At 42.4% G+C, this 287651-nt stretch overlaps 7 protein-coding genes and 1 pseudogene across 27 annotated transcripts in view; 4 read left to right on the top strand and 4 right to left on the bottom strand.

Annotated features, from left to right (window-relative positions):
- The window catches only part of LOC309849968 (flavin-containing monooxygenase 5-like), a gene marked incomplete at both ends in the record, with an annotated part of 14397 nt that extends 1144 nt beyond the window's left edge, over positions 1–13253 (top strand). The window contains 7 exons of the mRNA XM_082703058.1: positions 2586–2774; positions 3182–3344; positions 6600–6742; positions 7532–7731; positions 9676–10025; positions 11586–11658; positions 12902–13253. Coding sequence (XP_082559184.1) covers positions 2586–2774; positions 3182–3344; positions 6600–6742; positions 7532–7731; positions 9676–10025; positions 11586–11658; positions 12902–13253 — 1470 coding nt within the window. The remainder of the gene's footprint in view (positions 1–2585; positions 2775–3181; positions 3345–6599; positions 6743–7531; positions 7732–9675; positions 10026–11585; positions 11659–12901) is intronic.
- A 37221-nt stretch (positions 13254–50474) lies between these two features.
- FAM177B (family with sequence similarity 177 member B) lies at positions 50475–60757 on the bottom strand. 4 transcript variants are annotated; one of them, XM_082703967.1, is made up of 5 exons: positions 60588–60757; positions 56804–56967; positions 56454–56520; positions 53951–54048; positions 50475–53675 (listed from the first exon to the last, which is right to left on the bottom strand). In XM_082703967.1, the coding sequence occupies exons 2-5, from the start codon at positions 56876–56878 to the stop codon at positions 53493–53495; spliced, it is 423 nt and encodes a 140-aa protein (XP_082560093.1). In that variant the 5' UTR covers positions 56879–56967; positions 60588–60757; the 3' UTR covers positions 50475–53492. The 4 variants fall into 4 exon arrangements, with proteins under 4 accessions (XP_082560093.1, XP_082560090.1, XP_082560092.1 ...); XM_082703964.1 differs by having other exon boundaries at positions 56804–57156; positions 60588–60736; XM_082703966.1 differs by having other exon boundaries at positions 56804–56970; positions 60588–60736.
- Positions 60758–65318: 4561 nt separating this feature from the next.
- BROX (BRO1 domain and CAAX motif containing) lies at positions 65319–85763 on the bottom strand. Of its 2 annotated transcripts, none has more exons than XM_082702281.1 (13): positions 85621–85763; positions 83560–83676; positions 80862–80968; positions 80425–80521; positions 76747–76842; positions 75639–75711; positions 74189–74294; positions 73119–73208; positions 71520–71605; positions 70470–70551; positions 70036–70186; positions 68979–69138; positions 65319–67790 (listed from the first exon to the last, which is right to left on the bottom strand). In XM_082702281.1, the coding sequence occupies exons 2-13, from the start codon at positions 83658–83660 to the stop codon at positions 67704–67706; spliced, it is 1236 nt and encodes a 411-aa protein (XP_082558407.1). In that variant the 5' UTR covers positions 83661–83676; positions 85621–85763; the 3' UTR covers positions 65319–67703. The 2 variants fall into 2 exon arrangements, with proteins under 2 accessions (XP_082558407.1, XP_082558406.1); XM_082702280.1 differs by lacking the exon at positions 85621–85763 and adding an exon at positions 85119–85210.
- Positions 85764–86233: 470 nt separating this feature from the next.
- Positions 86234–123426, top strand: AIDA (axin interactor, dorsalization associated). Its single transcript, XM_082702286.1, has 10 exons — positions 86234–86354; positions 94012–94081; positions 100628–100681; positions 101317–101371; positions 106891–106954; positions 107206–107312; positions 117497–117619; positions 119545–119667; positions 121389–121506; positions 121629–123426. The coding sequence occupies exons 1-10, from the start codon at positions 86245–86247 to the stop codon at positions 121723–121725; spliced, it is 921 nt and encodes a 306-aa protein (XP_082558412.1). The 5' UTR covers positions 86234–86244; the 3' UTR covers positions 121726–123426.
- A 1777-nt stretch (positions 123427–125203) lies between these two features.
- Positions 125204–208434, bottom strand: MIA3 (MIA SH3 domain ER export factor 3). Of its 16 annotated transcripts, none has more exons than XM_082702273.1 (30): positions 208255–208434; positions 198887–198931; positions 180212–180345; positions 175850–175936; positions 170424–173178; positions 168214–168402; positions 165337–165482; positions 147580–147711; positions 144424–144445; positions 143416–143504; positions 143099–143176; positions 142897–143007; positions 141599–141670; positions 141320–141424; positions 140515–140637; positions 140317–140428; positions 138974–139029; positions 138793–138883; positions 138537–138675; positions 132950–133051; positions 132232–132292; positions 132113–132148; positions 131969–132036; positions 131775–131875; positions 131501–131638; positions 130233–130301; positions 130034–130113; positions 127744–127894; positions 126151–126766; positions 125204–125668 (listed from the first exon to the last, which is right to left on the bottom strand). In XM_082702273.1, the coding sequence occupies exons 2-29, from the start codon at positions 198891–198893 to the stop codon at positions 126456–126458; spliced, it is 5565 nt and encodes a 1854-aa protein (XP_082558399.1). In that variant the 5' UTR covers positions 198894–198931; positions 208255–208434; the 3' UTR covers positions 125204–125668; positions 126151–126455. The 16 variants fall into 16 exon arrangements, with proteins under 16 accessions (XP_082558399.1, XP_082558398.1, XP_082558389.1 ...); XM_082702272.1 differs by having other exon boundaries at positions 208215–208336; XM_082702263.1 differs by lacking the exons at positions 198887–198931; positions 208255–208434 and adding exons at positions 129827–129898; positions 183479–183678.
- A 59-nt stretch (positions 208435–208493) lies between these two features.
- Positions 208494–238245, top strand: TAF1A (TATA-box binding protein associated factor, RNA polymerase I subunit A). The gene is made up of 11 exons (XM_082702285.1): positions 208494–208593; positions 210203–210325; positions 214866–215035; positions 219252–219365; positions 224433–224631; positions 229425–229555; positions 230667–230825; positions 232038–232104; positions 232846–232969; positions 235073–235227; positions 237767–238245. The coding sequence occupies exons 2-11, from the start codon at positions 210205–210207 to the stop codon at positions 237877–237879; spliced, it is 1353 nt and encodes a 450-aa protein (XP_082558411.1). The 5' UTR covers positions 208494–208593; positions 210203–210204; the 3' UTR covers positions 237880–238245.
- LOC309849589 (small ribosomal subunit protein uS17 pseudogene) lies at positions 234418–234934 on the bottom strand (annotated as a pseudogene). Its single transcript has one exon. The product of its transcript is annotated as a small ribosomal subunit protein uS17 pseudogene (transcript).
- Positions 238246–247579: 9334 nt separating the features above from the next.
- Positions 247580–272900, top strand: HHIPL2 (HHIP like 2). The gene is made up of 9 exons (XM_082701779.1): positions 247580–247976; positions 251397–252049; positions 252812–252955; positions 255689–256020; positions 257050–257176; positions 262793–262938; positions 267525–267606; positions 271437–271519; positions 272263–272900. The coding sequence occupies exons 1-9, from the start codon at positions 247656–247658 to the stop codon at positions 272643–272645; spliced, it is 2271 nt and encodes a 756-aa protein (XP_082557905.1). The 5' UTR covers positions 247580–247655; the 3' UTR covers positions 272646–272900.
- Positions 272901–287651: the final 14751 nt, after the last annotated feature.

The raw sequence follows: 287651 nt of genomic DNA, 5'->3' as shown, positions 1-287651 counted from the left end.
AATGTTGCCATTAGGGGTGGGGGAGAAAGGTAGCAATATACCAGCTCTCAACTACCTAGATCTCGCCTATAGGTGGTGGGTCCTGCCTGCTTTTGCTAATCTCTGGGTCCCACACCAACACCTGGTCGTCTTTTCAGGTTTGTTTGTTGTTTTTTTCTATGAACAATTCCCTGCATTACATTCCCAGTTTCAACTACTGAGAGTAGTTTCCATGTTTTTGGTTGGACCTTGACCAATGCAGACGTGTCTCTAGGAAAGCCTCGCTAACCCCCGAGCCTGATGTCCCAAGCACCCTGTGCATTTATGTGCATTATTGGGTGTGAGGTAGGATTTTCCAGGTGAAGAAGCAGGTTCAAAGGAGTGACATGATGTCAGGTTCTCTATCCAAGCCAGACAATGAAATATCTCAAGGACCAAATCAGAATGTCACAAAATGCCACATGGCATCGTCTGATTTCACTAGTGATGTTCATTTTTTAAGCTTTCGCTTAGAAAAAATGTTGCACATATTTGCAGAATCTATCCTTATCAGGATGAATGTTTTTACATATGAGTGCTTCAATAAATACAATGACCTTTATTAAACAACACTCTTCATTCTGAAGAAGAAAATACATACTTTGATCTGTTCTTAAACTTGATATACTTTAGGGGCACCTGGGTGGCTCAGTGGGTTAAGGCCTCTGCCTTCTGCTTGGGTCATGATCCCAGAGTCCTGGGATCGAGCCCGGTATCGGGCTCTCTGCTCGGCCAGGAGCCTGCTTCCTCCTCTCTCTCTGCCTGACTCTTTACCTACTTGTGACCTCTCTCTGCCAAATAAATAAATAAAATCTTAAAAAAAAAAAACTTGATATACTTTAGCAGGAATTAGATTCCATATTTCCTGGCTTCAAGTTTAAAATATTCAGAATACCTGCATTACTGATTCTTTATGTCACCAATAATATACAAAAGATACAGAAAAAAATTAATCTCTTCCCCAACTGTGTTTTCTGTGTACATATATTAAGATGATTATATTTTGGATTCTAATAAATTCTTCTAAGAGTAAACAACACATTTTAAGGGATGGTGTATTTTTTTTCTTAGCCTTAAATTACTTAGATATCTAGCCTGGGTTTTTGTTTGGTTGGTTTTTATTTTTATTTTTTAAGATTTTATTTATTTATTTGACAGAGAGAGACAGACAGAGAAGGAACACAGGCGGGGCAGTGGGAGAGGGAGAAGCAGGCCCCCTGCTTGAAAGAACACTCAGGTGCCCCTCTAGCCTGAGTTTTAAGAAAACTCAGAAATTGGGGCACCTGGGTGGCTCAGTGGATTAAGCCTCTGCCTTCTGCTCAGGTCATGATCTCAGGGTCCTGGGATCGAGCCCCACATCGGGCTCTTTGCTCAGCAGGGAGCCTGCCTCCCCCCTCTCTCTGCCTACTTGTGATCTCTCTCTCTGTCAAATAAATAAAAAAATAAATAAAATCTTAAAAAAAAAAAGAAAACTCAGAAATGGCTGCTAACGCACGTAACCAATAGAGTGTGTTGTATGGATTCCTATTATAACCTGCACAATGAGGACAATAAAGTGCTTCACAGGATTCAATTAGGTAATAGATATAATTATATAATTCTATACTATTATATATTATATTTTATATATTATTATATAGTATACCTTTATATACTATCAAATACAGCTATATAATTATAAAATGTAATATTGTTATATTATTTATATAATTATAAACTATGACATTTAAAAGTGCTAAAATACTATCTCCTATATGTATGCATATAGATAAGTAGATAATACAGAGAGATTGAAACCAGACAGAGAGACTGAAACCAGAAGGATATATATCAAAACATCTAAAGTGATCATCAAGGGACACCTGGGGGGCTCAGTCGGTTAAGCATCTGCCTTCAGCTCAGGTCATGATCTCAAGGTCCTGGGATCCAGCCTCATGTCAGGCTCCCTGCTTGGCAGGGAGTCTGCTTCTCCCTCTGCCTCTCTACCCTGCTCATGCTCTCTCTCTCAAAGAAATAAATAAAATCTTTTTAATAAATAAATAAATAAATAAATAATAAAGTGATTAAGAATGAGATTCATCTCTGTGATTTCCTACAAAATTATAATAAACATGTGCTGCTTTTGTAATTAGAAAAAAATCGCCAGTAAAAGCAAGAAATGGAAAAAGAAAGCCTCATGTACTAAGGCTCTCTCCCCATCACTACAAACAAGGAGGACATCTCGGATGCCCTCTGGCCAGGACTCCGATTCCACGGAGCTCTGTCGGCAGAGAGAAAGCCCCATCCTCCTCTGCCTATTTTCACTCTCCGGTATTCTAAAGACGTTTTTCTTCTCATGTCCTTTTTGTGTTCTTTCCATCATTTCCTATTTTTCTTTTTGTTGCCCCACAAAATTCTTTGTTCTTTTAAACCATTTATGACAAAGTATCTTATCTCTTAGCGAAGGTACTGCAAAAGCCACTTTACTTTCTTTGAAGGAATTCGTCATAATTTGACAAAGGAATGAATTTTTTAACTGTTACTCTTGTGTTCTAAAAGACAGGGAACGTCCTTTTTTTTCTCGGTAGGAGAAGGCTGAGAGTGGCAGGCCAAGCATCTACGAATCTGCCACCAGCAACACTTCGAAGGAGATGATGACCTACAGCGATTACCCGTTCCCTGATCACTTCCCCAACTACTTGCACAACTCCAGAATCATGGAGTACCTCAGGATGTACGTGCAACACTTTCACCTACTAAAGTACATCCGGTTTCTGGTAAGTGGGGCAGGGAGTCTCAGGGGAGAGTCAAGAGCCAGACCAGAGTGAGGGGCAGTAAGGCACACCGGATCAGTCTGGGAGCTTAGGTCTACGAGACCAGAGCAGTCAGCAAGAGCTTCCGTCCTCACTTCCTTCAGGAGAAAGTCTGACGGATTGGTTGAAACGTGAGACCACGCACCTGGTGTTGACTCACCACCAACTACATTTAGGGTCACAGCGGGGACACACTGGCCTCCATCTCTACTTAAAAAAGAAAGCCTTGGTAGGGAAGCCAGCTTCAAAGACCTTTCAGGAAACCCCAAAGGAGAGTAGTTATAACCAATGTTACTCAATGAGGCCCAAAGCTCTGGGACAGGAGGCAACCAGGAAGAGAGGTCACAAGTCCAAGTCTGTCTCATCCCCAGTCGAAGGTGCGCAGTGTGAGGAAGCGCTCCGACTTCTCTTGCACGGGCCAGTGGGACGTCATCATCGAGGCCGCAGGGAAGCAGGAATCCTATGTCTTTGATGGGATTATGGTGTGCACTGGCCTTTACACCGACCCCTTCTTGCCACTCCAGAACTTTCCAGGTATGTCATACTGAATGCTCAGGCACTGGTGATGTGGAGTTTTATCATTGCTGCTTACTGTTATTTTTGAAGAAAGTTTATAACTCTGAAAGTCCCCTTATTTTCAAAATCAATATTATTTTTTCTGATTGTAAAGCAAAGCATGCTCTTTCCAGGTCCATTCAAATAATACATAATGTTATAAAATTGAAAATTAAAATTACTGGGTGGCTTAGTGGCTTACTGCCTTTGACTCAGGTTGTGATCCCAGGGTCCTGGGATCGAGCCCCACATCAGGCTCTCTGCTCAGCAGGTAGCCTGCTTCCCCTCTCTCTCTGCCTGTCTCTCTACCTACTAGTGATCTCTGTCTGTCAAACAAATAAATAAAAAATTTTTTAAAAAAAATTAAAATTACTAATACACTATTACCACAAGTCCTGGACTATTTTAAGAGAAAGGTGCTACATCATTCCACATCTGGAAAGCAAAATGTGGGAGTTGCTTTGTGTTGGTAACAGTTTGGAGTAAACACGGAGCACCTGGCTGGCTCAGCTGGAAGAGCATGGGACACTTGATCTTGGGGTCATGAGTTTGAGCCCCACATTGGGTTAGAGGCGACTTAAATAAATAAATGAGAATTTTTTAAAAATAGTTTCAAGTAAATAGTAGGATCAAAGCAACAGAAAATATATTAAGATTTAGCTTTATTTCTGGATGTCTACATATATGCATAACATAATGACTATAAATAGCCACAGAATCATCTTAGAAGCTACTGCCATGTTATTCTTTACTATTTGGAAGCTTAAGCACCTTGCATATAACGAATGGTGTGGGAATGATCCACCTGCCCAGCACCTCCCTGTTCATCTCTAGGTACAGGACATACACTTGGTCTTCTCAGAAAGGACTGAACTTGAGACTCCTTTGGAGCTTTCAGGAAATTCTAGACTCTCCCCACCCTCCGCCCCTTCCATCATCATGAATGTCTGGTTCCCAGTGTTTGAGAAGAGAGAGAGGTTAAAACTGGTGAAGAGAAATCTATTAGTTGGTTAGTTCGTTAGAAATTTAAATATTCCTGTATTCATTCATTCAATCTTCAGTCAAGAAATACCCATCCAACACCAATCGTCCAGAGGCTCCGTAGAGAACAAAACGGGCAAAACCTCTGTGTCTGTGGAGTGTGCATGCAGGAGATGGACACAGACCAAAAAATGGGATAAATGTGTGGCAGACAATGACTGTGGAAAAAGTGGGGGGCTTTTAGGGATGGGGGTCGCAATGCAAGATCGGATAAAGTGGCCAGGGAAGGTTTCCATGAGAAAGGGACATTTGAGCAAATGCCCAAAGGAACTGAGGGAGTTGGGCAGGTAGGGGGAGAAAGCACACCACACAGAAGGAAGAGCAGTAAAAGGGCCTCGATGTGGGAGTGAGTCTCACAGGTCATGTGTCGTGTCGTGGGAGCGGAAGGGGTGGGAAGGCGGTGATGTCAGAGAGTGAACAGTGAGCCATGGTTTTCACTCTGGCTTTGACTCTGAGTGAGGTAAGAGGTGTAGGAGCTTTCACAGAGAGGAGATGCGTGCTCTAGTCTGCTCAACAGCAGTGTCCGGAAGAGCCAGGGAACGAAGTGGTAAAGGCAGAAGTGGGGAAACCAGGGGAAGGCTCTTGCACAAATGCAGATGAGAAAGGATAGTAGGTTGGAACGGGGGTGGTGGTTGCGGTGGGGGGCTGGGCAGTGGAGATATAATGAAGTGCTCATATCCTGAGTAGATGTGAACATAGAGATGATAGAATTTGCAGATGGACCAGATGTGAGATGTAACAGAGAGGCGTCGAGGATAACTCTCAATGTTGTTGGTCAGAGCAACTGAGTTGTGATTTCCAGAGACAGGCAAGTCTCCAGGAAGAGCTGATTCTGCCTGTATGAGGGAGGAAGACTGAGGAGGTAACAAGGTAACAAGATTGAAGAGATGTTCCTTAAAAATGGGAGAGGGTGGGCTGCGATTAAAGATACTGAAAGAAGAGCATTAAACCTATTTCTCAAGTACTATACAGGAACATTTTAAGGGATCCTTATACCATTTCTATGAGCGAAGTGCAACCATTTCCATTTTACGTATTGCAAATGTCACTAGTAGAAAAAAAGCTGACATCTGTGCCTATATTTGTTTGATCTAACCCTCCCGCCCCCGCCCCACATTTTAACCATAGGGCGAAGGGTTCATTTTGGAATAGAAGAGAAATAATTCCTCCTGGGGAAAGGAGACGGAGGAAGGATGGCAGAGGAAGGATGGATGAACACACAGTAACTTGTAGTTGTTGAGATACTCCCTTAAGATCTTCGTTGTTTCATAAAAATGAGAAAAAAAGGGTTGTCTTCAAGAAATGAGAGGAATTGCAGTGGGACCAAGGGGAGGGGAGAATACTGAAATAACCACACTGAGAAATTTGATGGACTATTGAACTTGCAAAGATGGAGTTTGGGAACAATCAGACCCATGCCAGGATCGAAGAACTGCTTCCAAAAGAAACCTGGAGTTTGGGATCAGGTTCTGTAGGGAGAAAGGAACAGGGCAAGGACTGACCCTCAGTCAGGAGGGACTAGAGCTGTTCAGCATCACAAGAGGAACAAATGAAGCCCTTGTGTCCAGACCTCAGTGCTCTTTAATGGATGAAGTGCTGCAAAATCAAGCGGCTTTTATGGCTTTGGCATACAAGCATATTTTTAGGCAAAAATACAAAGTTCCTACATTCTCTTAGTTTCAGATCCTGGTGGGTGATGGTGGAGCATTTGTCCCCCATTGGAGATCAGAGTGAATAGTGCTGGTGGGAAGAGGGTTCTTGGCCCAGGAAGAGATGAAAACATCCAGACAAGGATGATGCTTGAGTTGGGAAAGCAAGACAGGAAAGTAGGTCCAAAGCAGCAGTTGTAAATGACAAGGATGAAGGATGAGGAAGATGTACTACTTAAATGGGAGACAAACTCTTCTTTGAAGGTTTGCCAGGGTTAAGTAGGTAAAAAGGTAAGTAAGTAAAGAACATAAGTAAAGTAAAAAGAAAGCAGGCATTAGACGTCTGAGTGTAAGCACGGAACATGAGGTGTAGAACAAAACTATATGGGGATTTATTCTGTCTGATGATGGGGAGACACAGTCCACAGCCCAGCATTTGCAGAATAGCAAAGGATAAGTAGGATGGACTTTGAGTTCAATAATAATCTTTAAAAAATAATGTGAAATAATGACCAAGGCTTGAGCAATACTTTCTTGCCCACAGGAATCAAGAGGTTCAAAGGTCAATATATCCACAGTTGGGAATACAAGAGTCCAGAGAGATTTCGGGGGAAGAAAATCATTGTGGTCGGCATTGGGAATTCGGGAGCTGATCTGGCTGTTGAGCTCAGTCACGTAGCTTCACAGGTTTGGTTCCTACAGTTTTCTTTCCCGAGATGCACCCTGCCCAGAGCCCTCTGAGTTATTAACATTGCATGAAATATGTCAGGGGTACCCATACACTGCTTCAATCCTGATTGTTAATTACCTCCTCACACTTGTTTTCTCAGTGGACATCTTGGCAATACATTTAAAAAATGAGAATGGAATAAAAATAAAAATTTCAAACTTTAGTGACCATCATATGGTTTATTTTTACCAGAACGTGTAGGCTTCACCACCTCTGCCACTGGTTACAAATGTGAACACTACCAGAAAGCCACTCTAAATCCCTTTTTTACTGACATGACACATGATACATCTCCTTACTGTGATTCCTTCCATACTTAGGTTTCAAGGGATACGTATTAACTAAGTATTCAAAATTCTGTAATATCATAATTAGAAGGTAGACAGTGTGTGGGAATGTGTTGATCGCTAGCCTTCTTGCATCATTGTGTTTGTCCAGAATTTGCAATGTAAGAGATTTCTCCAAAGCAGGCTTTAAACACTGCTTTGAAGAAAGCACAGGAAGCATGGTGAGTGAGGTCCAGAGGATGGCATGGGGAGCTCTCTGGGACTATGGCAATCAAGTCAGATGTGTCCATCTGTATAAGTGTGTTTGCTTGTATCTATTGGTCTATCTGCCTTTGAGAACAAGTCAATATAGTTGTTATCCATTTATCATGAGCCAAATGAGAGACATCAGAAAAACTGGGAAAGGAAAGTCTTACATTGGGAGGCATCGGTTTCTCATTCATTTGCATTCTCTCCTAGGTGTTTCTCAGCACAAGGCGGGGTGCGTGGATTTGGAACCGGGTCTGGGATTATGGAATGCCTGTGGACACTATTCTCTTCACTCGTTTTAAGGCTGTCCTCAACAAATGTTGCCCTACATTCTTAATCAACAGATGGATAGAGAATAAATTAAATGCTCGATTTAACCATGATGTTTATGGTTTGCTCCCTCAACACAGGTATGTCTATGATTTTTTAAAAACTTTTTAAAAATTTATTTGAGAGAGAGAGATAGCAAGCATGTGAAGGGGAGAGCATGAGCAGTGGGGAGGGGGAGGGGGAGAGGAGAAGCAGCCTTCCAGCTGAGAAGGAAGCCCAGTGCAGGGCTCCATCCTAGGACCCTGGTATTGTGACCTGAGCCAAAGGCAGACACCCAACCAAGAGAGCCACCAGGGTGCCCTTGTTCTAGGATTTTAAAAGAAGTAATTTTGCCTCTGCCTTTTAATTCTGGTATAGTTAAATATTTTCTTTTTTTTATGTTGGCAAAATGTAATCCCTATTTATCTATATATCTATCTATCTGTTGCAAGGTATAAATGTGGAAGCACATAAAATTGACTATGCGTACAGCCTACATAAACTTAATAAATATTTCTGAGTTCCTACTATGATCAAGTAGGTATCTGGATACTGAGAGTAGAAGGACAAGGCCAGGCAGTGTCCTAGCTCTTGCTGGGCCACCTTTCTAGTAGGGGAGAAACCAACTGGTCAAAACATAATGCAATTACATGGAGTGATACGTGGTATGAAAAAACAGCAAGCAGAGTTGGGGAGAAGAATCATTTTTTAGATGGGATGTCTCTGGAATGCTTATATGATGAAAGAGCCTTTGAATGGGGACCTAAAGGAAGTGAGGAGGTGAGTCCTGAGAGAACATCTGAGATGAGAATCACACTCTAGGCATAAGAAGCACCAACTTCAAAGGCCAGAATGAACATGATTTATTCAAGGAAGAGCAAGGAACCCAGTGAGACCACTGGGAGAGGGGAAGTGGTAGGAAATAAGTTCAGAGACATAGGTAGGGGCCAGGTCACAGAGGGAATTTTATTTTTTACTTTGTTTAAGGTTTATTTATTTATTTGAGAGGCACAGCACGAGCCAGGTAGGAGCAGAGGGAGAGAGAGAACTCCAAGCGCACTCCCCACCAAGCGCACAGCCCAAGGTGGGGCTGGATCTCATGACCATGACCTGAGACCATGACATTAGCCAAAATCCAGAGTCAGAACTCCATCAACTGACTCCATCAACTCCAGAACTCCATCAACTCCAGAACTCCATCAACTCCAGGTGCCCCCAGAGAGATTTTTAGGGCTACAGCATGGACATAGTTTTGGATTTCATTTTTAGTGACATAGATACTCATCAGGATATAATCAGACATTTTAAAAGGATCACTCCTGCTCCTGAGTGGAGGAGAAATGGTAGGGAGTCAGGGTGGAAGCAGGGAGACTACTAATGGTATTAAATAATGTCATCAAAATTTATAAAAATGCTATGTAGGTTCTCAAAATAAATGGAAATCGGAATATGATCTGATTTTGCTATTCTAATATGAACACTTCCACCAACTGCTTTTAAAAATCTCTCCCCCAGGGACGCCTGGGTGGCTCAGTTGGTTGAGCGGCTGCCTTCGGCTCAGGTCATGATCCCAGCGTCCTGGGATCGAGTCCCGCATCGGGCTCCTTGCTCGGCAGGGAGCCTGCTTCTTCCTCTGCCTCTGCCTGCCTCTCTGTCTGCCTGTGCTCACTCGCTCGCTCTCCCTCTATGCCTGACAAATAAATAAATAAAATCTTTAAAAAAAAAAAATCTCTCCCCCAGAAAATTGTTTAAAGAAGTGAGATATTAATATGATCACTGGTATAAACTTACATACCACATTTCAAAATCTTCTCTTTGCTTATAGTAAGCATTAAATAAATGTTATTGTCATTCTAATAAATACAAAATGTTTATTCAGTAAAAATTCCAAGAAAGTATGGAGTCAAGGAAATATTTTACAAAACAAAAATGTCAGTCTTTTTTTTTCCTTAGTCAACTAAAAAAATGTTTAAAGTATTTTCTGAACTCAATGCCTTTCCAAAAAGACATATTAATTTTCCTGGATTTCAATTTTTATTCTTCAGATTTCTGAGCCATCAAGCTACTTTCAGTGATGATTTACCCAATCACATAATATCTGGAAGAGTTCTGATAAAACCAAATGTTAGGGAGTTCACAGAGACATCCGCCATCTTTGAAGATGGCACAGAAGAGGACCTCGATGTTGTTATTTTTGCCACAGGATATACTTTCTCTTTCCCCTTTTTGGAAAATAATCCAACAGTACTGGACAGCCAGCGCTCCATGTTTAAATTTGTCTTCCCTCCTCAACTGGAGAAACCAACCCTGGCTTTCATTGGCATTCTCCAACCTGTGGGAGCCACCATTCCCACATCAGAGCTCCAGAGCCGATGGGCCGTCCGTGTATTCAAGGGTATGTGCTCACCTTATGCATGTTTAGAAAAGATGACCATCCAGATAGTGTGATTTCAGAGGCATTGCAAATCTCTTCTGCTGCAAAACATAGTTTGAGGTTAACCTGTACAGTATCTGAAATTGTGCCGCTTGAGATTTGTTACTTTGGGATTTGATCGCTATTTAACTTTCAGGATTCCTGTATGGAAATGAAGATTTAGGGCCCCTGGGTGGCTCAGTGGGTTAAGCCTCTGCCTTCGGCTCAGGTCATGGTCTCAGGGTCCTGGAATCGAGTCCCACATTGGGCTCTCTGCTGAGCAGGAAGCCTGCTTCCCTCTCTCTCTGCCTGCCTCTCTGCCTACTTGTGATCTCTCTCTCTGTCAAATAAATAAATAAAATCTTTTTTAAAAAATGAAGATTTAGAAACCACGACTTTACATATCAACCAGTGACCACTTGTTGGCAAAGAATTCTTTAGAGCACTTCAGGACAGTAGATAGTATAGGAAGTGAGGGCAGTAGAAGAAAGATCTCAACCCAGAGTATAGACAGGAAATAAAGACCTTTGATAAACCCAGGCTTAAAACTCAGCCCCTCCATGTACTGGCTGTATGATCTTGTCATGTTCCCTGACCTCCACAGTTTCCTCATTTATAAAAATGGGAATATTTATATATACTTTGCAGGGTGGTAAAAGTGAATAATTAAACACCCTGACTTTTATGGACATTCAATAAATATTGAATGAAAGATTAGCCGCTGCTGTTATAACTACTATTATTATTTATTACATCATTAATTCTAAGGTTGAGAATGAATTGAAGACAGATTCAAACCCTACCTTTATGGTAGGTATGCATATGGTATGCAACTTTTGATCTCAGAGTAGTGAGTTCAAGCCCCATGTTGGGTGTAGAGATTGCTTAAAAATGAAATCTTTAAAAAAAAAAAAAGGAAAACAAGAAACCTAACTTTATGAAATGATGTCAATTACATTGTGATAATTCTGCTTGTTTGTTTCTCATTTAAAAATTCCCCCATATTTTCTGGAACATTCTGTATTTCTCAAAATATAGGATGTCACTCATCAAAAAAATGAAGGAGAATTATAGGAAGGTGACTTCCATGAGTTAAGATGGAATTAAGATGAAATCTCTGTCCAATGACAACAATCGGGAAACAGTGAGTTACTATTAGATACAATAGATACAATATATATTTGTAAAGGAATTCATAACATAAATCAACAAGTGTAACTCACTACTTAAAGGACACCCAGTGTGAATATTCTGGTAAAGGGACTACACACACACATTACTTTGTGTCTTGTCAGTTGGGTGCAGCTCCCTTCAGTCCATCCTCCATTGTGAGCTTTGAGGTCTCCACTAGTCAAGGTGCAAACTCATTAAAGGATATGCCTTTGCATTGAATGCCTGATTAAACAATGAATGGAGGGCATTCCAGAGTAACTCCTGGATCCATCTCCCCTTGTCTTGTACTAACTCATTTGTGATGTTTTCTACCAAACAGATTCTCAGGGTATTCATTTCTTGTGGAACTTCATCTTCTTTCTTTCCTAGGATTGAACAAATTACCTTCGGTGTGGGGCATGATGGATGACATAAGAAAGAAGAGGAAAAAAATTGAAAAAGAGTAAGAAACTTGCTTCTTGGTGAAAGTCAGTTCAAAGCGTTTAAGTGGAATGGTTTGCCTATCAAGTATGCTCTGTATTTTTCTCATCATAGAATCTGAGTGTATTTGCCTAGATGAGATCTCAAGTATCAATTTCATTTCTTCTTAATCGAGCATAACATAAATGTATGGAGTATGTGTGGGAAGAATGGATACAGAATAATCCAGTGTGGAAACTTCAGAATTGTGTTTAAAATTCTTGTAATGCGATATAAGCATACAATTATAAGTTTATGTCATAGCATAGCCTAAGAAGTGCAAAAGTGTATGAAATGCAAACATGAAATGAAGGGTTGTTCACTCTCTTCTAAGGAGTTGGAAAGATAAATCAATGTGAGAAATGAGTTGGCAAATCATTACAGAATCCAATTAAAATTCTGACATGAAATCAGAGGCTTGTAGGTTGTACCAAATCTTCTTAATTAAAAATTACTCTCAACCATTGGGGTTGGAAGTGTATTTCTATGCAACAAATACCTGTTGAGAATCTACCATGTGGATGTCACAGCTTGTTTTCTACGATCAAAGGGTTCATCCTAAGAGTAGTCTGTTATCCAGGAGCTGGTTTAAGAAGGTGGGCCAAGAATTACATTTCACTAATACTGAAAATGAAATTAGTGTCACATCTACCTGAATAACTGGCCTATATAATTCGTATTTCCCACCAGTTTACTAACATGAGACTATATCCTGAATGAGAATCAGATGCGTGACCAAAGTACAGAAGACTTCAGAAAAGAGTATCATTAATATGACAAAAATCTTCTGAACCCCACCTATGACTATCCAAGACCCCAGCAAGGATTTGAGAATGAAAAATACAGTGTATGAATATTGTGTTAAGAACCCCTGAGATGGGGCACCTGGGTGGCTCAGTGGGTTAAAGCCTCTGCCTTCGGCTCAGGTCGTGATCTCAGGGTCCTGGGATCGAGCCCCGCATCGGGGTCTCTGCTCAGAGGGGAGCCTGCTTCCCTTCCTCTCTCTCTGCCTACTTGTAACCTCTGTCTGTCAAATAAATAAATAAAATCTTTAAAAAAAAAAAAAAAAAGAACCCCTGAGAAATTTTCAATAGCTATTCATTCTTTCTCCCGTGGATTATCCCCTCATACAAAGTCCACCGATGTTTAGAAGAAATTGTGCTTGGAGGGATGGGGGGTGTCATCTGACTTGTAGTTATTTATTTTTTTCCCCCTTCTGATTTCAGATTCCTGGCTAACCCTCGTGACACACTCAGAGTGCAGTACATGGATTACATGGATGAGGTGGCCTCGGAGATAGGAGTGAAACCCAACTTGCTCTCACTCTTCCTGGGGGATCCGAAGTTGGCTATGGAAATTTTCTTTGGACCGTGCACGCCTTACCAGTACCGTCTGCGGGGTCCAGGGAAGTGGGCTGGGGCCCGGAGAGCCATCCTGACCCAGAGAGAGCGGATCATCAAGCCCCTGAGGACTTGCACCCTCACCCGTGACCAACCTCCCTTCTCTGTGCCATTTTGGCTTAGAAGTGCCTGTGCTGCTCTTCTCTTTGTTCTCGTTTTAGTCATTATTAAAGGATAATCCTATGATCGTTAGGATGTTAGAGGCTAACAGTAACACACACTAATTAAGAGATGGGCATGTGCCAGTGTTTATTCCTCAGTTCCGACAGGACCAGTACAATAAATGAGCTGATAACTCCACAATTTCTCATGTAGAAGTATTTTGGCCAAATTGGAGATTTCTTCACCAGAGACTTCAAATGAAATGGCTTGTATGAAACTTGCTTTGGAAGTGTATAGTTAATTTCCATAACGTGACAGATGTTCTCCTTTATGCCAAGTTCTCCCAGGCCCGCCCTTTCTAGTAAACACACAGTTTGTCAGCTGTTGGCAATTGGCAAATTCTTGCTTTTGCATGGAAAGCATAGGCTAGGAAAAAATATCTCTTCAAACGATCTTGAATAGCTAACAATGAACAAATGTCTTCAAGAGAAACCTTCTCCACTAGGGTCACATTCTATAGAATTATGGATATTGAGGTAACAGGTTACTTGTACCCAGGTTATGTCAGGTATTACTGAAGGTATTTTAGGGGATGGAGTATGCTATGGAGGAAAAAAGAAGAAATAATAGAAGTCAGGAGATGTTCATAATTTTGTTTTCTATTAAAACAATTGAAACATTGAACAAATTTTACAGTAAACATACAAATTCTATAAAAACATTCAGGAGAATGTGAAGAAGAAACAGAAAGAAAAGGGCGCCTGGGTGGCTCAGTGGGTTAAGCCGCTGCCTTCGGCTCAGGTCATGATTTCAGGGTCCTGGGATCGAGTCCCGCATCGGGCTCTCTGCTCGGCAGGGAGCCTGCTTCGTTCTCTCTCTCTCTCTCTCTCTGCCTGCCTCTCAGAAACAGAAAGAAAAAGTAGCAAATATACATAGATGTGGTGAACTGATTACCATAATCAATGTAATTAACTTACCATCATCTCACATAGGTATGTTTAGTTTTTAGGTGAGAACGCCTAACATCTTACCCTTTTAGCAAATTTTGATAGTATTATATTCAATACAATATTTAATAATTGAGTCATACAGTACTATTAAGTATAGTCCCCATACTGCACATTAGGTCTCCAGAACTTACTCATCTTATAACTGAATGTTTGTTCCTTTGACCAACATTTCCCCATTTCCCCCCAGCCATCGGCCCCTGGTGACTACTCTTCTACTCTCTGTTTCTAAGAGTTCAACTTTTCATAATTCCACATACAAGTGAGATCATGCAGTATTTGTCTTTCTGTGTCTGGTTTATTTCATTGAGCATAACATCCTCCCGTTTCCCCCATTATGACACAAAGGGCAGGATCTCCTTCTTTTATAATGCAAATAATACTCCATTATATATATGCATACACACACACCATATTCTCTTCATTCCTTCATCCATCGATGGGCACTTGGGTTGCTTCCCTATCTTAGCTTTGTGAGTAACACCACAATGAACTTGGGAGTGCAGATATCTCTTCAAGATCCTATTTTCATTTCCTTTGGATATTTAGCTACAAGTGGGATTGCCGGATCATGTATATAGGAGCTCTATTTTTAATCTTTTGAGGAATCTTCATACTGTTTCCCATCGTGGCCATACCCATTTACATTCCCACCAAGAGTGTAAAGGGGCTTCCTTTTTCAGTCTCTTGATTCCTCTCTCCCATATATCCCATATCTAGTCGAACAGCAAAACATAGCACCTCCAAAGTCAGTCCAGAACCTCACCACTTCCCATGCCCTCCACCACTGACACCTTAATCCTTACTGCCATCTTTTCTTTGTATCATTATAGTCTTCCTATCATACTCTTTCTTTTCACCCCTACTCTCTGTGGTTCATTCTCATTAGAGCAGCCAAATGATACTTTTAAAACATAAACCGGGGCACCTGGGTGGCTCAGTGGGTTGAGCCTCTGCCTTCAGCTCGGGTCATGATCTCAGGGTCCTGGGATCAAGCCCTACATCGGGCTCTCTGCTCAGCAGGGAGCCTGTTTCCTCCTCTTTCTGTCTGCCTGCGTCTCTACCTACTTGTGATCTCTGTCGGATAAATAAATAAAATCTTAAAAAAAAACAACTATAAACCAGATTATGACATATTATGTCCAAAATTGCTAGTGGCTTCCCTTTCACTCAGAGTAATGGCTAAATTGGAACAATCCTACCGGTCCTTTCATAACCGACTTCTGCTCTACTTGTCTGACCTCCCCCCGACCCACCCCTGCTCTCTTCTGCGTTCATTCCTTGAACAGGCCAAGCCTACTCTCACTGCAGGATCATTGCATTTGCTGTTCCTTTTCCTGGAACACTCCTCCCCCTGCATACCCACAAAGCTCTCTCTCTTTCACCTCCTTCAGGTCTTGGCTCAAATGTTATCTTTTTAAATGAGATCTTTTTTTTTTTTTTCATGAACATTATGTCCCATTTGGTAAAATTCTGAGCTTTACATTATATTGGTTATCTTTTTGGTTTGCAGGTGTACAAGGTTGTTTTTTTTTTTCTTTCTTTCTTTTTAAGATTCATTTATTTATTTGAGAGGGAGACAGACAGGAAGTGGAGAGAGGGGCAAAGGGAGAGAAAGAATCCCAAGCAAACTCCCCACTAAGGGCAGAGCCCAACATAGGGATCAATTCCCGGGCCCTGAGATCATGACCTGAGCCATACTGAACCGACTGAGTCACTCCGGCCGGCCCCCTGGTTCTTTTTCTTTTCTTTCTTTCTTTTTTTTTTTCCTTCAAGTGAGATCTTTCTTGACTACATGCAATAGCAATTCCCATCTTCCTCATCCTGCTTTATCTATCACTCTATTCTCAAAGAGCTCAAAATCTAATAGGGCAAACTAGCCACCTGAACAGACAAATAACCCCTGACCATGGACACATCTGTCTCTAGCTAATATTGGAACAAGAGCTGTGGGAATACAGAAGACAGAGCAAAGAACTCAGAGAAAGGGAAGCGAGGAAGGAATCGCGGACAAGGAAAATGGACTTGGATCTCTAAAGATGCAAAAGAGTTTATTTCTGGAAAAAAAGAAGGACATCAATTATGCAATGTATGAGTGAGCAGAACAGCCTAGAATGCTAGAATATTCAGGAAATGAACCTAGCGTGGGGTATGTGAGAATGGGTGACAGAAAAGCCTGAAGCGGTGTTTTGGAGATAGAAATGGAAGGACTTCTGCCCTCCACACCTATCCCCACTCCCTTGGCTCATCTGGACCAGAACCAGAATTTTCCATATCCTTACCCTCCACCTCCCTGCATCCAGCTTCTACCCCTCATCATGCAATCTCCTAAAGGGCCACCAGAGTCAAATTTCTAAAAGGCAGATCTAGTCCCATCATTCCCCTGCTTAAAACTGATTTCACTCATTATCGTCTATGGAGCCAAGCTCAACTCCTTAGCTTGCATATAAGGTTTCTTTTTATAGGTTGTACGTCAAGTGAAATTTTTCATTTTTTGTCTGTTTTGTTTCTTTTGTTTTTCTGCCTCACCAAACTTTCCATTTTTATTAAAGTTTTTTTCACTTTATTAATCCAGAAATGTCATGCTGGAATTCAAATTTACGTCTGATAGATATTTCAGTTGTGCCCACATCAGACCCCTGACCATACTTCTGAGATTCATCATACAAACATAAACACATAAGAGTAATTTCAGGGGCGCCTGGGTAGCTCAATTGGTTAGGAGGAGTCCATCTCTTGGTTTTGGCTTGGGTCATGATCTCAGAGTCGTAATCTTAGAGTCCTGAGAGACAGCCCTGTGGCTCACAGTGGAGTCGGCTTGAGATTCTCTGTCTTCCTTCCCCTCCGCCCCTCCCCAACCCTCTGGTGCACATGCACTCGCTCTCTCACTCTCAAATAAATAAATATTTAAAACACATGCGTGCATGTGTGCACACACACACAGCAATTTCAAGCATAGAGAAAGGGTTTTTTTTTCCTTTTATTTGTTTTCATTTTTTGGTAGTTCTGGTCTAGCCTCCTACTGACAAATGATCCCCTTCAACAATGGTCCTCAAAGTTCAGTGTGCATCCGATTCCTCTAGAGAGCTTGTGAAAACACTAATTGCTGCACTCTGTCCCCAGAGATTATAATTTGGTAGGACTAGCATGGAGCCCAAGAACTGGCATTTCTAACAAATCCCAAGGCAATGTGGCTGCTGCTGTCTGGGGGCCACAGTTTGAGAACCACTGCCCTGTAACAGTTATAACCACATGATTACTTCTGAGATCATTCCATATGTTCATGGGGAGTGAATTCTGGCAAGAATGTCGAAGTATGGGTTTTCAGAAAAATGACAGCTTCTGCTCAATCTTCCTGGAGCAGATGCACAGACAGATACAGAATGGGAGATGCCAGACCCCTGGGGACCCTGGGGGGACCAGCTGAGCACCCTCTCCAAGTGAGTCACAGAGGTGTTCTCTAGTGTAACCTTCTTCTGGGAGACCTAGAAAGGGATCCTTCTTGGTAGCCGGAAATCCTGTCTGACGCTGGCCCTGCCTGTGGGCCCATGAGTGGGAACAAAACCCCCTACTCTATTGGCCTCTACACATCTAACACCTACCTCAGAGCTCACATCAGTCAAGGCTCACAGTAAACACTTACACCTGAATGATCAAGTTCCACTGAACCCAAATACCCTGGAAGGGTTCCATGTAAACAGAAATACTTTTGAAATGTGTTTCTTGCTCTATGCTTATGCAGGATCTTTGATGGTGTCTATTTCAAAGAAACAGTAATTGCATGTATATTATAATTTTTGACATCAGGTAATACTTTGTACAAAATCCCTCAGAGGTCAGAAAGTTTTTAATATCCTTTCATCCCCAAGAAATGAAACAGATATGTTCAGCAGTCTGGCCTAAGGCCGTTCACTGAGTCACTGTTGGGTGTGGAGATTAAAGATCCAAGAGCTCTAAGAGTTACATGTTGTCCCTGAAACAACACCGTTGCCCAGTCACTGCTCGCCACAGTTCCCTTGCAGAAGTTACTAAAAGAATTGGAGAAAATTAAGAGTAAAGAAATAGAGAAATCATGATATGAGACTGGAATGATTCTCTGAAGACATCTAAACATAGAAATTTCTCGTAATTATTTCCGTTCCGAGTGCAGTCCCGAGCACAAACGTCAGTGCTGGAAAAATTTTCCAGTTTCTGGAAAAATGCTACATAATGACGTGGTTTTTAAAAATTACAATGTTGGGGTGCCTGGCTGACTCAGGCAGAAGAGCATGCAACTCTTGATCTCAGGGTCCTGAGTTCAAGCCCCATGTGCAGTATCAAAATTACTTAAATAAATAAATAAATTTAAGGGGCATCTGGTTGGCTTAGTAGGTTGAGCATCCAAGTCGGTTTTTGGCTTGGATCATGAGTTCAGGTTTGTGAGACTGAGCCCCGAGCCAGGCTCTGCTCAGCCCCTCCCAGGTCTGCTTGCCCCTCCCTCCCCAACAGCCCCTTCCCTGCACTCTCTTTCTTGCAAACAAATAAATAACATCCACAAATAAATAAACAAACAAAACAAACAAACAAAAACCAGCCACAGAAACTTGGATCTAAAATGTCAAATTTTGCTAAGACATGTTGGGATGGAGATGAAGAGAGACAGAGCTGGTGCTAAGTTCCCAGTCCTACTAAGGAGCGCGCAACCTGCGCGACTGCACCATGGGGATTCTGGGACAGCACTGGGGGTGGAAGGGTGTTCCTGCCTTAGCCCTAATGGCACGTTCTGGAAGTTTGCTGTGCTCTGGGCCCCTGGCTCTGCCCCTTGTCAGTTCTGCTGATTCCTTTCTCCTGGGCCACACCCAAAATGGGCTGTAGGGACTCTGCCTTCCTTCCAGGGGTCATGTTTAGTCTCCAGCTGTCATGGTCAGTTTTCATTCAGGCAGATGGTTCTTTTAACAGCATGACTCTCAAAACCGAGCTTATCTCTTCAGTTCCTGCCAGCTGCAAGCAGCGATAGGAAGCTTGCTCTACTTCTTTGCCGTCCTCACCTACGCCTCTCCCCTCGGACCCCTCACCCATACCCACACTCACCCCTATGTCTTCTGTTTCTCTTTCACGCGCCTCCCCACCCCATCTTGAGTGGATTACAAGTTCTTCTGCTCAGTGGAAAGGCTTTACTGAGCACCAAGGCCGAGGTAGACCTTGACACTTGAATTTACTTAGAGGTTTTAACAATGAGTGGGATGACTGTACCCTTAATTTGACGCCTTCCCAAGACTGGGTTTTAATCAGCCTTTGTCACTCAAAGGCCTTCCCAGTTTTGTAGTTTATTTATTGGATTAAGCTGTAAGCCCCTAATTTTTTTATTCTTTTTATTCCTCTTACTCTTGCTTGCTAACTGGCCAGTTCTTTTCTGTGCTTATTTCTTTCTTACAGTACTGAGCCATGCAGAGCAATCAGCACACACTCCTGTTTCTACACCCTCCCCAATTCCAAAGTGCAGATTCCCCCCAAACACCAAGCAATTTGCTGACACCCGTGGGGTGTCCCACAATTCAACGCCAATTCTGACCCTATCTATTTAGAAACAGCATCAGATTCCCAGGGACTCCATCCTGCAAGACTGCCCCACTTCAGATCCCCATCACAAGCCAGTTGTCTGACTGCCTATAGATCAGAGGTTCGAAGATCCTCTCCTTGGGTTTGATTAATTTGCTAGAGTGGCTCACAGAACTCGCAAAGCAGTTCCCACAGCTGGATGAAGAGATACACAGGGCGAGTTTCTGAACAAAGGAGTGTCTGTCCTTTTGGACAGACACGTGGCAGGCAGGAGGGCACTGGTTCACAACCTGGAAGCTTGGCAAACACCATCCTTTGGATTTTTCTGTAGGCTTTGTTACAGAGGCATGATTGATTAAGTCATTGGCCAATTGGTGGCTGATTCAACCTCCAGACCATCTCTGGAAATCGGGGGATGGAGATGAGAGTTCCAACCTTCCATTCACGTTGGCTCTCCAGGCAAGGAGCCCCACCCTTAAGTGCCAGCTAAGCCGCCTCCTTAACATAACAAAAGACAACGTGATGGCTCTCCTCTCAGAAAATCCCAAGGATTTGAGTTGCTCTGTGCCAGGGAAGAAAACCAAATATATATTTCTACAAATCACAATATCTCAATTCCTAACATTGTTTTCCAGCCTCTTTCTCCAGGGGCTAAAGCAGAAGACAGCAAACTTTCTGCGGAGGTTGAGATAGTCGCTACTTTAAGTGCCGGAGACACTGTCCCGCTGCAGCTGCTCAGCCTGGCGGCTCTGGCAGCCACAGACAGTAATGACACGGATGAGTATGGCTGGGTCCCAGGAAAACTTTATTTATGGGCACTGAAATCTGAACTGCATATAATTTGCACATATTGTGAAATGGTATTTTTCTTTTGACTTTTTTTCCAATCATATGAAAATGTAAAAACCATTCTGGGCTGCGGGCTGTATGAAAACAGAGAGTGGGGCCGGTTTCGGCCTGTGGGCCACAGTTTGCAGACCACAGTTTGCAGACCCTTCTTTAGAATTAGAAGTTACTTGATCATAAGCATTGCAGGTCCTCACAGGTGGTCATTTAACCAAAAGTCTCAGCTCTGAATTGGACCCTTAACACTTTCCTAGATTTTTGGCATGGCAGCATCACATTTCAGGGTATCACTCAGGATGACTGATTTTATTACCATTCAAACAGCCGTCAAGCTTCATTCACTCAGAATCACAAATGTTTATTTCAATGTGTACTGTGGTGAGGTCGGCAGGGGGGGGTCGACACACAGTCAACCAGGGAGAAGAAGTCAACCAGCTGCAGAAGAAGCTCCATCTCTGCTCATCTCTGCTTCCAAAATTGTTGAGACGTGAAAGAGGGACCATGGTGAATTGTGTATTCACTATTCAAACACCACCTAAAAGTGGAATGTGTCCCCACCACTCACATATTACTGGCCAAAGTCAGTCATGTGGCCACACCTGACTTTCAAGATGAAAAGTGAAATCCTATCACCATTAAGATAGAACAGTTTCCCAGGAATTCCGAGAGCTGGAACATGTTTGAACAGCTCAGATGTCCTGGTCACAGGACGAGGTTACAGAATATTCTGAAAACTTTCACCAGTAAAACCGAATACAATGTACACAACTTTCTAGAGACCAGAGAATGGACAAGCAAAGGCACCATTGCCCACGTAGTAAGGAAAAACATGGATCCCTTTAAAAACGGAAACCATTAAACACAAAGATGCAAATAAAGTCCAACTTGTGATTTTTTTAAAATAAATATAAATGGGTTAAATTCTCAAACTGGTTGAATAAGACAAAGTCTAACTACAGAAGATAAAACAAATGACTCAAAAGATTAGACCAAGGGACAGAAAATCATGTTTCACAAGCCAAATCAAGCCCAGTTCAGTGTCTGTTTTTATTAATAAAGTTTTTACTGGAACACAGCCACATGGCTGTTTTCTGTGGAGTAGTTTGCAATAGAAACCATATGGCCCATAAAGCTTAAACTATTTACCTGCCTCTTTACAGAAAAAAAAAAAAAAAGTTTACTGACCTCTACATTAGGCAGTGAAGGATAGACTAAGATACAGAATATAAACAGAAATAAATCAATTATAATATTTTTAACAAATATTATAATTGAGTTATGAAATGTCAGCCTTCACTAAGTGGATAGAAAATCCTCATGTTTTAATGAATGGGAAAATGAGCTCAGAGTAGAACAACTCATATTTTTTCAATTTCTTTTAAAGCTACACAATACTCTCTTTAAGGTAGAGGCTTATTTAATTTCCTAAATCATAATTCTTCCTTTATAATCAACGAGGGTTAAATAGTATTTTTTTCTTTCTATCAAAAGAAAGTATTCAGTATCTAATTTGCTTCCTTTCAAATAATAGTGTTTGACTAAACCACACAACACAAGACTGTGGGCACAGTGTTAGATAATACTGAAATGAATTTGGGTTAAACATAAGAAAAATTTTTGGAAATTCTGTATAGCTTACATTTATAACATACATAAGACCTTAATAATTTCATTAAACCAAAATGTTTTATAAATGTTTCTTAAATTAGGTAAATGCAATTTTTCTCTATCTCTACTATTCTTGTATTGGATTAAACTTTTTAAACTACAAACTGAAAACATCATAGCTCACCTATTCGCAATAAATGCTCCTCTCATTTAATGGCTTGAAGGGCTCTATCCTAGTTTGAAGGGAATTCTCCACTAGAGCTGAAGTAAGCTTACATGCTCTAGAAGAAAGCAGTTCCTTTAAAATTTCTAAGTCACCAAAACAAAGAGCCCACATATCCATTACATATTTTTTTTAAGATTTTATTTATTTATCTGAGAGAGAAGGAGAGAGAAAGAGAAAGAGAGAGAGATTATGAGCAGGGGGTGAGGAGAATGGAAGGTAGAGATAGCAGGGAGCCAGGGTAGAGAGAAAGCAGACTCCCCACTGAGCAGGGAGCCCAACACAAGACTCCATCCCAGGACCCTGGAATCATGACCCAAGCTAAAGGCAGGTGCTTAACTAACTGAGCCACCCAGGTGCCCTCCATTATGTATCTTTTAATCCACTGCTTAGTTTTTGAAGATCTGTGAAAGACATTGTATACATCCATGAGTTCCTCAGGTAATTAATATCATGAAATGGTGTCTTAATGTTGACTCTCCTGTCCCAACACTCCTGAACAATTTTTTTATTTAGAACAAGTAGGACAGTGCTACATCCCCACTCTGCCTCCTATTTATTCCTCTCACAAATACTTATTGAATGTCCACAGTATGTATTAGCCAGCATTCTCAGTTCAGAGAAACAGAGCCAAGAGAACATAAATAGATAGATAAACAGATAAAGGTAGATATCTATCTATATATAAAGAAACACAGAGACAGAGAAATCTGGTGTGGAGAAGTAGCTCACATGATTATGGAGGCTAGCAAGTCTGAAATTTGCAGGCAGAATGGAGACCCAAGAAAGAGAGAATGCTGTAGTCTTGAGGTTAAAGCAGTCTAGAGGCAGAATTCATCATTCTTGGAGGACCTCAGTCTTTCCTCTTAAAGCCTTTAGCTGGTCCCCGGGAGACCCACAGATCTACTGAAGAGCAATCTCCTTACTCAAGGTCTACTGATTTAAATTCTAATCACACCTAAACAAATACCTTCACAGCAACATCCAGACTGGTGCTTGCCCAGGAACACCACAGCCATAAAACTAACCATCCCACCTGCTGTGTGCCAGGCACTGAAGACATAGAAGTGGATAAGGCTGATAGACCCTTGATCTTGAGTAGCACAAAAATACAGATTCACAGAGCAAAGCTGAATTAATATGAAATATATAGAGAGCAAACCTATATGCAGACATGAATGTGGAGAGAGCAGGAGGACTTGGGAGATGCATTCAGGCAAACTTGGCCTCATGGTCATGGATATGGGATGGGTGTGCTGCTGCTCATTTGGGACAGTGAGAGTTTGCTCTTCACACAGTGCCCACACATTTGGGAAAGCACATACAGGGAAAATGCTTATCAGAGCAGCTGTTACATTCTTTCCACCTCTCCTGACTATGTCTCCATTTTCTTCCACTTCCATCTTTTTGTAGGACTCACTGAGAAAATAGACCAAAACGCACACCTTTGTGGAAATGCCATTCGATGTAGCTACCAAGACTTGGCCAGCATTCTTCTGGGGACAGGCCCGGTGAATTCCAACCCTTGCCCTGAGTTGCATGTTGTCTATTTTCCTCATTGGAGTCACACTCGTGACTTTGCATGACCACCGGTCCCCTTTACAGAACATGTTATCCTCATACGACCTCAAAGTGATCTCTGTAATTATATCAGCTCTTCAAGCTTTTCCCAGAAATATCATATAACTTATGATCCAGAAGGAGATACAAGTGCTACCTTAACCAATAATTGAGCAACAGTTAGAGAATTACTCAAGAATCAAGAGTAACTTGGGATGCCTGGGTGGCTCAGTCGGTTAAGCTACTGCCTTTGGCTCAGGTCATGATCCCAGGGTCCTGGGATCAAGTCCCACACTGGGCTCCTTGCTTGGCAGGGAGCCTGATTCTCTCTCCCTCTCTGCCTGCCTCTCTGCTTGCTTGTGCACTCTCTCTCTCTCACTCTCTCTCTTTCTGACAAATAAATTTTTTAAATATTATAGAAAAAGAATCAAGAGTAACTTGCTATTGTGAGTTTTGAGAGAGAAAAAAGTTTGTCTGAATAAGCTGCTCCCGTTAGGACCCTTCAAGTCCCAGAGCCAAGAAGAGGTGATTCCACTGGGTGGGCTCAGCTAGGTCAACTTCTGAGCACTTTGCTCTGTGATTTTCTTTATGTCTTGTGGTGTTCCTCTGTAACACTGTATTTTCCCTTTCCTCCAAGTGTTAAGTTCCTGGGTCCTCAAGTTTAACTCATAATGACTTCATCTACTGTCCCCCCAGTCACTCACTCTGGTCATTTTTCTCTGATTTCCAAATAGCTTCTGTTTCAACTTTTCATACACCGGGGCCTATATACAACTCACTCACACACAGTAATTCAACACAAAGAACCCAAGCTCTTGCTCTTGACAAATATCTCTAAGGGGCAAAACCCTCATCCTTGTAGAAAAGGGGCAGAAATGGATTTGATTTTTTTTAAAGATTTTATTTATTTATCAGAGAGAGAGGGGGAGAGAGCGAGCACAGGCAGACAGAATGGCAGGCAGAGGCAGAGGGCGAAGCAGGCTCCCAGCCGAGCAAGGAGCCTGATGTGGGACTCGATCCCAGGACACTGGGATCATGACCTGAGCCGAAGGCAGCAGCTTAACCCACTGAGCCACCCAGGCGTCCCTGGATTTGATTTTTAAACAGAATATCGATTCTTTTACATAAAATAGGTTTGTAGGCAAACTATATTCAAATCATGGAATTATTGTACTTCCTTAATTCTGAAAACTTTTTTCCTCCTCATATTACCATCATCTTAAAAATATTTAATATGATGCCTTGGCACCTTTGTAAATTTAAACATTGCATATTATCATCCAGGAAATAAAACAGTCAGTGGGAGAATTATCAGGGAGCAAAATTGTTTAGAAGTCCCTGAAGAGACCCCCATCACACTATGGGTGACAATGGTAAAGGCCCTTCAACTACAGAATGCAAAGACAGACATGCTTTCAAATGTTATTAAGACTTACATACAATACTGATTATAAAAATAAAACTTTTCTTTAAAGAAAAAAAGTTAAATACAATAGATCTTGAGGACATTATGTTCAGTGGAATAAGTCAGAGAAAGACAAATACCACACGATCTCACTCATATGTGGTATCTAAAAACAAACGAAAAGGAAAAACAAAAAAGGAGCTCATAGATAAAGAGAGTAGGTTGGTGGTTGTTGGGGGTCGTGGGCAAAATGCGTGAAGGGGGTCAAAAGGTGCAAATATCCGGGAGTAAAATAAGTAAGTCCTAGGGACATAATGTACAGCATGGTGACTGTAGCTAACAATACTGAACTGTATATTTGAAAGTAGCTAAAACAGTAGATCTTAAAAGGTAACGGATTATTGCGGTGGTGATCACTTCACAATATATACAAATGTCAAGTCATTATTTTGTACGCCTGAAACTAATATAATGTTGTATGCCAATTATGCCTCAATTTTTTAAAAAATGTTAAATCTTAAAAAACAAACAAACAAGGGCACCTGGGTGGCTCAGTGGGTTAAAGCCTCTGCCTTTGGCTCAGGTCATGATCCCAGGGTCCTGGAATTGAGTCCCTCATCAGGCTCTCTGCTCAGCAGGGAGCTGGCTTTCCTTTCTCTCTGCCTGCGTCTCTGCCTACTTGTGATCTCTGTCTGTCAATAAATAAATAAAATCTTAAAAAAAAAAACACCTGAAAACTGGTTACAATAGCTAGTTCTATCCTTCTGTCCAAGGACGATTCCACTGGAAGATCTCTTTGGCGGATAGTCCCACTACATTTTTCCTTGGCAAGATAAATAGCATTTATTTGCACTTCTAGATTAAGAAGATAAAAAATGAAGGATGGGGCACCTGGGTGGTTCAATGGGCTAAATGTCTGCATTGTGCTCGGGTCATGATCCCAGGGGCCCTGTGTCCGACTCTCTGCTCAGGAGGGAGTCTGTTTCCTCCTCTCCTCTGCCCCTCCCCCCACTCCTACCCATGCTCTCTCTCTCCCTCCCTCTCTCTCAAATAAATAAAAAAATAAATAAATCTTAAAAAAATTTTTGAAAAATTGCTGGACCAGAAGCACTGGGGGCTTTGGGTTTTATGATTATTTCCCCCATAATGCAATTATTCAGTCACTGGCATTGTAGCTTCTGGAATTTTTTCTTTCTTTCTTACACTTCTATTTTGTTCATTTGTTATTAGCTTAAAATGTATTTGTTGAATTGAAATTTAATACAGACATGGAATTTTCTGACTACTTACTAAAACATAGGCTACTACCTACTGAGAAGTTTCTATGTCCCAGGCACTGGACCAGGGAGATGTCCGTGTACTCAAAAGCATCAATAAGGGGACTAATTGATGAAGATCCAATTGCCAGAAAAGGAAATGGAATAGTACAACTTCTGAGGTGGGAAAATCTTTTGAAAAACTAAGAAGTGTTTCTTTATTTATAATAGTGGAATTATAATAGTGGAACTCTGGAAAAATCTAAAATATGCAATAATAAATTATAGTGGAAATGTCTGCAGCCATTAAAATTCATTAATTCATTTGACAAATATTCTGAGAGCCTCATGTACATGGAAATGTGTTCACAAATTGTTAGGCGATAAAGTTTATATGCTGTAACTGGTATGCATAAATTTAGATACAGATATTCTTATTTTTAGGAGATTTATGCAGGAGTAAGAGTAACGTATCATGATATCTACAACGTTTTTGAAAGAAACAGCCAAAAGAATGTGTGTGCACGTGTAAGAGAGAAAACGAAAGGGACAAAATATTAACAACTAGTGAATCTAGGTGAAAGGTATACATGTGTCCCCTATACTATTCCTTCAGCTCTAAGTTTGAAAATTAAAAAAAAAAAATTTAGGGAAAAGCATATTCTTTATAATGATATATCTATGTGTCACAGTTGGGCCACAAATCTGAGTTTAACTTTTATTAATCAAACCAAAAAGGAGCATGTAGATAGGCAAATCACAGGGCTTACAAAATACAAACAGACCAGCTGGTAAGGAGAACATAACGATACTCAGTATGAAGGTGAGGCAGGAATTTCTATGGGGGTGTCCTGTCAATGAGGCCACCGCGTTGTAATAATGTCCTTGGTGGCCTCCTTAGCTTAACTGTGACAGAATCTCAGTTCTGCCGAAACCCATTCATTGCGATCTGGTTCCTCATCTTTCATTAGTGAAGTTAATTACCCTGATATGTTTTAGAATAAATGGCCCACTGTCTTCTGAGCAACCTTTGCTAAACATTATTTCTCTCAACAGTAATTCTGCTAAATATTGAGAAAGTAGTCTCTGGAAATGTCTGGAGGTAAGCAACTTTTAAGATGGTCATTTCGATCACAGTGAAAGAATGGGACTCACACCTTTTTGCGGACCTGAGGGTCTGAATGGGGCAGCTGTCTCTAAAGTAGGTCATCAGTCTTACCTAAGACACAAGCCCAATGACAGCTTGCTGCGAGGCCAACATTCTTCATTGTTCATGGTTTTGAATCTGCTTCACAGAGGCAAAGGGCTGATTGAAAAAGAGAACTAATTGCTCTACGCCATACAGGGTGGCCAAAAGAGTCATAATTTGAAAAAAAAAATTGTAAAGATTTCTAAGGAACATTCGTCATTTAACTTCCTGTTGAACACTTTCAGGTAAACTGGGAAACATATTTCAACGCAAACGAGCTAATTTACTTTTTTAAAATTTTATTTATTTAAGTGATCTCTGCACCCAGTGTGGGGTTCAAATTCACAACTCCGAGATCAAGAGTCAGATGCCCTACAGACTGAGCTAGCCAGGCACTGCCAAGTGAGTTAATTTATTATAAGGGATTACAATTTATAAGACAATTAAAAGCTGAGAAACGTGTACCCAAAAATGATAGATTTAGATTAGAATAGCTAACTTTAAAAACATTTTATTTGTTTTTTATATATTTATTTATTTATTTGTTTAGAGCCTGCAGAAGTGGAGGAGAGGGGTCGAAGGAGAGGGGAGAAAATTGCAAGAAGACTCTGCCGTAAGCAGAAGATTCCCAACTCCGGGCTCAGTCTCATGACCCTGAGATCATGACCTGAATCGAAATCAAGAGTCGGACGTTTAACCAACCGAGCCACCCAGGTGCCCCTAGAATAGCTAACTTTTACTTTTTTTTTTTTCTAGCAACATCCAGCTATCAGGGTCCTTTATCTATTTAGTCCCCTCAAAGATCAAAATTTTGAAAAACATGTTACCTACTTTTTAAATAAAATACAAGACTAGGGTCAGAGCGGAGATACGGAGAAGCGAGAGGAGGAGAGTGAAGTGTTCAGCGATTTCAGGCTGGAAACCCAATTTTAGGGGTACGTGGGTGGCTGAGTCAATTAAGTGTCTGCCTTCAGCTCAGGCCATGATCTCGGGGTCCCGCTCCCTGCTCAGCGGGGAGCCCGCTTCTCCCTTTGCCTGCCACTCCTTCTGCTTGTGCGCTCTCTCTCTCTCTTTCTCACAAATAAATAAATAACATCTTAAATAAATAAATAAATAAATAAAATCCAATGTTGCATGTTTTAAAAATCTGTGGCTTTACCATGATGCTCTCAGTCTCCTCTTGTACTTAAACATCAAGCGCCGGTTGTTTGGAACTAGACAAAGCTCCTCTTTCTCCTTCTTAGGGAAAATCCCCTGAAAGGCCCAGCCTTTCTTCATCAAGCAGAGTCAAATCTTTTTCTTCTTTCAGTGATTCTGGGGTTCCTGCAAGTGTGAGGCAGCCATCTGGGGTAAATGTGCCCGCTCTGCGGACCCACCATCTCTCCTGGTGGGCCGTCCTGGGACAAAGCCCACGTGCAGCTGCACCTCTGAGCCCCGGCCTCTCATCAACTTTACTGGCGATAAAATTGGTGTTTCCTGGACATACTTCTGACTCCTGCTTCTCTGTCTTAAACTGTTTCTGAATTCAGTAGAGATATAAAGGCTGTGGGCAATAATCTCTCTGAAACATAAGCATGACTGTGAGAAATTTTTTTTTAATATTTTATTTATTTATTTGACAGAGAGAGATCACAAGTAGGCAGAGAGGCAGGCAGAGAGAGAGAGGGAAGCAGGCTCCCCGCCGAGCAGAGAGCCCGATGCGGGGCTCGATCCCAGGTCCCTGAGATCATGACCTGAGCCGAAGGCAGCGGCTCAACCCACTGAGCCACCCAGGCTCCCCCCGTGAGAAATTTTGAGATGGAGGAACAGGGAAGGGATGAGAGGCTGCGAATACACGTGAAACCAGGACAGCTGTTACGATACCAAAGAAGATAGAAGAAATGAGAATCTATTGGTGGGGGAAAAAATCCCAAATGAGAGCGTATAGGAACACTAAGTGAGGTCCTACAACCTCTCCCTGGCTACCACCCCCATCCACAGCATGAACAAAAGACTGTTCCCTATTTAATGAGGATCTAGAGAATCCCCATGTAGAAACGTGAAATCCTAACGTGATCCTAACATGATTTCTCTAGGAATTCTACTAGTATCCTACCCTTAGTCATTGGAGAGGTACAGTTTACCAATTAAATTCCATATACTATCTCAACTGCCCTTAAAGATTCTGAGGTGAGAAAAAAAAGTAAGACTCTTCCTAAACACTCCATTTATTAAGTTTGTGGGTCCATGAAACTATGTTTTTCCTATTTGCCAGAACATTTCCATGAGAAATCTGTGAGTCTAGGACAAGACCATAATCTCAAAATAGCAGCATCCATAATCTCAAAATAATGGCAAGATGTGAAGACGAGACAGAATGCAATCATCAATTCCTTGTGAAGCATGACAAGGCTATTTGCACCAGGCTGGACCGTAGCAGTCAGGACCCTCACCTGCATCCTGGTACCCTAATGAATAGCGGTGACTTAGAGCTGTTGCTTGTCTCCTTCTTCCTCCCAGCTTTATTCTCACGCTGCGATTCCAACAGGGTCCTCTTTTGCTTTTTGTTGAACCTGTCTAGTAAAAGCTCTGCTTTTCCTTTTCACGTCTGTTCATTTTAGCCTAGCCAAAAAATTCCATAGAGTTAGGTCGATTCCTTATCCAACCAACCAGCACATACAATTTGCTAAGTTCTGCCTTAGGAAATAGGTCAGAAATCACTTCAGAATAGCAGGGATGTTTTTTGGGTTTTGGTTTTTTGGAGGTTTTTTTGGTGACTTTGATATGATTAACCGCATACAAGAAAATTCAACAGCAACTTAGCAGCCTAAGCCCTAGTTATTTTCATCTTATGGACATAATAGGATATATTGTACTTATATAAGCTTATGTATTCATTTATTTATATAAGCTTATATATCCATTTTTAATGCGTGTTTTTCAGCAATCACACTTCCACGTATCCATGATTAGGTCATCCTAAACACCCTTTCTGAACTTCTCTGTAGAAAAGATAAATAAAAACTGTCAAATATTCTAAAAACTTGAGATTATAACAGCTGCCCAAGATTTGCTTCTTTCTCTAGTAAATATTAATGATATTCATTTAACTATCAAAATTTGTTTCATAGGCTTGAGATGATTTCCGTCTATAGCAACATTATAACTTTGCTAAAAGGTCAAGAGTCAAAAAGATGTTAGGGTATGACACTGTACGTCTGAGGAAATTTTTTACTGAATTTGTTAATTGTCTCAACATTCTACCAATCACTTGGTAGATTCTCTAGTAAGTCTTTAACTACAACTTCTTAAACAGTAGCAGAATCTAAGTATATCTAAAATGCTTGGTCTATTTAAGAGGTCCTCTTGGAAACTTCTGGCAATTGGGGCATGCCTCTATTTTCACATTTGTGTATTTGTCAATATCATTCCCTGGAGGTTTTGAACAGTTTATTTCTCTAAAAAGCAGTATAGTTTAGTTTCTTTTAAAAATATATTTTATTTATTCATGAGAGACAGAGAGAGAAGAGGGCTGAACAGGGAGCCCTATGTGGGGCGCGATCCCAGGACTCTGGGATCATAACCTGAGCTGAAGGCAGACGCTTAACTGACTGAGCCACCCAGGAACCCAGAATGGCCAGTGGGGAGGAAGGGCTACGTGAGAACCAGCCACATGCCATTATAAAAAAAAAAAAAAAAAATGCCATGGGTGAAGGGGGTCAAAGGTACAACCTTCCAGTCATAAGATATAAATAAGTCTGGGGATATAATGTACAACATGGTGACTACAGTTAATAGTCTTGTTTGTTTGAAATTTGCTGAGAGAAAAACTTTAACATACTCTCCACAAAGGGGAAAAAAAAAAAAACAAACTTTGTAATTACGTGTGTTGATGGATGCTAACAGCTTACTGTGATCATTTCGCAGCACATGCAAAAAACAAATCATTAAGCTGTACCCCTGAATATATTGTTCTATGTCCTTTATACCTCAGTTAAAAAATGGAAAAAAGACATAGGCCACAACAACACTGGTTTGTGCACACAACTTCTCCTGGTTTAGAGACATCGTAAAAAAAAAAAAAAATGGTAATGCTTCTCACTCATAAATAAGTTTTTAAATGTAATTTTGACAAAACAAATTCTATTGTGCCGTGTGATTGGTCACTGATATCCCTTATTTTTTTCATAATTTCTTTCTTTTGTATACTTTTATGATTACTTTATTCATTTAAAAAGTGATTTTTTTAAAGATTTTATTTATTTGACAGACAGAGATCACAAGTAGGAGAGAGGCAAGCAGAGAGAGAGAGGGAGAAGCAGGCTCCCTGCTGAGCAGAGAGCCTGATGCGGGGCTTGATCCCAGGACCCTGGAATCATGACCTGAGCTGAAGGCAGAGGCTTAACCCACTAAGTCACCCAGGCTCCCCTAAAAAAGTGATTTTTAAAAAAGATTTTATTTATTTATTTGACAGAGAGAGAGAGAGATCGCCGAGAGGCGGTGGGGCAGCAGGGAGTCTGATGCAGGGCTCAATCCCAGAACCTTGAGATCATGACCTGAGCTGAAGGAAGAGGCTTAACCCTCTGAGCCACCCAGGCACCCCAGTAATGTTTTTATATTTAAGTAAGTTATAGCAAAACTCCATACAGTATTTGACATATCCTAAATAGCTCTTAGCTGCTCTGGCTCAGACCGCCACTGAATCAAGTTCTCAACTCCTCTTTCCCATTCAATTCCAAGAAAAATGGCGGGAGTGGGAGGCATCTCTGCCCACATTGTGGCCGAATGCCTCACACTCCAATGTCGAACTGACTCAGGTTCAAATCCCAGTCCTTCCTCTTATTACTGTGTGAGGTCACGTGAGTTGCCTCAACCCACCAAGCCTCTGTGTCTTCCTCTATGACACGGGGATGCCAGTCCCTATCCCACAGAGGAGTCGGGACGATGGAATGAATAAAGCGTGTCCACATCTTAGCACCGCGCCTTCTGTTAGATGCTGTTACACTTAATATGCTTTTTCCGCCTCATTCCTACCCAACCCAGGAGGTCAGAAATGGAAGTTAGATCTTGATCTTTGCACAGAGCAGAGACCGCACGGCAACAGAAGCCCCTCGACCCAGGGTAATATGACCTAAAACTTATGCAAGCCAAGCCTGAGAAATCCTCAAAGAAAATTCTTTCAAACTTCTTTCAACTCTCCAAACTTGCGATTATAGGAAGGACCACACAGTTTTCTGAAACCAAGAGCCTCCTCATTACTATGGTTCTCTAGCGCCCTGAAAATGCCTGTTAAAGATGTTAATTTCCCTGATGTTCTATGAAAGTTAAAAAACAAAAATTTGTTGAACTGACAACAAATAGAATTTTTATTATGCAGGAGGATGTGGATCAAAGTCCACAAACATCTTTTCCATTCCAGGGGCATTTGGGCCTGGCAGTAGTAGCATGTGAGTCCTGGGACAGGCTACAGAATATTTTGCTACCCTTGGTTCTCTAGACATTTTAGGTCCTACTAGGGTGAAGAGCTTACCCAAGGCTAGATATGGGCTCTGGGATCTGTCTTTTCAGGATGAATAATTTATCAGACTGTATTCAGAAGCCCTAAACAAGTAAACACAGTCAGAAGTACACATTGCTGAGAAAGACTTGGTCTACTCCAAGGGGACCCCCTCATCATAAGTGGGTTCTTTCACAGGGCATGAAATGGCCTCCACCCTCACTTTCTTCTCAGACACCACCCAACAGGGAACTGTATCCAGCGGAAACTCAACAAACACTTCTGACAAAGTATTTCTCGCCAGGCAGGCCGGTGCCTGAGGAGAGTAAATGAGTAGGGAGACACATTATAAGCTTAGTATTTTTGACATGTCGTTTTCCCAAAATCTTCGAAGGAGTTTATTTCAAAGTAATGATACTAGTACATGTGAAACCATTTGAAACATGAACTAATGACTCTATATAATGTCTTTGAGATGCCAGGAAGCCTTATTATCCCTTCATGTTTGAGGTGATGACACAGATATATGTGGTTGACTGGCCTAAGGCACCACCATGAGGAGGGATTAAGAACCAGGAACACCCCCACGTAGATCCCGTGGTTTGAATCACAGCTGCCTTGTCTCTGTTTCCAAAGACTTGAAGGAAGTCCTTAGAAAATTGGTAACTCTGAGGCACCAGGGGGTGGGGACACCAGGCGCCCTGCCTCGTCTGCCACAAGGCAGCATTCCACTCAAGCAATGGCGCCAGGACATCACAGGCCCCCCTGCTTTCCCAGCTGACTGGCATTTAAGTGGGCGGCTCGGTGCTTAGTACCCCTGCTGGATCTAATCCAAAGCATGAATAGGTTCTTACATTCTCAGAAAATCCTTCTGTCAGTTGGCTTAGGCATTCTGTTTAATTAGCAGACAAAACTAGTTGAAGCATGAAGCTACTCCGAACCCCAAGAAGCACCGTATCCATTTATGCAACTTCATCCCCCCATTTATCCAGGCATAGTCCAAGGCATTAGAGATGGACCAGGAAACAAGAAAACCAAAGCTCCTGCCCTCCGGAGCTACATAGCCTGGGGGTTACAGACACAAACAGATAGACAAACATCATGCCAAGAGGGAGAAGACCAGGAGGAAAATAAAGGAGCGAAGAGAATTGAAAGTGATCTTGAGTGGGGGGTAAGGTGCTGCTTTGATCAAGGAAGGATTCTTGAGGGAGAACCTTTCAGCCAAGACCTGATGGAGAGGAAGGAGACAACTGCTGTGAGCAACTCGGGGTGTAGCCCATTCCTCTCCAAGCACGTAAATACCCAACTTTTCAGCCTAAATTGGAACATACCATACCTAGTTTCTTGTAAATGTCTATGATTTATTCCAACAACCTGACAATTTGGGGAATTCGGTTTGCTTCAACATACGGGAATCTATTTTAAAAATAATTGATCAAAAATAATTATATATGAGACAGTAGATAAGGAATACTTTAGATAACTAGAAAGTCTAAAGGCTGGGAAACATGTTGATGGTACCTCCAGACATCATTGTCATGTGGAACAGTTTGCTCCTAGCCAATTACTGTACTTCATCTAGAACATTCCTTTATAGTAACTGTGGGTTCCCCTAATGTTTCTTCATACCCGTAAACCCTGCCATCACCTTCATAATCATTTATTACCTGCAGACCCTAGGAGCCAGTCCAACACACAAGAAGTGACCCCAGGTCTACTTTCTCAGCCTTGGGAACCAGGAAAGAACATCTGCGCAGGAAACATCACCTGGTCCCCTCCTTCAACAGACAAATCCCTCCCTGAAGACAAACACTCCTGGAACCCTCCTGATCCCATGGCATTCTACCTCTCTACCCTCTGTCTCCATGTGGGTCTATCCAATGTTCCATCCACTCCCTGACTCACTGTTTCCTGCTCCTCTGAATCCAAGCCTTGAAAACTTGAGAAGGTGAACTAGACACATGGCACCAGAAGCACTGAATTCCCACAGGAACCTAATCCACACTATTAGTACCATGGGGAGGGTATGAGGTCAAGAAAGGGTCATGGGAGCTGCATCCTTTCTCAATGAATCATGGCTTTTCAGGAAGCCCGGTCTCTGCTGCACCAGTGATAGAAAGCCTAAAGGAAAAGGGATACTTCCTGCTCATCTGTTTAAATGGGCCAACTCACTGGATGGTCACCCCAAACTCTACACTCCCCAATTACCAGTCCTTACTTCTATACTTATTCCTTGGTCCTTTTTTATAGCCCTGGCCCATCTCTGTGGTTGCCTCATGTGCCCTTTTGCTTGGGTAATCTTCAAAATTCCCTTCCCGTTATTTAAAATCTTACCTTTCTAGCAAAGTTTTATTCTTTGCTGATTCTAAAAACGATTCTAAAAAATCATTTATCTGTTTGTCAGAGAGAGAGAGAGAGAGTGCACACAAGCAGAGGAAGCAGCAGAGGGAGAGGGAGAAGCAGGTTCCCCGCTGAGTCAAGAGTCTGATGGAGGGGGAAGCTAGATTCCAGGACCCTGGGATCATGACTTGAGCCAAAGGCAGACGTTTAGCCAGCTGAGGCCCCCAAGGGTCCCTAGGAAGGTTTTATTTTGCTCACTCTCCACTCCCTGTCATCACCAAAAAACAAACAAAAAAGCAAAGAATCAAACCTCATTAATACAACTATCTGGTATCTTTTCAGGTAAGGACAGCCCAAGTTCAACTAAACATACAAAGCTTTACAAAGTTGAAAACAAATATGTCCATAATACAAACCAGAGTATAAATATTTCTGTAAGTGTGCTGAATATGAATGGTCATGGTCAAGTAATTTGTATAAAAGCTTTCTTCCTTCTTTTCCCAGAGTGGGGATGTCTAGGAAATGTGAAACTGCAGAATTTGTTCCAAATCCGAAAGAGAGTTGGAAAGAGAAAAACAGAGCAGCAGGTGGGTAGAAAAGGCATTGTAGGAATCGTTCTGGAAACTTGCTTTCACTGCTAAAACGGGCACACCACTTCCACCTGGTGGCAGAATTGTGAGTCACAGAAGCAGATTTACAAGGTAACCAAGTCGCTTTTGTAGCTGTATTTGCAAAATTAAGATTATGAATGCGCCTTACTAATGCTGTCGAATGTGAGTCTCTCAAGACAGATCTAGGGCAGACAAGGAACGGCAAAACCTATGGACAAAAACTGGGACAAGACAGAGCCGACCTAGAATTTTCCGAGATGACGGAACATTATAAACCCAATCTCTGAATTATGAACTGCCTTTTCCATCGCATTCAGTTCAACGCAAAGGCGGGTCTCTGGAGAAGCCGCGAGAGCAGGGCTACAGGGATAGGTGGCAAAGCAAATAGCCATGTGGGTACTTCCAGTAAAATCCTTGCTGAAGACAAGATGGTTATATGGACTTTCTATAAACAAATACAGAAGTTACATAATCTCCAAGGAAAGCCAATTATTTTGTATCAGCTCTTGGTCCCACTGCACGAGAGAGAGAGAGAGAGAGTGGGAGAGAGAGAGAGAGACAGAGAATGAGAACAAAGTGAAGTCAAGAGCTAGAGACTGATGAACTGGGACTAGAGACTGGTCTCCCTGCCCAGGACCTGCCGGAGGCCACACCTGGTGATTCTGGAGGCGCTGCCAGCTGGGAAGGGCAGAGCCCTGTCTGATATTGGGCTACCCTCACCCCTGCCTGACCCTGACTCAGGCTGGAAGGTAACGGTGGAGGGGGACTGCAGGGCGCTGCGGCAACAGATGCATATGGGACAGAGCCAGAGGGATGGGAGTCAGCCTGGAGACACACTTGTCTGTGAGTCGCACATCCTCACTCAAGGACCCACACACACTGAAGATGCTGCAAATAAGGGACGTGATAACTTCATCCCCCCCGCACGTGCTCGATCTTGTCCATTTCGGGTTGAGAGCAAGCCCCACGGAGGAAATGACATTGGAAGCATCCTCTTCAAGCCTATGACTACAGGTTAAAGAAATTTAAAAACAAGGAAAGGGGGCTGTATGATGTTTATACAAACAGCAATTTCAGAATATCTTGCTAAGTTTTCCAACTTGAATTGTAATAAGTAATCGGTTCTGTCCAAACAGCGGGGACTAACTCTATATAGTGACTAACTCTATATATAACTCCCTACTGAGAACAGGTGCTCCAGGCTCCACATTACCCTAGTACCATATCTCAGCGCATCTCTTGAGGCTGCTTCCTGCTGTCCGCTAAAGGGCAGAGACACGTCTTGTCCTCTTTTTATTTCCACATCTGGAAAAGTAAGCAGCACATAGCATGCACTCAATTAACATTTACTTGGTGAATGAAAAAAAAAAAAAATTCCAGCCATAAGAGTTTTAGAAGAAGCAGGATGACGATCACTAAAAATAAAAATAGATAAAAATAGGGTGAACCCCACTGAGTGAAGTTAAATTTGGGACACAGCCTTTAAAATGCTCTCTCAGTCATGTAAATTAGCGAATATTGACTCTTCCCTGACAGGTAGGAAGGCTACACAGCTGCTTTGAAATAAGGCCATGATCTAGGTATTTTTATAAAGTGACAAGAATATTTTTTTTCACTGCTGACAACTGTTTATATTTCTCCACTGTGAAGTTAACCTAATCTTGTACCTTGTCATTTTCTTTCTCCTGCAGAGGTAAATCCTCTGTCTATAAATGTATACAATCATAATTCCATGAGTTTCACAAAGAGAGCTTGATAGTTTTGATGGAGAAACATAATATTTAATAGCTCAAGGGGTAGCTGACAAAGAAGCAATTAAGAGACACAGATTTCATGAACTGATAGAATTTCTTTCTGTAGCACAGTTTGCTAACTACAAAGGTAGGACTTAAATCTAGAGATAAATATTAGAGATAATTAGTTCCTGGGCCTTTTCAAAAATAAGCTCAAAATAAATTTGAGCTTACACCCGCTGAATGTAATTAATGTCAGTTAAATCTCAGTGGCCTTATTTCTAGCTTTTTGTAATTTTAGAAAAGCTGGCATTAAAAGGCAATCAGAAAATCCTAGGGTGGGTTCAAATTTTGAGCACAGGATTTTCTCAATATTTGTGACTGTGGGTTTACAATATTCCAGACACTATCCTTGGCCCTGGGGCACAAAAATGAATAAGATAGGGCCTCAGCTCTCATGATGCTTATGATCTAAGGCAAATGAGCTTGTGATTCCATTTTTTTTTGAGGAACCCTGAATTAGCACAGGTGTCTAGAATTTTCTTTCCTAGCACCTAGCGGGTCTCATTAAACTATTCCAGATATCTGTGCATGCTGGTTTCTCTTGGTGAGAACTCTGACATACTAAATGTCTACTTGAACACTATTAATAATATGTACCTTTAATAATTAATAAAAATTATCGAAAAGAAAAACAGCATCTAAGAGATGGTCAGTGCAAATGTGATCAAAATATTCATCAGTCTGGTACCAAATGATTAAAAGTTGATGGATTAGGAGTCAAACTACAAAATTCCCTTAACATTTTCTGAGAGAGCTCACAAAATCTGTGGGATCTTTGAAGTCTAGCCACATTCCATCACAGGAGGATGATTTGAGAAAAAAGATTCATTTTTCTTAGCAGGACTTTTCTATCTGTACCCGTATTTAGGGGTCCACAGCAACATTAAAAATGCCTCATTTGTAGTTTTTTTTTTTTTTTTTTTGCTAACTGTAAGGTCTCTACAGCATCATGCATGTCTCCAGGTCATGTTGGTGGATTAGACTTGATTTTTAGACCTTTGCTGCTTTTCCCCTTCCTCCCAAAGCAAAATACTCCCACAAAAGACAAGATGAACATAGAGTCTATGATAATATAACAGACCCACATCATACTGGTGTTAGGATTTCAATGAAGTAAAGGCTATATATTTCCAGCATTCCTCTCAGAAGGCCAGAAGTTCTGCTACTGTGACAACTACAAGCAAAGCAAAGTGGCTCAAAATGACCAAAATGGCTCAAAATGGCGCTCACTGTCCAAGCAGTGTTTCCACTCTTGCTTTTGGCCTTTCCTTTCTTCCCAAGTCCTGGCTTTCCCTGAGAGAGGTAACTGACAGTGAGGTAAGTGACAGTATAAAGGTTACAAAGTGAAGAATGGACTTCAAAGTCCAATTTCACTCTTAACTCTAGAAAAATGCACCTTAAAAATATTTAAGAAACATTTCAAGTGGCTGCTAATGAAGATCGTCAACTTCTTTTTTTTTTTTTAAGATTTTATTCGACAGACAGAGATCACAAGTAGGCAGAGAGAGAGAGGAGGAAGCAGGCTCCCTGCTGAGCAGAGAGCCCGATGCGGCTTAACCCAATGAGCCAGCCAGGCGCCCGAAGATCGTCAACTTCTTGACCCCCTTCCAAAAACATAGCATATAAAGCAAAATGAGGACAATTTTTAAAACTTTTATAACACAGGAAAAAGGAAACATAACAAGATGACACAAGGAACAGAAATTATGTAAATTAAGGTAAATGAATTAAATCTCCACATTTTTAAAAAACTCTCTTATATTAGGTTAAAATTCAAAATCCAACACCAGGTTGTTTGAAGGGAACTCACTTAAAACAAAGTGGCCCTTGTAACAACTTCTTATTAGACACATTGCCAGAGGCAAGGGAAACAAAAGCAAAAATGGACTATTGGGACTTCATCAAGATAAAAAGCTTCTGCCCAGTGAAGGAAACAATCAACAAAACTAAAAGACAACCATCAGAATGGGAGGAGATATTTGCAAATGACATATCTGATAAAGGGTTAGTATCTGAAATCCATAAAAAACTTAGCAAAGTCAACACCCAAAAAACATGTAATCTAGTTAAGAAATGGGCAGAAGACATGAATAGACATTTTTCCAAAGAAGACATCCAGATGACTAACAGATGCGTGAACAAATGCTCCCCAACAGTCATCATCAGGGAACTACAAATCAAAACCATAATGAGATACCACCTCACACCAGTTAGAATGGCTAAAATTAACATCACAGGAAACAACCAGTGGTTGGAGAGGATACAGAGAAAGGAAAACCCTCTTTCACTGTTGGTGGGAACGCAAACTAGTGCAGCCACTCTGGAAAACAGTATGGAGGTTCCTCAAAAAGTTAAAAATTGAACTACCCTACAACCCAGCAATTGGACACTACTAGGTATTTACACAAAAGACACCAAAATACTGACTTAAAGAGGTGCATGCACCCTGATGTTTATAGCAATAGCCAAACTATGGAAAGAGCCTGAATGTCCATCTACTGTTGAATGGATAAAGACGATGTGGTCATTGTCTACAATGAAATACTACTCAGCCATCAAAAAGAATGAAATCTTGCCATTTGCAATGACATGGATGGAGCCAGAGTGTATTACGTTAAGTGAAATAAGTCAGTCAGAGAATGACAAATACCATATAATTTCACTCCTATGTAGTATTTAAGAAACAAAACAGATGAACAAAGGGGAAGAGAGAAACAAGTGAGAGAGAGGGAAACAAACTGTAAGAGACTCTCAACAACAGAGAACAACTGAGGGTTGATGGAGGGCGGTGGGTAGAGAAGGGGCTAGATGGGTGATGGGTATTAAAGAGGGCACATGTTGTGATGAGCACTGGGTGTTGTATGTAAGTGATGAATCACTGAATTCTACTCCAGAAACCAATATTGCACTGTGTGTTAACTAACAAGAATTAAAATAAAATTTGGGGGAAAAAAAGATAGCCTATTATCATATCACCTAAAAAATAAAATAAAATAAGATAAAATAAAATAAATAAAACAAAGTGGATCAAAATATTAAAATTAAAATAATCATCCACATGAGAGACTATGGACTCTGAAAAACAATCTGAGGGTTTTGAAGGAGCGGGGGGCGGGGTGATGGGGTGGGAGGTTGGGTGAGCCTTGTGGTAGGTATTATGGAGGGCACATATTGCATGGAACACTGGGTGTGGTGCATAAACAATGAATTCTGGTACATTGAAAAGAAATTTTTTTTAAAAAATCGTCCATAATGTATTAAGCAAAAGAAAACAAAAACAAAAATGGAGCAGCTTTTACCATATTGAAGTCATATAAAAATGTGAAGTGGGGCACCTGGGTGGCTCAGTCGGTTAAGCGTCTGCGTTCAGCTCAGGTCATGATCTCGGGGTCCTGGGATCCAGCCCGGCATTGGGCTCCCTGCTCAGCGAGGAAGTCTGCCTCCTTCTCCACCCACTTCTTGCCCCTGCTCATGGTCTCACTCTCTCTCTCTAATAAATAAATAAAATCTTTGTTTTTTAAATCTTTAAAAAATATTTTTTTAAATGTATGGCAAAAATTAAACAGTTCCTACTGATTAAACAGTACAATTCAAATGGATTAATCGTTGTTCACTAGTCATATGTTCAAAAATGTCATCTTAATAAGTTTCTGATATATATAAGGTAAAATAAATTAGAAATCAACCAACTAAACTCATTACTAGTGGTTGCCTTACAGCGCAAGAATGTCCACTAACCCATTTCAATTCAACATTGCCCTTAAGGTTCTAGTGAGTTCAGTAAGGCAATAAAAAGAAATGGAAGACATACATATTTGAAGGGAAGGAGAAAAAATACTCCTATTCTCAGGTAATGTGACTGTATCCGTAGAAAACCCAAGGAAATATTCAAACTATAGAAATAATGTGTGATGTTAGCAAGGTCGCTGAATTTATGGCCAAAAATTTAAGTGACTCAAAAAAATTGTACTATATTTTTATATTGTCACTAGACAATAAAAAATACATATTAAAAATATCATTTAGAGGGCTCCTGAGTGACTCCGTCCCTTAAACGTCCACCTTCAGCTCAGCTTCAGATGCCAGGGTCTGGGATGGAGCCCCATGGAAGGCTCCCTGCTGAGCAGGGAGCCTGTTTCTCCCTCTTCCTCTGCCCCTCTGTCCCACTTGTCCTAGCTCTCTCTCTCTCTCTCTCTCTCAAATAAATAAAAATGTTAAAAAGTTTTAATTAAAAAAATTAAATAAATAAAAATACCATTTTCCCCTTACAACAGAAAGCCTATGTATAAATATAGAAGGAATAATGGTACTAGAAAAAGTCATGAGTTGCCAACCATCAAAGTAATAATTTATTTAGGTAGGTGGTAAGGAAGGACGTGGGGTAATGACAATATTTTTTCTTGATCTGAGTTTTGGTGATATGGGTGTGTTTAGTTATGACTAATTATTGAGCTGACGCAAGTGAACAACAAAGCTTTAGTGAATCACCCACTTTTAATTTAATTTTATTTTATTTATTTATTTGAGAGAGAGACAGTGAGAGAGAGCGCGGGAGAGGAGAGAAGGTCAGAGGGAGCAGACTCCCCATGGAGCAGGGAGCCCGATGCGGGACTCGATCACGGGACTCGATCCCAGCACTCCGAGACCACGACCCGAGCTGAAGGCAGTCCCTTAACCAACTGAGCCACCCAGGCACCCCAATCACTCAGTTTTAAGTCCCAAGTTGAGCTTCTCTGGGAAGCTGGCCACATTAGTCCTAGGGTAGTATAACCCCCTCACCTGGGAACTAGAAGAAAGTAAGGGACAAAGCAAACGAGCAGTGTTTAGAGTATGTTAAAATTCGTGAAAGAACAAAACAAACACATAAAGTTAGTTATGAATTGTCATTATTCAAAAAAATTAGTAACAGTGGTTGTCTTCAGAGAGGAGAAGCAGGTCTCTTCCTTATAACTTTCTATACCTTCTAAATTTTCTACCACGTACATCCATTGCCTAGTCAAAGAATTAATAGAACAAAGAGATTCATAATGTATTGTTAAACAGAAACAATATACCATTACAATCCCATTTTCATAAACCATATACTTATGGATTTTAACCAAGAATTTGATTTTATTCTACACTTTATATAGTTCTGTAACATTTTTTAAAGATTTTATTTATTCATTTGACAGAGAGAGAGAGATCACAAGTAGGCAGAGAGGCAGGCAGAGAGAGAGGGAAGCAGGATCCCTGCTGAGCAGAGAGCCCGATGCGGGGCTTGATCCCAGGACCCTGAGATCATGACCTGAGCCAGAGGCAGAGGTTTTAACCCACTGAGCCACCCAGGCGCCCCAGTTCTGTAACATTTTAATTTTTCAATGAGCTTATGGTTTTTGGCTAGAAAAGATATTCCCATTTATAAAATATGTAAAGAAGCACATTTTGAAGTTGAGGGAAGGTGTTTGGGGTCAGTTTCCTGCTGTGCAGGGTGCATTTCGATTGAGAAAACACCAAGTATGAAAAAGAAGCCAGCCACAATTAAATACGTGCCCTGTTGTTATGCAAGCATCAAACAGCGCCACTTAACATGATTAACCAATACTTGTGTCATGGGACTTCTACCAAAGAGGATTCATAGTGTTTTCAACCACTTTTAAAGTCAGGTATTTCTGTTTCAGGAATACAAGTTTATCAACAATTTAGAAGGTAATTTCCCTACATTTCTCGGCTCTTCAAGTAGGATTGAAACTTCTGGTTGTTTGCCAAACACAGTCTACACCGGTGAAAAGATACCAGCCGTGAGGAAATCACTAATTTCAGAATCAACCGATGATATATTCATTAAATAAATGCTCTTCGTACAGGTAAGTTTACTGCTTTAAAGCTCTTTAAAGATGTTTAAAAATAGAGAACATCCAAATCACAGTCCTTTGAGTCTTCTGATCTAATGAGGTAGATAAAAACATACTCTAAAAAAACCCTTTAATCCATATTTAGGAGTCATATATTTAGGAGAAACTATACAAAATGTGAATATCTATAACTGGGGGAACCTGTTTCTTAAAGAAGAATTTGGTGTAAGAAAATCTACCTTGAGTTTTAGCCAAAGGAATTCAGGTATTGAATGGACAAAAAGACTTGTTCATAAATAAAACCTGTAGTTATTATATTTTAATTTAATGAGCATTTATTATGGTCTCAGTGTGCCCATGGAATGACAGTGTTGTTATATAAAGATGATCCTTTACAAGAGTCGTGACCTTCGGAGTCCTGAATACTCCAAAACTTGAAAGCAATTAAAATGCTCTCAGGAAGTGAATGACAAATATATAATAAATAATGTAGACAATGGAATATTATTCAGCACTAAAACTAAATGATCTATCAAGCCATGACAATGCATGAAGGAAACTTAAGTGCATATTAGTAAATGAAAGAAGTTAATCTGAAAATCTTCTTACTGTATGATTCTAACTACATGACTTTCAAGAAAAGATAAAACTGGAAAGAGTAAAAAGATCAGTGGTCGTTGGGGGTTAATGAGGCAAAAGGCATGAAGAGGAGGAGCACAGAGGATTTCTAGGGCAATAAAATTATTCTGTATGATACTGTAATGGTGGGTACAAGTCCTTATAAATTTATCCCGACCCACAGAAGGTAAAACAAAAGTGAGTCTTAACATAAACTGTGGACTTTGAATAATGATGTGTTGAAGTAGGTACATTAATTGTAACAAAAATTTCATTCTGGTGAGGGTTGTTGATAATGGGGGAGGCTGCCCAGGAGTAGGGGCAGGAGGTGTACAGGAAATCTCTGTACCTTCTCAATTTTTCTGTGAACCTTAAACTCCTAAAAAAAATTTTTTTTCTCATTTAAATAAAATTTAAATGTGTTTAAATATGTGAATATAATATTTGTTGACTAAATGAATGAATGAACCTAGGATAATGCAGCCACCCCAAAAATGATAAAACGAGCATGTTCAGGGTTGGTTTTGTTTTTAAAGATTTATTTTGTTTTTGTTTTGTTTTGTTTTTAAAGATTTTTTTTGTTTTTAACGATTCATTTTTTGTTTTTAAAGATTTGTTTTGTTTTTAAAGATTTTGTTTTGTTTTAGTTTTGTTTTTTGTTTTTCAAGATTTATTATTTGAGAGAGAGCAGGGCCGGGGAGATAATCCCAAGCAGACTCCCCACCGAGCATAGAGCCCAATGCCGGCTTGATCCAGCAACCCTTCCTCACCCCGTCCCCTCCCCCCCAACTCCCAGATCACACCTGGAGTGGAAATGAAGAGTCAGTTGCTGAACCGACTGAGCCACCCAACGGCCCCTACACCCTGTTTTTATTTTTTGCTGTTTCACCACTCTGTTCTCATCAACGAGAGCCAGAATCTTCATAGGGACAGAGTGCCTGGTGACAGGTGCCTTAACTCATGCATGTGGCATGCAGCTCCGGGGACCCAGGGACCTGTTACAGGGCACCACCAGAAGCCTGGTCATGGGAGGTGGGCTGCTGAGGGCCAAGGCTTCTTCCCGATCCAGGCCCCAGATGCCCGTGTTGCCCTGAAGTCAGAGCCGGAGGACACCGCTCTGCCTCGCCAGCACTGGCCTGCGCTACACAAGGAAACCCTCCGCTAAGAGACACCTGGGAGGGGGGTCCTGGGGCTCTCAGTCAGCTCAGGCCCTGAGGATCCTGGAGTCCCCAGATAGAGCCCCATGTGGGGCTACCTGCTCAGTGGAGCATCTGTTCCTCCCTCTCTCTACCCCTTCCTCCGCTCATGTTCTCTCACTCCATTACTCTCTGTCAATTAAATAAAAACCTTTCAGGAAAGAGAGAGAGAGACCCGGGAGCTGTGATTGCTGGAGAAGCCCCGGACCCCATCAGGCAAGCCGTCCAAAAGTGGACTGACTGTTGCGGGTTTTAAGGTGCCCTCTCAGAAAGCTTTTCCACTTGGGAGGAGGCTGTGCAGATGGTCCAGGCCAGGGGCCCTCAGTAGACCCTCGGAGCAGTGATAGCCCTCCTCGCACCTCAGGGCAGCAGGTGACTTGGAAGGAGGCAAGTTCCCAGAGAGGCTAGTCGCAGCAGCCGGCTGTCAGGATGGAAGGCACCTTCCTGATTCCAAGTTGTAAGCTACACAAGTGTGCATATTCCCCCTGGCGGGAAAGCTGGAGGGGTCCCGACTGCCTTCCCAGGTCTGGGCCTGGCGCTGCCTCCCTTCACTAAGAAGCACCTGAGAGCCTGGATTACTGGTAAATCCAGGACCCCGTCAGGCAGCCAGTCCAAACAGGCACTGTCACCAGTTTAAAGGAACCAGTTCAGAAAGATTTTTTATGGGGGTGAGAGGGAGGGTTGCTTCTGCCCTGGAGGCTATGTTGGTTATTTTGGGACCAACAGAAGCTCCACAGGCCTGGATGGCCCTGGTTTCACCGACAGGGGCTGAAGAGGTGCTCGGTGTGCATGCGCCAAGCGAGAAGTCCTGATAGCGGGTGGCCCGGAACAGGGCATATGTCTGGACAAACAGGGTCACCAGACAGAAATGCTGGGGGTGCAAGTCATCAGCCTGATTCCCAGGGCTTCCCCACGCAAGTGTGCATCCTCCCCTTGGAGGGAAGAGCTGGAGGAGTTAGGACTGCCCTGCCAGGTGAGGCAAAAGAGATGGTTGGGACACCCTCCAGTTAGAGGCACCCGGGAGTCCGGATTGCTGGAGAACCCTGGGAACCCCCTGGGCAGCCAATCCAAATGGAGGCTGAGTGTCCCCATAGTAAAGCTGCCACCTCAGAAATAACTTTCCATCAGGGCCCCTGGGGAGTTCCGTTGGTTGAGAGTTGGACTCTCGATTTCAGCTCAGGTGGTGATCTCAGGGTCCTGGGATCGAGCCCTAGCTTGGGTTCCACACTCAGCGTAGATTCTGCTTGAGAATCTCTTTTTCTGTGGGCTCTTGCCCTCCCTAGCAAGGTAAATAAATAAAATCTTAAGGCAGGCAGGCAGGAGGCAGGGAGGGAGGGAACGAGGGTGGGAAGGAGAGAAGATGGCAGGAAAATATTTTCCCATCTTGGGCTCCCTCCACCCTGAAGCCGTTCAGGTGGTCCGGGGGCCTCTCAGAGCTCCTTGGGCTTGGAGATGCCCAATCAGCCCCAGGTCGTCAGATAAAGTGCAGACTGCGGATTGGCAGGTCAGGGTAACCAGGGACCTGGAACAGGGCAGATGTAGGGAGAGGCCAGGCCAAGGAGCAGGCTATTTGGAGTACCTGGCATCTACCTAATTCCAAGCCTTATCTTCCACGAGTGTGCCTATACCCGCTGACAGCAGAGCTGGAGGCCACTGGACTGCCTTGCCAGGGCGGGGCCAAGATGGCTGGTTGAGGTATCCTCAAGACAGCTGGGAGCACTGGTGGCTGGAGGGGCCCCTCCCTGCTCCTTGGGGCCTGGTGCAAGAGAGAGATTTGTGCTTGAAGCTCCTGCACGGCTCGGGAGCAGGGGGTCGTAAGGCCCATCCCATGCCCTGGTACTGGACCGGGACCCAGTTCAGGAGAGCAGAGTCACAGTTGTGAACTCTTGGAGGAAAGTGTGCATCTGCCAGTGTCGAAGCTCGCACTACACACAGGCTCCTGTTCCCTCTGAAGCCAGATGTGGAGAGAATCCCAAAGCCTTATTTGGAGGGACTGCGTTGTCTTTGAACGAGCTACCTGAGAGCCCTTGCTTGGTCCCCATCAGCAGCACTTTTAAAAGGGAATTGACTTTCACACCTTTGTAGCCTCAGGTCTATATCCTGTTGTGGGGGTATCCCAGGACAATATCCAGGTGGTTGGAGCAGCCATGGCCTCAGAGGCTTGGAGGGCCCGGCTGCCCAGGGTCTGCTGAAGGAGTCTGTGCTCTATGTGTGCCTGCTGGGTAGTGGTTGCTGGAGATCTGAATCAGTGTTTGCCTCCTCTAAGCAGGAGAATCAATGGCTCAGGCTTTTGAGGGACCCAAGGCATCTGAATAACTCCAAACCTTAACCTATCCAATGGTGCCTTTTGTTCTTAAAGGCAGATCTGGTTGGGTTGGGGGGAGACTTGAACATCTTTCTAGGGCTGGGCTTAGGGATACCTTCTATCAGAGACACCTGGGAGCCGTGGCTGCCCGAAGGCCGGTGCTGCTGGAGTCCTGGTGCAGGAGGAGGAGCTATGCATGTGGGTCCTGGCAGCTCTCTGAGCAGGAGGATATACCAGCCAGGGTGTGACCTGTAGCCACCAGGACTGAATTTGGAGAAACGGGGAAGCTGTGGTTGGCTCTTGGAAGACACTGGGCCTTCAGAACTCCTCTGTTCCTCGCTGGCTGTTTGCTCGAGACTTCAGTTCTTTATCAGATGGACCTGTCCACAGGCTGCACAGAATTACTCTCAGCGGGCTCTCCCCAGAGTAAATGGTTTAAGAAAGAGACCAAAACAGAAGCCAGTCTCTCTTACAGTTATCTCAGAAGGGTCACACCATTACTTCTGACATATTCTGTTGGTCACATAGATGTCCCTGGCTCAGTGTGGGAAAGGCTACAAGGGATGTGAGTACCAGAAGGTGAAGATTTATTGGGACCCTTTGAGAGGCTGGCCACATAGTCCTGGGAGGCCTGAGAATTCAGCTGTCTGGAGTTTAAGGCCAAGGGGAGTGCAGAGATTTTTGTCTCTTTGATTGATAGCCCTAAAACAGTAACTGGTCCAGGGAAGATGCCCAATTAATATTAAAAGAATGAGTTAATATTAAGGGAAATGTGAACTTATTTTGCAGCCACAGCCTGGTAAGATCTGGGCATTGGTTCCTATTTGCTTTCCTTAGGATTTTTAGTTCAAGATTTGCTTGATTTGACCTGGTCACTGACCCTAAGGGAAGGCGATCTCCATTGTTTCAGAAGAAAAGAAAGATAGATTGAGAGTAGACTATTTGCTAGATAAAATCCCATGCTGCAAATATTACACTTGGGTTTGCCTAGCTCTCTAGAATCAGCACTAAGTTGATATCTTCTAGGGCGCCGTTACTTTTTAGGGAAAGTTGAAGAGTTCAAAAGAGTCCATCATGGGGTCTGTTTTGAGGCAACTTTGCAAATAAAGCAGGGACCGGGTTTTAGTACCCTGACACCTGACGTACAAATAACCAGTGCTTACCTGGTAGGGTTAGCCACTTTTACTGCATATCAGAAGCTCAGGTTTACTTTATCTTGAAATTGGACTAGCAGGGCCTGTCAGATAAAGAGCTAAGACTGACCCCTTAGTGGAGATAAGCCGTTCAGACTCCTTGAACTCACATTTATCAGTAATAATAATTATAATTGATATTATAGTTTAAGTACCTAATGTGTTTTTTCTCAATTTTCACATTTATCCTTAGAATGGTCATGGGGTGTGTCTGCCTCGTTCACTTTAACCCTCTTCTCCTGAGATTCTTGTTCACCTGGAAGTAAGTCCTTTGTTCATGTTGCTGCTACAGGACCCCCCTTCCCTGGTCACAACTGATCGGATGATGGATGGTCACCTGAGCAAAAAGGGCTAATCAGATTCTATGTCCTGTATGTCTGGAATTGGGACTAAGAGGCAGACTTGAACAGGTGAGTTATAAAATGTTATCGATTTGACACCAAAAGCAAAAAGAGCAAAAGCAAAAGTAAAGAAGTGGGACCACATCAAACTAAAAAGCTTCTACATAGCAAAGAAAACTGCCAACAAAATGAAAAGACAAATGGGAGAAAATATTTTCAAATCACCTATCTTATAAGGGTTAATGCCCAAGATATATAAAGAATTCATACAACTCAATAGCAAAAAAAAAAAAAAAAAAAAAGAATCTGATTAATCAAAACATGGGAAGACAATGAATTCTGGAACACTGAAAAGAAATTTAAAAAAATAAAAAACAAAACAAAACAAAACAAACAAACAAAACAAAACAAAAAAAAACATGGGAAGAGCATCTGAATACATATTTTTCCAAAGAAGATATATAAATGGCCAACAGTTATATGAAAAGCTGCTTAACATTCACTAATCATCAGGGAAATGCAAATTAAAACCACAATGAGATATTACCTCATTCCTGTTAGAGTGGCTTATATCAAAAAGACAAGCAAAAGCAAACGTTGGGGCACCTGGGTGGCTCGGGGGTTAAGCCTCTGCCTTCGGCTCAGATCATGATCTCAGGGTCCTGGGATTGAGCCCCACATTGGGCTTTCTACTCAGCAGGGACCGTGCTTCCCCCCCTCTCTCTGGCTGCCTCCCTGCCTACTTGTGATCTCTCTCTCTCTCTGTGTCAAATAAATAAATAAAATCTTAAAAAAAAAAAAAAAGAAGAAGAAGAAAAAGAAAAAGAAAATGTTGGTGCAGATGTGGAGAAAAGGAAACATTGGTGCATTCCTGGTGGCAAAATATATTGGTGCAGCTACTATGGAAAACAGTACAGAGATTTCTTAAGAAATTAAAAGTAGAACCACCACATGGTTCAGCAATTCCATTCATGGGCATTTATCCAAAGAAAAGGAAAACACTAACTCAAAAAGATATATGTACCATGTTTACTGCAGCACTATTTGCAACAGCTAAAACACAGAAGCAGCCTAAGGAACCATCAGTGCATGAAGGGATAAAGAAAATGTGGTACACACACATACACACAAAGTGGAATATTATGTAGCCTTGAAAAAGGAGGAAATCTTGTTATTTGCCACAACATGGATGGACCATGAAGGCATTATTAAGCTAAATGAAATGAGTCAGACGAAGAAAGATAAGTACCACTTAATCATACTTATATGTAAAATCTAAAAACCAACCAACCAACAAAAACAAATAACAAAAATTCAAACTCACAGATACACTGAACAGATTAGTGGTTGCCAGAGATGGGGCATGATGGGTGGGTGAAGGTGGTCAAAATGTACCAACTTAAAGTTATAAAAAATAAGTAAGTCATGATGATGTAATCATACAGCATGATGAATATACTGTATATTTGAAAGTCGCTAAGAGAGTAGATCTTTAAAGCTCTCATCACAAGAAAAAAATGTGTAACTGTGTGGTGGATGTTAACTAGACTAACTGTAGTGATCATTTCATAATAGATACCAATATTAATCATTAGGTTGTATACCTTAAACTAATATAATATTACAGGTCAGTTATATCTCAGTAAAAAATAAAGATTACAAAATAAAAGAGCTATGGAGTGATCTTTCTTCCTCCTGTAAGAAAGATGAGAAATGTTTACTGAATTTGTTCTAGACCTACTGAAGTTTATCTGCTGTTGGGGTCCATGAGATACCTCAATATCCTTCCAAAAAATTCTTTTTTGTTGCATAAACTAGTTCAAATTGAACTTGCTGCCTGTCTCAAATCTGGTTTACACATAGGAACGTTGTGAAGCTGCATCACTTGCACAGGGCCACTGAGGTACAAAGGGGCAGCAGAGCTGAGATTAAATCAATATCATAACTCCTGAGCCCATCAGTTATCCCATACAACCACTAGGAGAAAGTGTTTCCCCTTCTCAGCTGTCCTAGGAGGCTCACATCCCTTAAAGCTGATTGTGGCCATGTGACTTTCTTTGGTAGAGGAAACATAATCAGAGGTGACACAATTCATTCTCAGTGGGGACATTGATTGTCCATTCCGTCTCTGCTTCAGCAGCCCTGAGCACATCACAGTATGGAGGAATCATAAGATCAAAGACACATGTACAGGGGAGCCTGGGTGGCTCAGTGGGTTAAAGCCTCTGCCTTCAGCTCAGGTTATGATCCCAGGGTCCTGGGATCGAGCCCCACGTCGGGCTCTCTGCTCCGCAGGGAGCCTGCTTCCTCCTCTCTCTCTGCCTGCCTCTCTGCCCATTTGTGATTTCTCTCTCTCTGTCAAATAAATAAAATCTTTAAAAAAAAAAAAAGACACATGTACACTGAGCCAACGCTCTGGGAAGCCATCTAAACTGACAGCAGACTTCTCATGAGAAAGAAATAAGCTTTTGTTGTTTCAAGCCACTGAGCTTTACAATTGTTTGATTAGGCAACAAAACCTGTCTTATTCTCATATATCCAAACAACAACACCTTATTCCCAAGGCTGCCTTCTCGATTTCCTATCGAATCGATTCCAATTTCCCGTTCTCCTAGAGCTATTCCTTCAGTTACATATGCTGCATAATAAACCCCTCCAACACTTAAAACAGTAATGATTTATTCTATCTCGTGATTCTGCAGGTTGACTGGACTCAGCCATGGGGTTCATCTACTCCACGAGGGATAACAGAAGGTCATTTTTTGTGGCTCCATTTGGTGAGGAGCTTGGCTGGGACTGGAATGTGCAAGACATTCTTTCATCCTTGGAAATCTATTTCCACGTGGCCTTTCATTAGCGAGAAGTCTAGCCCAAGCTTCTTTACGAAATGGAGTTTCTAAGAGGACAGGCTCCCATTCACAAGTACTCATCAGGCCTCCACTTGCGTCACATTTGCTACTGTCTCATTGGCCAAAACAAGTCACATGGCCAAGCCCAGCATCAAGGTAGCTGGGACAGTATCAGGGCGTGAGCTTGAGAAGCCATGGTTCTTTAGAGACTTTCAAGGTAACATTCTATAACAGCCATTAATTAAGCATTACTGTTGAATATTAACAGTTTTAAAAGTGGTTTTGCTTTTATTATCTCATTTTTGTTTAACAGTAACCCTTGAGGAATAAATATATGCCACCCCTATTTTGCAGAGAAGGTGACAAGTGCTCAGAAATCTGGACTCCTAAAATCACACGACTAGTAAATGGTAGAGTGGAGACGACCTCCCGTCTTCTTACAGCAAGTCCTATGACTTTCTATAATATCGTAGCACAACCTGTGATATCGAGCTACGACTTCCAGGTTTGATCTTTCCAGGTTTTGAAATTTTGCTGACAAATTTTTAAAAAGTATTTTTAAATACTTTTTCTAGAGCTTGGATTATTGTTTTTAATTGTGTGTGTTGGGGGGCGGGAAATGCATCCAGTTCTCAAAGGCTTTGATATATCGTAACAAAGTTACTAACAATGTTAGTTTCTTGTAAAGCAAGTCCCAATGAAGCCAGAGGAGCTTCTGGAAAGCACACACCTTAGATCAAACCCTGAAAGAGGACTTACTTAGACTTCATAATGCCCAAAGTTTCTTCTGAGGAAGAGAGCTCCTTTTCTCCACCCCAGCCCCATGACGAAGAGTTTTAGTCCAGATCCAGGTTCCTTAAAGCATTTGCATTTCTGGGCAAACACCAGTAATAAGAGATGATTAGCAAAATTTCCATTATGACTGGGCAGAGGAAGGGGGTTGACTTGGGAGGCTTATAAAATTGAGAAAGCATCCATAATTCTCATTACTGCTTATAATCACGGATGCTAGAGAATAAATCACAAGATTAAAATCAGACCTGGCTCAGAAGCACAACCTGTGTTGCCATGGTCATCAATGGCAGTGGAACAGACATTCAGAGGAACTACAGCCCCGGGGCGCATTATGGGCTGAAATCTGCAGCCACGCCTTCCCTGGATGAGACACTCCGCTGAGGAACACCCTGGACAATGTCTTGTCGTCTGGTTCCATACTCTTGGCCCCCAGCCTCCAGGTGACACTTTTCATTAGGAACCTTGGCTGGCTGGGTCTTAGATCCATTCCCTTCACTTTCCTTGTCACTTTCCTGGTATGGAGAGAAACATGGAAAATTTAACTGCAAACCAAATACCTCTGAACTGCCCCTCTTGCAGAGACACCCCCATACGAAGCTTGTTTATTTAATGACTCTCAGGCTTCACGTTCAATCAACTTTTACAACCCATCTCGTGACATTGGAGCTTCACACAAGAGAGGCAGCTACAAAGTATCATGGAGGGAAATTGTACATAATTTCCAGGTGGGCGAGTAATTTACATGAAGTGGAAGCAACCAATCTTCCCCCATCAGGAGGTCACATACCTTAATTTGTGTCTTATAGTACTCATTCAACACATACTGATATTTGGGTTGATTAAGACCAAAGAAGGTAGCAAATCTTTCACCAAGGAACTCACATGCTAAAAGAAAGAACAAGCACTTGGGTAAGTTGAATTAATAACTAAAACTTAGAGTCAGCCAAGGGGTGAGAGTTTAAACTTGTCTGGAGGAGACCCATTACTACACTTAACTGGAAGGCTGATGAAAGATTTCAGTTGCTCTGGATTCTCAAGAAGTTCTCGGACTCAGAAGGACTTGTTAAATCGTCTATCTTCCCATGTGATTACATCTAAACTATCCTTTCCAGATGGGTGTGTCGGGAGAGATTTTTCAAAATGCTTACTACCCATGGCCAACGTTGGTGCTAAGCAATCACAGTAGATGCTTTGCTTGTGAAAGGTAGAGATAAAGGTTTAGCATTAATAGTGGTTTCCTGAGGGTGTCTCCTAGAAATGTTTCCCTTTAAAATTGTAGGATTTCTGACACCTCCCCCCGTCCCCAGTGACACAATTTTCTGATCCCCATGACTGATTTCCTCTTTTTGAGATGTTGCTCATAGAACACATTGGAATGGGGCTCTACATTTTTTTTTAATGTGTTTTATCTTTTCAAAAATACTGTAGTTCTTGGCTTCCTGGGTGGCTCAGATGGTTGGGCAACTGCCTTCTGCTCAGATCATGATCCTGGAATCCCAGGATCAGGTCCCGCATCAGGCTCCCAGCTCCACAGGGAGTCTGCTTCTCCCTCTGACCTCCCCTCTCATGCTCTGTCTCTCTTTCAAATAAATAGATAAAGTCTTTTTAAAAATACTGTAGCTCTTTAATCTGTTCGTTTGCCACCATGCATGGTATATGAGTATAGGAGAAGTTTCTAAAATACTAGATTAAATCTTGAGAAGTTTTCCTGTTTATGACCTACTAGAATTTTAGATTGAAAACACTCATTACCGGTCCATCTGGGTGTCAGCTCTATCCAGAGTTTCTGTGTGGAGACCAGGGTGCTAAGTGGTTGCATACTCATGCTTCCACTACCACCTGGAAGCCCCGCACAGATGCCCTTGAACGCTACAGTTCTGCTTGGAACCTGGAAGGCAGCTTGGTTCCCCTTGTGTCCTGTCCTTGCCATCCTAAGTCACAGCCCAGCATGGAAATCACTGCCTTCCCTGTTCGCCTTCACGTTTTCATATCGCTGTACTGGGTTTTTCTTTTTCACCTGATTTTATCTCCTAAGGTTTTCTCCCTCCAAAACATTTCATCTCTTTGTACGGTCTTTCCCCAACTAAAGCACAGAGCTCTCCGGAAGACAGCATATATATTCTGCCAGTATGTTATGCTTGAGGCAAGACTAGTATCTCACCCAGGTTCCCAAAGTAACTTCCAAATCCATAACTGTCTACCCTGGTGTGAAAGCACTTGCTCCTTTAAGGCACATTCCATCTGACTAAATCACCCAATCACTACTTTTTACTGTAATTTAAACACTTCCCTCCCCTCCCCTGCCCCCGGTGACTTTCATGGTCTCCACGCTGACCTTAGCCATACTTTCATAGCACTCTGATGGTACTGCCTCCTTATGTCAGCATTACTGAGTTTCCCCATCGGTGGTCCCGATGCTCCTTCGACCCGGCAATGGTGGCAACAAATTATAATTATAGGCATGTTTACTGGCCTATAATATCCATCGACCATTGAGTCCTTTGAAAGCAAAGACTGTCATTTGTTTTCATGTCCCAGGGACCCACACAGTGCCAAACACATACTGTCACTCAATAAATGTTTGTTTAATGAATGAATGAAGATCAATTCTTCAGAGCTATAGCTATACTTCATATTTTCTCACATTTTTAAAGTTGTTTCCTCCCTGTTGTCCATACAAGCATATGTGAGTTAGGAGGAAATAAGTAATAAGGTATTGTCAATTGGGCTCTAAAGAAAATTGGTGAATATCAAGGAATATAAGATTTAGTATTTCATCTGTTATAAATAGCCACGTAGGGCATTCACTGTGTCCCTGGGAAGGAAGGGTCAATAAAGTTCTTATTCATAACAGAGTGGTTATGATGAGGGACCTTGGAACTGTGCCATATAACAATAATTTTTAAAAAAACTTGGAAGTTTATTCAGAAAAAGAGTCAACTGGGGATGGGAGAGGTTATTGCCTTCAGATATTTGCAACTCCGTCCTGTGAAAGAGGAACCTAGGCTTGTTTTATATGCTCTTAAGAAAGACCCCTAAGATCCATGGGAATAAGTTTAGAAGAAGACAAAAGAGGAGGCAGAATTTAGTAAAAAGAATTGGAAAGAGGTGGGAGGGTCTGCCTAAAGATTCCTTTGGGAATGTTGAAGCATAGATTGAGAACCGATCAAGTCCTTCCTCCGGGATGCCACAGAGCGAAATAAAACTATTGGAAGCCCTAACTCTGAGGGTTTGTCAGTCCATCCTTGAGTATTTAGGACAAACAAATAAAGGGCATTGGCAGTACTTACCAGACAATGAGGTGCTTGCTATTTGGCCTGCCCAAAACCATAGATAGGGACCCCATGAAAGGGTAGACTGAAAAAGAGAGAGAGATCAAGTTAGAGTAATTATTAATAGGAGGGGTGATACAAAGTGTTTCGTGTAGAGGTTTCAAATGCTTTCTAGTATATTCCATTTTCTTTCTCATAAAGGAGAAATCCAAAGTTACCAAAATTATGAGCTAACTATAAATGGATCTAGAAAACAAACTAAGGGGAATAGGAGTTAGCTTAAAACTATATTTTCTACAAACCATTTCTGGCTTAATCTCTCATGCACTCAGTCCACATGTTCCCCAATATTGATACTGTAAGCTTACAGGATCATGTGTTGAATTTGTTTTCTGTCCCTTTTTTTCTTCCTCTTCCTCCTCCTCTGTGCTGTATTCTTCCATGATGTCTCCATCAACGAAATGGATAATTCTTTTGGGAGTAGCTCCTTTGGGAGATCCGCTCTTCTCTAATTCGGACTCCCAGAAATTGCCTTCTTCCATAAGAAAATCAAACAAGTAGTGAATTAAAAACCAGACACCTTAGGGCAGGTCTCCTGGGCAGAGTTTCTATAGCTGATAGGTATTTGGTTGTTCTCAATGGGTAGTAAAGCTAGAGACTTCAGATATAATCACAGCTGTGATCTCATCAATTCTTCAAATCCAACAAGGACTGTCCCGTTCTGTATCAAAATGGGAAAAATTTTATTAGTAGTGAAAATGTGAACTTTGAGTCTCCAAACAAAAATTTCAACAGGGTTTCCTTACCCCTTATTAATTACAAAACCAACAAATACTAGTAGAAAGAGTCCATTAACCTGTGGAAATTTCCTAATTATTTCAATAAATAATGAGAGACAATATATGCAGTGATTAAGAGAGCAGGCTTGGCACAAAGAAGAAAAAAACTATCAAGTATACCTGGTAAAGGACTTCTTTCCAGAATATGTAAAGAACTATTACAATTCAATAAGTAAGAGACAAACAACTCAATTGAAATATGAGCAGAGAGGGGCTCCTGGGTGGCTCAGTTGGTTAAGCATCTGTCTTCGTCTTGGGTCATGATCCCTGGGTCCTAAGATTGAGCCTTGCTTCGGGCTCCCTGATCAGCGGGGTATCTGCTTCTCCCTCTCCCTCTGCCTCTCCTCCCTGGCTTGTGTTTTCTCTCTCTCTCACTCACTCTCTCTCTCAAATAAATAAATAAAATCTTAAAAAAAAAAAAAACCCTATTACTTAGTATCTCTGTGCCTTGGTTTCCTTATCTATAAAATAAGAATAGTACAGTTTGAGTGTATGTTTGAATATACCACCAACCTTATAAAATGAGAATTCAATGAATAAAGATACACCATGGAATTAGAAAAATTTTTAGCAAACAGCAAGTGTCTCAAAAAAGCTAGCTTTTAAGTACCTATCACGTAATAGTGTATATATTAGACACTATTCTAATGTAGTAACCACACTATTGTCTTAATTGGTACTTAATATATTTTAAGATTTTATCAGCAAATATGGCAGACTGAGCTGACGTGAGTGACTCCTTTCTGGTTCCAAATACACAAGATTAAACAAATAAAAATATTAAATCAAGCTATACTAAGGCAAGAAGAGAGAAGAGACAGTCACTGGAAAGAAGGAAGCCTAGGTATCTGCATAAGAAGGAACTCAAAATCCTAAGGGTAAGCGAAAGCTGATATAATTCCTGAGGGTCTCAGAAATAGATAAAGGCACTGGGGCTAAAGTTTTTTTTTTTAATAGATTTTTTATTTATTTATTTGACAGAGAGAGATCACAGTAGGAGAGAGGAAGGGAAGAGATCACAGAGAGAGGAAGGGAAGCAGGTTCCCTGCTGAGCAGAGAGCCCGATGTGGGACTCGATCCCAGGACCCTGAGATCATGACCTGAGCCAAAGGCAGCGGCTTAACCACCTGAGCCACCCAGGCGCCCCTAAAGTTTTAACACGGGTGCAGAGAGGAGAGCCCAAATCACAGATCCTGTGAGAGTGAGGAGCCAAAGTGAAACCCCTGCACGAAGCCAAGATAATAGTGTACAATGTTACCTATCAAATATGGACTAGAATAACTGCCTACTGCTTTAGGAAAGTGGCAAAGTAATTTGTCATCTCCTGGCAATGTGGGTAGAAATAGTCACCTGAAAAATACTGGAACCCCAGGCCAGTACCAAACACTGGGTGTGGCCAAGTTCATAGTCCTCCTGTGGTATCAGGACCCAAAGTGAAGCTGCAGGGCACCTGGGTGGCTCCGTGGGTTAAAGCTTCTGCCTTCAGCTCAGGTCAGGATCATAGGGTCCTGGGATCAAGCCCCGCATCGGGCTCTCTGCTCAGTAGGGAGCCTGCTTCCCGCCCCACCCTGCCTGCCTTTCTGCCTATTTGTGATTTCTGTCAAATAAATAAATTAAATCTTTGAAAAAAAAAAAAAAAGTGAAGCTGCAGGGACCAAAGGCGGGGGAAACCCATAGAACTCTGTTGGAAGCAAGCACAAAGGAAGGGAATGGTCAGCAAGACAGGGTACGCTGCCTCTCCGCCAAAAACAACTCTTGCTGAGGAGACACTTGCAAAAACTTACAAATCATGGGAAGAAACCAATCCCAAAATGGGCAGAGTCTTCACCCAAGAGTTAGAAATACTAGAACAACACAAAACTTGAAAATGAACGTTTCATATAGCCACAGGGATAAAGGAAACAAAACATAATATCCCAGAGGAACAGGTGATTTGAAGAAGATCGGAACAGAAATTCTAGAAATGAAATATATAGTCAATATAGGATAGGTTGGATGTAGATTGAACAATGAAGAAATCTCGCGTAGCACAGCATCAAGCGGTATATATTCCACCAGCATGAAAGGAAAGCTTTGAGATGAAGGATAGTTGAGAAAGTCCAATACCTAGTGATTGGGAGTCCAGAGAAGTGAACAGAAAAAACGGAGAACACAATATGGGAAGAGGTAATGGCTATGAATTTTCAAAATTTGAAGAGCAACATAAATCCTCAAATACAGGAAACCTAAAGAATCCTAAGAAGGGCAAATAATAATGAAATCAAACCTAGATCATGGAAATTACTGAAAATCTTAAAGGTTACAATACATAAGGCAGATTATTCACAACGGTGTAACAGACCAGTTAGACTAGTGGCTGACATTATCAGCAACAATGGAGACCAGAAATATGTATGTTTATGTATATATGAATATTCATATATTTATGTGTTGAAAGGGCCAGGGGCAGGCTGCCCCAAATAGGTCACTTTGGCATACTGATTGTTTTAAATAAAGGTTACTCAAGAGCCAAACTGTGCGAGAAGGACACTCAGACCCTCGTCTGAAAACAGGAAACCTATGTGAAAGGGACCCTCCCTGGGTACCAGAGGTAGGAAATTTAGACCCAAGAAGACTGTAGAAACAACCCTCATTGCTTTTTACTGATTCACTATCCCAGCCCAAAGTCTGTTCAGAAGCCCATACTAATTGAAGCCCCGAAAGTTTTGTTTGTTCTGTGAAATCTTCACAGATCTATCATCTATCGTCTCTCTGTCTAAAAAGTACAAAATCAGCCTGCCTTGGGCATTTCTTTGGGTCTCAATTTCATTATCGGGTCTCTCTGTGCATGTAATAAAACTTTGCTTTTTGTTTTTCTTTTCTCCTGTTCATCTGTCGTTTGTAAATTTAATTCTTTGTCCAACTGGAAGACCTTGAGCATAGAAAAAATTGTTCACGCCCTTCAGTATAGGCGAAAAGATCACCAGATCTTAGTGGTACAGTGCTGAGTTTATGTCCTTGGCAAAGGTGCGTGTCGCCCAAGGCCCGTCGAGGGTGAAATCTGTCATCCGCAGCTCGGTGATGGGAGGTGACGGGATGCCCGCCCAGCACAGGGGCTTCTAAGGAGACTTGAACGATGAGCAGGGTTTTCCTGCCTGACTTAGTGACTGCGTCACAACAGAACCTTAGCAAGAAATAGGAAAAGTTGTTACTGTTTCGTCTCTGATGCCAAAGAGCAGCAGAAAGTAAGCATTTTGATTTGGTGTTTAAGACCCAACTGTCAGTGCCATGAGAAATAAAACACATCCTACAACAATAGTCAAAAGCAACTCACCTGCCTTTATCCCTCTCCGTTTCCTTTCATTGCTTTTCCTCAGTTATGTTTGGCTTGCAAAGTAGTACAGAATTCGGTGCTGGAAATTGTTCAGGAGCTTGTGAGTCAGTGAAACTCGGCGGAAGCCATGCCGAGCCCTCGACTCTTCTGACGTGGACTTGCTCTAGTGTGTGTCTTCCAGGGTGCAGCGTGTTTGATTTGTGGGAAGGTCAGTCCCGTGACACACACTGTGTTACAGAAACCCAGTGGCGGTTATCTTGCCCAGATTAGAAGCATCTAAGGAGCTTTTAAGAAATTCTAAGGGCAGAACACACCCTAGACCACTTTAACCACAATCTCGGTGGGTGCGACGTGGATACTGGTTATGTTTGAAGCTGCTCAGGTGATCCCACTTTGCAGATAAGCTTGAGGACCTGTGCCCAAGGAAGCAGGAAGAGATTCAGCAATCTGGTGTACACTGAGCTCGAGCCAAGACGTCTTGTGTATTTTTTTTCAAGAGGGCTTTTTGTTTTTTTTGTTTTCGGAGCAGTCCCCCCAACCTTGCTCTAACTAAAAAGCTTAAGTATAAAAAGTTTAAGAATAGCGCCTAGCAGTCCCACTATCATTTACTGTACTTCACTCCTCTGAAGACCATCTCCCAGTACACACATTTCCAAACCAAGTGAAGTAGCCCATCACCCATATTCCTGGCTTAGTGTTACCTATTTTACAGATTCATGATAACTGTTGGCTCTCTGATGAAAATACTGGCTTGGGCTCTACCTGATAATAGTGTTGAGAGTTAAATAGGCATTTATATCTTTCAGTTGAGGGAGGCTCAAAAGGAGGGTAGAGAGAGAGAAGGAGAGAGAAAAAAAGAGAGAGACTTAGCTTACAGTTGATTTAGTGAATATTTTTCTGCCACCTAATGGACTTTTTAGGATGTGCTATTCAAAATTACCCAAGAATGTGGAATCTAGGGGTGCCTGAGTGGCTCAGTGGGTTAAAGCCTCTGCTTTCAGTTCAGGTCATGATCTCAGGGTCCTGGGATCGAGCCCCACATCAGGCTCTTTGCTCAGCAGGGAGCCTGCTTCCTCCTCTCTCTCTGCCTGTCTCTCTGCCTACTTGTAATCTCTGTCAAATAAATAAATAAAATCTTAAAAAAAAAAAGAATGTGGAATCTATTTATTTTTTTAAGATTGTATTTATTTATTTGAGAGAGAGAGAGAGCACATGCCAGGCGAGGGGCAGAGGGCGAGGGACAGGTGGACTTCGAGCAGGAAGAGGAGCAGGGAGACCAATGCGGGGCTCGATCCCAGGACCCTGAGATCATGACCTGAGCTGAAGGCAGAAGCTTAACCCACTGAGCCCCAAGGCGCCCCCGGAATCTACTTATTTTTATTTACAAAACTCTTGGGAGCACCACCAACTTCACACCATGTACGCAGACATGGGTGTTTTGCAAGTGACCTTTCAGAAGGCCAAATACTCCCTGCAGCATGCTTTTTCCTCCATTTCATTCTTATGAGAACCTCTACCTCTTTCTTAAAAACCCCAAATCCAGTTTATCAAGAATTGTGCCTCAGGATATAATTAACAGACCATACAATCTCCCTAATCTTTCAGTATTGGAGTACCTCTAGGCTCAGTGATTTCATTTGTTTTTATCTATTCGTGGATGATCTTACCTGGTCCTATGCTTGTAAGAATGATCTACACACAGATTTATAACCAGCAGTGCTATTTCCAGGTCAGATTTTCCTTGGATCTCAGGTTCATAGACCCTTCTGTCCACGCCACACGGCTTCTTGGACACCTGATAGACTGCTCAGCCCCGACAAAACTGAATCTTTGCTCACACTCCAGGGCACTCTCCTTCCTGCACACCCCCCCCCCCCCGACACACACTCCTCTCTCTTCTAGGAGTCTTTCCATTTCAGAAATTCTATTCTTCCAGTTGTACAGACCGGGAACTTTGGAGCCGTTCTTGATCCTTCTCGTTTAATCACACTTCCCATTAAGTCCGTCAAGAAATCCTCTTGGATACTTCTGGAATCCTCATACCACCCCTCCAGGCTGGTCTTGGCCATCACTCCTCAGCTTAAAACCCTCCAGGGGGTTCCCCCCCCCCCCCCCCCCCCCCCCCCCCCCCCCGGCACCTAGGGGGAAAAGCCCAAGTCCTTATAACAGCCTGCAGGGCTGTAGCTCTGGTCTGATCATACTTGTCTGCTCTCATCGTGTGCTGCGCTCCCCTTCATCATCCCACTCCCACACGCTGGACACGGACTCCGGGCTGGCACCTTGTGCCCGCGGTTCCCAGGACCAGTCGTCCCCCCCTTGGACTTTGCTCCCTCACTGCCTTCCCGGTTTTAGTGCGAATGGTCTGCTCTGAGCTCCTCGGTCTCTGGAGGCCCCTTCCCGTCCCCTCCCGCTGCCACCACCACTCAACAGTCTACCTCCCTGTTGGGTCTCCTTAGCCCTCACCCTCACGGAACATTCCCCGTGTTCCCCGGGTCTCCCTCTGCCCTTCCTCCCCGGGGTCCCCCGGCCGGAGCGGGAGAGGCTCTGCCTGCGAGCTTCCGGCTCTGCCTCCCGCCCCCGCAGAGACGGGGCTGGAACCCAGTATTTATTTAATAAATGAACCGTATGTTCAGATCATTTGAACAGGTGGGGAGAGGGATTAGGTAAGAGGCTGAAAAAAAAGGGAACAGACTTGTAATTGGCTTTATTTCTGAAGCTAAAATGGCTGCCTTTTGTTTAATATTTTTCTCATTACATTTACGCATGAATCATTTCATTAAGTCCTTCACTGAAATGCGGCCCTGTAATCTGTCCCTACAAAATAGCAAATACAGACTCGGCATTTAACTTCAGGAAGACATCGAGCCTAAGACTACCCGGGGCTCTTCCATTTTGCTCTCACCAAGACCTGTTTTCGTGAACCAGGTTCAAGTGCACGGGACGGTTAGTTCCACAGGAGCTACCGGGCCCAGGGCAGGGACTCCCAGCTTCCACCTTCCCCTCTTCCCCGGGCTGGGGGGTCTAAAGGTCAAGCCTCCTGGGACGGCCAAAGCCCCACTTGGCAGAGTGGAATTGGCTACCAGTGTCTCACCACCATTTCATGGGAGAAGGGCCCACTCCGTTGTGTGTGACTCACCCTAGAGCGGGGAGCGGGCAGGGCTGAGGGAGGAATTCTGTGGACTGAGCAAAGATGAACACATGGATCAGTCAACCACTGCTCCCCTGAGAACTGCTGACAGAACATTCCCTGACAGGATTTTTCTATCTTTATTTTCAGTACGGAGCCGTGGATCAAGTGACATGACTGACGGGCCCGTGCTGTTAGGGTCTTTCTCAACCTTTTCTATGTCAGGGCAGAAGATGTAGGGAATTCTCTGAAATTCTGGAGGTGACCAGCCAGGGACCCGCTCCAGCCGCCTTATGCTCTGCCCGGCTGAGAGGCTGAGGTGGCTGAGATTAAGTAGCTCGAGGCAAACTACTTGGGAAGCTCAAGAGAACAAAACTCAAGGGGCACCTGGCCGGGTGAGTTCAAGCCCCATGTTGAGCGGGTGTAGCGATTACATAAATAAGCAAAGCTATAAAAAATTTTTCTTTAGAGAATAAAACTCAAGCTACCAGTGAACAAACATTCTTTCTAGGGAGCACTCTGAATGACAATATGAACTCACACCTACCTCGAGCGTATCAAAGGTTTTAGATATATTGAATTGCATTTCAGTGATAGCTCTGGCCTTCTGGGTAAGTCGTTTTTATTCTATAATTCACAGTAGGCTCCCCTTAATTTAGTCCCTTCAGTTTACTAAAACATTTTAAAGATAAAGATGTAGGCGGCACCTGGTGGGTCAGTCGGTTAAGCACCTGCCTTCGCCGGGGTCATGATCTCAAGGTCCTGGGATCCAAGCTCTGAGCTCCCCGTGGGGCTGTGCTCAATGGAGAGTCTGCTTCTCCTCCCTCTGCTCCTCTCCCCGACTTGTGCTCAAATAAATAAAATCTTTAAAAATAAAATTAAAATGTAAATTCTAAGCAAATTACTCAAATATCAAGCCTTTAGACACAAAATTATGCTAAGCCAGATGACATTCCAAGTTTTCTTTTTAAGATTTTGAGAGCACACAAGGCAGGGGTGGGGAGAGGGGGCCTGGCAGAGGGAGAGGGAAAAATAAGACTCCTCACTGAGCAGGATCCCAGGACCCTGGGATCATGACCTGAGCGGATGGCAGATGCTTAACTGAGCAACCCAGGCATCCCCAAAATTTATTTTTATACACATATTAAGAGATTTTTAAAATGTGGTATTTTCTAAAGCACACTCTGGAAAATAAAGATTTCTGAATGGGGTTTTATGTCTCCATACATTTATAGCTCAAGTTTCCAAAGCACGGAGTTTAGTGCAGAGCACTGCTTGGCCACAAGGACTGGATCTCTAGACCAGGTTCCCATAGGACACACCACCGTGTTGCACTGGGTAATGCAACAAGGAAAGTAGATACAGGCCAAAGGAATTTCTACGTTGAGATTCAGAGGTGATATGTACCAATAAACATAAATAGAAACCAGATAGGTCGAGGAATGTTGGGATAGTTAATGAACTCACGTGGCGTAAAGCACCTGAGGTATGTGGGTCTGTCATCGGAAAACGTTACTGTGAAGAATTAGGGGTTTTGTGTCCTATTAATGGTTACTGGTTTAATAAATGTAAAAATACTTGTCAAAAAACAAAATCCCAATGAGTTTGTAAGTAAAATTACTTTTATTTTCATAAATAAAGAGATAATTCATTATATAAACCAACACTTTTAGTGGAGTATGTTAACTGTCATTATCCAGTTTAACTAAGAATGAAATGTATGCATAGCTGACACAAAGTTACATCCCTCTACAGCTTTCATGCAACTGCTTTACATCTGTTACAACTTCCAAAAATCTCCAACACCATTTTAAAGACTATGATAAAAATGGGGAATTCTAGTCACAGAGCGTCACTTATGCTGAAGTCAACACGATATTACTTGCTCAGGTCGAAGCTACCAATTCCTGATTTAAAGTAACACCAGTATTTTCTGCATTTTACAGAAGCACTGACCATATGATGCGTTTTCATGCCACATATGGTGGTATGATGCACAAAAATGTCGATGCGGAAATTCGGTTAACTAGGTTAGTATCCCCTAGTACCCAAGATAAATAGTTCCTACAGGCCAAGAGCAACAAGCGGGCATCAAGTACTATTTAAAGTTCCATCAGTAAATGGCATATCGCAAACCAGTGATTTTGTAGTAGCACACAAGATATAGTGAAACTTAATTAAAATATTTTTTCTATACACAGAGAAATAAAATTAAATGTCTGGTTATTATTTCACTTATTGGACTCTGCAGTTTCTGTTATACAGCAAGGGGTAATTAGCATCTCTGCTTATTAAAAATAAAGAATCCTCACTGATACTAAGTATCTTCAAGAGTGAAAACTGTGATTTAAAGTAATCATTTATTTGAACACAATACTGATTCAGACAGGCATAATCTATTTCTGCTTTTTAAGTTTTTTTTTTTTTTTCAGTAATCTCTACATCCAACGTGGGATGTGAACTCACAACCCTGAGATCAAGTCGTATGTTCCACTGACTAAGCCAGCCAGGAGCCCCTATTTATTCTTCATAATGAAATGTTTATTACTATTTAAACACTTCACGCAGATTCTACTTATTTGTCACAGGACTGCGGTGTGGATTCAATGGTTCATCTATGATCAGTGTTTAGCAGAGGGCCTGGCAAACAGTAAGCTCCTGGTGTCCACTACTATGATTTCTATTAAGTGAACCAATCAGTCATTTATGATAAGGAAAATCAGCTAACACCCCAGAAGAATATTCAAAAGATAAACCTACAGATGTGTGACTTTTGTTAAAAGTATTATGCATCCACTATTTCCCAGGTTTGTGTATATGCTAAACTAATGACCTCAATCTTACGAGCTATTTTTAAGAACATACTGTATGTTTGCTCTTTAAGTTTTTGTTATGGCCTCTGGCCTAAAGCAATACAACTTGGATAGGACACGTGTATTAGAACACCATATAGAAACAATGCACACTGAAGTCAGGTAACAAAGGCATTTCACCATAACTTCTGTTGCCAAAATGTAGTTACCAGTGTAATTCAGGACAACCTACCTCCATTTAGGTTTCAAATTTCTTCTTTACATCATGCATTATCTTACTTCTGCAAAAACATTTTCATTCTTTGTTCATTAAGAGCTGTCACAAAGCTCTGTCCTCTAAGTAAAAAAACCCACTAGGAAAGGTACTTGTAAGAATCATTGTAGGTTCATTGAGATTGAAATAAAGTGCAAGACTACGAGAATAGGAGTATGTACTTTTTTTTTTTTTTTTTGCTAAGATTTATTTATTTACTGGAGTTATTTGTATGTCCAACATGGGGCCTGAATTCAGAACCCTGAGATCAAGACTCATATGCTCCCCCAACTGAGCCAGACAGACACCCCTGGGGTAAGTTCTTAAATGGTCTCAAAATACTTATGAACACTGATTTTTGAACAAATTATCACTTCTTATATATGTGAGAGATTTGGTAGAAGATTTTCTGATCTTCAACTCTAAATAACTTTTCTACCAGAAAAGAGAACAGACTCAGAACACAAGTCTGTGTGACAACATAACGGTGAAGGGGGAAAACCTCTCCATTAAAAACCAACTCCTCTCCTTCTTCTGGCATCAAATAAGAGAAAGGAAAATAAACTTTTTGTGTGTGTGAGGACAGAAAAACATACCTGAAACCACATGATTCTGGCCTATATTAACCAGAAACTTATTACTACCCAGAGTTCGGAGACAAAAACCAACAACAAAATAGGCCCTTCAGGGGCATGATAAAATCTTTTACATGTTGTCCTGATTAAAAAGGCATCTGGAAACAAAGCATGAAACAACTCTACTACATTAAAAATTAAAAACAAATAAACTGAAGGCAGATTTCCCTCTGAATGTACTAAATCATTCTACAGGCTTCAGAGGAAACATTTCAAGAAATATGAAGTTCCATGGTTTCTCTTAGCTACTAGTAAAGAAATTCAAAGTGCCCATTTTCTCAATGTACTTTAGGAGATAGAGCATCCCGTGTCCTTCTGAGGTTTGATATCTGGTTCTTTCACAGGCTTCACCACTTCTTCTGGTTTGGGTTTGGTCTAGGGAGAAAGAGAAACACAGCGCTAAGTACATAAACTAAGACTTGAAAAACAAACACTAGATCTTTTCCACCTTAGACTTCTAAGAGATGCTGTATTAAATTATACAATACGGAGATTAACAATGCTGCTCCAGAAGCTACGTGTATCAATTCAAGATGTAATCAGGAAGCAACATTTCAGTGAAGATGACACCCTAGATGGGTAGGCAAACATCAAGCTAATGGTGCTCTTCCTCTTTCTGATGAGGGAGAAACTGAGCGATGAATCCGTGCACATGGAACTCTTCTAAGTTTGAAAATACCTCATGACAGTAACAGGCTACCTCGTGCAGCATTACTTTACAGGCTGAGCAGGATAAAAAGTCGTTTTATTCTATCTTTAAAAAAGATTTTATTTATTTATTCATTTGATAGAGATCACAAGTAGGCAGAGAGGAAGGGGGGAGCAGGCTCCCCGCTGAGCAGAGAGCCCAATGCAGGGCTCGATCCCAGGACCCTGGGATCATGACCTGAGCAGAAGGCAGAGGCTTTAACCCACTGAGCCACCCAGGTACCCCAAGATAGTCATTTTAATAACAGTTTCAGAATTGGGAGGAAATTATATTTTTAAAAATTACATTATAAAATTACCTAAAAACATTTCAGGAAGGAGCTATGGCTGCAAATTAATTCCCCTCCCTTTTTTTCAGACGCCTCCTCTTCTGGCAGTCAAACCTCGAATGTTCCACTTAATCTACTATCTGACTTAGCACACCTAGATGTACTTAGATATAAATGAATAAAAGCAGTCTTATTTTACCGCTGGATGATTTCATGGAATGTTGAAATTAGATCAAATCTTCAAATACCCTGAGGCATGCTAAATCCAAAATACAGTATTGCTATAGCAATACACACATGGACAAGCCATCTGTTTCAGACCTTTTCTCCCACACTCTTCTAAAAGGAGGCTCTTAGAAACTACAGAGAGGCAAGAGAAGGTGTTTGAAAACAACTTCAATTATGCAGAGAATCAGAAGATAATTAAGGCCTAGAGATCTTATTATCTCCGAGAGAGTTCAACAACACATTACCCAGCACTGCAGGTAGCTCATTTAACGTTCAGACAAACTATATATCTAAAATGCTAATTCTGAACTCTCTTCTCGAACTTCTATGAACAAGTGGAAGAAAGCCAATCTCATACACTGTCATCCTTGGGTCTTTTGGTGAGATCAAATGCGGCCAGCGTGTCTGGTGTCCAGTGTGCACTTGTAGGAGGAAATTCGAAAGGTACAGGCTCTACGAGACCATAATTTGCTTTGAGTTCCAGCTGTGGAGCTTCGGTTGGAATTTTTTGAAAGTAACTGCAAAAAGCAATTTAAAAAGCAATTCATTCATTCAACTACTTGAGCGTCTGCTATGTTCAAGGCCCTGTGCGAGAGAAAGACAGTAATGATGGGCAAGACAGACAAGATTTTCCTGCTTCATGCAGCTTGCATGAGCAGACGAAACAGGAAAACTTGTCAACAACAATGCACCGTAACTGAAGCTGCGACAGATATTGTACACCGTGAGAACACAAAAGAGGGGCAACTAACCCCCATGTTAGGGGGCAGAGGTGGTTCAGGAATGCTTTCCAAAAGAAGGGACAGAAGTTATACTAGGTATGTTTAAGCAAGTAAAAGAGCTCAGTGTGACCAAATGCAGGACGTGAGCAGAGGAGCGTAAAGAGATCCAAGCGGGGACAAAACTACTGCTTCTCCCAGTCTACACAGGTGGTTGTCTACAGTTTGAACAATGCGGACTTAACAATGGAAAACTGTTTGATAGGACTAGGCAGGACTGACAGAAAACCCATTTCCCTGCTTTACAGAGAGCTGCAGCCAGAGTGAGATGGGCGCGCGCAGGGAGCGGAGAAGCCGTCTGTAACACGTGCGGAAGGAACAGCAGGGAGGCAACACGAAGAGAAAATTCAGACACTGTAAGTGAGCTACATGTTAATAACTGATGTTTAATTTTTAGAATCTGCTTTTATATATCATCGTCAGAAGTAGAATAAAGTCAGGTCCAACACCAGGGAACTTTACTACCAATTTAAAGAGAATATCAGAGTTAAAGTTAAATTCAATCCGACATAAAATCTTTGGGGGCAGAGACTAACAGAAACTGTGTGATTACTAACACAATATAAATACCTAAACATTATAAATACAAGTATATACTGTACTAATATTACAAAAATCATACTGAGCTGTACCCACATGAATCCATTTTCTCTCTGACATTTCTCTAGGGTGTTCTTCACAAGATTTCCAAGTTTCCTGAAGAATAAGTGTCCTGAAGGTTTGACCGTTGGGCCGGGTCCTTTGGTTTCTCCATATTCTTTGCACAATGCTTCTGCCTTGGCATAAACTGCATGTGAAAGGGAAAATCATTTGATTATAATTAGTTATTGACCATACTAAAGAGGCTCTGACTTAATCTGACAGCAATACCAGTACAAGTGTAAGGGGAAGTGAGTGTGTTCTACAGATTTTTTGGCTTTTGAAACTTTGTTTCTCTCTCTCTCCAGTTCCTTCACTTGGTCCATTCTCTTTCATGAAATCAGCCTAACTCTCTTCTAACTGGTTATTTCCTTTTAGGATAAAACATTTGTTTTTAAAAAGGGAGTTAATATTCTGGCAGGAATACTTACATTTTTCTGCTTCTTGGAGGGACCTGATTGCTTCACCACATTTATCGCTAGCCAACAAAGTCTGACCATGATAACAGTAAGCCTGATAGAGAAACAAATTTTTATTCATTCTCACCACAAATGATGCCTTCTGCTATCATTGTTCTACATACGCATCAGATAAAGGAGCGCCTTTGTTCACTGTTGGAAGTATCAATGCAACCCCTTATACTTCTTTACTTGAATAAGCCTCCCCCAATCACTGTTAGTATAAAAAGTGGGATTAAGTCAAGCTTTGAGCCAAAGAACTTTCTAACTACAGGCTGAGAGCAAAAAGTATTTCTGAATAATGAAATCTGTTTTTACAATCCAGGCACAGCAGATAAAGGAGCAAAACTGCAGTGCTAATGCAGAAGGGGAGGAAGGGAGGATTCTAAGGTTAATGACTCAACAGTTTTCAGGAGAAATGTTATCAGCCTGTAGTACGCCTCGCTCTCCCTTTAAATGTCCGTAATCAAAGGCAAGGACTGCAAATGGTCCAACGCTGTATGCTTGAAGACAGATTTTTAAGGTATAAAAAACAAAATATCAACCTGGATCCAAAAAAGGTGTTTGATTATCTCTCACAGGATATTCTAACCAACAAAAAGTAAGTTTGTTTAATGGGTGTAAGAGACTGATAAGTAACTCCTCAAAGAGGGCTTATTAATGGTTCTGCACAGATCCAGGGGACATACTGGATGGTATATGCCTTGTGATTAGAATCAGTAAATACCTTCCTCAATGTCCAAGATGAAAGGAGAGAATTCTCATTAAGTAGGCGGAAGGTTCCGGCTTAAAAGTGAGTTTCGCTCAGAGAGCAATTCCACTGCTATGATACAGTTCTACAATTCTACATCATCTATTTCCACCCACTTCAGCTCACAATGGCTGCACTGTCTGTCACCATTTACTGAGAACTGGCTGTTATTTGTAAAATGCTGATTGAGAGTCTGACAAGATGACAGACCTAGCACTCAACAGGCTGGAAAGAGAGTAATTTATGTTGTTTTTCAGGTTACAAATACTTACATAAGCTGTGTAGAAACACATTTTCAAGTGAAGATACTTCCTCCATTTAGCAGAATACGCAGGCTCCAAACTGGATAAAGTATGATCTAAAGTTACATTTTAAAAAGCAAAATATAATTTCACCCTGATTCACTAGAAGACTTTTAGATCATGTGTTCAGATGCCAACAGCAGAATGCCATTCAAATCTAAAACTCAAGCATTTACACATTTCCCCAAAAAACTTTAATTTTCCCATAACTGTATTTTAACTACATAATAAGGTTGTTTAAATACTACGGCACATCTTTTGATGGTAATATAACAAGTTTAAGATAATGGTAACAACAGAACTTCAAGATAAATACAAAATTATATACTGTTTTACTGTCTTCTTAAAATTATATAACATAGCAATGTGTAGTGTGGTCACCCAAGTCAGAGACACGGACACTCGCCCTACTGGTCCATCCCGCAGCACTGAATCTTGCCTAACACACACACTCACACACACACGCACATCCTGCCAACTTCTCTCTCACCCATTTCTCTTCCACTCCCCACTTCCCTGTCTTTGTCGATGCTTCCATCACTTCCTCCACACACTATAATCGCTTCTCAACGTAAGTGGAGTCAGCCAAGTAGTCCTTCACCAGGCAAGCCCATTTCTCATCTTACAATTAGAGGGACCTTTCTTAAATTCAAATCCAATCAGATTTGCTTCCTATCTATTAATGGGTCCCAATTATCTACTGAATAAAAACCAAATTTCTTAGATAGGCTTACACACCAATTCAGGATCTCACACATGCATACTTTCTTAACCTTTTCTCCTATCACCCTGTTTCAGCTAAGACAGCTGTTTAAAGGTCCCAGAAGGTGCTGAATTCTTTCTTATCTCTGACGTACTACAGAATGCTCTACTCTTCCATATGGCAAAGCTTCCTAGCAAACTTAGAACTTCTATTTATGTTTCCAAGTCAGGCTCAAACGCCACCTTCCCCTAGACAATCTCCTCCAGCATGCCTAGATCCTTTTGGTTTTCATTACACTGCTGTAATAACATCTTATCTTATGCTGTGATAATGCGGCTATGTGTTTGCTTCCTTCCCCAGACTGTGAATCTCTTCTACTGATCTTTGTATAGCTAGCAACTAAAATAGTAATCATCCCATACATAGAAACAAATGCTTGTTTCCTAAATAAGTGAATGAAAAGAATAATGGGCTAATGAGAAGACCAGAGTTCTAGTCCCAACTTCATGCCTAGTAACTGTTAAATTACAGGTTAGTTAATTCTCTGGAGTTCAGTTTCTTTAATGACAGCAAATGTAAGGTTATTATTAAGGTAAAAGAAAAAACTTCAAAATTAAAACACCTGTATAATTATTACATATAACTTGTTAAAAAGGACTGCACTGTCCTTTCCGTTAAAAGTTAGGTAGCATATTAACTGAACAGTCCTCAGTCTTTGAAACAACGTAATAAAATAATGTGGTATTATTCCAGTTTTGCAAATGGACAGTCTGAGAATCTTGTAGTTTTGCTTGTTCCCTATTAAGCCAAGAGTTTAGTCCGAAAATCTGAACACTAAAAATAAAACAAAAGAATTATAAACTTACCAGCTTTTTGATAGAAGTTGGCAGTTTCATATGCCAGTGCAGCAATCAGTCCAGGAGCATGCTTCAGTTCAATTGCTCGAGCGATGGTTACTATAACCAAAGCACAATAAAGTGAGTTGTAATTAAGTCTACTTGCATTAAATTCATTATAATAGCAAAAGAAAGCCCAACGATCTATTTGGAATTTTAACAGTTTCTTAAGAATTTTAACATGAAAAGTTTAAGTGACAGAAAATGCAAACATAAACCAAAAATACTGAGCCTGCTGACTGATACTGTTTCTTTAAATCACTAACCAATTATTAGGTAATCACAAAAAATTACTACTATGAAAACAAACACTTCCAGGACACTCGAATTTAAAACAGAGAAAAACAAAAAGCCTACAAAGTTTCGTTACTGGTTTTACTGGAGTCTTCATTTATTTCCTGCCACTGAAAGATGAGGATTTAAAGGAAAGCCACGCAGTGCAAGAGGAAAAAGAGCAAGCAAGGTAGAGAGGGGAAAAGGAGTTACAGAATTAATCGGATGTTGTCAGAAATGGCATGACATCAAAATCCTTTTTAAAAGAGCTAACAGGGTGGCTAGGGCGCCCAGTCTCAGCCTGGGTGGCTCAGTCATTAAGCATCTGCCTTCGGCTAAGGTCATGATCCTGGGGTCCTGGGTTCAAGCCCCATACTGGGCTCCTTGCCTGGCAGGAAGCCTGCTTCTCTTTCCCATTCCCCCTGCTTGTGTTCCCTCTCTCACTGTCTCTCTGTTAAAGGAAGAAAAAAAAAAAAACAACAACAACAACTCCCCAACTTTAAAATAAATAAATGAAAATAAAAGAGCCATTAAACTGCAAGGCCTTTTCCTGCTAACTATCCATGAAGGCAAATGCTGAAGGTGAAGTTGTTCCTCACAATAAATTTCTCAAATGTGAGACTCAAATCCAGCTAATTCTGATTGAAGAAAAAAAAGAAAGAAAGAAAGAAAGAAAGAAAGAAAGAAAGAAAGAAAGAAAGAAAGAATCAGATGCCAATAGAAATTTCTTAAAAAAAAAAAAAAAAATCTTACAATATATAGGATACCTTCTTGAGCTTCAGCCTGACACTGGACAACATAAGCTTCTAGTAGTCGTGCCTCTAAATCCCTCCCCTTTTCTGCAGGTGTAATAAGCTTTGGGATATGACTTTCCTGAGAGAGAAAGAAAAACAACAAAGAAGCCACATTTTATTTTAACCCAGCTGTTAGAGATGAACAAAAATGGAAGACATTCAATTTGGAGATTGATCAGAAATTCAGGGGGTGCCTAGGAGGCTTGGCCAGTAGAGCATGTGCCTCTTGATCTCACGGCTTTGAGTTCAAGCCCCACCTTGAGTGTAGAGATGATTTAAAAATAAGATCCTCGGGTGCCTGGGTGGTGCAGTCAGTTAAGTGTATGCCCCTTGGTTTCAGCTCTGGTTGTGATCTCAGAATCCTGAGATCGAGCCCTCTGTCAAGCTCCGTGGCTCAGCACGGAGTCTGCTTGGGTTTCTCTCTCCCTCTACCCCTCCTTTCCCCTCCTCTTCCCACCCGCCTAAAATAAATAAATCTTAAAAATAAGTAAATAAAATTAAAATTAATAAAATATTTTTTAAAAGGTCTTTAAGAAAAAAAATCCTAAACAGAATAAATTCAGGGCACCAAAACTGTGTAAAAAAGGAATAGTATTTAGCTTCTAGAGAACAAAAGATCCTGTATACTAAAATTTTTAAAGCTTCTCATACCCCTCTGCAAAACTTGGGTCAAAATAGATAGTACAGATATGCAAGCTACATTTTCATCTTTGGAAATGTTTAACTGCAACAGTAACCAAAGCTCTCTTTTGCATGACTGCTGGAATTACTCATTCATATTAACAACTGTAGAGTAGAGAGGTCTACAATTCTGTTAACTCAGAATCACAGGTTTTTAATCACTAAAAGCATCTTACTTTATCATGAGAAAACCCATCATTGGCCTCTGGAAGGTGTCTAGTAATTAGCAGTTTAACTAGGATAAGGTGTGCGTAATCCTCACTGCGAAATCCATCAGTCTTTCTCCTAATTTCTTTTGCTGGACATTTCATATAATTAGTGCAAACTGATTGCCCTCCTCGGCTTTTCATGGAGATAGAGAGAATACACTCAAGTTCAGCTTTGCAGAATCATGATTTATCCTGGCAACTGCCAAAGACCCCAATGGGAAATGGTAAGAACCGTCAGATTTTCATGTTTTTTTTTTTTTTTTTTAATTTTTACCAAAGGGATACAAAAATAACCATTGAATTACAACTTGAATTTTGTAATTATAAAATTCACTGATGGCTTTCTAAAATGAAGACATCTGATATTCTGTAATTGGCTGCAATCATCAATAAAGTATTCAACCTAAGAAAAACAACCTATACGAGGTTCTTTTTACAACGTGAAATAATTCCTAATCCCCCATCCCAAGAGAGAAAAAGTATTCAAGAAGTAAAGTATTAGTCTTTATATTTTATTGTTATCATTATTTTACCTTTAAATGTTTAAAAATCCCTGCAGCAATTTTTAGGCTTCGATGGACTTCTTTCGCTTCATCTTCTGTTATGCTTAAAGATAGTGGTTACATTAGTTAGAGGATGAATCTTGTTTCTTGTACTAAAATCAACAACTAATGCATTATGATAAAACCAAATTAGTCGTTTGTATTTCTTACCACTTTTCTTCCTTTTAAAAAAATTTAATTTGGCACTTAAAAAGAAAAATATCAACAGAAGATACTACAAATTATAAAAAGGGAGACCCTGTCTATACGTTGTGACAAAGCCTTCTTGTTCCTTCCAGGTAATCTTCTGTGCATTAAGCAAATGCAAAATATTCTACACCTAATACATGCACACATGTAAAAACACACACAATATTCACTATCCCATTTGTGCTTAATCACCTAATTACTTTACAGGTGATTTTACATCAGGACATATAATTCAACTTTATTTTTTGTTGTTAAGATTTTATTTGTGAGTAATCTCTATGCCCAATGTGGGGCTCAAAACTCACAACCCCAAGATCAAGAGTCGCATGCCCCCCCTTATGTTGAAATGGCTGCGTATCAGATGCACCACAGTTGGTAGTTGCCAGTTTTGTGCCACTAATGCCCATTTTCACAATTATAAAAATTGCATCTTATTTCATTTCACAATTCTTGAATCCATCAATACAGCTTTCCCATCTATCTCTTTTTCTGTGAGTTGCCTGTTTAAGTCGCTTGCTTATTTTCAAATGATTTGTTGGTCTTTTCCTTTCTTCTTCCACTATAAAAACAATTTGTCATGTGCATTGCGATTTTTCTGACCATCTGTCATTTGTTTTGTAATCTTGCTTACAGTACTTTTATGCAGTCAAATACTCTATTTTTTTCCTTTTCTTGGGTTTGGGTTTTATTTAGAAAGACCTTCCTCATGACAAGATTTTTTTTTTTCCCTTTTAAAACTGGGCTCCATAATTGAGACTTAAAACGCTATGAGGCAACCTTTCATTTTACAGAAGGGGCATTATAATCAATAGCCCAGACTTTTTAATAATGAATCTCCATTTATTTGAAAAATAACACATACATATACAACCCTCCCCTTTTGACTTACTTTTCTTTTCCAGCCAGTCTAGAAGCATATTTGGTATACCACAAAGCTACATTAAATCCCATGGAAATTAATTCAAAAACAGCATCCTGCTGGGCACTAGAATTAAAAACATGGATGTCATTAAGTTCTGTCAATTACTGAGACTTTGCTATATGAAGCCCCCATACATCCAACTCAAAATCATTTAAGAACTATATGCTAACTGGAAAATGAAGAAACCAGTCCTGTGTTTAATGACTAAAACTAATGGCCCGTAATAGTAAACATGAGAATAGCAGGTTCTCAAAGGTTACTGTGCACAGACTAGCTTTAAAAATTTAAAAATTACAGGGCACCTGGGTGGCTCAGTGGGTTAAGCCTCTGCCTTCGGCTCAGGTCATGATCCCAGAGTCCTGGGATCGAGCCCCGCATTGGGCTCTCTGCTCAGCCCGGAGCCTGCTTTCCTCTCTCTCTCTCTCTGCCTGCCTCTCTGTCTACTTGTGATCTCTCTCTGTCAAATAAATAAATAAAATCTTTTAAAAAAATAAAAATAAAAAATACAAATTACAGAGACTCAACTCCAAAGAATCAAAAGTCTGGGAGGGACCTGGAATCTACATGTTTAGTAAGTACCCAGTAGAGTCTCGAGTGGGAGGTTCTTACACCAATTTAAAAGCAATGGGATTCAGAAGAGAGACTGTTTCCGGCCAGAATGATTAGAGAACTTTAATGGTAGAGACAGTCTCTGAATTGTGCCTTGAAAGATGGCCAGAAGGGAGGCAGAAGGGTACTCCAGATAAAGGAATGATGCTATTAAAGCCCAAGAAAAGCATAAACATTTTTTCTGAGAGGAGTGATCCAACTAGTGTGATGGAGCACATGGTCTGTAGAAAGAAATCAAGGTCAAAAAGCCAAGCTGAAGTGAAACTGGTAGACTTTGAATGCCAAGCCAATCAGTATGGGTACCAAAAGGAAAAGGTCTTACAAACATCTTATTTATTTCCTTCAGATTCTATTAGTAGATACGACACCAAGAGAATGGCAAGAACTTATTTAGCAAATAAGGTAATACTAATTTTTAATCATTCCTGTTTTGAAAAGAACATGAGAATTTTTTATATATTACCTCATTTATCTCAAATGAAGAAGACAGATTACCCAAAGGAAAGCCACTAGAATCATGGTCCCACTTTTTATTTTTTAAAGGCTTAGGGGCGCCTGGGTGGCTCAGTGGGTTAAGCCGCTGCCTTCGGCTCAGGTCATGATCTCAGGGTCCTGGGATCGAGTCCCACGTCAGGCTCTCTGCTCAGCAGGGAGCCTGCTTCCCTCTATCTCCCTCTCTCTGCCTGCCTCTCTGTCTACTTGTGATCTCTCTGTCAAATAAATAAATAAAATCTTAAAAAATAAATTAAAAAAAAAAAGGCTTATTTATTTATTTGAGAGGGTACATGCATGCACACGCATTTGCGGGGGGCAGGGGCAGGGGAGACAGAGAGAATCTCAAGCAGACTCCCTGATAAGCACGGAGCCTAGCGCAGGGCTGGATCTCATGAGCCTGAGACCGCAACCTGAGCCAAAATCAAGAGCTGGATGCCTGTCAGAGCCACGCAGGCGCCCCTCCACTCTGTATTTTTTATTTAACTGCTGCCTCATAAAAGGAATGGAGACAGGGAAACTTTTTAGGTTAAAAAAAAATTAAAACATTCACAGTTCAAAACCAACTTATGTACTATCTGGTTTAATATGTTACAATACACAAAAACACAAGTTATGTATTTTTTAACGGAATACTTCACAAATTTGTGTGTCATCCTACCAAAGGGGCCATGCTAGTCTCTACGCTGTTCCAGTTTTAGTGATGTGCTGCCAAAGCGAACACTAAACACACTTCTTAAAACAGTGTTACCCACGGAAGAAAACTGGAAGCACAGCTTCATAGTTTATTCTTGGGATGCCTGGTGGCTCAGTAAGTTAAGTGTCTGCCTTTAGTTCAGGTCATGATCCCAGGGTCCTGGGACTGAGACCCACATCGGGCTCCTTGCTCAGCAGGGAGCCTGCTTCTCCCCTTGCTTTTGCATCCTCTCTCTGACACATAAATAAATACTTTAAAAAAATGTTCATTCTTTTCAGCACTGAGAACTTTCAAATGAATTACATCTGGTAATTTGGTAGGCATATCTAATTTATAATTTTACCTTTAAATAAGACAGTTTTGCTCATTTATATAAAGTCTCGTGAATAACTGTCTCTCTTTTTATCCTTCATTTATTTCAGTCTCACTTGCTCCCAAACACTCCATTTCTATTGTAACCCGTCTTGGTAGTCAGAATACACATTGTTGAAAAAACATTTTCAGAACAGATACATTCATAGCACACTTTTTACTGAATAAACAACAATCAAAGATAAAGCAACTTAAAAATCTTAGCTGTAGAGAATATTGGATATCATTCCTTAAGGACTTCATTACCTAATTTTTCATTGCCTCATACAACTCACTAAAATAAAGCTGTCACGAGGAATCAAGATTTGGCATGGGGGGAAAGTGTCAAATGTAGGTACTGCAAAACACTTTACAATCTGCCAAAGTTTTGCGATGTGATAACGATAGAGGTCTCTCAAAAACGTCTTTTTGAAGAAAAACATCCCTTAATTTTAGATAAAATACAAAGGGATCACATAAAGAAACACATAATACGAGGACTTGGAAAACCTTAATATCCCAGAATATTAAAATCTGGGAAGAACCACCAGTCCCCACCTTCCTATCAAATTTATGAACTCTACATACAATATTGCCAAGGAAGGAAGGAAACTATCTTTCATATACCTGGCATTATTTGAGTCACTTACCATAAATCTGCCTACTTCGTTCCTCATGAAAGCCCTGTATCTGTAACCCCAATCCAGAGCTGAAGCAGGTGTTCACACAGAGACCTGAGACGGAGTATGGAGCAATCCAAAGTCCACACTCCTTCCACTACAATGCCTGTCCTGGGTCTCTCAGCAAGCTCCACTTCCTTCCCTTCTGACTTTACACAACTTTCTACAGCAAACTGACATCAGGATACATGGCCATTTAAATAATACAATGGTGTTTTTAAAAAAAAAAAGTCCAAAAAAAATTTAGCACTGTTATGACGTTTCCTGTTATAACCAGATCTCTTCTGTTTAGTTTCAAGTGAGTGATAAGAAAGTTCTGAGGCAAAATTTTTTAAAAGAGCAGAAACAGTGAAGACAAATTAGGAAGAAAATCAGACTAGGACTCAAAAGAGTATCGAGCTGGGATGGAACCAGGGACAAAGAGACTGACCAAAGACATCTGAACTATCCATCAGAAAAAACACTAGGTGAAAAGCAAAATTTTGATCTCCTTGAAGGAAGGCAAAGACTAAAAGACAGAGTAGGATTCCAAATTCCCAAACTGTTCTTTGTGAGTTATTAATAAAGCCACGAGTGTTTAAGTCTAGTTAATATTTGTATTGATTACCTCAAAAACAGATTTGGCCTAGGAGAAATAAATTATATTTTTACTTAACAGAATGTATTAGTTTAGGTCAAATGTTTTTAACTAATTACCTGATAAGAGAAGATGCTGATCAGATCTAGGTCTATTTCTTCAAATACAGAGGGTATGGGTTAAACACTGGCTAAATAGTTACAAAAATGGCTTTTGCTTTGTACTGCTGGCTTGCCTACCTTGGAACCTGCCCCTGTAATGTATCAGTCCACTTGAAATTTTGAATATATCGTAACTTGCTTTCTTGGGTAGATTCATCCAATGAATTTATGAAACCTGTAAAAAGGTACAGCATTTCAGTTTTAGAAGAAATATCAAGTAGTCTGTTTAGCAATTTTTTCAGATAATGACTTCTCCAGATTCCTGAAGAAAACGCTTACCCTCTGTCCCCTTCCTTACCCCCTCTTCTTCTAAGGTAACATAACATGAAGTATGTACACATTTAATTTTCAAAATGTTAGAAAGACCAAAATCACCCTAACATTTCTCTTGTTTCTGAAACTCAAGTACTGAGATCAAAGAATACAGACCAGAAGACTAAACTATTCAAATTTGAAAAGCCTAAGAATTAAAGGTGAATTTCTGCAAAGCTGTTAAGTTCTCATAAATAACTAACCTTGTAAAAGTGAAAAATAGGAATCTGATGCATTCTTCATCATTTCTGGATTACAGCTCAGATCAGTGAAGAGTTCAAGCAGGCGTGCTCTGGATGATCTCAAGTCACTTACAGGAGACAGAAATAGTCAAGAAATTTAAGTAAGCTGCATTGTGATGAATCTATGTAAAAGTGACTTCAAAGTGTCCATTGTAAAAAGCTTTCAGATAACACACACACACACCTCCTTGAAGGTTTTACTAAGGCGTACACAGGATAAACTTAGTTAAGACTAACACTGGGGTAAGTGAAATTCTAGTAACAACTGTTTTACAAGTGGTACTAAAATAAAAGTCTCATCTAAGGGGCAAATCATGAATATAATTATGTAATAACAATATACAGCAAGCTTTAATTAAAAAAACCAACAAATAAACACAAGCATGTAAGATGGGAGAAAGGAATTAAGAATGAGTCAATTGAACAGAGCAGTTCACAATAAAAGATATTAGAAAAATAGTAATTTAACATGCTTATGCAGTTTTAGCATCTCCTTAAAATTTCATAACTTGACAATACACTTTATTAAGTAGGGAGCCCTATTTTTAAATTGCATCCTATAATTCAACATACCCATCAAGAGTGTGTGAGAACACGTGGTTACTACTCATTTTAAAAAGGCTCCCGGTCTCCATTCTCCTTTGCTTCTTCACAGCAATAAATGTTGCAGATCCACCATTTCCTTCTTGAAATTCTCTTCTCCCTTTTTTCTACTAACATTAAATTTCCCAGGATCTCCTCTTATCTCTAAAAGTTCCTTAAAATGTTTAGTCTTTGGCTTTCTGCCAAAGACTGTATTTCTTCCTTTTGAGGTCTTAACATCTTTACACCCAGTCTGAGAGCTACATCATCAGCTCCAACTTGGTCGGGTTCCAGTTGCACATCTAATTTCAGAAGGCAACTTGCTTAATGAGGGCTCAGAAATTATTCTGCAGGACAATGATTGAAGACACTTGCATGTAAATGATTAATGAAAGACTACACTTCGATTGTTAGCACCAAGAGACTTGGGACTGTACATCCAGAACTTAGTAGGTCCTGAGGATAAAGGACACACTCAAAGTTCTCTGTTGAATGAAAGAATACTAACATTTCAAATATTTTAAGACTTACAAGGCCTATAACATCTTACAAGTGATGTTTAGAACAAAGTGCAGACTTCATTTTAAATGGTCTGGGTGGAATGTTTACTCACTGGTACAAGTTGAACAAAGGCTTACTACAAGAAAGGACATACCACCACTTACATACAGATTACCAGAAATGGGATGGGCTACCTTATGAATTTGTCATTGTTGAGTTTTTTAACTAGAAGCTAGGCAAGAGTAATTCCTGGACCAGAAAAAAAGCTGAATTCTTAAGGCCCATTCTAGGCTCAAATAGTTTGCTGGCTATTTCCGGGGAGGCACTCAATCATCTGCAACCCAACTGTATAAAGTCATACTCACCTTAAAATTAAAGAATTTCAGAAAAATAAGTACCTCAGAAATGTCTGTTTTAGGCTGTTCATTTTATAGATGAATCATGAGATCCAGAGAAGTTAAGTGACTTGCCCAGTGTTAGAGATAAAACAATTAAGATGGGACCAACCTCTGTGAGTTTAAGATTAAGGGTTAGCAAATGACAACCTATAGCTTGTTTTGAACGGCTCTCAGCTTGTTTTTATAAAAATGAAAAATAAGAATATGCCAACGGCAGCTGTATATAGCCCCACAAAGCCTAAAATGTTTACTACTCAGCTCTGACCTCTGATCTAGATAAATACGCCATTTTTCCTATCTTTTGCTCCACTCCCTCTTTCCATAGAAAGTAGCAACACTCTCAATTTTCCATTACTGGTGCCATCAGGTCTTGATCATCTAGGTTCTGTGTTTCATACAGACTGAATCCTTTTCAACTTCCCAAGCAAATCAGACACTCTGAACAGTTGACTCCTCCTTTGAAATACCTCTTTTGTTCTGATCTACTCACTACCCCAGAATAACATTTTTCTGTAAGAAATTATCTTCTTCTATCACTTCTTACAATCTAAATCAAGTATTAGCAAACCTTTTCCATAAAGAGGCTAAAAGTAAATATATGAGGCGCTGTGGTTCATCAAGACCCTGCTGATACTACTCCGCTCTGCTCTTGTAGAGGAAAGCAGCCAAAGGCAGCCAGACACAATATATAAATGGTGTGAGATGACATGGCTGTGTTCTAATAAAACTTTATTTATAAAAATGGGCAGTGGGAAAAATCTGCAGGACAGTTTGCCAACTCCCAAACTGAGTCATAAACTCCAACTCAAGTCCTTTCTCCTATATGAACACTGCAAAGCCTATTCCAGCTTACCGGACTCTCTCCCTGCTCAGAACTCCATGAATTTACGATCCGGTTAATTAGCAATATCCATATACAGCTTTGTGAAGTCTCTTGTACTGTTTTAATATATAGCTTAACTCTTTTGTTTTCATCTCTCTGGGACTCACTAATCTAGATGGCTGCCAAACTTTAAATAATCTATTATTTCACTCTTCACAAGTCATTTGTAAGTTTATAAGGAGTCTAAGGGTAGGGCAATGTGCTACATACTTCTGTACTGCCCATGAATCCTAAATAAGTACCTTGTATCCAAAAGTGGCTCAAACAGTACTTGCTGAGATTGACTAAAACTAACCTGCAAATTTTTGAAGCAGCAGGGCCAGCGGCTACACCATAATAGTTAAAAGTAACAGGAGCTGTGGCTTTTAATGGGTTCCTATGAAACCAATGTGTCATCTTCTCCAGCTGTTTCCTATAAATATAAAAGCAGATGTTCAAAAAATAAAAATAAAACATTTACTAACATAAACAGTATAAAAACGATTAAAAATTTACTAAGAATATATGTATGCATTTTAAAGTGTGTGTATATATATATATATGTATAAGACATACACAGGTACAAATGACTCTTACTTAGACTGCTAAAGCTACTTTAAATAAATGGGTTTTAAATTAACTATATTTCCAACACGGTGTTGCTGATGCCGATTTATTGGTTACAGCATGTGTTTCTATAATAAATACACTTTCCACAAAACAGGAATAAGAAGCAGAATTTTCATGAATTAAAAAAATCACAGTACTTGACCAATAATTTCTATTCTATATACCCAAAATATTTGAAACACTACCTAAATGAAATGCCAACTTAAAAAACAGTCCCAAGGGCTTCTGGGTGGCTCAGCTGGTTAAGTGTACAGCTCTTGTTTTCCACTCAGGTCATGATCTCAGGATCCTGAGATCCAGCCCTGAGTTGGACTCTGCACTGAACGTGGAGCCTGCATAGGATACTATCTCCCCTGCACGTAGTCTCTCTCAAATAAGTAAATCAACCATTAAAAAAAAAAAAAAAAAAAAAGTTAAATCCTACCCCTTTTTGGTTTAAAAGAAAAAAAAGCATGTCACTTGCCTAATAGTCCTCAGGAGATAATGCAAATACAGAAAGGCCCAGTGGAACACTTAAGTGTGGCAACTAGATTCTGGGAAATCATTTTCAAGAAAACCTGATAAGGTTTAATTAACTTAAAGGCATTATGCAAAAACCGTGGGCGTCACCGTGAAATACCTCCTGGAGCACCTCCTTAAAAATATCCACGTAATCCTGACAAAACCGATTTGGGGGAGCACCAGACACTCCACGCGTTGTCTATGTGCTGCGGAAGCGAGCACTACTCAGTGCACTGTACACTCAATGAAAAACGGGAGTTCACTTATGGCTCAAAACACTTCCGTTCTTTTAAGAACATACATAACCTTCTAAACGTCCGCGTAAACCAACTTTATAACACAAGTAAATTAATAGTGCTTGCACGTGCAGGTACGTCAAGCCTTCTCGAGATCATGGCACACCGTACACTTGACTTTGGGGCGGCAAATTTTCTACTAATAACACCCTTTTCAGGTGGATTTCCACTTCCCGGATGAACACGTCCGCAGATCCGTATATCCTGACTTCGGGAACGCGGAGGGTAAGTACTGCACCGTCCGCCCCGGCCCCACCTTGCCCCTTCCCGAGACCTGCCATTCCTGCTTTCAGGAATTCGGAGAGAGAAGAGCGACACACCCAGCCGCAGGTGCAAGGTGCCCTGAGAGCCACGGGCACCGCGGTGGGATCCAAGCGGCCGCCTCCCCTGCCCCCGATTACTGAAAGGGGCCCCCCACTCGCGAGGCCCGGGCCCCCCGGACACCTACCTGCGAGCCTCCCCCCAGCTCGGAGCGCCCGCTTCCTGTTTACCGCCCAGCCTCTTCCTCCCCAGCCCCAAAGCCGGAGGCGGCGTGCGGAGACCCTGCGCAGGCGCCGACGCCGGCCGCCCCCACGGCCGAACAGGCATTTTCTTGGAAAGCCGATGCTTTCCGCCCGGGGGAGGCGGCCACACAGCGGCCGCACAAACCCCGGTTTAGCTTGTAAGATCCCGGCTGCCGGTGGAGACGCCGGCCAGGGTATTCGGTCGAGTCCAGCTGTTAATACGCCCGACTCGCGGGGCCAAACGTGCATTTTCTTTCTTTCGTTTCTTTCAAGGCCTTAGAAGGAGACTCTTTGGGATCAGTATCCGGGAGTCTGTGGAGACTGAAAAACGCGTGTGAAAGCCGGGCGGGTGGGCGGGCGCGGGGGGGACCCTATCGCTTGGGATTCCAGGATAACGCCAGGGGTAGGGGTGTTCCTGGGAAACGCCCATTCTCATGGCAAACTTACCGGATTTGTCGGAAATCTGTGTAGCAGTTCTCCTCGGGGAAGAAAGGGAATGTCCCAAGTCCGCAAACGAGAAAGGGAGGGAGGCGGAGAGCCAGGAGAACCAGAGCGACGGGCAACCAGGCCTGCGCCGAGGCGGGGTCACGTGGCCCGGGCCGCCATGACAGCTACCGAGGCGGCAGTGCGCGCCGCTTTGGGGCGGAGGCTCCGCGTGTTGCGGCCCCGTCGGAACGCTCCGTTCCTCAGCCCTGTCCTAGCTACTTTTCCCCAGTCTTTGATCGTGAGCTGCCCTCTCTTTTCCTGAGAGGAAGAGAGAACGCGGCGGGGACTCCCAAGCCGAGGAAGAAGGCCGCAATAGCAATGGCGGCCCTCGCCGGCAGCGGGGCGGCCTCAACCTAACGCGGGGCGGGGCCTCAGGGGCGGAGCCTCGGCAGGGCGGCCGCTTCAGAGCCGCAAAGTTTGGCTGTGGCGGCAAATGGGCTTGGGCGGCTCCTCGGCGGGTGGCGGTGGTGGCCGTAGCGGTTCCTCCTGGCCCTGTTAATGTCGGGGCCAGGCCCGGGGAGGATGGCGCGCTAGAGCCCGGCCTCGCTGGGGTAGGGGCGGGAGGGGACGGGGTGGGCCCCGGCCATGTCGGAGGTGACCCGGAGTCTGCTGCAGCGCTGGGGCGCCAGTTTTCGGAGAGGCGCCGACTTCGACTCTTGGGGCCAGCTGGTGGAGGCGATAGACGAGTATCAGATGTGAGTGACTAACCGCGGGAGCGGGCCAGCCGGGCTCCGGTCGGCCGCCTCCCCCTTTCTTCTGTCCGTGTCTCTTATCGTGTCCCAGGGTGGGGCCCCCGAAGGCACGGGGGCTGGGATCGCGCCGGCCCCGGACGGGCTGCCCAGGACACTGCCGCCCGCTCGCTGGGCTTTCGCGCCCCTCTCCCCGTCCGCCGCCCCGGGGTCCGTTCCATTCAACAGGTAGCCCCCCTCTCCGGGGGCGCCCGCGCTGCCCCTGTCGTTCCCGTCCCCCGCTCTGCGGTCGGAGCCCTTCCCTCCTCTCCCTCGCCTCTCTCAGGTCGCGGCCGCTCAGCTTCTCTTCTAGAATCTCCGAGGGATACTCGTGTGTTCCCCGCCCACGTTCCAGGGATGAGTGGCCTTGCTCGCGGCGGTGCCTTCCTCCTCCCCCGTGTAGGACAGGAGGGAACTGGTGGCGCTCGAGGGGAGGGGGCGCCCCCAGGAAGCAGCGGGGACCGGGGCGCCTCACCCGCCCAGGAGAGGGTCCCCTCTGGCGCCCCTTCTCCACCCCTCTTTCGGAGGAGCCGTGTTTTCACAATGCACCTCGATTCCGTTTCGGTTTCTGGGACTGTTATTTGCTTGGCTGTGGGAGTCCCACCCACCCCCTCGCTCGCTTGCTTTGGGTGGAGTCCGCGCAGGATGTGAACCGAAGAGAGCGAACTGAATTAATGGACCGCGCACGGGAGCCACCACTCCCTCTCTGGGTCCCTCCTCCTTGTCCTGTGTCGAATGTATAGCCGCTGGGTACTTTGTGAGGACCCGTTTCTTTGATCTTTGACCCGAAGTCCAATCTCTTATAACCTTTCTGGCAACCCCCCCCCCAAAAAAAAACTTAAGGGGGGCTTTTTAAGTTAAAAGACAAGATTTACGCCTATATAAAACCTTGCTGGGGCAGCGGGGTGGCTCAGTGGATTAAGCCTCTGCCTTCGGCTCAGGTCATGATCTCGGGGTCCTGGGATCGAGCCCCACATCAGGCTCTCTGCTCAACAGGGGGCCTGCTTCCCCCTTCCCCCTCTGCCTGCCTTTCTGCCTACTTGTGATCTGTCAAATAAAGAAATAAAATCTTTAAAAAAAATAAATAAAACCTTGCTTAATTTCTTGCACCTTTTACTGAAAAATTAGAACTGTCTGCTAAAATGCTATTGTTTGCAAACGGTTGGCATGAATTACTTCTTGGTTAAAAGCTAGTTATTGTTTGAGGTGTTAACGGAGTATGAGAAAAATCACCCCCCCCCCCCCCCCCCCCGTCATTGAGTGTTGGGAACTTTAAATTCTATTTCCTTTCCGTACAATAGTCTCTTGTTTTTATCTGACCATTAAGATAATTCAAATGTGCAGATGTTTTAGACCCCCAAGGTACTGACTTGTAGTTTCAAAGAGCCCTGAAAACAACCGTGCTCTGGGCCCTGTTGCCAAGTATAACAAGTACTAGCTCTGTCTTGTATCTTCGCTTGATTTCACCCACTCCTGCAACTACTTAGTTGAGAACATTACTCTCATTTTACAAAATGAGGAAGCTGAAGCTCAGGTTAAACAAATTAACAGGGGGGTCATAAAGCTACTGCTGAAATCTGATTTTTTTTTTTTTTTCTAACTCCCAAATCCTGACTGCTGTACTACATAGTGCTTAGCACGCTTTATTTAACATGCCTGGTGTATGTGAGTTGGACAAATGAGGTTTCCCTCGTTACCAGGGAACATGTATTATCCTTACCGTAGCTAGTGAGCACCTGTGTATACTCATTCTGCGGCTTCACTAGAATCACTTCCCCTGAAATGTAAAGCTACCTTCACTTGTCATACGGCGGGACTTAGCAGCTGTTGGCACTCAGCAGCGGACTTCACAATGGAAAGTGAAGAATACCGTGTCCAATTGAAATTACAAAGGAAAATTGAGTATGCAAGCTGTTGAGCTGGAATTTCTAGAAACATCTCAATGAGAGTAATAGCCACATACAAATCCATTGTTGGGCCACGGTACTAACCTTTGAACTTCATGATTCAGAGAAGTTCTCAAAAGAACTGCCAGTGTAGGAGGAGTAACGATTGGCTAAGATTTTGTAAATACATAGGCTACATATCAAATGAGGTTGAATTTAAAATTAATATGTTAAAAAAATGAAGACAAATTGTCCTTTTTATTTCAGTTATCTGGGAGGAAATGTTGCAGAAAAGAAGACCATTTGGGGGCCGCTAAATACTAGAAAAAAGAATGGACAGCATTTAGTGATTGGATGTTGAGAATGAATGAGGAAGAGTCTAGGATAATTGGCATTTCTGGTTGGGCAGCAGGGACTTTATGGTCTTGCAACACAGAGGGAATTTATGGGAGTGGAGATGTTGGGGAGGAAAGAAACATGTTTGTACCATCATGATGTAAGAATACTATTGCTTAAACAATGTTTTCTTTCAGTGACAAGAGCAGGAGATGTAAAGATGTATAAGATTTGATTCCTACCTTCAAAACCCTGAGAGACTAATGGAGGATTTTAAAGTAAATGGGTTTTGTTATTACGGAAGTAGAAAAAGAGTATGTGCTACCACACTGCTTGCTGTTTCCAGGAGCATGCTTCTGCCTTAGGGCTTTTGTACTTTTTCTGGAACATTCTCTCATTATCTGCTTAGGTCCTTGGTCACCTCCTTCAGGTCTTTGTTCAGATATTATCTTAGTAAGTTCCTCTCTGGCCACCTTATTTAAAATAGTGAAACCTGTTATCCACCCCAACCCCCTCTACCTCGTCTTCCACATCCTAACCATCCCCCCGCCAATCCTTAATTTTTTTCATAGAATTTATCACAATCTAAAATACAATATATTTTACTTATTCATTTGGTCTATTGTCTCTCTTCCCACTTGAATGTAAACTCTAAGAGGGTAGAGTCGGAGGTGTTTTCTTATTCTGACTATATACATCTTGTCCTAGGGAAGCTAGGCTGTTATTAAATAATTGTTTACTTAGAAACTATATGTTGTATTCTTTTGAATGAATATGGATTCAGAAGTATGCCGTGGGAGCATTGAGTTGATATTAAAGTGCTGTTGGAAGATTTAAACAAATATGTGAGAATTAGAATCGCTAGCCAAGATATACCTGGTCACTTAAAAATAATTCCATGAAGCAGGCCAGCTCTTTCAGCAGCCTGGGGATACATGACCCCAGACTTCCATTAGAAGGGCATGGACTGTGTTGCTCAGAATCAGGTGTTTTGCAGGATCAGTGCTGAGGTATTAATCTGGCACACGGATGTTTAGTCAATATTTGTTTGAAGACTGAATAATCCTTGCTTTAATCACCTTTATTAATGCCTTCAACAGTGCTACTCAGAGTGGGTCTACAGAGGGGTGCTGGTCTGCAGTGAGGTAAAGGAATTGAGATTGAAGATTTAGAAACTTAATAGCAATTGGACATCTTAAGAGTTTTTATATTTTAGAGAAGTATTAGCTGGGAACAGATTGGGGAAAGAAACTAGTCCTTCACTACAGGTAGTTTGAGAAGCACTAATTTTTGTTGTGGATTGTTATGGGGTTTCCTTCAGTCACTTGTTTATGTGTTCCAAGTATGTTTTCAGCTCCCTCTTGAGAGTAGTGCTGTTTGACCTGGAGGCATCCCTGTGAGAAGAGACTCTTCTCTAGAGAATATTTGAGAGGCTTCTCGCCTTTCCCAGTAGAATGTGAACTCTTTGAGCTGCTCATCTAATGTCCAGATCATGTGCATTTTCCCTCAGTGGCCAAAATCATGTCTCACTTTGTCTTAAAATGGTGCAGTCATTTATGGATTTAGAAAATTTTTTTACACAGGCCTTTAAAAAAGTTTTTAAAAATAGTATAACTTATATACCATGGAATTCACCCATTTTTATGTACAGTCCAGTTAATTTTTAGTAGCTTTACCAAGTTGTACAACCATCACTATAATCAAATTTTATGACATTTCCATCACCCCACAAAAGCTCCTTTGAGCCCATTTGCAATCACTCCATATTCCTGCTCCAGCACTAGGCAACCACTAATCTATATTCTGTCTCTTAAGATCTTGTCTCTTCTGGATATTTCATGTAAATTGAGTTGTATAAATTGTGGTCTTTGGTACGTGGCTTCTTTGATTTAGCCTAATGTGTTTGAGGTTCATCCATGTTGAACGTATATCAGTACGTTGGTTCTCCTTTTTTACTATTATCAGTAATGTTGTTGTGAACATTCACATGTCTTTGTGAGCACATATATTTTCATTCTTTTTGGGTAGATACCAAAGAGTGGGATTTCTGGTTAACGTAAATTTATGTGTACTTTTTGAAGGAAACTGCCATATTGTCCAGACTGACTATACAGTTTTACATTTCTCCCAGCAGCGTATCAGAGTTACTGTTCTCCAAATTGCTGGCGTTTGTCACTGGCTATCTAGCCATTCTAGTAGGTGTATAAGGTACTTCACTGTAGTTTTAATTTGCCTTTCTCTTATGACTGATGATGCCCAGCATCCTTTCTTAGGCTTATCTTCCCTCTGTAAATCTAGTTCGGGAAATGTCTATTCAAATTTTTGCCTATTTTTTAATTGAGTTGTTTCTCTTTTATCTCTTGAGTTTATAAGGGTTCCTTATGTATTCTGGGTATAGGTTCTTTATCAGTTACATGATTTGCAAATATTTCCTCCCAGTCTGTTGCCTAATTTTTAAAAGCAAGATTCTGTTTGAATTTAACATCCTTGCCTGCTGACTATTATTAGCATTTGAGCAGTTAAGAGCTACCCTCTTTCTTCCAAGAGTGACCCTGCTTAAGTTAACAGTCACTATTAGCATACGGTATGTAGAACTATTCCAATAAAGAAACTGTGCCACATTATAACTTCCCTGATATTGGAGATATATAGTTGACATCATTAAATAGAGACTATAATTCCTAAAAGAGAACTTCATATAAGTGGTAGGCCAGCAAGAATTAGAAATCAAGTGCAGAGCAAGGACAAGGATAATGGCTGTTTCTGTTTTTGTGTTTTCTTCTGTGTAGAATCCACGAAGAGAGGGTCTCTACATGACATCACAGGATAATATTACGGGGGTTCTACCTTTGAGGTACAATAAATAAATGGATAGAAGCAGTTTAAGTAACATAATGGAGTGATTCTTGGCAAATGTCAATAATTTTTGGTAGGAGTTAGATCGGATGGATGCCATCAAATATAATGAACTTTACACCTGAACTCTGAAGACATGATTGCATAGAATAGAACTCTCATCTAAGAAATTTTTTTGGAAACTCAGTGAACTGTTTTGCAGTGGGCTTGGTAGGAAATCTAATGCTTGCTACTCTTTGCACTCTTGGTTTTATTCCCCACCCAGAATGGTATAGTATGCTTGAGAATTACGATTTTTAACTTTTTTGCCAGTTACAAAGTGTTTCACCAAAGAATCTCTCGATTTCTAAAATTTCTAAAAATTGAGATAAATATCACATAAGATCTCTCATTGTAAAGTTGTACCATTTGGTGACTCTAGTATATTCCCAGAGCCTTCAGTGGCTCTGCATGGTTATGAAGCCGTCACCACCCTCTCATCTCAGAACATTTCCATCACCCTCAAACCCCATACCTGCTATCAGTCGCTCTCAATTCCTTCCTTACCCCAGCCCCTGGCAACCGCAAATCTGCTGTCTCTGGGGACTTACCCATTCTGGACATTTTGTGTAAATGGAATCATATGTGATTTTCTTTTTTTTTTTTTTTTTGCATCTGGCTTCTTTCATTTAGCATAATGTTTTTGTGGTTCATCTGTGTTGTAGCATGTTTCAATCTTCATTCCTCTTGCCACCAAATCGTATTTCGTTGAGTGGATACACTACATTTTGTTGATTCATTCTGCGGGTTGATAGACATTATGGGTGTTTCCAGTTTGAGAGTCCGTGTGTAGGTTTTTTTGTGTGAGCATGTTTTCAATTCTTGGACTATACCTAGAATTTTGAAATTGCTGGGTTTTATGTATGGTAACTCTATGTTTAACTTTTGAGGAACTGCCAAACTGTTTTCCACAGCGACTGCATCATTTTACATTCCTACCAGCACTGTATGAAGGTTCCAGATTTTCCATATCTTTGCCAACACCATTGTTTTTTTTTTCTCTCTTTTTAGAAATTGTACCCATCCTAGTGGATATGAGGTGGTATCTCATTGCGGTTTTGATTTGTATTTTGTATTTCGTTGTATTTTGTATTTGTATTTGATTTGTATTTCCCTAATGACTAATGATATGATATTCATGTGCGTATTGACCATTTTTGTATCTTCTTTGGAAAAATGTTCAGGGGGCACCTGTGTAGTTTAGTCGGTTAAGTGTCTGACTCTTGGTTTGGCTCAGGGCATGATCTCAGGGTCATGAGATCGAGCACGGAGTCAGGCTGTACGCTCAGAGGGGAGTCCGCTTCTCCCTGTGCCTCTCCCTAGCTCGCGCTTTCTCAGTCTCTCTCATTCTCTCTAAAATAAATAAATAAATCTTTTTTTTTTTTTAAAGTTCAAATTCTTTTTCCATTTTTAAATTAAATTACTTGTCCTTTTATTGTTTCATTGTAAGAGTCAGTCTTTTAGTTTTTATTGTCTCAGAAAGAGCTTTGGGGGTGCCTGAGTGGGTCAGTCAGTTAAGTGTCTGCCTTCAGCTCAGGTCAGGATACCAGGGTCCTGGGATAGAGTCCCGGCATTGGACTCCTTGCCTGCTGGGGAACCTGCTTCTCCCTCTGCCCCTCCCCTTGCTTGTACATGCATGCTCTCGCTTTCTCTCTCTCTGTCAAAACAAATAAATAAAATCTTTTTTTAAAAGAGAGAGAGGGAGAGAGAGCAAGCTTTGGATCCTTACTGTTGAGTTTGGACTAGTAACACAGATCCATCCTTGAAAACTTATCCAAGGCCTAGCTGCTATTTTTAAGAATGATAATTGGACAAACAATGATTTTCATGTCTGATTGGTGGAAGATTTTCTTTATTTTTCATGAAAAATATTTTGAAAAGCATAATTTAATAGACTTATCATTTTGTCATGGCTGTTATTTGGACTAATCTTATCAGCAAATTAATGATAGACTGATAAAGTGTCTCTGGCTGGTACTATGACTGGTGCTCACTGGAAGTGTCTAAGCAAAATCTGGACAACTGCTTATTGGCTTGTTAAAGAAGAAATTCATGCATACTGAAGAAAGTTGGATTAGTTGCCACTTGAGATTCTTTCCAGCTCTAAGATTCTGTTTTTACTGCCTAGAGCTGAAATTTGTCCCAGTGCAATGGTATAAAAAGTATTATATCTTTTTTTTTTAGATCTTATTTATTTATTTGACAAAGAGAAAGAGGCAGGGAGAGAGGGAACACAAGCGGGGGAGTGTGAGACGGAGAAACAGGCTTCCCACCAAGCAGGGAGCTTGATGCGGGGCTGAACCACCCAGGCGCCCCAAAAGTACTATATCTTATTTTCATTTTTGTTGTATAGAGTTTGATTCTAAAGATAATGTAGATTTAGACTTTGAAAGCACAGCAACATATTATTGTACTTCATTGTCTCTTTTAAAAGATTTAAATTATTTCATTATTGAGATAGTTTGCTTTCCTTCAATTCTGAAGAATGTATTGTTTTCTTCTTACAGATTAGCAAGACATCTACAAAAAGAGGCCCAAGCTCAACACAATAATTCGGAATTCACAGAAGAACAGAAGGTACTATAAAATAATCTCTACATATTATCAGATTCCAAATGAAAAAGATTCTGTCTTTCAAGCCATTAAGCAAAACCAACAGAAACTTATACTTAAGTACAAAAAATGGCATTATTATGCTTTGGGGAACATAGAGTGATCGCTGAGGTAACACATGATTTACCAGTTAGTGACTTTCTCACTTGATGAATTTCTCGATTCAGCCATTCAGACTTAAACTTCAGTGGAGGCTATCTACACTCTTTGGGAGAGGGGTAGATTCCAGAGGCTCAAGTTTGACTGTGAGTAATTCTGTCCAACTTCAATACTTTTTTAACTCTGAATTTTCTTAACACCTCTTCTTCCTCTCAAAACAAACACAAAGCTAAGGGAAAAAAAAAAAAATCCCCCCAAATCCATCACTGAAAAAAAATTGATAATAAAATAATAATTTTTAAAAAATAGTTCAAGTCAGGAATTTGGCATAAGAATCCATCAGCAAAATAAATGCATAAAGTTGCAAGATGTCTCAGTGGTTCCTTTGAATTAAGATTTTAACATGTTGGAGTCGGTGCCCTGGACTTTTAGAGATTATAAAAAGTGGGATACTTTAAGAAGCTTTGCTTTCAGAGAGTGAGAAGAAACAGGAAGAAGCAAGTCCCATTTTTTCCTGGCTCAGAGTATCTAGTGTTAAGTCAAATTTTAATCTTGTAGATAATGAAAAAAATTACTGTTGTCAGTTTTTCCATCTCTTAAGAAAAGACACTGAAAACTGTAGTGACTTAATTTGTTTTTATTAATCCTTTTTCTGTACAAGGAGTGGGAGTGGTTTTCTGTGTGCGTTTTAAGAAAGTCTAAAATTTATTTCAGTCCTTTTCCTATATTCATTTGACTCTTACGTATAGGCGTTTGAACAGATAAAAACACCAAAGATTAGGGTTAGGGTATTTCTTACATAAGTCAGTATATTTGCATCTTAAAACTACTTAGTATCTACATCACCTATACTTTTCTTTTGTATTTAGAAAACACGTTATTCCAATTTACTGGTGCATTTTTCTTTTTTCCTTTACAGTTGTTAATGTATGCAGTAGATTTAGGAAACTTAGGTTTAATTGTTACAGAGGAAATGATTTGTTTGCTTAAGGAAAGGAACAAAGACTATATGCTTTATCTCCTCTATAAAATATGTAAACTCTAGAAATTGATTAGAAAGTGATCTGCTGGGACGCCTGGGTGGCTCAGTTGGTTAAGCGGCTGCCTTTGGCTCAGGTCATGATCCCAGCCTCCTGGGATCGAGTCCCACATCTGGGCTCCTTGCTCAGCAGGGAGCGTGCTTCTCCCTCTGCCTCTGCCTGCCACTCTCTCTGCCTGTGCTCACTCTCTCTGTCAAATAAATAAATAAAATCTTTAAAAAACAAAAAGTGATCAGCTGACATCACAAAATTAATTTCAAACAATCTCAAATATTTGAGTATGCAAATTAATAACTGACAAACTTATGAATATGGGAACAGATGAAAGCCTAGGGGATTTTTTTAAAGTTTCATGATCCCACCTCCCCCAATACTTGAATCACCTGTTTGCCTGGTGTTACTTCCATGCTTTGTCATCAGTACCTTAAGACCTCTGAGCCACGTGACCTCAAATAGTAGGTGAGTTCACTTGAAACAAAGCAAAATTTTTTAAATGCTGTCAAGAAATGAGCTTTGTCGTACAATGATTAAACTAACAAGAAAAAATAAACTTTTTCTTAGTTTTCTTTAACTTTCTAAGTCTGAAGCAACCTGATGTTTGATAATGTTCTTTATTCTTTAATTTATAACTTCCTCAGCAGCCACTGATGCTGCCTTGTTTTTAGTTTATACAGACCCACGGATCTTATACCCCATAAGGCCTGGGGAGCATGACCTAGGGGAAAAGCCTGAGATCTGGAGTCAGACGACTTGGTCTTGAATCGGGGCTCTGTCCCCCGGCCCTAATTTCCTTACATATGAAATGAGGGATTAGATAACCCTACATGATCTTCACTCTATCTTCTAATGACTTATACCTTTGAAGTTTTCTGTACCTCTTCCTTTCCTGGAGGCCTGATTTTGGAGGTATTTCTTATTTATAATACCTGCGTAGGGGGCATTTGTGGCTCCTGCTTGTGACTAGAGAGAGAGCTTGTGCCTGCCTATTCCTTGAGCTTGGAGAAGGACCCCCAAATCATTCCGTACTACATTAGGAACATAAGGCAAGTTAAATGCATTTACAAATTTAATTTTCTTTAAAAATGCAGGTGAAACATTCACAATGGGCCAAAAAACTCATACTGACCTATAGACCTTATTTTTGAATATCACACAAGGAAAAAGTTAGAGGCTCCAAGTTAATGATTAGGAAACAAAGATTTCCCAGATGATTTGGGGGAAAACTGCCTCTGAAAAATGAATAGATGTTATTTGAACAGAGAGTCTGTGATTTGTCAGGGCTTTTAATATGCTAATGTATATGTTGAATTTTTTTTAAAAGACTTTGGTAATGGAGTGTTTCTTAGATTTGTTTGCTTTTGGAGGCTCCCCCCTCCCCTTATAGAACACTTCATTGGGTCTAATGTTCTGAAGAACATGTTATAGGAGATTTCGAAACCAACTGTTAGGTCTGCAAAATTAATCGAATGCCAGACCTGGCACATTAGCCAAAGGCCAAAGAAGAAGAAACCCAATTGCGTTTTCCTCAAAAACGGGGAAGATGCAGAATATACGTTATATTATTCTCAGCAAAATTGTTCTTTATGTTTTCTATTTTGAATTATATTTTTTATGCTTTTTGCTATTCTCACTGTTTTTACAGCAGTGACAAATCTTAGAATTATGCTAACCATTCATAGTTTCTGGGACTACAAAAAATTTTTCTAAAAAACAACCAATATTTCTTTATGAGACTTTTTACTGTCTGGCTCACAATAAGCTTTTTAAAAAATAGTTGATGAATAAATGCTTTGTTGGCGCTTAGGTTATTGATATGTATCCATATAAATTATTTAAGATCAAAGAAATATTAATTTTTGAGAAAATAGTATATGTATCTTGGTATTTATTTTAAATCTAAACTCTAGAGCAGAACTACTGATCTCTTTAAACTTTATTAATTAGTGATTTTAATCTTCATGTGGATTTGCTATTCATAATATTCTCAAAGATTTCTGGTGGAAAGTGAGAAAGTTTAGGATTCCTGTTTGATCCTCCCTCACAATTCGTTGACTTAGCTTCCATTTCAACCCTCAATAGTTTTGTCATTATAACAACTGAGTTTAGTGGCCAAAGAATAGCTGCCAAAAGCTTTCATTCCATTAAATTCCCTACTTCGGTGTCGTAGATTTTCTCATGTAAGTTTCTGGGCAGAATAGAACATCCTGTCTCATGATGCTTAGAAAGTTTTTCCCTGTTTTGAATCGAATTTGTAGTAATGAGAGTTCCAGCACTAAGGGCTTGTTTCCTATTTCATAGGGTCCCCCTTCCCCCTTCCCACCGATCCCCCGCCTGCCCCTTTTCCTCCCACCCAGCCTCCCTCTGGCTGGAGGGTAGACGACTGGCTGTTTAAATAAAAAAATCAGGTCTGGACGGAGACTGCTCTACTTCATGTGTATTTTTTAGACTTCTTTTTCCATATGTAAATTGAATAAGTTTAAGCAAAATTAACTCGGCTCTTTGTCTGTTTTTATGCCATCTTCTCCTTACCTGCTCTTCTTACTAATTTCCCTACCATTGACAAAATAGCCAATATCCTGAAAACGAGGACATTTTCCATTTCTGTACCATATTAAGCATGAGCAGTTAATTTGAATGAGGCGCTAATAATTTAAATCTTTTAAAACTAAGCTTCATTTACCTTCAGTGCTTAGTCTTAATGTACATTAGTTAATAGTACTTATATGGGGACATAAGTGACCTTGTGCTGCTTCATCGTTTTTCCTGACCATTTGTTTCTAAGAAAGGTGACACGGTTACAGTAGCAAGCACTTGATTTTGACATCAATAAATGCTACATGTTTTAAAAGTCATTGCTGCAGCTGAAAATGATAGTGCTTTGCTCCGTTTTTAATACTGATGTTGGGTGTGGTCCCTTAAAGTAGTTATGAATAAGGCCTGTTGGTATTTTGCCACGGTTCAGTAGATTCTGTGTAAAGAGCTGTTGGTTTTGCTAAACTTGCAGAAACGTTTAAATTTAAAATAGGTTATTAGCGGAATTGTAATTGTTCAACTGCATTTTACCTTAAATGTTAACAGCCTCAAATCAAATGGATTTTAAACCAAATGGAAGAAAGGGAGTTAACTAATATTTCTAAAGACCCATTCATTGATACATCTCACTTAATACAGAATCTTTCCTCAAAAGCATTTTTAAAAAAACCTAAAAAGTATGGCCAAATGATATTAACACAAATATATCGCTTTATTGTACATACGACTATTATGTGTCTAGAAGACATGGATGTCTAGTGCAAGTTGCTTAGCCTCTCTTCAGTTTTCACACCAATAAAATGATAGTCTCTAACTCAGGGTTATAATGAGGATTACATGAATTAATGCTTATAAATCCCTTAGGAGAACTTGAGTACTCAATAGCTGTTAGCCACTACTCTATTATTATATGTATTTTTATGTTTTTATACATATATACAAATAAAACATTAATTTTATTTATACATACTTAAATCACCTAGTTTTGTCAGAGTTGAGTGGTATGTTTAAACAACAGTGAGATATTAGATTTGATGTAGAAAAGACTATTGCTGGTTCCTGTGCATTAGCTGTTTGAGAGAGAAAATAAATATGAGATATCTTGAGTCCTTTTGAAGTTATGAAATTTAAATGTAATCTTTAAATGTAAGATTTCATAATAAAGTTGGGTATTTTCTAAATAGTGATATTGGGCTTAAAAGAAAATTTTTAAAGGTTGTGGAGATAGTTGGAGTGTTACTTGTTCCTTGGTCAAGGGTCCTGGGTTGCTCAGGAAAGGTGGGAGTCGGCTATACCAGCTGTTGGTTGTCGATAAGGTGATTGCGTAGGGCCCACTCGCCTGAGTACCAGGGGCCAGGACAGTACCTGCTGCACCTCTGTGCTCCTCATTTATCTGATAAAGCAAGTGGAAATCCAATTTAATAATAATAATAAACTTTAGCAAGTGATCAGTACATGTAGAAAAAAGATTTCATTTTTTTCCCAAGAGTGTTTCTGTGGTGAAGGCATCACAAATATTGTACATAAATACTTCACTTTTATGGTCTGGATATATTCTTAAAAAAAGCATAAGAAATACCCTTTTCTGGAAGGACTTAAAAATGTCATTGGGCCTAATTCAGCTGCCTGCTCTTGTCGAAGTTTCTTCTGTGGGGCCTCCTCTTTACTTCCGCTCCAGTCAGTCATGTTCTTGTTCTGATTCATGGGTACCTGGACAGCCGGAGTAGCCTGACCGCTCTTGCCTGTGGTCTCTTCCCATTTCTCCCCCAGCCTATGGGGGTCGTTGCCCTAATCGTCTTCCTAAAGGTCAAATCTGATCGTCATTCTTTTTCTATTCAAAAACTTCTGTGCGATTTATTGCTGAAGTTATAACCGATTCCTCAGCTAGTCATGGAAGGTTCCCTTCAGAAAGACCCCTGCTGTCCCCGGCGCGCGCATGCACGCCTTCTCTCTCTCTCTCTCTCTCTCTCTCTCTCTCTCTCTCTCGCGCGCGCACACACACACACACACACACACACACACACAATCACTCCCTCAGTCACTCTTCACTTTCAAACCTATATCCCTCTACTTTCAGGATAACTGCACCGTGACAGTTTTCCAAACTCTTCCATTTTATCAATCCTCCCCGGCACCGGGGCTCGAGTTCTAACGCAGAATCTTGCACTCTTTCTTCAGAACGTATGTAGTGCTTCACTTCGCTAAAGCTTATAAGAATCAAGTATCTCTTCTTTATATAACAGTGATTTTGTAGAGTCTCATGTCACATAATAGAACTTGAGCTTGTTAAAAGCAAGGACTATACCCTATCATTTATACTCCTCTTATAGCTCATCTAAGGCAGGAAAGCTATAAAGCTCGCCACCATTCATCACAAGTATTGATTTTGCTGCATATTACCTACATAATCAAGTCAAGATTGGACTTATATCAAAATTAAATGATACCATTTCGCTAGCTTTCAGATATTTTAAATTTTAAATCTTTTAATGAATTTCAGACCTAATGGAGATAAAGAGAAGACAAAACTTGGGGTGGGGGGAGATGTTGAAAGTCCTTTTCATTGCCCTTTAAATAAATCTAAAGCTGTCATCAAAGCAAACTTGATTTAAAATTGGTCACGGTACCTTTAGGTCAGGAGAGAAGATAGACTCACATTCTCTCCTTTATCCTAGCCCTTTTCCCGTTTCTCTTCTCTAAAATCTGCAAGATGCTACACAGAAGTAAAATTTAACTTGAAAAAAAGTATAGCTCCCTAACTAATAAAAACTAACACCGTGGTTTTAACAATTACCAATTACAGTATATTCAGTATTTATGCTTTTTCTTTTTCCTACAGAAAACCATAGGCAAAATTGCAACATGCCTGGAATTACGAAGTGCAGCTTTACAGGTAAACACCGTTTTTTTCCTGCTTTCTAATGTGAGAAAAATACATTATGAACTTTTCTAATAAACCTTAAGCATTAATGTTAAAATGTCTCAATACTTTGACACAAAGTATTGTCTCAGAAGCTATATCTAGCAATAGGAATTCATGGGTTAAACTCCTATTAAAAGATTTAGTTCATATTTAATAAACTGTAGACAGAAAAGATATAACTTCAGTTTTTTGTTATTTTTAGCTCAAATGTGCTAAAATATAAAAACAAAAACCAGTTTGGGACTTTTCATTTTCTTTTCCTTTTTTTTTTTTTTTTTTTTTTTAAAGAAGATTTTATTTATTTGTCAGAGAGAGAGATCACAAGAAGGGGAACAGCAGGCAGAGGGAGAAGCAGGCCCCCTGCTGAGCAGGTAGCCCGATGTGGGGCTCCAGGTCCCTGGGATCACGACCTGTGCCGAAGGCAAATGCTTACCCAGCTGAGCCACCCAGGCGTCCCGGGACTTTCCCTTTTCTACTTTGAGAGCATGAAATGGATTCCTTCATTTTGTGCACTTTTTGAATATTTAGTTCTTGCCACTTAAAAGACATAGGGTATCATGAAATCTTTGTAATAAAAAGATGTAATATGCATATTTCAAATTCAGTCCACACAGTCTCAAGAAGAATTTAAACTGGAGGACCTGAAGAAGCTAGAACCAAGTAAGTTTTATGGTTTTGTGGGACTCCTTTAGAAAACTACTTCTCCGTTGTAGATATTACGATTATTTAGCATAGATGTTTATTCATTTCTGTTCCTACCTAGTCCTCTGTGATATTTTGTGCTTTTATAATTCCTGTAATATTTATAGTAATTATTATTCTGTTTACCATTATAGAATATGAAAAATTGATTCCAGGTTCTACCTCATTCCTATATTTTAGCCTTTGTTTTAATCACTTTATTAAAGACTGTAATGACTTTGGTAAACAGTTGCAGTAGCGTTCACTGGAGAGTATAGTTATAGGTAACTGAGGCCCATTTATACTCTGTGTCCTGGAACACGACCGTCCAGCTATTCGTGGTGCTCTGCAAAAGATTTCCTTGTTGTCCCCATTTTCCTGTCCCGTCTTGAGAGCTTTTCTGAAGTAAACAGTTGCTTCAAATGTTCTGGTGGTTAGGATGTGCCAAATAAGATTTTCTTGTTGGTTCGCATGAATGTTCTGTCAGAGGAATGTTTTCTTATCGATCTTATGAATGTTCTCTTTGCAAAGTGGGCAGAGGCACAAGTACTGAATACCACCGTGTTCCCCCGCCGTGTTCCACCACATTTCCATCACCCCAGAAGAAACCCTGGCCCTATTTTTAGCACACACCTGCTTCCCCCTCCTCAATTCCCAGCCCTAGGAAACCATGAATCCACTTTCTGTCTTGTGATTTTGCCTGTTCTGGACATTTTGTATAAATGGAATCCTATCACATATGGTCTTTTGTGACTCATTATATATGATTATTTTAAGAAAAGCACATTGATGGCTTTTTAAAAAGATCAGCTGCAGCGAGGATATCTGTTGTGTAATGGTTTTAAAGATTATAATGTTCAATTTTTTTTTTTAATGATAAGAATAACTAAAATTTTGGCTATTTAGTCATTGTTTTCTATTTTGTTGTTGTTGTTGTTTGGTGTTTCCAAATAAAACTTCAGAGTGTTACAGATTTCTCCTATTGCCTTATAGGATCTTTCATGGTATTACTGGTTTCCATTCCCATTAATGGAACCAAACACTCAAATAAGTCCACCAGCTGCTGTTTGCTAACTTCATGGTCTTACTGCTTGTAAATGCAAGAACTGGGTTTTAACCAGGGTTCTAAGCCACACCAAGCCCATGTTCCTGCCACTGTCCTCTGTTGTACTACCTGTAAGTGCAATATTGGCATCAATCCTAAATACCGGGGATTTCCAGCTCAGGCTCTTGGGAGATTACTGACGCACATATGAGTGGCATTTTGGACTAAAATCTGCATTCATCTTCTATTTCTTGCTTTTTTGTTTGTTTGCTTGTTTTTGATTTTTTAAGATTTGGGACGGGAATGGAAAGGAAAGATAATATTGGGATTTATTTTGTCATATTTTGAATTTAAATACTGCCTTTCATTTGGACCTGTCCCTTCTTCATACTTAGTTATCTTTTCAGGTGATTTTAATTTGCTCTTGCCTTTTAAAGGAATGTAAATGTGTATCTTATATCTCAGGATATGCTCTGTAATTTTGCATTTATCAAAGCTTAGGCACTTCTTATGAGTTATATCAGAATTGAACATTTTCTACAGATCAGTATTTGAGTATATTTCAGGTTAAGTCAAGCTATTTTCTGCCTCTTTTAAGACTATAAGGAAAGGAAAATTAATATGTGGGATTTGGCTTATTCTGTTAATGTACTTTTCCTTTAAGGTTAAAAAACAAAGTCTTTTGATAATCCTTTCTGAAACTAGTACTACCTCTAAGAATTTGAAAGTACTATTTATTTCATTTTCTGATGTTGATCCTTGGTAATATACTACTTCTTACTGAAACATACCTCCCCCACCACCACTCTGTGAAGTTCCTTCCATTGACTGATCCTTAAAGGCCCCAGAGAAATCCCACCTTTCTCTGAACGCTTTCTCTGCTCTCCCAGCCCTAATTAAATTCTGCGTCCTGGCCTTTTTGGGAGCACTTTTTATGTCCATCATCATAGTGCGCCCTGTGTGATGTTCACTTAAATTCATTTTGCTCCTAAATGAGATTGTCAGTAACCTTTGTATTTTCCCCACAGAGCCCAGGCTGCATATCGTATGATCTTGGCGAATTTTTAAGTTGAACAGTGTTGAATGTCTTCAGGGAATCTTCTCCCATGATTAAAAAAGTAACCTTTCAGCTAGGAAGCCCTTACTCATTTTGTCCACCAGAAAAATGAAACAAATCAGCCACAAAAGCAGAACACACGTTGTTGACTGTGTTATTTTTAGAGTATGGCCTTCAGGAGGGTGGGAGGCCATGCTCCTTGAGAGTGGGCAGGGAGTACTGGGTTTTTCCTCGCAGGGGTGCACCATCAGATGTCAGCCACGGGGTGAGCCCCTTGGTCCCCAAACCGTGATGGACTCCATGCTCATGATAATACCTTCCGGGAAATTATAAACTGCTTCTCTTCTCCAAATCTTCCTAAAATATCAGCACTAGCATCGGTGGAAGAAAAATCCTATATATAAGTTTTAAGTAGAACCCTATTGTAAAAGCACATTAGAATCTCTGTTATTCCATAGTTGGTGAGAATAGAAACCTATAATTAAAGAAAATGAGAAAGGACCTGTTATTTTCTTTTAAAAGGATATGAATTAAATACCTGATATGCTCTATTATTGTAAATAGTAACTAATGAGAGGCTGTTGTTCCAGGTCAAGCCTTTCCTATCATAGCATTGGTACCTACGAAAAGAAATACTGTCCTATTCTCGTATTACAGTAGAAACAAAAGGTATTCTTAATAACTGATAGAGTGTTTGACTTTTTTAATTGATATTTTTATACTTGTTGTAAAGTTTGATTTTTCCCCCCTTTTATTACTAAAATAGCATTGCAGTGCTTTCGTTTCTGATGTGAATGCTACAGGCCTTCTTTGTCACCACTCCCCTACTCTTAGGATCTAGCACGATACTGTGTAAGCGATTAATTGATATTTGAGTTGAATTAATAGTTTATTTACACTGAGCAGTCATGCACAGGTTTAAAAAAGGATGTTTTTATAATTTTAAAAATAATACTTCTTAGACCTGAAATAGTAGGATTCTAGTTAGCTGAATAGGGAAAACTATGGAGAGAATAAATTACCATATAATAATGTGAGCTTATACTTATATGGGACTTTAAATTTCCCATGCAATTTCATATCTATTAATTTACTTCTTTGCACAGTGGGGAAGTGGTGTTCCCGTTTTAGAATTGGGGAAACAGATTCAGAGTAGTTATATAAATGACATAATAACAACTGACATGATTATGGGACTTCTCTTGCTTATCAAACTTGAGTTATATAGTCTGTTTTATTCGTTGAACAAGCCAAACTAGTACCTGCCTCAGTCTTTGTTGTTGTTAAAAGATTTTTTTTTTTAAGATTTTATTTATTTATTTGACAGAGATCACAAGTAGGCAGAAAGGCTGGCAGAGAGAGCAAGGGAAGCAGGCTCCCTGCTGAGCAGAGAACCCGATGCAGGACTCGATCCCAGGACCCTGGGATCATGACCTGGGCTGAAGGCAGAGGCTTAACCCACTGAGCCACCCAGGTGCTCCCAAAGATGTTATTTTTAAGTAATCCCTCCACTTAACCTGGGACTCAGACTCACAGCCCTGAGATCAAGAGTCACATGCTCCACAGACTGAGCCAGCTAGGGCCTGCCCCTCTAGCCGGTTTTTTTTTTTTTTTTTTTTTAATTTTATTTATTTGAGAAAGAGCACAAGTAGGCAAAGCAGCAGATGGAGAGGCTCAACCCCAGGACCCTGGAGTCGTGAACTGAGCTGAAGGCAGACACTAGACCCACTAAGCCACTCGGGCGCACTCCCTCTAGCCTGTTTTTTAATACTTGGAAAGCCCTGCCCAGTGCTACTTAGGGACAGTTCCTCTCATTCCAGATTATGTTGGAACACACTAGTGTTCCAGCAGTTATTATTTTGAAAGGCCTGCCCTGTCCACCTTAGCCGAAGTCCCTCTGCTCTGCTTACGCACTCACCGATCCTGTCCTTCATGATGCCGGCCACAGTCTAACAGTACCTTGTTGATCTGTTGCTTTGTTTACTGTCTGCTTTTCCTCACTGGGGGCTTAAGATCCATAGATGAGAGCAAGAACCTTCTGTCTCGATCGCTGCCATATCTTTAGCACCTAAAACAGTGAGTGGAACCATGTGGGCACTCGGTGCACATCTGGTGGGCGGAAGAACGAGAAAGGAAAGAGGAGGATGAGAGCTGGAGGGAGAGAAGGAGCAAGAATGGAAGCTAGACCCAAGTCCCAGACCTCTCTCACGAAGGACTCAGTAAGAGTGCCCCTCGGACTCCTGTTGGGATAAACCACGAAATTGCACGTGCTCTGGCATTTCCTACTTTGGGGTAGTAACATATATGCCACAGCTACTTTATCTCTAAACTACAGTGCTCCAAAATGAGGCTAAGTAAGTCGAATACAAAATCATAGGAACTTTCCGGATTGCTCAGTTAATGCCATTACTCCACCTTCATGTAACTGCAGGGAGTTGCTGAAGACCCGTAACCCCACATATGAAGCTCTAAATTACATGCTTTTAGGGGCACCTGGGTGGCTCAGTCGTTAAGCGTCTCCCTTCGGCTCAGGTCATGATCCCAGGGTCCTGGGGTCGAGCCCTGTGTCAGGCTCGCTGCCAGCCGGAAGCTGCTTCTCCCTCCCCCTCCTTCCTCCCCTCTCCACCTGCTTGTGTCCGCCTCTCACTGTCTCTTTGTCAAATAAATAATTTTTAAAAATAAATCAATACTTTTAGTAACTCTGTAAGGTATCCATATTCATAGCAGCTCTCTAAGCACAGGCAGAGTTATAGAACATCTCTCTTTAAGTTTACAAACCAGCATGTAATCACGGACCCTACCATGATGCAGAAGGTGATGGGTTCCATGTTATCTGAAGACTTCTCCTGAGGGTAAATCCCTCTTTGTGTATTTGTCTACGTATGTGTGTAGATACATGTATGTCTGTAATAAACTGTCGTAAATGGTATATTGAAATTGTAACCAGTTTTGTTCAGTTTTGCCAGTTTAATGGAGTTGAGGGGAAATCAGGACATAGACCAAAATGTTCTGACCACAACTGGTTATCTGTGAACCAGTCTTGTAATTGAGGTACTCCAGGAAGGAGAGCTTCTCTTTTTCTGCTGCCCTGTGTCTCACCTAGGACCTTGTACATACAACTTAGTTTGTTCCCTGTGAAGGCTCTGAGACTCTGGAACTTACTTTTCTTGGAAATCTGACAAAGTACTGGTGCCTGGAATATACTATGGATATTTTCATTTTGCTAAGACCTTCCGTGGACAAATGCATCATGGTTCTGAATGATGATGAGAGTGGGAATTTTTTAAAGTATTAATATGCATAGTAAAATTGACTAAAAATCAGTCATTTCTAATAAAATTTTTTATTTTGATTCACGGAAGAGTTTATGTGTCTGTCTTTCTGTTTTTATTCTAGTCCTAAAGAATATTCTTACGTATAATAAGGAATTCCCATTTGACGTTCAGCCTGTCCCCTTAAGGTAAAATAAAGAAGCACCAATATTTGTCTTATTTTTTTTGTCTTATTTTATAACTATTTTTCAGATATTTCTGCATTTTTTAAATCAGTATTGGTATCTTTAGTATCAGTAGGTCAACGTTTTTGTGTCAACATTTTTTGTGTCTGCATCGTATTACCTGGGATGTAATCTTTATCTATAATAGAGTTATGATGCCTCTCTAGGGTAGTTAGTTTTGTAGCTCACTCTTCTGTCTGCTGTTTTGCGTGCAGAAGAATTTTAGCACCTGGTGAAGAGGAGAATTTGGAATTCGAAGAAGATGAAGAAGAAGGTGGTGCCGGAGCAGGGTCTCCTGATTCCTTTCCTGCTAGAGTTCCCGGTGAGTATCACTGATTGCAAAACAGGCATAACTTAATCCAAGCTTAGGGGGTTTAGAACTTATTTTGGTACTTGCCAATCTTCAGCAAATTTTCATTGCCATGTTATTGGCTGGAGCTATTTTATATGTATAGTCTGAAGGCATCTTACTGTCTGTGTTGGGTGCACAAGGCCACCCGCATTCAGTGATCTGCTAGGAGGACTCATGGACTCCGCGTGTAGTTGTATTCACAGCGATGATTGCACAGCTGTGATTTATTGCACTGGGCAAGGACAAGAACAAAGTCAACAAAGGGAAAAGGTGCGCAAGTGAACGGAGTCTGGAGGAAACCAACCAGGTGCGGGCTTCTTTTTTTTTTTTTTTTCTCTTTTTTTAGATTTTATTTATATTCGAGTTTGTTAACAAAGAGTGTATTGTTAGTTTCAGGGGTCCGATTTAGTGGTTCATCATTTGCATACAACACTCAGCGCTCACTACAGGTGTCCTCCTTAATGCCCATCCCCCATTGCCCCGCCAGGTGCAGGCTTCTCAGTCTCTCCCAATGGAGTCACGCAGGTTGTACTACGTGTAAAATGGCTCTGAGGGAAGCTATCAGAGACTCCATGCCCACAGCCATGATCACACCGAACTGGAGGTTCAAATGGCCACTTTGGACTCCTCCTGCCTCTGAATGGACAGGCGAAGAAGGGAGTTACCATGCTGGCCACGCTGGCTGATTCCGAGTGCACCCGGGGAAGGCACAGCTGCTCCACAGTGACCAGAGGGGACCCGTTTGGATGTCCGTTATATCACAACTCCTGTGATTAGGGTTGATGGCAGAGTGCACCCATCCAGTCCCTGCATGACCAGTGATGGTTTCTAGTACTTGGGTTACAGGATGTCAAGGAGAAGCACAAACATCGCTCACAAAACATCACCTCTTCTCTGGGGAAGGGGCTAGTGAGGTTTGGGCTGTGTACAGGACGGTAGTATCACGTTAAGTATGGCCTTCTTATTGCCTTTATAGAGAGCTTAAGTGTGGCTCAAGGAGATGTGTATGCATGCTGAGTAGACAAGGGGTGACATGGTGATGTTTAATTGTGTATGTCAGCCTGACAAGGGCCCAGGGTGCCCAGACATCTGGCCAGATGTCACTCTGGATGTGTCTGTGAAAGTGTCTCCAGAGGCTCACATTTGAATTGAAGACTGAATGAAGCAGATTGCTGTCCCTAACGTGAGGGCTTCGTCCAGGTGTCCTCCCTCTTTGAGCTGGGATACTGGTCGTCGTCTGCTATGGGACTCGAAACTGAAACATCAGCTCTTTCTGGGTCTTAGGCCTCCTGGTCTTCTGTCTGGAACATGCGCCAATGGGCTCTCCTGGTTCTGAGGTCTCAGACTGAAACTATGTATCTGTCTGTCTGTCTGCCTTCTGTTTCTCTGGAGGACACTGAATACAGTAGTTAATCATATCTGCAAAAAGAAAAAAAAAGAACGAAACTCCATCCCAGCACCATTCCTAGGGGCTGATCACATAGGCACCCTCTGCTTAGCACTGGCCAGAGTTCCAGACTCCCGGAAGGAAAGCGCATACTCAGCATAAACCATATTGTTTGCACAGTTTACCGAGAGTGACCGTCCCTACTGGGGGATGGTGGGGACATGCCAGAAATCTAAGTTCCCAGACTCTAGCCCAGGGGTGGCCTTGCCACCTGAGAATAACAGTCTCAGGCCTGCTGTAGTAACTCTTTACTGTAGACTCTTCTGAGCACTTCTTGAATTAATCAATTGTAGTCATTAAGACTGGATCCAAAGGGAGTGGGTACTGAGCAAAGGCTCTTTTTTCCCATCTTGTTTTAGGAAAAGAAATAACGTATGGCACGTCATTTTTATTTGCAGAAGATCTCAATGAGGATCTTCCCTTTCTGCAGATGACCTAGGCAGGCACCCAGGATAAGTCGCTTGCCTCTCCCAGTCCCTGGATCACTCTTACACGTGCATCGTGTTCATTTCTGGCAGACTTACTCACTTTAGGTGTGAGAGCAATCTGCTACGAGATTATTACGCATTTTGAAATAGAACCTAGAAGCTTTATAGTAGAGCTAAGCACAATTTGTGTGTCATCCAGATAACTTTCTTTGTAATAAAAGTATAGTCATATTCCGATATTTTTAATCCTCCCCAGGGAGGAGGCATTATGGAGCAGGAACAGCATAGACTTGAACCAACAGGTGCTTGGGCTGGAGTCTAGGCTCTGACAGTGAATCGTAGAAGGGCTTTGTTCTGATTTCCTAAACCAGTCTGAAGCTCAGTTTCTTTTATAACATGGGATAATAGCAGTGCCTAACTTGTCAGGTTCCTGTGAAGATAAAACACAGTTCTGTGCCTAAAGCTGCGAGCGCCGTCGGGGTCACATGCTGAACATTCCGTGACACCTGTTGTTCTAACCATCCCTTCCCTTCAGTGGGGGTAGCAGGACCTGCGCTCTGGGGTTCCTAGGGAAATTACAGGCTGTGTTTCTTTGGGGCAAGGGCATTATTTCCAATCTGCTTTGCTTTATGAAGAGCGATGTATTTTTCTTACTTTTGTCATATAGGTAGGAAATTTCAAGTTGGTTGTGCTGGTGAGAGAAATTACTTTGCTGTTTTACTGACTGAATAATTGTCATTCCCTTTCCAAACCACATATTGTAATTGACGTAGTTTCCAGTGCTATAAATTTCAGCCTAACTTGGTGGTTTGCTCACTGCTGTACTTTAGTAGCAGATAAGATCCTTAAAGTAGTTGATATAAACTGTGATACAGATTAAGATCTTTGTGGGGTTCGGGTTGATGAGTTGAAGGGAAACTTATACCATAAACTAAATCTATTTGCTATATAGGATTAAGCCCAAATGAAATAGATTTTTGTATTCTGATTCAGCATTGTGATATCTCATTTCAGAGATACAGAAAAGTTACTGAACCCTTGTTTTCGCTGAATTTCTTTTTTCCAAAATTAAGAAAGAGCACATATAGTTTAAGTAACTGTATTTAGTTTGTGATATGAGTGTTATTAAGTAATTTGTAGAGCGCCTGGGTGGCCCAGTCGGTTAAGTGTCTGTCTTCAGCTCAGGTCATGATTCCAGGGGCCTGGGGTCCAGCTTCTCCTCTGGCTCCCTGCTCAGCGGGGAGTCTGCCTCTCCCTCCCTCTCTCCCCATCCCCCCAGCTCATGCTCTCTCACTCTTTCTCGCTGTCTCTCAAATAAATAAAATCTTTTTTTATGTGAAATTATATTTACTGAAATCATCATCAAAATAGGAAGGTGACATTTGACATTTAATTGTAAAGCAGGAAAACATTTCTTTTCCTTCCAACCCTGAGGGAATCAGTGATGCCTAGGCAGTGTCTGCATTTTGGTGGCAAAAAGATTCTAAGAATTGTGACTTTTGTCAACTTTGTTCTTTTTTTTTTTTTTTTTTAAGGTTTTAATTATTTGAGAGCGAGAGAGAGAGATAGCGAGAGATAGAGCACAAGCAGAGTAGAGGGAGAAGCAGGTTTCCCTGCTGAGCAGGGAGCCCAACCCTGGGCTTGATCCCAGGACCTTGGGATCATGGTCAGAGCCGAAGGCAGATACTTAAGCAACTGAGCCCTCCAGACAGGGTCCACTTTTGTTCTTATATAATTTATTGAGTTGTAAGTTTGTTGTGACTTTTTTAAAGTCAGATTTACTGAAATATCGTTTACATGTATATTTATGTATAAATGAGTGATTTTTAGTGTGTAGTTTATACGTTTTGACAAATGCCTACAGTTATATAAACACTACCACTAATGAAGAATGCGGTATTGTATATGGTATGTATGACTCAGTCGTTTTTTGCCCATTTAAAATTAAAAATGACTTTTGTCCAACCTTTCTTGAAGAAAAAAGATGAAAAAAATCTTAGCTTTCTTGATAAGTACTTTCTTCTTTTCAAAAATTTAAAAACTCATAAGGCAAACAAACTTGTTAAATAATTGGCTTAAGTCAAAATGACATTTAATTTGTCTAGAGGTAGGCTTGGCAGGGATGCCTGGGTGACTCAGTCAGTGAAATGTCTGCCTTCAGCTCAGGTCTTGGTCTCAGGGTCCCACGATGGAGCCCCCTCCCTAGGGAGTCTTCTTCCCATCTCCTGTCTTCCCACTCATCCTCTCTGGCTCTCTCTCAAATAAGTAAAATCTTGAAAAATAAAAAATAAAGGTAGGCTTGTTAGATTTCATTTAAATAAAGGATATAAATTTCCAACCTGTTATTTATGTCCAAAAAATTGACTGACAGCATTGAATAGTAAAGCTAATAAAATCGTAAGCAGAGGAGCCTGAATTTAAAAATAGCCCAAGACACAATTTTCCAAGATTTTAAAACAAAGTTCGTATTGAATGACATGATCAATCTCAAATATAGGTTTAGCCATTTCAAAATTATTATATGAGTGTGTTGATTTATCTCTATAGAGACTTAACTATATGTACACATTTATTTTTGAAACTAGAAATGAAGAATGTGATTTATCTCTTTAATGTGGAAACAGTTTTCATATTCACTTGGGAAAGACATCGTTCATAAAAGGAGAATTACCCTTGGCTTTGAAAATTAGATATGCAGTGCCCCCCGCCTTTTTTTTTTTTTTTTTTTTTGAGAGAACGTGCTTGCATGGTGGGGTTGCCGGGTTAGGGGAGGCTCTTAAGCAGGCTCCTTGCTCAGTGCAGAGTCCAACAAGGGGCTTAATCTCACAATGCTGAGATAGTCACCTGAGCCAAAATCAAGTCAGATGTTTAAGCAACTGAGCCACCCAGATGCCCCAGCAGTCCCCTTTTGACTTTCAAAAAAAAGCCATAATCAGAGTGAAAAAGACAAATAAGGAGCTAACATCCTTAATACGTAAGAGATCTTTAAGCTCTGACAACCAAGGCCACAGGCACATTAGAAAATTGGGCAAAGGACATGGACAGTTAACTCACACAGGCAAATACATACACATAGCCCTTGAACATATGAAAAGATGTGTGTAATGAGAGACATACACACTGAAACTACTGTTGCTGAGGCGGCGGGGGACATGCTCGTTCAGTGCTGGCGGGAATACAAACAGGTGCATTTCCTTTCGAAGGGAATTCAATATCTAACAACGAAATTAGGCATTTTATTCTTAGGCCCAGCAATCCATCCCACTTCTAGGAATTTATTCTAAGGATACACCTCCAATAAAATGGGGGAAAAAAAAAAGACTGGTGTATATCAGGTTATTTATTGTGGTATTATTTGTAATAGTAAAATATTAGAAACAGCCTAAAAGCTATGTTACATAAAAAACTACAGATCACAATTAGGAAAATCTTCATGAGCTAATGAGTGATTTTTAGAATATAAATAAAATAAATAAACAAAGTACATCGAGGTGATCCACCTTAAGAGATTGAGAAAAATCTCAGTCCTCTCAATAGATGCAGAAAATGTTTTAAATTAACTCTAGGGGCACCTGGGTGGCTCAGTGGGTTAAGCCTCTGCCTTTGGCTCAGGGTATGATCTCAGGGTCTTGGGATCGAGCCCCACATGGGGTTCCCTGTTTCCCTATCCTTCTGTCCCTCCCCATGGCTTATGCTTGCTCGCTCTCATATAAATTTAAAAAAAATTAAATTCTAAATCTACTCTTGAATTTTAAAAAAAATTCTAGCAGACTAGGGCATCTGGGTGGCTCAGTCAGGTAAGCATCTGACTCTTGACTTCAGCTCAAGTCCTGATCTCTGGGTTGTGAGATGGAGCCCCCATCAAGCTCCATGCTCAGTGGGGAGTTTGCTGGAGATCCTCTCTCCCTCTGCCCCTCCCCTACTCCTAAAGTAATAAATAATCTTTTATTTTTTTTTTTTAAGATTTTATTTATTTGACAGAGAGAGAGAGATCACAAGTAGGCAGAGAGGCAGGCAGAGAAAGAGGGGAGGAAGCAGGCTCCCTGCAGAGCAGAGAGCCCAATGCAGGGCTCGATCCCAGGACCCTGAGACCATGACCTGAGCCGAAGGCAGAGGCTTTAACCCACTGAGCCACCCAGGTGCCCCAATAAATAAATAATCTTTTTAAAAAAGTCTAGCAGACTGAGAACAGAACCCATCTCAGGTGTTCTCTAGGGACACTTAGAGCCAAAATCATACTTACTGGTAAAAATTGAAGCTTGCCTTTTCAGATCAAGAGCAAGGCAAGAATGAGAGTGCCAGTATTACCTCTTTTTATTAACATTGTCTGGAAGTGCTAGCCAGTCCACTAGGACAAGAAAAACGAAAGATAAACATTAGGAGAAGAAAATCCCCGCTCTTTATCTGTAGGTGTTATGAATATATATGTAGTCCATATAAAAGAATCAACAGGTGAGTAATTAGGATTAATAAGAGAGTTTAGCATACATGGTTCCTTGAAAGAATCAATTCTTAAGTACAGAATTTTTTAAATCTATAAACAAGCAACAGTTGCTTAGAAGATAAATATAACATTTATTATGGTATCATAGAATATCAAATACCTAGTAATAAGTCCCAACAAAAGAAGTATTAAGACCTTTGTGAAGAAAATAATAAAACTATCAAGAGAAATTAAGAAGTCTTTAATAAATGGAAAGCAATATTTCAGTTCATGGATTGGAAGAAGCAATTTGTACAGATGTGACTATTTATAAAGTTGATCTTGAACTTCACTGCAATGCCAATAGATTTTTTTTTTCTTAAGAACTTGACAGCTGTTTTTATAATTTACATGGAAAAGCAAACGGCCAAAACTAGTTGACTCTTGGAAAATAATGTTAAGAGGGGAGAATTTGTTTTACCGAATATCAAGACTTTTTAGAAAACTGTAGTGATGAAGATACTGTGGTAGTGGTGCGAGGGTAGGAAATGGTCCTGTGAGGCAGAGTGGGAAGCCCAGAACAGCCCGTGCTTGATTTGTGATCAGGGTGCACCCAGGTCAATGGGAGAAATGATGGCCTTTTATATACATGGTGCGGGGGCACCTGGCTGGCACAGTCCATTAAGCATCTGAATCTTGGTTTTGGCTCAGGCCCCTGTCTCAGGGCCGCGAGATTGAGCCCTGTGTCGTGCTCCCTGCCCAAAGTTGGTTCTCTCTCCTCTCCCTCTGCCCCTTCCACTTGTGCTCTCTTTCTCTCTCAAATAAATAAAAAGATCTTTTTAAAATAAATAAATAAATAGTGCTGGGACAGTTGGGTTTCCATGTTGGATAGAATGAGATTGGGCTCTTACTACACACCAAAGACAAAAATTAATTGTAGAATGGAAAAATGGTACGTCTACAAGATAAGAAAACACCTTTGTGATCTTGGAGTAGGGAAAGATACTTGAATGGTACACAGAAAGTGGTGACTGTAAAGGAATTTAGAGATTAAGAAATATGCAATGTTAACATTGAGAATTTATCATAATCAGAAGACACCATTAACAGAGATGGGCTTAACACGTAAAACTAATCTGGGGTGGTAGAAATCCTGAAAGGTTATCTCTTTGGGGTCTGCTGGAGACAGGAGGGCTCCCAGGACGCTGGCAGTGTCTTGCCTGGATCCACTGGTGGTTACACAGACGTGTTCACTTTGAGAAAATTCATTAGGCTGTACTTAAAATTTGAACATAATTTATATGCTTTTTAATATGTTGCCCTTCAATATAAAGTTTCTTTTTAAAGATAAGCCACCTGAGAATCTAATTGCAAACACATATCCAATGAAAGCTCGTATCAAAATATTAGAGAATTTCTACAAATAAGAAAAAGATGAACATTCCTAGAAAAGATGTGCAAAATAATTGAACAGATACTTCAGAAAAGAGGAAATCCAAATGCTCATTCTAAAATGAAAAGAAGCTCACCCTCAGTCAGTCATTGGAGAAACACACATGAAAACCGGACCGACGTTTCTCCGCACCTAAACTGGCTAAAAAGCGTCTGACCCTCCAATCATCGCGGGGGGCCGGGGGGCGGGGCACAGGGGGAGCAGTGCTGGAGGGGGGTATCCGCATGGACACTTGGGACACAGATTGTCTTCACGTGGTAAGCAGAAGGGCGGCGCCCCATGGGAGTGGTGACCCCTCTCTTTTGCAAATGTGTGCACACATGCACGAGAACCTGTGTGCGAGAATGTTACAGCAGCACGGTTCACGCAACTCCCAGTGCCTGTCCGCGGAAGAACGGACGCATCACCTGTGCGGTGTTGAGAACCCGGTGTGCTGTGCACCGGTACCACAGTCCTGCGGATGGACAAGCTACAGCTACTGGCAACAAGTCAGATCAATCTCGAGTTCAAAAGGAGCAAAACATGATTAATACAGTGCCTTCGAGCAATCACTTTGGAAGCCAGGGTAGTGGAGCGGGATTAGAAAGAACTGTGCACGGTGATACAGGGGGGCTCCTGGGGTAATGCTTATCTTTTGACCTAAGTGATGGCTGCATGGATGCTGGTTTTCCAGTTTTCATTAGGCCATTCGCTTGTTTTATTTGCCTTTCTAAATATTTGTTAGATTTCACAATTAAAATCCTTTAAAAGACAGTGGATGCAGTAAGAGACCTTTTATTTTTAAGAAAACCATTGAATATTGAAAATGTGTTGAAATATGGCAAAATGTCAAAGACTAATTTCCTGTGAAAAAGTAATGTTATAATTGTCCTTTCGAAATGGTATTTAATATGCTTTGAGTGTCCTGTTTTGATTTTCTAATTTCTAACTTTTCATAAGCCAAAGGTTTTAACAAATATCACCAGTTAAGACTCTTGAATTTTTTTTCTTTAAAGACTTTATTTATTTATTTGAGAGAGAGCGAGCAACAGAGATAATGAAAGAGACCACAAATGGGGAGGAAAGGGAGAAGCAGGCTCCCCACTGAGCAGGGAGCCCCGATGCCATGCGGGGCTGGATCTCAGGACCCTGAGATCATGACCTGAGCCAGAAGCGGATGCTTAACCAACTGAGCCACCCAAGTGCCCCAAGACTCTTGAATTTCTATAATAATTTTCCCATCATAAAATTCACTCATTGTAAGTGTATACAGTTCAGTGACTTTTGTAGTGTTTGTTGTACATCTCACCAGTTTGATAGCTCCAATCTGAGGACATGTCCATTACCCCCTAAAATCCCCTCAAACCTGTTTGTAGTTAAGATGTTCTATTTTGAAGGTAGTAAGTTGATTCACGTATTTCAAATAATTCATCATTAAAAGTAGAGTCACACATTGTTGGACAGAAACATGAAAAATGTCAAAATCCCTTAAAAATGTTAGATACTTTAGTTTGAGATACAGTGTGCATATTAGATTAAAGTCAGCTTTGGTTCACATCTGTTCTCAGTAGATAATATCATTTCTTGAGGTCTGTTTTTTGGTAGGGAATGCTCTTCTGGGTGATCTTTTAGTTTTAAAAAATTTGGCTGATATGAGAGGGGTTTCAAATACAAATGTGTATGCCGTTCTCAGTAGGATTAATTTCCGAGAGAAAAGATCAGACAGAATAGGATGCAGAAAGGGATAGGAAATTAGATTATAAAATTATTTAATTAAGTACATATATTAAATTGTAGTTATTTCTTCCATTAATAATTAAAAGATTGGGGCACCTGGGTGGCTCAGTTGGTTAAGCATCTGCCTTCAGCTCAGGTCATGATCCCAGGGTCCTGTGATCGAGCCCCACGTTAGGCTCCCTGCCCTCTGCCTGCTGCTCCCCCTGCTTGTGCGCTTGCGTACTCTCTCTCTCTCAAATAAAATCTTAAAAAGAAAAAGGATTTGTTGATTGATTCTGTTATTAAGCTTCTCAAACTTTGGGAAAATATAAGAAAAGTTTAAAAAGCTCTTTGTCTTTTTCTGCCACTTCATATAGAGTAGGAAATATATCTTATGTAGTGCGAGTAAGTGTGAAATGTGTGTATGACGTGAGTATAATTAAGTATGTGGTAATTTGTAATTGGGCTTCCCAGAGTGAGTTGAATCTTCAACAGATTTGACCATCTTACGCTTTAGTGTTGAATATGAATTGGGAAGTACAGATGTATTTTGTATCTCATTAAATATTTGTCCAAAAGGATCACATTGAATGGGAGTTTTGGAAACCACAACAATGTCTGGCGACTTCCTCAGTCAGTTAAGGGCAAGGCTGTATCTTCTCTGTGTTGCTCCAGGATTTGCTCACTTTTTTGCTCTTCTCTTGTCAGGCACTTTACTACCCAGGCTGCCGTCAGAGCCAGGACTGACCTCACTCACCATCCGAATTGAGAAAATCGGTCTGAAGGATGCAGGACAGTGCATAGATCCCTACATCACAGTTAGCGTAAAGGGTAAATAACTCTGTCTGCCTTTTCCCTTCCGGCAAACCGTGTAATGTTGATTCGCACTTGGGGCCAGGGGCAGGAGTGGGGCTGGGTCCTGGCACCTGTGACCGTTCATTTGCCTTCGCCCTACAGTGAGGGAAAATCCCTGGGCAGCCATCCTTGTTCCTTCACTGAGTAGTTCTGAGAGTGTTTCTAAAAATACTTCATTATTTATAACTGACATGCGCATTTGCTTTTGAGAGTTTTTTGGTAAATTTCCGTATCCTTAAAATCCGATCCAGGGTGTGGACTAAACATACCCACTGTCTTCAACAGCAGATGCCTCCTTCCACCTTCTCAGGGTGTGTGGTTTTCTTGGCCAAGCCCCACGCTCACCTGTTCCCCCACAGCTCCCCTTTGGGCCCCTCCTTCCTGCCATGGTGTCTTTGGCCCAGGGGAGCCGTGCAGGGGTGCGTGCGCATGCATCGGGCCTCCAGTGAACCATCCGTGGAGACGGGGAGGTAGGACACGTCCATGAATAGCCGCACCCTGAGCCTAATGCTGGGGACGTGAGAGAAACGTTGTATTTCTTACTAAGCACGGTTGTCTTCAGCATTTGTTTGTTTTTTCCTGTCCGCCGTGGCATACCATTTATTCCTTGAAAATAACTTTCTGAGTCTTTGGTTTAGGACGAAATCTGCACTGATGGATCCTTTTGTTGGCGTCAAGCCTTCATAGGGCACTTTATTTGTAAAGCACTCAGTGGTCTTTTAAAAATAAATACTGGGCAACTGAGGATAAGGTTACCATACTATTTCTCAGAAATCCTGCACCATCAATTTTCATCTACAGCTAATCTGCACCTTAAGGCAAACCAAAGAAACAGGCTGAAACTAAACTTACCAATCACAGAAGTAAATTCAGACTTCAGGGTTCATTAGTACCAAATAACAGAAAAATGAATTCAGACACAGAGAAGAATTTTAACATGGAGACCACATGACCCACATCACTGATGCTGAAGTACTTGAACCTCTGATGTTATCATTTCCCAAGTCCATGGTCTCCTGGAAAGTCTTGCTACCCTACACTATGTGATAGACCATTTGTAAAACTACGTATCTCACGTGGTAAAATACACTGTAGAAATGTACTGCAGGGTAATGTTCTAGGTGCTCTGTTACCGTTGCAAACACTAAACTAAAATAATCAAACGTATTAAATTGTTGTAAGTTCTCCCAGGTTGGAGTCTATTGAGTCATTCATAAACGCTAGTCATTAACTGAGTCCATGTTGAATTTGATTAAACTGCAAGATTCCTGGCTCCAGGAAATTAAAACCGTGCACCATACCTAGTATACCCTGTGGTTGTTGTAAATCAGGTTACTTTATAGCAGGGACAGTCAGAATTTAGGGAACATGTCTAAAGAATGACTCACTTAGAGAAAAGTTTCATTGGCAGCTTTCATGGCCACTGTTCTGACTCTCCCTGAAATACAGCAGGAGAATTCTGTCATGTTTGATGAAAGGCCTTTCCACGCCGTGCGCTTGATCAGAGTTGGAAAATAGGGGTAGGGGCCCCACTGTGGATATCATTCGTGTTCCAGATTTTTGTTGCATACAGCAGTACAGCGGTGTAAGGAAGACAAAAGCTCTTTTCCCTTCTTAAAAATAGGGATCAAACTTTGTTGTCCTCAAGCTTTCTTTAGCACCTGTACCTGGCAAGGCTTCCTCCCCTGGCCCTGAGGCCTCTCCCAGACTCGGCCCTCCGCTCCCTCCGAACACCTCCAGAAACCAGCAGCTCTCTACGTCCCGACTCACACCAGAGGGGGTGTCCGTATCTGAGACTCTCCTCGCAGCTTTTGCCAGGCCGCTTTAGGAGACATAACCCTCTGTGGTTTGTTGGCAGTTTCCAAGTCTGTATGTTTGAAACTCTTTTTTTCCCTCTCCAGATCTGAATGGCATAGATTTAACTCCTGTGCAAGATACTCCTGTGGCTTCAAGAAAAGAAGATACATATGTTCATTTTAATGTGGACATTGAGCTCCAGAAGCATGTTGAAAAATTAACCAAAGGTTGGTTTGTGGTGGTAAACATTGGCTTCTGATGGCCAGAGTTCTCAACTCTGGTTTGTGTGCCCTCGAGCTAGCTAGCGTGTGGGCAGAAGTATGTGTCACATAGTGTTTAGTGTCTGAAGTATCGGTTTTTTAAAACATGGGAATTAGGAATAGTATGATCTAGTTGTATAATAAATAGCAGTTGTATAATAAAGTGTTCTTTAATTATTAAATTTCATCATCTTGGACAACAAAACAAAATGTCTAAGTTTTCCTCTTACCGAAGAGTGGAGGGAGACAGAGGCTCTGACGGTTTACTCTCCGATGGGTGAAAGAATAAGCTGTTTTTCCAGCTGATTTTATTGGGCAGAAAGATACCATAAGTTGTGCGTAGTTGGCAGGAGGTTGGGAAAGGACAAAACACATTTTTAAAAAGGTGAAGTTACATTTCCAAGTGAGCAGGTTCCTGAGACTAAACGCTTTTCGGTGTTGTGTGCGCTGCAGGAGTGTCTGTGTTCTAGGACAAGACTTCAGGATCCCTCCGTCACCTGAGATTGTCTTGCAGTTTTTGACATTTTCACACTTTGCAGGAAGCTTGTATGAGATCTAGAAGTGCTTTTGGAGCCATTGCCACATTCTATAAAATATGTGACATTTTACTTCTCCAATCTGGTGCTGCTGCCGCCTCGGCTCCGCCCCTGGAAGACTTGTGTCGTGGGGCTGCCATGGGTGTGGGGGCCGTGAGTCTGAGCAGCAGCGGCGCCTGGAACCACGTTAGATGCCAGTGCTCAGGGCCCCCACCTCCCGGCAGACCTCCTGACTCAGAAGCCCACTGGCTCGGCTCAGCAGTCTCTGGGGGGGCTTGCACCTGGTTTTCATACACACCAAAGCTGGAGAGTCGCTATAAGAATACGGAGAGGATAGGCTTAAGAAATAATGTTGAAGATATTTCAGTATGAAGTATTAGGCTGTCTTCAGTATGAAGATTAGGCCCCGCATGGCCCCGTGCTCAGCGTGTAATCTACTTGAGATTCTCTCCCTTGGCCTTTCCCCCTGCTCACACGCACATGTGAGCTCCTTCTCTCAAATAACATCTTTTAAAAAAGAAATTGCTCTTGGCTACGTTGATGAGGCAACTTGTTCTGTTCTAAGCTTCTTTCTGTGGGGAGAGCATCTCTGTTGGGCTTTGGGGTGATGAGAACCTCTAAATTCCCCATTGCCACTTGCTCACTGGGGGAGGGGTGGAGTAGGACCCGGCCGGCTCCTCCTTAGCCTTTTGTCTCCCAGAACATTTAGAATTCTGGGAAAAACAAAACTGTGCTTTGAATACTATAAAAGGTCTTAGGAAACCGGTACTAATTAAAAAGTGAACCAGCACATGATTTATGTTTGAACTCCAAAACCCCCCAAAAAGTTGACTTTTTGAGTTTTTGTTTCAGGGAGGAGCCGTGCTTTAAGCTTGGATGTTCTGACGAGCCCTTACTGGGCTCCGCTGCTTGCCAAGCGTCTGTGGGGAACGTTCGTGCTTCGCACGCATCCTCTGTGTTTGTTGTGTCACTTCGTTCGGGTGAAGGAGTTTTAGGTGACAGCTACCGTGGTCTCATCAGAGAGACTGACAAGAGGTTACCGTGTAAAACTGCTGACCGCTGCTTGCTCGGATGCTTCCCCCGACGGGAGAAACTGAGGGGCCCAGGGAGGACGCGCCGTCCGGGCTGATGCGGTTTGTGTTCTTTCCGCAGGTGCAGCTATCTTCTTTGAATTCAAACACTACAAGCCGAAAAAAAGGTTCACCAGCACCAAGTGCTTTGCTTTCATGGAGATGGATGAAATTAAAGCCGGGCCGATTGTAATAGAACTGTAAGTGACGCGCACGCCGGCCTCGGACCGGTCTGATGCGGACTCCTTCTCTTAGTGTGGGGCTGTAGAGCAGGCCAGTTATCCCCGTATGTTAAACCGTGACTTTTCTACTGTGGTTGCAGATACAAGAAACCCACTGACTTTAAAAGAAAGAAATTGCAGTTACTGACCAAGAAACCACTTTATCTTCATCTACATCAGACTTTGCACAAGGAATGATCCTGACATGAGTCACCGGGAACGTCTGTGAATTCTCCCACACAGTAGCAACCAGCCCAGCTCTGCGCAGCGTATCCCCCTCCACCGGGCAGGAGGCGGGCCACACGGGCGCCGGCAGGCCAGAGCGAGCCCGTGGGATTCACAGCCCAGCACTCCACTGACCTAGACAACTCCTTTGGATACGGGCTTATTGTAGTTTTGAAACATGTTTTTACCTTTATAGTATTTGTGCAATTCATAGTCTCTTTTCTAACTCACCACTGTTCCTACCCTGCTTCCTGGAACAACACTGCTGTGGGTAGGATCTGCTCATCTTCAAAAATTAATACAGCAATAAGAATGTGCTAGAGTTTACACATCCGTTCACTTTTGCTCCAGTATGCTTTTTCGGTTTTTTGAGTTAATGCCAAACTTTGGGCTGATGGGAGTAGGAGAGTATGAAACTGTTCCGAGAGGAGGAATTGGACCGCCTGTTCGGCCCAGGGAGATCAGTCTGGAAAAGGATAGGCTGCTCCTCCGAGGTGGCCTAAACTCACCCTGATCTCATAGTTTTCCTGGTTAGAAATCGTGTGCCTTGGCCAGATCAGTATCCAGACGGGAGGGTTCCCAGGCTGTAGCTGTGATTTTTCCAGATGACCAGATTGTTTTTCTGAAAGAGTACATTTGTAGTCCGTTGATTAGCTTTTCTTCTACGTCACATTATTCTTCTTTCTGATAGTGGTTCTAGGGTTAATGATGGAACCATGTCGGAATAATTAGACTTCTAGATGGCTTTGTAACATCTTCTAAATCATGTAAGCTACACTGAGTCAGATGCTAGTGAGATGCCGCAGGCTAACTGCTGTTTTTCTGACAACTGATCGTGAACCCTTACAGTCTGCATACCTCTTCTTGGAGTGGTGAGTATGCAAAATCTGGAGCTATCCGGAGCTACTCTAGTTGTTTTCATATAGGTAGACAGGATTGCCGTTTATTTTCTATGTAGATATATTGACTTTCATCCATATGGAAATATGCAGGTCATTAGCTTATTATAATTTGACTATTTACAGTACTTTTGACTTAATGGGCCATAAATAAAACTTTCAGAGGACACTCTAGGCGGCTATGTGACACACAGGACATTAACATTGGGGGCGGGCTCTCTGTGGGTTAGATACAGACCCACACGTTTTAACATTCACTATGTTGAATGACCGATGCTAGCACGAGGGGAACGCACCAGTACTTGGCCTGTTTTTAAACTAGTGTAATAACTAGTCCTACAGTTCATTGTGTGCTTTTTGAAACAGCCGCAGTGAAGTGTTCTAGCCCTTGCACTTCAAGAAAGCTGGTCTTTACTTCCGGTTGTCTGTCAGTTCTGTTTAAGATGTTAAAAACTTAGAGCCTGAAAGAATTCTCAACCAAATTTAAGTCTTGTCTCTTGTATTAATTAGATTAATTCCAAAAATGATTCAGTCCACAATAGCTCAAGGGGATGAAGAATTTGCCTTAATTACCTTGTTCACTCAACCCTTAGACTTAGTTGTCAGCTCCTCAAGGGGGCAAGAACCACATTTTTTCCAAGTCCTGTATATGTTCTAAGGTGCTTGGCAGCGCTCTGTACCCTGTGGAGTACTCAGTACCTTCTGTTTGATGTTGCTGACGAGACCTAAAAAATAATCCCTTAAAGTACCTACTATTAAAATGTAGCAAAATTGATCTGTTGGTCTTTCTCTTTTCTCATAGAGCGTAAGACATGTATGTCAGTGATAATTTATATGAAGAAGCACCAGCTGTCGTTCACATAAGTATGGTTTGTATGAACTGCAATGCCTTTCCACAGTATTAAAGAAGCTTGAATGGAATGCTGTGTCATTAGTGTAGCTTTAATTCAGACCTGAATGGGGTGACAAGCGATCATCTGGAAGCAGTAGACACAGAATACTGTACTTCCCACAAATTATTTTTTACTGTCTAATGAAAAAAAGGCAGCTACTGGATAAGAACTGTAGTAGAAATGCTCTCAGGCCAAAACGCTGCCACTTCATCAATGAGATGATTTTAGCAACTAAGCCCAGACACACGAGGAGCTGCAGAAGCCCCGTGAAGCAGCTGGGACAGGGAGGCCGCCCGGGCTCTGCTGTGGCCACAGGGCCCTGGGAGGCGTGGAGGCGCGGTGTCCACAGCTCAAGGGAGCAGCACCAGACCTGCTCTGCACCTTACGGACTCCTGGGAACAGGCGATACAGGACAAACACTGAAAATATGTAGAGGTAAAAAAGGACTGGCTTTGGCATTAAAATAGGTCTGATTTATCTTTGCAACCTGATTATCTTTGCTAGCAGGTGTCGCCTATTTCATTACTATCTAACATTAGCAATTATATTAACCTCATCATTTTGTGTCTTGAAGAGACTGACCTTACTCAGGAATTGGATTTGTGGTTTTAGTCTTATTGACATGGTAAAAATAACCTCTGCTATTACCTGTGGAGGTATTCCTCTCTCATCTCCTGTTCTTGAAATTAAATGGGAAGACACCTGTGATTTATCTTCCTGAAGAACTACTCATGAATTTTAAAGAGTTGTCTTCTTTCAGTGGTCCCTATCTTTTCAAAGTGTTGTTGTCTGGTAGTTTAGTGTTAAAAAAAAAAAAAAGTTTCACAGTGAAGCTTTTGCTTTTTATTTTATAGGGCATTCATTAGTACTTTAAGTAGTAGAATGCTGATGGGTCATGGTCTGGGTTTCAATAGTATCATGACAGAGAACTTCAGAGAAGGGGAAAGTGTACTCTAAGTAGTGAATACTACCAGCCTTTCATAACTTAATCTAAATCCTAAAGATTATTTAAAAAGCAAGAAGTAGTAATAGGTATAGTAATACTTTAAATAGGATTTAATCCCAGATTCCCATATTTACTGGTTTTTAAATCTAAGTGCCAATATTCAAATACTAATTTTGGAGTAGCAGTAATCAACAAAAAGAACCATGGGCAACCTACAAACCTTAGTCCTAAATCATTCTTTCTCATAGTATTGCACTCTTCTGAATTTTTTGCCGTTTTCCTTGAAAACCAGAGGCAAGGTATGGGAGAAATAGGCTGTACTTTTTGAAAAGGAAATTTCCTTACTTTTTATGGTCACAACATATTTTCTAGTTATCGGTAATGTACCCTTAATGCGAATATGGTTGCAACAGAACCTTGGGGCAAACAGCTCTTGCTACGACGGCGAGCTCATGCTCAGAGACCATCGTCACGTTGGCAGTGAGTCACCCGAAAGCAGGTGAATGCTGCACCGAGGGGCCCGCTGACTTCTCTAAAGGACAAGGAAGACATCTGGTTGTTGTGGTGTTTCCAGGGGACTTCAGATTGCATCTCCCGAGCACTGAGCAACAGGGAGCGTGCTGCCGGTCACTGTGGGCAGCTCTGCAAGCCCCAGTTTACGCGGTTCCGAACGGTACGCAGTTTAGTGAGAGAACAATTCAATGAGACAACACTTGTAATAACCAAATTTTTATGAACTATTACTACAAAGAACTTCGGCAAGAAGGGAGACAAAGTGATCTTTTAGTAAACATTTTTAGCGTAACAGTCTTTGCGACCAGTATTTTAAAAAACCAAGCTAATAAACACCATTGCTCTGTGTTCAACTGGTGTACACTAAAAATAGGGTAATAAATGGAAATACATGTTCTTCTAGCATTTCCACAGGAAATGTTCATATTTCTATGACATTCTAAATCATTTAGCAGTTACATACGCTACATTAACTAAAACACAGGTATTCCTTATTGCACATTTCAAAGTTGTAAGGAGATTCTAGCTTATGAGGTGGTTTTTATTTAGGGGGGAAATTATATTTTTCAATTGTTTGGCTCAAAAATGCATACTGCCAGGGCAGCTTAATTCTAAAAACAAACCTTTTAAACTTTTGGATTTTGAAGCCAATGAAATCCTTTACTCTAACAAATGGTGCACAGTTCACTTCCTCAGACTATCAAAAATGCATACTGCCAGGGCAGCTTAATTCTAAAAACAAACCTTTTAAACTTTTGGATTCTGAAGCCAATGAAATCCTTTACTCTAACAAATGGTGCACAGTTCACTTCCTCAGACTATCAAAAATGCATATTGCCAGGGCAGCTTAATTCTAAAAACAAACCTTTTAAACTTTGGATTCTGAAGCCAATGAAATCCTTTACTCTAACAAATGGTGCACAGTTCACTTCCTCAGACTATCAAAAATGCATACTGCCAGGGCAGCTTAATTCTAAAAACAAACCTTTTAAACTTTTGGATTCTGAAACCAATGAAATCCTTTACTCTAACAAATGGTGCACAGTTCACTTCCTCAGACTATCAAAAATGCATATTGCCAGGGCAGCTTAATTCTAAAAACAAACCTTTTAAACTTTTGGATTCTGAAACCAATGAAATCCTTTACTCTAACAAATGGTGCACAGTTCACTTCCTCAGACTATCAAAAATGCATACTGCCAGGGCAGCTTAATTCTAAAAACAAACCTTTTAAAATAAACTTTTGGATTCTGAAGCCAATGAAATCCTTTACTCTAACAAATGGTGCACAGTTCACTTTCTCAGACTATCAAAAATGCATACTGCCAGGGCAGCTTAATTCTAAAAACAAACCTTTTAAAATAAACTTTTGGATTCTGAAGCCAATGAAATCCTTTACTCTAACAAATGGTGCACAGTTCACTTTCTCAGACTAAATGTCAGAGGTCAGAGTTATGGGCTCTGTTTTAAAGCCTGTGAACAGTCCTGGCTACTGCTCTGAGAGGCAGGTGGGGGCTCGTCTCTAGAGCCAGAAGGTGCTAAGTCTCTTGCAGCAGGTGGAGGTGGATATTCCTGGGGCCCATGAGTAGGGGGCGGTAGTCGAGGACCAGGAATAAAGTACTCTCTTGGACCAAGAGAGCCTAAAGGTCTAAAAGGTGGGTGTCCCGGTAAAAATTGTCGAGGATCAAGAGGCATGTCCCGTCTTCCAGGTGGAATGCCTGGTGCAAATTCTCTTAAGCCTAGTGGTGGACGTAAAGCAGGACCTGGAAAAATAAAAAGTCCTGTAAATACATATGAACACACGTAAACACAGAAGACTCTGGATATGACAGTCTATAATTTCTCACAGCTTCAGAAGTCAGGTGGTGGCATCCCTGACTTCGGAGATGAGGCAAACAGGTAAGTTGTATGCCCGTGGCTGGCAGGCCAGGAAACCACACAGGCAGCATTTAAACATGGCTCTAGCTGGCTTGTGTTTTCTCTATTACAGAGTTCTGCCATCTTTCTCTCACAAGGGCTTGGTTTAACACTTCAAAGCACCCTAGAGCTTGTCGTAGCAAGACGACAGATTACAAAACAAGGGCTTCACTATAACAAAGGTATTTGATAAAGGGAAACTCCAGTGTCTGCCGCTGTGTCAATTCAATATGCAGTAGCTCCCCATGGACTTAAATGTGCCGTCCAAATCCAAGTGGTCGCCTACTGGGGAAAGGCCTTCTAGCTCCCCCTAATCAAATTCAGCAACATTTATTAGGCATTAAACTTGACCTTCTCTAGAGCTAACACTTCCTCTCATTTACTGCCAAGGCAGGAAGTTTAAGTTGAACTGTCCCTCTTCTATACTCGATGATCCATTGTTTATGCTTTTGTCACAATGATTACAAGCTTTACGTTTCATAATCTATCTATCTACGTTCTAAAGGACTTTGTAAGCTCTTGAGTTGGGAGAATTAGACACTAACAGAGGTGACTCCCACTAATTAGCCATCAGCAGACATAATATTTCCAGCTCTCTATTACTATCTCTGGTCTACATGAGATCTTCTGCCCATCTCTGTAGAGGGGGATTATGCAGCACCCTGTGTGTCCTAAAAATTGGAGGGGAAGTTAAGATGCACTGGCTTGTCTTACACTTTCATTACCTAGGCCTGAAAAAGCCACTAATAAAATTTCAGCAAGGAACAGAGAGAAAAGATGAATTATACTCTATAAGTCAATTACAACTATTTAATCATCATACCGAATGGTGGAGGAAATGGCCGAGGCCCAAAAGGCCCGCAGATTTGAGGAGGTGGTCCATATCGAATAGGTGGTGGCACAGGGCCTCCCATGGGGGAGCTCATGAGGGGCACCCCTGGGAAAGGAGGGGGCCCTCTTGCAGCCACAGTCACCTGCAGAGCAGAAGCAATTACAGTTGTAAAAGACTCTGGTATGACACACACAAGCACCAACACCAATAAAAGCTGAAACCCCAGGGTGCCCGGGTGGCTCAGTGGGTTAAGACCTCTTAGCCGAAGACCTCTGCCTTTCAGCTCAGATCATGATCTCAAGGGTCCTGGGATCGAGCCCCACATCAGGCTCTCTGCTCAGCAGGGGGCCTGCTTCCTCCTCCCCCTCTGCCTGTCTCTCTGCCTACTTGTGATCTGTCAAATAAATAAATAAAATCTTAAAAAAAAAAAAGCTGAAACCCAATGAAGCAGATGTCCAGCATCTATTCAAAGAACAGAACCAGTGCAACAAAACTTGATCCCCCCACCCAGAGACGCCTGAGTGGCTCAATTGGTTGAGCAACTGCCTTCGGCTCACGTCATGGTCCCAGAGTCCTGGGATCAAGTCCCGCATCGGGCTCCCAGCTCAAAGGGGAGTCTGCTTCTCCCTCTGACCTTCTCACCTCTCGTGCTCTCTCTCACTGTCTCTCTCTCTCAAATAAATAAATAAAAATCTAAAACAAAAACAAAAAAAAACTTGACCCCTCCTGTCTGTTCTTGCCAGCAGCTTAGGCCAGGTTCACGGGACGGCACCAAAGCCAAGATGTTCGCTGGAGTTGCACTACTGCTCGAATATGCAGGGGGAAGAGAAAGCAAGAGGATGGCTGAAGGACACTAACAGAGGTGGCTCCCACGAACACCATGATCGACTCCTAGGGCGACCCCTTCACCCCCACATCCTTCCCATTGCCACAGCAGCGCATCATTTCCATGCTGAACATGGACAGAACAAGGGGGCAAAGAAAGATCCACTGTCTGCACATGTCACAAGAGCCACCATTCAGAGTGCCTTCAATCTCCTTCCACATCTCTCTCCCCCTCAGTCTCTCAGCCTCTGAGCAGGAAGATTTCCTGTTTTAAACGAGGGCACAGAGTATCAGATCATTTGCTGACGGTCACACGGCATGTAAGAAGATGTTGCAATTCAGGATCAGGTCTGCCTCCAAGCCTGTCCTCCTTGTGCCTGCGCTTCCCGCACTAACAAAAGGAGCTCTGCTCTCAAGTCCACTCCCAAAGGGTCTCAGTTGCAAGCTGCCCTGGGATAAAACGACCTCAAGAGATCCGTGTCCCTGGAGTCCTGCACTGAAACGTGGAAGCATTTTCCAACAGAAACGATGTTTTCTTCACAAGGAGGCAAACACAGCACCAATATTTACCTTTGTGCACCAGTAACGCTGTGCTTTATAGTAAGAGACACTGACCTTTCCCATGGGAAACTGGGTTGGAAATTCTAAATCGTCAGATCACACACACTCTGACTTCAGCACACGGAAGCACTGTGAGCCAGGCTCAGAGCACCAGCGCAGCTCTCACAGAGAATACACTTCTGTGCGTGGTCCTGAAGGCTGCTGCTGACAACGGACACAACAGCAATGACAGGTTTTCACGGGTCAGCGTTTCACTTCTGGCAAGCATTCTTCCTTTACCAGTCTGTAAGTTCAGGTCATTCAAAGCAGGGTCTGCCTAGTATACAGCTGGAGATATTCAGCACACTTGCAAATGCATAAACGGGGAATTAGGCTATATATAATTTACTCTGCCTCAGAACACTGGACGCCAAAGCACACACAGCACACAGTTGCAGTGATGACTTTCTGCTGCCTTTAGTTACAACAGATGTTCCCTACTGGTTAACAGCCTGACCCAAACAGGGGGGAAAATACCCCAACCAGTCAGATTTCAGCAATCCAGCAACACTTCCAAGACAAGAACAACGGTAGGATCAATACTGCCGTGCAACTCAAAGCAAAGCAGATTCCTGTCATGCTCCTCGTATCCTTTCCAGAAATATACCAAGTAACAGCTCAGCTCAGTCCTCAACCTCCAAGTACTTACTACTACTGACTGCTCAGCCACAGATGTACTGCTGGGAACTGAAGGGCCTTCAGGGTCTTGGGGAACAGTTTGCTTTTTAAAAAAATGAGATAGGATAGCTATAACACACACACAAACGAGATGGATGACGCAAAGAGAGGGTGTTGTAACGAAGTTTAAGGCATCCTGAAATACCTAATTACAATTCAGAGCAACTGTGGAACTTACCTTGCCTTCATCCATCATCTTAGTAGGGGAAGAGCCTCTTGAGCTGCTGTTCATCATGGGAGCTGCACCAGATCCCGGATCTGCCGAAGGCCAGAGAACGGATTTAGACTTATCCTGACGTATATACTCTTTGAGGAAGAACTAAGAAAGCCTCTGCCCACTTCATGGTTTTAGACCCAAACACACTCAGGTCCCTTACCAGAGGCAGACGGCTTCCCAGATGCCTCAGATGACCATCGAGGACGAGGTAGAGGTCCATCTGCTGACCCTTAAGATAGAAAGAACAGAACCCTTGCATGGATTTTTCAGAAGAAACAAACCAATTGTGGACAGGTCAGGGTTCAACTCTACCTAGAAAGCAACATTAAAAATGGCTCTCCTAATACATAAGGGGAAATCCCAACTTAGGCACAAAGCTTAAGAATTAAGCCTGGGTGACTCCGTTGGTTAAGCGTCTGTCTTCAGTGCAGGTCATGATCCTAGAATCGAGTCCCACATCAAGTTCCCTGGCTCAGCTTCTCCCTCTCCCTCTGCTGCTCCCCCTGCTTGTGCTCTCTCTCTAAATGTCAAATAAATAAATAAAATCTTAAAAAAAAAAAATTAAAATAAGAACTGTTGGATTCAAAGATCAGCAATAAAACCTGCATGTTAATGGCAGCAGCTGGTGTTTGAGTGACAGGCCTGATACAGTGGTACAGGCTGATGGTTTCAGTCTCTATGATCTGGTTTCCATACCTCAACAAGTATTACAGACATGTCTTTGATTAGAAACAGACTCCGAGCACTGTGTATTAATGAGAAATGAGTGTATGCTCCAGTAATTATATAGTCTTGAAGCTACTTTAATATCCGAGAGGAATGCCATAGTTTTTACTTCACAGTAAAAAAGTAAAAAGCAAACAGTTGCAATTATATATTCTTACTTACAAATGCATTTTATGTATTTATAATACTTAATATATGTTACAGTAATATTAGTAACAATGCTTTCTGTTCTAAAGCAGATCTTGCAGCAGACTACACACCAAAACAAACTAAGACATTTTCTTCCCTATACTGGACAGACCCAAATTCTAAAAACATTGTTTGCATTAGAATTCTCAAGACAAACCAAAAGAGACTCTTGACAGGAAACAAACTGAGGGTTGCTGGGGGGAAGTGGGGTTGGGGAATGGGGAAGTGGGTGCCGGGCATTAAGGCGGAAGCAGGACGGAACGAGCACTGGGTATTATGTATGTAAGACTGATGACCCACTGAACCCTACCTCTGAAACCAATAACATATTAATATATGTAAGACTGATGACCCACTGAGCTCTACCTCTGAAACCAATAACATATTATATGTTTATTAACATATGTTAATATATGTTAATTAACCAAGTTTAAATTTTTTAAAAAATCTTAACTAATAGGGGCGGTCATCCTCTAGAAACAGTTTACTACAAGGTAAAATGTGAATGCTCACCAAATTCACCTCTTGGCATCTCTCTTCGGTTAAGTGTAGCGGACAGAGGCCTCGCTGGCGGCTCAGCCATCAGTGGAGGGGAGCACTCCCCCCCGCTCACAGGAGATGGACCGAAAGAGCCATTCTGGCTTAGAGGACCTGAGGACGATGTGAACTGTTAGCCCCTGAGGCAACCTTTCTTCCCTTTATCAGAATGAAGATACACAGAACCAGAACGTAATGCACACACACTCCGCACACAGCCTCAGGCGCTGCCCCCGAAAGTGCGGCCCACCTCTCCATGGAGGGTTCTGGGTGTTGGGCCTGCCCGGCCTCGGCTTCACAATCACAGGCTCTTCTTGCAGCGCTGCCATCTTCTGGGATAATTCCAGTAACCTTGAATACAGAGAAAAGACAACCTCCATTCCTTACGCTGTGCCTCTGGAAACCCAAGAGCACGCCGAGGAACCGGAATGCCACATCACGTACTTGTGTCTCAGGTTGGCGGCTTCCCTCTTCTCCTCAGTGATCGCTCTCTCTGCAGCACGAGCTTTGAGCTACGGGAGACAAACAGATCCTAATCAGTGCTGGCACGCTACACACGAAATAAAGGAAAGGAAAAAAAAATCTTACCCAGTTATCATGAGCTTTCTTCTCATGGGTGGCAATCTGAAAGACAACACGTGGACAACGGCATGTGGGGACTCGTCGCAGACACCGAAGAACCCACAGCCGCAGGGGAGGAGAATTACCTGGGTTTTGAACGAGCGCTCTGTCTTCAGCAGTTCCTCCTCCATCTCTGCAATTCTGCGCCTAAGAATCACACTTGCTTTTATCAATTAATGTCCAACTAAAGAAAACTTGAAACCGTCTCACCACGTGCCCTTTACTGCGACACCCGCGCTCTCTCGCAGAAATACTCACATGGTCACAATCAGAGAGTAACACGATCAAAACTAAGACGACCTAATTTCCTTATTATTTAATGTAATAAAAACTGTAATTTTCTGGACTGTTCCTCAACACTCTCGAGCAATCCTGCTAGGACACTCTTCCTCCACAAAGCTTTTTTCTTCCTTTACTGACAGCCACAGAAACTTGCCCAGAGCTGTGACTATAGCTCTGCGGTCCAACAGCTGTAATGGTTTCGGATACGACACTACAGCAAGCAGGCTTCCTGACAGAATTCCTCCAACACCCAGAACCGCCCAGCACCAACCAAGTTCCCAGACGGTCTTGCCAGCACTGGGTAGGTACACGGCAATGGCTGTTAACATGACACTGTTCCCTTCGTTAGCTTAAAATGCATTTTTTCTCATGGGAATTAACTATTCATTTTCATAACTATTCAACATCCTGTGACCATTTATTTATGTTCTCTGCTGTTCTGTTCTACACAATGTAACACGGTTTTTAAAGACGTCAGCAGCCGTCCCCCGGCACGGACCCCACTCTCGAAGCTGAACTCACTTGTACATTTTCACTTCTTCCACAGCCAGAAGCGCCTTCTCGTCAGCAGCTGACAGCCGCTGCTCTCTCTCCTGCCGCTCGTACTCTTCCTGACTCAGTTTCCTAAGACAAAATTGGCTGTCAGTCAGACAGGTTTCTGTCTTCCCAGCAGTCTGCCCAAATGCCCCTACTCAAACATCACCTCCCCTCCCCTCTAACACGCACAGACATACAGAGTCACGGAAGAATTCAAACTTGCCACTCCAGGATAAAAATCAATCTCTGGCCTATCAGCAAACCACCTGCATTTTTTAACTTCTTGTAATTCTTGACACACTAGAAACTAGTTTAGCAAATGTCACTCCATGCCCACCGACTAGTTTCTTGTGCTTAACACAGTGAAAGGACATTTTACTTGACAGTGTAAGGCCATGGCTGATCGACTTCCACCATTAAGTTTCTCAGGCCAAAGCAAGGGGTAGTTACTTCTCCTGTTTCCACCCGAGGAAAACCTGTAATTACTTCCCTTGTTCTACCGTGGAAGGACTGCCTCTTAACCCAAGATGGGTACTGCAATAAAACAGCCAGAGAAAGAAAGAGCCTTCTAAAAAAGAGTCTTCTAGCTTCTAAACCATGTAGTTAACCAACCACAGAACATTCCTGTACTTCAGATATGGGACTCCTACTACCTATTTCAGTGGCATGATGACTCAAGAAAGAAAAATCTCAGAATTAGCAATGTCTAGTGAATAAAACAGAAAAAGGGGCACCTGGGTGGCTCAGTGGGTTGAGCCTCTGGTCTTGGGCTCAGGTCATGATCTCAGGGTCCTGGGATCGAGCCCCATGTTGGGCTCTTTGCTCAGCAGGGAGCCTGCTTCCCCCCGCCCCCGTCTGACTCTCTGCCTACTTGTGATCTCTGTCAAATAAATAAAATCTTCAAAATAAAACAGAAAAAGAATCGCAGCTGTTCCATAATCAGGGTCTTATCTACCGGAAACTGGTTTTGACCCAATTAAACTTCAACCTCCAGATGCCCGTCTACAATAAATCAATTGCAATGGGAACGTTTATGGGTCGAAAAAATGCTATTTTGTTACCCTTGTACATGTTTGGCTACAAGTCTAATTCAGAAGACCCTTAACTTGAAATTTAAATTTCTATGAATCAGAAGCAAAATGAGAAGAGCTACATGGTTACAAGGTTTAACAAGGAAAAAAAGGTTTATGTATTCTTTTATAACTGCCCATTCAATACTCAGCAAAGTATTTTACAAATGGCTACACTATATTGGCTACCTCCTGAGATGCTAAGATAAAAGTACTGGCAAAGTACTATTCCCTGCACTAACAGAGCTCATAGCTGAATATGTGAAAGATACACATAAGAACAGAAAAATCCCTGACTCTGGCTTAGGAAGAAAGGTGAGAAACGGGAGGTCTTGAAGAAAAGCTCAATCAAAATTTTTTTCCCGGTAATGAATAAGCTGGTCTGAAAATACTGAGAACAATTAGAACATCGGCTAAAAATAAAAAGACCCTGCCTGAAGACATCAGAGACTTAATCTATTAGTTGACAAGTTAATATATGAGGCCAAGCTCCAGGAGAAAAAGAAATCTCAGAATTACAAGAAAGTCTGGCATCTGAAGCCACCTTTCTCCCAGGTTCATTCCATGCACTGAAGACCATGGAGACTTAAGAAGACTGAGAAGAACTTTCACCAGAAACGGGTTCAAAGAAAAATGGAGTTCAAGGTCACCAATGAAGGGGACCGCCAATCAAAATCCGAGGCTTTGGGTTTAGACTAGAAAGAGCTGTGCAAACAGGCAACACAGTGTCCTTTGAAGGGACAAGGCCAATTTTAAATGACATAAATTGCCGACTGGATTAAAGTAACAACCTCATGTACAAATAAACTCAAATCTTTTCCATAGGAAAATAACATCATCCTAGACCTCTAGCTTTCTCTACGGTTATTATAGACAATTTTTGCCACTCAGTCAAAACTGACCAGGGACTCCACAAAACACCAAGATCAAATCTAAAAACCAAGAGGGATGGACCCATAGCTGAATCTTTACAGACTTTAAAATAATTATGCTTATAGGGGCACCTGGGTGGCTCAGTGGGTTAAAGCCTCTGCCTTCTGCTCAGGTCATGATCCCAGGGTCCTGGGATCGAGCCCCGCATGGGGCTCTCTGCTCTGTGGGGAGCCTGCTAACTCCTCTCTCTCTCTCTCTGCCTCTCTGCCTACTTGTGATCTCTATCTGTCAAATAAATAAATAAAATCTTAAAAAATAATAATTATGCTTATATAATCAAAGTAAAAGTCAAAATTATAAATTTTAGCAGAATCTGTAAAATTGAAACATAGTAACTGAAATTAAGAATTATTAATAGGGGGCGCCTGGGTGGCTTGGTGGGTTAAAGCCTCTGCCTTTGGCTCCTGTAGTGATCCCAGGGTTCTGGGATCGAGCCCCATGTCAGGCTCTCTGCTCCACGGGGAGCCTACTTTCTCCTCTCTCTCTGCCTGCTTGTGATCTCTGTCTGTCAAATAAATAAATAAAATCTTTAAAAAAAGAAAAAAAGAATTATTAATAGGGGCTCCTGGGTGACTCAGTTGGTTAAGTGCCTGACTCTTGATTTCAGGCACTTAAGGTCATGATCTCAGCTCATAGTGTTGAGTCCCACATCAGGTGCCTCACACAGAGAGGACTCTGCTGTAGATTTTTCTACCGTCCCTCGCCCCCTCTGCCCCTGTGCATGAGTACATGTGCATGCACGCTCTCAAACAAATCGATTTTTATTAAAAAGCCCTCAATGAATGATTTTAGCAGCTGACTTGACAAAGTGAAGTGAGACCTTAGCATATGAGACAGGTCAGAAAAAACGCCATTCAGAATGCAGCAAATCAGGTAAGAATGTAGGAGACACAGGGGAAATAGTAAAAAAATTTAAATAGAATCTTACAAAAGAGAGATTAAAGCAGAATCAATATACAAAGCAAGGTCCCCAAAACCAAGAGGTGCTAATGACCCCAAGCACCATAAATACGAACAAGATGGGAAGAGGGCAGAGAAACAAAAAATGCACACACACGCCCTCACACCTGAACACCTCCCACTAACACTGCTGAAGAACCAGAAAGGATGACTGAAGGCTCCAAGGGCAGCAGTGAGACACTGGGGAGGGAAAAAACAATGGATACTGGAATCCTCAAAGGAACTACAAAACCAGAAAGTAATTGGTTACTTTCAAAGTAATGAAATTAAATAACTGCGAGCATCTCACAGCCAGCAGAACAATCCTTAGAAAGATGTTATCATACAAGAGATAAACTGATCATATCTTTCACTCAAGGATGGCCTTCGAGGAGAGTGAAAGAGACCCGCAGTGAAAAACTACAGACGTGGGCGAGGCGGAAGAGCTATAGGAACTATGCAAGTGTGTGTCAGCAGAATGAACGCCAGCCAGACCGCGATGCAGTACGACACTGAAACGTCTCTGGAGTTTAGGTGTAGAGGGAATGACGATGTCATTCGAATAGCATCTATGTCAGATGGGAGCTAAAGCCCAGAAAGAGGCACACTTATTCATGTATATCACACTGTAACAAGTTCAGGACCCATGTTATGGTCTTTAGGGTAAGTATAGGAGGAGAGAAAGAGCAACCTCTAACTACCAAGCCTTAAAGAGCACAAAAGCAGAATTATGAAAAATACTCCAATAATCCAAAAGACAGAAAGAAGGAAGAAACACAGAAACACAGAACAGACCATCAAACAGAAAGCAAACAATAACAGGTAGATTTAATTTTTTTTTTTTTAATTTTTAAATAATCTGTACACCCAACATGTGGCCTGAACTCACAACCCTAAGATCAAGAGTCACATGCTCTACCAAGTGAGCCAATTTGGCGTCCCAGTCACACATAGATTTAAACCTGTGTGTGTATGTGTGTGTGTGTGTGTGTGTGTGTTGAGGAGTTACAGAGAAAAAATGTGCACTCACCCAGTCTCTACAGCTACATACCTATTTATGTCACAAAAGACTCCAGAAAAGATTTTAAGAAACATAAACGTTTCAATGGGCAGAGACTGCCAGGTGGAGAAACTGTAAAAGGGTATTTTTCTGCAGAGAAAGCAGCATATGTAGTGACAATGAGGCTCAGAGTGGCATGAGGAACTGTGTTCAGTGTGGCTGCAGGTCGGAAAGCATCAGAAGTTGCTGCAGGAAATGCACCTGAAGCAGCTCCAGACAACTGAGGAAGTGTCCTGTGTGCCTGCGCGAGAGTCTAGAACTGATCCAGAAGAGAATGGAGCCCTCCTGACAGATTTTAAGCCCTCGAGGCCATGCAGGGACCTGCACTTTAAGTGAGTTCACGGAGACTGAGAATGAGTAAGAGCCTGGAAGGGGGGTCTGAGAAAGGGCAGGTGATGAGAGGTCCCATCAGGGACTGTCAGGAAAGAGGATGTGGACCTGAACTAACCCAGGCTCTGGAGATGGGAGAGCACGGTACAAACCAGATATGCTGGACGGACCAAATAAATCAGTGCCACAATGACTATCATGAAGAAAAACAACCGACATTTAGGAAGTTATTATTAATTTATTAATTATGTTTTATTAATTATTTATTATTATTTCTGGTGGCAAAGAAATACTCTCAAAAAAAAAAAAAGGTAATGAAATTAGGAATATTTCTCTGAAAACAGCCAGGTATTTAAAGCTGGCCTAAACAAAATCTAGAAAATCTAAACTGACTGCACAGTGAGCAAAGAATCCGAGAAAACATTAGTGGTCTGCTTTCGATGTTTCATGGCACCAGGCAATAGCAGCCTGAGCATTTAGAAAAGATAAGCTTTGCTCAGCAGAATAAGCCTTCTCAGAGGCCGCCATAGATCTATTTTTGGAGAATTCTGGTAATTTTGTGGAGGAAAAAAACTTAAAATGAACTACAAAAGTCTATTTTTCAAGAAACACACGTAACTCCAGATTTGAGATGGAGATTTCAAGATATTAATACCTAAATATACACACAGAACAGGTACGTCTACATTTAAAACTCCAAACACCCTCACCATACTTACAGTATGTAACGTTTAACCTGAGCATTTGACTAAACTCCAAAACTTAGGATACCTTCAAATAACTAAATTTTTGGAGTGTTTATTCCACTAAACATCGTGTCCTACAAATCCCTCAGGATTCTCAAAGGCTGTATTAAGAAGCAGTTGAACAGGGGCACCTGGGCAGCTCAGCTGGTTAAGCAACTGCCTTCAGCTCAGGTCACAATCCTGGAGCCCCGGGATGGAGTCCCGCACATCAGGCTCCCTGTTTGGTGGGGAGCTTACCCTACACCCCCATGCTTGCTCTCTCTCCCTCAAATAGAGCAATAGAACAGACACAGGACAAATCACACTTACTTAAAATGCCACAAAGAAAGTAAAGTACATGGCAGAGCACGAGAGGGACCGGTTCTTCACAGCGCACATGCGATAGCAGGACCGCTGCTCTAGTAAACCACTCCCTGTCAAACAACCTGCAGTCCAGTAGTGCACACATTCACTTACATGGCGAGACCGCTAACGACTGGGCACAATTATCTTACTTTTGCAGCGCCATCTCCTTCTCCTGGTACAGCTCATTCAGAATCTCTACTTTCTGCCTCAGGGTTTGGCATTCATCCTCCAGGATGGCTTTGGTTGACTGCAGTGAATTGCGGTCATCTTCCAACTTCTTTATTTGGTCTGGAGAGGATAAAATGGTTGAGCTGGGCGTGTGCACAGGGCTCACAAACTGGAGGGGTAGGGGGGCGGATGGAAGGAGTTAGAAACTCAGCACTTTCTTCTCAGGAAGCAGCCTACCTTCCAAGTTACATTTAGTAGACATCGAGGCTCTAAGCTTAATTTGTAGAAGTTTTAGATCCTCTTCAACTACTGAAACTGCAGTTTGTGTCTAAAAATTCCAACAGAGAGAACTATTCTTACAAGGGAGGCACAATGAGAATTCAAAGGTACTTACAGTACTCCAGAGAAAAGCTCATACCCGAGAAATGTCCATCATCTGCTTAATTTGATTTTTCACTTTCTCACTCTGGTCACCTAAAATACAAAAAGCTTTAATTGCCTTTTCCTCCTTTGTTTTTTAAATGTATTTTCTTGATTTCTCCAAAAATAAACAATTATAATTATGTTCAAACATTCAAAGGAAAAACAAATCAACCAAGGGAACTAATTAGGCTCCATGACTTTTAAGAGAATTGCAAATTCAAAAAGCGAATTCCCAGTTTGTACAGCAAGTGTTATCTGTGCCATTCTCAAACAAGAAGGGATGTGTGAACTAAAGCTCTTTCTTCTCGTTCAGATCTGTGTCCACCTGGTCAGGTGTCTTATTTAGACAGACTTCCTCTTCCATTCTCCCCTTGAATCTGCTACCAGGCATGGTTGAAAATGCCCACTGTGAAAGCAATATCTGATTTGAAAAACATGTCCAGAAACACATCCTTCATCAGTCAACACTACTACCTTCAGCTCTACACTCAAGGCCTTCGTTAGTTTACGGCTCTCCCGACTTCAGTACTCTTGAAATCGGTTAGAGGCCTTAAAACTGCAGAGCTACAGAGATGATGAGCACTAAATTCAAAGGTCATCTCCATGGCAATGAGACATAGATTTCTCCTACTGAACAGTGTTCATACTTACAGGTCTAAGTCACAGCTCTGCTGCTCTCGCCCTAATGCAAACAGTCCTCAGTGGTATGGAAAAGCAGTCTATGTTCATTGCACACCCACTGCTATACCACAGCTCTGCAACCCACCTCTGCCCCGTGCACAAGAGGTGTTTCTAAGTCCAGTGATAGGCATCTACAGCTCTTAACGCTTAAGTTAATCAGTGGACGGCTGGGTGGCTCAGTCAGTTAAGTGGCTGCCTTCGGCTCAGGTCATGATCCCAGTGACCTGGGATGGAGTCCCAAATCGGGCTCCTTGCTTAGCAGGGAGCCTGCTTCTCCCTCTGCCTGACAATCTGGCTGCCTGTGCTCCCTCTCTCTCTGAGATAGATAAATAAATAAATATATAAATAATCAATCTTAAAAAAAAAAAAAAAGAAGTCAGGGGCGCCTGGGTAGCTCTGTCAGTTAAGTCTCTGACTCTTGATTTCGGTTCACATCATGATCTTGAGGTTCTGAGATCAAGCTCTGCATTGGACTCCTTGCTCAGTGGGGAGCCTGCCTGAGATTCTCTCCCTCTCCCCTGACCCTGCTCATTCTAAAATAAATAAATCATTAAAAAAAAAAAAAAAAAAGAGGAAGTTAGTCAGCCAAAAGGAGCATCAGTGTACTTAAAGACAGGAACACAAAAAGAGGTCCAACCTCCCTGAAACCAAACTTACCTCCCACTTCTCCATTTGCTAATTCATCTAACTCACTTCCTCCTTTATTCTGACCCTCAGATTCAGATTCACAATCTAACTGATTCAACTGGGTAATGCAGTTAGTCAAAGCCTAGAAAAGAAGCAAAGGGACATTAGAAAGAGCTTCTCAAATAGATTTCATGAGGATTAAGCATGTAGTCAAGAGAATAAACTTACATTAATATTATCATCTTTGTGAGAAAGAGCTACTTCCAAATTTTTCTGAGATTTCTCAAATGCTTTGATTTGGTCACTGAGCTCAGCATGTGATTTGCTCCAGTCTTTGATTTCTTGCTGCAACTGAAAAGTTAAAACACATGAATTTCCAAAGGCTAGGGCTCTTGCACTGGACACATCAGGAATATGTGAATGAGACAGGGAAGCAGGGAGCCATTCTCTTCTTTGGCCTGTTTCTATGGACTGAGGCCTTCGTGACGGGAGAGGGGAGAGTGGCTCCTACCCTCAGAGCTGCAGTAAGCACATGAGATGAGAGCGGTCGAGGAAGTCAACCCAGTTACTACAACCTTCAGAAAACTGCAGCCCATTCAAATAATTCACTTTCACAGGAACAGAAGAACACATTTCACTGTCTCCCATGTCCACACTCCAGATCATATAACCTTCCTTTTGTCAATAAAGCAGTAATTGCTCAAAGCAGGGTTAAAATTCATAATTCTTTGGTCAAGAAGCAAATCCATCATCCCACTGAGGCTATTCAAGTTAATAATTGGTTGGTATTTGACAAGACAAAGACTAAAAACACTGACAGCAATAAGAAATTATAGATAAGAACAGAAAATCTAGAACAGATGGAGAATATATACATGCACTCAATTTTGGAAGCTTAAACTTTGCATATCTAAGAATAAAATTCTGCATACATATTTCATTTCCTTAAAAACAGATCTGAGAAAAGATACTCAAGGGGTAATGATACTCAGTCCCTTCCTCCACATAATCTAGAACATTAACTTTTCTTTACCTGTTCTTTCTTCTTCTTCAGCTTAGCATTTTCCTCTTTAATCCGATGGCATTCAGACTTCACCTTCTCTTCACTAAGTTTGGCTTCATTAAGCGCAATCTGAACCTAATACAAAACACTCCTATTAGTGAGTTCATTCCAAAGGAGGGGTATTACACTTTCCCAATTTGACATCATGTAGTTTTCATTTATTGCAAATTCTAGCACATATCAAATATTTGCTCCTCAACAAAACTAAGACACCCTATTAACATTTTGCAGAATTAAAGGCAGCTTTACCTCTGAAAATTCTGAGGCATTCACTGAAATGACATCCTTTAGCCTCTCTATAGATTTCTTGTTTTCCGATATCTGCCATGTGGAAGAAAAACACAAAAAAGGTATTATGATTTTAGTATAAATGGTAGGATATGTGCTAAAAAGATGAAATGCTGTCCCAGAGCCGTCGCCTACATATTAGGTAAAAGCAGGTGATTCAGTGTTAGCTGGGGAGAAAAGTCAAGACTGTAAAGAGGTAAGAAAAAAATAACTGGAGCTCTAACTGCGTGCATCTACGACCTTCCTTGCTATGAGCTAATGTGATAGGTAGATGACCAGACAAAAAGGTGAAAAAAAGCAGGGAGAAAAAAAGGGGGGGGGTGGGGGATAAATGTTCAAGTAGTCTAGTTGAAATCAACTGGCAGAGAAAAAAAAAATCCTCCCGGTCACCTTAAAAATTCTCTTGCCCGGGGACTCCTGGGTGGCTCAGTGGGTTAAAGCCTCTGCCTTTGGCTCAGGTCATGATCCCAGGGTCCTGGGATCGAGCCCCGCATTGGGCTCTCTGCTCAGCAGGGAGCCTGCTTCCCCTCTCTGTCTCAGCCTGCCTCTCTGCCTACTTGTGACCTCTGTCTGTCAAATAAGTAAATAAAATCTTTAAAAAAAAAAAAAAAATTATCTTGCCCAAACTAAAAATGGTTGGACTTGAGGACAGACAGACAAATCTCATTTATGGAAGAATTCCAAATAATCTGTCAAGGTACTGCCTCCTCAAGGAGGTATAACATACTCTTCACTCTTTTCACCCCAGGCTGGGCATAGGTACTTCCTTCAGAAGTGAACAGTACACCAAGAGTGGGAATGGTTCTACTGAGAGTAGAGAAACCTGGCAAATACCTGGCCAGGTAGGTCACAAGCTCAACTGGGTGTGCAACATATGGGAACTCTCTGAAACTTCCCTGTAGTTCTTAAACGGTTCTAAAAGGCTTGTTTTTAAAAGGAATCATGCAAAACAAAACAAAGTACTAGAACTGTTCAACAGGGCTACGGTTTCTTAGTTGCTCTACATGTTTCAGATGGCAGAGCCAAGCAATACAGAAATTATCCAGGGCTGAGGACAAAAATATTTCCTAGGACCATGAAAATAACAGCTTGTGGTATTAGCATTTAAGATTCCATGAAGACAGATGAATACAGGTTCAACTTCCCTGTCTCCCAATCCTCCTCTGGTTACACCCTGAGAAAATGCAGAGTTCATTCCACCCCATCTAGAAAACAGTTTGAAAGCTAAATTACAGTTAACGATTTGTAATAAAACTTACCAAGTCCTGATTCTTCACATTCTGTTCCCTCTCAGATTCTAACATAACACGCAGATTTTTAGCTGTATTATCCAGAATTCCATTAGTTTCCTCAAGTTTCTTGATTGTATCCTATTAAAAGAAACATTAAAATTAATAGTAACTACTCACTATTTTTCTTTTGTTTTTAGAATGTAATCTCAAAAAGAGAAAGGATTTTTACCTTATATTTAATTGCTTCATCAGAGAGAATCATATTTTGTTTCTTAGTCTCTTGAACATGTTTCTTTGACTCCTTAATCTATTTAAAATAAAGCACACAGAATTCAGAACTATAAATCACAGGTGTATCAAAACTTATCTGAGAGGTAACCCCTTAGAGAAGAAAGATGTACTTTACACATACGATGATTACTTCAGATCTGGATGGCTCATAAGAAATAATGAAATTTTAAAATACCATAATAACTGCACCATAACAGAGGAGGAAATAATTCAAGCTGGAATCCTGAGGGGAAAATATTGAAAGAATAATTATACCTTCTGTTCGTAATTTGACAACTTTTGTACAAGTTCTGCGTTTTCTTTCATGATATTCTTCACCTTTGCAGCAATCTGCTGCTCAGTAACTAAAGGGGAGAGGAAATCCATAAGATTATTATGAGAACTAAGTAAAACTAAATAACCCAAGGTATTAGCAGCACATTACCTAGCACTATGAGGAAAAGAACTTCTTAACATAACTATTACGCTTTTGAGAAAGCAACCTGCAGGTCATGGCAAGTAAGGGTGTAAAAATACTACTAGATAAGGAAAATCGGGGCGCCTGGGTAGCTCAGTCAGTTGAGTGTCTGCCTTCTGCTTGGGTCGTGATCCCAGAACCCCCATCAGGTTTCCTGCTCAGAGAGAGAGCCTGCTTTTTCCTCTGTCCTTCCCCCAGCTCATTCTCTCAATCTCTCTCTCAAATAAAATCTAAAAATAAATAAATACATAAAATAAGAAAAATATAATAAGGACCCTTCCTTCAGTGAGATTCCAATTTAGTTCAAAAATAAGAAATATAATAAAATATTTTGGCTTGATAGCCTTCCCTTCATGGTGTACCTTTCTTCTCAGAAACTGTGATCATTCAAATATATGTCATTTGCAAAAAGAAAAAGACAAAAAAATACAAGCACACTGATTTACATCTCTATTCCTCAAATCATATACTTAAATATTTACTGTATTGATCAAACCATTAGCTCAGGAACACTGTTCATATGCAATAAATCTGAAAAAAAAAAGTCAACAAAGCCAATCTGCCCCAAATCAAACTAATCATCTTCCTCCTCCCACAATTTGTTCCACTTCACCTCCTATCTCAGTTGGTAGCATCACTATCTACACTCTGTCATCCAAGCTAGCAACTAGGATTAGTAAAATGTTCAGGAGTAAGTCAATCAGACATCAGAAGTCACTGTATCTACTTCTATCTTACATAAAACTCATATCTAACACTAATACTGAAGGAAGAGTACAAACAACAGAATAAACCTAAGTATTTACCTTGATATACTCTACTCTTTACCTAGAAGAAAAATAAAATTAGATGTCAAAACATTTTAATAACAGAAATATGATAGTATTTCAATATTACAAAAATATTATATACAATAGTCAAATCATAACAAAATGAAAATTTAGTAAAAGTTTGGTTCACTATAATCCATAGAATTAAAAAATAAAAAGATTAAAAAGCATTTCAAATGTGGGGCGCCTCAGTGCCTCAGTCAGTTAAGCATCTGCCTTCAGCTCAGGTCATGATCCCAGGGTTCTGGGATCAAGTACTACACTGGGCTCCTTGCTCAGCAGGGAGTCTGCTTCTTTCATTACCCCATCCCCCGCTCATGACCTCTCATGCTATCTCTAACAAATAAATAAAATCTTAAAAAACAATAAAAAAATATTTTTTAAAAAAGCATTTCAAATGTAATTGGTAGGGATGCCTCACAATTTCTGGTAGAAGCACTAAAGTGAATACATCATTTTGCAAATAAAGATATGTTTATGTATTAAATGGGCACCAATCTTATTAAGCACTTAATTTTAATAATGGAAATGGATATTTTCATATTACATATATCAATGCTTCTTTTACCCCAAATCATTTATTTGACAACCCCAAATAGTGAGAATGAAGTCCAGAAACATTGATCATTCAAAGACACTTTCAGGAAACAAAATTAAAGGCATAATCTTTGTACTAAGATATGTCTCTCTCCCTCTCCAGAAAACATCTATGAAGTCCTATTACAAGTTAGCAACTGGCTGCATTTAGAGACCTAAAAATTATGCTAGGTCATCTGATTTTCTCAAAACCCCTAAACATAGTGGTCATCCACCTGAAAGGGAAAGAAGGCTGCTAGAGGAAAAGGCACAAGCAACCAGAGCAAGGACACCTCACTAACCTCTAAATCCTCTCTAAAGACGGCACTGAATTATAGGGTTGCAAAACCTAAGCAGGGGGCACATGGGGGGCTCAGTCAGTTGTGTCTGCTTCAGCTCAAATCATGATCTCAGGGTCCTGGGATCAAGCCCCCAAGTCAGGCTCCCTGCTCAGTAGGGAGTCTGCTGCTCCCTCTGCCCCTCTTCCCTAGTTTGCACTCTCTCTCTCTCACAAATAAAATCTTATTTAAAAAAAAAAAAATCTAAGCAGTACACAATTTTTTAAAAATTGCATCACTGAAAGTCTTTGTAACCCAGAAGTTATTTCCACTTTCAAAAGTTATAAATAGTAATGAAATACTCAGATCAGTCCATAAATCATCCATGGTATCTCATTATTATTACAGTATCTAACAGCATGTATAATAATGTTGTTATTGGAAAATGCATTCAGAGTTCCAACATGGAAAGAAATGACTGCTTTTCTAATGTCACAGGCTTGTTAATGAGACAGTAAGTCCTCCTTTCACCCACAACAGTAGGCGGGAGGAGGTAGGAAGAAACAAGAAGCAGGCAAATGAGAGCAGGGACCAAGGTTCCAAAGTCAACTGCTGAGGTTGAGAAACAGCAGTTAGGACATAAAGCCTGCATCATCCTGTGAAAATGTAAACAGGTGTTAGGATTTTTAAGATGGGAGAAACAAGAGTGGGAAATAAAAAAACGTTTTCCCCTTTCCCCTTCCACTCATCCTTTCTATGTTCCCTTTCCCCTTCCATCTGAGGAAAAGTCCCATGAGATCAGAGGACTCTTCCCAGGAATCCAGGCAAATGACCCTTCTTTTTAAGTGATTTTATCATCACTTGTACAAGGAGAGAAAGCTTATGAACAATGGTATGCCTGATAAAACTAAGAAATCAAAAAAAAAAAATCTTAGAAAGACATGCATCCAATGCTTTGGCTACTTTAACTGTTAAGCTTCAACTGAAACTGAAAGCTTTTCATCTGCAAAGCTCATTCACCCAGGGCGCCTGGGTGGCTCAGTGGGTAAACCTCTGCCTTTGTCTCAGGTCATGATCTCAGGGTCCTGGGATCGAGCCCCATGTCAGGTTATCTGCTCAGTAGGGAGCCTGCTTCTCCTCTCTCTCTCTCTCTCTGCCTGCCTCTCTGCCTACTTGTGATTTCTGTCTGTCAAAAAGAAATAAACTCTTAAAAAAAAAAAAAGCTCATTCACCCAAGATTTCTTCTCCAGTTATGTTAGATAACTATGAAACAAAAAAGACATAATACAGTCACAAGACTGAATACATATGAGCATACATATATAGATAAGCAAAAAAGACAAATTCTGCACGGGAAGAGACTCTGAAGAAATAAAAATTTTAGTAGTGTGTCTTTGGATACTACATAATCTGTTTTTCCAAATAAGAAGTTATTTTATGAGTCTAATAGCAAATGATCAAGTTAGAAAATATGTGAAACAAAACAAATCAAAAAACCTAACACATTTTGCAGATGTGTTATCACATCTGCAAAAATACTGCAAAATTACCTAGGGTCTTAGATATATTTTTTACTATTTTGTTCTCTTGTAGCATTTATTTCTGTGTAAACATCTATTTTTATATAATTATATATACAACATACAGTTTGTATTTTACAGTCCTGATTTCTGCTATTTCCACTTAATATTAAATTGTGAACATTTTCTGGGCTCCTGTATCTTCAAAATAACATAAATTTCAAGAGTTACCTAGTATCCTATTATATGGATATACAATAATTTAACAATTCCCCTACTGCAGATCATTTAGTTTGCACCAAGTTTTCACTCAAAAATAGTGTTTCACTGATCACTCTTATATAAAACTTTTAATGCATGACTGGTTATTTCTCTAGGACAGATTAATTACATATGGCTTTATAATAAAAGGATATGAAAACTTTAAGGCTTCTGATACATACTACTTAACTGCTTTTCAAGATGGCTCTAAGACTTGCCAGTTCTACTAGGAACTTATACATGTGCCCAAGTAGGTACATATACATTTAATCTGTAGATTTTAAGATTTATAAATTGAAGTTTTCAGATTAAAATTATACATATTGTCTTGTTCACCTAAATCTTTACCAACAAAGATTACACTGAACTACTTCACAAGATTAGCTGAGATCAGAAGCATTTGTGTTCGTGTTCATAAATGAAAAGAAACAAGAGGGCTAGCGATTATAAAATATCTGGTGTCTTGATGAGTCAAAGTGTAAGTTTAATTTACTCACAGCAAGGACAGTTCTCCAGAAGAAGACGGCAAATGAACCAATTCCCAAGAAGGCGGTGATAAGTACAGGTTTCCATGGCAACCCGTAAAAATCAGGCCCAGGCTGAACATCATCAGGCAACGTAGCAACTAACTGAAACAGAAATATTGGAAATACAAGAATCCATGAAACAGTCACAAAGAACCATCCACAGAAATTCTAAACCGACCTCCACCAGGTAACCACCCCCTCAAAATTCTTTAGTAGCTTCCACTGCTTCCATAGAGATGGGATACTGGCAGCCTCTTATTTCTTGTCTGGCTTCAAGTATTTCTGAATATTATGAATCTAAATGTATTTAAGCTGAACACATACTTCCAGTTTGCAACAGGACCTACCACATCGTGTCGTCCAGGACACGTCTAATGTCTCTGGATCAGACTTTCCTCTTAACTCCTAATAAAAAGCCACATAAAACACAAAATTGAACACCCTAGAGAGAAAATCAATTTGTACGGCGGCAAATAAAAGCAAAATGATAGCGAATAACCCAAATAATGTGCTTCTCCTCCAAGATTTTCAATCTTTATTCTACTGTTACATAAAAACAAAAGCTGAGTAAGCTCGGACGGCTCCTCGCAACCGGTCCAGACCGCGGCTCTGAAGCGAACCGTCTTCTCCATAACGCCGCGCCTGCATTTTAGACCCTTCCTGGCATACAGTTGTATGAACACTGTCCCACCTTCTACAAGCACACAGCTACCCTGCTGGCCCCAACCCACCACAGTGCCAGGGGCCCCTAGAAAAGGACCCCAAGAGTTCATGACTTTCTACCGGAAAATAACACAGCGCCTGCTACAGTCTAAGAAATCAGTAGCAAATTAACAAGGGACGAAACCTTAAAATCACTCCCCCCGGGCTCCCTAAACAGCACTGCGACGTCCTGCCCGCCTCGGCCCTGACCCTCTCCAGCTCTCCCTCCACCCGTCAGCGCGCCAACTCCGCTCACGACTCGTCTACCCGCCTGCCGGAGCCGGGGTCCCTCCCTGGGCAGGCGGACCCTCACCTCCAGTAGCTTGGCTATGAAGGCTGCGTAAAGGACCGACAGGGGTCCCAGAAGTTCCGAGTCCCCGGGGGAAACGGTGACAGAAGGCACAGTGGCAGGAACAGAGTCCATCGTGAGGGGGAAGCTCAGAGGACGCCACGCTCCCCCCTCGCAACAGCACCGAAGCCCACTTTCCCACCGCTTCCTCCTCCGGAAAGGGTCCGGCTGAGGAGGCGGCACCGGGAGTGAACTTCGCCTTCCCGAGGCGAAGGCACTCTGCGCCTCTCTGCCGAACGCCTCCAAGGAAATACGTCATCAGACAATGCCCCTTTTATGACGTAAAGGCGCCTACGGAGGCCCGGCCCGCGGTGGGCGGGGCCACGCGGACGGAACCAACGGCCGGCGGAGCGACCCGCGCGGAGCCAACGGAGGCCGCGCGCTGACAGAAGCCTCACCTGCCGCAGGCGCTGGGGCCGCGGTGGCAGAGGAGCTGGGGCTGGAGAGAAACCTCGCGCTCGCGCCCCTCAGGCCAGCCTTGTGTCACTGCGTGCCGAGACCGCAGGCACCTGTCCCACTGCCCAGGCGGGAGGGCAGCCTCTCCCACGCCCCGAGTAACGACACCCTCCCCGGTCTCCAGAGCGAGGCCTGCCTGCCCCAGGATCTCCAGTTCCCCGAAGCTCCGCTTTCCCCTCCCTAGTCCACAGGCTCCCGCTGTCTCACATTCCTGCAGGTGCTCTGGACAAGGCTGCTTCTAAGGAGCCACGTCATGTCCCGTCTGTTCTAGTTCCGTGACTTTTGGAAAAGGACGGGGAATATGCATAGGCACGTTCTAAAAGTTGAAAAAAACTGGGCGCCTGTGTGGCTCAGTGGGTGAAAGCCTCTGCCTTCGGCTCGGGTCCTGATCCCAGGGTCCTGGAAGGAGCCCCGCGTGGGACGCTGCTCAGCGGGGAGCCTGTTCCGCCCCCCCCATGCCTCTCTACTTGTGATCTCTGTCAAATAAATAAATAAAATCTTAAAGAAAAATAATAAATAAAAATTGAAAAAAACTGAGGACATGTAAAAGGGACAATGATGTTTGTAAATCTTTAAAGGTATGTCTTCCAGTTTAATATAAAAATGCAGAACAATCAGGAAAATCCCCAAAAGAGCAATGGAGGCAGGGAGGGAGGTGAAAAAAGGCCACGCAAAACAGTAGGGAACTGACCCAAGAATACAGATGGATTATGAACAGAACAGAAAATCCAAAAATACGCCCAACTGCTTTGAAAATTTAGAATATAATAGAAGTCAGCTGGGGAAGAAGACTTTAATAAGTGACGTTAGTATAGCTAAGCCATATGGAAAATGTTAAAATTTATTTTTTTCATAAGGATAAATTCCAAATGATCAGAAACCTGAACGTAAAAAATGAAAACAAGTACCAGAAGAGACATGAGTGAGTTTCTCTATGTATTATGAGTGATCAAAATTCCTAATTATGCCTCAAAATCCAAGAGAAAAGAATTGCCAACAACTACTTGAAAATAAAAAACGTGCCTAGCCCCTGCAATGCAAAAAAATACGAAGTGTCAAAAAAGTTTGACAATATTTATGAGAATATTTGTAACATTAGAGACAAAGGGTTAATATTCCTAAAGTATGAAGAACTGTACAAGTAAGCAGAGAAGAAAACGGCCCCAAACCTATAGAAAAATGAGCTGAAATAAAAGAATCAGCAATTCTCAGGAAAAGAAATGGGAAAAGCTCACAAACATACGGAAACATGCTCTGCCCCACTCATAATAAAAGAAATACAAATTAAACCTACACTGAGATACCACTTCTCACTTGTACTGGCAAGATCTAAACATCTGACAACATATTCTATTGGTGAGAGAATGTAGGGGAAACAAGTACTCTCACATGTTGCTCATCATTCCACAAAATGACACAACCTCTATGAGTGGGGATTTAGCATCATCTCTCCAAGTTGTGTATTTACCTTTTGATGCAACAATCCCACTTCTAAAGATCTCAAAGATACTGTGGACACAACAAATGTTAAAAAAATATATAAACAAAACTATGCTATTCCAGCATTATTTATAAGTACAAAAGACTATAAACAACCAAAATGTTCATCAGTAGAAGAGTTGCTGAATACACTGAAGTTTACTGTGAAACTGGAAAAAAAATAAATTTTATATACTGCTAGGGTATGGTTTCCAGAATGTTTTGTTTATTTTTTTAAGGAGGGATGGAAAAAATGTAGAATACTACTTTTATGTGAGAAAGTAATGAGACAAATTAGTATTTTTTATGGCTCTGAGATAAAATTCATATACAGGGGCGCCTGGGTGGCTCAGTGGGTTAAAGTCTCCGCCTTCGGCTCAGGTCATGATCCCAGAGTCCTGGGATCAAGCCCCACATCTGGCTCTTTGCTCGGCGAGGAGCCTGCTTCCCTTCCATTCTCTCTGCCAGCCTCTCTGCCTACTTGTGATCTGGGTCTGTCAAATAAATAAAATCTTAAAAAAAAAAATTCACATATAATAAATGGCATATATTCAAAGTGCACAATCTGATAAGTTTCGACACACGAATACACCTGTGAGAACCTCATCACAGTCCAACTGAACATGTCCTTCACATGTCTCCTCATCACACCTCCTGCCACTTGCGGACTGGGCCTGCCCAAACAGAAGTCCTCTATCATAATAGTTTGCATTTCCTACAGTTTTATAAATGAAATTTATAATCACCATGTATCCTACTTCTCTGGCTTATCTCACCAGCACAGAGATCCCCCCACGTTGCTGCATATATCAATAGGTAACTATTCCTTTTCATTGCTGAATGGCATTTCACTGGATGGACCTAGCACAATTTGTTTATTTATTCAGCTGTTGACGGGCATTTGAGTTTTTCCCAGTTTTTAGCTTTTATGGGTAGAGAGGCTGTGAATATTGATGGACAAGTACATGGATGTAGATGCAGAATTTATTTTTTCAAAGGTACATGCTTAGGAAAGGGATGGTTGGAGCATCTGACACACACCTTTCTAAGAAACTAACAACCAGTTTTCCAAGGTGATGAACCACTGTACATCCCCCACCAGGAGTGTGTATTTCCAGCTCCTCCACATCTTCTCCAACACTTGGTATTTTAATTTAAATCATTCTTTTTAATTTTAGTCATTCTAATAAGTATGTATGATATTTCATGGTGATTTTAATTTGCATTTCACTGAGAAGTAATGATGTTGAGCATTTTCTCATGTTCTTATTTCCTATGCACACATCTTATTTGGTGAAGTGTTAACTTTACTGGTTTATTTCTTATGAATGAGCTTTAAGAGTTCTTTATATATTCTGCATATAAGTCTTTGTTCATATATACACTTTCCAACGATTTTCTAATCTGTGCCTTGTCTTTTCATTCACTTAACGGTGTATTATGAACAGCAGGAATTTTTATTTTGATGAAATCCAAATTATCAAATTTTTCTTTTATGAATGAATCCTTTTTTTCGGTGTTAAATCTAAGAAATCTTTGTTTAACTTTTTTCTGTAAGTTTTATGGTTTTAGGTTTTACATCCAGTTCAATGAAGCATTTTGAGCTCATTTATGTTTATGACTGAGCTATGAATCCATTTTTTTTGCACAGGGATATATCCAATAGTTCCAGTCCTGTTTGTTGAACAGATGTCTCTTTCTCCACTTTGTTTCTACCTTTGTCAGAAGTCCATTGCCAGGTGTGTATGGATCTACTTCTGAACTGTCTATTCTACTCCAGTGATCTTTTTGTCTATCTTAAATTGATACCATGCTCTCCTAATTACCATAACTTTACTGTAAGTCTTGAAATCAGGTCATGTTTGTGTTGTTCAAGGTCCTTGGAATTTTCTATATCAATTGTATAATCAGCTTGTTGTTTTCTACCAAAAAATCCTCTTGAGATTTTGATCAGGATTATGTGGACTCTGGGGATCAAAATGGGGAACTTAATATTTAACATATTGTTTGTCATAGTGACAATATGATAGCTTAACAATATTTAGTCTTCTGACTCTCAAACAACCGATATCTCTCCATATTTAGGTCTTCAATTTCTATCAGCAATATTTTATAGTTTTCAATTATAAGTCTCACAGTATTGCCAGGTATATCCTTAAGTATTTCATATATTTTGATGCTATTGTACACAGAAGACTTTAGTTTTAATTTCCAACTGTTCATTGCTAGTACAGAGAAATACAGATGCTTTTAAATGTTAATCTTTATCTGGCAATCTTACTAAACTGTAACTTTTTTGTAGATTCCACCAGATTTTTTTCATAGATTTCATAGATTTTTTCATAGTCTGCAGATAAAGACATTTTTACTCCTTCCTTCCCAATCTGTATGCTTTTTCTTTCTTTTTCTTGCCTTAGTACACTAGCCATTGTCTCACTGTGCCCCACTTCAGTGCTGAGTAGATGTGGTGAGAGTGGACATCGTTGTTTTATTTCTGATCTTGTGGGGAAACAATTATCCACCACTAAGTACGATGTTAGTTTAAGTTTTTCATAGAGGCTATTTTAAGCCCCCTTCTATTCCTGGTTTGCTACTAATGTTTTTAGCATCAGCAATAAACATTTGATTTTTTTTTCAAATGCTTTATCTATCGAGCTGAATATTTGGATTTTATTTTTTAAATTTGTTAATATGCTACTTATACTGACTAATTATCTAATGCTAAATGAATCTTGCATTCTTAGGATAAACCATGCTAGGTCATTATGTATTATACTTTTTATATGTTGTTGGGTTTGATTTGCTAAAATTTTAGAGTTTTTGTGCCTACATTCATGGCGGATACTGGTCTGGGGTTTTCTTTTCTCATTATATCTCTGTGTGGTTTGAATTCCCATCTTCAATTCTCTAAGAGTGAGTTTATATAGATTTTTTTTCTTCCTAACAAGTTTCATTGAATTCACCAGTGAAGCCATCTGGGCCTGGAGTTCTCTTTGTAGAAAGATTTTTAATAAACTCAATTTCTTTAATAGTCATAGGCTATTTTAGGTCATTTGTCTGTTAAGGAGGCTTTTCCAATTTGTGTCTTAGATGCTATTTCTTCATTTCAGCCACACTGTCAAATTAAGTGACATAAATTTTCATAATATTCCCTTTTAATTGTCTTAATTTCTGTAGAACCTATAGTGATGTCCCCATGTGATCGCAGACATTGGTAATGTGTCTCCTCGTTTATTTCCCTGATCACTCTGGCTAGAGGTTAATCAATTTTATTAATCTCAAAGAACCAGCTTTTATTTCCATTGGTTTTCCTTTTGTTTTCTATTTTATTAATTTATGCTCTTTATTTCTTTTCTTCTGCTTCAAGGGGATCAATCTGCTCTTTATCCTAGTCTCTAATAGTAGAAACGGAGGTCACTAGTCTGTTATAATATACATAGTGCTAAAAATTTCCAAGTAGTGCTTTACTGTTACTACACAAACTTGATATGCTGTTTTCTATTTTCATTCAGCTCAAAATATTGATTTCCCTTTTGATATCTTTGACCCATAAGTTATTCAGAAGTATGTCAGTTGGTTTCCAAATAATTGGGGACTTTCAAGAGATCTTTCTATTACTGATTTCTAATTTAGTTTTACTATGGCCAGAGAATATACTTTGTCTGACTTGAATCTCTCTGTATTTTGAACACTTGCTTTATGGTCCAGAATATGACTTGTCTTGGTAGATGCTCCACATGCACTCAAAAAGCATATATATTCTATAAATGTCAGGTCAAGTTGGTTGACAGTGTTGTTCATATCTTCTAGAACCTTATTCATATTCGTATCTTCTAGAACCTTATTCTATCAGTTATTGAGAGGATATTGAAATCTCCAATCATAATTATATACTTATGTCTTTTTCTTTTTCATTTAGTTTTATCAATTTTTGTTTCGTGTACTTTGAAGGTCTATTATTTGAAGCACAAACATTAAGAATTATGTTTGCTTAAAAAAAAAAAAAAAAAAAGAATTATGTTTGCTTGGGGCGCCTGGGTGGCTCAGTGGGTTAAGCCGCTGCCTTCGGCTCAGGTCATGATCTCAGGGTCCTGGGATCGAGTCCCGCATCGGGCTCTCTGCTGAGTGGAGAGCCTTCTTTCCTCTCTCTCTCTGCCTGTCTCTCTGTCTACTTGTGCTCTCTCTCTGTCAAATAAATAAATAAAATCTTAAAAAAAAAAAAAAGAATTATGTTTGCTTGACTACTTTATCCTAGAAAATAACTTCTTTATCCCTGGTAATATACTTTCCTCTGGAATCTACTTTATCTGGTATTAATATAGCCACTTCAGCTCTTTTTAAATGTGGGATATCTTTTTCAATCTTTTTAGTTTTAACCTTCCTATGTGTTTTTATTTAAAGTGTGATTCTTAAAGGCATCTATTTGGGTATTGCTTCTTTACCCAATCCAACAATCTCTGCCTTTTAATTGGGGTATTTAAACAAGTTCTATTTAATGTAATTACTGATACGGTTAAGTTTAAAGGCATCATCTTTTGTTCTATTTATCTCATCTGTTCTCTGTTCCCTTGTTACCTTCATTCTGCCTTCGTTTGGATCAACCGTGTCCTCTTAATGATTCGAATTCGTCTCCTCTGTTGGCTTATTAGCATTATTTTGTTATTTTACTGTTTAGTTTAGTGATTATACCATACATCTTTAACTTACCACAGTCTACCTTCCTGTGATCTTGTACTACTTCATGTGCCATAAGAACTTTATAAGAGTTATTACCATTTCTTCCTCTCCTCACCTTCGTATTATTGTTGTCATATTTTTACTTTTACATATTTTTTAAACCCATGCTACAAAAAGTTAAATTTTGAAGACATTTAAATAGTAAGATAATGGTTTTATATAACTACTTACACAGTTACCATTCCTGGCATTCTTCACCCCCTTTCTATGGCTTGACTATTTTCATCTGTCATTTTCTTTATGCCTAAAGGTCTTCCTTTAACATCTCTTATGGCACAGATGTGCTGGTGAATTCATTCAGCTCTTGTACATTGGGAAAAAAAAATCTTCATTCAATATTTGTTTTACAAAATTATTTTGCTATGATATTATAAGTCAACAATATTGTTCAAGTATGTTACAAGATATTATTCTACTGTATTCTCCTTTGCCTTCTGACAAGAAATCTTGATGTTAACCTTATCTTAATCCCTCTCTATGTAAAATGCCTTTTTCCCCCCTCTGCTTTTAAGATTACTCTTTATCACATATTATGGGCAATTCGATTATGATTACCTCAATGTAGTTTTCTTCATGCTTTGTATGTTTGGGTTTCATTGAACTTCCTGAATATGTGATCTACAGTTTTCATAAATTTTAGATATTTTTAGTCATTATGTCTTTAAATATTTTTCTGAACACCTCTTCTATCCTGTCCTCCAGTGATTCCAGTTACATTTATTAGGCTGCTTGAAAGTGTCTCACAGTTCACAGATGACCTCACCATTTTTCTTGAGTCATTTTTCCCTATGTAATTCATTTTGGATAGCTTCTATAGTTATGCCTTCAAGTTCACTAACCTTTTCATCTACAATGTCTAGTCTAGCATTCATCCCAACCAGGGTGGCACTGCAGTTTTCAACCTGTAAGACTGATTTGGGTCCTTTTTTTTTTTTTTTAATCTTTCATGTCTCCACTTAACTCCTAACATCCAAAATACAGTAATAATAACTATTTTAATACCCTTGCCTAATTCTAACATCTCTGATAGTTCTTGGTTGGTTTTGATGGGTTGATTTTTCTCCTCTTCATGTTTCTATTTTTTTGCCTCTTTGCATGCCTGAAAACCTCTGATTAGATGTCATGTATTATGAACAAATGTGATGGTTAATTTTGTGTCAACTCTTCTAGTTATGGAGTAACCAAATTAAACCTTATTTTTGAGTGTGTCTGTGAAAGTGTTTCCATGTGAGATTAGCACTTGAATTGATGTCCTCTGTAAAGGAGGTTGCCCTTCCTGCTATGGGTAGGCAACATCCAATCTACTGAACAAACTGCGAAAGGAATTCACCCCTTCCTGCCTGATTCCTTGAGCTGGGACATCATTTTTCTTCCACCCTTGGTACTTCTGGTTCTCAGGCCTTCAGACCATCAGCTCCCCTTTGGACTCAGCCTGAGTTACGCCAATGCCTTCCTGGGTGTCCAGCTTACAGAAAGCAGACTGCGGAATTTCTCAGCCTCCAATTGTGTGTATGTCAATTCCTTATAATAAACCTCTTCTACTTATCCATCTGTGTATGGGGGTCCCATATTTGTTTTGTTTCTCTAGAGAACCTTGACTAGTATAACAAACATTCTCGAACATTGTTCTGTTTGCTCAGATACTTTGATTCTTTTGCATCTTGCTTTTAAGGCTTCCTAGGCAAGACGAGCAGATTTAGTCTGAGGTGACACCCTTCTGAGTACTTTATCCAATTTTCCTCGAATTATAAGGTATATTCTTGGCCTTGTGTCAGGAACTACTCCCTCTAATCACTTGGGCGGTTTCTCTGACATTGAATAATGTTGTCAAACTCCTGCTGATGAATACTCAAAGGGGACCTTTCACAGATCCCACAGCTTGCTCTCCCTGCTGTGTTCTCCCCTTGGTACTCAGCCCTATGAACTCTAGCTGCCTCGCTTTCCCTGGACTCTCAGCTCCATCTCAATTCAGGGTTCTTCACGTCTATGCTACAAGCAGGGAACTCCTTCAGTGCCATATGCAGCCATAACTGCAGGGCTCATAGCACTGGTTCACTCTTTCAGAAATTACTCTCCTTTGTTACCTGATGTCCGGGGTCTTGAAAGCAGTTTCATTTATTTTGCCTCAGTTTTTTTTTTTTTTTTCTTTTCAGTTGTTTCAGTAAGGAAGGTAGATAAAGCCAGAATCTTGGCTAAATGCAAAAATTATTTGCTTATTTTTAAATAAGATAATGAAATTAATTTTTAAAATTACTCACAGAGGAGGTAACAACAGGTTCAATGGAACTGAGACAAAGCCCAGACTTCTCTGAAATTTTACAAATTGTTTTATAAATTGGCATTGGAGCTTGTAAATATGTTAGATACTTATCAAACAAGACAAAGCAAAACAAAAAAATATTTTAAAGTAACCCTTAAAAAGAGCAAGCAAAAATGAAACAGTTGACCTAACTGTGAATCAAACTGATGGCAGGAGAACAGAAAGGAATTCTTTTTAAGCATTACTCTTTATCACATATTATGGGCAATTCGATTATGATTACCTCAATGTAGTTTTCTTCATGCTTTGTATGTTTGGGTTTCATTGAACTTCCTGAATATGTGATCTACAGTTTTCATAAATTTTATGAAAAATTTATGAGGGATATACCTTAAAAACAAAAATAACTGCAAAACATCCTGAAAACATTTTCAGTAACAAATATGTTACTGAACATAAGGTGTTGATATAGGTATTTTTAAAACTGTTTGAATATTGTACAATAAAAAATAAATGTGCTGACATCATGGAAACCTGAGATTTCCAACACTGGAGAAAGAAAGTACATGTGTAAGATAGATGAGGTTAAGTAAAGTCCCTCGAGCATCCTGAATTTCTTTTAGGAGTATCCATATGGCACCAAGATGACTGTTCACACACACAAAAACTATGTCTGTCCTAGCTTTGTCTGCTGAAAAGGTCTAGAAATGTTGGCCGACTCAAAAGCAATAAACAACCTAAGTACCGAGACTGTGGTCTTTAAATACCATTTCCCATCAAAAGGAATCAGGACCTCCCTGGAGAAAGGACTTTTTCACGACCTGGGCAAGAAATGTAGATGAGCGTAGACTATCTTACCACACTAGAAAGCAAGGAAGCGGTCAGTGAGCACTGGGTGGTGTCAGAAAGGCCCAGAAGCAAGGTGAAAAGGTTCCAAATTCAAAGAAATTGAACACTGAGAAGAATAAGAATTACAGCTAATTAAAACACTCCAAATATTTTTAAATTCATGACATCATAATGATCAGAAAGAGTTAGAAGAAACACACCAAAAAAATCATTTTGGCATCTTTTTATAAAGCCACGAAGACAACTCATTATTCTGGGAAGCATTTAAATAGAACCAAATATTTATACTGCCTGAACTATACAAACCAAATCTCAGTGTAAAGAATACTTGATTATAAACTTCTTTTTGGAGAAATATCCCACCTTTTAAATGAAGCAGGAACAACATGATCAGCATATCAGCATTTTGCCACCTATAATATATTGACAGATTTAGTCAATGTCACCAATGACTAGTGACATCAAAAATGGAAGGAGAGGGCTGCCTGGGGTGGCTCAGTCGTGATCTGACTCTTGATTTCAGCTCAGGTCGTGATCTAAAGGTCATGAGATGGAGCTCTGCGTTGTCTCTGCGTTGTTTTCTGTCCTCAGTGCAGAATCTGCCCAAGATTCTCTCTCTCCTTCTCCCTCTGCCCTTCCCCCTGCTTCTGTGCACGCTCTTTCTCTTTTTCTCTTTCTAAATATATAAAATCTTAAAAAAAAAAAAAATTGAGGAGCATCTAGTCATTAGACGGCTCCTGCTGAAAGTATACATCTCCTACTAAGTATCTTTGCCAATCATACCGAGCCTGAATCTGACTACTGATTCCCAGTAAATATAAAGAACCAGGGAAACATGTTCAGTCATATTGGAGGCTGCGGTTAGCAAGATACAGACCATGATAACCCCTAGAAGGTAAACGAGCCTATTTCCGCAGTAAATATATTCCAACAGCACTAAACAAACAAAAGAAGAAATCTACAGAGGAAATGATATTCGTGCCCTCCCCCGAAATAACCAGAAAATCAGGTAGAGAACAACAGGCAGCAAGCAGCTGTGACCCCCGAGGGAAGAGAAACAAACGAGGTGAGCCTGGAGATCCCCCAGCTTTCTACGAGGAGGTACTTTCTAGGCCCCAGTACCGGGAGGGAGAAACCCTGTGAGTCCCCCAGTCTCGCCAAGGAGGCGGAGAACAGAGTTCAGGGAGACTGAGGTATGGGAACCGGGCCAGGAAAAGCACCGGAAAGAGGAGAACTACAGAAAAAGGCTTCTAGAAATCTGCAAGGGGGTTTCCTTTGATCTTCGCTGAAATCTGAGGCAGCACCTGTATAAAGTAAGATGTTTAACGGAAGATCTGAGGCTGGACAAAAAGCACGGCTGCCAGGACGCTGGAAGCTGAAGAGTTCCCAGAGAGAACACGGGCCTGGGAGGCGAATCGTGTTCCAGCCAGTTAGAGCAACCTGACCCTGTTCAAGGCATTCAGCAGACTCCAGAAGAATCACGCCTCACGAGCAGGGCTATTCTAACTCTCGAATAAAGACTACTGCGTACACATCCCTAACAAATCTTAAAAACAAGACTAGAAAGGATCAAGCTGGTCCCCAAGTAACAACAGTCCAGGCAAAGCAAACTCTGATACTTTTAGAGGAAGCCACTAAAAAGCAGTTACTCAACAATGTAACATTCACCGGGCCTAGCATCCAGCAACAACAAATCACCAGACGTGTAAAAAAACAGGAAAATATGTCCCATGAGGAGGAGATAAATCAATCTCTAAAAACAGACCAAGAAGTTGCAACAGAGATGACAGAACTAATTTGCTAAAAAGAACTTTAAAGAATTATTTAGAAGTATATTAAGAATTAAAAGAAAGCCATGACCATATTGACAAAAGGTAGAAGATACAAAATAGAATTAAGTGCACCTTTAAGAGCTGAAAAATAAAATATCAGAAATGAAAATTTCAAAAAAAAAAAAAAAAGAAATGAAAATTTCACAAAAGGTCAATGAATGTGAAGACAGTAATGGGAATATATCTACACAGAAGCAAAGACGTAAGAGACCGAAAATCAACAAGAGAACAAGGCCTCAGTGACCTATGGAACACTACAGTGGTCTTACCATACATGTAATTAGAGTCCAAGAAGGAAAGGCAAGAGAAGAGGGATACAAAAAAATCTAAAGAAATAATGTGAAAACTCATCAAACCGGATATAGTAAGAGTGACTTTTACTAAAAGTAATCATGGTTCAATTAACCTGACTTTTTTAAAAGGTGTGTTTATTCACAGATGACATGACCACCTATCTGCCCAGAGAAGCCTATGAAATGTGCAAAAAAAATCCTACAACTAATAAATTTAATAAGGTATTAAGATACAAGGTCAATATACAAACACCAACTGTATTTCTATAAACACAAAACAACTATAAATGAGATGTAAGACCGACACCATTTACAACATGAAAAGTCACAAAAAACACAAGCATATGTTAACAATATGCATGAAATCAGTACACAGAGACTAAGGAAGTTTCTTAGCAGTGTCCTGGAGGTCTCTTACAGACCTTCTTTAGATCTGTGTAGATGAACTTAGTTCTTAGATTAGAAAGCCTTAATATTTGTTGACACCAATTCTCCTTAAACTCATCTATAGATTCAACACAGTAACAAAATCTCACCAAGTTTTTTTTATAAAAGTTGCTGTTGGTTCCAAAATTTCTACGGAAATGCAAAGAAACCAAGATAGCCAAAACAATTTTGCCAAAGGACTACCCGATTCTAAGACCCACTATAAAGCTATACTAACCAGAAAAGTGTGTTGTTATCTTAGAATAAAAACATAAATCAATGAAACAGATTTGAGTCCAGAGGGATTCACAAATATGGTCAGCTGATTTCAACTCAATGTGCCAAGGTAATCTCAAGGGAAAAGAAATGCTACAGGAGCAACTGGATATCCATAGGAGGGAAAAAAAAATGAAATGTGACACCATTCACAAAAATCAACTCAACATGGAGCGGAGACCTAAGCATGAAAAGTATTAACTATAAAACTTCTGGAAGAAAATATGAGAAAATATTTGCATCTTTGGAATGACCTATGATTCCTTGGGCAGGAAACAAAATGCACTAACCATAAAAGTAAAAATTAACAAAATGGTATTCTATCAAAATTACAAATTTGCGGGTCGCCTGGTGACTCAGTGGGTTAAAGCCTCTGCCTTCGGCTCAGGTCATGATCTCAGGGTCCTGGGATTGAGCCCCGCATCGGGCTCTCTGCTCAGCATGGAGCCTGCTTCCCCCTCTCTCTCTGCCTGTCTCTCTGCCTACATGTGATCTGTGTCTGTCAAATAAATAAATAAAATCTTAAAAAGGAATTTTTTTTTAAGAATTACAAATTTGCTCTTCAAAAACAGTGTCAAAAAACTGAATAGCCAGGAAATAAACCAGAAGAAATTATTCGTAATATACATCTGACAAAGGAGTTGTATCCAAAATATAAGAAGAACTCTTAGACCTTAGTATTTAGAAGGAAAATAGCCCAGTTTAAGAAAGGGCAAGGGGCGCCTGGTGGCTTAGTTGGTTAAGTGTCTGCTTTTGGCTCAGTTGTGATCTTAAGGTCCCGGGATAAGCCCCAAGTCACGCTGCCTACTCACCAGGGAGTCTGTTTCTCCCTCTCCCTCTGCCTCCCCCATGCTCACTCTCTCTCTCAAATAAATAAAAGCTTAAAAAAAAAAAAAAAAGGCAGAAGAGGGGCACCCGACTGGCTCAGTCAAAAAAGCACACAATTCTTGATCTTGGGGTAATAAGTTCAAGCCCCACACTGGGTATAGAAACTGCTTAAATAAATAAAATAACTTTTTTTTAAAAGGGCAAAAGAAAATAAATACATAAATAAATTTTAAAACGGCAAAAGATTTGAAAAGCTATTTCACGGATGAACACACAAAATATATGGCCACCCAAAAAACTGCTCAGCATCATAAATCATGAAGAAATACAAATAAAACCACAAAGATATGCTGCCTACTGGAATGGCTACAATTTAGGACTGATAATACCAAGTGTTAGCAAATATGGGACGAACTGAAGGGTCATAAATTGCCAGTGGAAGAAGAAATTGGGATACTTCTGAGACCTGTCTGGCAGCTTCTTTTAAGATAAAGCAAACTGACCATTTGGCTGGGCAGTTTTACTCCTCGGTATCACTCCCATTTTATAATTAAAATTGTACAACAGGAAAACCTAATCTGTAGTGAAAAAAAGGGTTGCCAGGAGCAGGCGGTAAGGGAGATAAACTGGGGAGGTACATGAGAAACTCGTGTGAATGAAGGAATGTTCCATGTCTTGGTTATGACTGTTTTTACATGAGTGAATACCTTTGTTAAAACTCACTGAGCTGTATTCTTAAAATGGGTACTCTTTGCTGTATATGATTTATATCTGATTTTAAGTTGATTTTAAGATATATAGCAGCCTACTACAACATCCGGACCTCAAGAGGATCCTGATTTGAATAAGAGCAATTTTTAAAAAGCAGGGGAGGGGATTTCGAATGTGTCCAACCTTGGGTGATACTAAGGAATTACTGCTAAGCCGGGTAATGGGCTCATGGGCTCATTTTACAATTGTCTCTACTTTTGTATGTTTGAAATTTTCCACAACAAAACACTTTTAAAAAGTAAAGAATAACTTCAAATGTTTAAAGGGTTATTATGTAGAAAAAGAATTCAATTCTAGGAAGAGTCACGTGGAAGAAAATCGGGAGTCAATAAGAGAATGTACACGCCAAGAGAGCATCAGTGAGTGGCCTTGTAAGGTTAGGACACTCTTGCTAGGAACTGCTGACGTCCAGATCCCGTAACTACCTGCCAGGGTGCAGGAGAGGAAATGACTACAATTTGTGAAGCTAACCAAGCTGTCCTCAAGGGTCCCTTCCTGATCTAAGACTCCATTACCTGGGGATCCCTGAATCTGCCTCCTGGTTCAGTTTCCAGAACAAGCCAGCACCCCATTCCTCCCCAGCCCTACCAAATAATTATCTATACTGTTTGATACTTCACGGAAACGATTTCAAATATTTTCCATTTTCCCCCATGTTCATATATATCTGAAATGCCATTTTCTTAAACCTTTTCAAAATCAGAATCATGCCTTGTACCTCTTGGAATCTTGTACTCCTCACACAATACTGGGCCATCAAAATGCCTTCTTGACAACACCTTTCAGGTCAATGTTGCTTTGTAACAATTTGCCCTTTCCCCTCACCGTTCCTGTGTCTTCTTCCACCATCCCACAAGTGGAGACCCTGTCCTATATAACCTCTGTGTCCCCCAGTCCTATATAAACTCTGTGTCCCCCAACCCAGACCTAGAACAGGGCTCTGGGCATAGCCACCAAGAAAGTAAAGAATTTCTCCCACATCTGGAGCCTGTTAAAGTTCTGAAGTGACAAGGATTCATCCTGATGATTAAATCTGAATTTGGAGATTGCCTTAATCACTGAAAATTTCATTATTCTAACTGCACAAACCACCACAGCCATAGAGAAAACTGGAAAATCTTTCCCACCCTGGGAAAGACATTGAATACCTGAATTCCCCAGGTATTCAATGTCTTGACACTGCCCTCTGACCACCCAAATGAGAAGTGCACAGCGGGTGAGATCCTACAAAATGCCAGGCATGGCACTAGACACTTTATCATCGAGTCATTTAGTTCTTCCAACACCTGGAGTAGGCATCATCTGCATTTGGAAGATGTATGACAGCTACACACAGTTTAGTAATTTGCCCAAGCTTCTAGAGGATGCATCGGGGATTTGAAACAAGATCATCCTGCCTCAAAACTCGTGCATTTTTATGGAACAGAAAAGAAAAAAGGGAAAACAAAACAAAACAAAACAAAAAAACACAACTCTTTCCTACGCAAGTCTTGAAATAACAGAACCTAATGGAAAAATATTTTTGTGGGAGGATACTTTCTCTACAGGTCCAAAGACAACCTGGCCTCCAACTTCTGAAAGCTTGCTCATTCCCACAATTTACCAAGAAAAATGTCCAATTTCAACAAATACCACAAGAGGGAGCTAAGTCCTAAAAAGCTCAGATCTACTTCCAGCTAGATTAAATGTCTCGTCTGGATCATGACTCCTTTAAGAAAGATAAATCTGAAGAGATACTGTGTCATAAGTGGCTCTTTCTAAGAAACAAATCTAATCACATCAATTTCCTGCTTAAAACCTTCCAAGGATCCCCATCCCAAACAATGTAACACCACCTGTCATGATCCACAACTTCCCTTTCGGTTGGCCGGCTTTCCTCCAAAGACTACCCCCCCTTGACTGCTCTAGCTGCACCAGCAAGGCTTCCGCTGCTTCCTCAAAAGGCCTTTTCTTTGTAATAGCTTCCATGCTATTTCTTCGTCCTGACTGCATGCCACCCCCATCTCCCTCTTCCCACCCCTTCCATTTAGCAACAGCCTACATCAAACTCCCATTCATCCTTCAACTCCCGCTGAAACACGTCTCAGCTAACTTCAGACCTTCTCCGCCCAGCCTCCCACCACGATGAACCAACTTATCCAACACCTCACTCTACCACCAGGTAAATACTTTCTGCCCACACTATGCCTCCCGTGGAAGTCCTCATCTCCCTGGAAGACTAAGAGGTCCTGGAGGGGAAGAGCCATGTTTTACAGCCAGCACGGACACAGCGCAGATCCTCTCCAAGGGTGGAACTGCACTAAGAACCCAGCAAATTATACACTTGTGGTTTGCTTCAGAGGCTAACATAAAGGATCGGCACAAATTTTCATAAAGACATTTTAAGCTCTTTACCTCATGCTCAAGATCAACTCAAAAACTGTAATCAATCAACATTCTATCTGAAGAAACTATATATGTCGGACTTACCGTCTTAGTTAAATAAAATATGAATGAATATATTAAAAGAATTGCATTTTCCAAAGGTGTGACACTTGCTGGCTCTTCAGCATTTGTTTCTAGTTGCTTTTTTGCATCAACAGCATCAACAGGACTGCTTTCTGTTGTAATTATCCCTAAAATTGAGGGTGAAAATTAATATTTTATTTAAGGCTTTAGAGTAAGACTTGTTTCTCTCCATTTAAAATATCTATTGAGGGGCGCCTGGGTGGCTCAGTGGGTTAAGCCGCTGCCTTCGGCTCAGGTCATGATCTCAGGGTCCTGGGATCGAGCCCCGCATTGGGCTCTCTGCTCCACAGGGAGCCTGCCTCCCTTTCTCTCTCTCTCTGCCTGCCTCTCTGCCTACTTGTGATCTCTGTCTGTCAAATAAATAAATAAAACCTTTAAAATAAATAAATAAATAAATAAATAAATAAATAAAATATCTATTGAGTGCCCACTGAATATTAGTCAGTGGCTTCTCTTAAAGACTTACATGGTTTAATGGCACCTCGCTGGCTCAGTAGGTAGAGCATGTGACTCTTGATCTCAGAGTCATGAGTTCGAAGCCCATGCTGGGGATAGAGATTACTTAAAATAATAAAATATTTACTTAAAAAAAATATATATAGCTTTTATATGTCTTATAGAAAGACTTATATAACTTATATAATTTTTTCCTTAAAGAATTATAAAAAGAAGGGGCGCCTGGGTGGCTCAGTTGATTAAAGAGTCTGCCTTCAGCTCAGGTTATGATCCCAGGGTCCTGAGACTGAGCCCCGCATCCAGTTCCCTGCTCAGCGAGGAGTCTGCTTCTCCCTCTCCCTCTGCTCCTCCCCCCTGCTCGTACTCTCTCGCTCTCAAATAAAATAAAAATTATAAAGAGAACAAAATTCAGAATGCCCATTAGAGCCATCATACCCTTCCGCTATGAAATGAGCTCACCTCCAACAAAATCTACACACTGAGAAAGGCGGAATATTATATTTTTCCCACACAGACACAGTTGCCTTTAACAAACATTCAGTGCTGGTGAAGCACTGTGTCAGAGACGTCAGGCAAACCAGGAGTGAGCGCCAGCGTGCAGACCTGCAGCTCGGAGAGTCCGATGCTCAGCCCGGCGTCTGGCACCTGGCAGGCACTCGGTGGCCGCTGACCGAACGGACGAATGACAGTTCCACAAAAGAGAATATGGCAAATGCCCAGAGACCCTAACGGGAACTGCTGACAGCATCGGGGGGATCCGCCTAAGAGGTAGGATTCCAGCATTGCGTGAAAGGGTTTCACCCGCAGAGGTGATGGGGAGGGATTTCAGTTTGAATTACTTGAGTCTGGGACACATCTTAGGAAACCACTAGAAGTTCAAGCAGCAATTAGTGATGGGTGGGGCAGGGGCCTCCTGCGTCTCCTCCAACCAGGAGATTCCACTCACTACTGATCTGGGAACCTGACCTCTGAAATGTTCTGTGTCAGGCGAGCATCTCCACGTCAGAGACGCAAGAAGGGATATTTGCGAAGATGAGCCTATAAAGGCAGTCGATGTTATTTTGTGACAGACCTTAAAGGACAAGGCAAAAAATCTGTTTTTAATTCTGCAAGCAGAACTTTTCCTAGCCCTCACAGTTTTTGAGCAAGAGAATAACAAGACTTGATGGTATATGACTCATTTTCAGTAAGGAGAACGCTTCTGACTGAAAGTTTAGAACCAGAGAGAATGACGCATGAATGTTCCCCTGGAACACGGGAGACGTCTGATACGTCATTTCTTCTCGAATTTGCAGAATTCCTCCCCACGCTGGCTTCTCTGGTACTCTGAAGAGAGGGGGAGGGTCCAGCCAGGGCTACCAGGTCTCACGGTATCACAGGGAAATGCTACAGCCACAGTTAGAGACCACAACCTCTAAGAACACAAACACGGTAATGAAATCACGCCACAACAGCGGACACGCAAAACAGCACGACCAGCTCTTCTTCATTGGAACCTAGTGATACCATTACTGGGGCTGGATTATTGTTTTAAACATTTTCCTCAATTCAAGGGAAATGAGCTGCTCTCAACTGACTGCTGTGCTCTGTGATGCGGCCGTATGGACCGGCCACTCGGGACCACCACACACTGCCAAGTCCTGCACTGTTCCCTATGGAGAGCTACCAGGCGTAAATGTCCCCTCCGCGGTTTTTAAAAAGGTTTTTGCCCAGTCTAGGCAGCAAATGAACAAAAGAGCTAAGCCACAGCGTAGTCTACCGGGGGCAGGGCGGGGTGCAGGGGACTAAGGAGTGGGGAGAAAACACGGAATTTGTGAGTTTCAGCATAGCGGTTCTCAAACTTTCAAGGGATCAGAATTTCCTGGAGGGCCTGTGAAACACAGCTTGCTGGTCTCCTCCCCCAGAGTTTCTGATGCCTCTGGTCTGGCTGAAAACTGTTTATATTCTACTGTGTTAGAACATAAGGCTTCTTAGAATAATATTTTAGATTAAAATTATTCACATAAGTAATGACAGCCAAACACTGGTTTTTGGTTACAGTTTCTGGTCTTTTTCGTACTGCTGATCTCCACTCGCCTTGACTCCTGCTTTTCTTTCCCTTCTGGGGTTTCTTATTTCTTAAACTCACTCATTGAGCCTCTTTTATTCTCCCTTCTGATTTCCTACCTTTAAGAACAAATGTCCACGGGTGCCTGGCGGGCTCAGTTGGTAGAACATTTGACTCCTGATCTTGGGGTCATGAGTTTGAGCCACACACTGGGTGCAGAGATTACTTAAATAAATAAATATAAAAGGGGGGGAGAAAGAACAAATAAAAAAGAGCATAGAAGCTCTCCTTTATGACATACCTCTACTTCATAGAGAAAAATCTGCAAAGTTTACCTGGGTCTATGTCTTTCTCAGTATTTGGCTCCTGTGACACGTCTGGGCCACCCTTGTCACCAGTCACAGGTTGATCCAACTGGCTGGGCTCTTTGAGAATCTGTACTTTAAGGTCCTCTGCATTATCTTGCGGGAAATTGTCTTCTGGGTTATCTTGTGGGAAATTATCTTCGAGGTGTGGCTGCCTCCCTACAGGGAAGAAGAATGCATTGGGCTGGCAAAGCCTGCTCACACTCCCCACTCTGCCTTTCCCACTGGGCAGCTCCGCCTCACCATCCACCCCCCAGCGCTCCTCGACTGCCCTCCACATCCTGGTACCCCAGGGAGCACACATAACAAGGAAGTAAGAGTTTCTGCTGCTTTTGTCTCACTTCACAGACGGCTAAAATTTATAAGGCAAATCTTCTTCCAAGTATTTTATAAACAAACACATTTATGGTAGGGCCTTCAATAACCTAACTTTCCTTGGCAAATCAACACATCGTCACACAGATAAAGGTACAGAAGAGAATCCAGTCAAGCGCAGAAACATGAAACATCTACTCCGCGCAGGAAGACCACAAACTCCTTCATGACAAGCATGCTTATTTCCAGAGCTAGCACAGAGAAGCCCATTACGTACAAAGACAGTCTGAAGTACCTCTCAAATATTTCCAGAGCATGTCTAATCGTCAAAGAGAGGGAACCCACTTCTTTCCCCAAGAGGCTCAGGCCATGGCCCAATGCAACCCAGAGCAAAGATGAATTACTTTAAAGCCTCATAGTTTACCTGAAAATTCATAAGAGTGCTTGCACTCTAATGCAAAACAGATCTGCTTTGATTATACACAAAAATGTTCCCCTCCCCCAAATTCTCCGGAAAAATTGGTCCTCTGGGAAGACACATTTATTCTTGTGACTTTATGTCTCCCTGGTATTCTATCATAAGTCTCAGTTAAAATACCTCAGTCTTAAAAGCACAGGGACACAGAACAGGGCACGGAATGAGGAATCAAGTTATATCAGGATACTGGCTCAGGGTCTATTCAATTGCTATTTACAAAAAGGCTTCTATGTGTCAAGTGCTGCATCAGAGAGCTCCGTGTCCCCAGTTCCATCACTGATTAATCTAAATGCAAGAATCCTAGTGCCCAGCAGAATTTAACCTAAGTGACGGCTCCAAAGAGGCAAGAAAGAACATGAAACCCACGAAAGATGAAAACGGGGTGGGGGGGGCGGGGTAGGGACTAGATGAAGAAACTCAGGCAAGGCATCAGTTTAAACGTTATTCCTGGGGCGCCTGGGTGGCTCAGTCAGTGAAGCATCTGACTCTTGGGTTCAGCTCAGGTCATGACGCCAGGGTTAAGAAATCAACCCCACATGGGGCTCTGAGCTCAGCGTGGAGTCCGCTTGAGATTCTCTACCTCTATCCCCCCCCCCCCCCCGCTCTCTCTCTCTCTCTAAAACAAAACCTGTTTAAAAATAAATAAAAAGTAAACATTATGCCAACTAATCCTTGGTTGGAGAGCAGTTAGTTTGCGCTTAAGAAAATGTGTTCCATAGAGCCCTTTCAGAGGCATAGGGATAAAAGGCACAGCACAGGGAATCCGGTCAGTTGCTCCAATAGTGCTGGAGGAAACAGACGGGAGCTAGCTTGCAGTGAGCACAGCATAGACGTGCAGAGTCATTATGTTGCACACCTTGATACTAATGTAACACTGTGTGTCAACCAGACTTCAATTAAAAAAAGAATTTACTTGGGGTGCCTGGCTGGCTCAAACAACAGAACATGCAACACCTAACCTTAGCGTCATGAGTTCAAGCCTCATGTTGAATATAGAGCTTACTTTAAAAAAAAAAAAGTTTTGTTTTTTTTTTTTTACTAAGTTAAAATCAAGTTCCCTTTCATAATTCTATAGGATGTATTCTGTTAACAGGTTTACTTGGTGTATCATTTTCTTGTCTATAGCTTTCTCGTTCTCTGCTTGTCAAGTCTCCTTTCGAGAATGCTACCAGTCCCAACGGTCCGAAGGGGAAAACAGTAAGAAATCCTTACCCACGCTCTGGCCTGGAAGAAGGCAGGGACATGCGGGCTGTTGTGCCTTACCTTCAGGCACTCTGTAAACTGGTCAGAGCTTCAGAAATAAGGCAGCAAGCCCCCAGCAGCCACGCACCCCCCCCCCCCCCGCTTCTCAAGCGCACCCCCACGGGGCCACAGGCGGGCACTTTACCTTCCATGGAGCCGCCCCAGCCTTCGGGCGGGAGCTGGGCCGTGGTCGGCGGTTCCTTCTCCTCCACCGCCGAGTGTTTGTACCTGACGAAATAGATCAGGTCTTGAACATCGTCGAGCACCGCCGCCTCCTCAAATACGTCACTGTCCTTCATTCCCAGATCTCTGCTCTCAGTCACACGGGCGTCCAGCATTTTCTCCGCTGTGCTCAGAATGTGGGACTCGGAGGCTCGGAAGACCTTATCCAGGACTTTTTCCACGTTATAGGGCAGACTCTCCTGCTGCGCGGACTTCAGCCTTGACGCCATTTCGTGGAACATGGCTTCTAGCTCATGGACATCAAAGTATTTCCGGAGCCTCTGTAGAGACTGCTGGTCTTTAAAGAAGCTGCCGATTACAGGCAGGTCCTCCACGTCGTCGCTGCGAGCAGGGGTGTGGGTACCCGGCGCCCGGGGTGGCCAGTCACCTTCGTGCTCCTCGGCACTGGTCCCCTGGCTCTCTGTGTCCACGAACCCCTCCAAGTCCTCCTGGTCCTCCTCCGAGAGCTCTCCTACCCCCGGCTTCCGCGTGGATTCATCAGCGCGGTCTTCCTTAAAATCATCAGTACCTCGATTCTGAAACATTTCACCCAACTCTAGAGTCTGATTTTGCTTGTCCGAAGAGTCCCTGCCTTCAGAGGCCCGCTGTGCTTTCGGAGCTCCAGGAGGGCTCTCTGTTTCCGCCGCCCTGCCCCCTGGGTCTGCCCTACTGCCCAGAGTTTCACTTTGTCTTTCAATTTCCAAAGTATGACCAGTTTCTTCTTTGCTTCCTTCCGTTTCTGCGTCAGGATTAATGGCGCCGACTACAGCCCCTGGGGGGGCCCACGGATCAACGTCTAACCGCCCGCCCTGGATCTCAGGGCTTTTTTCTTTAGACTGTTTTGCACTTAAAGCATTTTCATCCTCCAGGAGCTCTTCGGGGCTGTCATCATCCTCTGCCTCTGGTCTCTCAGTATGGACACCAGGTCCCTGCGGGCTCTCTGTCTGGCCTGTTGCCTCCACTTCCCGAGAGCCCGCCTCAGGCTTGGAAGGAGCAACGTCTTCACCAGAGGAGCCCTCCTGGGCCTTGTCCCCCGAGAGCCTCCTCTCCTCACCCGTCTGCTTGTGTGCGGCCGCCTCTTTTCCTTGTGGCCGGGAATGATTTCTTTGCCCAAGGGGACCCTCTTCTTCCCGTTCTCTCGGCAACCCCATTTCATCCAGAGGGGAGGGTCTAGGCTGATCCTGAGTCTGAGGAAGCCGTTTCTCTTTGAATTCCTCACTTGGACGGTCCACTGACAGCGTGTGCGGCTGTGGTCCCCCTGCTAGAACAGGCACTTCCTCCACCTTGTCTCTGGACGCGTTACGCTGGTGACCTCCCAACAGTGCTGCAACACCCAGAGCCTCCTGTCCAGGCTTCTCCTCGTTCACTTGACTCTCTGAAGCTTCGGGTTTTGGCTCACGTTCTGAGCCCCCTCCCAAAATCTGCTCTCCAGGCTTTTCTTCACGGAGCATTCCTTTTGAAATGTGAACAGCTGCTCCTTTTAGGTCATTTTCTTTGTTGTCAAAGGCTGATGCCAACACTTCTCTACCCCCTCCAGCAGCTGGCAAAGAGCCAGGGTGGCTGCTCTGAGGAGAACTGTGAGAAGTCATGCCTTCCTGCTTTTGCTCCTCCAGCCCCTCCTCAGCCTGTGCCAGGCCCCTCTTGGATTCCTCAATGTTCCTCCCTTTTTCTGTAATGTGAATTTCCGGGTCTTTGTCATTATTTGTTTTAGGGACATCCACGGTCAAAAGACTATCTTCTGCTTTTTTAGGGTCGATAGACTCCGTGGCTGATCGTGATTTCCCCGATTCGCTACCTGGGACGGACCCATCATCACCCTCCTCTGAATCAGAGCTCCCTGAATCCACACCTGTTTGTCTGTCACCTTCCGTGAAGGGGAGGATAATATCCTCCCAGTCTGTTGCGACATTTTCCTCGTAGTTTTTGATGCCGGGGGGCTGAGCGGCCTCCACCTTGTCCTCTTCATCTGGCCTCTGCTCTCTCTCTGCTGAATAGTTCTCAACCCCAGACGTCGCTGGAGGTTTCACGTCCTCTTCGCCATGTGTGAAGGTCAGTAACAGCAGCTCATCAAAGTTCTCCTCTTCCTCCTTGGCCACTGTGTAATACTCAGTGTCCAATTCCTCATCAAAATCATCTTCTAAGGAAGTAACGAGTCTGGTTGTCTCATCATCAGATACAAGTGCATCGGCCGTGGAGCCAAATTTGGTTTTTAAGTCCAGAGTCATTTCTTTTTTCAAAAGTTTATAAGCATCAATCTTTTCCTGTTCACTCAAGACCTGAGAACCATTGCTGGTCTTGTTGTTTTCACTTTCTGGCACTTTTAGTTTATCCTGTAGCATTTCCTCAAAAGGTTCAAATGAAGTTGGGTCTCCCTGAATGTGACCTGCTTGACTGTTTACATGGGGGTGGTTCTTCTGAGACCCAGATCTTTCCTTGAGTTCCTTAGTGTTTTCTGAGAAGACGTTTTCACTCTCTTCTGAGTTAACTTCTTCTGGTTCCGGTTCAATGTCCCTTTCCTCAAATGCTTCAGGAGGTGTGTCCCCATGCTGAGGTTTTTCTATACCTTTCTCAGAATCTCCAGTTGCAGAATTGGACAATTCCAAAAATCCTAAGAGTTCTTCTGTGTTATAATTATCAAAATCATCTCTTCCCCCATCAAAACAAACAAAATCTGTCTCCTACAAGAGGAAAAAAAAAAAAGTTAGCATGTTACTAAGTATCATAAGAGCAAACTCTTACCCATGCTAACAGAGGGAATCTCATATTGGCTCTAGAGGGGCTTCTGTGCCCACCTTGGGCAACAACTCTTCTTGGGTAGTGAAGGGATACAGTAGTTAAATCCACTTTCCCCTGGTTCCCTGCTTCCAAGCAGAAGGACTCCTTCCTAAGTACTCCTCCTGACCGCCCGTCCCTGTCTCTTCCCCCAGAGGAACATGATTCATGTGGCTGGGGTGTTTGCTCTGCACCATCCCTATTTTCTGTTTGGGATCCACTGGAGGGAACACATATCCTCATCCCCCCGGCCCCCGACAACACCCCACTCACTGTCAGTTTTACAGGGCAGTCAGTCCCCTGGGGGTGACCCCCTGTTAGGCAGCTCTGTCTGTGGCCCAGCAGTCTGTCTTATTCTTGACTACAAAGTTAGAAAGCCCACTATTTCTGCAACCTGAGCCATGTTCACTGAAAGGCATTATCAATAAATAATAGTGACAGTTTGGTCTCCATGTGCCTGATTCCTGGGTCTCTCAATTTGAGCACAAGTGGAAAAAAACCAGGGTGTCATTTGTTGGGTTTCCCCCAACCCCCAATATCTATGCCTGATGTTCTGGAAATTCATCTCATAACAGTTTGTGCAGAAGAAGCTGGAAGACCACCCAGCTTCCCTATCACTGTGCCCTCTGGGCTATACTTCTATTTACCCCGCTAGAGACAGGCAGAATCTCCTTGCTGTCAGGATCTAAGTCTACACAGATTTTTTTTGGCTCATATTTTCTTTATATGGAAAAGACTGACCAGCTTAGGAAGTATCTTATTAAAACACAGAGGCATGGGAACTAAACATATAAAGGCACAAAGAAGGGTGTCCAGGGGGCTCCCCACTTAATTCTTATCTCAAATATACCATGAAAACAAGATTCAGGAAGGAGTATACTCTAACTCTAAATCAGGGTTCTAGGTGTCATTAAGATCTGCTCTCAGAACTATCCATAAATCTATATTCTTCCTTTCTTCCAATAATAAGCAAATTGACATAATATGGGCCATATACAGAGGGAAAGTTAGAAAGCCAACAAAGATAACTCTCTTCTCCTAACTAAACTTTCACAAAAGTCTGAGGAGCCCCTGACCAGTGCAGTAGGGATGGATGATTTCTTCTTTTCATCACTTGTGTTTCCAAGCTATTTTCTTTTTTTTAAGATTTTATTTATTTATTTGACAGACAGAGATCCCAAGTAAGCAGAGAAGCAGGCAGAGAGAGAGGAAGGGAAGCAGGCTCCCCGCTGAGCATAGGGCCCAATGCGGGGCTCCATCCCAGGACCCTGGGATCATGACCTGAGCCGAAGGCAGAGGCTCAACCCACTGAGCCACCCAGGCGCCCCCCCCAAGCTATTTTCTTAATAGTGAGTGAAGCGTGCAGTGGGAGGTACAGTAAGAAGGCAGGCTCCCAAACTAGCAAGGTCACGGGGGCCGATGCACTGCTGTCTCACACCTCAATCCTGGGGCGGGATGTCTTTATTAGGAATGAGGCCAGAGAGGTAATGGGCTGATTTTATGACCCTTGAGATTATCGAGAAACGTGAAGGACAGCACCGGCTCTAGCACAGCACGTATTCTGTCCATCTCATCTAAGAATGGCTTGAGGCCAGGAGCACGCATGTTCTGCAGCCCTGCAAAGAACTGCTAAAGGATTCTTGAATGAAAGTGAGTGTCAATTACTATAAATTTTAAAACTCCAGAAAATAGTTAGCAGGACTGAGGATCCTCACCAGCACAGAGCCACGGGTCAGTGCACTCAGTGAATTCCGTGCAGGGTATGCAGTCAGTACTGTGCAGATCTGAGACCAGACCTCCTCCGAGTCTCTCAAATTCCCTGTTCCAAACCTATACTATAACTACACCCCCGAAATCACTAAAGACTCAGTAATAAGAAAACCAACGTAAATTGGCATTTGTGGCCTAGTACATAATGTAGGGTTCAATTTTCCCTGATCTCTTTATACTTAAAATGTCTAAGAGCTATTCAGTGAGGGGCTTCCTAATTGAGATACCTTCTCCTTTTGCTTCTAAAAAGATTTACCTCTTGGGGTTTCTGGGTGGCTCAGTCGGTTAAGCCTCCGACTCTTGATTTTGGCTCAGGTCATGATCTGAGGGTCATGAAATCGAGCCCTGTGTTAGGCTCGGCGTTCAGCGTGAAGTCTGCTTCAGTTTCTCTCCTTCTCCCTCTGCCCCTCCCCCTGCTCACGCTTGCTTGCTCTCTAAAATAAATAAATACATTTTTTTAAATGAAAGTAACTAAATAAGAAGATACTGAATTCTTAATTTTTTTCTCATATAAAGCAGTAAAGAAAAACCCTATCTATAGGAGTACACATATGAGATAACTACCAAATAATGAGAGTCTCCTATAAATTCTTTTCAGACTCTTCTTTCTTCTTTTTTCTATTTTTAAAGGTAATCTGATTCTAAATTAAAACTTGATACATACATGTGAACTTGGTTTTTTTCCTGGCCAAAACACAAAGACTTTCAAAAATCATTAACTGACTGTCACTGATGAATTTCAAATTGAGAAATTTGAATAATTTCAAATTTCAATAATTGAGAACTAAAAAAAAGTCCATAACTTACATCTGCTGGAACCTGTAGCTCCTCCTTAGTATATTCATAGACTACTTGGATTAAATCCCTTGGAAAATATCCAAAAATGCGCCCCACCTATATGAAAGAAAGGGCAAAAGAAAAACACCAATCAAAATTCTGTGTGAGAAATATAAGGGGCAGACTTCTTAGCAGTGAGAGGAAATACACAGATAGGTAGGGAGGCATAACCACAAGAGACAGATAGTTGCCCTTAAGATTACACAAATTATTATTCCAATGAAAATTAAGTACGGACTATCTTAAAACCAACTTTTCTAAAACCACTCAAGTTTCCCTTCAACATGCAACTTAATTCTATTTTTTTAAAGATTTTATTTATTTATTAGATAGAGAAAGAGAGACAGCAAGAGAGGAACACAAGCAGGAGGGGTGGGAGAGGGAGAAGCAGGCTCCCCACCAAGCAGGGAGCCAGATGCAGGACTCGATCCCAGAACCCTGGGATCATGACCTGGGCCAAAGGCAGACGCTTAACAACTGAGCTACCCAGGCACTCCCAACATGCCTCTTAATTCTAACCATAGAGCACATAAAGTTAGATTTCTCAAGTAGATAAAAGGCCTACATAAAAGAAAGTTATTGTGTATTTTGCTACTATGCAAATCAGGGGTACCTGGCTGGCTCAGGCAGAAGAGCGAGTGACTCTTGATCTCGGGGTTGTGAGTTTGAGCCCCATGTTGGGTACAGAGATCACTTAAAAATAAAGTCTTTAAAAAAAAAAACCCAAATGAAAGCTGGTTAGAAACACAATTGCAAATAACCTCTAGCAATAATTTACCAGCACATGTCACAGCTTTGGCTCATCAACTGGCACTCAGAAGTCTTTTTTAAACCAGTAAACAGCCATGAAAATTAAGTAAAAAGAATATAAAATTCCTAAAATATGTGATCAATATAATAAAAAGCAAATATTTATTGATAGAATGGGCTATAGTAGCTTTTTCAAAAACTAGATTTTCCAGTATTGGGGGAGAAAATAAAATTCATACTAATGTATATATCAAGCTGTAGTTTCATGCAAAATAAACCTCTAGAGAAAATAACACCATTTACCTACAGCACTAATGGCTAAAATACATAAAGTGTGTCTTCTTGAGACGCATACACTGTCTTCTACTGGTTGCATCTGAAATTGAAAGCAGATCTCTTCCAAGGAGGCTGACCCAACGCACCAAAGAAGAAAAAGGCTATCTTATCACCAACCCCTAAAATATCCTCATTAGGAGTGCTGCTGTTATACCTGGCAAATACGTGAAAGCCTGTCTCTGTACTAGAATACGGTCCTGAAGATTAGATAAGACGGGGCAATTAAAAACTACTACACTGGCAGCTAAAATCTAAAACTCTACAAAACCAAAAAGGACTCCAACACAAAACTAAAAAACAGAAACAAGAATGATTTTGAAAGCTAAGGGAAGAGAATTTTTAATTTCTTAAAGCGTAAGTTTCATGAAATAAGAGGAGAGACTGAGGGAAAATATACTTTTTTTCCTTTTCAGGAAAATTTTATTAGGAGACAATGGGGGGGGACACCTGGGTGGCTCAGTCAGTTAAGCGGCTGCCTTCAGTTCAGGTCATGATCCCAGAGTCCTGGGATGGAGTCCCCAAATCAGGCTTCCAGCTCATTGGGGAGTCTCCTTCTCCCTCTGCCAGCTGCTCCCTCTACTTGTACTCTGTCTCTTTCTCTCTGTGTCAAACAAATAAATAAAATCTAAAAAAAAAAGAAAAGAAAGAAAAAGAAAAAGAAAAAAAGGAAAGGAAATCTGGAAAAGGGAGAGAAGTCAGAAATACATGGATAAAGGAAATACATTTGTCCTTGTGTAGTCTCTGTCCATTGACACCACAGGTCAGATAAAACTCCGTATTTTGGTGGTGTCTGGCTGGCTCAGTCGGTAGAGCGTGTAACTCTTGATCTGAGGGTTGTGGGTTCAAGTCACATGTTGGGTATAGAGAGTCTTAAAAATAATAAAATCTTAAGGAAAAAAAATCCATAAATTTACACTGGGGGGGGTGGGTATTGTGGCTTAGGATCTGAAAAAAGAGGTTCAGAATCATGAACCCTCAGGACTGGAAGTCAGCTTTATTTATAATTTTGTTTCCATATATCATCCCTGCCAAGGAACTGCTGATTTGACTGGGGAGAATTAGAACATTTGTTCAAGAGAATAAATTCTGCATAAGCTACTATCAGGACAAATATAAATTAAGTGCCTCTGCCCAGAAAGGGAATATTCAAAAGGAAGGTGGGTAAGACACGGGCCCTTCCCTTATGGGGTTTATGACTTTATAGGAGCTAAGACATACACAAACCAACTGCAATACAAAGCACTAAAAGGGATGCCACGTGAGCAGTGCAAACAAGGTGCCACCAGAGTGATCATCAAACAGCACAGAGGAGGCAGCAGGAGCAGTGACCTCGACCACAGGAAAATGCAAGTCAAGCTCAAATACCAAATGCTCCAACTTAACCACCTCACTGTACAAAAAACATGCAGCCTAGGTACACGAAAAAAACGTTCCAAGAGTAAAGACTATCAAGAAATCTCATGTGGTTGACTTGAAGGACACAGAACATATCTTTCTTTGTATCTAGGGATCCGATCAGGATTCTGCCCAAATGACAAGGGCTGAACCTGACCCGTTAGTTGGTCTTTCAAGAGTCCCCCCTAGGAACCTGGAACACCAACAAAATTAAACTATTTTTCCTTGTGTAGGTTGCTCAAGCCTTGTTTTCTGTGGTGTGGTATTTTATTGAGAGAAAAACTTTTGACAGTGGGGACTGGGTATTCCTAAAAGTTTGAACAATCCTAAGGATATCAACAACTCTTACAACTTTCAGTAAATAAACAGTCCACACATCATACTTTTTAGAGAGAAAAGGAAAAGAACATCAGCCTCTCAGTTAGGTCCCTCCTAGGCAATCTCCTCTTTAAAAACATCAAAAGCATGAGCATTATTTACAACAGCCAATGGCGCGCCTGGGTGGCTCAGTCGGTTGAGCATCCGATCTTGATTTTGGCTGAGGTTATAATCTCTGGGTTGTGGGATTGTGCCCCGGGTCATGGGATCAAGCGCCCCGTAAGGCTCCATGCTCAGCAGCGTCTACTTGTCCCTTTCCCTCCGCCATGCCCCTACAATGCACTCTCTCGTTATCTAAATAAGTAAATAAAATCTTACAATAGCCAAAAGGTGGAAGCAACCCAAGTGTCCACCAACTGATGAGTGGATAAAGAGGTGATACACACACACACACAGTGGACTATTACTCAGCCATAAAAAAGAACAAAATCTTGCCATTTGCACCCACGTGGATGGACCCAGAGGGTATAATGCTAAGAAAAGTCGGTCAGAGAAAGATAAATGCCATATGATCTCACTCGTATGTGAAATTTAAGAAACAAAACAAAGGAAAAAGGAGACAAAACCAGACACTTGAATACAGAGAACAAACTGGTGGGTGCCACAGGAGAGGTGGGTGGAGAAGGGAGTGAAGCAGGCAAAAGGGATTAAGAGTCCAGTTATGGTGATGAGCACCAAGGAACACACAGGATTGTGGAGTTCCTCTACTGCACACCTGAAACTAACAGAACACTCTAAGTTAATTATACCTCATCAAAAAAAATTTTTTTTTACAAAAATCAGAGCGCGATGGAGACATCGGTTTCCATATCTGCCCTCAGGGCCTCCTAAAACCCACTGGGAAGACAGCAGGTGGGGGAACAGGTGTCCAGGAACAGGTGTCTGAAGAGCAGGAAAAGGACGACCCAGAAGTTGCGAACAAAACAAGGCAACAAAACACACACAAGGAAAAGGACATCTTGATTTTTTAACAGACTCATAACAGTACGTATGGTTAGGTAACCCGTCCACGAGCTGCCAATCTTTCACAAATATTAATAACTTAGAAAAAAATACACATACAGTGAACTTCAAATGTGAACACGTGAAACACTGTTCTGCACAAGGTTTGCAGGATTAAGTCTAATGCTTCCTGTACCCTTCTGTCGTGAAGCGCGAAGTTCAGAATTTTCAGGTTTCACCACTACACCCTTTCCTATGGACGCAGCATTCACAGTCAGTAAGGCCTGGGACGTACTGCTGAGCAGCAGCAGCCACGAGCAGTTTGGTTCTGTTAAAGGATAAGAGCAGAGCCCCTTCCCGGGGCCAGGCCTGATGCCTGCCGGGGACACACAGCCACCTTCTGCTTTCCCAGTCTAGCAGAGAGGATCAGTGAACTCCATCAAAGACCCCAGGAAAAGAGTTATTTCTTTCTACAGTGCTAAACAAGCCAATAAAAAGGAAGAAGATAAAGTGTGGCAAATTTGTACTTACACTTCCGGCCCAAACTTCAGGTGGTCTCCCTGCCAGTTTATAGTACACATACACTGGGTCCCCTTTTTTAAAACTCACGAAACGACAATCCGGACCTGTAAAATCTTCTAGAGCCTCCCCCCGGTACATTAACACTGTAGGCACAGACAGGGGGGAGAAAAAAGAGAGAACAGGTATCAGGATTCAACTTTTACAGTCTGTTCTGATTGATCAGGCAATAGGAGAGTGTCCTCTATTCTGTAAATGACAGCCAAGTTTCTCCAGCGCTCTCTGGAATCAATCGCTCTTAAGCCATAGGCTCTGAGTATCTAAAATCTTGAGAGCTTTATCGTTATTTATCATCCCCCTATGAGCAGAGAGACGGCCACTTTCCCTGTTTTTCCCTACGGATAAACAAAAAGCAATGAGTCCACCGCCACACAGAGCTGGTGTCAAAAGAAACTCTTGGTCCCTCTCTAACCTTATTGTCCTCAATCTCTGCTCTTCCGCCATAAAAAGATTCACGACACAATTGGATGAATTCAAGGGCAGATGCTGGCTGGCTTAAGCAAGGCTCCACGAAGAGGTAATAGGGGGTGGGGGAGAGCACCTAGGAGCCCCCAAGGGGTCAATTAACTTGAACTAACACTAAAAGGCACTGTCGTTAAGGGACTGTAAGTACTCCCATGCAGCAGTAAACACTGTTGACTTCATCATGCTGTTCTCCCCTTACAGTATCTGCCTAAGTAAACGGGAAAGGACATCACATCCTATTACCGGTCCAATCACATGAAGGGGTAACGTCAAATTATTATGAAAGTAATGTTCACTGTACCCAACATTACAAAGGTTTCATCACGAGAGGAAGATAACCTTCTATATTTATGGCTATAGACAAAATCACAAGTGGGCATCACATGTTGCTGGGACAAGCAAAACTCTGAGAACTGTGCAGTAGTTACCTTCAGTCTTAAAATGCAGGACTTAAATCACACTTCGTCTAGAAAAAAGTAGAAGCAGCATTTTTTTTTTGTTGGCCGAATCTGATACAAGATGAAATGGATACTAGATACAACTAAATAGCAAAAACAAAACAAAACAAAAAAATGGTGACATGGAAAGAACACCCTTTCTTAAAGCCAGTGAGCCCCAAATACATTAAAATCTATCTTTAGGGGCGCCTGGGTGGCTCAGTGGGTTAAAACCTCTGCTTTCGGCTCAGGTATGATCCCAGGGTTCTGGGATCGAGCTCCGCATCAGGCTCTCTGCTCGGCGGGGAGCCTGCTTCCCTCTCTCTTTGCCTGCCTCTCTGTGCCTACTTGTGATCTCTGAATGTCAAATAAATAAATAAAATCTTTTAAAAAATAAATAAATAAAAATAAAATGTATCTTTAAATACATATCTGAGGGACGAACAAATAGATATGAGGGCAGTGATGCGGATTTTGAAGCTGAAATCCACACTTGTCAGCAACCTAATTCAGATATAACTGGGGGAAAGACCAGACTGAAGGTGATGGACAATTTAAAGATCGGGGATTCTATTGCAACTGGAAATGGCAATGTTTGTTTCCCACTTAGAAGAGATCACTAAAAAGTTGTAACAAATTAGATGACAACATTACCAAACAGACAACTTTCTGAAAAACACAGGAGAACAGCTCTCTCTCTCTCTCTCTCTCTCTCACACACACACACACACACACACACACACACCTACCTTACTAGATACTTTATGCAACACGCAGGGCTGCTGCCCCTTGTGTTTTGGTTCTGTCTGTCTGGACACATGCCATTTCTCAACTTCTGCGACAAGTAAGGGCACTTCCAACCCCAGTCTCTGTGCTGGGGAAGCATCAGCGAGGTGACTCTCCAGGTAACCGGTTCTGAGGAATCCAAGTAGGGGGGTGCTTGGAAGCGAAGAGGGGCAAACGTTTGGTCTTAGCCAACCCTGCCTGCTGCTAATCATCTGGGTTTGCTCGGAGAAAACTGAAGGGGAGAAATGTGGAAGTGGCCCCGCTTTTGTGGTGTTGGTTGACGTGTTTCAGCCCCGGGTTACCTCTAGGAATGGCTTAACACAACGATGCCTCCTGGCTTCCTGTTCACAGCGTTGTGGAGATTCAAACTCTCCCAACTATGAAATCTGATTTTGAATAGCACCGATTTGAATATATATAGCTAAACTGCAGGCATAGGGCCTTTCCAGCATGAACATTTTTCTATACGTGTTGTCTACAATTTTTGAACAACCGTTTCCGAACGCAGTGATCACTAAGTTACAAGGTTATTCAAGACCCTCCGGGAGGCCCAAGAATGATCCCGGTCCCACAAACACTTGGGAAGAGACTCCAACAACACAAGTGACTCAGGCTAAGGCTGGTCGTTGTTTATGAAAATAAATAAATATTTATTACGATTTCTTTAAGAATCGTCTCCATCTGACTCCGGAGATCTCTGTCCTCCTCACCGCCCAGAGTCCATCCCCCGCCCCCAGTCCAGGACTGGGGCACAATTCCGCTTCCTGCGCAAAGAGGAGGCTGCCGGTCCCAGGTGGCCGATGCAGATTCTTGGCCTCTTTCGACAGCGAAAGATGCTGGCCTTCCTGAGGTGCCCTCCCCGCCTGGCTGTTTGCAAGGAGCCTTCCAAGCACAGAAATGACAGGACTGAGGCAGAGCCGAGGCGGAGACCTTGGAATACCCTGCACGCCTGGGCTCCGGGCTCGTCCCAAACCCGAACTCCAATCCCTGTCAAAGGCGGCACGAGCCCCCAATCCGAGAGACGGAGCAGGGCGAAGGGGCAGCGCCAGCGCCCTCCCGGTCCCCAGCATCAGCCCGCGGCCGGGAACGCACCCGCCGAGCCCTCCGCGAGTCTGCGCCCCGACTGCACCCACCCAGGTCCCCGCGGCGGGGGCAGGAGAGCGCTCGCTGCAGCGCGGAGAGCCCAGGGCGCGCGGCGCGCACCCCAACTGCTCCGTCTCCCCTCGGGGCCGGGCTGGGAGCGGACGCTGCGAGCCGTCCCTGGGGGAACCGGGGGCCACCGCCACCCCCAAACCCCGCCAGATCAGCGGAGGAAAAGAAACGCCGGCAACAAGTGGGAGGCGCAGCCCCCCGGCCAGGGCCCGCGGGAGCCGAGAGCCGAGGGGACCGCGCGAGGCACCGGCACTCGCCCACCCCCGGCGCCGCGCCCCCCCCCCCGCCCGCCCGGCCTGCGCCCCCAGCCGGCTCGCGGGGCTGCCCAGCTCCCGCCCCCGCGCGGCCCCGCCGCCGCCGCCGCCCTCCGGCCACTCACTGCTGCACTCCTCGTCCGCGCACAGTTTGTGCTCCGCGAAGCGCCGGCTCGTGTCCGCGTGCGGCTGGCCCGGCACCCGCCAGGGCGGCCCGAGCAGGAGCAGCCAGAAGAGCAGCCCCGGCGCCGCAGCCATGTTGTGGTCACCGCGGGGGAGCCGGCGGCGCGGAGGCGGCGGCGAGGCCGGGCGGGCGCCGGCGGGCGGGGCCGAGGGCGGAGCGCGGCGGGCGGGGCGCGCGGCCGGGCGGGGCGGGGCGGCGCCCGGGGCCGCGGCGTTCCCGGCGACACGTCAGCACGGCCTCGGCCGGGAGCCGCGGGCGCCGGAGGGTCGTGCGCTCCGACCTCTCTCCCTCGCGCAGTTCGGCGCTCGCGGCCCCCGCGGCCGGCGGCCCCGTGTCCCCTCGCTCGCCCGCTCCCTTCGCGCTCGCTTCCGCGCCGCGGCGTTCGTCGCTCACCCCTCTCTGCGACCTTTGAGCCCCCATCCCGCCAGCCCACTACGGGGTCCTTTTCTGGCTCCTTCTCGCAGCTTCTCCTTTCTGGTCCATCCCGAAGCAGCCACCGCCCCCCCACCCCCGCCACGTTCACCCCCTTCTTGGTGTGGTGCCCCCTTTTCCGAACTACCAGATCCCGCCCACGAGCTGCCACTGTTAGTCTCTGGCTTCAGGTTCCATCTTCGGGCTCCCAGGGGTTCTTTGGGGGCCCCCGCTAGGATCCCCTTCGACCGGAAGGGGCATGAGTGGAATGGTGGGTTGGCGACGGAAAATGAGCCGGTGGCCGGCTTGGTCTCTTTTTGAGCCTTGGGGGCTAGGGGCTGGCAATGTGTACCAGAGCTGAGATCTTAAGATTCTTGGGCCTTTTATCCCTAAGGGAAGAAGTAATTTAATTCAAATGTGTTGAGCTTCCACTTGATGCTATTATTTATGCCAGACAGTAGGGTGGTGTGGGAAAGACGTGGGTCAAAAAACAAGATACCACGTGCATATTTGGCATCTGCCTTCAACGCAGGTCATGATCCCAGGGTCCTGGGATCCAGTCCCCCATCAGGCGCCCTGCTCAGCAGAAAGCCTGCTTCTCCCTTTCCCTCTACTGCTCTGCCTACTTGTGCTCTCTCTGTCAAATAAATAAATAAATAAAATCTTAGAAAAAAAAAAAAAAGACAGGGTACCTGGCCCTTGACTAAAGAAATCCACAAATTAGTGGAAGCCAACTGACACAAAAACTGCTAAAGAATAAATAGCAAGTAGGGAAAAGCTAATAAATTTAAAGTTGCTTTTACTGAGCTCTTTCTTCATGGAATCTTCACAACAGTAGAGGATGCTATTACTATCTTCCATATCTGAGATGAGTAAATTGGGGCATTCACACATCTAGTGAGAGATGGAAAGAGAGATTCAAACCCGGGGAATGTCCTCCCTTTTATTTTTTCACTTATTTGACAGAGAGAGAGAGATCACAAGTAGGCAGAGAGAGGGGAAGCAGGCTCCCTGCTGAGCAGAGACCCCCCCATGTGGGGCTCAATCCCAGGACCCTGGGATTATGACCTGAGCCGAAGGCAGAGGCCTAACCCACTGAGCCACCCAGGTGCTCCCTCATCCTCCCTTTTAATCACAACTCTATAAAGCCTCCATCAAGCAACATGAAACTTTTGTACTTTCTTTCTGACTAGGGGAAGCAAAATCCTGTTTAAATCCCAGTGTAACCAAATTATCTGTATGTGCAAAGAAGGAAGGAAAGCTCACAAGCCCACACATCAGCCCAGAGAAGAGCACCTGCGATGTGCTGCCGGTGGTTGGAGCACTTCGCATTGGTCAGTCTTTACATATCTCAACAAATGCCATTTTAATACCCATCTTCCAGGTGTTCAAGTTAAAAACTTACTTCCTGGCACCCTTTTTCTCACACCCAAATCCAATCCATCAGACAATCCTGTGCTCTCTTTATTTTAATGACTTTATTGGAAGGTAATTGGCATATTACATATAATAAGATGCATATAATAACTTGCATGTAACAAACTGCACACACTTAAAGTGTACAGTTTGGGGGCGTCTTGGTAACTCAGTCAGTTACAAGTCTGCCTTCAGCTCAGGTCATGATGTTCCGGTCCTGGGATCAAGCCCCACCCCACACTGGGCTCCCTGCTCAGCAAGGAGGCTGCTTCTCCCTCCTCCTCTGCCATTCCCCCTGTTTGTGCTCTCTCTCTCTCTCTCTCTCTCTGCTAATAATTAAATAAAATCCTTAACAAAAATTAAAAAACAATAAAGTGTACAGTTTGATACTGTAGACCTGAGTCTGCAGATACTGATACCTGAGACCATCACTATGATTAAGATAATTAACTGTATCCATCACTAATAAAAGAGTCCTCATGCTCCTTTGTAATCGTTCCCTCCCCTTTCCTGACTGTCTCCAAACAATCTTCTGTTGCTATAGACTGATTTATAATTTCTGGTATTTGTTATAAGTGGAGTCATACAGTATGTCTTCTTTTTTTGTCTGTTTTCACTCAGCATAAGCATCGGAACTACATCCAGAATCTGACCACTCTCACCACCTCCTATGTGAACACTGTATGGCCAGGCCACCATCATCTCTCACCTAGATTACATTAGCTTCTGACTATTCTGCCTTTGCCTCCCAAGGTCTACTGTGTCAACAGCGATCAGAGTGATCATTTCATGACATAAATTTGGTCATCTCTCTCCTCTGCTCAAAAGCTTCCTGCAGCTTTCTACTTCCAAGTAAAATGTGTGGACAACACTATCTTTATGAAGGACTACATTGTCTTATTTGATCTGACCTCGCTAACCCCTTTTACCCCCTCTTCCTAACACTCTCGTCTTGCTCAGTCGGTTCTACTCAAACTCACTAAGCCCCACTCTTGCATCAGAGCATTTGTACTTGCAATCCATCAACCTGGAACGGTTCCCCCAAACAGTCCACCGGACTAGTTCCCTCACTTTATCAAGTTGTCTGTAGCAAGACCATTTCTTGTTAGAGAGGCCTTTTTTTTATCACTCTCCATAAAATAGAGCTCCTTCCATGAATATTGAGTTCACCATCCAGCTTTGTTTTTCTTTAGAGTACTTCCACCAGTCTTACATTTATCTATCTGACTGCCTTCCCCCACCCCAAATATAAGTTTGAGGGAAGCAAGGAATTTACTTTGTTCATTCCTATAATATAAATGCCTAGAAAAGTGTCTGGAATGTATGAGGTACTCAACAAAAGATTTGTGGGATCAACTCATGATAACTCACATAGTATAAATATTTTATATCATTAACCTACAGGGAGCCTCCATATGTAAATAGCACCAAGAGGAAACATGCTATAAGAACAAGGCATTTTGTGTCTTCCCCTCAGCAGCATCCTCAACACCTCGAACAGAATCTGGAATACACTTATTGTTGATTGAGGGCATATTTATTATACAGGGAGTGAATTAAATTGCAGTGTATTTTTTTCTTATGTATTACTGGAATAGATAAAGCAGATAAAGGTAATTCTGATTTTTCTTATTTCTATCTGGGGTAGAATTAATGACAATTCATTGGTGGAAAAGCCAAAATTACAAAATGATCTAATTCAATATTATTTCACTAATATATACTTTAATATTCAGATATGCATTTGTATGAAGGGTGAGAGCTCTCAGTTGTTGAAGAACTGCCTACTTAGCTTGTTGATTTTCTGGGATTTTCATTTATCTGCATTCATTATCGTTATTGTTGTTATTATTATTATTGCCTTTAAGAAATATTAACAAGTTCAGTGGACAGAAAAAAATTCTCAGCTGACCACAATGAGGGTGGTTCTTTCTGCCAGTATATATGTATATGTGTGTGTGTGTATAAATGTATACAATGTATGTATGTATATGTATATATATAATATATATATAAAATTATAGTGGATGAGTCAGCATTCATCATTAATAGCATTTGAGTATGTGGCCCTGATGCTTAACATAAATTCGAATCCCAGGTATATTATTTGTTAACATCTCAAATGGAATCTTCACTGGGTAAGGTTGAGTAAGACATAAAAATAAATGTGTCTAGTTTGGGGGGGTGTAAAAAATAAGACTTGGAGGGTTTTTGCCCTTAAAGAATTGTCAGTCTGCCCAAGACAAATGCATTTGAAACAAAGAGGAAACAAAATAATAACATATATAATTATAAACTCCATGGTGCCTGCCCAGAAGCTTCTAGAAGGTGTAATACTGAGGTTACCAGAAAGAACACAGTCTATTGCCAACAACGAGGCCACTCAAGAGGCCAGAAAATGGTGTAAAATATTTATTGAGGACAATGGCTTCCAGGCGAGATGGAGTAACGGGCAAGACTTACCCTCCCATGTTAAACATATGAAAAAATTGGGCAAAATATATGAAACAAGAATTTTTAGATGTTGGACAACAAACAGTGGTCTCTACGAAAAGTGGAACAAATGAGGGAAGTGCTATGATTGCCTCAGCTTACTCTCTGGATGAATTTTCCAGGCTACAGCCAGAGAAAGGACATGCAAACAGGTGATCTCCTTGAGTTGAGGAGAAAGATTTGAAAGTTTGGGGAGGTCAAGGCAGCTAGGAAAGAGAACAGGTGAAAAGAGAGGTACATGGGAAAGACAACTGCACAGAGCTCCCGAGAACAGCGCAGGGTTCTGCCAAGTCTTCAACTGAACAATGATAAGCACCTGTGTGCAAAGAACTACCTGAGGCCAGTGAAAGAAACACCAGAGAGGGTAGAAATAAAACTGTTGGGAGGAAAGAACAGTTTGTGCTCCACCCGCCAGAGAGGAAAATCTATAATAAACAGGGCATCTCATAGATTGTTCAGCAAAGGGGAAATTGTCAGCTTACAATGAAAAGACACCCTAACAAAGCTTTAAAACAAGCTTTGAAAATATCAATATATTTGGGGCACCTGGGTGGCTCAGTTAAGCATGTGAATCTTGGCTTTGGCTAGGGTCATTATCTCAGGGTTGTGAAATCCAGCCCCACATCAGGCTCCACACTCAGCAGGGAGTCTGCTTCTCTCCCTTTCCCTCTCCCACTGCCCTGCTTGTTTGCACTCTCTCTCATTCTCAAACAAAGAAAGCTTTAAAAAGAAAATATAGAAATACTTCCAAGTAAATTAACTGCATTCAAGAACAAACTTGAAGAACATTTAAGTGCAGAACTGAAAAGGTAAATTCACAATGTCTGGAATTCAATAAAAAATTATAAGGCATTCAAAGAAGCAAGAAAATACAACCTATAATGAAAAGAAAAATCGGTCAACAGAAACTTTACAAATGACACAGATGAAAGAATTATTACACAAGGATATTAACACAGTTCTATTCTGTATATTAGAGATGCTATAGAAAAGCATGAGCATGCAAAGTAGAGTATATAAACATGACCCAAATTAAACTTGGTGAACAAAAAAATGGCTGAAATGAAAAATACAATGGATGGAATTAATAACAGATTAGACACTGCATAAGAAAACACAACTGAGCCTGAAGACATGGTAATATAAACTCTCCAAAAAGAAATGGAGAGAAAAGAGACTGAAAGAAATGAATTGGGCACCAATGTGCACACTTCAGTCCAAAAGATGTGTAAATGAGGTCCCAGAAGGAGGTGGGAGACAGAAATATGTTTGAAAAAATAACAAAAGCATTCCAAATTTGCTGAAAACTCACAGATCAAGAAGCTCCACAAACCTCAAGCACAAGAAGCGTGAAGAAAACAACACTAAGACATGTTAAATTGCTTGAAACCAGTGACGATGGAAAAAAAAAATGAAATTCATTTAGAGAAAACATACTACGTACAGATGAGCAAGGATAAAGTGACAAAAGACTTCTCATTGGAAAATGGAAGCAAAAAACCCCAGCTGTTTGACATATTTAATGTGCTGGTGGAAAAACGACACTCTGGAGTTGTATACCAAGTGAAAATATTTTTCAAAGATGAGGTGAAGTCTTTCAACACATGATGCTGGGACACCTGGATATCTTTATGCAAAAGAATGAAATTGAACCACACCTTACACTACAAACAGAAATTAACTCAAAATGGATCATAGGCCTGAATGTAAGAGGTAAAACTGTAAAAATCTCAGAGGAAAACATAGGGAGAAATCTTGGGAGTAGGCAATGATTTCTTAGATATGACATCAGAAGCACAGCAACCAAAGAAAAAATAGATAAATTGGACTTTACCAAACTCAAAACTTCTGTTCTTCAAAGAATATGAGGAGGGAGAAGATTGGGGCACCTGGGTGGCTCAGTCACTTAAGTGTCTGCCTTCGGTCAGGTTATAATCTCAGGATCCTGGGATCAAGCGCTACACCGGGTTCCTTTTGCTCAGTGGGGAGCCTGCTTCTCCCAACTCCCTCTCCCTCTCTGCTCCCTCTGCTCTCTCACTCTCCCTGTCAAATAAATAAATAAAATATTTTTTTAAAAAGAGAGAGAGTGAAAAGATAACCACACAGAAGGGAGGAAAATACTTGCCATTCCTATGTCTGACAAGGGATTTGCACCTAGAAAATATAAAAAACTCTTAAAATTCAATAATAAAAAGACAACCTAATTTTTTAAAACTCCAAGGCAAACTATTTGAGAGAACTATTTCCAGAGAAAATATACAATGGCCAGGAGGGTAAAAATGTAAGCCACCTTGGAAAACAACCTGGCAATTCCTCAAGAGGTTAAACATAGAGATAACATACAACCAATTAATTCCACTCCTAGAAAAATAACCTTAGAAATAAAAACATATATCCAGGAGCCTGGGTGGCTCAGTCAGTTAAGCATCTCCCTTCGGCTCAGGTCATGATCCCAGAGTCCTGGGATTGAGTACCACACTGGGCTCCCTGCTAAGCAGAGAGTGTGTATATATATATATATACACAAAACTTTATATACAAATATTCACAGCATCATTATTCGTAATAGTCTAAGCTATAAACAATACAAATGTCATCAAGTTAATAAATGAATAAAATATGATATATCAATACAACAGCAATAAAAAAGGAATGAAATATTGATATATGCTAAAACAGAAATGTCCCTTGAAAACATTGTGCTGAATGAAAAAGCCAGCTACAAAAGACCATATGTTACATGGCTCCATTTATATGAAATGACCAGAATATTTAAATCTATAGAGACAGAAAGTAGATTATTGGTTGTCTAGGGCTTAAGGAGATAAGCATATTAGAAAAAGACAGATAAAGAGTACAGGATTTCTCTCTGGGGGTGATAAAAATTGTTCTAAAATTGATTGTGGTAATGCAGAATTCTGTGAACATATGAAAAACCACTGAATTATACACTTGAGATGGATGGATTGTTTAGTTATGTGAATTATATGTAACACTATTACAAAAAATTAGATTCCCATCACAAAAAGCAAATTTCTAAATATGCAAAACAAAGCAAAAAGATGTTGAAATACATTTTCAGACACACAAAAGCTAAAAAAATTCATTACTACCATATCTATACTGCAAGAAATGTTGAAACTCTTTAGGCAGAGAGATATTACTGGATGGAAATCTTTTTTTTTTTTTTAAAGATTTTATTTATTTATTTGACAGAGAGAGAGCACAAGTAGACAGAGAGACAGGCAGAGAGAGAGAGGAAAGCAGGCTCTCCACTCAGCAGAGAGCCCAATGCAGGACTCGATCCCAGGACCCTGAGATCATGACCTGAGCCGAAGGCAGCAGCCCAACCCACTGAGCCACCCAGGTGCCCCTGGATGGAAATCTTAATCTAACAAAGGAAGAATATAAAAAGTATATATATGTGGGCAAATATGAAATATATATCTAAAGTACACACAATAAAATAATGTAAAATACCTTTTTCTTATTTAAACAATCTCTTTAAAAGATAATTAACAATGTAAAGCAAAATTAATAACATGTTGGGAGGTTCATAACATATATACAAGTAAAATGTATGACCACAATTGCATGAAAGCAAAAGAGGAGAAATGGAAGCTATGACAGAAGTGATAAAATATCACATGAAGGTATACTGTAATAAGCTAAAGGTGTGTATAAGCTAAAAGTACTATGGAATACAAACAACAACAAAATCACAGAGTTAGAGCTAGTAACTCAACAGAGGAGATGACACATGCTTAATTAATCCAAAGGGAGACAGAAAAAGAGGAAAGGGGGAACATAGAACAGAAGATAAAAACAGGAAGAAAAATGGTAGGACAACAAAGTTAAATCTAATCATATCATTAATTACATTAAATGTAAATGGTCTAAAAATTCCTTTAAAAGGCATAGATTTTCAGATTCAATTTTAAAAAGGCAAAACTGGTAAGCCTGGGTGGCTCAGCTGGTTAAGTGTCTGCCTTCAGCTCAGGTTATGATCCCACGGTCCTGGGATCTAGCTCAATGTCAGGGTCCTTGCTCAGTGGGAAGCCTGCTTCCCCCTCTACCTGTTGTTTCTCCTGCTTGCTCTCTCTCTCTCTGACAAACAAATAAGATATTTTAAAAATAAAAATAAAAAGGAAAAACACAGGGTGTCCAGGTGGCTCAGTTAAGCACCTGACTCTTGATTTTGATTCAGGTCATGATCTCAGGGTTGTGAGATCGAGCCCCCCCACTGGGCTTCATGTTCAGAGGGGAGTCTGCTTGAAATTCTCTCTCTCTCCCTTGCCTTTTGCCCCTCCCATTCTCGCTAAAAAATAAATAAATCTTCAAAAAAAAAACTAAAAAGCACAACTTAACTATATGCTTCCTACAAGAAAACACACTTAAAATAAAAAAGATAAACCAAACTAACACTAATAATAAGGAAGCTGGAATAGCCATATTAATATCAGACCACGTAGATTTTTCTTTTTAAACTTTTATTTTAATCCCAGTTGGTTAACATACATTGTTATATTGATTTTAGGTGTACAATATAGTAATTAAATAATTCTATACATCACCTGGTGTTTATCACACATCCACTCCTTAATCCCCATCGCCTTTTAACCCATCCCCCCCAAAACCACCAGTTTGTTCTCTCTAATTAAGACTCAGTTTCTTGGGTGCCTGGGTGGCTTAGTGGGTTAAGCCGCTGCCTTCGGCTCAGGTCATGATCTCAGGGTCCTGAGATCGAGTCCCGCATCGGGCTCTCTGCTCAGCGGGGAGCCTGCTTCCCTCTCTCTCTCTCTGCCTGCCTCTCAGTGTACTTGTGATTTCTCTCTGTCAAATAAATAAATAAAAATCTTAAAAAAAAAAAAGACTCAGTTTCTTGATTTCTCTATCTCTTCCTCCCCACTCCTTTAAATAGTCACTTCTCTTCTTCGCCTTTGTTCATTTGTTTTGTTTCCAGAGAAAGTATATTTCACACCCAAAAATGTTTACCAAGGAGAAAAGAAAACATTTCATAATTTTAAGGAAATCAATTCATCAAGAGAATATATCAATTTTACATGTTTATATACCTAATAAGAAAGCTTCAAAATACAGAAAGCAAAAACAGATGGGAGTACTCCACAAATTCATAATTATAGTTGGAGACTTCAATATCCCTTTCTCAATGATTAATAGAACAAGTAGTTACAAAGTCAATAAGGTTGTAAAAGACTTAAACACTATCAGTTGACTTTATTGATGTCTATAGAACACTCCACCCAAAAACAGCAGAGTATACATTCTTTTTGACTATGGAACATTTATCATGATGATGGACCATAAAGCAATACATTTTAAAAATTTCAAAACAGGTGAAGTATATTTTCTTACCACATGGAATTAATTTAGAAATCAGTAACCAAAAAAAAAAAAAAAAAAAAAAAAAAATCTAGAACGTCTCCAGATTCTGGAAATTAAGTAACAAACTTTTATTTTTTTAAGACCTTATTTATTTATTTGAGAAAGAGTACAAGTTGGGGGAGGGAGAGGGACAGGCAGACTCTGCACTGAGTGCAAAACCTGACTTGAGGCTTGATCCCATGATCCTGAGACTATGACATGGGTGCAAATCAAGAGTCAAATATCTAACTAACTGAGCCACCCAGGCACCCCTAAGTAACAAATTTTTAAATAACTCAGGAGTCAAAGAAGAAATCAAATTGGAAATTAAGAAGTATTTCATAGCAAATAAAAGTGAAAACACAACATGTCAAAATTTGTGGGATATCATAAAAGACTTTTAGAGGGTTAGGAAACCAGAAAAGTTTCTAATCAACAACCTCAGCTTCTACCCTAAGAAACTAGAAAAAGAAGAGCAAATTAAAACCCAAGCAGAAGAAAGGAAATAATAAAGATAAGCTCAGGGGTTAAAAAAAAGAAAAAAAAGAAAAGAAAAGAAAATAGAGAAAATCAAGCAGACTCAGTAGGAAGAAAAAAGAAAGAGATGTAACACTAATTATCAATACCAGAAATGAGAGAGAAGACATCACTACAGATAGTACAGACATTAAAAGAATATGGAGAGAGGGGCACCTTGGTTAAGTGTCTGCCTTCAGCTCAGAACATGATCCCAGCTCCTGGGATGGAGCTCTACATTAGTATCCCTGCTCTGTGGGGATCTGATGTGCTCTGCTTCTCCCTCTGCCTCTGCCTCTTTCCTTCTGTCTCTCTTTATAATGAATAAATAAATAAATATCAAGGGAGTATTACAAACAACTTTATGACAGTGAATTATTCAACTAGGATGAAACAGACAAAACCCATTAACCTCAACCCTTACCACATAACATACAAAAATTGGTAATACATCGTAGACCTAAATGTAAAATCTAAAGCTATAAAACTAGATGAAAACATAGTTCTTCTATGTTTCCACACTTCCTATGTTCTTGACCTTGGGTTTGGCAAATTTCTTTTTTTTTTTCCTTTTAAAGATTTTATTTATTTATTTGAGAGAGAGAGAGAATGAGAAGGGGGAGGATCAAGGGGAGAAGCAGACTCCCCCTGAGCAGAGAGCCCAAGGCAGGACTTGATCCTGGGACTCCAGGATCATGATCTGAGCCAAAGGCAGTCACTTAACTAACTGAACCACCCAGGTGCCTCTGGGTTGGCAAATTTCTAAATACACAAAAAAAACATGAACTCTAAAAGAAAAGAAATCAATGCACTGGACTTCATCAAAACAAAAACTTTTGCTCTCACTTCTATATTCACTATTAATGAAAATGGAAAGGTAAACTGCAGACTAGGAGAAAATTTTGCAAAACACATATCCAAAAGAATTAAGCCTAGAATATATAAATAACTCTTATAACTTACAAATAAGAAGACAAACCAATTTCCAAAAAGGGGGCACAATGTTTAAATACACACTTCACCTTAGAAGATATACACATGGAAAACACGTATATGACAAGATATCCACTATCATTAATCATTGGGAAAATACAAATCAAAACCACAATGAGTACCATTGAATATCCACTAGAATTACTAAAATAAAGACTAATCATACAAGTGTTGACAAAGATGAGGAAAATTGGATTTCTCCTGACACTGCTGGTAATAATTGGCAGTTGGGGGCAATTTCTTTATAAATTAAACCACATCTACCATATGAACCCAGTTTTTCCACTCCTGGGTATTTAATCAAGAGAATAAAAGTTATTTCCTCACTAAGACTTGTTCACAAATGTTCATATTAGCTTCATTTGTAATAGTAAAATCAAACAAACCAACCAAAAAGTCAGCTGTCCATTGGCGGGTACACAGGTATTGAATTTTGGAATACTGTTCATCAATAAGGGGCTATTAGGGTGCCTGGGTGGCTCAGTTGGTTAAGCAGCTCACTCCTGATTTTGGCTCAGGTCAGGGTCTCAAGGTTCCAGAATCCAGCCTGGTGTGGGGCTCCATGCTCAGTGAGGAGTCTGCCTGGGATTCTCCCTCTGCTTTGCCCCTCCCCCCCCACTGGCACACATGCTCTCTAAATAAATAAAATCTTTAAAAAAAATAATAAGGAGCTATTGATACTCGCAATGGCAAGGAGATTCTGAGTGAAATAAACCACACCAAAAAAACACATACTTAAATAGGACAGGGAGACAAGGAACACAAACTTGAAGATGCTGGCTATGTTCCTTCCCTTGTGGTGATGGTCTCAGGTCTATATGCATATGTCAGAACTCAGAAAGTGAGAAAATTTAAATACTTAAATAGAATTTATTTATTTTGAAATAGCATTTATATCTCAATAAAGTAAAAAAATTATATGGGGAAAAGTAACTGACAGAAAGTAAAGTGTAATTGATAGAAAGAGATGAAATATGTTTATCTTTTTTTTTTTGGATTTAGTGTGTTGCTTTTATTCAGTGGTCACACCAGTAGGTGTGATGATAGATACAGGTGTGGGGAAGTAAAGCTGCCTGAACCTGTCAACCCCCTGACCCCAACTCCCCCCAACCCCCCTCCACCCCCCAGCTCGATGGGGCAAGGTAGTTACAGAGAGACATTCCATCAGATAACTTTTCTCTGGGGTGTTAACTTTTTGGTCCACAAACTGGAAAGGCAGGCTCAGACTGAAATAAATACATTTATTTTGAGTTATGGCCTTTATTGAGCACTATATGGTTATCCTGAAAGGTAACTGGAGAGTCATAAACCAGGTAAATGCTAGTAAAGGTCTTAAACATGAAAACACTGTGATTGGTTACAATATAGTGAGCCAGAAGAGCAACAAACACATTTTTGTTTTATTCTGTCAGGTTAGCTTTTGCACAGTATCATTTCCTGCTGGACACCCTGAGTTCTCTCTTCCCAGATTTCTGACTTTTTGTGTCCAGTGTCATGCATTGTGGACAGCGTCCAGGAGATAGGTCTACTTGTTATACCTGTGCCCAAGGAGGCCCAGTCTCAGCACCTACCCTCAAGGTGCAGGAGGACTCTGGATCCTATTATATTCTTCAGAGTGGAAACTCCTAAAAGATAAACAAATCCCTCTTGTTAACGCCAGTCACTTTTCTTTTAAGTATGGGGTGGGGGATGGGAGGCAGAGGGCGAATCCAGCCCCATAATTATTGCTAAAATGAAGATGCATTTTCACATTCAGAACAGGTACAAATACCAAGCACCAAAGAATTAAAAGAAGGAGGATAGCAAATGATAGTGGAATGTGAGTTAGGTCTTGGTGAGTAGGTAGGATTTAGATTCTAAAAAGAAAGGAATGATAGGCGAAGAAAGTGACATAGAGAAAAGACAGCAGAACATGTAAAGGACAGTAAGGGGATCTAACCTTACCAGAGTGAAATGATCCTACTAAAGAGTAGTGGGAGATAAATTTGGGCAGTTGGAGGGGGTCAGATTATATAAGCCCTTGAAAATCAAGCACAAGAATTTAGACTTAATAGAGTTAAGAAACAGAAAGCTACCAGACTTTAAGGAAAGTGATCATAACTGAAGGGGAATGTAAGCAAATATCCTGTTCTGAAAGCCAAGGAGGATGGAGTTCTGTGTTGGGCACGGCCAGTAGGGTTTGATTCTCCCCCACAATCAAAAAGCCAAGTCCAAGTCATGTCAAAGGGTTTTTTGTACTGGGAGTGAGTCATATACAAGGCAACTATACCTACCAGCATGTACTATTTGTCTAGTCCTGACAAATATTATCCTAATTTCTATTGTACGGAGAGAGAAACTCAAACATCTGAAATGGCCACTAAAATACAGTCTTCTATGTAAGTTCCTGTTTCCGGTTCTGCCTGATTTACCCTGGCACCATTTTCACAGAAGTCAAATATTTGATGTTTTGAAACAAATGCAGAACACATTCCAGGGTGGGACCTGTTCAACCCAAGATCCATCATGTAGACTCTCTGGCTTCATCCATTTATAGTTGTTTTTTTTTTATTTTTTTTAGGATTTTATTTATTTATTTGACAGACAGAGATCCCAGGTAGGCAGAGAGACAGGCGGACAGGAGGGAAGGGAAGCAGGCTCCCTGCTGAGAAGAGAGCCCCATGCGGGGCTTGCTCCCACGATCTGGGATCACGACCTGAGCGGAAGGCAGAGGCTTTAACCCACTGAGCCACCCAGGTGCCCCATTTATAGTTTTCAATACAAATTACTTCCTTGCTAAGGCAACAGCAGATGCGAGAGAAGTAATCAGAAGCGCTAACCTAGGTAAGAGAAGTCTAATTGTGTGGCTCTAGGCAAGTCATCAATTTTTGAGTCTAAGATTCTTCACCAGTAAAATTGGGGCTGATATCAAAACCATAGTGTTTCTTTAAGAATCAAATCAGATAATATATTAAAAGGCTGCCCCTTCCTGTTGTTTAAATAATTAAACAGCAACGTATCTGGTTCTCAGCCAACAGAGCCGATTATTGGCACCACAAGAGTCTCCACTTCTTTGTGACCGCCACAAAGGAGCCCTTTTTTGATACTAACTTCCCTAGAAACTTCCCGGTAAAAATCCACAGGGCAGGTTAGCAGCCTCCTGGAGTTGTGCTTGGCAGATCAAAAGCGCCTCCTGGAGGAGACCTTAAGTACTGAGAGGGAGAAAATCTATTCTTCAGGATAACATACAATCACAGCAGTCCTGTTACATACAGATCACTTAACAAGACAAAGCAAATCTCCTGAATAATCAGCATCTTAAATAATGCAGGCAGAAAATAAAACTAGGAATGGGATCATAAATACCATTATGAAGACTAATCAAGTGTGAATACCGAGCAGTTGGATATAGAAGGGGTATGAGTTCTCCACAACTATGAAAGCTCATTCTATTTAAATCTATACGGGATATGAAATGGTATGGAATACACAAGAGGATGAGTGAATGACATTAAACCAGAGTGATTAAACAGAGAATCTAAACATAATCTGATATTGCCCTTATGTCTCACAAATTCTCTAGATATGTTGTCCAGTAGCAGTATGATGCCAGCTACAAGTAAAATTTAAAATTTCTCAAGTCAGGGCGCCTGGGTGGCTCAGTGGGTTAAGTGACAGCCTTCGGCTCTCCAGCTCATCAGGGGTCCGCTTCTCCCTCTGACCCTCCCCCTTCTCATACTCTCTCTCTTTCTCTCTCTCTCTCAAATAAATAAATTAAATCTTTAAAAAAAAAAAAAGGTAAAGCAAAACAAATGAAATCAAATTTTTTAAAAGATTTTTTAAAATTTTATTATTTTATTTGACAGACAGAGATTACATGTAGGCAGAGAGGCAGGCAGAAAGAGAGAGAGGAGGAAGCAGGCTCCCTACTGAGCAGAGAGCCCGATTCGGGGCTCGATCCCAGGAGCCTGGATCATGACCTGAGCCGAAGGCAGTGGCTTAACCCATTGAGCCACCCAGGCGCCCCAATAATACATTTTATTTAAAACAGTAGAACTAAATTATTATCATTTAACTTGTAATAAGTATAAAAATGAGACATTTTACATTTATTTCAGGTGACATCTTTGAATTCTGGTGTGTATTTTATACTTACAGCACATTGCAATTCAGACTAGGTACCTTTAAAGACAGCAACGATCTAGAAAGCAGAGATTAAAAATTAGCATTAGATCCACACCATATAATTATACATTTTTGCCATACACTTAAAGAAAAGCAAAACTTAAAATTCTGTTACAGGATATAAAAATTTTTGGCCAAGCTCTTTTGGAACTTTTGCAAAAAGAGAAAGAATTATGGTGGTTATCTCAAAACCCCCAATATTTTGTTTGTTTGGAGTCAGAGATTGAGATTTCTGTTGGAATATCTAAGAATTTCATTGCTTCTTCAGATGAATCTGAAATATTTAATGAAAAGCATAAACTATGGTCATCATTAAACTCCTACACTAGTCATGTTTTTATCATTTATTTTTTTTAAACATTTATTTTAGAGAGAGAAAGAGCATGAGTTGGGGGAGAGGAAGAGAAAGAATCTTAAGCAGACTCCCCACTGAGTGCAGAGCCGAATTTCACGACTTATGAGATCATGATTTGAGCCAAAATCACAAGTCCAACTTGAGCCATCCAGGTGCCTCTTTATAATTTATTTCTTATAATTATCTTAAACACGTTCACCGTTCTTGACAAATATAAAGAAACCAAGAATTATGTTTATATGGGTAATACAACAATGAGACTGCACAAGAGCCCTTATTCCTTCATTTAAATTGTAGAAAAACACAATTATGGGGAAGTAAGGGACCAGAGCATGTTACTAGTTTAGGCAATGTTTCTTGCTAGACTCTCTTGGCATTTTGGGTGGGACAGTCCAACCAGCTGCAGGATATACAACCTTGAGCCTAGCCATGAAATTTCAGTAGCATTTTTAGTCATGGCAACAGAATAAAAAATTGCCCCCATGCATTCCCAAACTCCCCTTGGTAAGGACGGTACCACCCTCTTAGTTGAGATGCACTTCTTAAGAATTTTGTTAAAATCTGATCAGTTAGGGGTGCCTGGGTGGCTCAGTGGGTTAAGCCTCTGCCTTCACCTCAGGTCATGATCTCAGGGTCTTGTGATGGAACACTTCATTGGGCTTTCTGCTCAGCAGGAAGCCTGCTTCCCCCTCCCCCTCTTCCTGCCTCTCTGCCTACTTGTGATCTCTCTCTCTCTCTCTGTGTCAAATAAATAAAATTTAAAAACTTTAAAAAAACATTAAAAAAAAATCTGATCAGTTAAAAAGCACCCATGTTTGGGCACCTGGCTGGCTCAGTCGGTGGAGCATGTGACTCTTGATCTTGAGGATGTGAATTTGAGCTCTACCTTGGGTGCAGAGGTGCCTTAAAAATATAATCTTTAAAAAAATGCACCCATGTTTACAAAAATTCTATATTTTGTGTTTTGTAGTTTTATCTGCTAAAAGAAAGATGATAACCTCAACCTAAAAAAAAGAGTCCCTACAGATCTAAGTGATTTTGCTCAACAGTTTGTTGTCACTAAAGGTAATGCCACCTTCATAGACATCTCCTATTTCTGAATTGAATTTATATTTTTCTTCTTCCAAGAAGGGTTTTATATTGTTCTATTTCCACCTTCTCACACTTGGTCCCTCTTCTACACTGTCTTATCTTAAATTTAGGTCTGAATAAAAATGTATTGTTTTTCTTTGTGTTAATAGTCAAATCATGGGCACATGTTGAATTATTTGGAATGGATGTAGAAGGTTTGTTCCTTAATGAAAGAACATTTACTTTTAAAGATTTTATTTATTTACTTTGGAGAAAGAGAGAGTGCATGAGCTCGGTGGAGGGGCAGCAGGAGGGGAGGGGAAGTAGACTCCCCAATGAGTGTGAAGCCTGACACAGGGCACAATCCCAGGATGTGAGATCATGACTTGACCCAAAACCAAGAGTTGGAAACTTAACTGAGCCACCCAGGTACCCCAAGAACATGCTTCTTAATTAAAACTTAGGGGGATATAGGTTGAGATGACACATGGACACATGACGATGTATTAGGATAATAATTATAATAAATGTGTATCAACTTCATAATGGCTAATCTCATTTACACAATTATAACAAAGTTTCTCCACAATAGAACAGTACAATTACTTCTCAGCATTAACATCTACTGACTGTCTTTAAAGTACTCAGAAGAAGTACTAACTATCTAGTCCATGACAGTCATAAGGACTGCGGTGCATGATAGTATCAGTAATTGTTTTTTAGTAGGTCTCTTTTTGGAGGCAAAAATTAACACTAGTATGAGTATGTATTCGTAAAAAGTATATACATATATATATATATATATATATATATACACACATACAATGTACTTTAAAATATAAATATATTTAATATATATACACTTTATATATATTAATGATATATATTATATATAATAATTTAATAGATATTTGATACTTAATATAAATATAAAATATATACTTTAAAAAGTATATATACACATATATAATGTGTGTGTGTGCGTGTGTGTGCATGTGTATCACAGCCAAATCTCTGTTGTGAGACTAGACTTCAATTAGTACTCTAAAGCAACAGTTGGCAAACTGTGGCCCACAGGCCAAATTCAGTTTGCCACCTGTTTTTGTGAATAAGGTTTTACTAGAACTCAGATAAGCTCGTTTGTTTATATTTATCTATGGCTGCTTTTGTCCTGTAACAGCACAGTTGAAGAGCGGTGATAGAAACGTATCACCCGAAAAGTCATAAAATATGTATTAACTCTTTACAGAAAAAGCTGCTGACCCCCACCATAGATGAAAAGTTTTTAAAAAATCAGCAGAAAATATGCACAAATAATTTTTTAAAGATTTTATCTATTTACTTGCCAAAGCAAGACAGAGTACAAGCAGGGGAGTGGCAGGCAGAGGGAGAAGCAGGCTCCCCTGCTGAGCAGGAAACCTGATGCTGGACTCGATCCCAGGACCCTGAGATATGACCTGAGCCAAAGGCAGAGGCTTAACCCACTGAGACACCAGGTGTCCCAATTTTTCTTCTTTATGGCTAGAATGGGTTTCTGAAATGAGATGAAGGAGCTGGTATATTCTGAGACCAATGTCTCCTCCTCGTAAAAGGTGTATGTTTAGGACTAGAAAGCTTGACACTGTGTTATGTCAGAGGTGAAAAAAAACCTAGTGAAGTTATTTTGATAAGATTTAAGAATTGTCTTTTCTAGAGAATTTTGAGGTGCATCTAATTTTTGGCATACAGATAATGATAGTTTTCAACATAGATGGGAATAATGTCTTACTCCATGAGTCTAATGTGCTCATTATTATGTGTAATAATTTTTTAAAGATTTTATTTATTTATTTGAAAGGGGGAGAGAGAGAGAATGTGCACACACACACATGCACATGGGGAAGGAGCAGAGGAAGAGGGAGAAGCAGGCTCCCTGCTAAGCAGGGAGCCTAACATGGGGCTCCATCCTAGGACCCTGGGGTCATGACTTAAGTTGAAGGCAGATGCTTAACAGACTGAACCACCCAGGTGTCCCAATATGTGTAATAATTTCACAACTACCATCTAACATATGAAAGTATCATAAGAGGCTGTCTCCTGGATTGTAAGCACATTTTAAAAACCTAACATTAACTTTTATTTTTTTGCTGATTGTAGATCTCACACTCATAAAGGTAGGGGTAAAATACATGGTCAGTTCAGTCTGATTGCCTTGCAAGTTTTGGCCAGTTTATTATTCAGAGACCTATTTCGAAACGGACTTTTTAAGTTGATTTTGGACTCCATCGACAATGAAATTGTTGTTCAATCTGTGAGACATTACATTACAAGATTTCTATGTTTAATTTGGCCTAAGTGGATATAAGGAATGTAGTATTTTTATTTTGAATCATGATAAAGTAACTGCATTAGACTTACTTTTTGCCACAAAGAGTATAAAACTGGACAAACTACTTAGAGCAAATATTTTGATAAATAAGCAGGCCATGATTGTCATATCTGAGAACAAAACACACAAGGTAAACTCCATAACTAGGGAAGTGAAACTCAAGTAAAGTAGTCACCTGCCTGAGAAGAGGATAAAGTTATCAGAGGTCAAAGTTTCTGAAATGGCTGGAATTTTGTGGGTTAGAATACCTGAGCTGTGGTACGTGTGTGTGTGTGCATGCGCAGGCATGTGCATGTGCACATGCACGTGTTAGGTTGGTGGGACACAAATGTGCCAGGAATTTTGCCTGCTGCAGGAGGAAGCCTGAAGAATGATACTAAAAATCATGCAGTGCTAAGAGACATTGGATTTCCAGCCCGACCCAAGAGCAGCAACCTCACTAATACTTCAGGCACTCAACTGAGAATCCAGAACCAAGCCCTAAGAGAAAGAACTATGCAAGAAGTAAGAGACACATGCTAGGGCCAAGTATAAAACCAAAATGGGGGACGCCTGGGTGGCTCAGTTGGTTAAGCAGCTGCCTTCGGCTCAGGTCATGATCCCAGCGTCCTGGGATCGAGTCCCACATCGGGCTCCTTGCTCCGCAGGGAGCTTGCTTCTCCCTCTGACTCTGCCTTCCACTCTGTCTGCCTATGCTCGCTCTCGCTCGCTCTCTCTCTGACAAATAAATAAATAAAATCTTAAAAAAAAAAAATGGACACATGCTGCTAATAATAGTACCAAGGCTAACAGAACAAAGGACCCGCCAGTAATTAATTTTCATTATGCACAAATATAATACCCTTTAAAGGAAGACAACAAAATCCAGACTCCCTATAATATATTCTCTACAACCATCTAATATATAATTATTTATTATCAAACATACAAAGAAATAGGAAAATGGAAACCATATGAAAGAAGTAGTCTATAAAGAAATTTCTGTGAGATGACCCAGCTGAAATCAAGAGTCAGACCACTAACTGACTGAGCCACCCAGATACCCCTAGACTCTACCTCTCTCTCTCTCTCTCTCTCTCTCTCTTTTTTTAGGTACTTTTTTTTTTTTTTAAGATTTATTTATTTAAGAGAGAGAGAGAGAGCACATGTGGCTGGGAGAGGGAGAGGGAGAGAGTTCCAAGCAGAGTCTGCACTGAATGCGGAGCCCAATGTGAGCCTCAATCTGATGACCCTGAGATCATGACATGAACTGAAACCAAGAGCTGGATGCTTAACCAGCTGTACCACTCAGGCCCTTCTTGACTCTGCCTCTTAATGGGAGAAGCTACATGTATATGCAGGCAGACAGGAATGGGAAGGATTTCTGGCAGCTATTTGAAGATAATCTATTAGAAGGAATGAAAGCACTGAAAATAGTAAACAAATGTAAATATAAAAGGCATATTATATATATATATATATATATATATAAAGAAATGAAGAGATATGTATTGCCATACATATGTGTATATATATGTACACATTTGTATATATATGGCAATACATATCTCTTCATTTCTTTAAAGTACCTGTGACTCTTTAAAGCAAAAATGATAATGAGTATAGATGTAACATATAAGACAATAAGACACAAAGGACTTAAGGGTGGTGGTAAATAGAACTATATAAGGTAAGACTCCTTATTTTATGTGAAGTATCACAATTTTAACTCTAAGTAAATTGATAATTTAAGAATGCTTATCATAATTCCTAAAAATATTTCTAAAACAGTAACACAAAAAGATAGTTAAAAGCTAACAGAGGAATTCTAATGGAATACTAAAACATTTGATTAATCCAAAAAATGGCAATTAAGTGAGAGCAGAGGAACACAAAACTAATGGGACAAATTGGAAACAAATATCAAAATGATAGAATTAAATTCAATAATATAAATGATTACAACTAATATAAGTGGAGAAAACATACCAAATAAAATGTGAAGATTGTCAGACTGGAATAAAAATAGGAAGATCCAACTAATTACTGTCTATAAGGGAATCACATTAAAAAACACACATAAGTTGAAAGAAAGATGGAAAAATATAGAACATACAAACAGCTAAGAAAGCTGCAGTGACTGCATTATTGTAAGAAATTTCATTTAAAGATAAGGGTTTATTGGGGCACCTGGGTGGCTCAGTGGGTTAAAGCTGCTGCCTTTGGCTCAGGTCCTATCTGAGGGTCCTGAGACCGAGCTCCATATCTGGCTCTCTGCTCAGCAAAGAGCCTGCTTCCCCCACCTCTCTGCCTGCCTCTCTGCCTACTTGTGATCTGTCTCTCTGTGTCAAATAAATAAATAAAATCTTAAAAAAAAGATAAGGGTTTATCAGCAACAGACGATTTTTCATAATGATAAAATGGTTACTCTGTCAGGAAGACATAAGAGCCATTGTTGTTAATGTGCTACAGTATCAACACTTTAAAATACATAGGGGAAAAACTGACAAAACTAAAGGAAGAAAGAAACGAATCCACAGTATATGCAATTTTAACTCCCCTATTACAGTAATTAAGAGTACCACTGTATAAGAAGTCAGTGATGATACAGAAGATCTGAACCAAACTACCAACTACCTTAACCTCATTGACATTGACCAAATACAATGTGCAACAATGGCAGAACACATGCTTTTTCACTGCCCATGGAACATTTATCAATATAGATCATATCAGGGGATAAAATAAGCCTCAACAATTTTCAATTTGTCCAATGTCAACAATATGGACATCTGACAAAGTCTTTTTTCTGATCATAGCATAAATAAATTGGTACTAACTAGACTGATGAAGAAATACGGAAGATGCAAATGAACGGTATCAGTGTTTTAGTTATCTATTGCTACATAACATTCTACTCCAGAATTTAGTGGATTAAAACCACCACCATTTCATTGCCCACATTGTGAGTCAGGAATTTGCACAGAGTTTCGTGAGAATAGTTCACTCCTCCTTCACATGGTTGCAACTAGACTCACTCCTGCAGTTGCATTCAGCAGTTGACTGATCTGGGTCTCAAGGTCTGGGAAAGCCTGTCTCATATGTATGGAATTAAGAGGCAGACTGTTGGCTTCATGTGGCTTCTCTCCATGTGCTGTTTGATCTGTCGGGAACCCTTTCTTCACGTGGCTTTTCTCACCAGTAAGACTGCTTGAACTGGGCAAGAAAATGAAGGCATGCGTTTGAGGATATAGCTTTTTTCTCTTCTCAATTCTAAGTCTGGGGTGGGATCCTAGCCTATGTATTTTGGGGAGTTTGTAGTTAGATAATATTTTTCTCTATGTTATTATGTAAGCTGTCTTTATGTTTTCATTTTTGCTACACTCCTTTTTTTTTATCTTGTTCGTATCATGAGCTGTGATATAGTATAGACTATATATGATGATGTCTTTTTTTCCAACTGTTTGGTTGTCTAAACAACCTCCCCACTCTGCCCTCTGCCTCTCCCCCATCTCATATGCATACTCGCTCTCATGCATACTCGCTCTCTCGAAAATAAATGTATCTTTTTTTATTTTTTTGTATCTTTTTTTAAAAAAAGATTCATTCTTAACCTTATCTACAGTTACCTCAAGTTATCTGAGGATGTTAAATAAAATTTTTTTTCCACTTTTGTGAGAGCATAGATTTGTAGCTTTACAAAATCAGTTCTGGGTTGGTTTGAGTGAAATTATACCTTGTGAAATTCAAGAAAGGAAACTTTTTCAGGCGGAGCTAGGAGGCCAGAAAGGAGAACTCTCAGGCCCTACCTCTCATTGCAGCCCTTTGCAGACCCAACAGGAAGAGATGACCTTGCCTTCCCAAAAGGAAGAAACCCACTTCACTATCCCAGTAGGAAAAAGATTTTCTCCTTGCCCAGTAAAGGCCCAGGAAATGAAAAACTGTCACAACTCAGCCAATGAAAAGCCAGCACACTTTGAAGTCTCAGTTTACTCCAATGGACTTCTTGTTTATAAGGGCTCCTCCCAACTCTCCCTTCTCCTATATATCAGAGTGGTCCTCTCCTTTGTTTTCTGGACTTGGCTATGGCTTTTGCTATAACTCTCTTGTCCCAAATTGCAATTCCTCCGTTATTCCTACGCTTGATCTTAGCCCAAAGGCCGAGAAGTGATCCTCTGCTATTCCTGAATAAACACATTTTGCTGGTAAAATAATAAGCTCATTTACTTTCAAGGGCAACAACCTCATGGCAAAGGAAGAAATGTAGCCAGATCAAGCCTCTAGACTAGAAGATGATGGCCATGTTATTTCATTTGTGTGCCTTGCTGGACCACATCACCTCCATCAGCCTTGCTGTAGAGCACAGGGTTGAGTGAGGCAAATGGGTTTCAACACAAGGAACAGCCGTAGGAACTTTTCTTTCTTTTTTTTTTTTTAAAGTAATCTGTATGCCAATATAGGGCTCAAACTCACCACACTAAGATCAAGAGTCGAATGTTCTACCAGCTGAGCCAGCCAGGCATCCCTGGAGCCTTCTTGCAAACTCAAACCTAACTGCATGGTGTTGGCGAGGAAAACGCAGAATCACCTATTTCTGGCATTTTAAGGAATTCCTGTAGAAATTCTTACATCCTTTAATCAGTTCTACAATACTCTGATTCTGTCCAAGTGGTTCACTTTCATGAGGAGGGAAAACCCAGAGATTCCTGTGGGAGCCTATACCATTATTTGCGCAGCCTTAGGTATGAACAAAATCTTTGCGATGACTTTAAAGCTACCTCCTTTTAACTTTTACTCCTCGGTCCCAGTTCTGCTCTCTGACGCAATGCAAAAACGGTCTGACCCTTCAACAGACCGAATCTCCAAAACACGGAGATACATATTGTGTTCCCATGAGTCTCTGCTTCTTCAGGGTCATCTTCCCCAGAACTCCTCAATTTCCCCTATTTCACATTTAACCGTCTTACTTTTGACCTCTCTTTCATGTGAGTTCATCAATGTTCCTCATGCAACGTGACCCCAGTGTGTCCTAGAGCCACAGAAGAGGTGGCTCTAGGACACACTGGGGTCACGTTGCATGAGGAACAGTGGCTCTAGGACACACTGGGGTCACATTGCATGAGGAACAGTGGCTCTAGGACACACTGGGGTCACGTTGCATGAGGAACAGTGGCTCTAGGACACACTGGGGTCACATTGCATGAGGAACAGTGGCTCTAGGACACACTGGGGTCACGTTGCACGAGGAACATTGATGAACTCACATGAAAGGACACTGTTGCCCAAATTTGGGGGTGGTGTCAAATCCCTTAAACTCAAAGCTAAAACTTTAATCAAAGAGAAAAAAAGATTTCGAGGAAGCAGTTAAGAGGTTAAGCTGATTTTGGTCAGGACCACCAGCCACGCCCCGGAGGCTTGCGCAGTGCGCCCTTGAGCCAAGCAAAAATTTGAAGGTTTTGTACCGTGAATTACCAAAGTGACATTGTTTCACATTCTCCAAAGTGACATGTTTTTTCGACTGCTCACCTCATCCAGCCACCACCCCGTCGTCCCGGTCTCCACTTGCCTTTAAAGCCTCGCATCTTCCCACCCGGGCACACTAACGCGTAAAACCACGACCAACCCAAAGACAGGGCGGCACACCGCCGTCACTTCCGGGGGCCGCCGCGCACCGCGTCGCCTCCGCCGCGGAAGGAGGGCTTAGGGGCGGAGCCGCGTCTGCGCGCAGCCAGAAAGCGCCGGCGGACTTGGCGCATGCTCGCACGAAGGCGTCTCTAACTTCGCTTCCGGTGGCGGGTGGCTCGCGAGGTGCTTGAGTTACGAAATTGCGTTCAGAGCGGCGGGAAGGATTGGGCCGCGTCTTCCGTCCGTCGGTCATCGCCAGCATCCGAAGTAGAACCTGAAGGTCTGTGGTAGGATTCTCCCATGTTCTGCTGATACTTTCTCCTGGTGTCCTGAAACCTTTATTTCTGAGAACGAGGCGGAAGGGGCGAAGCAGCCCTGATGGTCGCCGCGGCAGGGACGCGGCACCGGCTCCGTTTTTGAGAATTTGGGACGCGAGAGCTTCTGGAAGGGCTCGTGAAAACACGTGGGCGTCGCATGCAGATTTCACTTCACGCCCGTGCTCCTCCACCACAGAATCTGCCTTTAAAAGGTGTTCACAGACCTGTACCCCTGGGGATAAAAATATATGTTTATGAAAAATAAAAAATTTTAAAAAAGTAATTTAAAAAAAAAAAAAGTGTGCTCTGCCTGTGATGTGAAGTAGCACAATTGGAGGCGGGATAACTCGTTGGAAAGCTAATTAAGGGATGGGGACACAGTTTGAAGATGTCCTGAACGAGGGTAGTGGTTAGGACTGCGGAGAAGAGGGGAAGCTGGAGTCACTCCAACAAGTAGTATCAGCAGGACCTAATAATCGGCTGGACGTGGGGACAGAGGGACGAGGACCCTGAGCATCTTGAGGATGAAGTCCACACTCCGCTGGGGGTGCGGCTGTCTCTCTGGGTTCGTCGCCCATCCTCCGTTCTGTCTTCTGACCCCCTCCTCTCCGCAGACCCGAGACTCTATTCATGCCAAGTAGTCTGACGATCTCGTTCCTACAATATTGTCCTCACCTTTCTTAGGACGTTGGGTCAGGTCACGTAATTTAATTAAGCCCCTCGGTTTGTTCAACATGAAAATGGAAGAAAATAATAGTACTTTTTTTTAGGGTACTTATAAGGATTAAAAGAGAATTTAGGGGCGCCTGGTGGCTCAGTGGGTTGAGCCTCTGCCTTCCGCTCAGGTCATTCATGACCCCGGCTCTGGTCATGGTCCCAGGGTCCTGGGATGGAGCCCCACTTCTGGCTCTCTGCTCAGCAGGGAGCCTGCTCCCCCCACCCTCGCCTGCCTCTGCCTACTTGTGATCTCTGTCTGTCAAATAAAATCTTAAAAAAAATAATTTATATCCTTGGTGTGTAGAGAGGGATTGATATATTAACTACTATTCCTATTAGTATGCTTGTATTGTTTTATTATGTGTCATTTGTTACTTCCTCTAGACTTATGTGTTTTTTTGTTTTTTTTTTTTTTAATTAAGAAGCAGTATCTTAGTTATCTTTGTATGTTCTTGTAACCGGAGTAAAGATTAAAAATTTTTTTAAAAGATCATTTATTTTGGGGCGCATGGTTGGCCCAGAGGGTTAAGCCTCTGCCTTCAGCTCAGGTCATGATCTCAGGGTCCTGTGATGAGCCCCGCATCATCGCATCGGGCTCTCTGCTCAGCAGGGAGCCTGCTTCTCCCTCTTTCTGCCTACTTGTGATTTCTGTCAAATAAATAAAATCTTTTAAAAAATCATTTATTTTGGCTGTTGCTGACATAATTTTATTACTTACTTTAAAGAAGCTGCCTGGTAGAATTAATTTCACTGAACAAATGTTATTTATTAGGTAAAAAGGTGGCAGTATTTATAACTAAGAAGGCTGTGGAATAAGATGTACAGAAAGTAACTGATATTCTCAATTTGAAACAGGTATGAGTGATTTCAGTGAAGAATTGATAGGGTCCAAGACAGAGGATGAGCAGGAGGAATCATATGTATTCTCTGGTACAGGAATGTCTTTTCCTTGGCTGCAAAATCATATAGGGACTATTGGTAAGTAAAATAATGTACAGCCATCTTAACTTTAATGTAAGGAGATGATAAGATTCAATATGGACACAAAGTGAATAATCAAGTTGAATAAACAAGTTGCTTTATTCAGTTTTCAAGATGGGACTCTATGAGGGTTTTTGAGGCTGTAAGCAAAAAAATCATAAGAATATATTTTTTTTTGCTACTTTTCCTTTGATGTAATAACAGTCTGTATTATGGTAGATACACTTTTTTTTTTTTTCCTCTAACAATACTTACTAGGCACTGATATGCCTAGCATTGGCCTAATACTGGAGATACATAGATGAAGAAGATAGGGCCATTGAGGAGCACATACGTAGGAAGTGCTTTTAAGAAGTTTTGGTGGAATTGCACTGAAATTATGGGGCGCCTGGGTGACTCAGTTGTAGCCTCTTCTACCTTGATGCTTTTAAAATATAAACTGGGCCAAGAAAATACTCTTTAAAAAGGCACTATTTGGGGCGCCTGGGTGGCTCAGTTATTGTCTACCTTTGCCTCAGGTCGTGATTCCAGGGTCCTGGGACTGAGCCCTGCATCGGGCTCCCTGCCCAGTGGGAGGCCTGCTTTCCCCTCCGACTCCCCCTGCTTGTATTCTCTCTCTCCATCAAATAAATAAAATCTTCAAAAAAAAAAAAAAAGAATTGGATTGAAATTATTCCTAATAGAATTAATCTATAATAGGTTTCCAAAAAAGAATATTTCCCCATATAAATATAAGTATAAACAAGTAAATATAAATAAGAGTTTTGTGGGCTATCTTTTCTGTAAGGATATATAAAAGAAGTGTTTATCTGTATATGGGCATGTTGGATGGTGTAGTTGTGGGAATATATTAGAATTTACACTTATTGCCTTCAAATACATCTCTCCTAGCCTAGCCCTCTTTCCCCTTGACTGAGATTCTTTAGCTCCTAGAACTTGCTCCAATTTCTTTATCTTTTAGTGTAAATATTATCTCATTTAATTATCTCTGGAAATTCATCCTCAGATCCACGTGCTGGGTATTTTAGAGATGAGAGAAATGAATTTCAAAGAAGTTAAACTCTATTATGTTGGTCTCAGGAATTCAACCCAGGTCTCTTGAATCTCAGAGCTTATACTTCCAATAACAAATATATTTTTTAAATGAGATAATATATGTAAAGTGCCTAGCACAGAGTCTCAAGCTTAGTGAGTGTTGGAAAAAATAACTTCTTTCCTCTCATTTTATTTTTGCTAATGAATGCACGTGGTTCAAACAAGGTGTGAATGGATGGCCCTCAGAGGGAGTGCTGTTTTCTCCCATAGTAGGGATAGTCCCATAGTCACTGAAGTTCCTGCTAGTTAAGACATAGTTGGGCATGTGTCTGTCATCAGTGTTCTATAGAGAGCTTGTGTCAGTCTAAATCAGATAGGTTTCAGACCAGAATTTATGTGCTTAGAAGTGTTTCATAAGTTATGGATAGCCTGTTAAACCCAAAATACTTAATGTCTGCAATGAGAAAATAATTTCAGGTAATACTGACATTGTAGTAATCAATAACCATAATAGGAAAACAAAATTGCCTAGCAATTTTTTTTCTTCCTAGTAGATAATCTTTCAGGGTTCTGAAGAGTATGCCCCCTACACTAAAAACTTTGAAAGCAGGGGCCAATCTGGATTAAAACTATATGTTGAGTACCTAGAAGAATTGAGTACCTGAAATAGTACCTGATTCAAAATAGTGCTCAAAAAGTACTTGTTGAGGGCACCCGTGTGGCTCAGTTAAATGTCTGCCTTTGGCTCAGGTCTTGATTCCAGGGTCCTAGAATTGAGTTCCACATTGGGCTTCCCGCTCAGGGGAGAGCCTGTTTTTCCCTCCTCTGCCCCCCGCCCCCACCGCTTGTGCTGTCTCTCTCTCTGTCAAATAAGTCCTTAAATGTATTTGTTGACTGACAAGTTTCCACGTTCTTTCAAGGGTATTAGAGATGGGTTGATGGCACTGGCTCTTTATTGTACCTCATTCCATGTCAAAATTTCTTCTCCTAGGCAGTTATTTTTGAAAGTGTATCAGCAGCAAATAGGATGATCTTTTGCTCATAAAAGAATGAAGTGCGAGATATTCCTGAGGTAACTAGGCTAAGTTGGAAGGCAGAAGGGGAAGTCCACTTTCCAGTCTGAGTGGTGAAAACTTGAGGGGGTAGGTGGGAGCGTGGCCTGAGGTCAGTTCTCCTTCATGTGAATAAATGAGGTTTTAGAGAAGAAGTGCTCTCTCAGTTTTCCAGACTACCTCCCTGGTGTTGCTGCTGGTCCTGGGCAGCTTATTTGTAGATCTTGCTAAATGTAGCTTCTTACTCAAGAGATGTAGGGCGGCATAGTATTCTGCATTCCCGATAAGATTCCTCAGTGATCCTAAAGGCTCTTCTTTCCAGGACCACACCAAAGAGCAAGCATCAGGATCCCCAGGTGATGTGTTTCTATTTTGAGTTTGAGTTTGAGAAGCACTAGTGTAGAGCAGTAGTCTTCAAACTTCTTTGCTCGCTTTTCCTTTTTTTTTTTTAATTATGTATTGCCTTGCATGGTTTTAAGATGCTATCAAAAAATCATATTGGAAGTTTAATAGTTGCAAAAGATATAATTTCCAAATTAGATTGGCATTTTTAAAGGAAATTAGTTTACTGCTTTTACTGATATATCCAATGGAATCTAAACAGCATAGGAATGTGATATGCCTTTCATCATCCACTTAAAAATATTTATGAAAAAGATTTTAATTGATGGAGATTTTATACTGTTTATTTTCCTTTCATACTTTCATCTTTGTGATAAAACTGTATATCTACATTTAATTATTTTTTTGTTAATATTCTGTAAGGCTTTAAGTATTAAAATTCATTTTAATGAATTTTAAGGCTTTAAGATTAAATTCATCTGGAGTGGCACATCATAATTAGTAATTATACACAGCTGATGAAAAACATAAGTATTAAAGGTTGTATTAAAATACTCTCTCTCAGGAGCGCCTGGGTGATTCAGTCTGTCCATCCGACTTTGGCTCGACTTTGGCTTGACTTTGGCTCAGGTCGTGATCTTGGCATTCGTGGGATTGAGCCCCAAGTCTGGCTCCCTGCTCAGTGGGGAGTCGGGTTTCCCCTCTGCCAACTAACCCCCGATCTTTCTTGCTCTGTCTTGAAAATGTAAATAAAATCTTTAAAAACATTATCTCTCAAATAAGTAAATAAAATCTAAAGAAAGTTGTTGGGGGGTTGGTGGTGCCTGGGTTGCTTACTCGTTGGGGGGTTGGTGGTGCCTGGGTTGCTTACTCGGTTAGGCGTCTGCTTTGGCTTGGGTCGTGATCCCAGGCTCTGGGATCAGCCCTGCATTGGGCTTCTGCTCAAGTGAGGAGCCTGCTTCTCCCATCTTCCTCTGCTGCTCCCCCTACTTATGGGCACATTGTCTCTCTCTCTCCCTCTTAAATAAATTCTAAAAATAAATAAAAGTTGTGTTAAAATTTGAAAGTAAATTTTAATTTCTTTTTCAGTTTGATAAATATGGTGGTCCCTTTTTTCCAATTATTTCATAAATCTATGAAAGAATATTATGTACTTCCAGAATGAGAAAAGATTTTAGGGATGCCAGGATGGCTTAGTGGGTTGAGCCTCTGCCTTCCGCTCAGGTCATGATCCTAGAGTCCTGGGATGGAGCCCCACATCTGGCTCTCTGCTTAGCAGGGAGCCTGCTTCCCCTTCTCTCTCTGCCTGCCTCTCTGCCTACTTGTGATCTGTCAAATAAATAAATAAAAATCTTAAAAAAAAAAAGAGGAAACAATTTGGCTTAAATTCTCCTTTCTTTTCATTGATATAATTCTGAGAAGTCTTAGTTACATAAGTAAGTAGATGGCACTAGATAGAGTGTAATTATAGCAATGTATCAGGTTTTGGAATTCTTGAAACACTGATGAAGAAATTGCATAGTGCTCTATTAAAAAGAATTATTAGATCCTTTCACTTTTTTTTTTATAAAAAGATTTATTTATTTACTTGAGTGTGAGAGAGAGAGCGCCAACTGGGGCAAGGGGAGGTAGGAGAGAGAGAATCCCAAGCCCACTCCCTGCGGAGCTCAGAGCTGGATGTGGGAGTTTTGTTTCAAGTGAAGCTAGCTTTGATATGAGGGATGGGCTGGGTTCAGTAAAAACTACTGTTCCACTTGTTAAAACTTCTGCTTATCAGGGTGCCTGGGTGGTTTAGTGGGTTAAGCAAATGCCTTCAGCTCAGGTCATGATTTTGGGGTCCAGGGATCGAGCCCCACATCAGGTTCTCCACTCAGCGGGGAGTCTGCTTCTCCTTCTCCCTCTGCCCTTTGCCCTTGCTTGTGTGCGTGTGCTCTCACTCTTTGCCAAATAACTAAATAAATTTTGGGGGGGAAGAAAAGACTACTAGAAATAACAAAGGAAAGAACTCTGTTAAAAAAAAAAAAAATGAAACCTGCTTATCCAAAATCAGTTTTTTAAACTTGAATTGGGATCACTGTGGGTAAAGACTCTTCTCTTTTTAATCATAGCAACCGGAGGAAAAAAGGAGAAGGATTTTGCCCAGACAACAAGTGCTTGTTTGAGTTTTATCCAGGAAGCGCTGCTGAAGCACCAGTGGCAGCAAGCTGCCGAGTACATGCACAGTTACCTCCAGATCCTGGAGGACTCGGACAGCCACAAGAGGCAGGCCGCTCCCGAGGTAAGTGACTAAGGGGCGCGCGAGTCTGCCAGAGGCCATCACAGACCCGGGGCCTTTCTGCCTGCACAGCTCCATCCTGAAGAGCCTTTGCAGGATCTCAAATTGATTTTTCTTAAAAGTTACTTAAAGTAGTTTTGGGTGGAGAGTATGTATTGGGACGTTGTTTCTCGCACTTCTTTTTACTTACTAGGCTTTTAAAGGCTACTCAGAATAGTTCGAACTCTCGGATTCCCCACCCTTCCTTCTTCCTTCCTTCCAGTATTCTTCCTTCTTTCCCTGTGTCATTATTTTCCCTCTCTGTGGGGTGATGGTCCCTATCCTACAGACGTGGTATTTCTGCCATCTTAAAGTTGTCTCTTGACGCCCCACTTCCTTCACAGGTGTGCCCCGGTTTTCCACTTCAGCTTTCAACAAAACTCCTTGAAAGAATGTGTGTACTGGTTCTCTCTAAACCCTCTCCAGTTAGGCTCCCCCAGCAGCCAGCATCATCATTTCTTCCACATTATCTTGTCAAGGTCAACAGTGCCCAGTTCTCATTGCTCGTATAACCTGCTCTGTCAGCAGGATTTGAGACAGTAGGTTGCTCCCTCCTGTGTGATAAACTGTCTTCATCCGGCTACCAGGACTCTGCAGTCTCTCTCTGTTTTTTCTCGCCTCACTGGCCTTCTCGGCCTCCTGTGAAGTCTCCTCTTCTCCCTGGCCTTTGGACTTGTGAGTTCCCCAGAACTCAGTCCTTTGTCCTCTTCTTTATCTGAACTCACTCCTGATGAGCTCATTCAGTTTCATGGCCTTAAATTTAGTCTCTATGATAGATGAGTCCCATTTGTGTATCTGTGGCCCGGACATCTTTTCGTGTCTGCCTTCCTGTTTCCAGCTGTCTATTCCCCATCACCGCTCGGATCTCTAACAGCCCTATCACACTAACATCTCTAAAATGATCTGTTCTTCACCATCAAACCTAATTTTCCTCATCGGAGGTGATGGTTATTTTATGTATCTAATCACTGAGGCCAGACTCTGAAGTTCTCTTTCTTTCATACCCCATATCCAAACTGTGAAAAAATCCTGTTGGCTCTACATTCAGAATTCAGTCTGAGGGGCACCTAAGTGGCTCAGTTGGTTAAGTGTCTGACTTCGGTCCGAGTCATGATTCCGGGGACCTGGGATTCAGCCCCCTGTCAGGCTCCCTGGCTCTGCTTGTCCCTTTCCCTCTGCCCCTCCCCGACTCATGGGCTTTCGTGCATGCTCTCTCTCTCAAATAAATAAAATCTTAAAAAAAAAATTCAGTCTGAATACTACCCAACACCTACATTGCCGCACATTGATCCAAGCCACTGTCCGTCCCCTCACTTAGATGACTGCTTGCCCTCCTGCAACCCCGAGTCTCTTTTCAACATGGTGACCAGGGTGATCCTGTACCAAAAAAATTTAAAATTAACACACCATGCAGTTCACATATTTAAATTGTACAATTCAGTATTTTTTCACGTATCCATGGAGATGTGCAGCCTTTACCGCCGTCTAAATTTCAGACATTTTTGCTCTCCCACCCCCAGAACAGCCCTGTGCCTACTTGCAGTCACTTGCTGTTCTACGCCTCCTTACCCCACTCCCCAGCCCTTGGCAAGCACTAATCTACTTGATGCTCTGGATATTCCACGTAAGTGGAATGTTTTCAATTTTAGCCTTAATTGCAGTATGTATTAGTACTTCATTCCTTTTTTTTTTTTTTTTTTAGTTTAATTCTGAGAGCGCAAGAGAGTGTGCACGTTCAAGGGGAAATGGCAGAGGGGGGAAGAAGAGGGACATGCAGACTCAGGGCTCAGCACAGAGCCCAGTGCACGGCTCGATCTCATGACCCTGAGATCATAACCTGAGTGGAAATTGGGTTGGACGCTCCACTGACTGAGCCACCCAGGCACCCTGTACTTCATTCCTTTTTTATTGCAAAGTAATATTCCATCACGCTTTATGTATTGCTTTATCAGTTGTTAGGCACTTGGGTTGTTTGCACTTTGGGTTATTATGAATAATGCTGCTATGAACAATTTGTGCACGTGTTTTTGTTAGGAATATTTGTTGAAATTTCTCTTGGGTATGTTCCTAGGAGTGGAGGGCTGGTCATATGGTGACTTTGTTTAATCTCTTAAGGAACTACCAGACTGTTTTCCAAAGTAGCTGCACCATTTTACATTCCCCCCAGCAGTCTGTGAGGGTCCCTATTTCTGCACATCCTTGCCAACTTTTGTTGTTGTTTGTCTTTTGATGATAGGTGTCCTAGTGATTGTGGAGTGGTATCTCATTGTGGTTTTGATCTGTATTTCCGCAGTGACTCAGGATGCAGCATGATCCTTTTAAAACATAGGTCAGGTCAGGTCACTTTTGTGCTGAAAACTATAGTGACTTCCCATTTCACTCAGAGTAACAGCCGACATCCTCACAACTGCCTGCAAGTTCCATATGGTCTGTATGGTCTTTCCCCCTTTGACCTCTCTAACCTCTCTAACCTCTCTAACCTCATTTCCTATTACTCAGAGACTTGTTTGGTTTTTTCCTCCAGCCTCAGTAGCTCCTGGTTCTTGCTTGAACGGGGCTGTATGTACCTTTGCTGGATTGCCTTTGCCTTACTTGGAAAGGTCTTTCTTCAGATGTCACTTTGATATCCATCAAGTCTCATTTTCACTGAGGCCTGCCGTGACTGTTTAAAATGGCAACTCCATGCCACGCCCCTCCACTTGCCAGCTGTCTCTCCTGATCCCCTTTGCCTGCTCCGTTCTTTTCCTGCAGTACTTGCAATTTAATTATTCTGTTTCTCGGTTATGGCCTGTCTCTCTACAGTAGAATGTAAATGTCATGAGGGGAGGGGTCTAGAACAGGGCTTGGCGTATACACTTTTAAATTTGTTCAGTAAAATACAGTTTATCCATAAATAACTTCACATGAATATCTCAAGTAGCTTTTACTAACATAGTAAACATTACACCACTTAGATATTTAGTAGAGCCAAAAAAAAATCTGATCAAAGAAAATTTAACTATTGGTTGAAAATTTAGTTTATGGACAAAGCTATGTGCATCCATAAAACACTGGACAAGTTATGTTCTTTCTGTTGAAAATTTGTGTTATAAAATGAAGGATTTTAATCATTGGTTTTCAGACACTTGTCTGCTTCTTTTATTAAACACTTTATTTATTTATTTGAGAGAGAGAAAAAGGGATAGAGATGAATGGGGGGTGGGCCAGAGGGAGAAGTAGACTCAGCTGCGTGCTGGGCGCCACAGGGGGCTCCATCCCATGGCTCCGAGATCACAGCCTGAGCCAAAGTCAGCCACTTACCCAGCTGAGCCACGTAGGTGGCCCTGTCTGCCTTTTCCTGACTTAGCTGGGGCTTTTGTTGAAAATACAGATTCTTGGGGCACCTGGGTGGCTCAGTTGGTTGAGTACCTGCCTTTGGCTCAGATCATGATCCCAAAGTCCTGGGATGGAGCCCCGCATCCGGCTCCCTGCTGAGCAGGGAGTCTGCTTCTTCTGCTTCCTCTTCCCCGCCTCCCTGCCTTGCATGCATGCTCCCCTTAATAAATAAATAAAATCTTTTTTTAAAAAATGAAATACTTTATATTGGGGTAAGAGAAACAGAGTCTCAGTTCCATGAAAAAGAAAGGCTCCAAGTTCTGTCACTGCCATTTTGGTGCTTTGGGGAGAAAATATATTTTATTAAAATTTGACTGTAGCTGATAACAAATTTTAAGTTGGAGTTCTAAATATAGATTAAATATCGTCAAGAGTTAACGAGCTTGATGGATCTCAGGAAACATCTAGTCCGTTGCTCTCATTTTGTGGATAATAAAGATGAGACCAAGAGCAGTGGAGAAGCCAGTGTTAATAGAAACCACGTTTTCTGCCTTAAATATTCTTGCCCTCATACTAAAGATTCTATCTTCTGTATGGGTCTTAACTTCTTACCTTCTCTAGACTACAAACTTTAAAATTGCACTAGTATAGCCTTCTGCTATTTTAATTTAATGGATGGGAGAAGCTTTACCACATAAGATAAAATAGTTTTACTGGGTGAAATGAGAAACAGCAAAATGTCGACAGTAGTGGTATCCAGGGAAATGAATTACTGGTTGTAAGCAGAGAAAAATACAGCATTCTTAGACAGAAATTTTTTAAGGCAAGGATTTTACAATTTCATTCGTAATTTCTGTTTTGACAGATTATTTGGAAGCTTGGAAGTGAAATTCTATTTTATCATCCCAAAAGCAACATGGAGACTTTCAATACCTTTGCTGACAGGATGAAAAACATTGGGGTCATGAATTACTTAAAGGTGAGGTTGGGGGAACCAGGTGGTGGCTTTAGAGAGGGCACGGGTTGCATGGAGCACTGGGTGTGGTGCAAAAACAATGAATACTGTTATGCTGAAAATAAATTTAAAAAAAAAGTAAAAAAATTTTAAAAATAGTTAAAAAAAAAAGTGAGAATGCAGGTTTTGTGAATTCACATTTGCAGTGTTCATTTTTTAAAGAAATTGTTTGTCTCAGTAATAAGGTAGGGGATAATGTCAAAGGTATGGAGAAGGGTAGGACACCTGGAAAGATAAAAGTGGATGAAAGGAAGCGCTGGGAAAACCATCGCTTCTCTGTTTCCTGCTACGCACCTTGTTCTCTGAGAGAAAATACCTTCTCTTTGTATATCTGTGGGGGCCAAAACCAGTCCTTGAACAATGGCGTTCATGCTTTATTATGGTGATGGGCCAAATCCTAACCTTTCAGCTTTAGTCATTTCGTCATTTGCTTATTAAGTCATTCTCTAGGAATTGGTGCTTTTGGAAAAAGGAAAGAGCGAAAACAAATTGGGAATTTGAATGTGTGGGAAAGGGTTTTTCCCCAGCCTCATGAAGATAATAATCTACATATAACATTGTGTGAGTTTAAGACTTACAGTGTGATGATTTGACCCATGGTTTTTTGTTCTTGTTTTTTAGATTTATTTTTATTTATTTGACAGAGAGATCACAAGTAGGCAGAGAGACAGGCAGAGAGAGGGGGAAGCGGGCTCTCTGCTGGGCAGAGAGCCTGATGCGGGGCTCGATCCCAGGACCCAGAGATCATAACCCGAGCCAAAGGCAGAGGCCTAACCCACTGAGCCACCCAGGTGCCCCAACCCATGTTTTTATCGTTAAACGTTTACTGCATAAGGTTAGTTAACACATCCTTCACCTCACATAGTACCATTTTTTGTCGTTGCTATGGTGAGAACATTAAAGCTCTACTCTCATAGCAACTTTAAAGTATTCGATCCAGTGTTACGATGGTGGTTACCATCCCATTCATTAGATCCCTGGAATGTATTCATCTTCTCGCTGAAAGTTTGTACCCATTGACTTACATCTCCCCGTGTCCTCCACCCCCCCAGCCACCATTCTACTCTCTTTGAGTTTGATGGTTTTAGATTCCACATGTAAGTGGTGAAACCACAGAGTATTTGTGTTTTCTCTGACTTATTTCACTTGACATACTGCCCTCAGAGTCCATCCACCACATGTTAACCAAAAATGGCAGGATTTTCTTCCTTTTTTTTTTTTAACTGAATAATAATCCATTGTGCATGTGTATTTATGTAGACATATATGTTATTTTATGTATTCATCTGTGAGATGGACACGTAGCTGTTTCCATGTCTTGGCTATTGTGAATAACACTACAGTGAGCGTGGGAGTACGGAAATCTCTAAGATAGTGATTTCATTCCTTTTGGATATAGACCCAGAAGTGGAATTGCTGGATCATATGCAGTTCTACTTTTAGTTTTTTTGAGAAACCTCTATCCTGTTTTCCATAGTGGCTATATTTATATTCTTATCAGTAGGGTACATGGGTTCCATTATCTCCACATTTTAGGCAGCATTTGTTATCTCTCGTTTTGGTAATAGCCATTCTGATAAATGTAAGATGATAGTTCCTTCTGTTTTTGATTTGCATTTCCCTAATGACTGGTGATGTTGAACACCTTTTTGGGTACTTGTTGACCAGTTGTGTGTCTTTGGAGAAATGTCTATTCAAGTCCTCTGCCCATTTTTGTAATTGGATGTTTAAAATAAATGTGTATGTGTGTGTGTGTATATATACATTTATTTATATTTATAGATATATTTAGGTTTTATTTATTTATCTCTACACTCATCATAGAGCTCTAACTCACAACCCTGAGATCAAGAGTCATATACCCCACTGACTGAGCCAGCCAGGCACTCCTGGGTTTTTTTTGCTATGGAATTGTATGAGTTCTTATTTATTTTGGATACTAACCCCATGTCAGTTATGTGACTTGCAGGTATTTTCTCCCAGTCCATAAACCACCTTTTTATTTTGTTGATTGAGTCTCTTGCCGTACAGAAACCTTTTAGGTTAATACAGTCCCATATGTTAATTTTTGCTTTTGTTGCTTGTGGTTTTGGTGTCATATCCAAAAAAAAAATAATTGCTCGGACTGATGTCAGGGAACTTTTTTCCTCTGTTTTCTTCGTGGAGTTTTATGGTTTCATGTCTTAACATTTAAGTCTTTAATTGATTTTGAGTTAGTTTTTGTGAGTAGTATAAGGGAGAGGACCAATTTCATTATTCTGAGAGTGTCCCGTTTTCCCATCACCTTTTATTGAAGAGACCATCTTTGCTCTCAAGTATCCTTGGCTTCCTTGTCAAATATTAGTTGACCATAAATATATGGTTTTATTTCTGAGTTTTTTATTCTGATCAGTTAGTCCATATGTTTGTTTTTATGCAAGCACCATACCACTTTAATTACTGTAGCTTTATAATATAGTTTGAACTAGGAAGTGTGATGCCTCCAGCTTTGTTCTTTCTCAGGATTGCTTTGGCTATTTGGGGTCTTTGTGGTTCCATACAAATTTTAGGATTTTTTTTCCCCCTGTTTTTGTGAAAATGCCACTGGAATGTTGACAGGATTACATTGGCTTCATAGATGGCTTTGGGTAGTATGAACATTTTAGCAAAATTAACTCTCATTCCATTCATAAAAATGTGTTAATATTCCTAATGTGTAGGTGGAACTTCCTCTCCAGATTTTTTTTTTAATTAAAATCTCATCCAGGGACGCCTGGGTGGCTCAGTTGGTTAAGCAGCTGCCTTTGGCTCAGGTCATGATCCCAGCATCCTGGGATCGAGTCCCACATCGGGCTCCTTGCTCCGCAGGGAGCCTGCTTCTCCCTCTGACTCTGCCTTCCACTCTGTCTGCCTATGCTCGCTCTCGCTTGCTCTCTCTCTGAAAAATAAATAAATAAAATCTTTAAAAAAAAAAAAAAAATCTCATCCAAAAACATTGAGGTGTTTCCAGACTGTTAGATACCTCCCTCTTTGTAGTATATATTTGACTGAAAGAGTACTTTTTCAATAAAGCTTTAAAATGCTTTTTTATTTTTTTTCAATATCTCTAAATAAAGTTATTGAAACACAGCCATACCCATTCACTTTGTTGTCACAGCTGCTTTTAGCATGACAGATGACAGAGTGGAGTAATTGTGACCGAGACCATATGGCCTACAAAACCTAAAATATTTACTCTGTGGTTCTTTATTTTGTTTTGATTTTTCCTTCTTTCTAATTTTTTTATTGCAGTAAAATATGTAAACACATATTTTATACATACCATGCACAAATAACATAATAACATATTTTATAACATTTTAACCAGTGTAAGTATACAGGTCAGTGGCATTAATGACATTCAGTGTTGTACAACCATTACCAGCATTTCCAAAACTTTTTGTCATCGTCCCAAATGTAAACCCTGTACCCATTAAGCAATTACTCCCCATTCCATCTTACATAATAGGAGGGTCAAATTTTTTTTTTAAATATTTTATTTATTTATTTATTTGACAGAGAGAGAGATCACAAGTAGGCAGAGAGAGAGAGAGGAGGAAGCAGGCTCCCTGCTGAGCAGAGAGCCCGATGTGGGACTCGATCCCAGGACCCTGAGATCATGACCTGAGCCGAAGGCAGCGGCCCAACCCACTGAGCCACCCAGGTGCCCCTAGGAGGGTCAAATTTTAACTAAATTATTGGTTGGGTTCTTTTAAACCCATAGAATCTATTCAGCTGAAGTGAAGAAACCTGAAAGAAACCTATTTCACACTCCAGAGTTTGAGGGTGATAATTAGGATAGGCAGTAAAACATTTCTTGTTAATAATTTAAGAAAACCACTTACTGCTATCTTCCAGATAATGTGCTAGACGTAGACCTTGCCGCAGAGGGAGAGAGGGAGACAGCCGTGTACATGGAATAAATTACTCGTATCAGAGTAGAAACGCCAGTGAGAAGGCAAAGGAGGGGAATGGTCAGCTCTCTGGAATTGGAGAGTGCTGGGAGTAAATGAGTAGGGGAGTCCGGGAAGGAAGTGATGCTTCAGAAGAGGCTGAAAAAGTGAGTGGGTGTTCCCTGGGAGTATTAGGGGAGAGGATGGGCGGGAATGACACGGTTGACGAGAATGGCAAGGTTTGCTAGCCCTGCGTCCACCAGTGCTTTGGTTACTCTAAAAGTCACTGGGTAGAAGCCACGGGAAGTCAGCTGGGCCCTCTGTGTCATTCCCAAGGAGCTTAGATTTTATTCTGTAGGCAGTGGGAGACTTGAGGGGTTTTACGTAAATGAGATTTCTTTGGCAGCCACATGGAAGTGGATTGTAGTGGGGGCAGGAGTGGAGAGACCAGCTGAGAAATCATTGTGATAGTTTGTGATGAAGGCCTTGAACTCTGACACTTCTCACGTGATTAACTGCACTTCCCATTATTCCCCTCTTTAGTGTCCTCCCTACCTGGGATGCTCATCCTTGGTGTCTTTATTCTTATGGTTTCTGGATCAGGCACTGACTTTTCCATCTGAACCAATGCCATTCTTTAATGCTCCTTCTTAAGATGTTTTCTCTAAGCTTGTATGACATGTATAGAATAATCCTGCAATGGACCAAAGTAGGTACTAGGTGATATGCAAATATCTTATTTAATTCTCATAACAGCCCTCTGAAGGGTTAATAATTGTTCCATGTAACCCATCAGACAGACTCACAAAGGGCAAATAACATACTCAGCTTTATGTAGCTTTAGGTAGCAGCTGAACCAGGAGCATCTGTCTTGAAAGCCCCTGTTTGTTTTACTAGATCACATTGTCTTCTGTGAGTGTATATAATTTAGCTCATTTCCATAGTGTTAATTATTTCACGTATCTTTTCTCTTTGCTGAATTGACATTTTATGACAGAGACAATGTCGTTACATCATCTGTGTGCTACCAGGGTCTTAGCCTAGCGTCTGTATTCACTGAGTTTTTGGATTAATGGCTATCTAATGACTTGTTTGTCTGGGCTTTTTCTTACAAATGCAGATCTCCTTACAACATGCTTTATACCTTGTGCATCATGGAATGCTTGAAGATGCAAACAGAAATCTCAGTCATGCAGAGACATGGAGATACGGTGAAAAGTCGTCTTCCCAGGAAGTGTTAATCAACCTTATTCAGGCATATAAAGGGCTTTTGCAGTATTATACTTGGTCTAAAAAGAAGTTGGAATTGTCTACACTTGGTAAGTGAAGAGGAATGTACTTTTGTCGATGACACTGAATCACAGGGACAGTCCAGATATTTTTTTTTTAACTTAAATTCAATTAATTAACATATAGTGTATCACCCAGTTATCCTCTTCCCTCACCCGCCTCCCCTCCAGCAACCCTCTTTGAACAAACTGAAACCAGTTTGTTTCCTATGATTAAAAGTCTCTTACAGTTTGTCTCCCTCTATGATTTCATCTTGTTTTGTTTTTCCTTTCCTTCCCCTATTATCTTCTGTTTTGTTTCTTAGATTCCATACATATGATAATTGTGTTTCAATGATTGACTTATTTCTCTTAGCATAGTTCATCCACGTCATTGCGATGGCAAGATAATAATTTTTGATGGCTGCATAGTATTCCATTGTGTATATATATCTTCTTTATCCATTCATCTGTTGATGGACATCTGGGCTCTTTCCATAGTTTGGCTATAGTGGACATTGCTGCTGTAAACACTGAGGTGCAGGTGCCCCTGCAGATCACTACATCTGTATCTTGGGATAGATACTTAGTAGTGTGATTGCTGGGTCATAAGGAAGCTCTATTTTCAACTTCTTGAGGAACCTCCATGCTGTTTTCCAGAATGGCTGCGTCAGCTTACATTCCCACCAACAGGGTAGTAGGGTTCCCCTTTCTCCATATCCTCACCAACATCTTTTGTTCCCTGACTTGTTAATTTGAGCCATTCTGACTGGTGTGAGGTGGTATGTGTTGTGGTTTTGATTTGTATTTCCTTGATTCCAAGTGACGTGGAGCACTTTTTCATGTGTCTGTTGGCCATCTGGATGTCTTCTTTGCAGAAATGTCTGTTCATGTCCTCTGCCCATTTCTTGATTGGATTATTTGTTCTTTGGGTATTGAGTTTGATAAGTTCTTTATAGATTTTGGATTTTATCCCTTTATCTGATAAGTCATTTACAAATATCTTCTCCCATTTTGTTGGTTGTCTTTTGGTTTTGTCAACTGTCGGCTGCACAAAAGCTTTTTATCTTGATGAAGTCCCAGGGGTTATTTTTGCCTGTTTCCTTGCTTTGACGATGTTTCTAGGAAGAAGTTGCTGCAGCTGAGGTCACAGAGGTTACTGCTTGTGTTTTCCTCTATGATTTTTTCTTTTTTTTTAAGATTTTATTTATTTATTTGACAGACAGAGATCACATGTAGGCAGAGAGGCAGGCAGAGGGGTGGGGGAAGCAAGCTCTTTGCCAAGCAGAGAGGCGGATGCAGGGCCCGATCCCAGGACCCTGAGACCATGACCTGAGCTGAAGGCGGAGGCTTAACGTACTGAGCCACCCAGGTGCCTATCCTCTACGATTTTGATGGATTCCTTTCTCATATTTTTGTCTTTCATCCATTTCGAGTCTATTTTTGTGTATGGTGTAAGGAAGTGGTCTAGTTTTATTCTTATGCATGTTTAAATATAAACACCATCTGTTGAACAGACTGTCTTTTTTCCATTGGATGCTCTTTCCTGCTTTGTTGAAGATTAGTTGACCATAGAGTTGAGGGTCCATTTCTGGGTTCTCCATTCTGTTCTATTGATCTCTGTGTCTGTTTTTGTGACAGTAACATACTGTCTTGATGATTACAGCTTTGTAATAGAGCCTTAAGTCCAGAATTGTGATGCCACCAGCTTTGGTTTTTGTTTTTGTTTTTGTTTTTCAACATTCCTCTGGCTATTTGGGGTCCTTTCTAGTTCCATACAAATTTTAGGATTATTTGTTCCAGCTCTGTGAAAAAAGTCGATGATATTTTGATAGGGATTGAAGGATTTGCATTGAATGTATAGATTGCTATAGTTAGCATAGACATTTTAATAATATTTGTTCTTCCAGTCCATGAACATGGAATGTTTTTCCATATCTTTGTGTCTTCCTCAATTTCTTTCATGAATGGTCTATAGTTTCTGAGCACAGATCCTTTGCCTCTTTGGTTAGGTTTGTTCCTAGGTATCTTACAGTTTTTGGTGCAGTTGTAAATGGGATCAACTCCTTAATTACACTTTCTTCTCTCCTGTTGTTAGTGTATAGAAATGCAACTGACTTCTGTGCATTGAATTTATATCCTGCCACTTTGCTGAATTCCTGTACAAGTTCTAGCAATTTTGGGGTGGAGTCTTTTGGGTTTTCCACATAGAGTATCACGTCATCTGCCAAGAGTGACAGTTTGACTACTTTGCTGATTCAGATGCCTTTTATTTCCTTTTGTTGTCTGATTGCTGAGGCTAGGACCTCTAGTACTATGTTGAATAGCAGTGGTGGTAGTGGACAAGGGAGTAACCTCATGCCCCCACTGTGAGGCCTGGTTCTTCCCAGATACCGCAGAGAGCACACATTTCTATTGATGTAAACTTCCTTGATCATCCTTTATAATATTTCTGTTTTTATCAAACTTTTCAGACAAAAATTAGATGTTTCATAAATTAAGTCCATGACCATCTTAGATTTATTGCTTTTTAAAATATTTAAGATTACTAATTTTTCCAGTAGACATTATTGCTTATAATAACTATTTCTTCCTGTGTGTTTAGAATGGAGTTTAGTTTATTTTAAAGATGTTTGTTTATTTATTTATTTTTAAGTAATCTCTACACTCAGTGTGGGACTTGGACCCACGACCCTGAGGTCAAGAGTTGCAGGCTTTTCTAACTGAGCCAGCCAGGCGCCCTGGTTGTATAATATTATTCATCAGAATAATATGTTTAGAGAATAGGGCAAGGTAAAGTTGTTTTAGTTCTGTACAAAGGTCATAACAGATAGTTTTCTTGATTGACCACACCAAGAACTGGCTGTGTGTCCTTTCTTCTCCAATGGAGTTCCCTTTCTCTTACTTCCGGTGGCAGTGGTGTCCTTTCCTCTCCACAGATTCATGTTCGGTTCTCTGCATCTTCCTTCCCTTGTATAGTTTTTCTCCAAAGCTTCTCTAGAATTAACCCTTTTAATTTTCTCGTCCTCCATCCCAATCTCACTTCCCGCCTACATTGGCTCATGTGGTTCCTTACTGTTCTTCTGTGATAAGCAGTATTTCCTTTGTGTCATGGATGTGTAGGTTCCCGAATCTTAAAAATTCCGTCCCCTCTTTCTGAGTAGGATCTCTTCCGGGACAATTCTGAAATACTGTCTTCATCATGATAAGCTTGCCTCCCCATCTGGAATGCCATCTGCCCTGCAGGGCTCATTAGACCTGTCATTCCAGTGCCACACCCTCATGTGTTAGCTGCACGTTTAATGTATATTGATCAGATCTTTACCACTTGCTCTTTAATTAATTGTCCTAAGTTTTTTCATACCTGTTTTATGCTGTCTCTCTTCTTCTAGACTAATCAGTCTTCTGAGGTCACGTACCTATCTTCTGTCTTTTGTTAACCTTGCCATAACTCCTGGTATACTATTTCTTTTAAAAAAGGCTTGTTGAGGGGCGCCTGGGTGGCTCGGTGGGGTAAGCCTCTACCTTCGGCTCAGGTCATGATTTCAGGGATCATGGAATCAAGCCCCACATCGGGCTCTGCTCAGCGGGGAGCCTGCTTCCCCCTCTCTCTCTGCCTGCCTCTCTGCCTACTTGTGATCTCTCTCTCTCTCTCTCTCTCTGTCAAATAAATAAAATCTTCAACAAAAATAAAAATAAATTAAAAAGGCTTGTTGATATTAATTGATGAGATGAATTTTAAAGTCAATATTTACCTTTTTCTCATACCCAATTGGGTAGAACTCAAGTAAACATAGATTAAAGCAATTGGAACACGGCATTTACACTGGTGGGTGATTCAGTACCTTTCAGCAGCTGACACTTTGTTCTGTAGCAAGAAGAGATACAGATAGGGTAATGTCTGGAGCTCTTAACATGATCTTTAACCCTGAATATCTGTTTAATTAAAATAAAAAAAAAAGGCTAGGACTAGTTGTTTCTATAACTGTTTCATTTGAAGGACTAACTTTCCTTAATTTAAACCTTTAAGATTGAAATAAAACATGCAGAAAAAGTGTTTAAAACAAATGAGTGTTTGGGTGCCTGAGTGTCTCGGTTGGGCATCTGCCTTCGGCTCAGGTCATGATCCCAGAGTCTTGGGACCAAGACCCGTGTTGGACTCCTTGTTCAGTGGGGAGTCTGCTTCTCCAGCTCCCTCTGCCTGCCACTTCCCCTGCTTTTGCTCTCTCTCTCTTTCTCTGTCAAATAAATAAATAAAATCTTTAAAAAAAAAAAAAAACCCAAACCAAATGCATGATAAAATGAATAATTTAAAACAAGTATCTGGGGGTGCCTGGGTGGCTTAGTGGGTTAAGCCTCTGCCTTCGGCTCGGGTCATGACCTTAGGATCCTGGGATCGAGCCCCGCATCGGGATTTCTGCTCAGCAGGAAGCCTGCTTTCCCCTCTCTCTCTGCCTGCCTCTCTGCTTACTTGTGATCTCTCTCCGTCAAATAAATAAATAAAATCTTTAAAAAAATAATAATAAAATAAAACAAGTATCTGCGTAGCTATCACCTAGATTCATTCTTAAAGTTCCCCATGTGTGCACTTCCTCCCATTCTGTCTTTTGGGGGGGTAGGGGGCAGGGAGAGTTTGTGAAGAATTAGTATTATTCTTTAAATGTTTAATATTTAATAATAATAAATAATTTAAATATAAATTATTCTTTAAAATTCTTTCTTAGAATCTACTAGCAAAGCCATCAGGGCCTGAACTTTTCTTGTGGATAGTTTATTCATTGCTGTTACTATGAACAAAGCCCTCAGTACTGAATGACTTTTAAGAATCTGTTGTCTCTGGACAGATGAAGATGATTACGCTTACAACGCAGCGTCCCAGAGCATGCTCAACCACAGCTGCAAGACATCTGTAAACCTTGGTGCATTGATTCAAACTCCTGGAGTTTGGGACCCTTTTGTGAAGAGTTATGTAGAGGCCAGTAGCCGTCTCATAAACTTCTATTAGTGTCATTGTGTCATGAGCCTTATTGTTATTGATCGGACGGTGACTAAGTGGAGGAAATTGTTTTAAAAAAAAGAGGGGTGCCTGGCTGGCTCAGCCAGTGGACACGCAACTCTTGATCTCCAGGTTGTGAATTTGAGCCCTGCGTTGGGTATAGAGAGTCCTTAAAACAAAATCTTAAAATAGATAAAGAAAAATTTGTAAAAATTAAAAAGAGAGAATATGTCTCTTTTTGGGCTGAAGAATTTTTATTTTACTAATATACTGTAAATGTTACTTTTTTCCCCCCCTTCATCACTGGATAATGTGTCATGGTCAAATATTTATAAAATAAATAGCAATATAGTTTGTAAATGTTAAATTTGTATTACTCTTAACTGAAATTAGAAGAAAAGCAGAGAGATCCTTTACGATTTGGTGGGGTAGAGAAGACCAGGGGACAGAAATCTGAATGTGAGTCACAATATGTGGGGTGGATGAAGACTAATGGCTTTTAGGAAGTTTATTAGGGCACCACGCCATGTCCTCTCAAAGTCAGTGTGAAAAGACAGGGAGCCTTGGCATGGGCACTAGGAATAAATCTTCAAAGTAACTGGCTTTTTGAGAGTTTCCTGGATGCTAACATGATAATTATTTTGTCAAAAGATGATCTCTGAAACCACATGCCGCATATGGGTGGGAACGAAAGGAAAGGAATTGTAGTTCTCCCGTGTTCCCTTTGTGGCTGAAGTTATGTCGGGCACTGAGGTTAGTTGCATCATATGGTCTTTCTCAGTTGGTCATATGCCCTCCTTGGAAGACTTTTTTCTGATAGGAATAGTTCCTAGCTTGAACTTGCTGCATTTTTCAGTAACAAAAATGTGATAAGGAGGATGTGGGAACCCACATAAACCTTTGGTGTAAGTGATCTGTATTCCATAGAGATCATGACGTACGGTGGTGAGAGTAACCAGTGACATTACTATTTTTCCTGTTCATCATTTTGATTAATTTTTGTTCCCATCAATAGAGTTAAGTTATGCATTATCTTTCATACAGCTGTCTTACAGGATTTAGCTAAGACATTTTAACTTATTTTATATAGATGCTGGAATTCTATGGGGATCGAGATGGAGCCCGAGAGGTGCTCACCAATTATGCCTATGATGAAAAGTTCCCATCAAATCCAAATGCTCATGTCTACTTATATAACTTTCTGAAGAGAGAAAAGGCACCAAGAGAGAAACTGATAAGTGTGCTTAAGGTATAAAATGTTTATTTCAATGTTCGAACATGATTGGGGATCTACTTTATAACATCCTGGGGTGCCCGGCTCACTCAGTCAGTGGAGCATGCAACTCTTGATCTCAGGGTCATGAATTTAAGCCCCATGTTGGGTGTAGAGATTGAGAAGAAAAAAAAAAAAAGTAAATTTTGAAACATCGTTAGGTCATGCTTTCCAGCTCTGAAATTCTAGCACTCCTAGCAAATGATTGTGTGTGCCCTGAGGTGGACATGTGAGGCTTGGGTGACCCTCCACTGCCATTCCCCCACTACTCTCTCCAAGTTAGGCTGAGGGCAAAGGATCAGTATTTTGGAAACCCTTTGTCAACCTTTCGGGAAAATTCTGCTTTGATACTTTTTGAAAATAAGCTTTATTGAAATTTAATTTACATACAGTAAAACACTTATTTTAAGTATACACTTGAATATATTAAAAACAGTTTATTGGGGCACCTGGGTGACTCAGTGGGTTAAAGCCTCTGCCTTCGGCTCATGTCATGATCCCAGGGTCCTGGGATCGAGCCCCTCATCGGGCTCTCCGCTCAGTGGGGAGCCTGCTTCTCCCTCTCTCTCTGCCTGCCTCTCTGCCTACTTGTCATCTCTCTCTCTCTGTCAAATAAATAAAATCTTAAAACAAAACAATACTATTTATTTATTTATGTATAGAAAGAGAGAGGGGGTGGGGGAGAGAGACTCTTTCATTGTGTGGCGTGTAATGTGGGTTCAATCTCATAACCCTGAAATCATGACTTGAGCTGAAATCAGTAGTCAGACACTTAGCCAATGGGGCCCCAAGAATAATTCTTACCTTTCAGTCTTTTATTTATTTATTTGTTTTTTTCTTTTTTTAAAGATTTTCTTTATTTGACAGAGTACAAGCCTGGGGAGTGGCAGGGAGAGGAAGAAGCAGGCTCCTGCTGAGCGGAGAGCCCAATGTGGGGTTCAGTCCCAGGACCCTGGGATCATGACCTGAGCTGAAGGCAGACGCTTAACCAACTGAGCCACCCAGGCGCTGCCAGTCTTCTTTTAAAAAATACATTAGCTGGGACACCTGGCTGGTTCAGTCAGTAGAATGTGCGACTCTTGATCTTGGGGTTGTGAGTGGGAGCCCACATTGAGTGTAGAGGTTGCTTAAAAGTAAAGAAATGCCTTTGTAATATATACAAATTACAAGATTATTTTTTTCTTCCAGGTTTTGTATCAGATTGTACCATCTCATAAATTGATGTTAGAATTCCATAGATTACTGGGAAAGTCAGGTAAATAGTTTTTGTTTTGTATCTCTTTGTGCAGACAAGCTATAGACTAGCAAACTAGGGTCGGTGGGCCAAATCCACCCCCACCTATTTTTGTAAATCAAGTTCTCTTGGAGCACTTTTGTGTTGTCTGTGACTTTTGTACTACAACAGCAGAATTGTGTAGTTGTGTAGTTGTGACAAAGACCATACAGCTCACAAAGCTTAAATATTTACTGTTTGTCCCTTTATAAGAAAAGTATGCTGACTTCTGCTGTAGAATATTAGGTAACAGCACAAGATAAATGGCTTTAATTTGTATAATTCACCTCGTTTTAATCTTTACTGCATTTCAGCTCGGTATAGAAAAGCACATACTTCTTCATAGAAGGAAATCAGCTTAAGTCCAGTAGGTACTGGGGCTATGTCAGTCCCTCATCTGTTAGAAGAGAGGGCAGGTTCTGTAAATAGTGTCCTCCCTCAGTCGAATGTAGCCCATTTAGAAATCAGATCCACCACTCTGACTTCATTAGCTGGAACTAAATTACTGAATTTTTCAGTAATCTACTGAAGAGTATGAATTTTAAAATACTGAAAGAGGTAAGAATTCAGTAATTTACTGGAGAGTATGAGCATAACGAATTATTTTAAACTGCTAACCAAACTAGAAGGCTTACAACTTAGTAGTATTTTATCACCCAAATATATATTTTTAGCCTTGTGCACCTCAATACCTTGTGTAAATTGTAATTGTGCCCATTACAGAAAAAGAAGACCACCGTAAACTGGGATTAGAGGTCTTATTTGGAGTCTTAGATTTTGCTGGATGCACTAAAAATATAACTGCTTGGAAATACTTGGCAAAATATCTGAGACAGATTTTAATGGGGTAAGTAAAAGACACAGTGTTTATTATTGGATCAGATCAGTAGAATTTTCCAGTATTTTAGCTGATACCTTTTACTGTTTAAAGTTCTTTGCTTATGTTTTTTGATTTCTTAAACCATGTCTTCAGCTGTTCTGAGTACATCAGAAGCAAGAAAATACATTCCCAAGTGAAACATACAAAAATACTGCCAAGATATTTTATGCTGTCAAAAAAAGTACCATACCTTACCACTGCGGTATTGGGGAAGATGTACGTTTCCAAGTTGGAAATGTTGGCAAACAGTGGTCACCCCCACTCTTCACCGGACTGTTCGTGAAGCTCTTGGTGATCTGTGTCATCATCTTGTAAAATCTTAAAGGAAGCAGCTTTTCTCCCAGCTGTTTTTCAGTAATTTTCAGTGGGGCTTTGCAGGCCTCATAAGATCATCATAGGTTATGTTCATTCAGCATATATTTGTTAAGTCCACTGTGAGCTGGATATCTGAAACTACACCTGTGATCATGAGGTCATTAGTGCCACATTTCAAGTGAAAACAGGAGTGGTCCTAGTCATTTTTACTTCGTGAGAGGAAGGGGTTAACTTTGTGATAACGTTAAGGTTTATTTGTTTATCGTATCCATTTCAGTTGGTTAGAATCTTTAGCATCGATGGGAACTTGTGTCAGGCTGCAGATATGACTTGACCTTGGAGACAGAAGAGGGCTGATTATAAAGTGTTTTTGGTGTGATAACTGTAAACCACTTTTCACATCTACAGCAGCATAAAACCCCCCAACTAACCACAAGATTTGTGAAGGCAAAGAAGTGTACTATTCATTTTTTTAAACCTCTAGAAGTTCTGCCACAGGGCACACATGGGTGCTAATAAATATTTGCTCAATTAAGTTATTGACAAACACTTAGCATTGTCTGGGTTCAACTGTCAAACCTGTGTGTTCACATATTTGTATAATAATGGCATCTTAATTTGAGTAGTAATTTGTAACATACAAAGTAAGGTTTTATAGTTATTTTTAAGTAATAATCATCATAGCTAACATTCATTGAACATTTAGGAAGTACCAGACAATATGCAAAGGTCTTTATATGAGACCACTATACTCCTGGGCCAGTTTAATGACAGTGCTTTGAGATGGGGACCATTAATAGCTTCGTGGAAATTGAGGCTCAGAGAGATTAAGCAACTTGCCCAGGATCACATAGTAAATGGGAGATTGGAGATTCAGATCCAGGATTTTGAGTTCAGGGTGTGTGCTGTTAACCGTTGCGTATACCAAACTGGCTATTTAATTAAATGGAAAGCAGAAATCAAAGAGAACTAAAAAGGATTTGCTTTCATGCATGTGCTATATACCATGGATGGCCACACTAGAACGTACTTTGAGAACATCTTTCTTGTCATCTTTCCACAGACTTTTGTGTGTGTGTGTGTGTGTGTGTGTGTGTGTGTGTGTGTGTGTGAGACTGGGAAAATAACTATTTTCTTTGAGGGTGTGGACAGATTCCAATCTCAGAATTTCTGGAATTGCTTCTTGGTGCCAGGGGCCTTTATGACTTGGCGCACGTTGAACCACACAGTCTTTCCCAAGGGCTGGCACTTGCCCACTGTGACCATGTCACCAATCTGGACATCCCTGAAGTGGGGGGACAGGTACATGAACATGTTCTTGTGGTGTTTCTTGAAGAAGTACTTTTGGATGTAGTGGAGGTAGTCTTAGCAGATGACAGTGGTCTTCTCAGCTTTATCTTGGTCAGTCACCACACCAGCCAGGATCTGCCCGTGGATAGGGACATTTGTCAGTGTAGGTGCCCTCAGTGGCCTCCTCGGGCGTCTTGAAGCCCAGACTGATGTTTTTGTAGTATCACAGGCGCTTCTCCTTGCCTGCTGCTCCAAGCAGGACCCCCTTCTCATTTTGAGAGATGGTTGGCTGCTTTGGTAGGCAGCCTCAGTCTGAATGTCCACCATCTTCCCAGCTGCTTGACAAAGTCTGAATGTCCACCATCTTCCCAGCTGCTTGACAAAAGGGCTTTCTTATGTTCAAATTCCGGCAATATGGTCCACCTCCCATCACTGACCTTCCCGTTTGACATTTTTCTTTTCTAGGAATCACCTTGCCTGGGTTCAAGAAGAGTGGAACTCCAGGAAAAACTGGTGGCCAGACTTTCACTTCAGCTCCTTTTGGGCAAAAAGCGACTGGAAAGAGGATAAAGCATTGGCTTGTGAGAAAGCTTTGGTAGCTGGAATATTGTTAGGAAAAGGTACGAAGGTTTGTTTTCTTCTTATCTAGGCATAGCTTTTGGATGATTTTGAAATTACAAAGTGTGACCATTCATTCGTGCCACAGGTTACTGGCTATAGTGGACATTAGAGGCTGGAGAAATAACTGGGGAATGGGAAAGTGGATGTTGAGTTGGAGCCAGCTGATGTGCTAATCGCGACTGTCTGTGAACTAGAAGCAGCGATTTCATCTTGTTAATTGTGGTGGTTGGTTTTTATGCTGTAACTTGAGTATCTTTAGGGGCCAATTAAGATAGAGGATGCGGGGGCACCTGGGTGGCTCAGTGGGTTAAAGCCTCTGCCTTCAGCTCGGGTCATGATCCCAGGGTCCTGGGATTGAGCCCCGCGTCGGGCTTTCTGCTCGGCGGGGAGCCTGCTTCCTCCTCTCTCTCTCTCTCTCTCTCTGCCTACCGTGATCTCTGTCAAATAAATTAATTAATTAAAAAAAAAAGATAGAGGATGAGGACTGTTTTCACAGCAACTGACATTGTCTACCTTACAGTATTAGAAAGAGAAGAATATTCTCTGGAGATTTTATTGTTGTATAATTGCTGTTGTATTTAGTTGTCTGTTCCTACAAGGATGAAACATTTTTCCCTATAAAAAATTATACCTCCTGTAACTTATTTTAAAATCCTCTTAAAAGAAAGGGAAATTGATCTTATCTCTGTGGTCTGTATTGACTGTGAAAACTCTCACTGCTTTTTGCCACTGCCCGGTGAGGACAGAGATGGGGCCGCGGCTGGGTCTGTCCGGAGATGAGGCAAATGTCTCCGTGTTCCTGAGTAAGCAGGCTGGTGCTGGAGAATTCGGAGTGTCCTAAAGAGCATCTTCGGCTTGGCTTTAGATATGGTGGATACTGTTTTAGAGTTAGTATTCTCAGTGAGTGTTTCAGATGGTTACTAAGGTTAATAAAGTGCCAGTTTCTCAGAGGAAAGGGACAAATAAAAGTGAAAGCAATCCTAAGATTTCTGAACACACACCACGGAACAGAAATGTGATTCAGACTGTGATTTCCTACTTCCTTATGAGCATAGAGGCATCTAGTACAGATACCTAAAGGCGTCTGTGTTTGAGCAGAGTCTGAAAACATGGGCTGGTTTTCCAGTTCTGTCATCTTGCCCTGTCACTTAGGTCAGTGAACCTTTGGGAGCCTTCTCTGAGGGGGCTTTGTTAACACCTGTCCTTGATGCTTCCAGGATGGTTGCGAGCATCAGGTGAGCATCACATCGAAGTGCTTGAGAAATTCAGAAGTACTGTCTGAATATTAGGCATAACCATGCCTGAAAAGGGGTCCATCTCTTGTCTCGGGCCTTAGTGTCGGGCTTCAGTTAGTCTGGTCAGGAGTTGAGCTGGTTCTGCTCATTATATCACAGGATTCAAAATCTGGTCATGGTCTGCCTTTGTTCCATGCTTAAGAGTCGGGTGTGGGAGCTGCCTGTCTTCCCGTCTCTGCTAAGGCGAGCCAGGCCGTGTCCCCTCGACTCCATGTCTGCTGGCTCGTGAGGAGATAGGAGTTTACTGTAGTTGATTTGGCTTTTTCTCTGTGTTAGGGTGGGAGCAAAATTCTTTTCATCTTTCAGTATTCTAGATAGAAGCAGAGGTCTGTGTCCAAAGTATTTTGTTTTTGCTGAAGTGGTAGGTGTGTTCAGAAATACAGGTTATTAACACCACCCACGCCGCTGCTTCCCAGCTAACAAAATAGTCATTCTGGCACACTGTTTTCAGGGACGATAAAATGGTTACTGGAGGTGCAGTATGTTTCCTAGCAACTTCCCAGAGATGATGGTTGGATTAGATACGTGCTGAGACTATGATGAAAATTAGTTTTTCTTAGGTGATTTATGGTCTCACTCATTTATCAAATTTAAAAAAAAAAAAAAAACCTGTAATATCTAGTTTACAGTTTTTTAACAGAGATTTGATTCATGTCTGAAATATTTAACCAGTGATCTGCTTAGCACTGTAAGACTGTGACAAGCATGTAGAAGAACTTGTCATAAGCACAAGGGCCCTTTCTCAGAGTTGCACGGTCACCACCCCACTGCCCACTGGGCGCTGGACTAGCCCAGTTCTGATCTTTTCTAACCCGTGAGTTCATCCTAATCCTTCACCTCAGGGTTTGCTTACAGAGAACTTTCTTACTGTTACAGATGCCTCTTGGGCTGTTGTTCAAGCTAACCTTAAAAGGGAAGTGATTGTAATTTGCTTCTGGAGGAGGCATATTCAATACATGAGTATGTGATAATACACATATCACCTTAACTAGGGTTTGGGAGGCAGGGTGGAAAGCCAGATGAAGTGTGCGCTCGAATTATGACGGGTCGGAAACATTTCCGTATGTAGGAAGCATACATTTCCCCGGCGGCGGCTCTCAGGATGTGCTCATACTGGTAAACCTCATACAGATCCCCCCATTTTCATAATCATTACTGTGTCAGAGCTGAAGCAACATTTTTTAAAATGTAGAAATATATTTGAAGCATTGGTAAGTATTAAAACTCTTTGTTTGTTTTTTAGGTTGCAGATATTTTCGGTTTATTTCCAAACAAGATGATGAAGTCTTAAGGAAAAAAATTAAGCGGATAAAGAAGTCAGTGGAAAATCACAGTATTGTAAATCCAGGACTCTGATGTTGAATACTAGTTATTTCAGATAAGGAGCTACAGAATAGTAGCTCAGTGGGTAATTGCTGAATGTATTATTTATCTGGTGTTTCTAGGAGGAGAGTTTATATGGCTGCCAAAAGTTATTTTTATATTTTTCTGTATTTTTTTATTATAATTATATGTAAAGAAACAGTCTCAGTGCCTTTGTTCTTTGTAAGTACATATTTTTCCTTGTTTGTACTGTGAAATACAATATTTATAGTGGAATAACCTCCACATAAGAAATATATTTGTTTAATGTATAGAGAGTACAGCTGTAGAGCAGTGACCGCCATTTGCGAATAATGTGCTTCTATTGTGCAATAAACACAGCTTGTATTGTTAAGTGAATTTATATTCTTCTTTAATTTTTTTTTTAAGATTTTTTTTAATTGATTTATTTGACAGAGATCACAAGTAGGCAGAGAGGAGGAAGCAGGCTCCCCGCTGAGCAGAGAGCCTGATGTGGGGCTTGATCCCAGGACCCTGAGATTATGACCTGGGTTGAAGGCAGCGGCGTAACCCACTGAGCCACCCAGGCGCCTGCCCCTCTTCTTTAAGATTCTGAATGATCCATGTTAGGTTTGCCACCATAAAGAATATAGTAGAGGACGCCTGGGTGACTGTAGGTTGAGTGTTTAGCTCTTGATTTTGGCCTGAGTCATGATCTCAGGGTTGTGAGATCGAGCCCCTCATGACGCTCTGCACTTAGTTGGGCGGGGGGGGGTCTGCTTCTGTCCCTCTACCCCTTCCCCTGCTCCCAGGTGCTTGGAAGCTCATGCGTGTGCATGCTCGCTCGCTCTTTCTCTCTCTCTCTCTCAAATAAATAAATTTTTAAAAAATTATATATATGTCATGAGTTCTGTTGAGGATTTTGGAAACAGAAGGATTTAGGAAAGGAAACCACTTCTTTTTTTGGTATTAGGACAAGGGGCAAAGGGTACCTTTGTCAAGTGTGAGGTCTCAAGAGACTGGTCGGCTTGAATTCTGGGTTTATGACTAGGTAATTCTGTGACTTCCTGGGCAGGTTACTGAGCTTTCATAGTTCCTTTACCCATGGATGAGAGACAGTAGAATTTATCTTATCAGATTGCTCTGAATAATGAAACATATAGTGAACGCCTAGGGTAATAATTAATACTTAACAAATCTTAAGTAAGTGACCATCCTTCATTCTGGTTTTAGACACTAAGTAACAGGAACTAAATAAAGATAATTTAAAGTCTTGTTTTCTCCTAGAAACCTCTGAAATACAGATATTGTATGATAGTTGGGTTAATGCTTCCTACTAAAACACCCCTGTCTTTCAAGCTGCATACCCTGCAGCCATCAACCGTGGACTTGAGGGCTTCACACACATTTGCGACCACTCAGTCCACACGGTTCCTCCTTGCTCACCTGCCCCAAACTCTGATCTCTGGCTCACCAGCTTAGTGGGACTGTCATGCTTTGCTTGGACTCTGACGCAATGCACTGCGCAGAAGTCCCAAGACAGGGGCGCCTGGGTGGCTCAGTGGGTTGGGCTGCTGCCTTCGGCTCGGGTCATGATCTCGGGGTCCTGGGATCGAGCCCCGCATCGGGCTCTCCGCTCAGTGGGGAGCCTGCTTCCTCCTCTCTCTCTCTGCCTGCCTCTCTGCCTACTTGTGATTTCTCTGTCAAATAAATAAATAAAATCTTTAAAAAAAAAAAAAGAAGAAGTCCCAAGACAGAGAGGTTAGACTATTATTGTAGAACTTATTTTATGAGTTTCAGTTTAGTATAATGCCAGTCTTGTGTTGTCTGTTGCCCACTACTTTGAAAACAGTTGTCTCATGTATTTTATCTAGATTAAATGATATGTAAACTAACTAAATTAAAATTAGGACCTCTTTCCTATCAAAGAACCCTTTAAGAAAATTAAGTACAGGGCCGCCTGGGTGGCTCAGTGGGTTAAAGCCTCTGCCTTCGGCTCAGGTCATGATCCCAGGGTCCTGGGATCGAAGCCCACATCGGGCTTTCTGCTCTGTGTGGATCCTGCTTCCTCCTCTCTCTCTCTCTCGCCTGCCTCTCTGCCTACTTGTGATCTGTCTGTCAAATAAATAAATAAAATCTTTAAAAAAAAAAGAAAAGAAAAGAAAATTAAGTACAGCCTATTAAAAGAAAGAAATATTTGTGGGGCACCTGGCTGGCTCAGGCAGTAGAGCATGTGACTCTTGACCTCTGGGTTGTAAGTTTGAGCTCCATGTTGGGTATAGAGATTACTTAAATTTTTTTTAAAAAAGGAAAAAAAGGTCTTGTTGAGAAAAAGATTTCAACATATACTTTAGTCATGACTAAGATGTTTATATGTGTAAGTATTTGCAATGCATGAACTGACAAAAAGATTCAAATAAATTCAAATCAGTAAGCAGGACAAAGAACCCAAGAGAAACAGTGGGCCAAGCTCATGAACAAGTATTTCACAGCAAAGGGTAAACATGGACCATAAACACATAAGCCAAGGAGATGCAAATCCAGAGTGGAGTGCGATACCAATTCAGACCCATTCAGTGAGCAAAAATGGAGATACTGAGGTTGAAGAGATGTGGATCCACAGGGTCTCTCATAGAAGCTGATGGGATGTAAAATACTGTAGTCATTTTGCTTTACCATTTACTAAGACTGTCCTTGAGTGTTTACTTGGGAAATGCTTGTACCTGTAAGCCAAGAGACAACAGCACTGTTCATCATAGTGGAAAAACTAGGAAAAAAAAACCCCACAAATGCCCATTGGCATGAGATTGGACAAACTGTGGTAGAGTCATGTAAAGAAAAATGAATAAACCATAGCTTTATCCATCAGCGTAGGCGGATCTCACTTGACATACCGGGTGGGAGAAATGAGTCCCAACTTACTACTTCCTGCCTCCCTAGAGTTCAAACTATAAAGTTACAACGAATGACTAAAATGTTTATAAATGCGTACAGATTGTGATGAAACCCCATATAAATAAAACAGGTGGTAAACAGGTGGTAACCTCTGGATGGGAGAGGCAGAGCAATAGGGTGGAGGAAAAGCAGGGTAAGGGAGGTGAATTACTGCTAATAGTCTGTGTTTTAATGAGGCGGCAGGCTTTTCCTGGACTAATGTTGACGGTGTATCGTGGGCCAAGGATTGTGATTTACTGCATTTGGTGCACTTCAGGCTACTTTGAACAATGAAAAGGACAATACAATATAGAATCCATTTATATGAAATGTCCAGAGTAGGCAAGTCTACAGAAATGGAAGAAAGTACATTAGAGATTGCCTAGGGCAGGAGAAGGGAGGTGGATGGGAAGATGAGGCGGGAGTGATAACCAAAGGGTACAGGGTTTCTTTTGGGGGTGATGAAAAATATCCCCAATTTGGGGTGATGGTTTCACAATTCCCTCTGTTGAATATATTAAAAAGCATTTAACTGTACACTTGAAATGAGTTTACTCTATGGTGTGCGAATTTTATCAATGACACTTAACAAAAAGAAATAAAACCAAAAAATCAATAAGCTTTGTGGAGTCAGAAAGGTCTGGATTCAACAAAGCACCTCACCTAACTGAGCCTCAGGTTTATTCTATAAAATGGGGTGATCTGAAAAATGTTTAGCATGAGTCTTGATGTGTTTTTCTCAATAAATGGTAACATTTGTTATTATGAACAAAAAAAAAAAAAAAAAAAGGAAAAGAAACTGAACAACAAACACAAGACCAAACTATTCTTTAATGAAGGAGTAAATGTGGCCTTTTTGGATCTAGCTATTTATCCATATTTATAGCACAAGGGGTTTTTTTGGCTGGATTGGATTAGAATGTATTTTAAATATTTCAAAAGGAAATAAGCAGACCCTTGATGGGTGTGGTCTACAAATCCCAAGACTAACATCTGAATAAGTTAATTTTAAAAATTAACCTATTTGAGGGGTGCCTGGCTCAGTGGGTTAAAGCCTCTGCCTTCGGCTCAGGTCATGATCCTGGGTCCTGGAATCGAGCCCCACATCGGGCTCTGTGCTCAGCGGGGAGCCTGCTTCCCACTCCCCCCACCCCCGCCACCTGCCTCTCTGCCTACCTGTGATCTCTGTCAGTCAAGTGAATAAATAAAATCTTTTAAAAAATTTAATGTATTTGGGGTGCCTGGCTGGCTCGGTGCTTGGAGCACGTGACTCCCTATCTAGGAGTTGTGAGTTTGAGCCCCATGGTGGGTGTGGAGTCAAGTTAAAAAGGAAAAAGAAAGTTTAAAAACTTGTTTGAAACTCTTCCTCCATCCAAGATTCATGCTCCCCAAAGAAATAATCACACACCAAATAAAAGTCCTCTTCAGACTTCCAAAGAACCTTCTCTGTGGGTCCAGACAGATGCAGATGTCTGTTTTAACTCAGCAAGTAGAGGCAGATCCTGAGTTTCTGTCCCGTCAGCCCCATGATGACAGTTGCCCGCTGTCTGCTTAAAGCTCCCCTTATGCCTCTACCAAGAATTCACATAATCTTACCAACATACTCTTCAGTTGGCTGGCTGCATCTGGTGCACATGTTTTCCAAATGAAGATAAACAAGTAGAAGTGATTGCTGTGCTCTCGTGTTTTGATACATCGTGATGGAATGCACAAGATCTGGGCTATATTCCAGAACACCTAAATTTAATTTTTTGATTTGTATTTTTTTAAAGATTTTTATTTATTTTAGAGAGAGAGTGAGAGAGCATGCAAGCAGGGGGAGGAGCAGAGGGAGAGCCGACTCCGTGCTCAGTGTGGAGCCCAATGGAGGGCTCGATCCCACGACATGAGCCGAAATCAGGAGTCAGACGCTTAACCACTTGGACGACTAAGCCACCCAGTTGTTCCAGAATACCTAAATTTTATTGCCGTTTTTCCCATTCACCCAAAGCAGGACCCTAAACATTTCATGGAGCATCTCTGAGATAATTCAATTGTCTGTATGTTGGGAATACAGCATTTCCTCTTTACCTCAGAGAATTTTTGTGAAGTTCAAAGGAGATTAGGAAATACTTCATAAACTATAATACAAATGAAGAGAGTTATTAATACATTCCCTAACCTCAAACACATCTGTTCATTTCCATACAGTGAGAAGGCAGATAAACCAAGAGAGAAAACTGAACTAACTATATGGAAGGGGGTGAGCTAGAACACTTCTTTTTCTACTTTTTTCTGTCTTATTCCATGACATGATGCTAGAATAAACACCAAACCCGAACCTTCCAACAATATTTTTGAAAGGCATTTGCCAGTGGTGCCTGGTGGGCTCAGCTGGAAGAGAATAGGCAACTTTGATCTCAGGGTCATGACTTTGAGCCTGAAGTTGGGCGTAAAGGTTACTAAAAAAATAAAAAAAAAAAAAAGTGCCCTTGCTATATGAAATAGTGTGTTGGGTTGAAATGGGTTGAACTGTGTATTCCCAAAAAGATATGGTGAAGACCTAAGCTCCAGTCCTTCACAGCAGTGACCTTGTTTGGAGGGAGGGTCTTTATGGAGATGAGCTAAAGTAAGGTCATGAAGGTGGGCCTAATCCGAAATGACTGTGTGGGCACAGACACACACAAACAGAATTCCATGCGAACACAAAGACAGAAAATGGGGTATCGTATCCTCAGGCTGAGGAACGTTCTAGATTACCGGTAAACAGATTCTTCATGGCCCTGAGAGGAACCAACCCTGCTGTCACCTTGACCTCTGTCTTCTAGGCTTCAGAAACGTGAGGCACCTGCTGTTTCAGCCCCAGTTTGTGATACTTTGTTACAACAGCCCCAGCAAATGAATACAGTATTTTTTTTTTTTTTTTTTTTTTTTAAGTTCTGTTTGCTTCCAAGACTGGAGAACAGGTGATTTCAGATACTCAGTCTGGTCCCAACTTGTAGTTCAGACTTAGCTCCAAAGCTCACGTAACAGTCAAAACTTGTTTCCTGGTCTTCTCCGTCTGTACCTCGTCTGAGCACCCTGCTTAACCCTCCTGAGGATTTTCTTAGCCACTCCAGCCTGATGCCCTCTCTTCCTCCTGGGGGTTCCTAGTGACAAGTTTGTTTCTCATTATTACCTTCATATCATCTGCCTAGTGTTTCTTGGTTCTTTCTTCTCAGAGCATAAACTCCTTGAAAAAGTGTGTTTTGTGCATCCGTTTTCTGTCAAACATTCCTCCTTCAGCATAATGCTTTGTGCATGATAATAGCATATTGATGGTAAATTAATAACTGCATAATGATTATATAATCACATATGTAATTATATTGAAAATATTATGTTGTCCCATCTGAAATATTGCATCTTTTAATAATCAGAAATGTATGTGTCATTATGTCTGGTGGAACCTAATAGCTGATCTTTTCTTGGTAATTTTAAAATCCCTCTTTGCCTAAAATATTGAAGATCTGATTTAAATTTATATGTCCTGGGTGGATAGGAATTATTATGTCCAAGGTTTTTTGTTTTGTTTTTTAAATTTTACTTATTTATTGAGAGAGAGTGTGTGTGTGTGTGTGTGTGCACGAGTAGAGGGAGAAGCAGAGGGAGAAAGACAAGCAAAGTCCCCTTCTGAGCATGGACCAGGTCTCAGGGCTTGATCCCATGACCCATGAGATCATGACCTGAGCTGAAGCCAAGAGTTGGGCACTCAACAAACTGAGCTAAACTTCTTTATTTTTCTTATTATTTTTAAAAGATTTTTACTGCCCTCCCGGGGATTACGACCTGAGCCGAAGGCAGACACTGAACCCCCTAGGTCACCCAGGTGTCCCTGCTATAATTCTTTAAACACAGTCATTAAGAATTATTTTCCGAGAAGCAGGCATTCCTTTTGAACTCAGTATATTTTGTGGCAAAGGCAAAACTGAGACATAAATGTCAATAAAAGACCTAAAAGTACTTTCAGGTCCCACATGGAATGAGAGAATGCACTGATTCTTACACCTCATGGGGTCAGGCTGTTACCTCCCATTTCCGAGAAGGTCATGGTGCATGAGTCCACTGGCTGCAGTTGGCCAAGTTGGCCATCGTGTTTGTCACTCCTCCTGCCCAAGGCTTCCAGAGCGATGACGTTATCTAACCTTCCAGAAAACAGTCCCGTGGAAACAGCACAGTCACCAGTGACTCATGGGTGCAGTATTATGTTTTAAAAACCAGTATTCAACCTGGGATGTTACTGAACAGTACAAATAGGAAAGCAGAGATGTGTTGTCGAATATTCTTAACGACTCCCTCCTCCTGACTTTTCCCTTAGTTATAAGAATGATGTTTGTTTGTATTTTAGGTGCCACCGGGGCCTTCGTAAGCCACAGCACACACTTGACTAGACTGGGGCTCCTTGTGCCCTCTTGAGGACACCCTGGAAAGGCTCTTCTGGGTGGTGAGCAGGAACCCTCCATAGAAGCCCATCTAGGCTGAGAAGAATCTTGATTTCATCTGCATTTCAGAGGGCAATTTTTGCCCATAAGGAAATTTGAGGGTGGAGTAGAGCCATGGAAGGTACCAGAAGGAAAGTGAACTCTGGTGATGCCTCTGCAGGCTTATGCCCAGGTTCAGGCTCCTGTCTGGGTTTGGGGTTGTTTGAGTTTGGGACTCCATGTCCTTCATCCACTTATTTTATATATATATATATATATATATATATATATATATATATATGCATATATAATCTATATAATATAAATAATATAATGTATAATATAAAATATAATATATATAATACATTTTCTTAGCAAACTCAACACCCAAAGAACAAATAATCCAATCAAGAAATGGGCAGAGGACATGAACAGACATTTCTGCAAAGAAGACATCCAGATGGCCAACAGACACATGAAAAAATGCTCCACATCACTTGGCATCAGGGAAATACAAATCAAAACCACAATGAGATCCCACCTCACACCAGTCAGAATGGCTAAAATTAACAAGTCAAGAAATGACAGATGCTGGTGAGGATGTGGAGAGAGGAGAACCCGCCTACACTGTTGGTGGGAATGCAAGCTGGTGCAACCACTCTGGAAAACCATGTGGAGGTTCCTCAAAAAACTGAAAATAGAGCTACCCTATGACCCAGCAATTGCACTACTAGATATATATCCTAAGACACAAACGTGGTGCTCCAAAGGGGCACGTGCACCCGAATATTTATAGCAGCAATGTCCATAATAGCCAAATTATGGAAAGAACCTAGATGTCCATCAACAGATGAATGGATCAAGAAGATGTGGTATATATATACAATGGATACTATGCAGCCATCAAAAGAAATGAAATCTTGCCATTTGCGATGATGTGGTTGGAACTAGAGGGTATTATACTTAGCGAAATAAGTCAATTGGAGAAAGACAACCATCATATGATCTCCCTGATATGAGGAAGTGGAGATGCAACGTGGGGGTGTTGGGGAGTAGGAAAAGAAAAAAAAATGAAAGAAGGTGGGATTGGGAGGGAGACAAACCATAAAAGATTCAATCTCAAAAAACAGACTGAGGGTTGCTGGGGGGAGGGGGTTTGGGAGAGGGGGGGTGGGATTGTGGACATTGGGGAGGGTATGTGCTATGATGAGTGCTGTGAAGTGTGTAAACCTGGCGATTCACAGACCTGTAGCCCGGGGATAAAAATACATTATATGTTTATTAAAAAAAATAAATTTAACAAAAAAAGAAAAAATATATAATACATTATATATATATATATTTTTTAATTTTATTTTTTGAGAGAAGGGTGAGGGGCAGAGGGAGAGAGAGAATCTCACACAGACTCCATGACCAGCGTTAAGCGTGATGTGGGTCTTGATCTCACAACCCTGAGATCATGACCTGGACTGAAATCAGAAGCAGCTGCTTAAGCGACTGAACCACCCAGGTGCCCCTCATTTAAGAAATATTGATCCAAGCCTTGTTATGTGCAAGGTATAAAGTGAAACACATTCTTAAATGCTAATGTTGAAACATATCCTAAGTGCAGAGGTGTGCCCTGAGAGCGAGCATAGAGCATAGCGCTGGCACAAATACAGACCCAGATGTTCTATGATTGCTGGGGACGCTGTCCAGTAGCCCCCATTGCTGACTCCTTGTTTCCCCTGGGCCACGCTCCCTCCTTTCTTCTTGCTCCTGCTGGGGATGTAGGATTTACATGGCATGTCCTCTCTTCCTACCACTGCACGGATGGCCCTCTCCGGATCACAGGGACCGCATGGCTCCCCTGCCTCCCCCTACTGCCCCTCCCTGTTCTCAGATCCCTGTCCGAGTCCCGGTGGTGCCATTCAGCACTAAAGGAAGGTTCGCGTCTTCCCCTGCACACTCCGACCCCTGGGACTACGTAATCCGTAATCCGACGCGTTCTCTCTGGGAGACTCCCAGCAGCTCAGGCTTGTGAAAAAAACTATAAACAAAGTGTGAATTTCCTGCCCCCCCTGCCCCCACCCTGAGGAATTCTTAGCAGTTTTCGTGAATCCCAGCAGACCTGCCATTGATACCACCGAACCTTTTCCTAAGAAGCCATGCACCCCAATGACTCGGCAGTAAGGGTCAGAACTTGGACCAGCTTCATGTTTAGGCGGGATTGGAGGGGACAGGGACACCTCTCACTGTTTTCATAGGAGGCACCTGGCTACCCACACCGCTGAAGGGGCACTGCTCACAAACCACCTCAGGGAACTCCTTGGGGGCGGGGATAGAAGGAAGGAAGAAAACACCCTGGGGGTAGAGAGTGCAGGGTTGGGGAGGGAGGGAACTAGAGCACAGCAGGGGAGCCAACCTGAGCGGGCAGCCAGTCTTCCAGAGCCCAAAATGCTGAGGACATCCACTCCTGGGGGTGCTCTGAGCAGCTGGGCCCTCAGACTCCCTACTTCTTCTGGCATCTTCCACCTCTGCCTCACATTCTGGTTGGGCCAGATGGGCTTGCTGCAGGGACACCCCCAGTGCCTGGATTATGGGCCCCCCTTCCAGCCCCCGGTGCACCTCGAGTTTTGCTCAGACTACGAGTCTTTCGGCTGCTGTGACCAGCACAAAGACCGCCGCCTCGCTGCTCGGTACAGGGACATCATGGATTACTTTGACCTCAGGGGCCATGAGCTGTGTGGGGGCTATATTAAGGACATCCTCTGCCAGGTAGGCCTGAGTGAAACCCTGTTCGGTAGTGAGGGAGCCAGCTTGGCAAAGTGCGGGTGCTGGGCTTGGTGGCGTGGGTCCTGGGGCGAGGGGGGTGGGGGAGCTCCTTGGCCACCGGCCCTTTAGAAAGCTCTCCTGGCAGCTGCCTCACCGTAGAGCTCGGGTCTCTGGATGGGCACACGGAAGCGAGGGGGTGCTGGGTTTGGTTTCCACCTGGAGACCAGAGGTCTCCCCCTGGGGTCCGCTGGTCCTTGGGCTTTCTCACCCCGAAGGCGGAGATGGGTGTCCCCCATGGAGCTCTCCGGGCAGCGTTGCCTTGAGTTCCCCCTGCACTGCCCTGGGAGCGGGGCGCAGTGCCCAGCCGCGGTGGTTACCGAGGCCTTGGAGGGAGTGTGGCACCTGCTGGGACCCATTTGTGCCAGGGGGGTCTCTCTGGTGTGATGATGGTGGTGGCGGAGTCCGGGGGCTCTTCCCGGCATTCTGGAGCTGGGCTGACAGGGCTTCAAGCCGCTGGGAGACAGTGACTCACAAAGGTTCTGCTCCTGCAGGCTCTCCAAGGGCCAAAAGCCACATCCCTGGCAGGCATCCCCCATCACCGAACTCTGGGAAGAGGGGTTCAGGGTGCAGGGGAGAGTCGCCCTAGAGGAGGGCCGCTGAGAAAGGCTGCCATGGGAAGGGGTGCGCTCCCGAGGTGGTGGGGGCGAAGAGGCGGGGAGGCCAGGCAGACCTGTGGTCTGGGACCCGGCTGAGCCCGTCCGCGCATCCGCTGGGCCCTCCCGCCGCCACCGCTCCGAGCGCACTGGCCGCCCCCTCTCCCTATGGGCAGGGCACCCCGCAGATCGCGCCGCAGGAGCCAGCCACCAGGGTGGCATCTGGGGCTGTACCCTCCTACCTCAGGCACCACCCCTCAGCGGGGAAGAGGAGAATTAACTCCGGGATAACCATGGGGGGCCGAAGCTGGGCTCTTCTGAGCTACACCAAGATGGTTCGTTTCCGAGATGCCCCCTAGTGAATGTCTCCACCCTCCCCAGGGCTCCCCTCCCCCCGGCTTTCCCTACTGGGAGAAGTTTCTGAAAGTCAAATTCAGCGACTCTCCTGTTGGAGGGATCTGAGGAATCGGAATAATGTACATGAATCTATTTATTTAAGGTCTCAAACCCCCTGCTCTTTCTTCCCCCGAACACGGAGTGTATTCCCAGCAGTGATTCTGCAGGAAGTTGTTAGGATTCTGATTTTACTGTTAAGGAATCCGGAGTTTGTTTGTTTTTTTAAGGATTTTATTTATTTATTTGACAGAGATCACAAGTAGGCAGGGCGGAGGGGGGTGGGTGAGAAGCAGGCTCCCCGCTGAGCAGGGAGCCAGCCCACTGCAGGGCTTGATCCCAAGACCCTGAGATCATGACCTGCGTCCAAGGCAGGGGCTTAACCCACTGAGCCACCCAGGGGCCCCAAGGAGTCCGGAGTTTTAAAGAACTTGTGGAAGGTCAGACCGTGCTGAGGCACAAATCTAGAGGCTCAGGCTCTGAGTCTTCTGCCCTTTGGATCATATTTCACCAAGACAGAGTCCCAACAGCACCAATACATTCACTTCATGGTTTTCGGACCGGGCCAAGTGTGCATCCCGTTAGAACAGCCTCGGTGCATCTTGCCCCCTTCCCTGTCCTCCCTGCAGAGAACAGAGTCTGACACCACAGGGGAAACTCTTCTGGGCTTTACTTTCCTTAAATAGAGAAATGCTGTCCTAAGATAATTGAGTCGAAGCAATTCTGCGGACTAAATTTCTGCCTAAGCATGTGCCATGCTGGCTATATTTCCACGGCCCCCTCTGTTCCCTGGAGCTCGTCCCAATGTCTGTCCCCCGTCTTCTTTCCACTCCTCCAAAGTGGACAGGCCAGTGGGGTGAGACTCAGACCAGTTTATTTTGCTTCCTGTCAGCCGCTCGGACAGGTTCCCTGAACCGAAACAGGCCATCCAAGGAGAGACACTGAATCTTCTAGAAGGATTCTTTCTTCCCTTTTTTCTAATAGCTAGGAGCTTGCTCTGCAACCTCGCATCAGGACTGAAGAGTGAACAGGGAACTTGGGCACATCTGAGAAATTCAGCTCTTCCCTTGTTAGGTGGCAGGGGACCCAGGTAGGCGGGGATGGTGCCCCTCGTGACTGCTGGGAGAGGGGTCAGTGATCAGAAAGGGGGCTCTTGAGCCAGTGGGCTCTGTCTGAGACCCCAAAATGCACCCTGTAAAAATGGCCTTTATTACTTATACCCAATTGCCTGACTTTCATTACTCTCGGGAGTTGGTTGTCTGCCCACAATAATCTATTTTCCTCCTAAAAGAATGTCGTAGTGTAGGGAGCCCTGAGGAACAGGTACTTGGCACGCGGGTCCTGTGTGTGTCTGTGTAAAGAGCTCTGTGGCCCCATAGCCATGCCTCAAATTTGTGTAACTCCCAGCGTGGCGCTTTGTATACAGGAAGCACTTAAATAGTTTTATAAGTCAGTGAAGAAATGACTAGATGCCTAATCTCTGGGAGTGATACATTACATGTCTAGTTTGGTGATTTTGTTTTGAATCATAAACTATTTCAAACATATAGAAAAGCACAAAAAATTAAATACTTAACACTGTGTATCCAATACCCAGATTTAACAAATGTGAAACTTTTGCCACATTGCTTCAGATTTGGATAAAGAAGTCTTGCGGCACCTGGGCATCTCAGATGGTTGGGCGTCTGCCTTTGGCCTGGGTCATGGATCTCCAGGTCCTGGGGTCAAGCCCTGCATCCGGGTTCCCAGCTCAGCAGGGAGTCTGCTTCTCACTTCCCCCCTGCTTGTGCTATGTCTCTCGCGCGCTCTCTCTCAAATGAATAAATTAAAAAAAAAAAAAAAAAGAAATAAAGTCTTATAGATGCAGCATTTATAATAAAGGGAACGGTAGGGAAATCTCTCTTTTTAAAAGATTTTATTTATTTATATGAGCGTTCCTGAACCTGAGGGGGATGGGTGTGGGGCAGACCCCTTCCCAGCAGGGAGCTGATGTGGGGCTGGATCCCAGGACACTGGGATCCTGACCTGAGCCCAAGGCAGACACTTAACCAGTGCTTCACCCAGGCGGCCCGAAATTAGAACTCTTTAAAAAAAAAAAAAAGTCATCACTTACTAAAACTTTATAGTGTCAAGAACGAAGTTAAAATGCTAAAGAAGGTATGGTGAACATGAGAGATTACTCCCTCTTTTTGCCTTCCAGGAGCACTAATTGGCCAGAAAATTGGGGTCCCCGAAAAGAGCTTTTCCAGTCGTTGCTCATAGAAACTCCAGAATCCTGATTCTTTCCTAGACCGTTTTCCTCCTGTGTGCTCAAACACTGCGACCAGCCCCACCGTGGCCAGTCTGACTACCAGTCTAGCTTCCTTTTTCTTCCTAGGAGTGCTCGCCCTATGCCGCTCATCTCTACGATGCTGAGAACCCTCGGACGCCCCTCCGGAACCTTCCTGGCCTCTGCTCTGACTACTGCTCCGCATTCCATTCCAGCTGTCACTCTGCCATCTCCCTACTGACCAATGACCGTCACCTGCAGGGCTCACATGAAAAGGATGGTGCCCATTTCTGCCACCTCCTCAACCTTCCTGACGAGGACTATTGCTTCCCTAATGTCCTGAGGAATGACCATCTCAACCGCAACCTGGGTGTGGTGGCCGAGGACCAGCAGGGCTGCCTGCAGCTCTGCCTGACCGAGGTGGCCAATGGGCTGAAGAACCCGGTCTCCATGGTCCACGCTGGGGACGGCACCCATCGCTTCTTTGTGGCCGAGCAGGTGGGCGTGGTATGGGTCTACCTGCCTGATGGGAGCCGCCTGGAACAACCCTTCTTGGACCTCAAGAAGATCGTGTTGACTACTCCCTGGATAGGGGATGAGAGAGGCTTCTTGGGGTTGGCTTTTCATCCCAGATTTCGCCGCAACCGCAAGTTCTATATTTATTATTCATGTCTGGGCAAGAAGAAGGTAGAAAAGATCCGAATTAGTGAGATGAAGGTTTCTCGGGCTGATCCCAACAAAGCTGACCCCAGATCAGAAAGGTGAGACATGCCCACGAGAATGGGCAACTCTGTACTGCGCTCCAAAATAATGCCAGTGCGTCCTCTGAGATGATAAAGGGACCCGTTTCCGGTTTTAGAGACACTAGTTTATAACACTAACCAAGGAGTCATCAGTAGGGAGATGGCAGACTTGCAGCCACAAGGGTTTGAGAAATGATTATAGATAATATCAGTGTATTAGATGTAATAGTGGCCTCTGATTATTGTGTGGTCATTGAATTCCAGGCCCTTTGACTTGAACATGGATGTTATCTGTGTCACAAAGCCATAGAGCCCTAGATGCGTGGTTTGATGAAGGACTTAATTCTGTCACTCCAAGCTCGTGGTCTTGCCACCCTACCAGTCTGTCTTTTTTCCTTCTTGTTCTTTCTGCCTTGTGTCTCTTGTCCCAAACAGCGAGGTTGGGGGATTAAAATGGGACACCTAACTGACAGATTAACTCCTGCCGTTTGCCCAAAGGAAGGGATTAAGAGTTCTGGTAAAGCAAGAGGGTAAGGCCCAGAGAAGGGTGATTGTTACCCTGGCTGTGTCTACAGCTCATGAAATCATGACAGGAAAGAAAAACAATCCATGAAGGAGTCATACTGGGGAACAAGGGGAGTCTTAGTGCCCCAAGCTTTGTGATTCTTGGAAACTCTGAAGCAGGTCTTGGCGGACTTGGGCCAGTCATTTCTGGGTGTCTGAAAAGGATGCAGTTTTGACTCATATCAAAACCCAATGCACAGTTTCTTTTCCTTCCAGAGTCATCTTGGAGATAGAAGAACCAGCCTCAAATCATAATGGCGGACAACTTCTTTTTGGCGTGGATGGCTACATGTACATTTTCACTGGGGACGGAGGACAGGCTGGGGATCCCTTTGGCAAGTTTGGAAATGCTCAGAACAAGTAAGATGGGTGGATCTGGGCTCCTGTCCCTTTAGGGTGAGCCCTTGGGATGTTTTTGCTGAGATGGAATCTCCGGAGCGTCAAACCCAAATCATGTAGGGCAAGACGTAGCCCCCTCTGTTGAGGCACGTGGGAGAAACATTTGGTTTCCTGTCCTGTGAATTTCAGGCCCAGTGTATTCTGGAAAGTAATACTGTAGATGCTCAGTGTAACTCTCAGAGTGCTATGGGGACACGAATTCAGAGTGCTCAGTATGTACTCGCGTGACAGTATTTACCTCACCAAGATCTTAACGCATTTCAGTTCAACTCAGGGATGTTATTGCGTGCCACGCTCCGGGCTCTGTGCTAGGCCCTGGGCACATGTGAGAGGATAGTTAATGCGCGATATATGTTGAATGCTTACTGTGTGTCAGGTACTGTTTTGAATACCTTGTGTGTATTGAAGAATGTAATTCTGTTTATTTATTTGAGAGCAAGGGAGACAGAGTGGGAGGGACAGAGGGAGAGAGAAACTCCGGCCGACTCCATGCTGACCATAGCGTCTGGCGTGGAGCTCGATCTCACTCTCTGAGCCAAAACCAAGAGTTGGATGCTTAACTGACTGGGCCCCCAGGTGCCCCAAGAACATAATTCTAACATCCCAAGAGGGCAGGGATTTTTATCCATTTGTTAATTGATGTGTCCCCACCACCTCAAATAGTGCCTAGTATGGGAGTCGCTTCAGAAATACAATGGAAAGGGGGCGCCTGGGTGGCTCAGTGGGTTAAGCCGCTGCCTTCGGCTCAGGTCATGATCTCAGCGTCCTGGGATCGAGTCCCGCATCGGGCTCTCTGCTCAGCAGGAAGCCTGCTTCCTCCTCCTCTCTCTCTCTGCCTACTTGTGATCTCTCTCTGTCAAATAAATAAATAAAATCTTTAAAAAAAAAAAAAAAAAAAGAAATACAATGGAAGGGAGGACTCTTATGAAGTGTAGGTATTATGATAGTCATTTCACTGATGGGAAGATAGAGGCTCAGAGGAGTAAAGTAGCTTGCCTAAGGTCACACAGCAAGTGAGTGACAGAACCAAAATTCAAACTCAGACAAGCTGGTGCGAGAGTCCAGGTGAGTCTGGGCCGACCTAAATAAAAGCCCATGATCCTGATGTCCTTTGTAACAATAAGCACTTGAATGCTGTTATCCCTGATAATAAAATATTGAAGTTAAAGTAGTCAAGAGCTGATGGGGGTGTCCGGGTGGCTCAGTTGGTTAAGTGGCTGACTCTTGATTTCGGCTCAGGTGGGGAGTCTGCTTGTCTCTCTCCCTCCATCCCTGCCCCCCTCAAATAAATGAAGAAATCTTTAAAAAAAAATCATCAAGAGCTAACATTTGTCAGATGCCTACTGTTGGGATTTGAGTCACCTGCTACAGGCAAGGTAACTCATTTAGCCCTTACAACCACAACTGCGAGGTTGTCTTTCTCTAGCCTGTTTTACAAATGAGGAAACTGAGGCCCAGAGGCAGAGCCTCTTGAAAGCGCTGTCCTTTCTGTGACCACAGTGCTCTGTGAGGAAGAATAAACCAACTCCTTTTAAAAATTCATAGTGTTAGTGCCCACTTGGCAGCACATATACCAGAACCAGAACGCTCCAGAAAAGATAAGCATGGCCTCGCTGCAAGGATAATGGGCACACTCATGAGTGTTTCATATGGGGAAAAAAAAAAAAATTCATAGCGTTAAACCCAACCTGAGAGAAACCATCTCATCGAAAACATTTTAAAAATTGGAGCTTGCACTGGGTTGTATGGGCCAGGATCCCATCAGACTTATACCTTCTGGTTCTCCTTGAGCCAAAATGTGGCAAGTCTTAACATTTGTTGTTGTTGTTGTTTTTTAAGATTTTATATGACAGAGAGAGAGGGAGAGACAGTGAGAGAAGGAACACAAGCAGGGGGAGTGAGAAAGGGAGAAGCAGGCCTCCCGCTGAGCAGGGAGCCCTATGTGGGGCTCCATCCCAGGATCCTGGGGTCATGACCTGAGCCCAGGGCAGATGCTTAATGACTGAGCAACCCAAGTCTTAACATTTTGCATAAGTCAATCTATCTATCTGTCTGGTACAGACATGACTTTATGTATAGATCTTGTATACACGTGTGTATATCTTTAAAAAACCCTGTGTTCCCATGTGATTCTTAGTAGTTGTTTGGCGTTGACTATCAGTAGGTCCTCCTGGGCAGTCTCTGGTCTGGTGCTATTTTATTTTATTTTTTATTTTATTATTTTATTTAGTTTTAAATTTTGAACACTTAACATGAATTCTACCCTCTTAAAAAAATTTAAGCATCAACAAAAATTGTAGATGTAAATATAGTATTGTTAATTATAGGGACAGACGTACAGCAGATCTCCAGAACCTACTCATCTGGTTAACTAATGTCCAACAGAGGTATGGAAAGTGTCAGTCCTCATCAGGGAAGTGTACATCAAAACTACAGTGAGATGTCACTCCCATCCATTAGGATGGCTCTTTATCTCCCACCCCCCAAAAAAACCCCAAACACAAAAAGACAGCACATGTTGCTGAAGATGCAGAAAACGTCGTATACTGTTGGTGGAAATGCAAAATAGTGCAGCTGCTCTGGAAAACAGTGAGAGGAGGCTTTGAAAACAGAACAAATAAAACTCGCCAATGATCCGGCCATCCATTTCTGCGTGTTTATCCTGTGCCTGTTCCCCGGCCCTCTTTCTTTCAGAAGCTCCCTGCTGGGGAAGGTGTTACGGATCGACGTGAACAGGGCAGGCTCAGACGGCAGACCTTACCGAGTGCCCCCGGACAATCCTTTTGTGGCCGAGCCAGGGGCCCACCCTGCCGTGTATGCCTACGGGGTCAGAAACATGTGGCGCTGTGCCGTGGACCGAGGGGACCCCGTCACACGCCGGGGCCGAGGCCGGATGTTTTGTGGGGACGTGGGACAAAATAGGTTTGAAGAAGTTGACATCATTGTGAAAGGCGGGAACTACGGCTGGAGGGTCAAGGAAGGGTTTGAGTGTTACGACAGGAAGCTTTGTCACAATGCCTCTTTGGGTAAGTCAGAAGTTCGCTGGGTGATTTCTGGAGTGGACTGAGAGGTTTGGAGGTGGAGGTGGGGAGTATGACCTGGGAGTTCTGCCCTGCAGGTCACTCGGGGGTCTTTGTTTATGGCCTGTGGGGTTGAGCTTCCAGGTTGGCTCTCCGTTCACAGGCACCGGGAGCACGTTGGGTTAGTGCTTGATGACCTGATGCATTCAGGTCTCAGCTGGGTTCGAGGACTGGGATTGACTGAGGAATCTCTGTTTTAGATTAGTTACCCACAGGGTTTTTAGGCTAATTTGAGAAAAAGCAGCAGAGGAAAGTTGGTGGCTCTGTTTTTCACTTATTCCCATTTTGCCCAGCCCACTGAGATGGTCTTCCATATGCAAGCTGGTGGTACAGTCCATCAAGATGTGCTTTTCAGGCGTTTTTTTTTTTAATCAGTGGTGCCAAATCTTTTTTGACCCCGATAAGTTGCAAAGGAGTCTTAGAGACCCTTATAAGGTTTTCAGATCCTTAACCTGAGTATCTGCCATGTCAGCCCAGGGGATACACATAGGTGTGTGGGTTCTCAGGTCACTGCCTCACAGGTGGGGGAGTCTTTGGCTTCCTCTCGGCTTCCAGAGACCAGTCAAAGAGGAAGCTCACAAATATTGTGGTTGGTGTGTTGAGAAAAATAAGCATAATTCTCTTGGCTGCCTGCCCTTCCAAAGACCAAGAGAGAAAGCATTTTCCACTCAATCAGGCAACTGCATTTAAAATCCCCATCTTCCTCACTGAAGCTCTAAATTTTTTTTTTTTTTTTTAAGAGAGAGAGAAAGTGTGTGTGTGTGTGCATGAGCAGGGTTGGGGGGAGAGAGCAGGAGAGGGAGAAGGACTCCCAGATAGGCTCCGTGTTCAGTGGAGTCCGACAGGGGCTTGATCTCAGGACCCCGAGATCATAGCCTGAGCTGAAATCAAGAGTTGGTTGCTTAACCAACTAAGCCACCCAGGCACCTGAAGGTCTCAGCCTTTAGTTGTGACACTCTTTTTGTTCATGGACAGGTGACATTCTGCCAATCTATGCTTATGGTCATGCAGTGGGGAAGTCGGTCACTGGAGGATACGTCTACCGTGGGTGTGAATCCCCAAATCTCAATGGCCTCTACATCTTTGGGGACTTCATGAGTGGGTAAGAAAGGATTGGTATCTTCTTTCATTTCTTTTATTTCAGCATTTTTATTGAGATACAAACTACATGTGGTGAGACATCTCTAAGAGCACAGCTGGATAAAGTTTTAATATATACACTTGTAACTATGTTAAGATGCAGAACATTTCCATCACTCTGGAAGGTTCCTTCTTGCCTGTTGCCTGTCCGTACCACCCCTTTCTCTCTCTCTCTCTCTCTCACACACACACACACACACACACACACGTCGGCCAGAGGTAACCACTCCTATCACGTTAATTTTGCTTCTGGAATTTAATATAAATGAAATCGTGTGTATGCATTCTTTTTTTGTACACGCATGGTTTCTTTCAGTAACATCAGTGAGATTCATCTCTGTTGTCACATGTATCAGCTTCTCTCTTTTATTGCTTTGTAATATTCAAGTGCATGAATATAACACCAATTATTCATGTAGTCTCCTGTTTTGGCTATTTCCAGTTTTTTACTACGCATTTATTATATATTTATTATATATTCATATATATTTAAGTGGTGTGTGTGTGTGTGTGTGTGTGTGTGTATAGCTTGTGTCCAGCAATCTTGTCAAACTTTTTTTTTTAAGATTTTATTTATTTATTTGACAGAGAGAGACAATGAGAGAGGGAACACAAGCAGGGGGAGGGGGAAAGGGAGAAGCAGACTTCCTGCTGAGCAGGGAGCCCAATGTGGGGCTTGATCCCAGGATCCTGGGATCATGAGTTGAGCCGAAGGCAGACACTTAACGACTGAGCCACCTGGGTGCCCCTTGTCAAACTCTTATTAGCTCAATTGGCCTGTGTGTTTGTGTAGATTCTGTTGGATTTTCTATGAAGAAGATAATTTTGTCTATGAATATAGATACTTTTGCTTTTTCTTTTCCTGAATTGCAAGGCTTTTATTATTAGTCTCTTGACTTAATGCTTCTTCTTAAACTTCAGTACAATGTTGGTTAGGTTTCCGTTTTTACCAGTGAGTATGATGTCAGTTGTAGGTACTTCCACGTGCCATCTATTAGGTGAAGGAGTTTTCCTTCCATTCCTAGTTCTCTGAGAATTTGTAGTAAGTCTGGATGTTTTGCAAATACAAATGCAAAATGCAAGATGCAAATGCATCTTTGCATCTTGTGAGAGAATCATGTGGTTTTCTCATTTTTAGTTTTTAATATAGTGAATTATATTGATTGCTTTTTTTTTTTAAATCATTGAAGCAGGCTTGCATTTCTGGAATAAATACCATTTGGTCATGATGTATTTTCCTTTTAATATATTGTTGGATTGGATTTGCTAACAGGTTGTTGGAAAATTTTGCATCTGTGTTCACGAAAGGGATTTCTTTCTTGGAATATCTTTGCCAGATTTTGGCGTCAGGATAATGCAGGGTTTATTAGAATGAGCTGGAGAGTGTCTCCTCCTCTTCAGTTGTCCAGAAGATTTTGTTAAAATAGATTTTATTTCTTCTTTATATGTTTCTTCTAGGTGAAGTCATCAAGGCCTAAAGTTTTCTTATAGAAAATGTATAGTTGTGTCTCGTCTGGTGATTTCTTTGGTCTTCTTTTTTTGTTAAAGATTTTATTTATTCATCGTGCCTGGGTGGCTCAGTGGGTTAAGCCTCTGCTTTTGGCTCGGGTCATGATCCCAGGGTCGAGGGATCAAGGCCAGCATCTGGCTCTCTGCTCAGCAGGGAGTCTGCTTCCTCCTTTCTCTGTGCCTGCCTCTCTGCCTACTTGTGATCTCTCTCTGTCTCTGTCCAGTAAATAAATAAAATCTTTTTAAAAAAGGTTAAAAAATGTACTATTTTTTCATTTATTTGAGAGATATTGAGAGAGAAAGCAGGGGAGGGAGAAGAGGGAGAGGGGGCAAGCAGCCTCCATGCTGTGACTTGGGGCTCAGGACTGTGAGATCATGATCTGAGACAAAATCAAGAGTCAAGCCTTAACCAACTGAGCCACGTAGGTGCCCCCATTATTTCTCCTGTCTGCTAACTGGTGCATTTAGACCATTAACATTCCACATAGTTATGGACATAACAGGATTAATATCTACCATATTTTTTACTGCTTTCTGTTTGTTGCCTTTATCCTTTATTCTATTTTTGTCTTCCACTCTTTTTCTGCCTTTTGTGGATTTAACTGAGCAATCTATGTAATTCCATTTTCTTCCCCTTTTTAGCATGTCAGTTATACTTTTTTTTTTTTCTTTTTCAGTGGTTGCCTAGAGTTTGCAATATACATTTACAGCTAATCCAAGTCCATATTCAAATAACATGATGCCACTTCAGGATGGAAACTATGGTCACTGAGTTGAGACTGTCATCTTTTCCTTACTTTTTTTTTTTTTATATAAAGATTTATTTATTTTAGAGAGACAGAGAGTGAGCAAGGGGCAGAGGAAGAGAATCTTTTAAGCAGATTCCCTGCTGAGCGAGAAGCCCTACACAGGGCTTTGATCCCACAACTTATAAGATCATGACCTGAGCTGAAAGCAAGAGTTGGATGCCCAAGCAGCTGAGCCACACAGGTGCCTCGAGACTGTCATTTTTTTCCTAATACATAAGTTTATAAGTATTTTTCTAATACATAAGTTTAGTGTTCTGAATTTCTCCTCAAGTCCTGCTTTAATGGGATCCCATAAAGTTTGATATATTGTGTTTTCATTTTCATTCAGTTAAAAATATTTTCTAATTTTGCTTTGACATACCTTCTCACAAGTTGGTTTAAAGTGTGTTAGTTTCCAAATATCTCCGTTTTCCTGAGGTCTTTGTGCTGTTGATTTATAATTTCGTTTGATTGTGGTCACAAAGAGACGGTGTTTGATTTGGGAGATTACACTGGATTATCTAGGTGGGTCCTAAATATACTCACAAATGTGGTTGGAGGAAGGAGGTAGAGGGAAATTTGAAGACAGAAGAGATAGAAGTCAGGCTAACAACAGAAGCGGTGTGGTGAGCCCATGAGTCAAGACATGAGGACAACCATTGGAAGCTGGAAGAGGCAAGGAAATTGATTCTCTTCTAGAGCCTCTGAAGGGAGCACAGCCCTGCCAACACCTTGATTTTGACCCAGTGGAAACCATTTCAGGATGTTGGCCTCCAAAACTGTGAGAGAATAACTGTGGGTTGTTTTAAGCCACCAGGTTGTGGTGATATGTTACAGTGGTTGTAAGAAACAAATATAGTTTCCTTTTTTTTTTAAAGATTATTTATTTATTTATTTGACAGACAGATCACAGGTAGGCAGAGAGGCAGGCAGAGAGAGAGAGGGAGAATCTGGTTCCCCGCTGAGCAGAGAGCCCGATGCGGGGCTCGATCCCAGGACCCTGAGATCATGACCTGAGCCGAAGGCAGCGGCTCAAACCACTGAGCCACCCAGGCGCCCCTATAGTTTCCATTTTTAATACTTCTCATTACTCTGTGCATATTTCCTTCTGGGGATGCCATTTTTTTTTAATGCTTGAAGGACTTCCTTTACTATTTTTTGAAAAATGGATTCATTGGTGATGAATTCTTTCTGCTTTTTGCTGTCTTTTTTTCCCCCTTCCTTTTTGAAAAATATTTTCACTAAATATAAAAGTCTATGTTGACATACTCTTTCTTTAATTCTTTAAAAATATTGTCCATTATCTTCTGCTTGGCCTTAGTTGCAATGAGAAATCTGCTGTCATCCTTATATTTGTTCCTCCGTATCTATCATGTCAGGTTTTCTCTGGCCACTTTTGAGATTTTATAATTGGTTTTGTGGAATTTCATTATGATATGTGTTGGTGTAGTTTTTGTCGTATTTTTTGTGCTTGGATTTGGTTGCACTAATTGGATTTGTGAGTTTATAGCTTACATCAAATCTGGAAAAATCTTGGCTGTAATTTTTTTCAAATAGTTTTTGTTTCCCCATCCTCTGTTTTTCTTCTTGTTTAGATAATACTGAAGCAGGACTTTGCTAGAAACTCTTCCCAATGCTCTGTGAATCATCCTTAAAACACTATGCCTGACCCTGAGTAAGTGCCAAGTATTTTCCTTTCTAATTCTTTCCCCTGATTTAGGTGTTCCCTCACATGTATGTGCTGTTAGGTGCAGTGATGGATACTCAAGGGAGACACTTTGCAGCTCTCTGGGGCTTATTCTCTGCACCCCTTCTCTTCTCTCCAAAGTCTGTCCTGCAGACTCTTCCTCCATAGCATAGGTCTTCCTGGACTCTCAGCCCTATCTTTTCAGTTTAAGGAGTCTCCTGGTTCTGCCTGTGTTTTCCTTCCTTGGCTGGAAACTTACTTAAGGTAGTAAGCTGGGAAGCTTTTAGGATTTACCTTGTTTGTTTCCCATGTGTTAGGAAATGTAGTCCTTCATTGGCTGATTTCCAGTGTCTTTTAAAAATTGTCACTCTTGGGGCGCCTGGGTGGCTCAGTGGGTTAAGCCGCTGCCTTCGGCTCAGGTCATGATCTCAGGGTCCTGGGATCAAGTCCCACATCGGGCTCTCTGCTCAGCAGGGAGCCTGCTTCCTCCTCTCTCTCTCTCTGCCTGCCTCCATGCCTACTTGTGATCTCTCTCTGTCAAATAAATAAATAAAATCTTTAAAAATTGTCACTCTATATTATCTAGGTTTTTGACGGTTTAAGGTGTGAGGGTAAAATGACCCCATCTTCGTCAGAAAGGACAGTAGTATTTTCATACTGCAATACAGTTCCAGAGACGGGGAACAGCCAGTAATTGGTCAGTTCCTTTATCATCACTTGTCAGGTCTTTGGGATTTAATGGTTCTTTGTTTTTCCCACAGTTCCCACCATCTCCTTACGTATCACTTGGTTGATAGTCAGTGATTCTCAGTCAAAGCCAATGCACCAGAATCACTGGGATTGAGCATCTCTGAATCTATAAAATGTTTCAAGTGAAAAAAAGAGTTTCATGTGACACCCTAGTTGACCCACCTTCCTTTTCTTTTTATTCTAAAAACCTGCTTTAGGGGCGCCTGGGTGGCTCAGTGGGTTAAAGCCTCTGCCTTCAGCTCAGGTCATGATCCCAGAGTCCTGGGATCCAGCCCTGCATCGGTCTCTCTGCTCAGCAGGGAGCCTGCTTCCTCCTCTCTCTCTGCCTGCCTCTCTGCCTACTTGTGATCTCTGCCTGTCAAATAAATAAATAAAATCTTAAAAAAAAACAACAACAAAAAACCTGCTTTTAGGTCAGACAGATGACTACATAGACATAATAACAAAAGCAACTGCCAGTTTTGGGGTCCTTACTGTGTCCCAGGCACCCCGGGGAGTTATTCACATATATTATCTTACTTAAACTTTGCAACTTTGGTCCGCGGTAAATTCACTTTACAGATGAGGGAACTGAGGCGTAGCCGTTGAAGACATAGCCAAAGGTCACAAACTCATAGAAATTGCATTAGTTTTTTGTAGCGGTGCAACCTTCTCGGGGCCCCAGACTCCTCTTATGGTAGAAGATGAGCTGCTCCAGCTGGGCACAGCGGGTGACCCAGGTATCTCTGAAGCAGCTATTTGATTCCTGGGAGAGGCTAGGTGTTGCTCTCCTAGGGAAGGAGGAAGAATTTCCTGAAGGGTGAAAATATGGATTCCTATAATAAAGGTTTTATTTTTCATCTAGTCGACTTATGGCTTTGCAGGAAGATAGGAAAACCAAGAAATGGAAGAAACGGGACATTTGCCTCGGCAACACTGCGTCCTGTGCCTTCCCAGGGCTGATCAGCACCTACAGCAAATTTATCATCTCTTTTGCTGAAGACGAAGCAGGTAACAAATGTCCAGGGTTATGCTGTTTCTGCTTTTTGGAACTTAAATCATCTCAGGCATTGTGAACTAACATTTGCATAATAATTATTCTTACTATTGTTATTTAAATAACAACTACACCTATTTTTTACTACCATTTAATTTTTTTTTAAAGATTTTATTTATTTATTTGACAGACAGAGATTACAAGTAAGCAGAGAGAGAGGAGGAAGTAGGCTCCCTGCTGAGCAGAGAGCCCAATGTGGGGCTCGATTCCAGGACCCTGGGATCATGACCTGAGCCGAAGGCAGAGGCTTTAACCCACTGAGCCACCCAGGCGCCCCTAATTTTTTTTTTAAGAGAGAGGGAAAATGTATAGTGCGGAGGGGCAGAGGGAGAGATGAGAGAGAGAGAATCTTAAGCAGGTTCCACACTCAGCACAGAGTCCTAATTCGGGACCGATCTCACAACCCTGAGATCATGGAGCCAAAATCAAGAGTTGGATGCCTAACTGACTGAGTCTCCCAGGGGCCCTGTAGTCAGCTTTTAGAATGTCCTGGATACTGTTCTAAGCACTTTACATTTTTTATGTTATTTAATAATTACAGCATCCTCATGATGTAATGATTATGCGTATTGGCCATTGAGGCAACAGACGGAATATGCCAACCTACCCCTTCTTGACCGAGGCCCATACCTCACTGTGTGGAGCAAATCAAGGTCTATAGTTTGGTCTTTTGGTCTTTTGACCGTGAAGGAGATTCATGTTCTCGTCCCTGACTGGATTCTGATCTGCGATCACAGAAACGTGGGTAGGGCCAGTAGTGGGGCAGATGTGGTGGACGCTGGTGTTTACCATCTTGGTGCTGCCTGGGAGGGAGCGCCTCTGGTGATCAGCCCCTCACCGGGCCTTTCCTTATCCTGCCGGAGTCTGTGAGGCCAGTGCTGGGTGGGAGCCAGGGAGAATTTCTTCCCCGAGAGATCTCTGTTTAAAGGGTAGACAGCTCAGTGGGAGGCTATTTGCTAGACAGAGGAGGTGTTTATTAAGGGCATCAGCAAAGCAAAGCGTGTGTGTGTGTGTGTGTGTGTGTGTGCGCGCGCGCACGCGAGACAGACAGAGACTCTGCTCTGCTAAATTGCCTCAAATTCTGTAATCAGAAAATGGATTTTTAATTTCAGCTTTACTTAAGTTGGTTACATTTTGAAAGATACTTTGTGTGTGTGTGTGTGTGAGGAGGACAGGGCTTGTGATCTCTTTGGTATTTGGCACTGCATCTAGCCCTGCTTGGGGTCTCGGAAGAGAGCGACAGGGTCTCTCAGGGCCCCTTCCAGACCTGGGCTTCTCTGTGAGGGTCAACCAAAGCCTTGGAAGTTTCCTTAGTTTCCTTAGGGGCTTCTTTCCGTTCTGAGTCATGGGGTGACTGTGCCAGACCTTCACTTGAGCCAGACATACGGAAATCCAGTCAGCTCTTGGACCTCTTCCTAGCTTATCGTTTGAGATGAATGTTTTAGAGGAACGGAGGATATTCGAGAGAATTCAAGCATTCTCAATAGAGAAAGTCCGAGTGAGTTCCAAACTGGAAGTCCAAACATATGAAAAAGGAGAGACACCACAGGCTGGCATGACGGTGCTCCGCGGAAGGAGGCTGACGGGAAAGCCCGAGGCCCGGGGGGGGGGGGGGATATGGGTGGGTGAGGGTGGGTGGGTGGGTGTCTGTCCTGCCAGAGCCCCTCCAGGCTGGGGCCCTCAGGTGGCTGGAGCTTGCTGGAGCTCCGGAGGTAGGTCTTCCCTGGGGATCCTGGGCTGCTGTCTTCTGCCGCTTGCTCCTTCTCAGAAGGCCTCGGAAACCTTGGCTTGGGTGGTTTGGTTTACTGTGCCTGTCGGCTTCTCACCAGAGAAAACGGGCAGCTTTTAAATTCCAGTCAGTTCGTCTGGCCAACAAGACTGAGTGTGCTTGGCTGAATTTTATCAAGTGGACCTGCCAGGGTGTTGTTCCCAAGCCAGACTGCCCAAAATGGCCCTAAAGTGAGGAAGGCTGTTTTCAAGACGAGTTCTTTTCTTTTTTCTTTTAAAGATTTTATATATTTATTTGAGAGAGAGAGAGAGAGAGAGAGCGCATAAGCAGGAGAGGGGCAGAGGGAGAGGGAGAGGGAGAAGCAGGCTCCCCACTGAGCAGGGATTTCCCCCAAGGTAGGGCTCGATCCTAGGACCCTGGGATCATGACCTGAGTTGAAGACAGATGCTTAACCAACTGAGCCACCCAGGTGTCCTGAGGCAAGTTATTTTCTTCCCACGTTGCTTGATCTGGTGTGTTTGTGTGAAGTAATTCACATTTTCTGCTCATGTCCCAGTCTTCCCCACTTAAGGACATATTTTTAGATCTGAGTATTTCATTATTTTGTTATCACTCACCACGCTGTAGACATGTCCTTTTTGGTTGAACCTCCAGTACTGCGGTGTACTTCCAGGTTTTTCTAGATGACAGCCAGCATAAAGAAGTGACTGCGGAGGGCAGGGCAGGAGGTGGGGCCGCCCCTTGCTGGGTGGGTCCTGATGGGTTGGATTTCTGAAGGTCAGTCACATTCTCAAGAGGGCTGGTCCAAGTACTAATGCTTGCACTAAGTTTCCGTCGCGTGCGTTTTGTTTGGCATGGCATGTTACAGATTTTTGGGGTAGTCGTTTTGGGTCCTCAAATAATATTTTTAAAATTGTCAGTTGGACATGACAGATGAAATTCACTTCTAGCATTGTTTTCCCCTAAAAATACAATGGGAAGTCTATGGCATGTTTAGGCCATGTAATTCACATAAACTGGTGTTGTGGAGGGACTACGCCACAGTGTGGGGTTTTCAATTAGAGCAGGAATTCTTTGCATGGTCTCGAGGGGCTCCTCCATGATGTCACCCCATGGACATGCAGACGCTTGGTAGACCCCTCTTTTTCTTTTTTTTTTTAAAGATTTTATTTATTTATTTGACAGGCAGAGATCACAAGTAGGCAGAGAGGCAGGCAGAGAGAGAGGAGGAAGCAAGCTCCCTGCTAAGCAGAGAGCCCAATTCGGGGCCCCATCCCAGGACCCTGGGATCATGACCTGAGCGGAAGGCAGAGGCTTCAACCCACTGAGCCACCCAGGTACCCCGGTAGACCCCTCTTTTTATCAAATGGACAGTGCCTGGGCTTTCCAATCAGACGAGGCAAACCGGCTCTAGGGTGGGGTGCATCCTAATGTCTCAGACTCCTTACAGGGCAAGGTGACGATATAGTTGGTGAGGACCCCAAATCCAGAGTTTATTAGGAGACTGTGCGTGGGGGCTCCCTGAAGACCAGAGGCCTCACATTTGGCATGGGACAAACACGGGTCACTGTCCTCCACTAATTTAAGGAAGAAGGTTGTAGGAATCACTCCAAGCTGTCTGAAGTTCTAGGCTTTTCCAATGAACAGTTTAGTAGACATTTACTTCCATGAGGTTGAGGGAGAGCATACAACAAGTGGAGCTCAGTTCAGTGCAGTGGCCTAAGTATTAGGGCGTGAAGAGGTAAGAAGGTAAGAGTAATGCTGATCATAATTTTTAAAAATTTTTAAAACGATTTATTTATTTATTTGGGGGGGTTGAGAAGCAGAGGGAGAGGGAGAGAGAGAATCCTCAAGTAGACCCCCGGCTGAGTGCGGAGGCCTGTGTGAGGCTCCATCTCAGGACCCTGAGATCACGACCTAAGCAGCCGAGACCAAGAGTCGGGTGCTTAACTGACTGAGCCACCCAGGTGCCCCATCACTTTCTGATTTAATCCCTAATAATCACGTGAGGATTATTAGCCCCATTTGACAGATGAATTAATAATGTGAGGGTTACACAAGTTGAGAGGTTGCCTGAGACAACACAGCTAGCAGCTGGTGTTGTCAGGATTCAAAGTCAGAAGGCTCCAGCTTGGAAGTGGGGCTCGTCAACCCATCCTTTCCTGTCCCTCGCAGGTAACCAGGAGAAGAGGTGGAATGAGGTAGTGACCGTGAGCAGAGAGTGTTCAAACGGGGGGAAGTGGGAGGAGCTGGGGCTCGACCATGGGTAGAGGTGATTTCTGAAAGGTGTGGAGAAGGCCAGGAGGACTGTCTGAAGAATTGGGGGGGGGGTCAGGGGAAATGAGGGACCCAAGGACTGAGGAAGGAAGGTGCTGCTGGAGGGGGAAGCGAGCGGGAGGGGGCAGTGGGGGCTGGTGCCAGTGGACTCAAGAGGGGGCAACAGAAAGTGACAGATAAAAGGTCCTGAACCTGTCAACGGCTATTTCAGGGTTTCTCAGAGAATCCTTAGTAGTAGTCAAGAGGTAGGGGAGGAAATGGAGATTCCTTAAGGCAAAGTTGGGTCTGTTGGGTCTATTCCCAGTGTCTGTTGGGGTGCACTCTGAGCTAGTCTTTGGGGGTCAGAGAAGGGCTTTCTCCTTAAGGAGCTCACAGTCCCAGGAAGGGCCGAGCTGTCAGTCGGGGTTCTGGGGTTCTCTTCCTGGGACTCCCTTCCTGCGGCATTTCAGGGCTCTAACCCCGTGTCGAGGGTTTTCTGTGCATCCAGCTCTGTGTCTCCGCCGTCCTACTGATGGCCTGTCCCTGTTTCCTCAGGGGAGCTCTACTTCCTGGCCACCGCCTACCCCAGCGCCTACGCTCCGCAAGGATCGATTTACAAATTTGTTGACCCATCGAGGTGAGCTTTGGTCTCATTTCCTTCTTAGGTGCATCCGTATCAGCCCTTATCTTCATGGTAGACCGTGAAAATAGTCCGGACTCCCCAGGAATTACCAGAAATGATCAATGAAGCAAATCTTCACTTTAGATAAAAAGCAGATTGGGCAAATGTACAGGGCAATGTGTCTAGGAATTATGAAAAATTTGGGAAATGGTCTCTTGTGGTGGGAAATGAGGATCTTGAACCATTCTTGGATGACTGGTTTAGACCCGTGGATCCTGTTTATTTTTGTTTTTTAATGTGCTTCTGAAAACTTCTGTCTGGGATCATCTGACAATGGGTGTAAAGTTCTAACTACCTCCCCTGGATTTGGTTGAGATCTCAAGGTCCTGGGCAAATATCTTATTTATGCATTTATTTTTATTTTATTTTATTTTATTTTTAAAGATTTTATTTATTTATTTGACAGAGATCACAAGTAGGCAGAGAGGCAGGCAGAGAGAGAGAGAGAGGGAAGCAGGCTCCCTGCGGAGCAGAGAGCCCTATGCGGGGCTCGATCCCAGGACCCTGAGATCATGACCCGGGCCGAAGGCAGCAGCCCAACCCACTGAGCCACCCAGGCGCCCCTATGTATTTATTTTTAATATTATTGTGATTATTTTCTTCTGTAGGTGCAAATTTTGAAGGGAGCCTACTGGCCCAATCTGGGAGAATTTATTTATTTTTTAATATATTTTAAATGTTTTGAACATTTTAAATTTAAATTCAATTAATTAACATATAGTATATTATTAGTTTCAGAGGTAGAGTTCAGTGATTCATCAGTTTTACATAATACCAGTGCTCATCACATCATGTGCCCTCCTTAATGCCCACCACTCAGTTACCCCATCCCCCTCCCACCTCCCCTCCAGTAACCCTCAGTTTGTTTCCTAGCGTTAAGAGTCTCTTAAAGTTTGTCTTCTTGTCTGATTTCTTCTTGTTTTATTTTTCCATCCCTTCCCGTGGTGCTCCTGTTTTGTTTCTTAGATTCCACATGTGAGTGAGATCATATGATAATTGTCTTTCCATGATTGACTTATTTCCCTCAGTATAATACCCTCTAGTTCCATCCACGTTGTTACAGATGGCAAGATTTCATTTTTTTTGATGGCTGGGTAATATTCCATTGTGTATATATACCACATCTTCTATATCCATTTATCTATTGATGGACGTCTGGGCTCTTTCCATAGTTTGGCTATTGTGGACATTGCTGCTATAAACATTCGGGTGCACGTGCCCCTTCGGATCACCACATTTGTATCTTTGGGGTAAATACCCAATAGTACGATTGCTGGGTCACAGGGTAGCTCTATTTTCGACTGCTTGAGGACCCTCCATGCTGTTTTCCAGAGTGGCTGCACCAGCCTGCATTCCCACCAACAGTGTAGGAGGGTCTAGGCAAATACCTTAAACTGGTTTCTTAGTGTCTCATTCCGACCCTTGCTGGAATTCTGTGGCAATATTAACTCAGTTGGTGGGTTCCACACCGTTGACTTCTGCTCTTCTGCCAGCCTCTCTCAGAGGCTAACCAACTGCCCAGACAACAGCCACAGGACAGCTTCCCATCAGTGAGGGTGTCGAGGGTGGGGTCCTCACTCTCCTGGGAGGGAGATGCAGCGGATCCAGCCCGAGGGCCTGGGGCAGTGTGTGGATTTATCTCTGGATTCTGCCCCAAAGCAAGCAAGTCTCCCCCCAAAATCAGCTTGAAGACAGAGTTCCCTGGGCGGTTACACTGGTCCTGTGGCGGGAGGGGGGGCAATGTTCAGACAACATTCAGCCATTGGGCGCTGCTGCGTGTGGGTCAAGGCTCAGGGGCCTGGCCTGGTGCTGCTCCCTGGGGCAGTAGGCTCTCTGTTTCCGTGTTCTCGGGGGTTCCTGGAAGAAGCTCTGTCCCTGAGGCTGGGCCTGAGGCGCTCTCCGAATGGCACCTGCGGGATTGCTAGGGGGCGACTTAGGGACTGGGCTGGCTTACACCCCCCCCCATCTGCATATCTCCCAAGCTTCGGGGACAGCCAACCCAGCACCCAGTTCAGGCGCCTTAGGCGGCAGACAGTGTGCTCTTTCCCCTCAGAGGTTTCCTGTGTGAATTACTTTGTCTGCCCTTTGGCAGTTTCCTGGTTTGGCTCCGTTCTCTCCTAAGAGCAGCCATAAAACAGCTACAGCCTGTCCACGTGGAAGACATGCCTACGGGCTCACCTTTCTTTCCCTTTTTTTTTTTTCACTTTTCTTTCTTTCATCAAGTTGTCGCCGTGTGCCAGGCACTGTGCTGGGTGCCGAGCCGGTGGGGTCTCCTTTCAGGCTCACAGAACCCCCAGGGGACAGGCTAGCCGAGCTTGGCCAAGTGAACTTAATCACCTGAGGGGCAGCTAGCAAGAGGGGGTCCAAGACAGGGACATCGAGGAGCAGAGTCATTTCAGCATCTCTCCTTCTCTTCGGCGGTCATCATGTGGAGCCGGACGGACCTGCAAAGCTTCTCCAGAGTCTGTGTACTGTGTACGCACTGTTCTGTGTACGCACGCACACGGCCTGGCTGGCTCTGAATGCACCTACGACACATTTTGAGGAGCAAATGATTCATTTCCGTGTGACTTTTTTTCCCCCTTCCTTCCATCCTTTCTTCTTACCCTCCTTGAGAGTTACAGACCCTGGAACCTGGGCTTAAAAGTTGACTTTGCTACCAACTAGCTGTGTGACCTTGCACCTGTTTTGAAATCTTTGTATGACTCAGTTTCCCCCTGTAAAATGGGGATTCTAGGGTTATCATGAGGTTTCGGTGAGTTAGATGTATGAAGCATTCATGGGACGCCGAAGCACTAGATGAGTGTCTGTTAAATAAAGAAAATTACTTTTTTTTTCCCCCCACCTGGGATGAGGGTGACAGCAGGGAGAGACGGAGCTGGAGCAAGGGAGGCAGAGGAGGAGGCAGTGGGGACTGGCCGGAAGGTTCCATGTCTGCTCTGAGTCGCGAGTGCTCCTTGTCTCCAGGGGCTGTTTTATTTCAGAAGATGCAGTTACGGAGTTCTTATTCTAATAGGCAGAGGCTGGCAGTCCCCGGGGGCTGTGCCGTGAGTTCTTGATGGGATTCTCTTTAAAGGGACTCCCCCCATCACCGACATCATCATCCTCACTGTGATCATCATCTGTGGGGGCACTCGTTACGTGTTGGGCCCTGTGCTGAGTGTCATTTTTTAAAATTTTTAAAAAATAATTTTGCAAATGACTGATCAGTCTCTTACGATATGCCAAGTACACAGCTCTTATTTTTATTTAAGATTTATTCATCTATTTGAGGGGAGAGAGCATGCATGCCTGCATGTGTTTGGGGGAGGGGCAGAGGGAGAGGGAGCAAGAGAATCCTGGAGCTGACTCCTGGATGAGCAGGAGCCTGATGCGGGGCTCGATCCCAGGACCCTGAGATCGTGACCTGAGCTGAAATCAAGACTTGGTCCCTTGCCTGAGCCAGCCATGCGCCCCACACAGCTCTTATTTAGTCCTGCAAGGATGGGTACTGTTACTCTTTCTATTTTATCTATGTGGAAAGTGATGCTCAGCAAGGTTTACTTGCCCGTGCTCCCCAGAGTTTGAACCTAATTTAGTCACCATGTCTGTGCCCCTGACCCCTCACTATACTCTGTCCCAAGAGCCTGCCATGTCCCTGTTCTTTCTCCTCCTGTTTCCTACTCCATTTCTCCCAACCCCCTGGCTAAAGGAGTGCTGAATCCAAATCTTGCAAATGTATGACCTGGGCTTCCTGGTCCCGTCCTCAGAATCTCGTGTCCTCACTTTTCTCTGTCTGTTTTCAGGCGAGCACCTCCTGGCAAGTGCAAGTACAAGCCAGTGCCGGTGCAAACCAAGAGCAAGCGTGTCCCGTTCAGGCCGCTCGCCCGTGAGTCTGTCTCTGTCCCGGGCTCAGGCCCTGGCCTTGAGGCGCTGGCACGGTGCCCTCTGCAAACACGCTTGCAGTCCTCCCAGGGTGGGAGGTCTGTTTCCCGCCGAGGGCTTCTGCTCTGGATGGGGACTGTGACTGTGGCTCGGTCTCTACGTCTCCGCATTGCCGAGTGTATACATGTGCTTCTGCTGTAGTTCTCTGTCCGTCCATCAGTTTGTCGGGCACTATTCATTCAGTCCCTGAGTTTGTAGCAGTCACTGTGCTAATCCCTGGGGCTACCACAGTGAACCTGACCTGGAGGAGCCCAGAGTTAAATGTAGTGCAGGCAAATGGAGAAATAAATCTAACACTGAGGTTCTGGTAGAGAAGGATGCCAAGGGGACGGAGGGACTCCTAGAGGGGGCAGAGGCAGGGTGGGCATTCAGCAAGGGCTGATAGAGGAGGGAGAGTAACTATTCCAGAGCCATGGATCACTGGAGTGAACTTATTAAAAGCAGTATATTTAGGTCAAGGCCAGTCATGGGGCTTGAACTTATAACCCCGATAGAGTCACATACTCTACCACTAAGCCAACCAGGGGCTCCTGAAAAGAATTTATATGACACTAAGCCAGCCAGGGGCTCCTGAAAAGAATTCATATGAAAGAACCCTCCTATAGTTGTGGGTATCCTGCGTGGTGTTTCCCTTAGGGTTACTTGCCAGGATTTCTGTTTCTCACTAAATAAATGTTTGTTTCCCAGAGACAGTCTTGGACTTACTAAAGGAGCAGTCGGAGAAAGCTGCTAGAAAATTCTCCAATGCAACTTTAGCCTCCAGCCCAGAGCGGGCATCGTCTCAGAAAGGCCCCTCCAAGGAGCCAGCTTCTCCCACAAGCAGCAGGAAGGCGTCTCAAAGGCCTGGTACCAAGAAGAGAGCCAGAGTGTTGTCCCCAGGCCCCCAGGGCAAGAGGAAGCCAAGCCCAAAACCCCCCAGGGGCCGGGTCCAGAGGTCAGCACAGCCAAGGCGAGCTGGCAGAAGTCTCCCTCGGCCTCTTCTGTCAGGGTGGCTGACCAGGGCACGTGCCAGGGGAGAACCACATCGCCACGTGGAAGCGGCTCGTTGGGTTGCTGAACGTGGGCATTAGCTGAATGGGAGGCAGAGCTGGAGGTGGGGCAGGTAGAGGGAACTTGACTTAGGGCTGGAGCAGTTGTCCTCTCTGCAGGAATCTTGCTATCTAAATGGAGGGGTGCTCCTCCTCTGCTTCTGCGGAGGCATCGGATCCCACAGCGCCAGGGTGCTGGGCTAACCTCGGGCAGTGGTTAGCCTTGGACTCCCACTGCACCTTCTCTTATTTCATAAATGCCTACAACTTTAAGGTAATAAATCAATATTTGCTCCATCGGTCCTGTATCCTTTGATCTTTTGGATGTTCGCCTGGCATTAAGAAATCTGGTGTGCTTCTACAGTTTGCCTAAGAGCCCTGTTTCACTCTCTTGCCTCTTCCCAGCTCCAGGAGGAAGCCTGTAGAGACATGTTTCAAGGAAAGCCCCTTTAAAATCGTCTTCTCCTTTGTCCCAGGCTGCAGCTCACAGACTGACTAGGGGCAGGTCCTGGTCCGAAACTCCAGCTTCCCCTAATTTGACTTGGCCAATAGCATCATGAACATAACTACATTTTGAGTACTTCTTATGTGCCACGATTATATACATTATCTGAAACCTCAAAACCTTGCTGGTTATGTGTTGCCATGTAATGACGGTTGAAGAGGAGGAAAGTGAGTCTTGTGAGGTTAAGCTACTCGCCCTAGACCACAGTAGGAGGGAACAGGGAGTCGTTCAGCTGGACTTGAACCAAAGCCCCTCTCAATGTCTTGAGCACCTGCCCCCCTGTGGGGCCCTCTGTGAGGGTCGGTGGCTTTTAAACAGGTATTTGAGGAACAGAAGAGCCAAGAGAGGAAACCATCTCAGTCTTTAGGAAGTTCTCCAAATCCTGCAAATCATCCAGACGGTGTAGGCAGTTTGGTTTAAGAATAAAAACGTGAAATGCCCGGTTTGTTGAGGATTTTCAGAGGTCATGTAATTACTGCTTTCCATATGGTTGGACATACACTGCACAGCATTTTTTAGATTTCCAAAGAAGCAGATTCCATTTTTTCCTTTAACAGTGTTTAATGGTAGGCTAACCTAACCTAAATACATCAGGCCTCTTTCTGATTCTTATTCCTCCTGTTCTGCTCTTAAGAGAGCTGCCAAACACTGGTCATCATTTTCTGAAGATCATTTTTAGATAATTTTTTCAGCTGTTTCCTTTGGCCTAGCTTATGGCTTTTGTTTTTCTTTACTTTTGCCTATCTTTGTAACTCTTATGAACACTCTCTAGGATAGGCAACCAGCCCTGATATTTTACACTTTTAGCATCTTCTCAGATGAGACACCAACATGAAGGCGGGAGGAATTCTACCCTGGATCCTTTTGTCAAAAGATGGCTGGACATCCTGGTCAGTTTGGGGAGATTGGACTGACCTCTTGAACAAGTATTTGAACTCGTCTAATTTTTTTTTTTCTGTAAAATCTTTCTTTGATGACATGTGGCAGAACTAGGTCTGGCCTGGAAGTGTTTTGAGCCCTGGGGGGTAAGGTGCTCAGAATTCATGCATCAAAGGACCATGTCCTTCAGGTTCTAGGCTGCCTTCGGGACACAGGTTTTGAACAGGAGGGTGGCAGGTCTAGGGGAGGAAACTGAACAGGTCTCCCTGAAATGCCAGGAAGCTTGGCAGGAGGTAGGGAAGGAACAGCATATCCCCCTCTGGCAACGTGGCTTTCTTTTCTAGAAATTGGCTGGCAAGGCCCGTGAGCTGTCACAAAGAGGCCAGTGCTGAGAGAACAATCATTTAGGTCATAGCCTAGATGGTTTTGGCTTCCTTGGAACCTTGGACTAAGGTTTCGAAAAATTCAGAAAAAGGCATACATGCTTGTGCTTGCTCTTTTTAGAGGCCTGCTGGGGAGAGGACTGGGCGTTGGGGGTGGGGGGGAAGTGCTGACCCTTGTGGGATCACTGTGGGTCTTGTTTTTTGCACCAGCGGGGCCCATCTCCTGGGAGCACTTTGAGCATTTCACCTCCACAGCATCCCTGGCAGCAGCTGTCCTGACTGCAGAAGAGCCAGTAACCAACCAAAGTAGGAGGGTGCTGTTCCAGAGCTAGAATCTTGCAAGCCAAGATAGAACGTCTAGTTGCATGGTTCCCAAAGCGAACTCAACTTCAGAAATACATTCTCTTGCAGCGCCTGGGTGGCTCAGCGGGTTGGAGCCTCTGCCTTCCGCTCAGGTCGTGATCCCAGGGTCCTGGGATCAAGCCCAGCTTTAGGGGCTCTCTGCTCAGCGGGAAGCCTGCTTCCTCCTCTCTCTCCGCCTGCCTCTCTGCCTACTTGTGATCTCTGTCTGTCAAATAAATAAAATCTCAAAAAAAAAAAAAAAAAGAAAAGAGAGAAGAAAGAAAAGAAAAATGAAATGAAAAGAAAGAAGAGAAAAAAAGACATTTCCTTGCCCCTGTGGAGTTTATTATGTTGGGAAGATATTTAATTCCACTTCAACCACTGCTATCCTTACTGCTTGCTAAACACAGTGCTGGCTCTGGGAAACCCACACATGAAGAAGACTGAGCCCAGGTTTACCCGGTGGAGCCCAGGTTAAGAATTAACTTGAACTCAAGGTCACACAGGACGTGGGCTCTCTGAAGCAGCACCATCCAACGGAAATCGGACCCTGCAAAGGGGAGCCATGGGAGTCCTGTAAAGGTTTCCAGTAGCCACATTAAAAAAAATAGGTAAGATTAATGTAATTACATATTTTATTTAGTCCAGTATATCCACAATATCATTTCAGCACGTAACCAAAAACTCCTCGTGGGGGAGAGCGGACGTTCTCCTGGTGCTGCGTCGCCCGGCTCCGATGCGCGCTGCGCTCGCGCGGACAGCCCGGTCCACATCAGCCCCGCTGCGGACCCTCCGTGGCCGCGGACGCTCGCGGCTACGCGGCCGATCGCCCGTGATCAGCCCCTGGTCCCGAAATACGGGAAAAGGAATCCGGGGTGGGGAAAATCGCCTGTTCGGAAAAGACTCCGGTGGCCGCAGTCCCGCGGCGCTCGGAAATCAACTCCGGGAAACCGCGCAGCAGCGAGAGCGGCCGCACACGCCCGCTTTCCAGCAGCCCGGGGCTGTTTACTTTCGGGAGGCGCCCTTCCTTCCTCTGCAGGGGCGGGCCCTGCGGACCGGGCCGGACGCGGGGGGTGCGGCTGCCACGTGGCGGCCACCACGCCCGTTCCGTCCCGGCCACGTTGGCCGCGCTGGGGCGGGGCGGGGCGGGGCGGGGCGGGCGGCCGGGACGCGCGTTCACCGGCTTCCCGGGAGGCGAGCGGGAGCCTGCGCAGCAGCGCCGCCCTCCGGCCGCGCGGCGTCCCTGCAGGCGCAGCGCTGGCCCCGCCCTCCGCCTCCCCCCGGCAGCGCCCCAGGCGCGCCCCGCCCGCCACCCCGGGAAGCCGCCGCGCACGCTCCTCCGGCTTCTAATGCAGGGCTGGGGCTCGACTTGCAGGGCGTTGAGAAGGAGCGCGTGGGGCCTCGCGTCTCCTTTGTCGAGAACCGAGTCGCAGGTCCCGGTAAAGCCGGGTCGCCGAGGACGGCTTATCTTTGTTTTTCCTGCTCTTTCTGTCGGTCCAGGATTTTCTCTTCCGGGTCACGCACTAGAAGGACGCCCATCATTTGCATTTCAGAAGGAGTGATTTTTTAATCCTGCTAGAAGTAGCTTCTTCAGAAATTGTTTTTCCATTTTGGAATTTCTATTCCGTAAAGGGGAGGATATATTAAAAAAAAAAAAAAAAATTAGAAAGCAACAAGAGGCCCCAGCGAGGATCGAACTCGCGACCCCTGGTTTACAAGACCAGTGCTCTAACCACTGAGCTATGGAGCCTGCCCGTTACCTGCTTTCCTTTCGTTCAGGGACATTGGAAGTAAAATTGCTTTAGCTGGCAGTTTGAAAACAAGTGACCTCATGCATCCATTATCAGTGATAATGGTAAAGACTATGAAATGCTGGAGAAAAATGCCTTTAATACAAGCATTAAAAAAAAAAAAACCCAACCCAATGTCAAATTTCTATGTTTATGATTACAAAACATTAAGTTAAGTTATGCGTAAAGACAAGGGCTGGAAAGGAAAACGCAAAAATGAAATGTTCTGATTCTATTCTGAGTCAGTCTTTTACATGTGAAAAAAGCCTCCAAGCCTTTGTTTACATGACACATTGTATCAAATTTAGTATCTACTGGGAAGTTATGGGGAGTGTCTTTGCTTCTCCTAAATTAAATAAGCTACTGATTGTGGATGAATTAATTGATTTAACAGTATTTATTGAGTACTCCCATTGATCTAGACTTTGGAGATAGGATGGATAAGTAAAGCTCTGTTCTGGCTCTTGAATGACCAGGGATCATCAAACTGTGTCCCATTCTTTTTTGTTGAAAGAACCGTTTACCGAGGGAACGGTAACCGGAATATGTATGGACATTCCCCCTGTGCATGACATTTCATATTCCCTCTCTTTAATAAGGACATTTAATAATGGACCCTCTTGGATTAGGGCCCACCTCCCTTTAACTTGATCACCTCGGTGAAGATTCTGTCTTCACATCAGTCACACCCTGAAGTCCTGGGGGTTAGGGCTTGCACCTGAGAATTTTGAGGGGACACAATTTCTTAGTAACAGATGCAAAGTCAGGCATGCAGTTAAGCCAGAAGCAAGGCTTCCTTCATTCCCTTGACGCTGCCTGCCTCTGGTTAGCAGACCGCACCAGCGATTTTCACTTGCTTCATCCCCACTGTTCCCCAGATCAAATGATGAATCCTCAGCACCTCCCAGCAAGAGGAGAGATGTGATAGAAAAACAGAGCCTCTCCTTCTCTCAACTGTAGGATAAAGGCTGTCAAATGAAAGGACAAGGTGAGTGAGGGCTAAGCAGGGTGAGCATCCTATAAAGGCTTCAGTGTGCTTTTGACTCCAGAAGAAAAAGTCTGGGAGGGCTTTCCATTGAATCTTATGTCCTCTCCTCCTGCTCCCCATCCCTTCCTGATGGGGCTTTATGGCCCACTTACACATTCACCACCTGTGAAATGGAGGTGATCATTTTGGCTCTATCTCTGAGATTGGGGGATTCAACCCAACAGTGAGTTAGAAAGTGCTAGGAAATTGTGAAGTGCCAGAAACAAACGTGATAGGGAGGGAAGGCATCATAGGGTCCAGTTTGGGTAGAAGGAGAGGACAAGATGGAAAACAGAAGTCTCAGCAGGGTCCCTTGGCTGTTTTATGTTCTTTTTGGTTTAAGACGACAGTTTCCTTTGCTCAGCCCTGCCCTCAGTGTCTCCTGGTGATTCTATGGCAGCCCCAGGGCTGGAGGAAGCAGGAGGGACTGCGTTTCCATTGGCTTGGGACAGGGGCACCCGCCCTCTCTCACCCTTTCCTTGGAATCACTGTCCAGAGCCATCTGCTCCTGGGAGGAAGCCATGTTCTGTCTCAAAGTCAAACTCAAGGTCAGAGGGTGTGAGAGTGCAAGAGCTTACAAGCTCATCTAGCTCCAGTTCATTTTGAAGACAAGGAAGCATTGGTCCAGGAAGGGAAGGGGCTTGCCACATCGTGTAGTACAATTGTCGCAGAAGGCTTATTGCCATTGTAGGGTTTGGGACTTCCCGTGGTTTTTGTTTCCTACTGTGAAGCTTGGTCAAAGAAAGTTAAAAAACAATACAGAACAAAAGACAAAACAAACAAAGTGCAAACCAACCAACCCACCACCCGAAAGAGAGGGCAAAGGGGCTCTCTGAATTTGTCCAAGATAAAAGTAGTCTCTTTCGTGTGGGTGCCAGGGGTGGTGGGGTGGGGTGGTGCTGGTGGGTCAGGACAGGGAAGGAGAGAAGTGGGTGGAGGGTCCTTCCTCTCATCTGGTGCCTTCTTACACCCACCCACAACCCAGCTAGAGGTGGAAGGTCGGGGATGGGACCCCCATGGCTAGCAGAAACCCAGACGGAGGGAAGAACAAAGTTAAAGAATAAGAGGGGGGCGAGGAAGCAGGATGCTGTTCATGTTGCTTTGTAAACCCAACACAGATTTGCATGAAGCTGGCCACCTGGCCCAGGCGGCTGAGCTTTTCCACCCCACTCCCACCCCCACCCCCATCTCCCTTTCTGTTGGATGGGGAGGCCAGCAGGAACCTAGGGCACAGACAGGAGAGCTTTAGTACCTGGGATGCTGGGCTCAGGAGCTCTGGTCCCAGCTGACCCTCTCCTCCCCTTTGGCTGGATCCTTAGTGGGAGGGGCGGTAGTATCCTTCCCAGTAACTCAGGGCACACAACCCTTCTCACCATCCCAGATGGAAAAGTCTTAGGGTGGACAGTTCAGAAAGTGGGTAGGCAGCTCAGTAGTGAATGCAGGCCGGACTTCTGTGGCCCAATGAAACGCATTCACTTATTGAAATGATTGTAACGAAATTCATCTCCTGGATATTGATCCTATTCCGCACCAGAAAGCCTTCCCTTGGGTAGGTTTCTAATTAGATTGCTGGGCTTTTGGGTGGACTCCATGGAAAGACTGCAGTTCTGAGTCCGGGATGATGTGCTCGGACGGCACTGGGTCAGGTGCTGGGCCACTTCGCGATAGGACCGGGCCTACCTGTGCTGTTTAGGTTGCTCTGGGAGGGAAGAGTCTGGAGAGTGAGGACTGAAGAGAAGGACGGAGAAAAGGTACCCCTGGCCCCGCCACCTCGATACCTGGCTTGCAGAACGAGTCTACAAGCTCAGACGAAGTCCCATTTGGTGGGCTCCCCCGAGCCTCGCGTCTCTTTCTTTCCTGATCAAACGCAGGGACCCGGCGGGCGCAGGAAAGATCTTGGCCTTTGGGGTCTGGCAGACCTCAGTTCCGAAGACACGCGGAGACCCCGGGTCCCGGCCTCCTGCCGCGGAAGTGCAGGGGGCCGCAGGCTGCCCCCAAGGCGAGCTCGGGCTGGAGCGGCGGAGGGACCTGGTTCGCGGCCCGGCTCTGCCCCCTGCCGGCGGCACGGGAGTCACTGTACCTTCAAGGCTCTGGTTCCTCACCTGGGCCGAGGGGCTGGAGGGTCGTGCGCCTCCCCCGCAGGTGCTGCCCACCGGGAGGTGCGCGGCCCCTGCCCGCGTTTTGGCCTTCTCTCGGGTTGCGACCGAGGAGCTGTCCCTGGCCCCGGAGAAAGCCGTCCTCCTCTCGGTTCTCTCCTCCCCGGATCCCCGCTCTGCCCTCGACTCCGGGAACATCCGGCCTCTCATCTCCGCTGGACCCTTCCCATCAGCTTTTAACACGCTCCAGTCTCTCCCACAGAAAGCATCCGAGGAAAGAGTAGGAAATAAAAGCCCCAGTGAGTTGTCTGCCCTGGTCCGCTCCTTCCTCACCTCCCACCCACTCAACCTGCCCCCCCCCCCCTCTGCGTGGATAAACCTTGGTGTCTTGGCAGCTTTTGTCCCCACTGACCACTTTCTCCTCCCTGAAGACTCTCTTCTGTGTCCCTTAAGGCCCGCACTCCTGAGAGTCTGCCCACTTCCCAGGAAGCTGCCTCCCCACTTTCCCTCGGGCGAGGGGCCGGCTGCGTGGCGAGCGAGCCGAGAGGGGGGTCTTCGCCCTTGCAGAGCTCATGGGCCAGCGGGGGACGCCACCGTCGTTCGGATAATTGGTGCAATCGCATGGACCACGGCTGGGGAGCAGGAACAGTGAATACAGACAGCTCGGGTCCCTCACGTGTAAAACGGGTAGTGGTGATGATGCTGATGATAAAAATAATGGGAACACTAATAATCTCTCACGTGGGTACCCGGGAAAAATAGGTGAAACCCCATGAAAATTGACAAACTTGGCATCTGGGGAGTACTTCATGGATACACATTGCTTTTATTACCAGTTGTACCTAGAAGTAGTGTGCGAAGCCCCCTGTGGTGAGAGGGTCCCTCACGGAAGGCTGGGTGACAGGAGGCAGAGGAGGGGATAAAGAGTCTGGAGCTTAGAGGGCCCAAAGCCGCCGTTCTGTGGCCCGAGCTCCAATCAGGCACCTGCGGAGTGAGACGCTGTCACTCTCCTTTGGCAGCTGATACAGGAGTGGGTGAGTCATGTCCAGAAAGGGGGGATTTTCTCACTCTTGCAAGACAGGGATTAGAATTAACCTTATTCAAGTCGGACAGGGCAAGCGCTCAATGAGGCTGGGAAGAGGATAGTCTTTCAGATGACACAGCTGTCTTCTGTCATTCCCCGCCGCCCCCCCCCCCCCCCCCCGCCCCCTGCAGTCCTTTGGAAGAGTTTCCAACCCCCAGCAACCACAAGACAGAGGGGTGGGGTCCATAGTTTTGGTGGGCAGAATGATATTGCAGATGGTTAATTCAGGGACCAGATGGCAGTTGCGACAATGGGGGCCTCTCAGGAAATTGTTCAAGGGGTCTCATGAGACGAAGACACTCCCCCAAAGAGCCTTCGTATGTCTTATGATCCTGGTGGGAAGGGAGAAAAGAAGGCATTCAGCCTGAGGGGAGTTGGGCCTAAAGGCAGAAACACAGAACCCGAGTATCTTAGAGTTCATCCAGCACCAGGGGTCTCAATTCTGGCTGCACATTGGTTATCTTGGGGCTTAAAAAATGTCACTGCCCAAGGCCCAGAAATTCTGGTCTAATTGGCTTGGGCTGAGGCCTAGGCATTCCTTTTTCAGTGCTCTGCACATATTTTCAGTGTGCAGCCACAGCTGAGAACCTGATCGAACTAATACTTTTCGTCTAGTAGATGAATAAACAGGCACTTTGAGAGCTTAAATAATTGACCCTAAATAAAGACCTTACAGTCAGTTACTGGCCCCCCGGGTCTAAACTTGGACCCAGGGCTCTCTCCATGACCCTATAGCAACAACTCCTCTAACTAACACTTAGGGTTGGTGTTCCTAGAGAGAATAGCTACAATGTTTATGTCTTTAAACATAAATCTGGACATAGTATTGAACAGTATTAGCATACTCTAGAGAACTGAGATGTTCCAGCAATATTTGTAATCTATGATCCCAGGATCTGGAGATCGTGACAGACTCAGGTTTTGGAGTCACAAAAGCCTGGTTTTAAATGGTAGCTCTTCTTTTACCAGCTGTGTGACGTTGGCCATGTTTACTTAACCTCTCTGAGCTTCAGTCTGCAATGTAAATATTTCCTTGGAGAGTTAACACAGATTGGTTTCTTGATTGCATAAGATTAAATAGAATATTGTCATAAGGCTCTTAGCATACAATTTGTGCCTTTTAACTGGTAGCCGTCACAGGAGTTGTTATTAGTTTTATTGTTATATTCTGATGTACTTGCTTCTAGTGTAGTGGCTCTCAAGCAGGGTGATTTTGCACCTGTAGGGAGCACTTAGCGATGTCTGGAGATATGTTGATTGCCATAATAGGTGGGGAGAGGAATGCTACTGGCATTTAGTGGGTATTGGTCGGAGATGCTACTACACATTTCCAGTGTGCAGGACAGGTTCCTTCCCCCACACCCCCCAGAGTTATCTATCCTGGTACCAAGGATAAAAACCTGCTCTATACATCTGAAAAGAGTTGGGATTTTGAAGGGCAGGGCTATTGGGTACTATTAGGATGACTTGGTTCTTGCACTGAGGAGGAAGCAGGGGGACAGTGAGTTTAGGGGGACAGTGAGCAGCTCCATCTCTACTTTCAGTCCCCACAGAGGACGGACTTTCTACCTCTTGGCGTATGAGTCCCTGTCCTAAGCTGTGAGGAAAATCCTGCACCTAGAGCTCGGGAGGCTGGTATGAAAGGTTTAAATAACGCCAAGACGACTGGACCGGGTCCCGCGGGAGGGCTGTCTTTCTCCACGGTTGTGCTCTGGGCACCTGGGACGAGCATGAGTCTTCTCTCCCCTGAGCTAGCTCATCATTTATAAGTGACAGCCGCCGAACTTGGAAAGTACGACACCGAGTTGGCAAGTAGAAGACTTACTCAGCTTTCTCGCCGGAGCCTTGGGTTTTAACTTATTTATCTTTAAGAGAAGATAAGTAGGACACGGCCACGCAAGCTCTGTTATGTGAGGAGGGAAGAGCGCGTGTGAAATTTCTGCGGAAGAGCAGGAAACTGTCAAGGTTGCGGCGGGTTGAACTCGGCTGCAGAGGAGCGCGCGGGCGCGAGGTGGCGCTGCGTTCTCGCGGCCGCGGAGGGCTCAGCCCCGCACGCGCGTCGCAAAGGTGGGTGTTGCCGCGCGGACACCCCGGAGTGAAAAATAGAGTAACAGGAAAGATTTAGTTCTTAAAATAAGTCAGCAGCCCAGCGAAGCGAGTACTGCTATGGCAGGTACATTTTCTAGCTTGAACTGATGGAAAAGGGCATTGACTGCCTACAGGCATCTGGCCACAGACAACCAAGAGATAAAAATACACAATTAAATGAAACCACGCAGCAGGCCCGCCTTCAGAAGGGAATGAGAACGCGCTGGACTCAGCCAGAGGTCTGGGATCTGGCATCGATGTTCCCCCCGAATGACTGTTGTGTAAATGCGCAGTTGTCCCCCTGGAGACCCTTTTCATTGTCTCCTTGGCTCTTCCCCAATGAGGAGAGGGCTGGCCCCGTGCTCAGATGCCGCCTTTCCCAGCATCCGTGTTCCAGGTGGGACGGGCATCAAGTTCGTTACCTATGTTGGAAGGCAAGCCAGGTGACCATCACAGGAGGGGGATGCGAGTGAGAAGGGGGAGGAGCTCTCAGCGTTGTCATGGTGACGGGCCATCCACCTGCTTGGGGGGGGCAGAGTGGTCTCCTGGGACAGTCTAACACCACTTTTGGGGGGGTGTGAGTTCGGACTCACAGGATCGGACACAAGTTCCCAATCATTTCGACATGTCCCCACTCTTGTAGCCCTCGCCGTGCAGTCTCAGGTTGGCGGTGCTTTAAGAAGGGGGGGAGTGACGGGCTGAGAAGGTGGTTTGGGGACTAATAGTCTTGCATCCCAGCTCCGCCACCAGCTAGCTCTTTGACCTTGGAAATGTCATGTCACTCAAGCCTTGGTGAAAAAGGTGATCTGTGAAAGGTGGATAAAATGGGCAGGGAGCTTGCAAGAACTGCTCTAATTTTCCCAGCAGCGGAAACCGGGAAGTCTTCAAATAAAGAGACCAGACTTCATTGGAGGAAGTGTTAGACCCAGCGGAGGGACCTGGAATGGATACGGGCAAATGCCTTTTTCAACACTTTTAGCCATTTTCATTTTTGCTTGTGGCTGCCTAGCCTGAGTGCTAACCCATGCTTGGTAAATTGCTAGTTTATTCTCCCATTCTTGGGTTTCTTGACCTCTAATGATGGAACCATAACTGTCACGGTCGCAGCACTGGGCATAGGGCATGAGCTCTTTAGGAATACTTATCCCCTCAGTTCAGTGTTTGCAAGCACCTGTGAGGCAGGAGAAGCCAGCAAGTCACTGGGGACCATCCTTTGGCCCATGAGCCAGAGATTCTGGAGGCTAACTCCCGTCCTTCGGAGGAGGCAGGTGGGCACAAAATCAACTTCTCATAGGAGAAGCAGAGGTTCTGCCTTTTTCTCCAGACTGAAGCGTCTCGAAGCTGCTCTGGAAAGAATATGCTGTGAGTTCTTGTTCGATCATTAACGATACTTCAAAGGACAGATCCCATGTATAAAATCTTCCTTCCCATAGATGCACAGCTTCGTTTTTATCCTAAGTTGCACATTTTCATTGTGTCGTAAACAGCCACAGGGTTTAGAACAGGCCAGACCCCTAGCCCTGGGATATTAAACCAGGACTGTCTGGGCCAGTGATGCCTCAGGGTTGAACACTAGACTCACCTTCCAGTGGTGACAAAGTGACAGTCGTCTTCAGCACCCTTCTGAGGTCAGCCTTTGGGTTGGAAGTGGTTCTTGATATAATTCTGATTTCCAGTTGGTTAGCATCTCACCATCTCCCAAACCTCATTTTAGGCCCCTTTAGAGTCAAATCACCTTGTCTTTCCTACTTTGTTTTAGAGTCCAGCCTCCTGGACCAGGATCTCTGGGCTTTGTGATGTAAAGTACATTTGCCAACTTGGCCTGGGTCCCATCTGCTGGCATGTTCGGTGTCATCAGTTTCAGGTAGGGTGCTTTGGGAAAGGGAACTAACATTTAGTGAGGGCACACTATGTTTCAGGCATCTATTGGGTGCTTTCTGTACATTGATTTATGTATATAAATAGTATCATTGCAATTAGCCCTGACTAAGAGATGTCTTTAAGGATGACCTTGTTTCTAAGTAGGCAGCTTGCAAATGCACTTGGGTTTAAAGCTCGGATCTGAGTTCTTCCCAGTGCCTTGTACTATTGAAGTTTATGCCTTAATCAACACATATTTATTTAAGTATCTTTTCTGCAAGAAGTATTGTGCTAGGTAACCTTGAGCAATTCAAGGACATGCAGGCCATGGTTGCTGCCTTCGGGGAATTACAGCACAGTGTGGGAGGAAGACTAACACGTAGGGAAGTTAATGAGTGATACCAAGTTCTCACAAATACCCAATAAGAAGAGATGAAATGCTCACTCAGGGTAGAGACACCTGGGTGGGAAGTGGAAGTTCATGAAGAAAGTAGGACATGAGCTCCTTCCTGAAATGTGCATAAGATTTGGGTGGAGCCAGACCCAGCCAATTCCTAGTGGAGTTCGCAGGTTCTGCTCCACGGACCCAATGTCAAGTGGTCTCAGTGGTGTGGATTCCTCCGGTGGAGAGCGTGCAGATCCCAGCAAGGTGGGGATCCTTTTCCTCAGAGCCTTGTTTAGAGCTTGGATCCCACATCCCCAGAATGGCTGGGGGTTTCCTAGATAGGGAGAATCAACTGGGTGACCTCAATGACCCCATCTTGGTCTCCCCAATCTAAGAGGACTGGTAGAACTTACAAGTCTCTCCCTCAAACCACGACAAGGTCATGCTGTTGCCTCCAACTCTTGTTGGGGGCAGGGGGCAGAGGATCTAGTCTGTGGACATCTGTGCTCTCTTTCTCCAATTCTCTCTGTGGCTGTGTCTCTTATCCAGTGAATCCAGGGGGCAGCGGAGTGGGAGACACGCAGACTCTGTACCAAGCAGGCTTATCACTTACTTGCTGTTTGACCTTGACCGAGTTGCTTTATAAACTGCAGTCTCCTCATTCATAAAATTCAAATTAATACCAGTTTCTGCTTTTTAGGGTTGCTCTGAAGCTTAAGTTGGATTGCACATAAAACCATTTCAGACAATCTTGGTCCACGTGAATAAAATGCAGAGCTCAGTTAGCTCTTGGCTGCTCTGACGTAATGCTGACTGTTTGAAACAAGTACTCACAAGTGCTTTCAGAGTATCCATGGCCTCAGCATCTGAGTTATTCTCCTCCTATTGGATTTCCTGAGAACTGGTCGACCACCTTTGCCCTAGACTTTCAAATGTTTGTTGAGAGCCTACAACATACCCTCCCACTGTAGGGGTCCAGTGATGGATGATGGAGACATTGTTGATGTCTTGTGAGTGTGCTTTGGGGTTCCTGCTGCGGGCTGTTCCCAGGTGCTCTAGAGAGGGGCTGCGAGCAGAAGCCCCTTCCAGGGCTGTGAAGGTGCCCTGAGAGCCTTCATAAGCGCACAACACCCCATTCCCAGGTGAGGCTCAGTCCTTTGGGCTGTGGTTTGGGAATGTTCTTTCAGTCTCTCTACTGACAAATCCTTTCTCCTTTGAGTGCACTATACCAGGGCTCATCTCTGACTACATGTTAGAAGGACCTGGGAATTTTGAAAAGATCCTGATGAGCTGGAGCCCTTCCTGGACCAACAGGGCCACTGTCAGGGGTGGCGCCTAGGCATCGTGTATTTCTAATGTTTCCCAGTTGGTTCTAGTAGCATCAGGATTGAAACAGGTCCCCGTCAAAACCTTGCAGGAGAGAATCTCCCTAGACTTTGGCTTTCAGCAGGCAGTTTGTGGGTGATCACTGGGGAGATGATCTCAGATTGGTTTCCCCAATTTTTCCCCTAAACTTCCTCCTGAGGGTTTGAAGTGTTGGGTTCAGGAGATCTGCTTTTCAGATACAACTTCTGGCATTTTGTTCCAAGTGAACTTGCTTTTTATTTTTTGATGAACTCTGAAAGCTCTTTGCAGAGATAAGTTAACCTCTTGCCTATAAAATGGGACCAAAATAATATATGACTTCTTACCTATCAGATGAGAACCTAACAAGAAAAAAAAAGAATAAGGTTAATTGTTGGAAGAAATTAAAAATGCATTATGTGCCATGGATGGTGCTTAGGTTGTCTGTGTGTGTGTGTATGTTTAAATATAAGATGAATGGAATTTGGTTACTGCACCGAAGGAACTATCAGTCTAACGGGGAAGAAGTCCACGTGCTGGGAAGTTACAGCAGGGCAGGTGGAAAAACTGAAGGCTTAGACTTGGTGGGGACCCTGCTGCCAGTGTCTCTTGTCTGGATTTGAATTCTGGCTCTTAAACTTTTGAAAAGGCATTTGACCTTGATCGACCTTCATTTCCTCCTCTGTAAATTGGGGGGCCGGACTCAGACCTTGTCAGCTAGGTGGTCATGAGGATGAGGTGGGTAACGGATGTAAATTATGCTTGGTAAAGAGGGAGCCCTCGATGCAGGAGAGTAATCATCGTTGGGCGCTTACAGCAGGAACCAGTGTGACGTTTTCCATTTTCAGCGATATTCAGACTCTGCGATGGCAGCCCACCAGTGAGGGAGCTGGACACTCTGCATTTCAGATGTAGGGAGGTTGGAGGTCCATTTCTTTCCCCATCGCTAGCCTTGCCTGTGATTTAGATGCTGTGAGAGCCGCCTTGGGTATGTTGTGAACCTTTGTAAGTCTTGATGTTATCATCTGTTAAATGGGAAGACTTGTCTTAGCATGAGGATGAGCCCACACGGGGCTTCTCAGCCTGAGTGCTCAGCAGATGGGTCTTTATTCTGCAGAGATGCATGTGTGTTTCCCTGGAACCCCGCACTGCCCTACACGTGGGGAGATTACTAAGCGTGGAGGAACGCAGCTGGAGACCGCTGGGGTGGGGGTGGGGTGTGGGGAGACGAGAATTTTCAGATTGAAACTTGGTAACATTAATCC

Source organism: Mustela nivalis (genome assembly GCF_964662115.1).
Source record: "Mustela nivalis genome assembly, chromosome: 16".
NCBI lineage: Eukaryota > Metazoa > Chordata > Mammalia > Carnivora > Mustelidae > Mustela > Mustela nivalis.
Note: the sequence above shows the minus strand (reverse complement) of the source record. Positions and strands in the feature narration are given on the sequence as shown.

What these genes read in the sequence shown, in the direction of transcription:
- HHIPL2 (XM_082701779.1), top strand. Translation starts at nt 247,656, where the DNA reads ATGCTGAGGACATCCACTCCTGGGGGTGCTCTGAGCAGCTGGGCCCTC. An exon ending in TTTGGAAATGCTCAGAACAA is followed by an intron (nt 252,956 to 255,688) that starts GTAAGATGGGTG and finishes TCTTTCTTTCAG; the next exon opens with AAGCTCCCTGCTGGGGAAGG. An exon ending in CCCGTTCAGGCCGCTCGCCC is followed by an intron (nt 271,520 to 272,262) that starts GTGAGTCTGTCT and finishes TTTGTTTCCCAG; the next exon opens with AGACAGTCTTGGACTTACTA.
- BROX (XM_082702281.1), bottom strand. Translation starts at nt 83,660, where the DNA reads ATGACACATTGGTTTCATAGGAACCCATTAAAAGCCACAGCTCCTGTT. An exon ending in CTATTTTTCACTTTTACAAG is followed by an intron (nt 80,522 to 80,861) that starts GTTAGTTATTTA and finishes ACCTTTTTACAG; the next exon opens with GTTTCATAAATTCATTGGAT. An exon ending in TCAGGCTGAAGCTCAAGAAG is followed by an intron (nt 73,209 to 74,188) that starts GTATCCTATATA and finishes CTTTGGTTATAG; the next exon opens with TAACCATCGCTCGAGCAATT.
- MIA3 (XM_082702263.1), bottom strand. Translation starts at nt 183,611, where the DNA reads ATGGCTGCGGCGCCGGGGCTGCTCTTCTGGCTGCTCCTGCTCGGGCCG. An exon ending in CGCGGACGAGGAGTGCAGCA is followed by an intron (nt 180,346 to 183,478) that starts GTGAGTGGCCGG and finishes CTGTGCCTACAG; the next exon opens with TGTTAATGTACCGGGGGGAG. An exon ending in TGTCAAATTACGAACAGAAG is followed by an intron (nt 143,177 to 143,415) that starts GTATAATTATTC and finishes TATTTTAAATAG; the next exon opens with ATTAAGGAGTCAAAGAAACA.
- AIDA (XM_082702286.1), top strand. Translation starts at nt 86,245, where the DNA reads ATGTCGGAGGTGACCCGGAGTCTGCTGCAGCGCTGGGGCGCCAGTTTT. An exon ending in GTTCAGCCTGTCCCCTTAAG is followed by an intron (nt 106,955 to 107,205) that starts GTAAAATAAAGA and finishes TTTTGCGTGCAG; the next exon opens with AAGAATTTTAGCACCTGGTG. An exon ending in CATCACAGTTAGCGTAAAGG is followed by an intron (nt 117,620 to 119,544) that starts GTAAATAACTCT and finishes TTCCCTCTCCAG; the next exon opens with ATCTGAATGGCATAGATTTA.
- TAF1A (XM_082702285.1), top strand. Translation starts at nt 210,205, where the DNA reads ATGAGTGATTTCAGTGAAGAATTGATAGGGTCCAAGACAGAGGATGAG. An exon ending in GTTGGAATTGTCTACACTTG is followed by an intron (nt 224,632 to 229,424) that starts GTAAGTGAAGAG and finishes GTCTCTGGACAG; the next exon opens with ATGAAGATGATTACGCTTAC. An exon ending in TGGAATATTGTTAGGAAAAG is followed by an intron (nt 235,228 to 237,766) that starts GTACGAAGGTTT and finishes TTTGTTTTTTAG; the next exon opens with GTTGCAGATATTTTCGGTTT.
- FAM177B (XM_082703964.1), bottom strand. Translation starts at nt 56,977, where the DNA reads ATGGAAGAAGGCAATTTCTGGGAGTCCGAATTAGAGAAGAGCGGATCT. An exon ending in AGCAAGCACCTCATTGTCTG is followed by an intron (nt 54,049 to 56,453) that starts GTAAGTACTGCC and finishes TCTTTCTTTTAG; the next exon opens with CATGTGAGTTCCTTGGTGAA. An exon ending in ACTATAAGACACAAATTAAG is followed by an intron (nt 53,676 to 53,950) that starts GTATGTGACCTC and finishes TCTCCATACCAG; the next exon opens with GAAAGTGACAAGGAAAGTGA.